Source organism: Phyllobates terribilis, unplaced genomic scaffold, assembly GCF_046119375.1.
Source record: "Phyllobates terribilis strain yellow unplaced genomic scaffold, ASM4611937v1 Scaffold_11__3_contigs__length_659146591, whole genome shotgun sequence".
NCBI classification, from domain to species: domain Eukaryota; kingdom Metazoa; phylum Chordata; class Amphibia; order Anura; family Dendrobatidae; genus Phyllobates; species Phyllobates terribilis.
The window spans coordinates 549,705,957-549,944,376 of NW_027362771.1; the positions used below are offsets into that span (position 1 = coordinate 549,705,957).

At 45.4% G+C, this 238,420-nt stretch overlaps 3 protein-coding genes across 4 annotated transcripts; 1 reads left to right on the plus strand and 2 right to left on the minus strand.

Moving 5' to 3' along the window:
• Positions 1-18,263: 18,263 nt before the first annotated feature.
• On the minus strand, positions 18,264-169,387 carry PIWIL2 (piwi like RNA-mediated gene silencing 2). The gene is made up of 24 exons (XM_073654043.1): positions 168,885-169,387; positions 162,775-162,937; positions 152,902-153,001; positions 152,587-152,653; positions 151,214-151,363; positions 147,332-147,484; positions 146,485-146,595; positions 138,801-138,918; positions 138,465-138,589; positions 137,798-137,878; positions 126,656-126,769; positions 113,510-113,698; positions 109,820-109,904; positions 109,651-109,737; positions 108,543-108,683; positions 107,806-107,919; positions 101,995-102,183; positions 50,984-51,085; positions 39,244-39,360; positions 31,256-31,344; positions 30,356-30,461; positions 29,737-29,990; positions 29,541-29,648; positions 18,264-26,688 (listed from the first exon to the last, which is right to left on the minus strand). Exons 2-24 carry the CDS (start codon positions 162,934-162,936, stop codon positions 26,532-26,534), a joined length of 2,919 nt encoding a protein of 972 aa, XP_073510144.1. The 5' UTR covers position 162,937; positions 168,885-169,387; the 3' UTR covers positions 18,264-26,531.
• Positions 169,388-172,828: 3,441 nt separating this feature from the next.
• POLR3D (RNA polymerase III subunit D) lies at positions 172,829-189,808 on the minus strand. The gene is made up of 9 exons (XM_073654044.1): positions 189,653-189,808; positions 187,938-188,094; positions 184,774-184,817; positions 177,008-177,156; positions 176,778-176,902; positions 176,517-176,685; positions 175,953-176,224; positions 174,492-174,644; positions 172,829-173,231 (listed from the first exon to the last, which is right to left on the minus strand). Exons 2-9 carry the CDS (start codon positions 188,091-188,093, stop codon positions 173,109-173,111), a joined length of 1,191 nt encoding a protein of 396 aa, XP_073510145.1. The 5' UTR covers position 188,094; positions 189,653-189,808; the 3' UTR covers positions 172,829-173,108.
• A 20,713-nt stretch (positions 189,809-210,521) lies between these two features.
• PHYHIP (phytanoyl-CoA 2-hydroxylase interacting protein) lies at positions 210,522-230,399 on the plus strand. Of its 2 annotated transcripts, none has more exons than XM_073654046.1 (5): positions 210,522-210,657; positions 219,839-220,013; positions 220,282-220,456; positions 221,675-221,792; positions 228,871-230,399. In XM_073654046.1, exons 2-5 carry the CDS (start codon positions 219,846-219,848, stop codon positions 229,394-229,396), a joined length of 987 nt encoding a protein of 328 aa, XP_073510147.1. In that variant the 5' UTR covers positions 210,522-210,657; positions 219,839-219,845; the 3' UTR covers positions 229,397-230,399. The 2 variants fall into 2 exon arrangements, with proteins under 2 accessions (XP_073510147.1, XP_073510146.1); XM_073654045.1 differs by lacking the exon at positions 210,522-210,657 and adding an exon at positions 210,768-210,920.
• Positions 230,400-238,420: the final 8,021 nt, after the last annotated feature.

Below are 238,420 nucleotides of genomic sequence, written 5' to 3' on the forward strand. Positions count from 1 at the left end.
GCATGGCACCCCTTTATCCCCCATCCTAGTATGGCACCCCTTTATCCCCCATCCTGTTATGCATGGCACCCCTTGAGCCCCCATCCTTGTATGCATGGCACCCCTTGAGCCCCCATCCTGGTATGCATGGCACCCCTTGAGCCCCCATCCTGGTATGCATGGCACCCCTTGAGCCCCCATCCTGGTATGCATGGCACCCCTTGAGCCCCCATCCTGGTATGTATTTCACCCCTTGAGCCCCCATCCTGGTATGCATGGCACCCCTTGAGCCCCCATCCTGGTATGCATGGCACCCCTTGAGCCCCCATCCTGGTATGCATAGTACCCTCCTCTGAGCCCCCATCACGCTGCCTACAAAAAAAATTAAACAATCATACTCACCTCCTCTCTCCTCCTGCACTGTCCCGCTCTGCTGCCGACACTCACTGTGTGAGCCGTGCATGGCAGGGCACGCATGGCGTCCCTGCCATGCGTCCTAACAAAGTGTGAGACGCTGAGCTGGAATAGTCACTGCTCCCCATGCCGGGACTCTGTGCGTGGGGAGCAGTGACCATTCAGTCTGTTCAATAGCCGGCACACTGTACCACAGCATGGCTCCTGCTGCCGCTCTGCGGTCTGTGTGCCCGCTATTAAAGACCATGGATATTCTCTACAACCCACAGCTATTAAGAGAAATGAATATTCATTGCTCTCCACGCCCATGGGCATGGGGAGCAGGGAATATTCATTTTCTTTAGTAGCAGGCACAACGTAGCCTGCAGCAGGCGGCTGCTGCCTCCTGTGCCACGCTGATCCCCTGTTGCCACTCCCCCACACCCACCACCACGCAGAGCCATGTATATAGTATTCGGACTATAAGACGCACCCCCCACTTTCCTCCAAAATTTTGGAGGAAAAAAGTGCGTCTTATAGTCCGAAAAATACGGTAACTCACATAGGATATACTGATCCTGATGTATATACATCACTTAGGAGAGGCTGGGGCTCCTGGCTTCATCAGCGGGACAGGAGACAGCATGTTGACTCCGCCTACAAAGTATGTCCTAATGCTGGCACTGTCAGGACATAATCCTTCATTGCATGTGTCACAGCGTTTAATAATGAGCACTGCGTACACATGCTCAGTGTAAAGAGCAATTAAAGGACCAGAGACCAGCAAAATACATCCGCCAACCTGAGCACTACAGTCCCCGGGAATCTGCCTGGGGGCCAGAAAAGACAGCGTGGGCCATAAACGGCTGGCAGGCTGGAGGTTTCTCACCCCTGATCTAGATAGTATCCACATGTAGATGTTTGACACAGAAAGGGGGGCTCCCTTTTTACCTCCATCCTCACCCCCACAATGGTAAGGAGTCATTAATTACTATGGCAACCTGTTGGCGGCTTTGCAGAGGGACCCAGCAAGACTGGCACCAAACCAGCAAAGGCGCAGCCACAGACGCACTTGGCACAAGCTTCCCAGCTAGGCGAGTCCATGAGGGCCGGGAATACTCTTCACCCAGCTCCCAATAAATGGAAGGGGGACTTTGGCAGAGCCCTTCCCAGGCCCACTGTCGCCAGATAGCTGGCGTCTCGTGACTGGGTCGGTGCCCAGTCATGAATCAGGTGAGTACCTCCGCAAGCAAGTGAGGCCAGAACAGAAAATTAGAAAACTCCTGAAAAGATAGCAACACTAATGCTAGGACTACTCACTACCACAGCACATAGGAACTGTAATAAACAGCAAAGGACTGAGCAGGGAGCAGGATTAAATAGCCCGCCTAATGATCAGGTGTTGAATACCTCCCAGTCATCCCCGGACAGCCACTCCCTGCTACTTTGAACAGCAGAATAGACAACATCCCACCACTGCATAGTGCCAAACACCGCAGCGTTTTGCATTGCCTGGCAACAGGAGAAATCAGTGAGAGACACCAGAACGCGATGCTTCATAAAATTGAGAAAGTCTCCGTGTACACATAGTAGCTCCGCCAACAGGGTCAGGACAGTGGCGGTGCCTGCGACCGGAGTAGTGTAGCACCGGACCTGCTCCATTCCTAGGTGGGAGCACAGAACCACGATTCCTAACATAACCTGAGACCTGACATCGGCCCCTGGGTCTGCCAGTTATGGAGGCCTATCAGGCCCAGGTTGCAGGTCAATGCAAGTGAAAAAAAAATGCTTTTCAAATCATTAAAAAAAAAAAAAAAAAAAATCGCCCTTTTGCTCTTTATATCCTTTATTACCTGAAAAATAATAAAAACATAAAACCTATACGTAGTTGGAATTACTGTGTCCTTAGAGAACTGAACTATAAAACTAGAATGTCAATTAATCTGCCCGGTGAGCGCTATTAAAAAAAATAAAAAAAAGTCAGAATTGCTGTTTTTTTGTCACCCTGATTTAAAAAATTGACCATAAATCGATTAAAGAGGTCACTTGAACACAAGAATTATGCAAACAAAAGCTACAATTTATCATGCAAAAAAACAAGCTCCGTAGATGAAAAATAGCGTTATGGCTCCTACAATATGGTGATATTGTCTACCAAAAAAATGAAATAAAAATGAAATGAAATAAAAAGCGATAAAAAAGTCAAATGCTCCCCAAAATGGCACCAATAAAAAACACAAGTCAACACAAACCCTCATACAGCACCATCCGTAGAAAAAGCAAATCAATAAATATAAAAAAAAATTCTTAAAAAAAGAGATTTTTTTATGCAATAGTAATAAAACAAAAATATGCATAATTTATATTACCACGTCCATCATAACCCAAACTTTAACATTATTATATGATTTATTCCACCTACTGAATGCTGGAAAAAAAAAATGACAGAATAACTCTTTTTTGTTCTTCTAGCCTCAAAACAATTGTAATTAAAAGTTATCAAAACAGCACAATTAACGCCAAAATGATACCAATGAAATCTACAACTTGTCCAGCAAAATAAAGCTCTACCTAAAAAAAAGGTTACAGGTCTTACAATATGGCAATGCATGAAAATCTAAAACTTTTTTTTTTATAAAATAGGATTTTATTGTAAAAAATAAAAAAAAGTAAAATATAAATATATGATACTTATCAACATGTTTGTGACAACCCAAGCTAGAAAACAATGAACACTATTTTTCCTGCCTAGAGAACACCATAAAAAAAAAATAAGTCAGAATTTCTAATTTTAGTCATATCTCACAAAATTGTAGTAAAATGTGATGAAAAGATTGTAAAGTACATACTACTTAATTTTTATTACCCCATTAAAATCATTGGCTATAAGATGCAATGAACAATACAATATATAAGCAAAGAAAAAAAAAAAAGGTAAAAGCTTACAAGGTATAGTTTATGCCAGCTGAGGGCAAGAAGCCATGAATATTGGCCACAGTATTAGGACGCTAATGTTAACAGAGGAAGAGAGGACACTAAATTATTACATCCCCATTATCCTGAGACCAAATAAAAAAGGACAAATGGTACCAATGTCCCGATTTAGATATTAAGGCGTAATATGTTTCGGAACATGTCTTAAGGACTGGTGAGTAAGGCACCCTTGCGGAGGACATTTGGCCACCATGTCCTATAGGGTTATCATCAACTTTTTGTCCCGATAAGGACCATTTAGGATTTGAACCACATCAATCAATATAACACATGGAACATGGACAGTGGTTAATTTCCTATAAGGGGCAGTTGAGGTCAGCACCCTGTGTCCCAAAAATGACCTTAGAGTTATCCAATTCCCCCCCGATTGGTGGGATATATGGATGCTGATTATGGCCCAGAGGAGGATGGTTTAGATTAGTATCCTCAAAATGACGTTTGATAGCCTTGCCCTATTCGAGTATATTAACCTATGGCCATATTAGAACCACAGATCAATTGAATTCCACATCAATTTATAGAATTTAGGAGTAGCGTCCTAAAGAGTACTTTCAGTCATTGTCGAACACACTAAACAGGACAATTAGGAAAATATTTGTAACGCTTTTTATAACCCAACAACTCAAACAAAACTTTCCGAAATCAATACTCAGCCACTTCGGAATAGGTGGGCTGCTGGGCACCTATCATAGAATTCCAGCTGATGGGAGGATTCAATGAAGGGTCCGGTGGATTAGCTCCATCAGGAGTAGAATCTTTACGTCACAAACAACGGAGCAGCTTGTACAGACTACCCCACTGAGGTAGCGCCTGACTTCACAAGTCTAGTTCACCACCCACCTTTGTTAGAATGGACAACCTGAGTAATAGTCTCTGAAAGGAGAGAGAAACTGGTGTACAAAGGATCATCCCAGCTAGCTTTTGCAAGCCAAACCCAAACAAAAAGGGAATTGATGAGAAGAATCGGGGATCATGTTAATGATATCCTAAATCAGAAAGATCCACTAGTGGCTAAACATATGCGGCTTTTCCATAACAAATCTGCTACATTTCGTAGGAAGTGAAAAGGTGGATCCACCACACACAGGTGTGGGCCGGGATAATCTGATTTTGCAGAGGAAGCTATGTAGATGTATATGACCAACACCGAAAACCATGTGGCATCAATGAGCACAAATCTTGTATGTGTTTTCCCTGTCATGGGTGTGTCAGATCTGACAGACAGTCACTGCAGTTGGTTGCAGAAGGTCTCTTCGTTTGGTATTACAGACACCTTCTTAGATCTGTATTACTCTAGGACCCAGCGGCTACCTCCCTCCTGCTAATTGACACCCAGGCCTGGGTGTTTAAATATTTTGTTTTCTACAGGGAGGCGCCGGTGACATTCACATGTTCCCTTGTGAAGGCTTGGAGCTACTGCAGTCTGTTTACTTCCTCTCTGGTGCTAGGAGGATGTGTGGTGTAATCTCCCTGAAGTCAGCTCAAGCTAAGTTACTTTCCCCTGTGTTTGTCTCCCTAGTTGTCTTTAGTTGTTAGTGGGGACTGACTAGTGCTCATCCTCCCCTTCCCTATACAGGACCAAGCTCTAGGGAAATACAGGGTTTAGGTTCCTGTGCGGCGATTGGTGAGGAACCAATATAGGGACATTTGGGGAGACCAGGTGATATCAGATCGACCTAGGAGGTCTCCACTCCCCCTTTCCCTACTGTCTGGGCTCCCTTCCCCTCTTCCCTTCGTGTTGCACTTAGTCTTTCCCACATCTTGTGTGACACTAACACAGCATTGTTTATATTGGTTATGGCCCTTCTGTGTTGACCTCACTTTCAACCCCGTACTCCATCCCAACAAGTATATAAATTCTTTCTATGGTACCTAGGTATGTATCGGTAGCAGCTCTGTGCTCCCGATAGATTACATCTGCAATAATAGTGATTATAACTGTACTGTTTATTCCAGGTTTAGGTGATAACATATTATAGCTGATATCCCTCCATAACAGAATTATCTGTTGTTCTATTCTATGTAGTTCTCCTGGGTTCTGCTTTACCTAACTGAACTATTAATGTAGTTCTCTCGTGGGGTGCGAATTATAATGGAGCATCTTCAAGTCGGCATGGCTTGCACCAGAAGCATTGTGCCGACCCCTATATTGAATGGTTAACACAACGCTTCTTCGGGGATCCTGCTCATCTTTTACCTCTTTTGGGCGAGGCGACTAAATGTCCTTTAGAGGGTGCCATCTACAATCGTCCTTTATAGGACGCTACTCCTGTATCCCACCGACTTGGGTGGAATTCAAACGGAACATAAGGTTAATATACCCAAATGGGACACGGCTTTCGAATATCCTTTTGAGAACACGTATTCCAACCATCCTTAATAGGACACTAACCACTGTCTACGCTCCATGTAGTTCACCAATTCGGATGTTTCCAAATAGATCCATAGTCCTAATTGGGACATAGAGTGGACGGTATCATAGGGCGAGGTTATCAGATCTCTTTTGAGGGGGCTAACCTAAACAATCCTTAGGACAATAACCAGCATTCAAGGTTCCATATATGCCATCAATTGTGGTGGAATTTGATAAGTCTATGGTCTTTATTGGGACATAAAGTGGAGACCCCAACAGTCCCCTATGGGACATTAACCACTGTCCATGTATAATGTGTTTTAACAAGGTTGATGGTACCTCAATAGGATGAGGAGACCAAATGGGCGTCTAACTCAACTGTCCTTGTCAGGACGTGCAATAGTAAAAACTATCCTTATGTTCTATGTTTATCACTAATAGCGCTGGAATTATCAATGGTCTATAATGGTACATGGGATTGTCAGTACTCGCATAATAAGTAGTAACCAAACGTCTTCTTGAGGGCGTTACGATATTCTTTTTACGGATGATAACAATTGTCAATTCTCTATGTAGTCCACCGATTGGGGTGGAATTGAATATATCTATTCATACCAATTGGAGTAGAATTTTACGAGTGCTCTCGTACACTCTATTACTCCTTAATCTCAATCAGAACACTGATACCAATCATCCCTTTTTTATTTGGTTTTAGGATTGGGGGAACATAATAATATAATCTCATTATCTATAATATTTTCGCCAATAGCAATGGCTTCTTGTCCTAAACTGGCATAAATTATACCTCGTAAGGTTTTACCATATTTTTTTTCTTTTGCTTATATATTGTATTGTTCGGTGCACCTTATTACTAGTGACTTTAATGGTTTAATAAAATTTAAGTACTGTAGTATGAACTCTACAATCTGTGAACCTTAGCCTAAAAGATAGAGTGTGGGCTGTCCGGAGCACCGCACTATCTAGCGCACACGGTGCGTCCTCTGTGATTATTTTGGTAAATTGTTAGGTACAAGGAACCAGTCCTCTGTGATTATTTTGGTAAATTGTTAGGTACAAGGAACCAATCTAGATGACAGGATTTATCTCAGGCAGCTGTGACAGTCATGCCATCAGGAGGTTTCAGAGGTATTTTCTGAAGAAACCATTAATAATCATAAAATAATTCCCTCAGTAGAAAACAGTTTCAAACAACTAAGAGCTATAAAGGGCTTTTGGATGCCCTCATCCCAACAAGTAGGGTCTAAGATTACATGACGGTTGGGAAAAAGAAAGTGCAATAAAAAACATATAACAAGAGCTCTTTAACCCCTTCCCGACAATGGATGTACTGGAACGTCAAATGTCCGCTCCTTTGTATTGAGTGTATTGATCGAGGCTGTGCCCACTAGACGGGCTCTGCACAGGAGTATGCATATTGCATACTTGACCGCCATTCCCGGGGAAGCAGTGGTGTACCGCCAATGGCGGCAGGCCACTCCACTGCTATGGGGTCCGTGAGCCGGGGGGCGCCCGCACCGAATGATGGGAGTGGAAGTGTCTGCTCACGCTCCCTCCTCCATCATCATTGCTCACGCTGATGGCCAGTGGGGAGGCCAGTGCGAGTAATTATGATGGAGCCTCAGCAGACACTTCCACTCTCGTCATTCTTCCTCGGCGTCTGACGTCTCAGAGCAGCGGGTGCGATGACATCATTACAGGGCGCCTGCTTCTCTGAGATTTCCGGTGCTTCATACTGCACGGAGACCAGAGCATCATCAGGTGGAACCAGGAGAGGTGAGTACTGTGTCTATTTTTTTTTAAATCACTGACCGGTGGTCATAATGCACTATGGGGGGTTCATTATATTGTATGGAGGACCATGGGGGTGCATTATATTGTATGGAGGACCATGGGGATGCATTATATTTTATGGGGGTTCCATGGGGGTGCATTATATTGTATGGAGGACCATGGGAGGTGCATTATATTGTATGGAGGACCATGGGAGGTGCATTATATTGTGTGGAGGACCATGAGGGGGTGGATTATACTATATGGAGAGCTATGGGGTGCGCATTATATTGTATGAAGGATATAGGGGTGCATTATATTGTGTGGAGACCATGGGGAGAGCATTATATTCTATGGAGGACCATGGGGAGTGGCATTATACTATATGGAGGATTATGGGGGTGCATTATACTATATGGAAGGCTATGTGGGGCCATTATAATATGTGGGGGTCCATTATACTGTATGCAAGCAATTATACAGTGTGAAGGTTTGTGTGGGTCCATCATACTGTGTGCGGGCCATTATACTGTATATAGGCCCATTATAGTGCATGCAGAGCTGTGTGCGGGTCATACTGTGTCGGGGGCACAATACTTTGCCTTGGGAGTTGAGGTGGGGTACAGTAGGGTCATTATACTGCGCATGTGGAGGAATTCACCATGGAGGTATCATACTGTGTTTGGGGGGCACTTTTGTTTGCATAATACTTGAAGGGGGAAATGAAAGAGGAATCTAGGACTTCAGTAGGAGGAAAATTACTATGTAAATGCTGCAAAGTTGTGAGATCTGCTCTTCTGTGACACCGACAATTCTTAAAATTTTTTTTTTTTTTTTTTTTGGGGGGGGGGGGGCACCCAATTAGAACTTCTGCTGTGGGGCCCCATGATTCCTATGTATGCCCCTGCGAGGCAGCCAAAGGTGAATCCTCGCAGCGCACAGTGCGTTCGTTGGGAGCATTCACAACACTGCAGTCACACGGAGTGACTACAGACTTTTCATTTTAGAAGTATTCCTGAGCCCGGGCAGTGATTTGCATGACTGACTCATGCCTGTTTTTATTGCACTGCTGCCTGAGGGACCAGAGATTACAAGCATCCAATATTGACTGTCAATATTGTTCCTTATGCACATGGATTTCTCCAGAATCATCAGAATCGTCTTAGTTTGAATATTTTTCCAAAATTGTTTCACATTTTTAGATGCAGTTGTTCACAGATTGTTGACCTCTGACCATCTTTGCTTCTGGGAGACTCTGCCTCTCTACCATGCTCTTTTTATACACAGTCATATAACTTTTTTCATTAGTACCACTAACTTTTCCTGCCTTCTCTCCCAACTTTTTTGAAATGTGTTGCTGTCAAACAATTTCGAAATGAGTTAATTTTTTCAAATGAAATGGAAAAATGTCCATCTTCTGATCTGTTCTATGTTTTGCTGTGAATAAAATGTGGCTATAAGAGATTTCCAAATCTACAGGGTTTTTTTTTTTCACCTCAAAGGTTTTGAAAGTATGACATGGCAGTGGCAACCTAATCCAATAAAATCTGCCCACCAAAAGTCAAATTGCACTCCATGTAGTGACGAGAGCAAGTGCTCTTTATTCGAGTTTGCCTAGGGTGCTCATGTATGCACCGAGTACACGGGTGCTCAAGTGACATGTTCGAGTCCCCGCGGCCGCATGTTAGACATCCACAAAACATGCGGGGATTGTCTGAGAAACACAAGCAATCCTCGCATGTTTTGTGGCTGTCTAACAGCTGCGAAACATGCGGCTGCGGAGACTCGAACACCCGTGATACTCAATGCATACCCGAGCACCGTAGGCAAACTCTTGTGAAGAGCCTGCGCACATAATTGGAAGTATAAAAAAAAATGAGGCCAACATAAAATACACATGGAAAATGAAAATTATGCCTATCTGTTTAAACGTCAAACACACTAAAAGTTTTACATTTTTCCAATTATTTTTTTAAATGTTATTTTTTTTAGAATTTCAAAACATCAATCTAAATTTACTTTTAACATAAAGTACAACATGTGATAAAAAAAAACAATTTCAGGATCACCTGGAAACGTAAAAGCATTTAGAAGTTGTTGTTACGTAAAGTGACAAATGCCAAAATCGAAAAATGGAGCCGTGCCCTAATGTCTGAAGTAGGCTGCGTCTTCAAGGAGTTAAAAATAAGAAAAAAAGTAACTTATGGAAATCTATGAGCTCCTGTTCCTCAGAGCAGTTTTTTTCAATGCAGTGAAAATGGTGATTGTAAAGGTTTATATAGCTGTCAGCCTATATGAAGCTTGTACATATATTTTCAATGGAGAAAAGGGAGTAAGGTGCAGCCGGACATCTATGGTGGTAGCTTTTCTTTCATCATGTGGTAAGGGGTAAGTTTTCTCCATGTGGAGACTGACATGCCAGGTCTGGCACGCCAGTATGAGGAGACTTAAACGTCTTGCATGCTACTCTGGGAAATTAAATATGCAAATTGTCTCTTCAGAGAGGAAGAGGACTTGAACTTGGGTGCCTCCTATTGGAAGTAGCAATCCTACAAATCAATATTGACCCTTTAACGAGCCTTGCAATATGACTTAGGATAAAAGCCCAACCAGAATCTCAGTTTGCCAACCCTAAGTTTCGGTGCACTGCTCCTCGTCAGTGCAAAGTGTGAGATCTGATTTGGCTGGGTGAGATGCTAAGACTGGGATCTAATTTTGGTTCTGGTTTGGCTTTTATCCTAAGTCATATCGGAAGGGTTGTGATTTACCTTCCTGCTTTTGGGAATAGATCTACAGGGAGTTTCTGAGGCACATGCCTATAAAATAGCATCGGCTGTGTAATGGTAACACTCCTCCTAAGATTGTTCTTCAGAGTAATGGCCTCTCCTATTCATGATAAGCTGTTTGCACACTTTGGTGCTGCAGATTACCCTGCCCTGTGCAATTACAGATTTGACATTTGCCTTTTGCAAAGAGAAGTCTTACTATATAAAAGTCTGATTTCTCCTGCTCTGTGGCCCAAGGCACAGTCCTCACCGATGCGGTCATGATACTAAACTATTCACTTTTCTCACTAATACAGTTCTGCCTGAATTTGCAGGTTTTCCCCCACCTTAGCTTGGACTTAGTTTGTGCGCACTCCATGACCTTGATTTTGCTGCCAATATCCTCAGACCTTAGCTTCATGGCTGATCTGTGGTTAGCAGGCCCAAGGTCAGATAAGGCTCCATTCACAAGGCTCAATAAGCCTTGTGGACACATAATAAATTATTCATTAGGTTACAAAAGTATAGTGTAATTTAGGCTAATGTTACGCTGCGGCTAAAGATCGCTATGTCACTGCTACATCGCAGCGCAATACAAGTGAATGGGGTAGCATTGTGACCCCCATAGGATGCCGAAAACTAGTCTGATTTTTTGCGACTTATTTTTCTCGGTACTCTAGAGCTCGCAATGCAACACCTTTAGTACACTACCCCTTTGATTCATTTAATGCTGTTTTGTCTAATGTCAAACTTTTTGTCCTGTGTAGGATGTTTTTGTATTCACAAGTATAAGGCTATGTGCCCACGTAGCAGATATGATGCAGAGCGTTTTTGCCTCTCTGTGGCAGAAAAAAAACGCATGCAGATTTACAAGCGTTTTTTCAGCATTTTCGCATGCGTTTTTTCAAGCACTTTTCCAAGCGATTTTGAGCATCACTTGGAAAGTGCTTGACAAGTTGGTCACACTATATAAATCCATGCAACCGGCATGGATTTATATAGTGTGACCAACTTAGATGCTTTAAATGCTGCATCTATAGTAAAAAAAAAAAAAAAAAAAGAATTAAAAAGTTAAAAATAAAAAAAACCTATATACTCACCTCTCCGGTCTGCTCCCGGCGGTGTCCTCTCTCTTCGGCGTCCCGCGGTGTACTGGCAGGACCTACGGTGACGTCATTTAGTCAGCTGATGGTCACGCGACCATCACCTGACCGCTGACGTCAGCGATCGCGTGACCATCAGCTGACTAAATGACGTCACCGCAGGTCCTGCAAGTACACCGCAGGGCGCGGGTTTGCTGCGTTTCAGTGTTCCTCAATGGCCGCAAATTTGCAGCTTAATCGCGGTAGAAATGGTCATGCTTCGTTTTGCAACGCAATGCGAAATTGGCGTGCTAATTAGCGCATCATGTGCACAGCACATCCGAATTCACATTGCTTTGCATGGCAGACAGTTTTACAAGCATTTTCACGGCCGCAAAAACGCTACAAAAACGCTACGTGGGCACATGGCCTAAGTCTTTTTCGCGTAGGCTAGTGACCCATCAATGAAGATCCACATCAGCTGTGGTATCCACTTTTGTGTCTTTCACATTAAGGTCAATTACTTATTAAGATATTTCTTCGGCCAGTTTCACACGTCCTGATTTTTACAGTACGGGAAAAATACGTACCGGAGATATCCGTGTCCGTGTGTGGCAATCGTGTGCCGCATCAGAAGCACACGTACCGGCGCCTAGGAATCAGTGTATAGTTTGCGCTGTTCCAAAGCACCGGGTGCTGGAACGCTGCCCTCATCATTGTCCCTTGCTCGCGCTGTGATCAGCACGAGCAAGGGACAATGTTGGGAATAGTATTCTGCTCCTGCAGTGCCCATGTGTAAAAATAAGAATAAAATAATAAAATCCTTATACCCACGTGTCTGGAGATGTCACCCGCTGTTATCCTCTGACCGCTGACACTGGGGAGATTTCAATGGGTCTGCGTGTGTGTCTCCAGTACGTGTGGAAACGTACGGGACACATTGACGTGTGAAACAGGCCTTATGGAAATAAGCATTAATCTCTGTCCCCTTATCAGGACTAAGAGAACAAAAAGCAGACAGCTCACAATTTAAAAGCACCAGTACATCAGGTGAACATTGTGCTATGTACTAAAGCCAGTATAAAAATAAATTAATAAGACAATGGTGCCATGCCTAACTCCGGGTTACCATTTACCAGCTTCTTCCGAGTGAGATTTTTTTGACGGACCCATAAACTTTCCTTGTCAAGTTTGATCTGACACTCAGGTCAATAACGGACATGTATAAGTGATTTTGCATGGATCACTTGTTCCTCAAAAAATCACGGACATGTGAACAGCCCCATAGACTATTATAGGTACAAGTGCTATCGGTGAAAAACACGAATAGCACTAGTACGCAAGAAACTGAAGTGTGAATGAGTTCTTAGAAGTTCCTCAACAAGTAGCTGACCTTAATGGGAAAGACACAAAATTGGATATTGCATCGAATGTGGATCTTCGTTGATGTGTCACGAGCTTGAGCAAAACCTGTTCTTGCAAATACGGTCTAATGGACATAGTGAGACCTGTCCTGATGGCAGTGCTGCAGCACGGACCACCAGAGTGATTGCGTGGGGAACTTGTGTGGGGTGTTGTTTTCTGAATTCCATTGTATTAGGATGTAGGAGGCAGAGAGGAACAGATATCAATTCATAGATAACAATGATTGTACAAATGACACGCCCTGATCATGCAACCAGTGTATTTGAGACCAAGTATACCAATACAGGTGACATAAGTCTTTGATGTGAACAGAAGTACCTGGAATAAGCTGTGTAAATATAATTTTAGAGGTCTAATGAAGAACTTTTATATACTTACTAATATATTAATTAAGTCTCAAGAGCCTGAGCACTTACCAGGCTTGTAACTGCCCATTGGCACTTGCAACCTCATATTGTATAAAGTCTGATTTCTCACTTCTGTTTAAAATGGATCTGTACTCTCAACAAACTTTGCACAAATCAATGGTACAGGCAAATCTAAGAGACTTTGTAATATATTTTTATGTGAGAAATCAGCTTCCTTCCCCATTTGTCAGACACTTTATCCTCTCCCTCGTGAACTTGTCATCAACTCTGGAAAAAAAAGCCCCAGCTCATATCTGTCGTGATCAGGCAAGACAGTCTGCCAGCACAGTGAGCTGTCACGTTACACCTCCTATTATACCTTATGGAGTGAGGAGCAGTGAGAGGAATCAGGCAGAGGAAGAAATACAAAGATAGAGGTGAACTTTCTAACAACTCGTTCACCTCACCCCAGAGCTGACTCGCATCCGACAGTTCAGCCCTGCTGTATAATTTCCTCCATGCTGCTGCAGCTTATCTCTGTATGCTAAAAATATGAATGAATAGCAGGAATCCCTCACTGAGTGCTGACTATGGGAGAAGTCATAGCAGCTTGTCTCCTCCCACCAGCTCAGCGTCAACTGCAAATTAGATATAGAGCCTGCAGAGGATGAAACTGCGTGAAATGCAGAAGACAGATCATATAATAGCCAGATATAGTGTTATTCCTTGTGTACACGGTCATAAATTTAATGGTTAAAAGGACCAATCTCTTAAACCATCTCCTGAGAGGGGACGTGTCATCCTCATAGCATAGAAGCATGGCTTCATGATAAATTGTAAGTGAAAAAAGAGCTAACACTTTATTCCAACCCTTTGTGCTAAGACCTCACTGTGAGGAAGCCACCTCCTGTGGAGTGGTCAATGGGGAGAGTAAACAAGAGTCTTGTATAGTGAGATTTGCTGAAAATGTGTAAATATAGATTTCCTGCCATCAAAAAACTACAAGATGGAATGTAGCTGGATACTAGATGTGAAGATTTTTTTTTTTTGTGAAAGGTGTAGGTTCTATAGTTATGGGAGACATATTATCGACATTGTGGCACAGTGGCAAACACAATGCATTTACTTGTTATCGATGTGCAGTCTGCGCATCAGCCCAGAATTAATATCAGGCTGATGGATAACGTTGTATATGCCATGTCTCATATCTGTAGAAAGCTAAAATTACAATCAGAAATATGGCATTAATATCTTCTGCCTGGGACCTCCAGGGGGGCAGAAAACTTTAAGATCGGGAATTTCATAATTTTTGGTACCTGAGCCGAATCTCATTTTACCGGCCCTCATCTGAGGTCACAAGGGGAGTGACTCGTTACCTGACCTGGTAAAAGCAGTTTCTGACTTAAGAGCCATTGTTCAGTACTGGGAGATGCAGCTAGCTGTAATACTGCACTATTTCCTAATCTGAGTGCTCCCCTTTGCAAGATCTGAGCCATTCATATGACAACAGGACTAATAATTTTTTGTTCATCCCTCTTATTTTTATGTTACTGTATTGTCTTGTCCCCTTTGTAATATGTTTTGTTTTTGTCATGCAGGGTGTGGGAAAGACTTAGTGCAACACAGAGGGAAGAGGGAAAGGGAGCACAGACACTAGGGAAAGGGGAAAGTGGAGACCTCCTAGTCTGGTCTAGTGTCACCTTGTCTCAACTACCGTCCCTATATTGGCTCTTCACCATTTGCAGCACGCGTGCCTCGTCCTGACTTTCCCTGGCGTATGGCTAAGGCTAGGGAAGGAAGGAGATGAGCACTAGTCGATCTGCACCAAACTCTATAGACAACAAGGGTAGACAAACGGGGGATTGCTTAGCTTTAAATGACTCCAGCCAAATGCGCACACGGCCTTAAGCTCCAGGACGAACTACTGCTCTTGCTAAAGCCTCACAAGTAGTAATGAATATCGCCGGCACTTCCCTCTCAGACACACCAGGTATTTATACACTCAGGCCAGGGAGCTAATTAGCCATAAGGAGGTAGCCGCTGGGTCCTAGAGACAGCCAGCCTCTCTAACATGTCTGTAATGCCAAACGTAGAGATCTCCTGCAACCAACTGCAGGGCGACTGTCACCTCTGACACACCCGGGACAATTTTTATAAGCACTGCCTAATCGTTAGATTAAATATATAAAATTTAATAGCTTTATTCTTCCTCTATAAAGCACACCCCTGAAGCCTCATGATGTCCCATGTTACCAGTAACGAATGTCCAATCGACTCGTATAAAAGATTGGTGGCGGTAGCTGTTTTTTTTTTTACTTTGGTCATGTGACTGTACAGAAGTATATATACATACAGCCATACTGAAATTTTCAACAATTTTGGTTCTCAAGTCCTCAGACAGTTCTCTTCTTCTTTCTGTTCTCTATGCTTAGTGTGGCGCACACAGACACACAATGCAAAGATTGAGTCAACTTCTCCCCTTTTTATCTGGTTTCAGGTGTGATTTTCATTTTGCCCACACCTGTTAATTGCCACAGGTGAGTTTAAACGCACATCACATTATTGAAAAAAAGTTTTTTGATCAGCAATTTTGGAAAGATGCAAACAATTTTGTCAGACACATTTTTTGTGTTTTGTGTAAATTTTGTCCAAATTGCTTTTTTTTTCTCAGTTTTTTTGTGTTCCAATACACACAGGAAATAAACAAAACATGGGTAATTGCAATAATTTTCTTGGAGAAACAATTTTCTGGAACAGTTTCAAGGGTGCCAACACTTTCGGCCATGACTGTATCCATGTTTTGTAATCGGATGTATATATACTATATGTTCACTGTGCAGTGCACGATAATCGGCCTAGTAGCGAAAGCAGCTGTGGCCTCGTCCATCAATTGTGTGATTGTCCGGGCAATTGGAGGCAGTAGAGTGCTGTTCGTGCCAAATTGTTGGCAGCGGTGAGATATCTTTGTGACCTCCCTGACAGCCTGTTCTGAAAAGTTCCTCGAAAGTACAGTTACCCTTTAAGTACTCGGTCTGGAACTAGTAATGGTTTAATGAGCAAGGAGAAGCCGACGGACTAAATTAAAGCTATGTTGTTTGGGTATGGATTATATGTGTGATATGTCTACAGTACAAGTTTAATAAAGTTTTATTCACCAGAAACGCTACAAAAATGCAGCAAAACCTTATTCAAATAAATAAGGAAAAAATGCATGTGAAAACGGATCAAAATACATGCAAAAACAAGCGTATTTTCTGGAGCCTTTTTCCTGCTAGCACTCTGGTTTTGCATCAGATAAATTTGCTGCAAATACTCAAATTGTGAACATATCCTTGAAGATGTATTCTGGTATTAACAAATAAAGCTTATGTATCCATTACTCGTGGTTTTTGTGATTTGTGAGTAGCTTTTGTATGGTTATATGACGATCAAACAGGTAGTATACCTGTAAGATACCGGGACCAAAGCAGGTTTTTATCCCCTGAAAGTTAACATAAAAAGTTGCAAGTAAATGACAAAAGCAAACGTTTCAAAAACAGCGAGGAATTGAAAATATATAAGAAAATTATATCTTTTAATAATGGAAAAATTTTTTTTTTGTTTTTGCTGAAACTGCAATATTTATTGAAATAAAGTAATAAATTGAGGAGATTGTAATCACATAAATTAAACATTAAAAAATAGAAAAAAAAATGTGTTTCATGCACACAATTTATTTAGAAAACAAAGCGTACAATTACCATTAATTGCCTGTTAGTCATATCTAACAAGCAAGAAACATGCAGAACATAAAACACCTATGAGAATACATCACTCTAAATAAAACATGTAATAAGGAATCATAGTAAGCCAAAACATAGTACATTAGTCAGCAAGAAAAGACAGATATATAGTAAAAAAACAACTGCTTGCTGCACTCAGTTTTTCTGTATTCTATGTGAGATCCATCCTGAAAATGGGCTGCTATGGACGGCAGGAGACCACAATGGCCTCTGCAGTCAGGAGACCACAATGGCCTCTGCAGTCAGGAGACCACTATGGCCTCTGCAGTCAGGAGACCACTATGGCCTCTGCAGTCAGGAGACCACTATGGCCTCTGCAGTCAGGAGACCACTATGGCCTCTGCAGTCAGGAGACCACGATGGCCTCTGCAGTCAGGAGACCACTATGGCCTCTGCAGTCAGGAGACCACTATGGCCTCTGCAGTCAGGAGACCACTATGGCCTCTGCAGTCAGGAGACCACTATGGCCTCTGCAGTCAGGAGACCACTATGGCCTCTGCAGTCAGGAGACCACTATGGCCTCTGCAGTCAGGAGACCACTATGGCCTCTGCAGTCAGGAGACCACTATGGCCTCTGCAGTCAGGAGACCACTATGGCCTCTGCAGTCAGGAGACCACTATGGCCTCTGCAGTCAGGAGACCACTATGGCCTCTGCAGTCAGGAGACCACTATGGCCTCTGCAGTCAGGAGACCACTATGGCCTCTGCAGTCAGGAGACCACTATGGCCTCTGCAGTCAGGAGACCACTATGGCCTCTGCAGTCAGGAGACCACTATGGCCTCTGCAGTCAGGAGACCACTATGGCCTCTGCAGTCAGGCGACCACTATGGCCTCTGCAGTCAGGCGACCACTATGGCCTCTGCAGTCAGGCGACCACTATGGCCTCTGCAGTCAGGCGACCACTATGGCCTCTGCAGTCAGGCGACCACTATGGCCTCTGCAGTCAGGCGACCACTATGGCCTCTGCAGTCAGGCGACCACTATGGCCTCTGCAGTCAGGCGACCACTATGGCCTCTGCAGTCAGGCGACCACTATGGCCTCTGCAGTCAGGCGACCACTATGGCCTCTGCAGTCAGGCGACCACGATGGCCTCTGCAGTCAGGAGACCACGATGGCCTCTGCAGTCAGGAGACCACGATGGCCTCTGCAGTCAGGAGACCACGATGGCCTCTGCAGTCAGGAGACCACGATGGCCTCTGCAGTCAGGCGACCACGATGGCCTCTGCAGTCAGGCGACCACGATGGCCTCTGCAGTCAGGAGACTTGTAGCTAGTATGGATGACACATCACTATGTACAGTCAGTGCTGAAACAGTGGAGAATTGCTAAGATGAGCCTATTATGTCTACGGGTGCTATCAGACAATCCAAGGAAAATAACTGGAGTGGGTATGTTGTTGGATTTTTATTGACCGTCTTGGTCATGAGGGAGAATTTTTCTTAGAAATGTCATTCTGTAAAGATCCTTTCGATGGATGATAAGCTACTTTGTGATGTTCCGTCAATGTTCGAAACAATCCCTCATATCTCAGATTCCTCAATCTAGGTATATGTGGCGTTGGGAGATATATTATAGTCACATCTGAACTTTCGCAACTTAGCTTTCTTTTTTAAGCTTCTATTATTAAAAAAATCTTTGCCCCTAAAGTTAAGTTGAGATGAACATTGCCATGCTCGGACCACTCAGGTTTGCACCATGAACAGGTGAAGAATCTGCTTTCCATTTAAATACGCATTGTCTCATCTGTATAATGGACTAGTACATACTTTCCGATTTTTGTGTGAAAAATCGCTGATGGGCAATAGCCTATTGGCTTACACTGATCAATGTGCTGTCTGTTGCGCACATGGATTGCACACTGACCGAAAATCTGCTCATCTGAAAAGAGCCTTAGGTTGACATCAGTGGGTTTGGCTGTCAGAACAAAACTCTACATTCAGGTTTATGTTGTATATTCTCAGCACTTTATAGTAAAAATGATTAAGGTTTTCAAAACCCCATTCACACCTTTCGGTAGAATTCCCAACAAAAATGGGAACATGCTGCGGATTTCAAAATCCATAGAAGGCCGATTCTTTGGTAGATTTTCACTCAATTCAAAGCTTTGTAGGGTAAAATCCCAAGACAATTTGCAGACTTGTGTCCACATCCACAGCAATTTTTTTTTCACATTGTGTGAACACAGCCTGAGGGTCATACTAAAGAAAATATATGAAGTGCCCCGGTCAGCTGCAAGTGCTACTATTATGAAGTGACAATGTAGTTATCCTCATAAACTTATCAGGATTTGGGATCTTCATCAAATGGGTTCCTGTTTAAGTAGCTGCACACATATCTAAGATCAACATGTATGATACCAAGCGTCATCGGGGGCGACTGACAGTGCGTCTGACCTCTAAGGCCAATGGAGACGTGCTCTGCAGTGATCAATCACGTTTCACTATGTGGCAGTCTGATGGATGAGTCTGGTTTTCTAGGCTGAAGCATTAAGATTACCCTTCACTGGAAATAAGTGCAAAGCCTAAAAAAATAGCCCCATCCCACATGAAATTGTACATAGGTACTATGCATTTCAGTAGGTAGTGATATTCCCTTGAACAGCTGTTCTGCAGTTCTCTGCAGCTGCAACTACACATTGAATAAGGATGTGCTGTTCAGCTCCGTACAATGTATACATCCAGCTGATCGTGTGGGTGCTGGGTGTCAGACCTAGGGTTCCTCACCACCTGAGGAAAACCTCCGGTGGCGATACACGTGGGGTCCCTCTTTCCCATATGATGCTTTATCTATAAGCCAGTTTACCTGGTGACTATACACATGGCACATTATTGCACTTATTTTCTTTTATATATTCTTCTACATTATTTATTGTCTGTGCATCTTTCTTCTTCATGGAATACTACTTGACGTCACTTTAGGGTATGGTCCATTCATACCCACCACATTTACATGGCTCTATTGGTTACCATGCCTGTTATATGGGTTGTATTCCAGTACCAATTTTTGGCCTAGGAAACCAGCACTGCCGCAATTTTAAATGTTTTTATTTGTCTTTTCTAGGCTTTAGTGTTTGTCATTAAATAAATATTAATATTGTTCAAATTTAGGAAGTGCAACCTGATCTTTTGTACATGTCTCTTCTCTTTTTTAGGTCATCAATATTAGATGCCCGAACAAATCCTTAAAGTAAACCAGGCAGTAAGAATTTGATTAGAAAACAAGAGTTGTCGTAGGATAGGGTAAGGTGAAACATCTACCAACCATATCTTTTTCCTCGCCTTCTGGTGCTTTGTTGCACCAAAGATCGTGTTTTATTCATATGAAAATTAGGCTTCCAAGTACAACAGTGGAGAATTAAAGTGGGGTCCTCAGCTCCTCTTCCTGCTGGTGCGGCCCTCCACTTTTTGACAGTGAAGACTGAAACTCTACTGCACGACATCACCTCTGTGCTATCCTGGTTTACTAGGGAAATTCTTACTGGCAGTTTCCCTTCAAGCTGAAACCATACTACATCTGTTCAAACTATCAAAACAATAGAGAAATGTGGACTTTCCTCTTAATCTGGGTTAGAAGTGGTCAAGAAGCTGTAAAACTTGAACACTCAGCAAAGTTTACAGACTTTACTTTTTGTACTTAAGGGGGTTGTTCAGTGTAGAAAACCCATTTAAATCCACTCCTTTAGGATAATCTGAATTAATCGAAGGGGGGCGTCTTCGGTTCAGGGTCATCATCCGTTGACCAGAGTGCAAGGCATCTCTTGGCTCTGGAGGACCTGACTGGTGGATGCAAGGTATCTCGTACACGGTAAAGAAAAATTCAACACTTACTGCCATGTTTTCTCGTAAATTATAGCTGATCAAAAGGGGATCTCAATAGGAGGACACATTACGATCAACACTGAGGTCACTGGATGTGCCGAGGCAGACGCCACGAGCCGAAATGGTGATGCACGCTGACAACGTGATGTCACCACTGCTGCCAAAACACTGAGACCAGAGCAGCCCGGGGAGGGCAAGTACCTTCTGTTTGTTATTTTACATCATTTAAGGACTAGGTTTTTTTTTACTAAAAATGGACAAATCCTTTAATATTATCTGGTCACAACTTTTAGACATTTTTCAGTAATAAGATAAATTATGTCTTCTAATGCTGGGTTTACACACGTTGACCGCGGCTGTTTGACGACCACATGCGAGCTAATCGGCCATCACCAGAATGAGATGTGCACAGAACAATCACTAAGACGATCGTTCTGTGCACATAGAATATCATTGTTCTTGGTAGCATATCTCCTATTTACACGATTTTTAAGCCGGCTTAAAAAAAATAAATCGTACCCAATCAATGAGCGCCCATTCCCTAATTATCGGCCTGTCTAAAACCAGCATCAATATACTGACCTTATCTTACTGTAGCACCATTTAGAATTGAAATACTTCTTGGTCATTACAGTTTAACAAAGCGCACAATATTATGTAGTATTAAAAACACAAGTGAATATGTTGCTGCATCAATCAAGAAAAGTCCCAAATGCAGCTGCTGCGGTTATAGGGGGGAGTCTTCCAATCCTATATGCTTCACATGAGGAAAAGGAAAACAGCTGCGCTACAAATTCCCATGTGGCACTCACCACCCATTGGTAATTAAAGAGAAGGAACTAGATGTTTACAAGTTCTCTCCGTCAGACTGATATGATGTCTGTGGCTGAATATTTGGGTGTTCATACACATAAAAACAGTGACATCTCCACACCAAATCAATAATGAACGTCTGACCGATAGAAAAGTGGAGATCCACAAGACCCAGTATTAAAGTAACAAACGATTGATTAGTAAAACCTCACACAATGTGATTAAAAAAGCAATTATTCATAAAATTCCTACTATTCTTCCAGGTAAAGCCATTTCTGTTGAAGCGAAACCCCGGGTCAGGCCCTAGATCAGCGCTCGGCAGGAGGTGGCTGAACTTTGACAATTTATGAATATGCTCTTTTTTTTTAAATCACGTTTTGTTGCTTTAATACCAAATCTGTAGGATCTACACTGTTCCTTTACTATCGGTCAGATCACGGGTGGACACAGACAGAAGAGGACTCCTGTGCAAGAACAGTATATGGGCCCTATTTAGTCTAATAGCTCATCGTAATGCATAATTGCACCTGCTTTGGAGGCAGCAGTGACCCCATATCGCTTGGGCCCTTGTGTGGCTGCACAGGTTGCACCAATGGTATGTCTGTCCCCAGGTTGGATGTTCGCTATTGATTTGGTGTGGAGATGTGACCGTATGAACACCAGCGTATTCAACTGCGGACATCACATTGGTCTGATAGAGAAGTTTTTTACATCTGGTTCCTTCCCTTACCGATCGGTGGAGTGGTGAAAACACTGCTTCGAAATTTGACCCACGTTGTACCGCAGCAGTTTTCTTTTTTTGTGCTCAATATTACGTGCAAGCATAATTTAGTAGCATGGCTTTCCTCTGGAAGGCACAGTATCAGTGATAAAGGTGATCAGTCCTATCCAGGTCATCAGGAAATGTAACAGTGATTTCCTCCAAATTCAGATCAATTGTCCCGTTTCCGAGACCCCAAAAGAAACAACAGAGAGCAGCAGATACAGGGGAAATGTGGAATTACATGGGAACCATTCAGATGTCTCTGGCTCATAGAGGGGTCTGAAGGCTCCCATGAATTATTTCATCCAAAACGATTGTTTGTCACCTTTTCAAATGAAGTCAGCCACGTTCGACGTCGTTGGCCTTAAGTCGGACAAAATATCTCATGTTCAAAGACTGTTCGTCCGTGAACGATCGTTCATTGAAAGAATATTGCCAGTAAAATTGTTCGGTATCATTGAGCAAATATGTCCAGGGTCAACAACGGTAACAGGCAACATTATCTAAACTGTATATGGGCGCATTAGTGTTACTATCGTTGGCTAAACCATCGTTCATTACTTTGAATCATTTATTTCCCTCGACTTTCTCTACACTCACTCAAGACATACAGATGGGTTGTCCTGCAGGGACGACGTCCACTATGACAGAAAGAAAACAATCATTGTAGAATATAAAGTTCCCGGTGTCATTAGTGAAAGGAAACACTTATTCAATGTGCATTATCAGCATTGAATGACGGCAAGCACGTAGGGAGCAAAGAAAAATATATTAAAGGGATTCTGTCACCAGTTTTTTTTTTAATGTAATCTGAGAGCAGAATGACGCTGATTCCAGAAATGTGTCACTTGCTATTATTTTGATACAATCACAGTTTTCTCTGCTGCAGATCTAGCAGGGCTCGCAATGCTGAGCTCTGTATAACTCCGCCCACACCCCTGATTGGCTTTCTGTGTAAACTGCCTATTAGCAGCCAATCAGTGGAGGGGGCGTGGTATGACTAAGAGTTACGAAGCAACTAGTCCTGTAGTGATAATCTCCTGCTGATAAAACACTTATTTTATTGAAAATAGAAAACACAGCCCAGACACATCACTGAAATTGGGGTCTCAGCCCCTACATTATGGTGCTCTCAGATTACATAGCAAAAACCTCCTGACAGATTATCTTTAAGAGGTCATATATCACATCATTATATGGTGACTAGGACAGGACTAACCCTTTACATTTTTAAAATCTAAATTGTAAGGGTCAGGATAGTTGTTATGTTTGGGGCAGTGTTCTCCACCCTGTACCTCTCCAGTTGCTTGAAAGGAACAGAACACACCTTTATGATTTTGGATCAGGCCTGGTCTAAATTTCCAATCACAATATTTTCCCCCAAAACATTTTGCAAGTTCAGTGCAGATAATAGAATACAGAAAAACTGTGAGTACCAGGGTAAGGTGCCCCATACATTTTACATCTCGTAGCTGTAAGAAAGGTTTAGACCTACTTTTAATGCCATCGGCCATCTGGAAATTTCCATCTATCCATCAGCAATAGAGAGGATTTCCACCAAAAACATATTCCACATTATTAAAGGGTTTGTACCAAGTTATTTATTTTGGCTTGCTTACATAGCGTCATCATATTCCACAGCACTTTACAGATATCATCATCGCTGTCCCCATTGGGGCTCACAATCTGCATCATGTCTGTATGTACCAGTATGTGTGGGAGGAAACTGGAGTACCCAAAAGGAAACCTGTGTGGAGAACATAAAAACTCATTGCAGATATTGTCCTTGGTGGGATTTGAGCCCAGGACGCCAGTGCAGCAAGGTTACAGCGCTAACCACTGAGCCACCGTGCTGCCCAGTAATCCCATTGGTCGCTGAGCCCTATAATATGGCAATTTTTGAATATTGGGTAGAAGTCCCCTTTGATGTCATCTTCGGATCAGCCTATCTATGTCATCTTCAGGTCAGCCTGACATACCCAAGGATCTTTTCATATGAAATATATAACTAAGGTCTCCTTCAGACGTCTGTTTTTCGAGCGTGTGTTCTTTCCATGTTTTTCAAGGATAATTTTTTTTATAATAATGGAACAGCTACCAATTATAATCTGTGAAGCTGTTCATATGTCAGTGTTTTTTTTACTGTGTATCTGCAAAAAAAAAAAAATCATGGAGACATGTTCAAAGCTTAATGATTTTTTTTTTTTTTTTAAATATTCATGAGAAAATCACTGATGGTAAAAACCTACACATTAACCAAATACTAATGAAAATCGTGCCGTTTTCAATTTTGCATTGGCGGAAAAAATCACTGATGTCTGAATGAGGCCTAAATTATAGTCTGTTTTCTTGCTGCCTATTTTGCGATGGTCACAGGTGGGTGGTCTTTGTGAATCTGCCCCTCTTGTTATTGTGACTAGTCAAACAAGTAGCCTGAGTGATCAAAGGGCACAGCTTTACTTTAGTGAACGAATGAAACCTCATCTGTTTGGGTGGAAATAACTTTAAAAGTAAAATACCAAAAATAGAGAAGAAGAATTGCAAAATGGAATCAGTGAAATCCACCAACTCAGACATGTACGATATAATAATGACCTCGGGCTCCGGATACACGTGAAGTGCTCTCACCGCAGATGTGGCTGTGACATGTCAGAAGTTGGCCCCTTATAGGACTGCTCCTTAGACCTGATCTACTTCCTCATAGACCGTAAGCTCTTAGGAGCAGGGCCCTCGCTCCTCTAGGTGTTGAACTATGTGTGATGTAGTGTGAACATGCCCCCTCTGTATTGTAAAGTGCTGCGGAACATGTTGGCGCTAAAGAAATAATATTATTATTATTTATCAGGTGTCTCCTGAGTAAAAGAAGCAAAGAACGCAAAGCTGAAAGAGGCTTAACACAGAGGGTTCAACGACTGATCACATGATGAAAAACTTTTCTGAAAGGCAACTCTATCCAAGGCATTACCCTGCACCCAAATTATGATTTGCACGGGCACCCTGCCGCAGACTTATGTGGGTTTCACTTCCAAAAATGAAATAAAAGCTAGTATGGTTTTGTCGGGACGCAGGACACTCCTGGACTCCTTTGCATAGGTCGATAGCTATTATTATCAGATAGTGAAAGCTGGGACTAAAGAGGTTATCCTTTCCGTTTTTACAGTTCCCCTATAAAGCCATACTTCGCACCGGACTCCACCCCGTGCTCCAACGCTGCTGCTTCGAAGGTCCCTGGTCCTGCGGAGACCCCTGGGAATAATCGCGATAAAGAGTGTTTACTTTTTTTTGTTTAGGAAGACTTCCCACTGATAACTTTAATAGCTCAGCGGAAACCCCCTTTAAAATAAGAGATCCAGATAGCTCGGAGGCAGAGTCCATGGGAAGAAAAATGAAAGCAGATTTTTCTACTTGTAGATATTAGATCCGTTTTTCCCACGAGGTGGCTAATACAGAGCTGTAGGGGGTAGTAAGTGATGGCAGGGCTCTCTCCTCGATGGTGGGCGTCACACACACGACCCCCTCAGGTCTGGCACTAGACATACACAGGGCAATCTTTGGCTGTAAAGTGGTGACATGTCCTAGTAATGCGCCATCACTTCATAAGATAAATTGAAGTTTTTACAATTTGACAGAAGTGGCTTTTCGTGGCTCATGATTACAATCTGTGTACAGAGCTACAGAATAGGTGGCTGCCGCATGAGCAAATGGGAAAAAATCAGAAGTAAGTTGCTGACCTGCCCTCTGCACACTTTATTTCAACTAAAGGATATATTTTCTCAGTGGAGGTAACACATTGGTGACTTGGAGATGCATGTGACGGGTTCAGGCTTTATCTACCTTGTTGGTCTCCATCCTGTGGAAAACCACCCCTCTGCATCACAGCGTTGTAGTCTCACAACCCCGGTCATAGGCCACAGTCCTACCTAATGCCACAGTTATTTAGCCCCCAATAAATGGATGACAATATGAACCCAGGATGGGGTGAAGGTAAAACAGCATCACAGGGGTTAATCTGTATGCGACTGTAGGTATAATATGTCCAGGGTGAACGTCACACACATCTCTTCTTCTCTAACAGCAAAGAACAAGAAAACAAACGAACCATAGTAAAATAGAAGGGGGTGAATGCTAAATCTTCAGACTCAGCATATTCTTATGGGCGGGGAAATAAAAACCTAAAGGGGGTCATAAAGCAATGAACATGGTGTGGGATCAATCATGTCCTTATTTACAGAAAAAACAGTTTGTCGCACAACTGAATGGATGGCTCATGATGGAGAAACTGGCCGGACAGGAAGGCCAGCTTGTGGGCGTATTTGCAGGGCGCTGGCACTCGGATTGTACCAGGCCAATTCCAGTACATGTGGCACAGCTTGAAAGTCAACCTAAATAGGGAACAGACATAGCAGACATTAAATGGCAGAACAGTCATAAAATACAACGACATCACAAAGTCAGGACTGAAGCTACTCGTAAAAGTCAGGACTGAAGCTACTCGTAAAAGTCAGGACTGAAGCTACTCGTAAAAGTCAGGACTGAAGCTACTCGTAAAAGCCAGGACTGAAGCTACTCGTAAAAGCCAGGACTGAAGCTACTCGTAAAAGCCAGGACTGAAGCTACTCGTAAAAGCCAGGACTGAAGCTACTCGTAAAAGCCAGGACTGAAGCTACTCGTAAAAGCCAGGACTGAAGCTACTCGTAAAAGCCAGGACTGAAGCTGCTCGTAAAAGCCAGGACTGAAGCTGCTCGTAAAAGCCAGGACTGAAGCTGCTCGTAAAAGCCAGGACTGAAGCTGCTCGTAAAAGTCAGGACTGAAGCTGCTCGTAAAAGTCAGGACTGAAGCTGCTCGTAAAAGTCAGGACTGAAGCTGCTCGTAAATGTCAGGACTGAAGCTGCTCGTAAAAGCCAGGACTGAAGCTGCTCGTAAAAGCCAGGACTGAAGCTGCTCGTAAAAGCCAGGACTGAAGCTGCTCGTAAAAGCCAGGACTGAAGCTGCTCGTAAAAGCCAGGACTGAAGCTGCTCGTAAAAGCCAGGACTGAAGCTGCTCGTAAAAGCCAGGACTGAAGCTGCTCGTAAAAGCCAGGACTGAAGCTGCTCGTAAAAGCCAGGACTGAAGCTGCTCGTAAAAGCCAGGACTGAAGCTGCTCGTAAAAGCCAGGACTGAAGCTGCTCGTAAAAGCCAGGACTGAAGCTGCTCGTAAAAGCCAGGACTGAAGCTGCTCGTAAAAGCCAGGACTGAAGCTACTCGTAAAAGTCAGGACTGAAGCTACTCGTAAAAGTCAGGACTGAAGCTACTCGTAAAAGTCAGGACTGAAGCTACTCGTAAATGTCAGGACTGAAGCTACTCGTAAATGTCAGGACTGAAGCTACTCGTAAAAGTCAGGACTGAAGCTACTCGTAAAAGTCAGGACTGAAGCTACTCGTAAAAGTCAGGACTGAAGCTACTCGTAAAAGTCAGGACTGAAGCTACTCGTAAAAGTCAGGACTGAAGCTACTCGTAAAAGTCAGGACTGAAGCTACTCGTAAATGTCAGGACTGAAGCTACTCGTAAAAGTCAGGACTGAAGCTACTCGTAAAAGTCAGGACTGAAGCTACTCGTAAATGTCAGGACTGAAGCTACTCGTAAATGTCAGGACTGAAGCTACTCGTAAAAGTCAGGACTGAAGCTACTCGTAAAAGTCAGGACTGAAGCTACTCGTAAAAGTCAGGACTGAAGCTACTCGTAAAAGTCAGGACTGAAGCTACTCGTAAAAGTCAGGACTGAAGCTACTCGTAAAAGTCAGGACTGAAGCTACTCGTAAATGTCAGGACTGAAGCTACTCGTAAAAGTCAGGACTGAAGCTACTCGTAAAAGTCAGGACTGAAGCTACTCGTAAAAGTCAGGACTGAAGCTACTCGTAAAAGTCAGGACTGAAGCTACTCGTAAAAGTCAGGACTGAAGCTACTCGTAAATGTCAGGACTGAAGCTACTCGTAAAAGTCAGGACTGAAGCTAGTCGTAAAAGTCAGGACTGAAGCTAGTCGTAAAAGTCAGGACTGAAGCTAGTCGTAAAAGTCAGGACTGAAGCTACTCGTAAAAGTCAGGACTGAAGCTACTCGTAAAAGTCAGAAAAGTCATAAGTCAAGCTGCTCGAAGTTACAAAGACCATTGACTGCCATAAGAATGACCTCCAGAAAAAGCTATCGTACAGGTGATGTGCAGCGTTTGATTATGTCTGGTGCGAGAAGGTGGCGAGACTGCAGGGCACTTCTGTCGTCTCATCGAAGTGGTTAATACAGGAGAATATGCCAGAAGATGACTTATCGATCCCGAGTGTGTCATTAGTGGACAATAAGAAGACATAAGTCAAGTTTCCCTCACAGGTTAGTACTGGGCCACTCCATGTCACCATAGCGGACTGACTGACGGACAGTCAATCTCTGCACGAGTCACAGCTGTCTAACAGCCGTGACACGTTGCAGCTGCGGCAACAATAAAAAAAATGCCGAGCACGCTGAAATACTGGGCGAGCACCCATTAATGAAACATACTCGATCATCACTAGTTATCACCTATCCTAAGGTTAGGATATAACATGTCTTCAATGGACAACCCCTTTAAAGGGAATCTATCACCTCAAAAAGTGCTACTTACCTGCAGATATGGATCAATCTGCAAATAAATAGCGTTACAATGCTGACCGGGCACATTACCAAAAGAGCGGCTACTGGGAAAAAACAAACTTAGTTCCTCCTGGAAGCCACCGGCTTTCATTCATAGGAGCGGTGCTAAGTCCTGGAACTCTGACTGACAGCTTACTGTGCACAAATGCCCTGCAGAGCCGGCTTTTCAATAAAAGAACCGGGACGTGAATACGACCTCGCAGTATAGTGAGTAGAGACTGTAGCCGTGCCGCGCACGCCTCCATGACATAAAACTGGCGGCTCCCAGTAGGAAGTAAGCTCATTCTCTCCCGGTAGCCGAACTTTCAGTAAGGTAGCCAAGCAACATTGGAACTGTATTTACCTGCAGATACAGGGATATTCCAAGGTGACAGGTTCCCTTTAAGGAGAAACAGGATTGGCAAGTTCCCTTTAAGGAGGAACAGGGTTGACAGGTTCCCTTTAAAGTAGGATTATGCAATCCTGTACTCCCCTTTAAGCACATCTTGATGTTTTCTAGCTAGATTAGGCTGCAGATGGATACATATAACATTGTCAGATGTTTACAGAGCATCTCTGTGTATGGTGTGCGTTACCTCTGTAAATGATCAGGGCTGAGGTTGGGGGTGTTCATTACACATACATAGTGCGTAGGAATGCCGCAGCCCTGTCTCACATGGTGAGAGAGCAAGAAGAAATCCACCCTACAGAACGAGAAACAACAGAATAAGTAAACCTATTAGTGCACGCTACCCCGCAGTGTGCAGCAATGTGTATGGAGGAGGGGCTCACCATTCCCGGGAGGTGACGGTGTGGTCCAGCACTGTCCCCGGTGCCGGAGTGACAAATTCCCCGGCATTAGAACAGTACATGTTGGTGCTAATTCTCTTCTGCACCACGATCACCACCATGCGGGGTGAATAATTCTCAAATGCGCTGAAGCAGGTCTGGAGCTGCGGGATCTCATAATTCTGCACGACGCTCAGCTGACCGTCCGAGACGCCGTCACGGTACACCACGATCTTCTCCGGCAGAATGTGATTCACCTGCATGGAGAACACGGTTTTAAATTGTTTTCTTCATGCAGTGGTTATATCGAGACACACACAACAAAATGTCCTACATATCTATGACCATCACACCATAGCACACCTTGGCCCGGATTTATAAAGCAGTGGTTTTTGTGCTAAAACGCAACATGCGATGAAATCTGTAGCTTTGTAAGTGACCTTAGCCTTAGGTGTAGCAACCGCTGCTGCTAAAAATGGGAGTCACTAGACTGTACTGATCCAGAAGACACTGGCATAGATAGTGTTCACCTATGCAAGTGATTGGGGATCATACAGAGGGGAACCCACCAGACCTGCCACAGAAAACCAGATTATTGGGGCATAAAACATCAACTACTAACCTCATGAAACTTCTGCAAGGCTCCACCGAGACACAGCTTCAAGCCGTCCATGATTTCCTGATGAGGAAGCTGGAAGACCACACGTGAGTACCATTGGGTCAAGCAACTGCAAGAAAATCACATTTACTAGTGTTATTCCTTTACTTCACATTATTAAAATCTCCTAGAAAAACAAACAAAAAAAAAAGCCCCCATACACCACATGTCAGACCCGTATCCCCCACTGGTCTCCTTGCTTCCTTTCCCAATATGGATGTTAATGGCCGCTGATCGGCAGTCACATGCCGTCTGAGCCGGAAGAGAGAGCTAGGGGATAGCTTCTTTCACTTCAAAACCGCTGCAGTCAACCAGTGGCTGTTGACTGGCCGCAGCCTTCATGCCAATAGAGGAAGTGAGGAGCCTGGCGGAGGACATGGGCAGAAGACTGAGGAAAAATGGGGGTCTGGCGAGCCCCTTCAGTGTAATTTCTGCACAGAGCTGCTCCTGACCCCACTGTACAGGGAACTGTAGCAGCACTCATCAAAAGTTTTGCAGGACTATGGTCCAAACGCCTTGTCGGTAATCCATGGCCGCCAGACCAGAGCTCTGCGAACCTTCTCCTACCTCCCAACAGCCCTTTTCTGAATAGTATGGCTGTTGCATCGTCGTTGTTGCGGCCCGACCATGATGCCATGATGTGGCACTGGGCCTACTAATTGGACAAGACACCAGGAAAGCGGGCAAGTAGGAAGAAAGTTCATGGGGCTCTGGTCGGGCAGTCAATCTTTGTAATCAACTCTGTCAGCCTGCAAATCCTCTTCACAACTGTTGATTGGGGGGCGGCACTGAGCAGAGAAGACTAAACTGAACATTACAAGACAATTTGAAGCCACAGTAGACATCGGATGTGTAGATACTCACCTGTTCATGCTGGCCACAAATCCAGTAACCGATCGTAAACCTCGACTGGGGTCATGGTAAACATCAATCCCGATGACCATCAGGTATTTCTAGGCAAAGAAGAATTTATACAAAAGTTAAAAAAAAAAGAAGCAAACAATGTATAGAAGGAGGCCACGGATTGGCTGCAGTGGATTACCGCTGCGGCCAGTTATGGATGATCAGCAGGGGACTGAGCAGCAAGCGATTGGTGAAGTTAGTATCACTATTGGTTATATTTTTCCTACCCTATTCTGAGCATTCTGCAAAAATGAAAAAAAATATTCCTCCTCAGACAGCCCCTGATGCATTCTGAAATATGGCCATACCAAATAAAGGATTATTTATGTGTCGCTTTATTTCAAGCGCCATAACATTTTTTTTTTTTTTTATACAATAGTGAGGAATGAGGGCTTATAGGGGTTTCTCAGACACTTCATTGGGGGACACAGGAAATGTGCGTTATATGCTGCCACCAGGAGGCTGACACAAAGAATGCATCTTAGAAAAAATGCCAAATCCTCCCCAACAGCCTACACCCGGCCAGCCGACACTCAGATATTCAGATTAGCTTCGTGTCACATTGGAATCAGACACGGGTTGAGTTTCAGATCTGTCTTTGCCTTGGATTTCTTAGGTTAGCGACTAACCTCCATCTCTTCTTCCCCTTTAGGATGGGTGACAGAGTAACAGAGCTGCTCTGTTTCATCCCACGGAGTGATGGAGAGTACAGCCGGTAAGTGGTCGGCTTGTGTCCTCTCTAGTCAGGAAGGCAGGACCTTGTACCTCGACGCAGCCGGCAATCAGGTACCTTGGGCGGTTGGTCCTTTTACCTTCTGCTGACCTGCCCTCCATAGTGTGGCACGTTGCATGGAGCCGTAGATGGAGCCCAGACTTCCAGACGCTTAATCACAGGATCAAGCCTCTTCAGGACAGTTTAGTATATTCCTTGCTGCGGTCCTGGGTTGTGCTGGCTCCCCTTCGGCATTCTGGTGATGGGGTCCTGGCCGGGCAATCATGTGGGTGCCCTCTCCTGGGTTCGCACAACTCCTTTGCCCTAATGCGCCCCCTCTTCTCCCCCCCGGGTCTTCAATGGGTCTGTTGGATCTTTATGATTTGGGGGTCGCTCCTTTCTCCTCAAGGGTGCGGTGAAATATTCGGGGCTTGCGGCGGGGCTGAGATACTAATTGGCCCCCTCCATTCGTGAGTTAATTATTGCACCCGTCGAGCCCCCAACTGGCGACCATTCAGAGCGACCGTCCGTCCATCTCCCACCCAATGGGTAATCAGCATGGCTGACGGGCTCTCGCTGGCCAATTAGCTTGGCCGTCGAGCTTAAGCCCACTGGAGGCTCAACCCCTTCTGCTTATTATGGACCAGGCGGCACCATTTTCCCAGAGTCTTTTCCTGGCGCTGTTTTCTCTGGACGATGCCAACGTCTCCTGACCCCTGAACTCCGTCGGCGATGGCAGCACACAGCTATTGTGTCGCACTTACACTGAGGCCTGCCATAGGGGGCACCTTGCCGTTGACATCTTCAGTCACCATCAAGCCTATCCACAGGTATTATATGGCAGCCTTCCCGCCGCAGACACTATCGTGGCCTATCCACATGTACCGTCCAGCCTCACCAGGCAGGAAGACGTCCAGCTTCACTAAGCAGGTAGAGAATATTGGTTGGAGGTGCTGGTTGAATGGGATTCTACAACCTTTTGTCCTGATGCTCCATTTCACGTCACACTCCATTTGTGTTCTTGCACAACAATAATAAAATTATTGCAACATTAACCATTGACAGTGTGCCTTTTCTTAGCCTCACTAAGCAGGCAGCCGTCTGGCCTATCTACGCCACAGCCGCCCAACCTCGCCATGGCCTGTCCTTAGCTCTCAGCTTCACCTCACTCTGCTGCCCCACCACCGGCTGCCCGCAGCTATGTGAAGTCCCTCTCCAGGACCAGGTTGGTTGTTCAGGCAAACGACACTACAGGTGCCCCGAGAGCTGTAGCCCTCCTATTAGGTCCGAATCTAATAAAGGTTGTGTTTGCCAGCCTGCCCCGGTTATCCTCATATAAAAGCAGATTTCCATTACTTTAAGGCCACGTGCACACGTTCAGTATTTGGTCAGTATTTTACATAAGTATTTGTAAGCCAAAACCAGGAGTGGAGCAGTCAGAGGAAAAGAATAATAGAAACACGTCTCCACTTCTGCATTTATCACCCACTCCTGGTTTTGGCTTACAAATACTGATGTAAAATACTGACCAAATACTGAACGTGTGCACCTGTGAGCGTGGCCTAAAGCATGGAGATTTAAACTTCTAGCACCAAACCCCAAATCGATGCCCACTCACGAGCCACCCACGCCGAGCGAGCACCCTCCTAAATGTGTCGTATCTCTGTCTCGGGGACTGAGTTTTACCAAGGTGTCATTGTCCTTGGTTACGTTTGTGAAGCATCTAATAGTTTCCTTTCTGGCCCCGATACTCTGACCACCTCCCAGACTGATTCAGATCCAACAATTGAGGTCGTACAGCCGGACAAGGCTTACGGAGGACCCTGCAACCCAGATAATACTACGACCACCTCCCAGACTGAGACCTCGCAACCAGGTGAATCCTGCAGGTGACTCTGCAACAAGATGCTGGTCTGACCACCTCCTAGAGTGAGTCAAAACCACGAGCTGAGACCTCAAAGCCACCGTTATCTCTTCCCTGCATGAGTCAGACCCGCTAAGCGTTCTCTCTATAGAGAGCACCGTACAGAAAGAGATGTTACGGTGAGTACCAAAAATCCTCATTTTCAAAGCTTGGAACAAGTCTGCAGTGCACACATTGCCACGATTCGGTCCGGTGCAAGCAGGTTGTCACAGGTCATATTGTGCTTGGGGAACAGAGCGAGTGTTTTTACGAAGCCCCTTAATCTGAGAAGTATCATTGTCAATAGCTCTCTGTACTCTCCAACCACAACAGGAACTTTTCCCTGCAACCAGAAAAAAATGTAAAACCTGTCGTACATAATGACAGTGGACAAGATAAAGATCCCCAACCTCATCAGGACTACAAGATTCCAGGGACCTTCAGCTGCACCTCACCTAATGTGGTCTACTTAATTGTGGGTACCAAATGTCCAACTGGGGGTCCATATGTTGGGAAGACAACACAAAAGCTAAGAATAAGGATGAATTCTCATCGCCACACAATAAAGGAAAAAGGCAGACATATCTGTGGCCAAACATTTTTGTAGCCCTGATCACAGCATCATGGACATGAAAATCTACATCAATTAAGGAACGTGCTCCTCAGGCTTTGTATGGGTATTACAACCCTGGACCAGACCTCAATCAGTGGTCAATAACATGTTCACGTTCATAGGAGACCGTGATATTTACTAAATCTTCTCGCTCCAAATTACTTTGTTCCAGAAGTTTTGAGGCTTGTCTCTGTGCTGTTTGGCGTATTGTAGGCGAGATACTTTGCGGCATTTGCGCAGTAATAGCTTTCTTCTGACGACTCGACCATGCAGCCCATTTTTCTTCAAGTGCCTCCTTATTGTGCATCTTGAAACAGTCACACCGCTAGTTTTCAGAGAGTCCTAAATTTCAGCGGATGTTATTTGTGGGTTTTTCTTAGCATCCCGAACAATTTTCCTGGCAGTTGTGGCCGAAATTCTTGTTGGTCTACCTGACCGTGGTTTGGTTTTTACAGAGCCCCTGATTTTCCATTTGTTAATCACAGTTTAAAACACTGCTGACTAGCATTACCAATTCCTTGGATATTTTTTTGTATCCCTTTCCTGTGTTATACAGTTCAACTAACTTTTCCCGTAGATCCGTTGACAATTCTTTTGCTTTCCCCATGACTCACAATCCAGAAACGTCTGTGGCTGGATGAAAGATGCAAAAGTCTGTATGGATGCCAGAAACTCAATCAGCTTTTATGCACACACACTGATTACAAGCAAACAGGTCACAGGTGAGGATGTTACCTTCAGGCTACAGTGCCTACAAGTAGTATTCAACCCCCTGCAGATTTAGCTGGTTTGATAAGATGCAAATAAGTTAGAGCTTTCAAACTGCAAACGAGAGTAGGTTTTATGAAGAGAAGCATAAATCTTACAAACCAAAAAGTTATGTTGCTCAGTTGAATTTTATTAAATTTTAAACATAAAAGTGTGGGTCAATTATTATACAACCCCTATGTTTAATATTTTGTGGAATAACCCTTGTTTGCAATTACAGCTAATAATCGTCTTTTATAAGACCTGATCAGGCCGGCACAGGTCTGTGGAGTTATCTTGGCCCACTCCTCCATGCAGATCTTCTCCAAGTTATCTAGGTTCTTTGGGTGTCTCATGTGGACTTTATTCTTGAGCTCCTTCCACAAGTTTTCAATTGGGTTAAGGTCAGGAGACTGACTAGGCCACTCCAACACCTTGACTTTTTCCCTATTGAACCAGGCCATGGTTTTCTTGGCTGTGTACTTTGGGTTGTTGTCTTGTTGGAAGATGAAATTACGACCCATCTTAAGATCCTTGATGGAGGAGCGGAGGTTCTTGGCCAAAATCTCCAGGTAGGCCGTGCTATCCATCTTCCCATGGATGCGGACCAGATGGCCCGGCCCCTTGGCAGAGAAACAGCCCCACAGCATGATGCTGCCACCACCATGCTTGACTGTAGGGATGGTATTCTTGGGGTCGTTTGCAGTGCCATCCAGTCTCCAAACGTCACGTGTGTGGTTGGCACCAAAGATCTCGATCTTGGTCTCATCAGACCATAGAACCTTGAACCAGTCTGTCTCAGAGTCCTCCAAGTGATCATGAGCAAACTGTAGACGAGCCTTGACATGACGTTTTGAAAGTAAAGGTACCTTACGGGCTCGTCTGGAACGGAGACCATTGCGGTGGAGTACGTTACTTATGGTATTGACTGAAACCAATGTCCCCACTGCCATGAGATCTTCCCGGAGCTCCTTCCTTGTTGTCCTTGGGTTAGCCTTGACTCTTCGGACAAGCCTGGCCTCGGCACGGGAGGACACTTTCAAAGGCTGTCCTGGCCGTGGAAGGCTAACAGTAGTTCCATAAGCCTTCCACTTACGGATGATGCTCCCAACAGTGGAGACAGGTAGGCCCAACTCCTTGGAAAGGGTTTTGTACCCCTTGCCAGCCTTGTGACCCTCCATGATCTTGTCTCTGATGGCCTTGGAATGCTCCTTTGTCTTTCCCATGTTGACCATGTCTGAGTGCTGTTCACAAGTTTGGGGAGGGTCTTAAATAGTCAGAAAAGGCTGGCAAAAGAGATCTTTAATCCACACATGTGAAGCTCATTATTCTTGGTGCCTGAACTACTTCTTAATACTTTAGGGGGACCAAACAGAATTCTTGTGGTTTGAGGGGTTGAATAATAAATGACACTCTGAATTAACTTTTTACGTTTTTTTTTAAAAAAAAAAAAAAAAAAAATTGCTGCAGTGCATTTCCCACTTCCAGGCTGATCTACAGTACAAATGTCACAATGCCAAGTTAATTCCGCATGTGTCAACCAGCTAAATCTGCAGGGGGTTGAATACTACTTGTAGGCACTGTATGTGCCCACGATGCAGAAATGAAGCAGAAAATTTCTGCAGCATTTCTGCATCTCCCTGGCAGAAAAAAACGCATGCAGATTGTGCATGCGTTTTTCATGCAGAATACATGCGTTTCCGCATGCAGATTGACAAGCGCTTTCCAGGCGATTAGCATCACTTGGAAAGTGCTTGTCAACTAGGTCACACTATATAAATCCATGCAAACAGCATGGATTTATATAGTGTGACCGTAAAACAATGCTTAAAATAAAGCTATACTCACCCCCGATGCCCCGGCGTGTGCTGCAGCGCTCCTTCCTGTCTGGTTCCTGGCTGCCGGCATATCGCGAGACACAGCGGTGAAGGGCCTGCGGTCACATGACTGTGACGTCACCGAAGGTCCTTCAGCGCTGCCGGCATGCAGAGAGAGCCGTCGGAAAGGTGAAAGGTGAATATAAACTTTATTTGTTATTTTATTCTTTTTTTCACAGGTAGAATGGTACCCAGGTCTGGATGAGAGTCTTCTCTCCTCCAGAACTGCGTACCATACGCACATTGAAAAGCATATTATCCGCGTGTACAAATGTACAGACACAGATTCTATGCGTCTCAATGCAAGTCAATGGCGGCGCTTCCGCAAAATTAATGAACATGCTGCGGATTTATGAGCGCTGCAGAAACGCTGCGGAAAAATCCGCAGCATGTGCATTGACATTGCAGAATGCCATTGGGGACCATGTGGTGCGGATTACCATGCGTTTCCACTGCGGAAATTCCGCAGCGGAAAAGCATGAAAAACGCATCATGGGCATGCAGCCTGAGTAGTCATTCAAACCCATTTGTGTCAAATTCTGTGCATGTTATTAGGCCAAAATCACCAGGGTATGTGAAATTTTGATCAGGGTCATTTGGATGTTTTTGGTTGTCATTAAGATTTAAAAAGAGAAAACATTTTGCCGGGGTTTGTAAACTTTTGAGCACAACTGTAAATAAAAAAAATATTGGTTTTAAATAACATATACAGTATATACAATACAGACCAAAAGTTTGGACACACCTTCTCATTTAAAGATTTTTCTGTATTTTTATGACTATGAAGATTGTACATTCACACTGAAGGCATCAAAACTATGAATTAACACATGTGGAATTATATACTTAACAAAAAAGTGTGAAACAACTGAAAATATGTCTTATATTCTAGGTTCTTCAAAGTAGCCACCTTTTGGTTTGATGACTGCTTTGCACACTCTTGGCATTCTCTTGATGAGCTTCAAGAGGTAGTCACCGGAAATGGTCTTCCAACAATCTTGAAGGAGTTCCCAGAGATGCTTAGCACTTGTTGGCGCTTTTGCCTTCACTCTGCGGTCCAGCCCACGTGTGTTAATTCATAGTTTTGATGCCTTCAGTGTGAATGTACAATTTTCATAGTCATGGAAATACAGAAAAATCTTTAAATGAGAAGGTGTGTCCAAACTTGGTCTGTACTGTATATAAATTTGAATCACATCTCTTTTTCCCCTAGAAAAATAATAATAAAGTTGAACATTTTGGTATCTGTGTCCGTAAACGTCAAATCTATCAAAATATAAAATGAGTTAGCCTAATCTGCAACCTGCGTAACAAGTGAAAAAATGGACCCACCAAAATTGCATTTTTCCAGACACCACAAAAAAAAAATGTAATAAAAAGTGATCAAAACGTTGGATCTTCCCCAAAATGGTATCAATATAAATGCCTAGCTAGGGCAAAAAAAAAAAAAAAAATAGCTCCATTGACAGATATAATGAAATGTTACTGGTCTTGGAACATGGAGACACAAGCAATTTTTTTTTATTTATTTTTTTACCACTCAAAAAATTATAAATAAAAAAATACAGGTTTTGTATCGCTGTACTTGTACTGACCTAGCGAATCATATTGCCAAGTCATATTACAGCACAATGAATGCTATAAAAACAAAACTCAAAAAACAATTGTGGAATTACTTAGTTTTCACCGTACTTGGAACTTCTTTTCCAGTACATTGAATGAAAAAATAAATGGTGGAATTCAAAACTACAACTCGTCCAGCAAAAAACAAGCCCTCATACGCTTATGGATGCAAAAATAATGTTAATTGAAGAAGGGAAGGGAAAATGAAAATGTAAAAAAGTAAAATTGCAAATTGCCCTGGTCAGAACTTATAATAAACCTAGAAATTATTTCTTTTTTTTCCTCTTCTCCTAAAGAGGATTGTAAAAAATATTTGTTTATTAAAGAAAAATAAAATCAGAAATACGTGATTATGTAACATTTATGAAAACTTTCTACAATAATGAGCCATAAAGTATTGCACCTAGATTCATCTATAATGTAACAATGCCAATAAAGCAAGATGGCAGAACAGCCTCAATGTGAAATACCCACCAGTGGGATGTCCACGCCCCACAGCTCGCCCCCCAGCTTGCAATTGATTTGTAATAGGATTTTTTGTGCAATGCTTCTCAGTTTCTGAGGATTAGAGATGGTTCTAGAGTTCACCACCTGTCAAATAAAAACACAACAAAACATGTATACAGTGGCAAGTAAAGGTTTGGGGCCTCTGGTCAAAATTACTGTTATTGTGAACAGTTAAGCAATGTTGAAGATGAAATGATCTCTAAAAGGTCTAAAGTTAAAGACGAAACATTTCCTTTGTATTTGAGGCAAAAATAATGTGGGCACTCTTGGAGATTTGTGTGCTCAGATAACTTTGACTTAGGTTTCAGACCGTAATTAGCCTGTTAGGGTTATGGTTTGTTCACTATCATCGTTAGGAAAGGCCAGGAGATGCAAGTTTCTCGGCTTTATAAAAACCCAGCCTCCTCTAACTTTGTGCCAAATAAACAGCAGCCATGAGTTCTTCTAAGCAGCTGCCTAGTACTCGGAAAATGAACATGGTGGAGGCCCACAAAACAGGAGAAGGCTATAAGAAGATAGCAAAGAATTTTCAAGTTGTCCTTTCCTTAGTTCGAAATGGCAGCTACCAGGAACAGTGGAGGTCAAGATAAGGTCTGGAAGACCAAGCACAATTTCAGTGAGAGCTGCTCGTAGGATTGCTGGAGAGGCAAATCAGAACCCCCGCTTGACTGCAAAAGATCTTCAGAAAGATTTAGCAAATTCTGGAGTTGTGGTACATTGTTCTACTGTTCAGAGACACCTGCACAAATATGGCCTTCATGGAACAGTCAACAGAAAAAAACCTCTACTGCACCCTCACCATAAAATTCAGCGTCAGAAGTAGCAAAACAATATCTAAACAAGCCTGATGCATTTTATCAAAGGTATGTGTGGAGAAGAAAGGGCAGAATTTCAGGAAAAGAACATCTCGCCAACCATTATGCATGTTGGTGGATCACTCATGCTTTGGGATTGTATTGCAGCCAATGGTACGGAAAACAATTCATGGGTAGAAGGAAGAATGGACTCAATGAAATTTCAACAAATTCTTGATGCAAACATAACACCATGTGTTAGAAAGCTGAAGTTGAAGAGAGGATGGCTTCTACAAAAGGATAATGATCCTAAACACGTGTCAAAATCCACAATAGACAACCTCAAAAGGAGCAAGCTGAAGGTTTTACAATGACCCTGATCTGATCATTGATAATCTGTGGCTAGACCTCAAAATAGCAGTGCATGCAATAGGACCCAGGAATCTCACAGAACTGGAAGAATTTTCCAAGGAAGAACGGATGAAAATCCCTGAAACAAGAATTGAGATATTCTTGTCTGGCTACAAAAACTGTTTACAAGCTGTGATGATTTCAAAAGGAGGTGCTACTAGGTAATAACAATGCAGCGTGCCCAAACTTTTGCATCGGTCCATTTTCCTTTTTGTAATTTTTAAAATGTAAACTCTGAAAATATATAGATTTTCCCTAAGATACAAAGGAAATGTGTCATCTTTAACTTTAGGCCTTTTAGAGATCATTTCATCTTCAACTTTCTTAACTGTTCACAATAACAGTAATTTTGACCAGGGGTGCCCAAACTTTTACATGTCACTGTACATACATTTATATAAATATGTAGGTTGTATGCATCTATCTCCATATAAGATATATAAACACAATATAGATAACAAACAGCATAGACTACACTGGAAGAGAAGAGGTTATATCTTGCAAGACTGCTCGCACCTTACACTCTTGTGTGGAAGGAACAAAGAAGCATATGGAAAACCTTTGCAGCTCTGCTCAGAGCGTTTCCATCCGGCGGAGTAAGTAACAGCTGATCAGAAAGAGAAGAGTTAGGCTGTGTGCCCACTATGCGTTTTTTAAGCGTTTCTGCAGTGGCAATTCCGCTGCAGAAAAGCTTAAAAAACGCTTGGTAGAAGGTCTGCCATGTTCCCCAATGATAATCCGCATGTGCTGTGCACATGCTGCGGAAATTTCCCCTAATGATTATCATTGCGGAAAAATCAGCAGCACTGCCAATTATTTTGCAGAAGCGCAGCGTTTTCACCGCCATTGACTTGCATTGGAACGCATGGAATCCGCATCACTGCATCTGCACATGTGGATATCATGCGGTTCAATGTGCGGATGGTACCCGGGTTTGGAGAAGAGGAGACTCTCCTCCAGACCCGGGTACCATAGTACCTGTAAAAAAAAAAGAATAAAATAAATATACATTATACTTACCTTCTGATGGCCCCCGGTGTCCTTATCCGATCCATCCTGGCTTGCCGGCAGCTCGCGATGGTCTAAAAGGACCTGCCATGACGTAATTTAGTCATGTGACGGGTCACACGACCGCTGATGTCATGGCAGGTCCTTTTAGACCATCGCGAGCTACCGGCAAGCCAGGATGGATCAGATAAGGACACCGGGGGCCATCAGAAGGTAAGTACCGTATTTTTCAGACTATAAGACGCACTTTTTTCTGTGGGGTGCCTCCTATGGTCCGAATGTTGCTGGGTGGGGGGGGGGTGTATATATGTATGTATATATATATATATATATATATGTATATATATATATATATATATATATATATATATATATATATATATATATATATATACATACACACACACTGTGCTGGGGGGAGCGGTTGCAGCAGAGGAGCGGGGCACAGAAGGCAGCAGCCACACGCTGCAGTCTACACTGTCCCCGCTGCTAAAGAAAATAAATATTCACTGCTCCCCACGCCCATAGGCGTGGGGAGCACTGAATATTCATGTTCCTTAATAGCGGCACACAGTGTATCAGCAGCGCGGCTCCAGCTGCTGCCGGGCGATCGCATGTGCCCGCTATTAAAGGGCATGAATATTCACCATGGGCGTGGGGAGGGGGTGAATATTCATGCCCTTTAACAGAGGGCACATGCGATCGCCCGGCAGCAGCAGGAGCCGCAGCACAGCTACGCTGTGTGCCGGCTATTAAGGAGCATGAAGTCACTGCTCCCCGCGCACATAGTTCCAGCGTGGGGAGCAGTGACTTCCGGCAGCTGATCTCACCTTGTGAGGGCGCATGGCAGTGACGTCATGCACGGCTCACATGTAGAGATCAGTGTGGGCAGACAGGATGCAGCGCTGGAGGAGAGAGAAGAAAAGCGAGTAGTAGTGTTTATTTTTTATGTGCAGCCTGATGGGGATTAGGGGGACCATGCATACTAGAATAAGGATGAGGGGGCCATACATACCAGGGTAAGGATGAGGGGGCCATACATACCATGGTAAGGATGAGGGGTGCCATGCATACCAGGATAGGGATGAGGGGTGCCATGCATACCAGGATAGGGATGAGGGGTGCCATGCATACCAGGATAGGGATGAGGGGTGCCATGCATACCAGGATAAGTATGAGGGGTGCCATGCATACCAGGATAGGGATGAAGGTGGCCATGCATACCAGGATAGGGACTAAGGTTGACATGCATACCAGGATAAGGATGAGGGATGCCATGCATACTAGGGATGAGGGGTGCCATGCATACCAGGATAGGGATGGGAGCCACATATAATAGGAAGGTGGGGCATATCTACCAGGATGGTGGATATTATCAGAATTTGGGGACATTACCCCTATTCCAGTGTCAGCAGCAGACCCGCTCCCCCTTAACAGTGCATCGTGACCACATTTTTTGCTTACATTTTTTTTCTATTTTCCTCCTCTAAAACCTAGGTGCGTCTTATGGTCCGGTGCGTCTTATAGTCCGAAAAATACGGTATAATATTTATTTTTTACCATTCTTTCGGTCACACTATATAAATCCATGCTGGTTGCATGGATTTATATAGTGTGACCAAGTTGTCAAGCACTTTCCAAGTGATGCTAAAATCACTTGGAAAGCGCTTGTCAACCCGCATGTGGAAATGCATGTGAAGAACGCTTCACATCCGCAAGTCCCTGGCAGGAAAACTGCATGTAAAATCCGCATGTACAATCCGCATGCGTTTTTTCTGCCAGGGAGATGCAGAAATGCTCAGGAAAAAATCCGGAGCATTTCTGCATTGTGGGCACATAGCCTTAAGGTCAGCCATACATATACCTAGCAGAGGCATCTAAGGGAAATGTAGTATTTGTAGTATAATTAATGACCGTTCATATCCTGCACAGATGGACTGCATCCGCCAGAGCATAAAACACTATTTGTAATGTCAATAATGGGCCCTTATATCAATTTCCATCTTAGATAACATAAATGTTTCAAAATTACTCCACCAATACAAAAAAAATAAAAACCCTTCTGGGACTCTTTACTTCATCAGACACGCAGGGGTCACCTATCATCGTCTTCTCTCCAATAATTGTCAGGGCAGAGCCCTCTATTGCCCGATAATGAACATATCACAAACAAGTTGTGAGGTGCAGCCTCTATGGATGGGACTTGTTTTCCAGCACACGCCCTGCACTGCTCCTCCTGTCTATGATAGATGGTGTCAGTACCTACCTATACATTGGGGAAAATAAGTATTTGATACGCTGGCAATTTTGCAAGTTTTCCCACCTACAAAGAATGAAGAGGTCTGTAATTTTTATTGTAGGTATACTTCACCTGTGAGAGACAGAAACGTAAAAAAAAAATAATCCAGAACATCGCACTGTATGATTTTTACATAATTAATTAGCATTTTATTGCATGAAATAAGTATTTAACACAATAGAAAAACAGAACTTAATATTTGGTACAAAATCCTTTGTTTGCAATTACAGAGGTCAGACGTTTCCTGTAGTTCTTGACCAAGTTTGCACACACACTGCCGCAGGGATTTTGGCCCCCTCCTCCATACAGATCTTCTCCAGATCTTTCAGGTTTCAGGGCTGTCGTTGAGCAACATTGAGTTTCAGCTCCCTCCAAAGATTATCTATTGGGTTCAGGTCTGGAGACTGGCTAGGCCACTCCAGGATCTTGAAATGCTTCTTACAGAGCCACTCATTTGTTGCCCTGGCTGTGTGTTTCGGGTTATTGTCCTGCTGGACGACCCATCTTCAATGCTTTTACTGAGGGAAGGAGGTTGTTCACCAAAATCTAGCGATACATGACCCCATCCATCCTCCCTCCAATATGGTGCAGTCGTCCTGTCCCCTTTGCAGAAAAGCACCTCCAAAGTATGATGTTTCCCCCACCATGTTTCACAGCTGGGACGGTGCTCTTGGGGTTGAACTCATCCTTCTTCCTCCAAACACGGCGAGTGGAGTTGATACCAAAAAGTTCTATTTTGGTCTCATGTAACTACATGACCTTCTCCCAAACCTCCTCTGGAGCATGCAGAAGGTCATTGGCGAACTTCAAAAGGGCCTGGACTCATGCTGACGTGAGCAGGGGGACTTTGCGTGCCCTGCAGGATTTTAATCCATGACGGCGCAGTGTGTTACTAACGGTAATGTTTCAGACTGTGCTCCCAGCTCTTTTCAGGTCATTGACCAGGCCCTCCTGTGTAGTTCTGGCTCATTACAACCTTTCTCAGAATCATCCTTACCCCATGAGGCGAGATCTTGCATGGAGCCCCAGACTGTAGAAGACTGACAGTCATCTTGTGTTTCTTCCATTTTCTAATCATTGTGCCAACAGTTGTTGCCTTCTCACCAAGCTGCTTGCCTATTGTCCTGTAGCCCATCCCAGTCTTGTGCAGGTCTACAATTCTGTCCCTGGTGTCCTTAGACAGCACTTTGGTCTTGGCTATCGTGGAGAGGTTGGAGTGTGATTGGTTGCGTGTGGACAGGTGTCTTTTATACAGGTAAAGAGTTCAAAAATGTGCAATTAATACAGGTAATGAGTGCAGAGTGGGAGGGCTTCTTAAAGAAAAACTAACAGGCCTGTGAAAGCCAGAATTCTTGCTAGGTGACCGAATACTTACAGTGGGGAAAAAAGTATTTAGTCAGCCACCAATTGTGCAAGTTCTCCCACTTAAAAAGACGAGAGAGGCCTGTAATTGACATCATAGGTCGACCTCAACTATGAGAGACAAAATGAGAAAACAAATCCTGAAAATCACATTGTCTGATTTGGAAAGAATTTTTTTTTTTAAATTTTGGTGGAAAATAAGTATTTGGTCAATTACAAAAGTTCATCTCAATACTTTGTTATATATCCTTTGTTGGCCATGACAGAGGTCAAACGTGTTCTGTAAGTCTTCACAAGGTTGGCACACACTGTGGCTGGTATGTTGGCCCATTCCTCCATGCAGATCTCCTCTAGAGCAGTGATGTTTCGCGGTTGTCGCTGGGCAACACGGACTTTCAACTCCCTCCAAAGGTTTTCTATAGGGTTTAGATCTGGAGACTGGCTAGGCCACTCCAGGACCTTGAAATGCTTCTTATGAAGCCACTCCTTCGTTGCCCTGGCGGTGTGCTAGGGATCATTTTCATACTGAAAGACCCAGCCATGTTTCATCTTTAATGCCCTTACTGATGGAAGGAGGTTTGCACTCAAAATCTCACGATAAATGGCCCCATTCATTCTTTCATGTACATGGATCAGTCGTCCTGGTCCCTTGGCAGAGAAACAGCCCAATGCATGATGTTGCCACCCCCATGTTTCACAGTAGGAGTGGTGTTCTTTGGATGAAACTCAGCATTCTTTCTCCTCCAAACACGACGAGTTGTGTTTCTACCAAACAGTTCTATTTTGGTTTCATCTGACCATATGACATTCTCCCAATATTCTTCTGGATCATCCAAATGCTCTCTAGCAAACTTCAGACAGGTCGGACATGTAATGGCTTAAGCAGAGGGACACGTCTGGCATTGCAGGATCTGAGTCCATGGCGGCGTAGTGTGTTACTGATGGTAGCCTGTGTAACGCTGGTCCCAGCTCTCTGCAGGTCATTCACTAGGTCCCCCCTTGTGGTTTTTGCTCACAGTTCTTGAGATCATTTTGACCCCACGGGGTGAGATCTTGTGTGGAGCCACAGATCGAGGGAGATTCTCAGTGGTCTTGTAGGTCTTCCATTTTCTAATTATTGCTCCCACAGTTGATTTCTTTACACCAAGCTGCTTGCCTATTGCAGATTCAGTCTTCCCAGCCTGGTGCAAGGCTACAATTTTGTTTCTGGTGTCATTCGACAGCTCTTTGGTCTTTATCATAGTGGAATTTGGAGTATGACTGTTTGAGGTTGCAGACAGGTGTCTTTTATACTGATAAAAAGTTCAAACAGGTGCCAGTACTACAGGTAATGAGTGGAGGACAGAGGAGCCTCTTAAAGAAGAAGTTACAGGTCTGTGAGAGCCAGAAATCTTGCTTGTTTGTAGGTGACCAAAGGTGGCCCATGCTGACCCCGTCTGAAAATTCAACATGCATATCATAAATGGGCCATGGAGTAAGGGAAGAAGGTGGCCTAATCTGATGAATCACATTTTCCATCATGTGGACGGCTGGGTGCATGTGCATCAATTTTCTGGAGACGAGAGAGCACCAGTATCCACTATGGAAGAAGACAGGCCGCGGAGGCAGAGTGATGATCTGAGTAATGTTCTGCTAGAAAACCTTAGATCCTGGCATCATGTGGATGTGACACATATCACCTACCTAATCATTGTACAGACTAGTACCCTCCTTCCTGCAGCTTCGGTATTCTCTAATGGCAGTGTCCTCTTTCAGGAGATTAATGTAAAAAATTCCCTACATAATAATCTTAATAAGGCTGTGTGCCCACTATGCGTTTTTAAGCGTTTCTGCAGCGGCAATTCCGCTGCAGAAAACCTTAAAAAACGCTTGGTAGAAGGCCTGCCATGTTCCCCAATGATAATCCGCATGTGCTGTGCACATGCTGCGGAAATTTCTGCTGCGGATTATCATTGCGGAAAAATCTGCAGCACTACCAATTATTTTGCGGAAGCGCTATGTTTTCGCCGCCATTGACTTGCATTGGAACGCATGTCATCTGCATCACTGAATCTGTACATGATGAATCCATGAGTTTCAATGTGCGGATGGTACCCGGGTTTGGAGAAGAGGAGACTCTTCTCTGGACCCGGGTACCATAGTACCTGTAAAAAAAAGAATAAAATAAAAAATAAATATTATACTTACCTTCTGATGGCCCCCGGTGTCCTTGTCTCGGCTTGCCGGCAGCTCGCAATAGACTAAAGGGCCTGTGGTGACGTCATTTAGTCATGTGACGGGTCACACGACCGCTGACGTCGGCAGATCCTTTAGTCTACCGCGAGCTGCCGGCAAGCCGAGACAAGGACACCGGGGGCCATCAGAAGGTAAGTATAATATTTATTTTTTTTACCATTCTTTCGGTAACACTATATAAATCCAAGCCGTTTGCATGGATTTATATAGTGTGACCAAGTTGTCAAGCACTTTCCAAGTGATGCTAAAATCGCTTGGAAAGCGCTTGACAACCCGCATGCGGAAATGCAAGTGAAGAACGCTTCACATCCGCTTGTCCCTGGCAGGGAGATGCAGAAATGCTCAGGAAAAATCCGGAGCATTTCTGCATTGTGGGCACATAGTCTTTTTATTTATATAGCGTCAACATATTCCGCAGCGCTTTACAACTCAGACAATTTATAGACATTATCGGCACTGCCCCCATTGGGGCTTACAATCTAAATTCCCTATCAGTATGTCATTGGAGTTGGGCGGAAACCGGAGAATCCGGAGGAAACCCACGCAAACACGGGGAGAACATACAAACTCCTTGCAGATGTTGTCCTTTGTGGGATTTGAACCCAGGACCCCAGTGCTGCAAGGCTGCCGTGCTAACCACTGAGCCACCGTGCAGCCTACATCAATATGATCCGCGGCTTGTCTTCTTCCCATAGCGCATCCTGGTGGCGTTTCTTCCCCAGGTAAGTGATGCTCACGCACTCAGCCGTCCACCGGATATAAGAGGTGATTCCTCAGACCCCGCCGCCTTCTTTCATTGCTCCAGGGTCCTGTTCTGATGCTCAGATTCAGTTTTCGGTGGTGGACACTGGACAGGGATCAGCATGGGCTCCCTAACCGGACTGCCAATGCTCTGTGTGTACGGACATCTTTCTATCACAGACAAGAGGAACGTTTTCTGCAGTTTGTGCTATAGAAGCTCTTGTGCCTTCACTCCCCATGTGCATCAATGAGTTTTAGGTAAATTTCTGTGATATAGATGACATTCAAGTCCACACATATCTTGACTTGGGGCACCATTTGATGTGTAGCCGCTTATATTCTCACTTCTTTAGCAGGAAAAAAAAAATGACCTCATCTGCGACCCTAAAAATGTGACCAAGAGAACATATCCTCAATGTGTAATGGTGATAACATGCATTAAAGTTCCTAGATCCTTTCTATGGGAACAGATGACAGTAAAGGATAGTTTACCTTGGCAGATGGTGGTATACAGGCCAACCGCGACATGAGATGTCCACAGAATTATCACTAATAGATTGCTCGTGCACACGTCGTCGTTGCTCTCGCCAGCACACACTGATTACACAGGATGCTGTGCTGCCAAGAACGACTATTCTGGAATCAAGCTTAAAACGAATTCCACCCATTAAATGAGTGCTTTGCTTAGGTGACTGGCAGATTACAGGGAGGTGAGTGTTCCTCATGATACCTGGGTGAGATAATTGGCTAGTGTAAATGCAGCCGTGATAGATAAATGGGGTGATACCAAGAAGAAAAGTTCTGTTCTTGTATTAAGCCACCACTGTGTTAATGTAGCATGTGCAGAAGAACAGATGACCATAGTAGACGATGATCTTTTTTTCCTGATGTCACTTGTAGCCCCCCAACCTCAAGCGAAGGCTGTACCCTGCCTATTACCCCAGGAATACGCTTTAGTATAACCACCAGTTCTAAGCCTTAGCCCTAATATTCTACCGGTGCCACATGTTTTGACATATTATAAATTGCATTTTCTCTCTCTTGCAACTGAGGTCCTCATTAAAAGGATGTTAGGGGTCTTCACTGTAGAGACCTGTAAGTTACATACGCCCTAATGGGCTTTTAATAACCAGCTCTAGGGACACTTGTGCCATCACGGTTGTGCCATTATGAAAAATTATAAACCGCTGCCTGACTCACTACACCTCAGCAGAAGAGGCAGCCATGAGCCGGAAAGAGTTAAACAATTGACATTCCTATTTCTGGTTGTGCAAATGTCACCTCAGTGAGGTGTGCAGCTATTTCTGGATATACATCCTCCCCTTTCCTTAGGGCCGATCTGTACCATGAGTGTACAAATCATATTGTGTATAAACAGGATCAAGCATCACTAAAACACTGAAGGTATGTCAGCCAGACTCGGGGGGCCACCAGGGAGGGGGCAGGGCAGGCTGCATGTGTTATATAGTAAAGCAGCAGTGCAGATAGGGAATCTGTAACCAAATTTCTGCGACCCCACCTGAGAGCAGCATGATGTAGGGACAGAGATCCTGATTCCAGCCATGTATCACTCACTGCGCTGCTTGCTGCAGTTTTGATAAAATCCCAGTCTTCTCTGATGCATATCTTTGAATGCTGAGCTCTGTACAGCCCCACCCACACCACTGATTGTCAGCTTTCTGTATACCCTGTGCATAGGCAGAAAGCTGCCAGTGTGTGTGTGTGTGTGTGTGTGTGTGTGTGTGTGTATGTATGTGTGTGTGTATGTATGTGTGTATGTATGTGTGTATATGTGTGTTTGGGGGATGGTTAGGGGGCGGAGTTACACAGAGCTCATGAACATGGAGGACTACATGGCAGCAGGCTTACTAATCACCTAGTGATAATCTCCTGCTGATAAAACAGTGATTTTTTTTCTAAAAACTACAGCAAGCAATGCAGTAAGTGACGCTGGAATCAGGGTCTCTGCCCCTGCTCTCAGATTAGGTGACAGATTCACTTTAAGTACAAATATTCTACCATTTTGTATATACAGCTCCTATGTAGATCCAGGTCTCCTATGCTGGAAAAAGACTTTGTGTGGCCGAATCGTTGTATTTCTAGATTAAATAAAGCACTTATGGGTGCACCTAATATGCGAGTGCTGTAATCCACGTTCTGATACTGGGGGAATTGGTCATGTGCTCTTTGTGGCCACGCTAAAGATATCCCTAGGGTTTTTTTTAATGGGCCCTGTCTCTGTTTATAGCAGGCCTGGGCAGAGATCTCAGCCACACTCTCGCTCCTGTGCGCACTAACTCTGACCTCGCTCCTGTCAGTGCAGCACGATAACGGAGCCGTGTGCTCATGGGCTAAACATCCACTCTGGCCAACCTGCTGGAAATGTGCACAATTATGTGTTTGTTACATCATGACCATGCAACAATGAATATAAATACAACATTTATCTATTTTATGTCGAAAATGAGTCCTTCAGCCAAACCAGAGTGGATGAGCTGTTCGTCGAAGCCTTTTCGGGTGTGGAGGTGCCGGCTGCATGCGGGACATCAGCAGATCTTTCATAGCCAACGTTGGTTAGTAAATAGCGCTAAATTCGTTTTTTACCACATCAAGGGCAATTTTTATTCAGATGGACAACCCCTCTAACGTATATGCTCACAAATAAGAAAACCTTATTGTACTATTGTACAGACAGACATAATAGTTTCCAATTGTAAACTATCTCCCACCTCTACAGAGTTGGGAAAATATTTTTATACAATTATTCTGCAAAGGTATACAACACTTGTTTTATAAGACAAACACATTAGCGAAGTTCTATGTGTTGCACGTGTGACATTAAAAGGCGGACCCTTACCTGAGACGGGACTGGGGTCTGGACACAGCACAACTTCTTTATGGCACCATAGAGGTCATCTCTGGTCCCAGATATTATGCAGACTATGAGCTGCACTTTTGCCTGTTGACCAATAGACAAAGACATGTTAAAGGGGGATTCCAGGACCAAACACCAAATCCTTCATCATTCTGAATGAGTAAAAAGGATGTCACGTGGTGCTTTATGGTTTTCCTTTCCTCCACTTCTTGTTCTCCCTTCTGGCCCATTCAATGTACGGAGCATCACATCTGAGTGTCACAAAGCTGCCTCAAAATGTAAAAAGTTCTCTCTTAGGCTTCACACCATAAGACGCCCTAGGGTCAGTGTTATCTGAAAGGCTATCAAATTTTGGAAAGCCTGTCACACCCTAACATAGGGTGTGACGATACAGCCTAAAATCTCAATGAGCCAAACGTTTAGATTTGTTAATCCAAGAGAAATACCTTATTGTATTTTATTAATGTTCTGCTTGCTCGTCAGTTTATGTACACTAATTTAACTTGTAAAGTGTCCAGCATTCCACTAATCTCATTAGTATCTCAGGAGCATCTAATCATTGTTCAAAAATCGTCTAGGCTCATTGTGTAAGTGTTGAAAGAAGATCCAGCAGAGCCTTCACCACAGGGAGTCTCACATGTAGACCCAGGTGATGAGGTCGACCTGAGAAAGATACCTGCACTAATACACACTTAGCTTTGGGAGGGGAGTGGGGAGGGTGAGAGCAGTTCTGCCATTCAGGGGGCTGAGCCCAGAGAAGTAGAAGGGACATGTGTTTTTGTAGCAGTCAGACTTGAAACAGAGAGTGGAGAAAGACTTTACAAGGAGAATGAGAGACATCCTTCAGGACAGTAGATGGATTGCATGGCATTACCCAAAGAGACTCAGATTTGAATTCTATTTGATTCAAGCCTAAGGGTACCGGCTCTGACTGGAAAGATTCAGATCTGCTCCATTAACCATCAGAGAGGCCATGGATATGTTGTTTGGGGTTGCCAGGAGGGACCCAACTGTATCTGATGGCTTGGCTGTAGACAATAGAGTTTTTTTTATGTGTTTTGGATGACAAAATGTCCCATTTAAGGTGTGTTGGACGGTCAATCGGTTTCTGGTAGAGGGACGTCTCTATTTCATTGTTTTGTAGCTTGATGATGGTGTCCAAAAAGTTAATTTCAGTACAAGAGTAGTTGAGTGTTAGGTTGATGGTGGGATGAAATTGATTAAAGTGTTCATGGAACGTCTTCGGCAGTTGCTCAGACTCCGTCCAGATGATTAGAATATTGTCAATGTAATGATAGTATGCCAGAGGCCTGATGGGACATGAGGACAAAAAGTCACTTTCAAGCTTGGTCATGAAAAGATTTGCGTATTGTGAGGCCATTTTACTTACCATTGCTGTACCAGTCTCCTGTAGATATATGTTATCAAATTCAAAGTAATTGTGGGTGAGGATGAATTCTGTAAGTTTGACCACAGAATCAGCAACAATTCCTGTATTTTCCATGAAGACTTTGCAGGCATCTAACCCATCCTGATGTGGGATATTACAGTACAAAGATTCCACATCCATGTTGGTCAGGATGGTTCCTTCTGGTAGAGGACCTATTGCTGCTAGTTTATTCAATATGTCCGTTGTGTCCTGAATGTAGCTGGGTGTATTCTTTACCAGGGGTTTAAGAACACCCTCTACCCATCCTGAAACATGCTCAGTAAGGGTGCCCACTCATGAAATAATTGGTTTTCCTGGAATCCCAGATTTGTGTTCTGCAGACACTATACTTAAATTGTTAAAACGTCTCACAAGACGTCTCGTGAATTCACACCCAGGTTAAAATTCTGGAATCTGTACACCGTATATCTGCATTTCTCAGTCATATTGAAAATTGTCTCTTCAGAGAGGAAGAGGACTAGAACTCTAGCGCCACCTATAGGAAGTAGCAATCCTAAAAGTCAATATCAACCCTTTAACGAGCCTTGTCATATGACTTATGATAAAAGCCAGAAACAGAATCTCAATTTGCAGACACTGTGTTTTGGGGTACTGCCCCTCGTCAGTGCAAAGTGTGAGATACAGTTATCTGGGTGAGAGGCATCAGACCGTTATCCAAGGGGTAACGTTTCTCCTTGCGGAGAGTGACATGTTAAGCATATCAAAGTGAGGAGACTTTTAAGCCGCAATGCTCCTCTGGGAAATATGCAAATTGTCTCTTTAGAGAGGAAGAGGACTAGAACTCTAGTGCCATTTATAGGAAGTATCAATCCTAAAAGTCAATATCGACCCTTTAACGAGTAACACCTCAGCTTCAGACACATAGGACAAAAACACAGCTTAACCTAATCTAAAAGTGTATAAAGGAAAATATATCAAAAATGATGTTCATCATCATTCATAACCTTTCTTTCCACGGAAGATAAACAGCTGCAGAGCTTGAGTCTTCATACAGGAGTCAGAATTAATAATTGTCAACCAAATCAGTGATCATGTGAACAGCCCCACAGAACACGTACCCATTATAGTCTATGAAAAACATGGCTAGAACACGTACGTCTAAACGAGGCCTAAGAACTCTCATCATTGTTCCCTGTTTGCGCTGCGATCAGCGCCACAGGGGACAATGCTGACAGTTGTATTCAAGCCCCGCTGTGTCCCGCAAGGGTAAAATTAAGAATAAAATAAAAAAACACTTATACTCACCTATCCGATATACTGTCCCACGCTGCAATCCATCTGACTGACAATTCTGTATCAGCGTCTGTGGTGGCTTGAGGCGACCACACATGCTGAGGAGCAGAGGAGAATGACTCGGTCCAGTGAGCGGTCCACTGACCTGCGCTGAGCTCACTGAGTGACAGGACATCACTCACTGAGTTCAGGGGCAAACTCGTTGCAGCGAGTTATTCTCCTCTGCTCCTTAGCGTGTGCGGTCGCCTCAAGCCAGGTGAGTATAATGATTTTTTTATTCTTATTTTTACAGGTTTTGGAGACATCGGGAGCAGAATACTATTCTCAACATTGTCCCCTGCTGGCGCTGATCGCAGAGCAAGCAGGGGACTATGATGAGAGATTCCTTCAGCGGCACTTGGGAACAAAGCTAACTGTACCGCTGATTCCCAGGCGCCGGTAAATGTCATCCTGATGCGGCACACAGGCGGCGCACGGTTGCCACACGTATGACACACAGGTAGCCACGGACACAAATATCTCCGGTACCGGATATATCAGGAAGTGTGAAAGAGCCCTTAGATTCAGCAGTGCAATCAGCTACAGACTCTACACCAACAAAAAAATGGAAGGAAATCTTCATTAAATACTATTTAGAAACTTGCTTGTTGTTGGATTTAGAAAGCAAAGGAATATAAAAAAACAACTCAAAAGGTGTGAATAGCCTTTAAAAATATATAGCCAACTTTAATATGTAACTGTGCCTGAGTGCGCACATTGCATGGCTCTGTGCAAGGAAGAATCCATCATAATTTAGCTTTCTTTCTGAATAGAGTATAAACTATAAAGAATGTTTTATAAACAGATATACCACATCCTAATGCAGTATGTCGCTGATGCGAATTAGCACCACTGCTGGTGCCGATATAAACATTTTTATGATCTCCTCTATATTACTAAATAAAGAAAACCGTGCAGAACTAACATGAGGTGCAGAGGTCAGACATGCGCCTATCGAAATATGCAACATAAAATCTGTGAAATTATTTTGGTGAGTGAAATATCAGTCTATTTTATTACCCTTTTTTATTCTAAAGTGGTCAATGTCATGTTCTCAAAGGCTTTTTTTTTTTTTTTTTTAATTTCAATATGTTTTATAAACTTGGTAACTTGTAAAAATGTTATAAATTCAAGTATACAGATTATATGACTGAGGAGATTCTTGATATACGATATCACAATATAGTTTCTAGAAGTTTTATTAAGATGATTTATCTGCTTTCCGCCACCATACAGGTATATCTCTTCTCATGTCAGGAGAATGAGGTTACTGGGTTATTTCTATATTTTACACCATGTCATGTGCAAAAAGTATTGAAAAAAGTTTCCATCAACCTACAGACTTCATAAAGCCACAATTCCACTTTTATTGGATTTTACAGGTCAGTGACCGGCTTAGACACATGTCCTCTGGTATATCTTTAAGCAATCCCCTTTACTGTACTATTATGATAAGTGCATCTGGACACGTCTTTTCAGGCAGATTCTGCCTAAAATAAGTAAACTTATGCACTGCAATGTCAAAACAACTTGCTGTGCATATGTTCTGGCTTTTGTCACTTATTTTACCCGTTCCAGGCTAAAAGAAATGACCGATCAATTCTTCTGTTTGGCAGCTGCCATAATATTTTATATGTAATTAAATAAAAAAATGCCACAAAACACTTCTGTGAAGACATCAGAGAAGATGCTTTAGGGGAAAACACTGCTGGCCTTTTCTTGAGAGGTCACATGACCACCCGCTCTTGCCGCCACCGGAGAATCCTGACAGCTTGTGGTATGTAAGTTGTGAAGATTCAGGAGTCGGCAGTCACATAAAGTCCCAAACCTGGACAACCCTATTTTTCAAATGTGACATGTGTCACTTTATGTGGAATGCTTCCACATAGTTCAGTTATTCTCCGAGTGTTTTTTCATAACACATTGTACTTTATGTTCATTCTAAATGTAAGTTTATATGTTTTGAATTGTTTTCCTTCCAGGAATTTGACGAAATTAAAAAAAAAAAATTAGCAATATTCAAAACGTTGAATGCGATACCCTCAAACCAGACAGTCATACCACACAAAGAAGTTAATAAGCAACATTTCATATACTTCTACTTTGTCAGAATTATTTTTCAAACTACCTTTTATTTTGTTATCATGTAGAAAGGTTACAATTTTGCAGCAATTTAACATTTTTTTCAAATTCTATATTTTTTAAGAACCTATGCAGTTTTCAAATGACTTTTAGGGGCCTATATATACCATTTAAAAAACGGCACCCCTCAAATTATTAAAAACTGCTGATTGGAAATTTGTTAACCCTTCAGATGAAGGAATTAATGCAACGAGGCATGAAAAAGACGGATTTTGGTAAGACCTTACCTGTAAAATCCTTTTCAGCGAAGGAAGGAAGGGAGACACAGATCCATTACTAGTGGGGGTAGGCGGAGCCCCACAGGATAGTTCACCTCAGATTTATAAAAAGTGACGACCGGCCCCTCCAGCTTAGGCTCCTCCTACTCCCATGTCCTTCAGTCCGTACACAAGCTAAGGAAGAGCAGATAACACCAGCGGAACAACACAACCTCTTCCGAAAATTCAGAAATGCGAGAGAACAGGTTATGCATATAACAGAAAAAACACACAGTCCCAGGCACTACTCACTGGACCTGACAACTGCGATGAGCTGGCAATGCTGGAACAGAGCCCTAGCGCGCCGACCCCAGCCCAGATGACCGCCATCAGAGAGGAGTCGCACAGCATCAGGAAAGGCAATAATACACTTCTGCCATGGGAGGGTGCTGTGTCTCCCTTCCTTCCTTCGCTGAAAAGGATTTTACAGGTCTTACCAAAATCCGTCTTTCAGCAGCAGAAGGGAAGGAAGGGAGACACAGATCCATTACTAGTGGGACGTCCCAAAGCAGTCCAGAACTCAAGGGTGGGAAACAGTGGCAGAATCGCCAACACCCCAACAACTTAGGCAAGCGTGCAACAAGCGCCAAAACTAGATAAAGAGATAACCTAAACCACCGCCGCCTGCAGGACCCTGCGTCCCAAGGCCGCATCGGCGGAAGCACTCACGTCCACTTTATAAAATTTAGTAAAAGTGTGAACGGAGCGCCAGGTAGCCGCCCGGCAGAGCTGCGCTGCCGAGGCCCCCTGGCGAAAAGCCCACGACGAACCAACAGCTCTCGTGGAATGAGCTCGAACCTTAACCGGACAAGACTCGCCCTTGAGCCGGTACGCCTCTAGGATAGCCGAACGTATCCACCAAGCTATAGTGTCCTTGGAAGCCCGCTGACCACGCCGACGACCAGCAGGAATCACAAAAAGAGAGTAAGACTTCCGAAACCCTTGCGTGATTGTAAGATAGAACTTCAATGCCCGCACCAAATCCAACGAGTGCAAGGCCCGCTCCTTTGGACTCTTCGGTTTCGGACAGAGGGAGGGCAACACGATGTCCTGATTGACGTGGAAACGAGACACCACTTTAGGCAGAAAATCGCAACGGGTACGAAGCACCACGCGATCCGAGTGGAACTCCAGAAAAGGGGGCGAGCGAGACAGTGCCGCCAACTCAGAAAGCCTTCTCAAGGAGGTGACCGCCACCAGGAAGGCCACCTTCCAAGAAAGCAAGTAAAGCGTAGCTGAATCCATAGGTTCAAACGGCCCATGCTGAAGAGCCTCCAAGACTAGACTGAGAAGCCAAGGAGCCACAAACGCCCTCCAAGGCGGAAACTGACATGCAACCCCGCGAAAAAACGAACGCACATCCCTGCGCGAGGCAATAGCCTTCCGAAAAAGCACGGATAGTGCAGATACTTGACCCCGCAAGGTACCAACCGCCAGACCCTTAGGCCAAACCACATTGCAGAAAAGCCAAGAAGTTGGGAATGAAAAAAACCCTCGGGTTTCTTGACTATCCAGAACACCATGAATAGAAGGCCTCCCAAGTTCTGTGATAAATCCTAGTCGTAGCTGGACCTCTGGCCGCCCGCAAGGTGGCAATGACCTCGGCCGAAAACCCACGACGGGTAAAGATCTCGGTCTCAAGTGCCACGCCGTCAAACTAAGCGACTTCAGGTCCGGATGGTGAATGGGCCCTTGGGTTAACAGGTCCGTGCGAAGAGGCAGTGGAAACGGAGGTGCCGCCAGAAGAGATACCAGCGTTGAATACCACGCCCTCCGCGGCCAATCCGGCGCCACCAAAATCGCCGGAATTCGTTCGAGTTTGATCCGCCGGATCACCAGAGGAAGTAAGGATACCGGCGGAAAAACGTAGATCAGCTCGAACTGGTCCCACGGGGCCACTAGAGCATCTATCGCCACAGCCTCCGGGTCCCTGTACCTGGACATGAACGTCGGAATCCTGGCGTTCAGTCTGGATGCCATCAAGTCCACCTGGGGAGTCCCCCAACGGGAGCACAGCAGTGTAAAAACTTCCGGATGAAGACTCCATTCTCCGGGATCCACCGGCTCGCGACTGAGGAAGTCCGCCGTGATATTCAGCACTCCTGGGATGTGAATCGCGGAGATGGCTGGAACCCTGGACTCGGCCCATACCAGGATCCGAGAGACCTCCATCATGAGTCTGGAACTCCTCGTCCCGCCCTGATGGTTGATATACGCGACCGCTGTCGCATTGTCCGTCTGAATCTGGACCGGCAGACCGCTCAAGGGGACCGTCCAATGTCGGAGGCAGAGAAATATCGCTCTCAACTCCAGGATGTTGATCGGCAGAGAAAACTCCTCTGACGACCAGACCCCCTGAACCCAGAGATCGTTCCAAACCCCCCCCCAGCCAGTCAGGCTGGCATCGGTGGTAATGACCGACCACCGTGGGAGGAGGAAGGATTTCCCCAGGGATAAAGCCTCCGGACGTAACCACCATCCAAGAGACTCTCGCACCCTGCGGGAGATACCGACACAGCAATCTAGCGAAGCCGGCGATCGGTCCCAACGGGTCAGAATACGATTTTGGAGACCCCGGGAATGAAATTGTGCAAACGGTACCGCCTCCATTGCTGCCACCATCAGACCCAGAAGGCACATACACTTCCGAAGGGACATCGCCATCGCCGACCTCATATCCTGGACATGCTGACAAAGGTTCGCTTGTTTGTCCGGAGGCAGGGACACCACTGCTCGCACCGTGTCGAAATGCATCCCCAAGAACAGGATTGACTGCGACGGCTCCAATGACGACTTCTTCCAATTGACCAGCCACCCGAAGTCCTCCAGGTGCTGAAGGGAGAGATCGCGAGCGGTCACCGCCTCCTCCGCTGTGGGCGACACAATTAACAGGTCGTCCAGGTAGGGGAGAATCGTAACTCCTTGCCTTCGAAGGAGCGCCATGAGTGGCGCCAGAATTTTTGTAAAAACCCTGGGCACCGAGGCCAACCCGAATGGTAGGGCCACAAACGGGTAATGGGCCTGACCTATGGCGAAACGCAGGAAGCGCTGGTGAGCCCTGCCGATAGGGACATGCAAATAGGCGTCGCGGATGTCGATCGACACCAAGAAATCGTACTGCGACAGGGTCGCCACGACAGAGTGAAGAGACTCCATACGGAATTTCCGGGTCCGGACATGAACATTCAAATCTTTGAGGTCCAGAATGGGGCGAAACTTGTCCTCCTTTTTGGGGACCACAAAAAGGTTGGAGTAAAACCCCCTTCCCCGGTCCTCCGGCGGAACCGGAACCACCACAACCTGCTGCAGAAGAGAGTCGACCTCCCGCAGCAGTGCGGCAGCCAGCTTGGGCTCGGACGGGATGCGTGACTGACGAAATCTGTCCGGGGGTCGAGAATGAAACTCTATGAAATAGCCTGCCGACATAACCCACGTCACCCAGGCGTCCGATACGTTGGACGCCCAAATCGACCCGAATTGAAGCAGACGACCTCCCACCCGAGAGCCCTCGAGAGGGTTCCTGCTGTCAGTCCGCCTTAGCGGGCTTCTTGTCAACCTCCCGTTTGTCCTGACGGAAATGTTGTTTCCAGGGTGTACGGGATTTCTGGGTGGTCTTCTTTCCGGAAGGCGAGGGACGACCCGATCTCTAAGAGGGCTGACCGAACCGTCCCCTGGGCCGAAAGGACCGACGACCACTACCGGCACTTGACTTGCCAGACGTAGAAGCCGCTGCGGCAAAGCCGAATCCTTGGCCTTGGCCTTAGCAATCAGCTCCGTGAGGTCCGAACCAAAAAGCTGACCGCCCTTGTACGCCAGACTCAGCAAACCTTGTTTGGATACCGCGTCTCCAGTCCACTGTTTAAGCCACAGTGCTCTCCTGACTGTGACGGCCGAGGATTGAGCCCTGGACAGAACCGAAGTAGTATCCAGCACTGCGTCCCTGCCATATCGGGCCACCTCTTCCAACAGCTGGAAAAGCCTTTCCACCTGAGACAGCGGAGTCCCATCTTGCCACGCCGTCCGCAGCTGATCCAACCACCGCAGAGAAGCCTCACCAGCCCACATGGCCCCGAAGGCCGCTCGGAATCCATGACCCGCGGCCTCGTAGATGGACTTCGCCGCTAACTCCGTCCTTCTGTCCAGCGGGTCCTGTAGACTCGCCTTCCCTTTAACAGGAAGCAAAGAGGATTTGCTCAGCTGAGACAATGGCACGTCCACTTCAGGCGAGGGGACCCAATTAGCGATCGTCTCCGTGGAGCAGGGATACAGGGCATCAAAAAACCGCATCCCCTGGAAGCGTTTATCCGGACACAGGCGTTCTTTCTCCACCGCCTCGTTAAGTTCATCGTGCACCGGGAGCGTCGAACGAGCCCGACACGACTCCTGATACAGCCGGGCCGACTTGCCAGGGCGCCACGTCACCTCTTCAGAGAGCTGTAACGCTTCCCGCATAGCCCCAATAAAAGCGTCCACGCGGCCCGAAAGCGAAGCAGAGCAACCCTGTCGATCCTCTTCATCAGAATCGGAAATCTCACCAGCAGAGTCTGTCGGTGATTCCGAAGCCTCCAACGCACTGCGCGGAGGAGACGGCGCCACCACAGGCCTGTGGCGCTTCTTGCCTCGTGACGTCGGTTGGGACTTAGCTGATACCCAATGACCTAGGAGGTCAGACAGACTGTCAATGGAGCGTGTGAGCGCTTCCACTTTAACATCACTGAGGCCCCCGACCAGTGTCGAACCTGACGCCGTCGAAGACCCCGGCGTATCAGATACGCGTGACCGATCCTGAAGCAGACCGAGAGAGAGGTCCGCGCCCCCTGATCCGACATGCCCCCACACAGTTGCGAGCGTCGCGGATAAGGCGGTAATAACCCTCTACAATGGGTACAGTAACCGAGGATGTGTGATTCCGCTACCACAGCCTGTTCCTTCACAAAAAAATCACCAAGCACTGAAGGGTTAAAGCTCCTCCTTAGAGGGAGAGAGCTACCCCAGCTGCCTGCAGAGCAAAAGTTAACCTAACAGACTAGGGAGATGCACCCTCTGATCCCAGAAGCATGCACTCCAGTACAGGTTAACTGCCTCGATGAGGCCAGACCCCTCAGAAGGGGTTAATGCTGCTGACCACGCAATACACCTTTGCCTTAAAAGGACAGACTAGGTGTGCGAGTCCCAGAGCCTCCTCAGCAGGGAGATAGCAGCGCCGGATATAGCACACCCTGTCTGCCTTAACAGGTCAGCAGTAAGGTGCTCTGCGCTGCAATAGTGAGCAAACGGAACCTTCTGCCCTAACAGGCAGAAGTGACTCACCAGCTGGCCGCAATGACTGCTCTTCTCTGGGGAGGTGTAGAGAGCGGGGAGCAGGAGGCGCTGCACGTGGTAATGGACGCAGGCCGAAGGAACCGGAAGAAGAAGAAGGGGCCGGACAGCTCCAGCGCGCGCTTTCCGGGCGCTTCCTGCCTGAGGATAAGATGCCAGGCAGCAGAGAAGCGCGAAGCCACGCCCCCCCGCCGCTGCACACCAACGGAGCCCGCGCTCCCCCGTCCCTGCTCCCCTGCTAGCAGAGAGATCTCCAAACGCCGAATGCAGCGGTGATATCCCCTGTAACAGACAAAACAGCAGTCACCACTTGTACAGTAACAGCGGCTGCCGCAGCAGCCGCTGAAGCACTCAGAACTTGCTGAGCACTTACCCAGCTGAGCGCCACAGGGACCCCCAGGGATGTGTGGCGCCGTGGCCCTTTGCTCCCCCCCACGGCGGAGCGCGCAGGGACCCCACAGAAGTGGTGTGCGTCTCCGTCAGGGAGCGCCCTGTATCCCCTGGGGCCGGCAGGCTTCTGCGGGGACCTCCTTAGGGGTACGCAGATCCGCCAGGGGAGGGTCAGGGGTCCCAGCAGCGCCGAAACCCCCTGAGACCTCTAGACCACGGGGGGTCCAGGTCTCCGGAAATGTAAAATAAAAAATTCTTCTGAGGAGCTGCAAAGGCAGCGACTATCCTCTGCGACCTCAAATTTTAAACTGAAGGACATGGGAGTAGGAGGAGCCTAAGCTGGAGGGGCCGGTCGTCACTTTTTCTAATCTGAGGTGAACTATCCTGTGGGGCTCCACCTACCCATTAGTAATGGATCTGTGTCTCCCTTCCTTCCCTTCTGCTGCTGAAAAAGTAAAAACTAAGGCTATGTGCCCACGTTGCGGAAACGAAGCAGAAAATTTCTGCTTCATTTCCGCATGTCCTCTCCCGGAAAAACGCATGCGGAATTCCGCAAGCGTTTATCGCGCGTTTTTCACGCGTTTTCGACATGCGGAATTGCCTTGCGTTTTTTATTGCATTGTATAAGGCAATTCCGCTTGCGGAAACGCAAAATTAATGAACATGCTGCGGATTTTTGAACGCAGCATAAACGCTGCGTAAAAATCCGCAGCATGGGCATAGAACTTGCGGATTCTCATTGGGGACCATGGGATGCGGATTACCAAGCGTTTTACAAGCGTTTCCGCTGCGGAAAATCCGCAGCAAATACGCTTGTAATCCGCAACGTGGGCACGCAGCCTAAATTTTTTCCACTAAAATATAGATTTAGCCCCAAATTTGTAATACTCACAAGAAACAATGGGAGAAATGGACCCATAATTTGTTTTGCAATTTTTCCCCAAACGCAGCAATATCCTTTATTTGTCTAAAATCTGCTGTTTGGGCGCATTGCAGAGCTTGAAAGGGAAGGAGCTCTATTTGATTTTTGGAGTGGTACCAAAACAGCAGAAACCTCCACAGTGACCCCATTTTGGAGACCAGACCCCTGATGGAAATCATTTAGGGGTATGGTGAACATTTTGAATCCAAAAATGCTTCAAAATAACTTGATAACACTGGGAAGTGAAAATGAAAGATTACATTTTTTGTAGTAAAATGTTGTTTTAGCCCTAAATGTGTCATTTTCACAGGAGAAAATTGACCTGGCAATTATGCACTGTTACGAAAGGTCTCCTGAACACGTTGATATCTCACATGTGGTCGAAAACCAATGTTTGGGTGCACGGCAGGGCTCGGAAAGAAAAGGGCAAATTTGACTGGAATATATTGCAGACGCCATGTCGCACTTGCAGAGCCCATGAGGTGCCAAAACAGCAGAAACCCTCTCCAAATTACCCATTTTCGCAAAATAGACACCTCAAGGAATTAGTAGTTAGCATTTTGAACCCACAGGTGCTTCATACCATTGGGTCGTGAAAGTAAAAAATGACTCACTGCTAAAATGTTACTTTAGCCTCAATTTTTCATTCTCATGTGGGGTTCTAGTAGAAAATGGACCCCACGATTTGTTATGCAATTTCTACCAAATGTGGCAATACCCCATAGGTGGCAGATTTTGTTTGAATAGTTTTTGGGTGCCAGAGCCCCTGAGGTGCCAGATTAGCAGAAACCCCCCATAAGTCACCCCATTTTGGAAACTACTCGAGGAATTCATCTAGGGGTGTACTGAGTATTTTGAACACAAAGGTGCCCCATAGAATTTTATAACATTGGGACATGAAAATATAAAGTACATTTTTACACCTAAAATGTTATATTACCTGCAAATTTTTCATTTTCACAACGGGAAGAAGGAGAAAGTGGAGCTTACAATTTGTTATACAATTTCTCCCGAGCGTAAAGATAACCTGTAAGTCATCGTAAACTACGGATTGGGCACACGGCGTGGCTCAGAAGGTACTAGCACCATTTGACTTTTTGAACGCAGATCTAGTTGCCCTGAGGTGCCAAAACAGCAGAAAAAAACAAACAAAGTGACCACATTTTGGAAACCAGACCCTCTCGTTTAATTCATCTATGGGTGCAGTGACTATTTGGTCGCACAGGGGTTTTCCAGTGTGTAGTCCATATTGTAGAGTGAAAATTGCTAATATGCCAGCTTACTGCCCAATACAATGTGCCCAGCTTGTTCTTCTGGAGACACGCACCCCATAAATTGGTAAATGGGTCCTTCCCGCTACTGTAATGCCAAACATGTGGATGACAACTGCGGTGAACCCGAGTGGGAACTTGTTTCTTGCGGGATGAGTTTAAGTTTTTATCCATACGATTACAGTCTAGCCATTGTTCAAGAAGTGATAGGACGGCTTTTTTCTTCGCTTCAGTACAATTACAGTGATATCAGGTTTGTTTTTGTTTTTTTATGTTTTGCAAATTTTTTACCCGAAAAGCTAATTTCTATCACAACTATTTCTACGTCACTATATTTTGAGGGCATTAACTTTGATTTTTATTTTATTAACAATAGAGCCATATGAGGACTTGTTTTTTGTGGAATGAATTAAAGTTTTTATCGGTACCATACTACATAATATTTTAAGACAGATTTATGCTTTACGTCGGTACGATTACAGAGATACCAGATTTTTTTTTTTTATGCTTTGCACTTTTTTACACTAAAAACTATACTTTACAAAACATACGGTAATTAGTTTTTGCATTGCCATATACTGAGAGTTGTAACTTTTTTTGCTGACAAGAGTCATATGAGGGATATTTTTTTTATTTTTGTGAGACTAGTTGACTTTTTCAGTAAAATGTAAAATAAAAAAAAATTGTAGAACTTTTTCATACTTTATTGAACTTTGTTTTTTTTTCTTTACATTGTAACGTTGGTCCCCACTATGGTATGTGAATATCTTTCACTGTGTTGCAACCTGTCAGTTTCACACAGCCACAGCCTGTTTATGGCAGGGAATAACAAGCCATGCCATGAAAACTAATGGGATGGTCCAGAAAGGGTTAAAGTGGGAGCCCTCTCTGCAGGCTTGTAACTGTAGACCAGACATACCCCTTTAACTATAATCCTAGGACTCCCCAGGTGTTCCAATCGCACCTGACAACAACTAGAAGTGACACATTCATTATTTTTTAGAAAACAATTTTTATTAAATATTCGCATTAAAACCAGTTTTAAATTAAACAGGAACAGGCGCAAGATTTGGATGTGCAAGAGCTTTGTGGTTGTTTTTACCTTTAATATGAAATGCTGGGGCAGAAGGCAGGAGCTCCCCAGTCACACAGCGTTTCATATTAAAGGTAAAAACAACCATTAGGTTCAAGTTATTTCATTATAACCAGGGCTGTGGAGTCAGAGTCGAAGTAGTAGCCCATTTTGGTGGAGTCAGTAAAAAAAGGTCCGACTCATAAAATATATAATAAATTGGGTCCAGTAGTTCAATGAAGTTTGTGGAGAATATTTTTTCATAAGGATTTGGGAAAGTTATGGACTGTCCTATAAGGCTATGTGCCCCCGATGCAGAAATGCTCCAGATTTTTCCTGAGTGTTTCTGCATCTCCCTGGGAGAAAAAAACGCATGCGGATTGTACATGCGGATCGTACATGTGTTTTTCCTGCCAGGTAGAAGCGTTTGTGAAGCGTTCTTCACATGCATTTCCGCATTTTAGCATCACTTGGAAAGTGCTTGACAACTTGGTCACACTATATAAATCCATGCAAACGGTATGGATTTATGTTGTATGACCAAGTTACGATGCTGCAAGCATCAATAGTAAAAAAAAAAAGAATAAAAATGTTGAAAAATAAAAAAAAAAACATTATACTCACCTCCTGATGGCCCCCGGTCTCTTGTACGGCGCGTCCAGTGTCTTCGACGGCCTGCGGTGGTGTAAAAGGACCTTCCATGACGTCATTTAGTCATGGTACAGGTCACGCGACCGCCGACGTCAGCGGTCGCGTGACCTGTCACATGACTAAATGATGTCATGGAAGGTCCTTTTACCATCGCAAGCAGCCGAAGACATCGGAGAAGGAGACCGGGGGCCATCAGAAGGTGAGTATATGTTTATTTTAATTCTTTTTTAACTACAGGTACTACGGTACCCGGGTCTGGAGGAGAGTCTCCTCTTCTATGCATAATATCCGCATGTGCACGTGTGGTCATGCGGATATTATGCAGTCCAATCCAAGTCAATGGCGGCTCAAATGCCGCGATTCCGCAAAATTTATGGTAGTGCTGCGGATTTTTCCGCAATGATAATTTGCAGCGGAAATTTCCGCAGCATGAGCACAGCACATGCGGATTATCATTGGGGAACATGGCAGACCTTCTACCAAGCGTTTTTTTAAGCGTTTCCGCGGTGGAATTGCCGCTGCGGAAGCGCTTAAAAAACGCATCGTGGGCACACAGCCTAAATGTCTGTCCTATTCCTGATCTAAGGGTCTAGACTTTTGGCTGAGATTATTCTGTGGTACAGTAAATTTATCACTTAAACATGAGCCATGTATGAGGGAGTCGGAGTTGGTGTCATGGAAATTGAGCAGTTGGAGGTTTGGCTTACTGACTCCACAGCCCTGATTATAACTAATCCAAATGGATCAATTACAATCTTGGTAGCAGCAGGGGTGTTATTTGAACATTGGCAGCATTTGTCTATTAGTTAAGTGCAATACTAAGTCCAGATTCTAAGAGCATTTTTTAAGTAGCTCATTCATTGCCATTATCTCAGCAAAGGCTTGTGCTAAAGCACAATTAATATGGAATGTAGGCACTTGCCTTTGTGGTGAAAGAATAATGAATTAGATCTGGCAGTCCTTTTAGACTTGTGAATCAATAGTCAAGCACATAAACACTTTTCCTCCATAGACCCTTGTGCTCACATTTTTTCATGTCACTATACTAATGCATTATTGAAATATACACTTGAGTGGTGTTAGCGTAATATTGCCAGTAAAGAGAAAGGGTCATTAAGGCTGTGTTCACACGATGCGTATTTCATGCGTTTCCGCTGCGTTTTTGCAGTTGCGTAAACGCCGCGGAAACGCATGAAAAACGCATGGTAGAAGGGAAGCAATGTTCCCCAATGGAAATCCGCATGTGCTGTGCCCATGATGCGGATTTTTCCGCAGCGTTAACACTGCGGTCAAAAATCCGCAGCATGTCAATTAATTTTGCGGAAACGCGGCGATTTCGCCGCCATTGACTTGCATTAGAACGCGCCAATTCCGCAAGACAGCATTTGTACTTGCGTAATTGGTGCGTTCTAATGTGCGGATGGTACCCGGGTGTGGAGGAGAGGAGAGTCTCATCCACACCCAGGTACCATTAAAAAAGCTGTAAAAGAAGAATAAAATAAAAAATAAATGTATTCTTACCATCTGTCGGCCCGCGCAGCGCTCCCGCTTGGTTCCCGGCACTTACAGTGAGTTGTAGGACCTGCGGTGACGTCAGAGTCATGTGACGGGTCACGTGACGCTGACGTCGGCAGGTCTTTCAATTCAAAGTTGCCGGCAGCCGGGAGAACAGATTGAGCAGGACAGCGCGGGCCATCGGAGGTAAGTATATACACTCTCTCGGGTCACACTATATAAATCCATGCTGTTTGCATGGATTTATACAGTGTGACCTAGTTGTCAAGCACTTTCCAAGTGATGCTAAAATCGCCTGGAAAGCGCTTGTCAATCTGCATGCGGAAACGCATGTGAATCTGCATGTGGATCCGCATGTATTCTGCAGGAAAAACGCATGCACAATCTGCATGCGTTTTTTCTGCCAGGGAGATGCAGAAATGATGCAGAAATTTTCTGCTTCATTTCTGCATCGTGTGCACATACCCTTAAAATATAAGAGCTCAGAGTTGGCACTATGAATGGTACACTTGATCTCTCTTTAATTGTTTATAACAGCTACTGTGTTGGATAATTTAATTGGTTTTAATGCAAATATAAAATAAAAATAGTTTTTTAAAAAATAATGAATGTGTCACTTCTAGTTGTTGCCAGGGGCGATTGGAACACCAGGGGAGTCATAGGATTATATCTAATTTGCAAGAAGTGCAACCTATACATACTGGTATTTGGCAAGATATAAGGACAATTTTGTTTTGAATGAACCCTCTTAAACCCTTTCTGATGCCAGGCATAATACATATCTGCGCCCTGGGCCTATTGGACCAGGTACGTATTATTACGTCTTGGCTGAAGCTGTGCAGGTGCGATCGCTGCCGGGTGTCAACTGATTCTCACAGCTGACACCCGGTACTATGTGTCAGAAGCGGTGCTGCATCGCTCCTGGCACATTAACCCTCAAAATGCTGTGATCAAAGCCGATCACAGCATTCCGGGAGCAAGGGGAGGTAAGCAAGACCCTCTTAACTTGAATCGGGTCCCCACGCTGTGAGCACAGGGTCCCGATCGTTGCCATGATGACCCGATGTCGTCACCAGGCTTCAGGAAGTTACTTTGATCATGCGCAGTGCACGATCAAAGTAACTTGTGCCTGTGCAGGGCTGACAGGCTGTATAGCATAGAGATGCTGGTGCTGCATCTCTATGCTATACAAGCGATCAGCCTGCAAAAAAATTAAAGTACCACAGTGGGACAAAGTGTACAAGTAAAAAAAAGTGTCAGAAAGTGAAAAAAAAAAAAAAAATTGTAAAAATATGTAAAGAAAAAAAAAATGAAAAAGAATCCCAAAAAATAAAAATATACTGTACTCATAAATAAACATTATGAAAAAAAAAACAAACAAATCAATAAAAGCACACATATTTGGTATCGCCGCATCCAGAACTTATAAATGTGCCCCTGCTGTGTACTGTGTAATGGCTGTGTCTGACCGTACAGGAACATGGTCTGATCATACCACATCTCCTGGGCAGGGGAGGAAGCAAAAGAGTATACAGACATTACAGGAGGGGATCACAGATGATTCTTTCTGAGAGGTAAAACATTGTTTAAAAACAGTGAAATGTTTTACCTCACAAAAATAATAATTTGCAATCCCTTACTGTAATGTCTGTAAGGGCTCCCTGCACATTAACCCCCGCAATGCTGCGATCGACTTCAAGTTAAGGGGGGAGGTGATCGCTATACTCACCTCTCCTGCCGGCGTCCCACGGTGTCTGCGGCTGCTTCCGGATGTTGTCATGACGACCCGACGTCGTCATTACAACATCCGGGTCACCAGGAGACAGGACATTGCTTTGGTCATGCGCAGTGCATGAACAAAGTAATGTCTACTGTGTGTAGCGCTGACAGGCTGCATGGCATAGGGAGATGCTGCTCTCTATGCTATACAGCCGATCAGGTTGCAAAAAGTGAAAGTCCCATAGTGGGACAATGTGTAAAAGTTAAAAAAAAAAAATAAAAAATTGTATAAATGTTAAAAAAAAATGAAAAAAATAATTCCCAAAAAATAAAAATATATTGAACCTATAATATTTATTTATTATGAATAAAAAAAAACAATAAAAGTACACATATTTGGTATCGCCGCGTTCTGAAACACCTGACCTATAAAACTGTCCCACTAGTTAACCCCTTTAGTGAACACGGTAAAAAATGAAGCAAAAAACGATTAATCATCATCATACCGCCAAACAAAAAATGGAATAAAACGCGATCAAAAGGATGAACGTAAATAAAAATGGTACCGCTGAAAATGTCATCTTGTCCCGCAAAAATCCTGAATTGTTGATTTTTGTTTATTCTGCCTCCCAAAAATCTGAATAGAAAGCGATCAAAAAATGTCACGCGCCCGAAAATGGTACCAATAACAACGTCAACTCGTCCCGCAAAAGACAAGCCATCACATGACTCTGTCGGCCGAAATATGGAAAAATGGTTGCGAAAGCTAGTCTTTGCAAAAAAAAAAAGCGTCTTTTAGTGTGTGACAGCTGCCAAACATAAAAACCCGACATGAATCTGGTATTACTGTAATCGCACCAACCCGAAGAATAAAGTCGTCTAATCACTTATACCATACGAGGAACGGCGTCAAAAATAAACTCTAGAGTTAGGGTTGTGCTAGGGTTATGGTTGGGCTAGTGTTAGGGTTAGGATTGGGATTTTTTCAAAAGTAAAGAAAAAAAAATGATGACGGCATGGCGACTAGTGTTGAGCGCAAGTGCTCGCTACTTGAGTTTGCATCGGGTGCTCGTGTATGCACTGAGTATCGCGGGTGCTCGAGTCTCTGCCCCATATGCTTCACGGCTGTTACACAGCCAAAAAACCTTGTGGGGATTGCCTGCCATGCACAAGCGATCCCCACATGTTTTTTTGGGTGTCTAACAACCGTGAAACATGCAGGCGGGGACTCGAGCATGTCACTTGAGCACCCGTGATACATCTTGCATACTCGACTACCCAATGCAAACTCAAGTAGCGAGCACTTGCGCTCAAGACTAATGACAACTTATTCAATATGATGACCCAATGTTATAAAATGCTGTGTCGTACCTCTGGGTTCAAAATGTTCACTACATCCCTTGATAAATTCCTTGAGGGGTCTAGTTTCCAAAATGGGGTCACTTGTGGCAGGTTTCCACTGTTCTAACCGCTCTCGATTCCAGACAATTTTGTGCTCAAAAAGTCACACAGCGCTCCTTCCCTTCTGAACACTGCCGTGAGCCCAAACAGTGTATTTTCCCCACATATGGGGTATCAGCGTACTCGGGAGAAATTGCACAAACGTTTTTGGAGTCTATTTTCTCCTCCTTCCATTGTGAAAATAAAAAATTTGGGGCTAGAAGATCATTTTTGTGGAAAAAGTTAGATTTTTTTATTTTCACGGCTCTAGGTTATAAACTTCTGTGAAGCACCTGGGGGTTCAGGGTGCTCACCACACATCTTCCTTGAGGGGTCTAGTCTCCAAAATGGGGTCAGTTGTGGGCGGTTTCCACTGTTTAGGCACATCAGGGGCTCTCCAAATGCAACATGGCGTCCGCTAATTATTCAAGCAAATTTCACATTCAAAAAGTCAAATGGCGCTCCTTCCCTTCTGAACCCTGCCGTGCGCCCAAACAGTGGTTTTCCTCCACATATGGGGTATCTGTTTACTCAGGAGAAATTTCGCAAGAAACTGCATGGTGCAATTTCTCCTGTTACCCTTATGAAAATGCAAAATTGAGGGCTGAAAAACATTTTTGTGGGAAGAATATAAAAATTTTATTTTTATGGCTCAATATTATAAACTTCTGTGAAGCACCTGGGGGTTCAGGGTGCTCACCACACATCTAGATAAGTTCCCTGAGGGGTCTAGTTTCCAAAATGGTGTCACTTGTGGGGGCTTTCCACTGTTTAGGAACATCAGGGGCTCTCCAAACGCGACATGACGTCTGCTAATTATTCAAGCAAATTTTACATTCAAAAAGTCAAATGGCGCTCCTTCCCTTCCGAAACCTGCCGTGCACCCAGACAGTTGTTTTCCCCCACAGGGGTATCAGCGACTCAGGAGAAATTGCACAACAAATTTTGGGGTCCATTTTTTCCTGTTAACGTTGCGAAAATAAAAAAATTTGGTTCTAAACTAACATTTTTGTGAAAAAAGTTAAAATGTCCATTTTTTTCTTCCATATTCCAAAAATTCCTGTGAAGAACCTGAAGGGTTAATAAACTTCCTGAATGTTGTTTTAAGCACCTTGAGGGGTGCAGTTTTTAGAATGGTGTCACTTTATGGGCATTTTCTGTCATAAAGGCCCCTCAAAGTCACTTCAAATGTGATGTGGTCCCTAAAAAATGGTTTTGTAAATTTCGCTGGAAAAATTAGAAATCGCTGATCAACTTTTAACCCTTATAGCTTCCTAACAAAAAAAAAAAATTGGTTCCAAAATTGTGCTGATGTAAAGTAGACATGTGGGAAATGTTATTTATTAACTATTTTGTGTGGACATGACTCTCTGACTTAAAGGGGTTTTCCCTTGAAAGACAGTTGATTTTAAACAATAGATCTTGGAATAATAATTTCCACAATTGGATGTGGTTAAATAAAATGTTCCTGTGCTGAGATAATCTTATAAATGTGTCCCTGCTGTGTGCTGTGTAATGGCTGTGTCTGACCATACAGGGACATGGTCTGATCATACCACAGCTCCTGGGCAGGGGAGGAAGCAAAAGACTATACAGACATTACAGCCGGGGAGCACAGCTGATTCTTTCTTTGAAGTAAAACATTGTTTAAAAACAAGCAGTGAAAAGTTTTACCTCAGAGAAAGAATCAGCTGTGATCCCCGGCTGTAATGTCTGTATACTTCCTCCCCTCCCTGCCCAGGAGATGTGGTATGATCAGACCATGTCCCTGTATGGTCAGACACAGCCATTACACAGTACACAGCAGGGGCACATTTATAAGATTATCTCAGCACAGGAACATTTTATTTAAACACATCCAATTGTGAAAGTTATTATTAATCAAAGATCTATTGATTAAAATTAACTTGTCTTCGTGGGAAAACCAATTTAAGAGCATAAAAATGAAAATTTTGAAAATTGCTACATTTTTCCCAAATTTCCATTTTTTTTTCACAAATAAACGCAAGTCAAATTGAAGAAATTTTACCACTATCATGAAGTACAATATGTGACGAAAACACATTCTCAGAATCAGGGGGATCCGTTGAAGCGTTCCAGAGTAATTACCTCATAAAGTGACAGTGGTCAGAATTGTAAAAATTGGCCTGGTCATTAACATGCAAACCACCCTCGGGGGTAAAGGGGTTAAGGGTATGTGCACAAAACATTTTTTTTTGTTTTTTTCCTCCCAAAGTCTCATTTTAAGTGTTTTTTTTTTTTTTTTTAAAGTGTCTTAAGCATTTTTTTTAATTTTCTTGACATTCGACTTTTTTTTTGCATTCACGTTTTGCCAGCATTTTTTTTTTTTTTTTAGACATGAATAAGTTCATTCCTTTGAGCGTTTTGTTAGCATTTTCTCAGGTGAGGTTTGGAGCAGACCTGATCCAAACACTGAAAAAAACCCACAGTGTAAACATACCCCAATGGCTTCCAGCCGAGGGAGTCACCGCACAGGTAACCTGCAAGCTTTTTGTGTATTGCTGGGGGGGGTAAGATGGGGTCAAGGAGTGAACCCGTTACCTCTGGCCACTGTATTCCTTTATATATATCTACACTTGCAAGGAGTCATCTGTTTTCTTCTTCTCATATTAATATAAACATTTTGCTACAATAAACCCTTTAGAAAGAAAACTGTACATTTTGGGTGATCTTTAATGGGATGAAATATTAATCCAGACGGCATATTAAACACAGGACCTGTCTCTTGTCACATCATATAGTTACATACAGTACAGACCAAAAGTTTGGACACACCTTCTCATTTAAAGATTTTTCCGTATTTTCATGACTATGAAAATTGTACATTCACACTGAAGGCATCAAAACTATGAATTACCACATGTGGAATTATATACTTAACAAAAAAGTGTGAAACAACTGAAAATATGTCTTATATTCTAGGTTCTTCAAAGTAGCCACCTTTTGCTTTGATGACTGCTTTGCACACTCTTGGCATTCTCTTGATGAGCTTCAAGAGGTAGTCACCGGAAATGGTTTTCACTTCACAGGTGTGCCCTCTCAGGTTTAATAAGTGGGATTTCTTGCCTTATAAATGGGGTTGGGACCATCAGTTGTGTTGTGCAAAAGTCTGGTGGATACACAGCTGATAGTCCTACTGAATAGACTGTTAGAATTTGTATTATGGCAAGAAAAAAGCAGCTAAGTAAAGAAAAACGAGTGGCCATCATTACTTTAAGAAATGAAGGTCAGTCAGTGCGAAAAATTGGGAAAACTTTGAAAGTGTCCCCAAGTGCAGTTGCAAAAACCATCAAGCGCTACAAAGAAACTGGCTCACATGAGGACCGCCCCAGGAAAGGAAGACCAAGAGTCACCTCTGCTTCTGAGGATAAGTTCATCCGAGTCACCAGCCTCAGAAATCGCAGGTTAACAGCAGCTCAGATTAGAGACCAGGTCAATGCCACACAGAGTTCTAGCAGCAGACACATCTCTTCAACAACTGTTAAGAGGAGACTTTGTGCAGCAGGCCTTCATGGTAAAATAGCTGCTAGGAAACCACTGCTAAGGACAGGCAACAAGCAGAAGAGACTTGTTTGGGCTAAAGAACACAAGGAATGGACATTAGACCAGTGGAAATCTGTGCTTTGGTCTGATGAGTCCAAATTTGAGATCTTTGGTTCCAACCACCGTGTCTTTGTACGACGCAGAAAAGGTGAACGGATGGAGTCTACATGCCTGGTTCCCACCGTGAAGCATGGAGGAGGAGGTGTGATGGTGTGGGGGTGCTTTGCTGGTGACACTGTTGGGGATTTATTCAAAATTGAAGGCATACTGAACCAGCATGGCTACCACAGCATCTTGCAGCAGCATGCTATTACATCCGGTTTGCGTTTAGTTGGACCATCATTTATTTTTCAACAGGACAATGACCCCAAACACACCTCCAGGCTGTGTAAGGGCTATTTGACCAAGGAGAGTGATGGGGTGCTACGCCAGATGACCTGGCCTCCACAGTCACCAGACCTGAACCCAATCGAGATGGTTTGGGGTGAGCTGGACCACAGAGTGAAGGCAAAAGGGCCAACAAGTGCTAAGCATCTCTGGGAACTCCTTCAAGATTGTTGGAAGGCCATTTCCAGTGACTACTTCTAGAAGCTCATCAAGAGAGTGCAAAGCAGTCATCAAAGCAAAAGGTGGCTACTTTGAAGAACCTAGAATATAAGACATATTTTCAGTTGTTTCACACTTTTTTGTTAAGTATATAATTCCACATGTGTTAATTCATAGTTTTGATGCCTTCAGTGTGAATGTACAATTTTCATAGTCATGAAAATACAGAAAAATCTTTAAAATGAGAAGGTGTGTCCAAACTTTTGGTCTGTACTGTAAATCAGTGAAACTCCTGATTCAGAAGTCTGTATACATAATCCTAATTATTCAGGTCAAGTAACACATTCCTATGGACAGAAGGATTATCAGAGATTAGAGAATCTATTGTATGCTTACTGCAACCATAAGGTCCAATGTTATTCAATCTATGTGACCTAGAACACAGCAATTTTACTCAAAAGTAAAAGGAAACAAACTTAGGCTATGTGCGCACGATCAGGATTTGAAGCAGAAGTTTCCTGTGCGTTTCCGCATCTCCTTGGCAGGAAAAACACATGCAGAAATTCTGCGCGGTTTTGACGCGTTTAATTAAGCGTTTTTGTACATTAATGAATGCTTTTTGGAGCTAAATAAAGTCATTTGGTGGGACATTGCTTAAACCCTTGGATTACCTTCAGAACTGCGGTGAGTAAATTTGTACATTTAAATGATTAAAGAATGTGTCTGTTGTATTTCAAATAAAGCATTTACTCTGTCTTTATTTAACTCTTTACTTTACTTTAATTAGGTTTGGTCATGAAAAGGTCTGATTGACATCACCAAACAAAAGAGCTAGGTATCAGCTAGTCCCATTCACCCAACCTTCATTGGCATTTCTATTCACGTAATTCATGCAGCTGCTGTGAGCTGCTATTTTTAGCTTGGGAAGGTGCCATTTGCAAACATGGTCCCTGGCTATAATTAACAGCTCACAGATGGTTTGTTAGCAGCTACGTCCCCCGATCAGCATTCAGCAGCGCTTTGGACACAGCATTATTTTGTTGGGTCCAAAACGCGGTGTTCTAATGCCGCACTGTTGATCTCGGTACATGTGAATCCACCGCATATAATGAAACTTCAATCGGTCAAAATTTGCAGTGGAGACTGGCGTGTCCGCTACAGAAATTTACATGCTGCAGGTGAGTTTGGGTACGTGGCCACGATCAGGAGCCACTGCAGGTTTGAAGCTGCGCGTTTATACAGCATCAAATCAGCAGCGTCCAGATGTTAAAGCATAGTGGATGGGATCTCTAGAAATCCCATGTCCGCTATGTGTGCATCAGAAGCTGTGGATCACACATGGACACTGACAAGCTGTGCGTCTTTCAGCACCGCAGCATGTCAAATTCTCTTGCAGAGTCGCTAGTCTCCGCAACAGAAATTTGACCACTAGAATGTAAATCCGCATGGTTCAGTAAACACATGCGGATTTACCTGCATTCAATAGAATGCAGCAAAAATATGCGTCCAAAGCGCTGCTATGTCCGGATCGTGGGTCCAGAGCCTAAAATAAAAAAAAAAAATGGCGTGGGCTCCCGCGTCATTTTTATAACCAGCAGAGGGAAAGCCAACCGCTGGGGGATGGTATTAGTAGCCAGGGAAGGGGCCATTAGCCAACAATGTTCCCTGGCTATTAACATCGTCCCACAGCGGTTTGTTTAGCCTTTACTGGCTAGAATACAGGGGGACCCCAGAAAAAAATTGATGTGGGGTCCCCCTTTAAAATCGAACCAGCAAAGGCTAAACAGACAGCTGCGGGCTGATATTAATAGCCAGGGAAGGGGGTATGAATACTAGCCCTCTCCGCGGCTATTAATATCACCCCTCAGCAGTCCCAGAAATGGCACATGCATAAGATGCGCCAAATCTGGCGCTTAGCCTCCGCTCTTCCCACTGCCCTGTAGCGGTGGCGAGTGGGGTAATGGGGTTGGAGTTCACGTCAGCCTTCTATTGGCGGCTGACATGAAGCCCAGGTTAGTAGTGGAGGGCGTCTATAAGACGCCCCCATTGCTAACTGCGTAGTAAAATGGTCGCCGCTTTTTCAATAAAAGACACGGCCAGAATAAAGTATTTTAATGAAATAAAAAACACACGGTTCTACAATTTTTTTTATTACCATCTGTCCGCGAAGCCATCGATCTTCTGGAGAAAACGTAAAAAAACAAACAACCATATCCCTCACCTGTCCACTGTCAACGACGCAGTCCAATTACTGCCAACGATTGTCCCACGGCGATCAGCGTCACTTCTACAGCAGGGACAACAGCAATCATTGATGTCACTGCTGTAGAAGCCAGCAATGTACACTGACAGGGGTGTAAAATCACTCCTGTCAGTGTACATGCTGCTGGAGGGAGGTCACGTGACCGATCAGCTGATTGCTGACATCACCGCAGGTCCTGTCAGCTCAGTACACTGCTGGGAGCGAGCGCGCTCCCGCAGTGTACCGTTGGCCGCCAGGAGCATAGGATCACCACCGGGTACCAGGAGGACCCCGGGGGCTGCAGGAAAGGTGAGTATAAGGTGTTTTTTTAAAATTTTTACCGCGGGCACGGAGACTACTGCTCCTCCCAGCCACGCCGCTCTCACCGTTATCAGCGGTCGGATGAGAGGAGTTGTAGTCCTCGTCTCCCGGCCCGAGTACCACCCGCACCGTGTTTCCGGCGTGAGTTTGCGCCCATTGGCTTTAATTGAAAAGCAGCAAATTCGCAAGTATAGATACACCTGTTGGCTTGCTGTGGTTCAATGCAAGTCAATGGGCGCGAATTTGCGGCGGAAACGCCCGAACAATGGTCATACTGCGGTGTTTACCGCAATGGTAATCCGGAACGGAAATTTCCGCATCATGTGCACAGCACATCTGGATTACCGTTGCTATGCCTGGCAGACCTATTAACAAGCGTTTTCGCAGCGTTTCCGCGGCGGGAAAACTGCCGCAAAAATGCATCAAGAAAGCTTTGTGTGCACTTACCCTTATATAATTTTTAAAGTTAGAAATGTAATTTGGATGCTTTTTATAATAGGGCTAATTACCCTATTTTGCAGCAGTCATGGAAAAAATAGGTGCTAACGTGTGCTTTACCAAGTGAATAGATCTGAACTATGAGTGCGGGGGGGAGCAAAGTCTTCATAGTGTGCACACAGTCTATATGTAATGTAGTGGTCTCAGTAACAGTAGCGCAGCAGAGGGCTCTGCACAGCGCTATCATTGCAACTGGAGCCTGTTTTTATCTTTACACTCTTGTACGGGAGAAAACACACAATACAGTAGCGTTTGTCACCGGTGCCACAGACTGCCGGTCTGCTTTCCCTATGAGCGCTCCAGACCCGGCTCCTGAGCTCCTCTAACTGTGACTGTATAGAGAACAGGCTGCAGTCACAGTGAGAGCGCTGTGCAGACCCGGCTCCTGTGCTCCTCTCACTGTGACTGTATAGAGAACAGGCTGCAGTCACAGTGAGAGCGCTGTGCAGACCCGGCTCCTGCGCTCCTCTCACTGTGACTGTATAGAGAACAGGCTGCAGTCACAGTGAGAGCGCTGTGCAGACCCGGCTCCTGCGCTCCTCTCACTGTGACTGTATAGAGAACAGGCTGCAGTCACAGTGAGAGCGCTGTGCAGACCCGGCTCCTGCCCTCCTCTCACTGTGACGGTATAGAGAACAGGCTGCAGTCACAGTGAGAGCGCTGTGCAGACCCGGCTCCTGCGCTCCTCTCACTGTGACTGTATAGAGAACAGGCTGCAGTCACAGTGAGAGCGCTGTGCAGACCCGGCTCCTGCGCTCCTCTCACTGTGACTGTATAGAGAACAGGCTGCAGTCACAGTGAGAGCGCTGTGCAGACCCGGCTCCTGCGCTCCTCTCACTGTGACTGTATAGAGAACAGGCTGCAGTCACAGTGAGAGCGCTGTGCAGACCCGGCTCCTGCGCTCCTCTCACTGTGACTGTATAGAGAACAGGCTGCTGTCACAGTGAGAGCGCTGTGTAGACCCGTCTCCTGCGCTCCTCTCACTGTGACTGTATAGAGAACAGGCTGCAGTCACAGTGAGAGCGCTGTGCAGACCCGGCTCCTGCGCTCCTCTCACGGTGACTGTATAGAGAACAGGCTGCAGTCACAGTGAGAGCGCTGTGCAGACCCGGCTCCTGCGCTCCTCTCACTGTGACTGTATAGAGAACAGGCTGCAGTCACAGTGAGAGCGCTGTGCAGACCCGGCTACTGCGCTCCTCTCACTGTGACTGTATAGAGAACACGCTGCAGTCACAGAGAGAGCGCTGTGCAGACCCGGCTCCTGCGCTCCTCTCACTGTGACTGTATAGAGAACAGGCTGCAGTCACAGTGAGAGCGCTGTGCAGACCCGGCTCCTGCGCTCCTCTCACTGTGACTGTATAGAGAACAGGCTGCAGTCACAGTGAGAGCGCTGTGCAGACCCGGCTCCTGCGCTCCTCTCACTGTGACTGTATAGAGAACAGGCTGCAGTCACAGTGACAGCGCTGTGCAGACCCGGCTCCTGCGCTCCTCTCACTGTGACTGTATAGAGAACAGGCTGCAGTCACAGTGAGAGCGCTGTGCAGACCCGGCTCCTGCGCTCCTCTCACTGTGACTGTATAGAGAACAGGCTGCAGTCACAGTGAGAGCGCTGTGCAGACCCGGCTCCTGCGCTCCTCTCACTGTGACTGTATAGAGAACAGGCTGCAGTCACAGTGAGAGCGCTGTGCAGACCCGGCTCCTGCGCTCCTCTCACTGTGACTGTATAGAGAACAGGCTGCAGTCACAGTGAGAGCGCTGTGCAGACCCGGCTACTGCGCTCCTCTCACTGTGACTGTATAGAGAACACGCTGCAGTCACAGAGAGAGCGCTGTGCAGACCCGGCTCCTGCGCTCCTCTCACTGTGACTGTATAGAGAACAGGCTGCAGTCACAGTGAGAGCGCTGTGCAGACCCGGCTCCTGCGCTCCTCTCACTGTGACTGTATGGAGAACAGGCTGCAGTCACAGTGAGAGCGCTGTGCAGACCCGGCTCCTGCGCTCCTCTCACTGTGACTGTATAGAGAACAGGCTGCAGTCACAGTGAGAGCGCTGTGCAGACCCGGCTCCTGCGCTCCTCTCACTGTGACTGTAAAGAGAACAGGCTGCAGTCACAGTGAGAGCGCTGTGCAGACCCGGCTCCTGCGCTCCTCTCACTGTGACTGTATAGAGAACAGGCTGCAGTCACAGTGAGAGCGCTGTGCAGACCCGGCTCCTGCGCTCCTCTCACTGTGACTGTATAGAGAACAGGCTGCAGTCACAGTGAGAGCTCTGTGCAGACCCGGCTCCTGCGCTCCTCTCACTGTGACTGTATAGAGAACAGGCTGCAGTCACAGTGAGAGCGCTGTGCAGACCCGGCTCCTGCGCTCCTCTCACTGTGACTGTATAGAGAACAGGCTGCAGTCACAGTGAGAGCGCTGTGCAGACCCGGCTCCTGCGCTCCTCTCACTGTGACTGTATAGAGAACAGGCTGCAGTCACAGTGAGAGCGCTGTGCAGACCCGGCTCCTGCACTCCTCTCACTGTGACTGTATAGAGAACAGGCTGCAGTCACAGTGAGAGCGCTGTGCAGACCCGGCTACTGCGCTCCTCTCACTGTGACTGTATAGAGAACAGGCTGCAGTCACAGTGAGAGCGCTGTGCAGACCCGGCTCCTGCGCTCCTCTCACTGTGACTGTATAGAGAACAGGCTGCAGTCACAGTGAGAGCGCTGTGCAGACCCGGCTCCTGCGCTCCTCTCACTGTGACTGTATAGAGAACAGGCTGCAGTCACAGTGAGAGCGCTGTGCAGACCCGGCTCCTGCGCTCCTCTCACTGTGACTGTATAGAGAACAGGCTGCAGTCACAGTGAGAGCGCTGTGCAGACCCGGCTCCTGCACTCCTCTCACTGTGACTGTATAGAGAACAGGCTGCAGTCACAGTGAGAGTGCTGTGCAGACCCGGCTCCTGCGCTCCTCTCACTGTGACTGTATAGAGAACAGACTGCAGTCACAGTGAGAGCGCTGTGCAGACCCGGCTACTGCGCTCCTCTCACTGTGACTGTATAGAGAACAGGCTGCAGTCACAGTGAGAGCGCTGTGCAGACCCGGCTACTGCGCTCCTCTCAATGTGACTGTATAGAGAACAGGCTGCAGTCACAGTGAGAGCGCTGTGCAGACTCGGCTCCTGCGCTCCTCTCACTGTGACGGTATAGAGAACAGGCTGCAGTCACAGTGAGAGCGCTGTGCAGACTCGGATCCTGCGCTCCTCTCACTGTGACTGTATAGAGAACAGGCTGCAGTCACAGTGAGAGCGCTGTGCAGACCCGGCTCCTGCGCTTCTCTCACTGTGACTGTATAGAGAACAGGCTGCAGTCACAGTGAGAGCGCTGCGCAGACCCGGCTCCTGCGCTCCTCTCACTGTGACAGTATGTAGAACAGGCTGCAGTCACAGTGAGAGCGCTGTGCAGACCCGGCTCCTGCGCTCCTCTCACTGTGACAGTATGGAGAACAGACTGCAGTCACAGTGAGAGCGCTGTGCAGACCCGGCTCCTGGGCTCCTCTCACTGTGACTGTATAGAGAACAGGCTGCAGTCACAGTGAGAGCGCTGTGCAGACCCGGCTCCTGCGCTCCTCTCACTGTGACAGTATAGTTACAGAACAGGCTGCAGTCACAGTGAGAGTGCTGTGCAGACCCGGCTCCTGCGCTCCTTTCACTGTGACTGTATAGAGATCAGGCTGCAGTCACAGTGAGAGCGCTGTGCAGACCCGGCTCCTGCGCTCCTCTCACTGTGACAGTATAGTTACAGAACAGGCTGCAGTCACAGTGAGAGTGCTGTGCAGACCCGGCTCCTGCGCTCCTCTCACTGTGACTGTATAGAGAACAGGCTGCAGTTACAGAGAGAGCGGTGTGCAGACCCGGCTCCTGTGCTCCTCTCACTGTGACTGTATAGAGAACAGGCAGCAGTCACAGTGAGAGCGCTGTGCAGACCCGGCTCCTGCGCTCCTCTCACTGTGACTGTATAGAGAACAGGCTGCAGTCACAGTGAGAGCTGTGCAGACCTGGATCCTGAGCTCCTCTCACTGTGACTGTATAGAGAACAGGCTGCAGTCACAGTGAGAGCGCTGTGCAGACCTGGATCCTGAGCTCCTCTCACTGTGACTGTATAGAGAACAGGCTGCAGTCACAGTGAGAGCGCTGTGCAGACCCGGCTCCTGCGCTCCTCTCACTGTGACTGTATAGAGAACAGGCTGCAGTCACAGTGAGAGCGCTGTGTAGACCCGGCTCCTGCGCTCCTCTCACTGTGACTGTATAGAGAACAGGCTGCAGTCACAGTGAGAGCGCTGTGCAGACCCGGCTCCTGCGCTCCCCTCACTGTGACTGTATAGAGAACAGGCTGCAGTCACAGTGAGAGCGCTGTGTAGACCCGGCTCCTGCTCTCCTCTCACTGTGACGGTATAGAGAACAGGCTGCAGTCACAGTGAGAGCGCTGTGCAGACCTGGCTCCTGAGCTCCTCTCACTGTGACTGTATAGAGAACAGGCTGCAGTCACAGTGAGAGCGCTGTGCAGACCCGGCTCCTGCGCTCCTCTCACTGTGACTGTATAGAGAACAGGCTGCAGTCACAGTGAGAGAACTGTGTAGACCCGGCTCCTGCGCTCCTCTCACTGTGACTGTATAGAGAACAGGCTGCAGTCACAGTGAGAGCGCTGTGCAGACCAGGCTCCTGCACTCCTCTCACTGTGACTGTATAGAGAACAGGCTTCAGTCACAGTGAGAGCGCTGTGCAGACCCGGCTCCTGAGCTCCTCTCACTGTGACTGTATAGAGAACAGGCAGCAGTCACAGTGAGAGAACTGTGCAGACCCGGCTCCTGCGCTCCTCTCACTGTGACTGTATAGAGAACAGGCTGCAGTCACAGTGAGAGCGCTGTGCAGACCCGGCTCCTGAGCTCCTCTCACTGTGACTGCATAGAAAACAGGCTGCAGTCACAGTGAGAGCGCTGTGCAGACCCGGCTCCTGCGCTCCTCTCACTGTGACTGTATAGAGAACAGGCTGCAGGCACAGAGAGAGCGCTGTGCAGACCCGGCTCCTGCTCTCCTCTCACTGTGACGGTATAGAGAACAGGCTGCAGTCACAGTGAGAGCGCTGTGCAGACCCGGCTCCTGCACTCCTCTCACTGTGACTGTATAGAGAACAGGCTGCAGTCACAGTGAGAGAACTGTGTAGACCCGGCTCCTGCGCTCCTCTCACTGTGACTGTATAGAGAACACGCTGCAGTCACAGAGAGAGCGCTGTGCAGACCCGGCTCCTGCGCTCCTCTCACTGTGACTGTATAGAGAACAGGCTGCAGTCACAGTGAGAGCGCTGTGCAGACCTGGCTCCTGGGCTCCTCTCACTGTGACTGTATAGAGAACAGGCTGCAGTCACAGTGAGAGCGCTGTGCAGACCTGGCTCCTGGGCTCCTTTCACTGTGACTGTATAGAGAACAGGTTGCAGTCACAGTGAGAGCGCTGTACAGACCCGGCTCCTGCGCTCCTCTCACTGTGACTGTAGAGAGAACAGGCTGCAGTCACAGTGACAGCGCTGTGCAGACCCGGCTCCTGCGCTCCTCTCACTGTGACTGTATAGAGAACAGGCTGCAGTCACAGTGAGAGCGCTGTACAGACCCGGCTCCTGCGCTCCTCTCACTGTGACTGTATAGAGAACAGGCTGCAGTCACAGTGACAGCGCTGTGCAGACCCGGCTCCTGCGCTCCTCTCACTATGACTGTATAGAGAACAGGCTGCAGTCACAGTGAGAGCGCTGTGTAGACCCGGCTCCTGCGCTCCTCTCACTGTGACTGTATAGAGAACAGGCTGCAGTCACAGTGAGAGCGCTGTGCAGACTCGGCTCCTGCGCTCCTCTCACTGTGACTGTATAGAGAACAGGCAGCAGTCACAGTGAGAGCGCTGTGCAGACCCGGCTCCTGCGCTCCTCTCACTGTGACTGTATAGAGAACAGGCAGCAGTCACAGTGAGAGCGCTGTGCAGACCCAGCTCCTGCGCTCCTCTCACTGTGACTGTATGGAGAACAGGCTGCAGTCACAGTGAGAGCGCTGTGCAGACCCAGCTCCTGCGCTCCTCTCACTGTGACTGTATAGAGAACAGGCTGCAGTCACAGTGAGAGCGCTGTGCAGACCCGGCTCCGGCGCTCCTCTCACTGTGACTGTATAGAGAACAGGCTGCAGTCACAGTGAGAGCGCTGTGCAGACCCGGCTCCTGCGCTCCTCTCACTGTGACTGTATAGAGAATAGGCAGCAGTCACAGTGAGAGCGCTGTGCAGACCCGGCTCCTGCGCTCCTCTCACTGTGACTGTATAGAGAACAGGCTGCAGTCACAGTGAGAGCGCTGTGCAGACCCGGCTCCTGCGCTCCTCTCACTGTGACTGTATGGAGAACAGGCTGCAGTCACAGTGAGAGCGCTGTGCAGACCCGGCTCCTGCGCTCCTCTCACTGTGACTGTATAGAGAACAGGCTGCAGTCACAGTGAGAGCGCTGTGCAGACCCGGCTCCTGCGCTCCTCTCACTGTGACTGTATAGAGAACAGGCTGCAGTCACAGTGAGAGCGCTGTGCAGACCAGGCTCCTGCACTCCTCTCACTGTGACTGTATAGAGAACAGGCTTCAGTCACAGTGAGAGCGCTGTGCAGACCCGGCTCCTGAGCTCCTCTCACTGTGACTGTATAGAGAACAGGCAGCAGTCACAGTGAGAGAACTGTGCAGACCCGGCTCCTGCGCTCCTCTCACTGTGACTGTATAGAGAACAGGCTGCAGTCACAGTGAGAGCGCTATGCAGACCCGGCTCCTGAGCTCCTCTCAGTGTGACTGCATAGAAAACAGGCTGCAGTCACAGTGAGAGCGCTGTGCAGACCCGGCTCCTGCGCTCCTCTCACTGTGACTGTATAGAGAACAGGCTGCAGTCACAGTGAGAGCGCTGTGCAGACTCGGCTCCTGCGCTCCTCTCACTGTGACTGTATAGAGAACAGGCAGCAGTCACAGTGAGAGCGCTGTGCAGACCCGGCTCCTGCGCTCCTCTCACTGTGACTGTATAGAGAACAGGCAGCAGTCACAGTGAGAGCGCTGTGCAGACCCAGCTCCTGCGCTCCTCTCACTGTGACTGTATGGAGAACAGGCTGCAGTCACAGTGAGAGCGCTGTGCAGACCCAGCTCCTGCGCTCCTCTCACTGTGACTGTATAGAGAACAGGCTGCAGTCACAGTGAGAGCGCTGTGCAGACCCGGCTCCGGCGCTCCTCTCACTGTGACTGTATAGAGAACAGGCTGCAGTCACAGTGAGAGCGCTGTGCAGACCCGGCTCCTGCGCTCCTCTCACTGTGACTGTATAGAGAATAGGCAGCAGTCACAGTGAGAGCGCTGTGCAGACCCGGCTCCTGCGCTCCTCTCACTGTGACTGTATAGAGAACAGGCTGCAGTCACAGTGAGAGCGCTGTGCAGACCCGGCTCCTGCGCTCCTCTCACTGTGACTGTATGGAGAACAGGCTGCAGTCACAGTGAGAGCGCTGTGCAGACCCGGCTCCTGCGCTCCTCTCACTGTGACTGTATAGAGAACAGGCTGCAGTCACAGTGAGAGCGCTGTGCAGACCCGGCTCCTGCGCTCCTCTCACTGTGACTGTATAGAGAACAGGCTGCAGTCACAGTGAGAGCGCTGTGCAGACCAGGCTCCTGCACTCCTCTCACTGTGACTGTATAGAGAACAGGCTTCAGTCACAGTGAGAGCGCTGTGCAGACCCGGCTCCTGAGCTCCTCTCACTGTGACTGTATAGAGAACAGGCAGCAGTCACAGTGAGAGAACTGTGCAGACCCGGCTCCTGCGCTCCTCTCACTGTGACTGTATAGAGAACAGGCTGCAGTCACAGTGAGAGCGCTATGCAGACCCGGCTCCTGAGCTCCTCTCAGTGTGACTGCATAGAAAACAGGCTGCAGTCACAGTGAGAGCGCTGTGCAGACCCGGCTCCTGCGCTCCTCTCACTGTGACTGTATAGAGAACAGGCTGCAGGCACAGAGAGAGCGCTGTGCAGACCCGGCTCCTGCTCTCCTCTCACTGTGACGGTATAGAGAACAGGCTGCAGTCACAGTGAGAGCGCTGTGCAGACCTGGCTCCTGAGCTCCTCTCACTGTGACTGTATAGAGAACAGGCTGCAGTCACAGTGAGAGCGCTGTGCAGACCCGGCTCCTGCACTCCTCTCACTGTGACTGTATAGAGAACAGGCTGCAGTCACAGTGAGAGAACTGTGTAGACCCGGCTCCTGCGCTCCTCTCACTGTGACTGTATAGAGAACAGGCTGCAGTCACAGTGAGAGCGCTGTGCAGACCAGGCTCCTGCACTCCTCTCACTGTGACTGTATAGAGAACAGGCTTCAGTCACAGTGAGAGCGCTGTGCAGACCCGGCTCCTGAGCTCCTCTCACTGTGACTGTATAGAGAACAGGCAGCAGTCACAGTGAGAGCGCTGTACAGACCCGGCTCCTGCGCTCCTCTCACTGTGACTGTATAGAGAACAGGCTGCAGTCACAGTGAGAGCGCTGTGCAGACCCGGCTCCTGAGCTCCTCTCACTGTGACTGTATAGAGAACAGGCTGCAGTCACAGAGAGAGCGCTGTGCAGACCCGGCTCCTGCTCTCCTCTCACTGTGACGGTATAGAGAACAGGCTGCAGTCACAGTGAGAGCGCTGTGCAGACCTGGCTCCTGAGCTCCTCTCACTGTGACTGTATAGAGAACAGGCTGCAGTCACAGTGAGAGCGCTGTGCAGACCCGGCTCCTGCACTCCTCTCACTGTGACTGTATAGAGAACAGGCTGCAGTCACAGTGAGAGAACTGTGTAGACCCGGCTCCTGCGCTCCTCTCACTGTGACTGTATAGAGAACAGGCTGCAGTCACAGTGAGAGCGCTGTGTAGACCCGGCTCCTGAGCTCCTCTCACTGTGACTGTATAAAGAACAGGCTGCAGTCACAGTGAGAGAGCTGTGCACACCCGGCTCCTGCGCTCCTCTCACTGTGACTGTATAGAGAACAGGCTGCAGTCACAGTGAGAGCGCTGTGCAGACCCAGCTCCTGCGCTCCTCTCACTGTGACTGTATAGAGAACAGGCTGCAGTCACAGTGAGAGCGCTGTGCAGACCCGGCTCCTGCGCTCCTCTCACTGTGACTGTATAGAGAACAGGCTGCAGTCACAGTGAGAGCGCTATGCAGACCCGGCTCCTGCGCTCCTCTCACTGTGACTGTATAGAGAACAGGCTGCAGTCACAGTGAGAGCGCTGTGCAGACCCGGCTCCTGCGCTCCTCTCACTGTGACTGTATAGAGAACAGGCTGCAGTCACAGTGAGAGCGCTGTGCAGACCTGGCTCCTGGGCTCCTTTCACTGTGACTGTATAGAGAACAGGCTGCAGTCACAGTGAGAGCGCTGTGCAGACCTGGCTCCTGGGCTCCTTTCACTGTGACTGTATAGAGAACAGGTTGCAGTCACAGTGAGAGCGCTGTACAGACCCGGCTCCTGCGCTCCTCTCACTGTGACTGTATAGAGAACAGGCTGCAGTCACAGTGACAGCGCTGTGCAGACCCGGCTCCTGCGCTCCTCTCACTGTGACTGTATAGAGAACAGGCTGCAGTCACAGTGAGAGCGCTGTACAGACCCGGCTCCTGCGCTCCTCTCACTGTGACTGTATAGAGAACAGGCTGCAGTCACAGTGACAGCGCTGTGCAGACCCGGCTCCTGCGCTCCTCTCACTATGACTGTATAGAGAACAGGCTGCAGTCACAGTGAGAGCGCTGTGCAGACCCGGCTCCTGCGCTCCTCTCACTGTGACTGTATAGAGAACAGGCTGCAGTCACAGTGAGAGCGCTGTGCAGACCCGGCTCCTGCGCTCCTCTCACTGTGACTGTATGGAGAACAGGCTGCAGTCACAGTGAGAGCGCTGTGCAGACCCAGCTCCTGCGCTCCTCTCACTGTGACTGTATAGAGAACAGGCTGCAGTCACAGTGAGAGCGCTGTGCAGACCCGGCTCCTGCGCTCCTCTCACTGTGACTGTATAGAGAACAGGCAGCAGTCACAGTGAGAGCGCTGTGCAGACCCGGCTCCTGCGCTCCTCTCACTGTGACTGTATAGAGAACAGGCTGCAGTCACAGTGAGAGCGCTGTGCAGACCCGGCTCCTGCGCTCCTCTCACTGTGACTGTATAGAGAACAGGCTGCAGTCACAGTGAGAGCGCTGTGCAGACCCGGCTCCTGCGCTCCTCTCACTGTGACTGTATAGAGAACAGGCTGCAGTCACAGTGAGAGCTCTGTGCAGACACGGCTCCTGCGCTCCTCTCACTGTGACTGTATAGAGAACAGGCTGCAGTCACAGTGAGAGCGCTGTACAGACCCGGCTCCTGTGCTCCTCTCACTGTGACTGTATAGAGAACAGGCTGCAGTCACAGTGAGAGCGCTGTACAGACCCGGCTCCTGCGCTCCTCTCACTGTGACTGTATAGAGGACAGGCTGCAGTCACAGTGAGAGCGCTGCGCAGACCCGGCTCCTGCGCTCCTCTCACTGTGACTGTATAGAGAACAGGCTGCAGTCACAGTGAGAGCGCTGTGCAGACCCGGCTCCTGCGCTCCTCTCACTGTGACTGTATAGAGAACAGGCTGCAGTCACAGTGACAGCGCTGTGCAGACCCGGCTCCTGCGCTCCTCTCACTGTGACTGTATGGAGAACAGGCTGCAGTCACAGTGAGAGCGCTGTGCAGACCCGGCTCCTGCGCTCCTCTCACTGTGACTGTATAGAGAACAGGCTGCAGTCACAGTGAGAGCGCTGTGCAGACCCGGCTCCTGTGCTCCTCTCACTGTGACTGTATAGAGAACAGGCTGCAGTCACAGAGAGAGCGCTGTGCAGACCCGGCTCCTGCGCTCCTCTCACCGTGACTGTATAGAGAACAGGCTGCAGTCACAATGAGAGCGCTGTGCAGACCCGGCTCCTGCGCTCCTCTCACCGTGACTGTATAGAGAACAGGCTGCAGTCACAGTGAGAGCGCTGTGCAGACCCGGCTCCTGCGCTCCTCTCACTGTGACTGTATGGAGAACAGGCTGCAGTCACAGTGAGAGCGCTGTGTAGACCCGGCTCCTGCGCTCCTCTCACTGTGACTGTATAGAGAACAGGCTGCAGTCACAGTGAGAGAGCTGTGCAGACCTGGCTCCTGCGCTCCTCTCACTGTGACTGTATGGAGAACAGGCTGCAGTCACAGTGAGAGCGCTGTGCAGACCCGGCTCCTGCGCTCCTCTCACTGTGACTGTATAGAGAACAGGCTGCAGTCACAGTGAGAGCGCTGTGTAGACCCGGCTCCTGCGCTCCTCTCACTGTGACTGTATAGAGAACAGGCTGCAGTCACAGTGAGAGCGCTGTGCAGACCCGGCTCCTGCGCTCCTCTCACTGTGACTGTATGGAGAACAGGCTGCAGTCACAGTGAGAGCGCTGTGCAGACCCGGCTCCTGCGCTCCTCTCACTGTGACTGTATAGAGAACAGGCTGCAGTCACAGTGAGAGCGCTGTGTAGACCCAGCTCCTGCGCTCCTCTCACTGTGACTGTATAGAGAACAGGCTGCAGTCACAGTGAGAGCGCTGTGCAGACCCGGCTCCTGCGCTCCTCTCACTGTGACTGTATGGAGAACAGGCTGCAGTCACAGTGAGAGCGCTGTGCAGACCCGGCTCCTGCGCTCCTCTCACTGTGACTGTATAGAGAACAGGCTGCAGTCACAGTGAGAGCGCTGTGTAGACCCGGCTCCTGCGCTCCTCTCACTGTGACTGTATAGAGAACAGGCTGCAGTCACAGTGAGAGCGCTGTGCAGACCCGGCTCCTGCGCTCCTCTCACTGTGACTGTATGGAGAACAGGCTGCAGTCACAGTGAGAGCGCTGTGCAGACCCGGCTCCTGCGCTCCTCTCACTGTGACTGTATAGAGAACAGGCTGCAGTCACAGTGAGAGCGCTGTGTAGACCCAGCTCCTGCGCTCCTCTCACTGTGACTGTATAGAGAACAGGCTGCAGTCACAGTGAGAGCGCTGTGCAGACCCGGCTCCTGCGCTCCTCTCACTGTGACTGTATGGAGAACAGGCTGCAGTCACAGTGAGAGCGCTGTGCAGACCCGGCTCCTGCGCTCCTCTCACTGTGACTGTATAGAGAACAGGCTGCAGTCACAGTGAGAGCGCTGTGCAGACCCATGACTATAGATGATAACTTGTGACCACTAATAATATAATGTATATGGTGGCAGTCAGACTATTCCCAGCATCAGGTGTAAGGAAAGATAAAGCTCAGATGTTAGATTTCAGTCTGACTTTGATCCTTTGTTCCCTGGCACACATTGATACCAGTGGAGCCTGGCAGCAGCTTATCCTGCCTCTGTCTATAGAGCCAACCCAAACTTGTGTGTTTATAGTGTAGTCAGGTGTATTGTTTAGGCTAAGTGCCCACGATGCAGAAATGCTCTGGATTTTTCCTGAGCGTTTCTGCATCTCCCTGGCAGAAAAAAACGCATGCGGATTGTACATGCGGATTGTACATGCGGATTGTACATGCGTTTTTCCTGCCAGGGACAAGCGGATGTGAAGCGTTCTTCACTTGCATTTCCGCATGCGGGTTATCAAGCGCTTTCCAAACGATTTTAGCATCACTTGGAAAGTGCTTGACAACTTGGTCACACTATATAAATCCATGCAACCGGCATGGATTTATATAGTGTGACCGTAAAAGAATGGTAAAAAATAAATATTATACTTACCTTCTGATGGCCCCCGGTGTCCTTATCCGATCCGTCCGGTGTCCCCGGTGTCTCGCGGTGGTCTAAAAGGACCTTTCATGACGTCATTTAGTCATGTGATGGGTCACGCGACCGCCAACGTCAGCGGTCGCGTGACCCGTCACATGACTAAATGACGTCATGGCAGGTCCTTTTAGACCATCGCGAGCTGCCGGCAAGCCAGGATGGATCGCTATGGAGACCGGGGGCCATGAGAAGGTAAGTATAATGTATATTTTTTATTTTATTCTTTTTTTTACAGGTACTATGGTATCCGGGTCTGGAGGAGAGGCTCCTCTTCTCCAAACCTGGGTACCATCCACATGTGCCCATGCGGATATTATGCGATTCAATGCAAGTCAATGGCGGCAGGATTTAGGTCTGGACTGTGACTGGGCCATTCACACACATGAATATGCTGTGTTCTAAACCCTCCCTTGTAGCTCTGGCAATATATTTAGAGTTGTTGTCCGGCTGGAAGGTGAACCTACGCCCGAGTCTCAAGTCTTGCAGCCTCTAACAGGTTTTACTCCATGATTGCCCTCTATTTAGCGCCATCAATCTTCCCTTCAAATCTGACCAGCTTCCCTGTTCCTGCTGAAGAAAAGCATCTCCACAGCATGATGTAGCTACCAACATGTGTGACGGCGGGGATGGTGTTTTCAGGGTGATGCACAATATTAGTTTTCCAACAAACATAGCATTTTGCATTTAGCCCAAAAAGTTCTACTTTCGCCCCATCTGACCAGACCACCCTTTTCCACATGCTAGCTGTGACCCCTACATGGCTTTTTGCAAAACTGCAAACGGGACATCTTATGGCTTTCAAAAATGACTTTCTTCTTGAAACTCTTCCATAAGGAAGTATACAAGTATACGACTAATCGTTCTCCTGTGGACATATTCTCCCACCTAAGCTGTGAATCTCTGCAGCTCATACGGAGTGACCATGGGCCTTGTGACTGCTTCTCTAATTAGTGCTCTCCTAAGGATGTCAGTTTAGGTGGACTGTCTTGGTAGTTTGCAGTATAAATGGTGAGCTGAATTTATTTTATTTTTTATCTTGGTAGGTTTGCAGTTGTCACAAACTCCTTCCATTAATTGATGATGCATTTAACAGTGCTCCGTGAGATGTTCAGAGCTTCGGCTATTGTTTATAACCTAACCCTGCTTTACTATTCGCACAACTTTATCCCTGACCTGTCTGGTGTGCTCCTTGGTTTTCATAATGCTGTTTAATCCCTAATGTTCTCAAACAAACCTGAGGTCTTCACAGGACAGCTGTAGTTATACTGAAAATAAATTACACATAGGTGGACTTAATTTACTAATTATGTGACTTCAGGCAATTGGTCCTACAGGGGGCTGAATACAAATACATGTCACAATTTTCAGATTTATATTTTTAATGTAATTAGAAAACCAAACATCATTTCCTTTACACTTCACAAATACTTGCTACTTTGTGTTGGTATATCACATAAAATCCTAATAAAAAACATTTAAGTTTGTGGGTGTACCGTGAAAAAATGTGGAGAAGTTCAAGGGGTATGAATACTTTTTCAAGGCACTATTTGTGTGTTTGCTGTCATTTGGAGGCAAAAATCCTGTACATGGCGAGTCCAGCACTCAGCTGAGAAATAGATACAACTGGATCAGTACAGTTTTATTTTTACTATATATTTTATGGCGTTTGAGTGCCGCATTACACCTATCAGCTAAATTAGGTTACTTGTGTTTTTTACACTTATTTTCTTTCATTAAATTTTTGATGCTGTGCTTTTTGTCACTTTTATGTTTGTCATGTTTTAAAAAAAGCCACTTTGTTTTTGATACTTCCCTGTAGCGCTTGTTTTTTAGTGTATAATTACTAAATGGTTAATGTAATTTGTAAAACCCCTTGAATTGACGCTGAAAGCCGAAACTTCAATCACATCTTAATGGCGTCTTTGGTGTAACATTCATTATATATTTATTTGATTTAAATACTTGTATGCCCAAAAATGACAAAAGTATTCTCGGAGTGATACTTTTTGTCATTTTTTGGCATAAAAAGACGGATTTTGGTAAGACCTTACCTGTAAAATCCTTTTCAGCGAAGGAAGGAAGGGAGACACAGTCATTACTAGTGGGTAGGCGGAGCCCACATAGGATAGAACACCTCAGATTAAAAAAGAGAGTTGTCCGGCCCCTCCAGCTTGGGCTCCTCCTACTCCAGCTCTCCAGTCCGTACACAAGCTAAGGAAGAGCAAATATCACCAGCGGAGCAACATAACCCCTTCTGAAGAACTTCAGAGAAAAAAACAAGAGACAGGTTATGCATATAACAGAAAAACCACACAGTCCCAGGTACTACTCACTGGACCTGACCACTGCGATGAGCTGGCAATGCTGGAACAGAGCCTTAGCGCGCCGACCTCAGCCCAGATAATCGCTATCAGAGAAGGGTCACGCCGCATCTGAAAACACAACAACACACTTCTGCCATGGGAGGGAGCTGTGTCTCCCTTCCTTCCTTCGCTGAAAAGGATTTTACAGGTAAGGTCTTACCAAAATCCGTCTTTCAGCAGCAGATGGAAGGAAGGGAGACACAGTCATTACTAGTGGGACGTCCCAAAGCAGTCCAAAAATTAAGGGTGGAAAAAAACCAACAGAGGCAGAATCCCAACAACCTAGAAAAATGCGCAACTAGCGCTAAATACAAGTTAACGATAACTTAAACTACAGCCGCCTGCAGGACCCTACGTCCTAAGGCTGCATCAGCGGAAGCACTGACGTCCACCTTATAAAACTTTGTAAAAGTGTGGACGGAGCGCCAGGTAGCCGCCCGGCAGAGTTGAGCTGCCGAGGCCCCTTGATGAAAAGCCCACGATGAACCCACAGCTCTCGTGGAGTGAGCTCGAATCTTAATTGGACAAGATTCGCCCTCGAGTCGATAAGCCTCTAAAATGGCCGACCGAATCCATCGAGCTATAGTGTCCTTGGAAGCTCGTTGACCACGCCGACGACCTGCTGGAATCACAAACAGAGAGTCCGATTTCCGAAAACCTTGAGTAATAGACAAATAGAACTTCAAAGCCCGCACTAAATCCAATGAGTGCAAGGCCCGTTCCTTCGCATTCCTCGGTTCCGGACAGAGCGAGGGCAACACAATATCCTGGTTAACATGAAATTGTGACACCACCTTAGGTAGAAAGTCACCCCGTGTGCGAAGCACCACGCGATCCAGGAGAAACTCCAGAAAAGGAGGCGAGCAAGAAAGAGCCGCCAGTTCAGAAACCCTTCTCAAAGAGGTGACTGCCACTAAAAAGGCAACCTTCCAAGAAAGCAAAGAAAGGCTAACGGAGTCCATAGGCTCAAAAGGCCCATGTTGAAGAGCCTCCAAGACCAGATTGAGCCGCCAAGGGGACACAAGCGCCTTCCGCGGCGGAAACTGACGGGTTACCCCGCGAAAAAAGGAACGAACGTCCCTACGCGAGGCGATAGCCTTCCGAAACAGCAAGGACAAAGCAGAAACCTGACCCCTCAGAGTGCTAACTGCCAAACCCTTGTCCAGGCCATACTGCAAAAAGGCCAACAAATTGGGAATGGAAAAAATCCTCGGGTTCCTTGAAGAACCCGAACACCATGAAAAGAAGGCCTCCCAAGTCTTGTGATAGATCCTAGTAGTGGCAGGACCCCTGGCAGCTCGCAGAGTGGCAATGACTTCGGCTGAAAAACCTTGACGAGTCAAGATTTCGGTCTCAAGAGCCACGCCGTCAAACGCAGAGACTTCAGGTCCGGATGACGAACGGGCCCTTGGGTTAACAGGTCCGGGCGAAGAGGGAGAGGAAGTGGAGGCGCAGCCAGAAGCGACACCAGCGTCGAGAACCACGTCCTCCTTGGCCAGTCTGGGGCTACTAACATAGCCGGGACTCTTTCCAGTCTGATCCGACGCAACACCAGAGGAAGTAAGGATATCGGCGGGAACACATAGATTAGCTCGAATTGGTCCCACGGAGCCACCAGAGCATCCACCGCCACAGCCTTCGGGTCCTTGTACCTGGACATGAACGTCGGTAACTTGGTGTTGAACCTTGATGCCATCAAATCCACTTGAGGAGTTCCCCAACGGGAGCACAGCTGTGCAAAAATTTCTGGGTGAAGACTCCATTCTCCGGGATCCACCTTCTCGCGACTGAGGAAGTCCGCCGTGATATTCTGAACTCCCGGAATGTGAATCGCAGAGATGGCTGGCACCTTGGCCTCGGCCCATACCAGGATCCGAGACACTTCCATCATGAGCCTGGAGCTCCTCGTTCCACCTTGATGGTTGATATTCGCGACCGCCGTCGCGTTGTCTGTCTGCACTCGGACTGGCAGACCGTTTAAAGGGACCGTCCAGTGTTGGAGGCAAAGGAAAATCGCCCTCAATTCCAGGATGTTGATCGGCAGGACAGACTCTTCCGACGACCATACTCCCTGAATCCAGAGATCGTTCCAGACACCCCCCCAGCCTGACAGGCTGGCATCGGTGGTTATGACCGACCACCTCGGAAGGAGGAAGGACTTCCCCAGGGATAACGGTTCCGGACGTAACCACCATTCTAGAGACTCTCGCACCCTGTGGGAGATGATGACACTGCGATCCAGCGAAGCCTGTGATCGATCCCAACGGTTCAGAATGAGCATTTGGAGAGTCCTGGAATGAAATTGGGCAAACGGAAGTGCCTCCATTGACGCCACCATCAAACCCAAAAGGCGCATACACCTTCGAAGGGACATTGCTGTCGAAGACTTCATAACCTGTACATGTCGAAGAAGACTTGCTTGCTTGTCTGGAGGCAGGGACACCACTGCTCGTACCGTGTCGAAATGCATCCCCAAAAACAGGATTGACTGCGACGGTTCCAGAGACGACTTCTTCCAATTGACCAGCCACCCGAAGTCCTCCAGGAGCTGAAGGGATAGATTGCGAGCCGTCACCGCCTCCTCCTTTGAGGACGCCACAATCAAAAGGTCGTCCAGGTAGGGAAGAACCGTAACCCCCTGTCTTCGAAGGATCGCCATGAGAGGTGCCAGAATTTTTGTAAAAACTCTGGGCGCCGAGGCCAACCCGAATGGTAGGGCCACAAACTGGAAATGGTCCTGACCTATGGCAAAACGAAGGAAGCGTTGGTGGGCCCTTCCGACGGGAACATGCAAATAAGCGTCGCGAATGTCGATTGACACCAAAAAGTCGTTCTGCGACAGGGCCGCCACAACCGAGCGAAGCGACTCCATGCGGAATTTCCGGGTGCGGACATGCCGATTCAATCTTTTGAGATCCAGAATGGGGCGAAATTTGTCCTCCTTTTTGGGGACCACAAAGAGGTTTGAATAAAACCCTCTTCCCCGGTCCTCCGGCGGAACCGGTACCACCACACCCTTCTGCAGAAGGGAATCGACCTCCTGCCGTAGAGCGGCAACTAGCTCGGGCTCTGACGGAATGCGAGATCGCCAAAACCTGTCCGGGGGTCGAGAAAGAAACTCTATGAAGTAGCCTGCTGACACAACCCGCGTCCGAAACGCGGGACGCCCAAGTCGATTCGAATTGGAGCAGGCGACCCCCCACTCGAGAGCCCTCGAGTGAAAACCTGGCGTCAGTCCGCCTTAGCGGGCTTTTTGTCAGCTTCCCGCTTGTCTTGACGGAAGCTCTGTTTCCAGGGAGTGCGGGATTTCTGAGAAGCCTTTTTTCCTGAAAAAGAGGGACGACCCGATCCCCAAGAGGGCTGACCGGACCGTCCCCTGGACCGAAAGGGCCGCCGACTACTACCGGCACTAGGCCTGCCCGACGCAGAAGCCACAGTTCTTCGCTGTGGTAAGGCCGCTTCTTTTGCCTTTGCCTTGACAATCAGCTCCGTGAGGTCAAATCCAAATAACTGACCACCCTTGTAAGCTAAAGATAGCAAACCTTGCTTGGAAACCGCGTCCCCGGTCCACTGTCTGAGCCACAGTGCTCTTCTGACTGTGACCGCCGAGGATTGCGCCCTGGACAGCAGTGACGCGGTATCCAAACCTGCATCACTGCCATATCGGGCCGCATCCTCCAACAACTTGAAAAGCCCATCTACCTCGGATAGCGGGGATCCATCCTGCCACGCCGTCCGTAGACGGTCCAACCAGCTTAGGGAAGCTTTACAAGCACACATGGATCCTAGCACCGCTCTGAATCCATGACCCGCGGCCTCGTAGATGGATTTCGCCGCCATCTCCGTTTTTCTGTCCAGCGGATCCTGCAGACTCGCCTTCCCTTTAACAGGCAGTAATGAGGATTTGCTAAGCTGGGATAAAGGGACATCCACTTCAAGAGAAGGAATCCAATTATCAATCAACTCCGTGGAACACGGATACAGTGCCTCAAAAAACCGTGTCCCCTGAAAACGTTTATCTGGACACAGGCGTTCCTTCTCCACTGCCCCATTAAGCTCATCCAGAGATGGTAATGCCAAGCGCGACCTATGCGACTCCTGAAATATCCGGGCCGACTTACCAGGACGTCTAGTTACCTCCTCCGGAAACTGTAACGCCTCCCTCATGGCTCCAATAAAAGCCTCTGCACGGCCCAAAAAAGAGGCAGAGTGACCCCTGCCGATCCTCCTTATCCGAATCGGACATCTCCCCATCTGAGCTTGAAGGGGAACCCTCCATAACAGAGATCTCCGAGTCGCTGCGCGGGGAGGGCAGTACCGGCCTGTGGCGCTTCCTGCCATGAGAGGATCTAGCTGACACCCAATAACCTAGAAGGTCAGACAGGCCATCAATAGAACGAGTGAGGGCCTCCATTTTGACCACTGCCCCATCACCGAAACCCCCGACCGCTGCGCTTGACGCCGTCGAGGACTCCTGTGTGTCAGACACGCGAGACTGATCCTGTAGCGGACCTGGGAGACGGTCCGCACCTCCTGGACCCTGATCTGACATGCCCTCACACAGTATATGGCAGGTTAAACCTGTCAGTAAGTAGGACAGTGTGGTTTCTTAAAAGAAAGCTGAAGGGTTAAAGCTCTTAAAGAGAGAGCTACCCCAGCTGACCTCCAATTAAGGGATAACCGCCTAATAAGGGGTTAATGTCGCAGACTCCCCACAACCTCTGTGAAATGAAAAGGATGTGCGAGCCCCAGACAAAAAAAAGGAACCTCTATATGAGGTAATAGCTGCAGGACAGCACAGTCTGCCACCTTATTGTGCCTCAGAAAGGTGCCCTGCGCTGAGGGGGTGAGGGGTTAAGCTTCTGCCCTGACAGGCAGAAGCGACTCACCCAGCTGGCCGCGGTGCAGTGTTCCTTCGGTCTGTCGGGAGGAGAGGAGAGTGAGGAGCCCGATGGAAGCCGTTCAGTAATGGCCGCCGCGCTGTGAGGAGAGAGAAGCCGGAAGAGGAGGGGCAGGAGAAAGCGCGCGCTCAGAGCGCTTCCTGCCCGCGAAAGACCGGGAAGGCGCGAAGTCACGCCCCCCGCCGGCTTCAAAAAAAGCGCGCGCGACTCCTCCGCTCTCCGCTCCTGCCCCGCTTCCATGTCCTGCAGGCATCCACCTGCGGACAAAAAAACACAAGTCACCACATGAATACATGTAGCAGCGGCTGCCGCAGCAGCCGCTGAAGCACTCAAAACACATTAACATGCTGAGTACTCACCTAGCTGAGCGCCACAGGGACCCCCAGGGATTTGTGGCGCTGTGCCCAAGCTTCCCCCCAGGGCGGAGAACGCAGTGACCCCAGATGCGCGGTTTGCGTCCCCGCCAGGGAAGCATCCCTCATCCCCCGGGGCCGGCAGGGTTCTGCAGGGACCTCTCTCAAAGGGTAATGCAGATCCGCCAAGGGAGGGGTGGGGGTCCAGCAGCGCTGAGACCCCTGAGACCTCAAGACCACGGGGGTCCAAGTCTCTGTCCAATAAAAATAAAAAAATTTTCTGAGGAGCTGCTTCCAGCAGCGACCATCCTCTGTGACCTCAAATTTTAGACTGGAGAGCTGGAGTAGGAGGAGCCCAAGCTGGAGGGGCCGGACAACACTCTTTTTTAATCTGAGGTGTTCTATCCTATGTGGGCTCCGCCTACCCACTAGTAATGACTGTGTCTCCCTTCCTTCCATCTGCTGCTGAAAGTATTTCCATCGATTTTTCTGGCTAACACGGTACCGCAATATAATTTTTTATTGCTCATATTTATAACGGAAACTTATGCCTCGTTATCAGGCAGGCCACCAGATTGTAAAACTAAATTGGCGCCATAAAAAGTTAACTTTGTGACCCAAAGAAGAATCTGAAAGAAGGTGATAACTCTGTACAGTCATTTTGCGGTCTGTCACCTCTCCCCCTGCAGTGTGTGACCGGCCACCGTCTAATAGCATTATTATGGATCAATCGCATGTACAAGCTTCTAATCATTCTCTAAAAAGAGTAGTAATGAACTTTGTACCAAATAGAGAGATTATTCCTGCTATAATCACACTGACCCAGTGGGTGACGGGTTAGTAAAGCACACTGTGTTCTCGTCGCTATTGTCACAAATGCAATCAGTCAATGCTGGGAAACAATGACGTGCCATCCAGACATTGTGGTGGAAAATGTTCTCCATAACTGTGAAGCAACATCAGATGGATAAATAAGATTAATATATATTCTTTTGGCATAAGATTTAGCATAAAAGGTACAGTAGTGATTCCACGGGGATTTTTACATAGAATAGACATGTGAAACACAGCGCAAGTGTGCAGCGTGATCCAACACTTCTGCCTCGTCAGTCCATGACACAGAGTCACAGCGCTCCCTGAAGGCTGGAATCACACACGTGGTTTTATAAGAGGGAGCCAAGGGTGGATGCAAAGGAAAGAAAGAACGAGGTTTGGCCTCTTTCCTTGCATCTACTTTCGTCTGGACTACTGCAACTCTCTTCTGATCGGTCTCCCTCTTACCAAACTTTCTCCTCCCCAATCCGTCCTGAATGCGGCAGCCAGGGTCGTATATCTGTCCAGCCGCTTCACCGATGCCTCCATCTTGTGCCAGTCATTACACTGGTTGCCCATTCGCTACAGGGTCCAATATAAACTCATCGCTCTCACCCACAAAGCTCTCCACAGTTCTGCACTGCCTTATATCTCCTCTATCATCTCTGTCTATCGCCCTACATGTGCCCTCCGTTCTACAAATGGCCTAAGACTAACATCCCCCATAATCCGAACCTTGCACCTCTGTCTTCAAGACTTCTCTCGTGCTGCGCCAGTTCTCTGGAATGCTCTACCCCAGACTATCCGACTGATGCCTAGCCACCACGTCTTCAAGCGCGCTTTAAAAACCCATCTCTTTAAACAAGCCTATCACCTCAACTCCGTAAACTAACTTTCCCCTGTTCCCTCCTTCTAAATATTATTCAGAATCTGCTCCCTACTTTTAATCGGTCTCCACACCCTCTACGCACACGATAACTGCACTCGATACTTGATTATTGCACTTAAACATACAGACTGATGACCGGATCATGAAGCTTTATATGAGAATCCCTATTTATTATAATTGCTGGACCTGAAATAACAAGCGCTTTTCACCTATTGTGTCCCCTATTTCCTTGTAGATTGTAAGCTTGCGAGCAGGGACCTCACTCCTGATGTAACTGTTTAAACTGTCTTACCTTGTATTGAATTTATAGTCTGTACATGTCCCCACTTAATTGTAGAGCGCTGTGGAATATCTTTGCACTATATAAATAAAAATTATTATTACCCTATGGATACGTCCTAAATATCCGAGATGACACAACGCCTTGGAAAAGTCACGTGTTATGAAGAGAATGCTGTGGTCGGCTTAATGTTGATGATGTCTTACTCCTAAAACCGCAGTGATCATCCACGGTGGAAATGTAGGATTAAAGGATAATGTACAAAAAATAGATTTCAGCTCACCTGGGTCAGCCTGCTCGGTCCACTTTCTCATGAGGCACGGTGCTCGGATTGTAAAGATCCCCGTCTGGGAGACATTAGGCAGTGATGAAAGGGTAATTATTCAGCAACTCGTGAAATTGACTTAAAAAAATAGCCTTTATTCTGAAAAAATTAAAAACATGAGACCATAGTGCAAATAAAAGCGCACAGAGGCTTACACGTTTCGGATACTTAGATCCTGCTATACTGCTTACTCATGCTATGAGTAAGGATCTACGTATCTGAAACGTGTAAGCCTCTGTACGCTTTTATTTGCACTATGGTCTCATGTTTTTAATTTTTTCAGAATAAAGGCTATTTTTTTAAGTCAATTTCACGAGTTGCTGGATAACGACCTTTTCATCAGGATTAAAGGATAACTCTTCAGCCATGTAACACGTAGATGAGCCAGTAGCGCCACCGTGAGGCCACTGTTTGGTAGTCTCTCTGATAAAACTAAGGCTATGTTCACACATGTTGGGTTTTTCAGCGTTTTATGCTGCAGATTTTTCTGCAAATTTTCAGCTGCGTTTTGCAGTACCAGCAAAGTCTATGAGAAACCAGCATCCTCTGTTCACACATCTTGGTTTTTTTGTTGCTTATTTTGTGCCTTGGTTGGGTATTTGGAAAATAGAGCATGTCACTTTTTTCAGCGTTTTTTCACCCATAGGAAAAAAGAAAAATAGGTGAAAAAAAAACGCATTAAAAACGCATCAAAGTTTGCATCAGCGTTTTTGATGGCATAATAGAATGGGGTTCTTTTTTTTCACAGAACTTTATGTACATGTATAAATAGAGACAGAAGGACAGTGAAAAAAAACGCTGAAAAAATGCAGCAAAACCTGCATTTTTGACGCAGCTGATTTCCGGCCAGAGATCAGTTTTGCTGCAGATTTGTGACGTAAAAAAACCAACATGTGTGAACATAGCCTAATAGGGAATATGGGAAGGGAGAAATTTTGAGAATTTGTCAGATCTAATCTAAAAAGACAGCTGAATAAGGTGACAAATAAAATCTACTATGACCGGTACAAGTCTATTCCTCTTAAAGGGAATCTGTCAGCAGGGTTTTGTTATATAATTTGAGAGCAGCATGATGTACGGGGAGAGAGCCTGATTCCAGCGATGTGTCATGTACTGCAGTTTTGATGAAATTGCTGTTTTTTCTGCTGCAGCTCTAAGAATGCTGAGCTGTGAATAACCCCGCCCACACCCCTGATTGGCAGCGTCCTGTGCACACTGTTAGCAAGCTGCCAATCAGTGGAAGAGGCGGGGTTACACAGATTAGCTGGACTATCTTGCACACAACACCTAGTCCTGTAGTGATAATCTCCTGCTGATAAAACACTGATTGCACTGTAGCTACAACAAGCAACTGAGAAAACAACACATGCCTGTAATTAGGGTCTCTGCCCCTACATTATGCTGTTCTCACACTACAAAGCAAAAACTTGGTGATACATTCCCTTTAACTTTGTCAAAAAATGAAAAACAACATAGCTGCTGCAATGACAGCAGTCAACAGGAAAAGCCAGAAGACAGGACACACACGGGATATGAAGGTCACCGGTCCCAGTGTATTATTTCCAGTAAACCCTTATTTGTACCAGGGAAGTTTGGAAATCCTGCATTGTCATTTCCATATGCCCAGTTGGGTTCTTTCTCTGGACACCGGCTTCCTTACCTCTCCCTCCAGCAGGGACCTGATGCATCGTGCGTACGTCTCTACACGGTCGTCTCGAAGCTCAATGGCATTAGGCTGATTCACGCGCATGCCGATGGGACCCGCAATCTTTTCGATAGTGCTAGTAAGATCTTTGACTTGGGTGAAGGCGCGTTTAGGATATATTACAACCCAATACTGCAGGGGAACCTAGGGGAGAAACAGAAAACCAATCTTATATTAAAGGGAAGGTGTCATCAGAAAGGGACTCGCCATTTAAAATTGTTTTATATGTTAAGTGCAATTTATTTTATACAGATTTTGTTTTTTGAATTTTTTAAACATTTTATCTCTAATAAGAAAAACAGAAATCCTGCAATTTTTATACTGAATACCAAGCCTAATACCAGGCTCACACTTCCTTGTTGGTGCTTTTTTTTAACATAAGACTTTTTAGCATTCACGTTATCATCACAAACAGGATTAAGACTGATAACACCTCTAGATATCACAGAATTCAACATTCACAATAGCTGATATCACCGCCTCCCCCTCCTGTACAATGACTGATAACATCTCTATATACCGTAGATAACCTATTGTGAATGGTGGATTCTAGGTTATCTACTGTATATAGAGGTGTTATCAGTCATTGTACAGGAGGAGGAGAGGAGCTGTGACATCACCTATTGTGAATGGTGGATCCTGTGTTATCTACTGTATATAGAGGTGTTATCAGTCATTGTACAGGAGGAGGAGAGGAGCTGTGACATCACCTATTGTGAATGGTGGATCCTGTGTCATCTACTGTATATAGAGGTGTTATCAGTCATTGTACAGGAGGAGGAGAGGAGCTGTGACATCACCTATTGTGAATGGTGGATCCTGTGTTATCTACTGTATATAGAGGTGTTATCAGTCATTGTACAGGAGGAGGAGAGGAGCTGTGACATCACCTATTGTGAATGGTGGATCCTGTGTTATCTACTGTATATAGAGGTGTTATCAGTCATTGTACAGGAGGAGGAGGTGAGCTGTGACATCACCTATTGTGAATGGTGGATCCTGGGTTATCTACTGTATATAGAGGTGTTATCAGTCATTGTACAGGAGGAGGAGGAGGTGAGCTGTGACATCACCTATTGTAAATAGTGGATCCAGGGTTATGTCACAGCTCACCTCCTCCTCCTGTACAATGACTGATCACACCTCTATATACAGTAGATAACACAGGATCCACCATTCACAATAGGTGATGTCACAGCTCACCTCCTCCGCCTTCCTTCACAATGACCATAACACAAATCAGTCGTGCCTAAAAAATACTTCAATAAAATTAAAAAGGATCTAGGTCAGTCTATTGCTGCTGAAGAAAAATAAATAGGAGTCTAGTATTAGGACATGTGGACAAGTGTGAAGACTTTTTTTCTATATTTTAAAGTCCTTCCCACTATGGCCAATTGTTGCTTTTGACTTTTTGTTTTTTCTTTCCCTTCTTCCAAAAGTCATAACTTTTTTTCATTTTTCAACACAGCCGAATGTTTTTTTTTTTTAATATGGGATGAGATTTAACTTGTTAGGACACCACATATTTTACCATATAATGTACTGAAAAACGGAAAATTATCCAAACTGGGGCAAAATGCTGAAAACAAATGCAATTCCACCATTATTTTTTGCTTTTATGACATTTATTGGGCAGAACTGTGCATTTAATGAGCAGTAAAAATAACCTGCCAACGTGATTTTCCAGCTCAGAAATATTACAGTGATGACAAACTTGGAAAGTTATTTTTTATTTTAGCATTGAAAAAAAAAAATTGGTTTCTTGCCGTTTTCTGAAACCCGTAACTTTTTATTTTTCGGTTGATGGAGTTGTGCGAGGACTTAATTTTGTGCACGGCGAGCTCATTTTTAGACGCAGGTGTGGCCACCAAAAACCGCAATTCTGGTGGTTTTTGTACCTTTACGGCAGCGTTTATTGTACCGGTGAAAATTCTATATATAGATCGGACTTATACGGATTTGATGATACTTACCATAATATATATTTTTTTTTTAGTGTTTTTATTTTTAATAGGGGAAATGAAGGGAAATTTTCCTTCTTTTACTCATATGGGATTTATAAAGAGTACAAAGATGGCGGCCATGGGGTCCCTCAGCTGCCATGACAGCCCATTTACACCCCTCATTGCTTCATGGAAGGGGGAAGATGGGGGAGAATGGGTCTCCGTAATGGCCCATCCCTGGGAACCTGTGGCATTTAAAGGGTTAACAGCAGCAGCTAAAGAGGCAGTTAAGGAGTTAACAGAGAGAGAGTTCGGTTGTAGGACCCAGCGGCATCAGTTCCTGAGCCTGCTTCATGCACCTGCACATGTATGTCACACGTTGGGAAGTGTCTAATATAAATACTAATGAGACAGGGGCGTGCGTCTTTCCGTGCTTATATTGTCGACCCAGTCACGTGATTGCGGTGCGCCAATGGGCTGTTATGACAGTTGAGGGTCTGCTGAAGACCCCTGTGCCTGTCATTACAATCCTCCTGTGAACGCCGGCCCGTTTAAGAAGAAAATTTCTAAAATTAAGTAAATAAATAACGGATTCATAAACAAGTGTATTACATACAATATACATACGTGTATATATATATTGATTTACAGACAAGCAAATTCACAACTGCATAACAGGATACAATATTTTCACAGTCAGCCATAAACTTATGTTTTTGCCATGTGCAATGGATCAAAGGTAAGACATAAGACAGGAGGAGAGGACGGGTGAGGCCGAAGCACAGACCTCACATATATCCTCATGATCACATTACACGTCTAGTCTCCCTAGGACCAATCTTTGGTCACAGTAAGGGTGAACCTTTCACAAGGTAAAATGTGCTACATTTGGGACAATCAAAGTCTCAGTATGTGTCTTGTAAATCATAACAACACAAAGAAGTTACAAGGTGAATAATACTAAACACCTGTTAAATCTAATTGCAGTTTGTTTTTAGCACTTATGTCCTTATACTCAGTGGCAGTGCTTGAGGAAGAAGGGGATTTAGGAACAGGAAAACAAAACTTTCATAAAAAGCCAAATTAAATGCTAAAGATCCTTCTGCACACCACTAGGGGGAGTTTAAAGAGAACATATTTATTCTGGAATTCAATAAATGCTGTACAATTTTCCATGCAGTGAGCTCCCCCTAGTGGTGAATGTAGGCAGACTACATTTTATCATGTAGTCTTGGGAGCCGAGATCTCAATCTGCGCATGCGCCGCCTCCAACGGCCATTTTCCCGGAGACCGCCACATTGAAACCATTTAAGTGCGGGGGCTCCGGGCTTTCACGAAATGTCGGCGGAGCCCCCGCACTGCCGAACACCCCCTTCTACCAACCTGGGATGGTACTCGCAGCATCACCCTGCAGTGTCGAGCACCAGCCTGGGCTCGAAGCATAGACCTGCAATGTCCCACCTCCACAAGCCCTCCTTCCAGCCCAGGACCCGCAGTATCGCCCGACTCCTGCCGCGGCTGCCCCCCAGTAAGCTACATTCTGTCTCTAAGACACAACCCCATTTTCTCCCCAAATTTGCATCTTACAGTCTGAAAAACACAGTAATTACATTTTTACAACTAAAATGCTATTTTAACCTCAAATGAATTTTTATAAAGGCTAATAGAACAAAATAGACCTCCCAGTTGTGCAATTTCAGCTGAGTGCGCCAGTACCTGACATGTAATCGGGAAATACTCTTCAGGCACAGAGCAAAGCTCAGAAGGGAAGAAGCGCCATATTATAGTACAGATTTTACTGTTATGTCTGCGGGTGTCATGTCACATTGGCAGAGCCCCTGAGGTGTCAGAACAGCAGAACCCCCCATAAGAAACCCCATTTTACAAATACATCTCTCAATGAACTCATCTAAAGATGCAGTGATCGTATCGACACCACAGGTGTGTTAGAATTTTATACCATTGGTCAGTGAAGAAAAAAATAATTACATTTTACCACAAAAACTTTGTTTTAGCCTCAAATTTTACATTTTCACACAGGAAAAATGGGTAAAAACGGCACCAAAATTTGTCCCACAATTTCTGATGAACGTGACAATGCCCCATATGTGGCTGTACAATACTGCTTAGTCACACGGCGAGACTCCGGAGGGACAAAGCGCTATTTGCCTCCTGGAGCACAGATTTTCCTAGAATAGTTAGCGGACTCCATATACAGAGCCCCCAAGTGCTAGAAGAGCAGAATCCCCCCTCAAGTGACCCCAATTTGGAAATTACACCCCTCTGGAAATTTATCTACAAGTGTAGTGATGATTTTGACTCCATGGGTATTTTCCAGAAACAAACAGCAGTGGGAATGTTGCCGAGTGAAAATGCAGACCTAACATTGTAGTGCCCAGTACATTGTAGTGCCCAGTACGTTGTAGTGCCCAGTACGTTGTAGTGCCCAGTACCTTATGCCCAGCTTTTTCCAAAGTTTTTACATCACCATATTTTGAGAGCTCTATAATTCTGCCGACAGTCATGTGAGGACTTGTTTTTGCGGGATGAGTTGGTACCATTTTCGGACACGTAACAATTTTTGATCGCTTTCTATTCAGCAATTGTTTTTTTTTATGCCGTTCACCGTGTGGTAAAAGAGAGAAGACATCTTTATTCTTCGGGTCAGTACGATTACAGCGATACCACATTTATATCATTTTTTTTCTTTCTTATGTTTTGCTGTTTTTACACAACTATTTTATGGAAAACAAAATAGTTTGGCATCTCTTTATTCTGAGAGCTATAGCTTTTTCATTTCTCCGCTGATGGAGCTGTATGGCAGCTTGTTTTTGCGGGACAAGACATTTTCAGAGATACCATTTTTATTTACATTTGACTTTTTGATTGCGTTTTATTCCATATATTTTTTTTTTGTACGGGTTTTGAAGGGTTTAACTAGTCTGACAGTTTTATAGGTTGCAGAGATATCGAATATATGTACTTTTTTTGTTTATATATTTTTTTGTTTTACATAAATGCATGTATTTATTGGTATTTTTTTTTTTTCATTTTGCTTTTTTAATTTGTGACTTTTTAAAAAAATATTTTATTACTTTCTTACTTAGTCCCTCTATGGGACTTTCATTACTCTGATCCCTGGTATAAAGCATTGCAATGCACCAGTACTGCAATGAATTTTAGCTGTCAGTGCTGCACTAACAGAAGCCTCTTAGACCTTGCTCCTGGCATAATTTAAGCAGGCCACGGTCGTTGGCAGACCTGGAGGTCTCTACATCGGGCCCTCGCAATGTAAATGTTTTCATAAAAATTTCAAGTCCCTAAGGAAGTTGCACCGGAAGCGATACACATGGGGACGCTTGTTTTGCTATTCCCACCCTCGCCCCACTTACCTGAGGATAAGTAGACGTATGAGCATGCATGTCTGATATGTTTATCTTTATGGCTCCGTCTACATGACTGGAGGATTGCTGTGTCTTTGTGAATATATGGTGAGCAGCCTTATTGGGGTACCGGTTGGACACAAGCTTATGGCTTGGAGTACTTTGGTTCCAATGTTTTGTCATTTCTGGATGTTTTGCACGTTCTGGATATTTCATCTGTATATTGTATCAGTACACAATGTGACTTACATTTGGACATGCATTCGTTTATGATGTTTTGATTCTCAGTGGTGAAATGCAAAAAAAAAATAAATAAATGTTCTGAGTCAATCTATATATATTTGAGTATAATTCAGTAAAGTCGGGGTAACACAGAATTACATCACAAATGCAATGCTTTATAACGCCCCAAGTCATCATCAAAAAACAGGCAAACTCACAGCTGAAATAGACGGCTCTCGGGTCACTTCTCTGGTCCAATTCAGGTCTTCTCCTGGTGAGAACGAGTTATTCCTTAGGTTAATCTTCTCCATTGGTAGGATCCGTCCAGACGTCTACACAAAGAAGTAAAAAGGGGGATTTAGTTAACATTGAAAATCTTCACTGAGAGTATCCTCTATACCAAGACTAATAATTCCTTAATCCCCCTATTTTAACTTGAATATACGTGTAATTCAGGCGAAAAATAATTTTTGCACTTGAGTTTCAATAAAAAAAAAAATTGCACCATTTGCACTGTGTTGCATCTATTGCTGGCTGCATAATGAGTTAACTGAGAATCCATCAGTGAGCTCGCTATGATGGTCTGAAGGGGGGCAATTTGTAAATCTTATCTGTCCTTTTCTAAGCTCCTCTCAAATGATTTACTACCACAGACCAAATCAAAGTTGAATGTGCAGCAAAACTAAAGAGCCTGTAAGAGCCAAAATGGTCCTATGTTTTTAATCAAACCCGATTGCAAAAAATGTATTTTTTAACCCAAAATACATGCATTAAAGTTAAAAATGTCCCCAAAAGTGGATGACCCCTTTAAATGGAATTTTAAAAATGAATGTGAAAACATTACAAAAAAATCCTGCTATTTGTCAGCCTGCGATACTTCTGTACATATCTTGCCTTTCCTATACAAACATTAGTACATGCAGCAGATGGTAAAATGCAATAGTCAAATACCTACCAAATGTATATCGGAGTCGATTTGGAGGCCCCATCTTTGCAGCTCAACTTGTGATTCCTCGTTGTTCCGAATCCTTTTTATCAACTTTCCCAAGGAAAGGTAGTGCTGCTTGGGACTCAGATGGATCTGCTGGGTCAAGTCCTGAAAACAAAGAAGAAAATAATGGCGGAAACAGGGAGGGGGAATGTCATGTGGGAAGAATCTTGCACCCCACATCTACAATCATTCTTATTCCCCAAGCCAAAAGCATGTTTGGGGGGCAACCCTGACCCCTTTGGAAGATGTTTTCTCTAAATCATGTTCAAGAGTTAATATTGGCTGCCTTTTTCCTTTTCCAGGGGTCGGGATGTGAGCAGTGTTGGAACTTAAAGGGGTTTTTCCCACGAACAAAAGTTTATTTTAATCAACAGATCTTGGAATAATAATAATTTCCACAATTGAATGTGTTTAAATAAAATGTTCCTGTGCTGAGATAATCTTATAAATGTGTCCCTGCTGTGTGCTGTGTAATGGCTGTGTCTGACCGTACAGGGACATGGTCTGATCATACCACATCTCCTGGGCAAAGCAAAAGAGTATACAGACATTACAGCCGGGGATCACAGCTGATTCTTTCTCTGAGGTAAAACATTTCACTGCCTGTTTTTAAGTAATGTTTGACCTCAAAGAAAGAATCAGCTGTGATCCCCTGCTGTAATGTCTGTATACTCTTTTGCTTCCTCCCCTGCCCAGGAGATGTGGTATGATCAGACCATGTTCCTGTACGGTCAGACACAGCCATTACACAGTACACAGCAGGGGCACATTTATAAGATTATCTCAGCACAGGAACATTTTATTTAAACACATCCAATTGTGGACGTTATCATTATTCCAAGATCTATTGATTAAAATGTTGATTGAAATGAACTTTGTTCATGGGCAGACCCCTTTAAGGCAGTGAGCCGCTGTAGCACAATATTTGGCCGCCTGTTGATTTCCCCCCCATGAGAACACCTCATCATAAAGGTTTCAGTAGTCGGCTCCAGGCTAAAGTTGTCAGAGAAGAGACCCCCGCTGAACGTCTATGGGTAAGTACTGCACTCTTCATCAGCCGCTGTACCGTTACCTTCATGGCTCTAAAGTCTTTTTTCATTTTTTCAGGAATGCCAGTCATGTAGGAGAGCTCTGGAAGGAGGAGGACCATACCCGACATCTGAAATGAAACCAGCAATGCGAACATAGTCAGAAAGAAAGGTCCGCCATGACATCAGCACGCAGCGCAACACGGACGTCACCTTGGTACGAGCATCTTTCCTCTCTCTGGGCCTGTGCACTAGGAGCGGCTGGTCCACTTCCTTCACTGTAATGCCGTAATTCTTACTGAAGGGAATAGACACATGATGAGCGCAACGAGACCTCGCAACAGACAATGCAGCCGCAGAAACGCGCCACACACATGAGCGTCACGCACTTCAAGCCTCTTATGACCGAGGGACTTGGGGCCAAAAACCTCACCTTTTCAAATGCAGCATTGTTTAGAGGATATTTTTTATTCATAGTCTACTCCAAGACATTTTTTTTGTTTTACACATGAGCCTTTTTTTATTATGGAATATTGGAAAGGATTTTTTTATGCTGTATTTTAATATTTACCTGAAAGTGATTGTTCTTGTGAAATATGGTAAAGGGATTACTCAGCGCTGGACCGTGGGAGAGTGTGTAAAACATTAAAACAAAATGCAGCGCGAGGGACAGGGCTTTCTGACAACGGAAAACCCCTTTAATATCCTCCTATAATGTAGTATATACGTTACCCCCCCACACACGCACACACAATAATTGTAGCCTTTTTCTACTCTGGTCCTGTCTGATTTAGGCAACGTTAATATTTCTTTCAGTTTTTTTAATCTTTTTTCTCATTTTATTTATACTTTTTTCTTTTTTTTTTTTAGATTTTACTCAGCTATTAATTTTCATTTGGAAATCAAGGTCCCAGAGTCTGGAGGGGCCACAATCCAAGCTGCTTGAGGTCTAGTGTGAAGACTCCACAATCAGTGATGGTTTGGGGAGCCATGTCATCTGCTGGTGTAGCTCCAAGGTGTTTTATCAAGACTAAAGTCAGCGCAGCCGTCTACCAGGAGATTTTAGAGCACTTCATGCTTCCCTCTGCCGACAAGCTTTTTGGAGATGGAAATGTCATTCTCCAGCAGGACTTGGCCCCTGTCCACACTGCCAAAAGTACCAATGCCTGGTGTAAAAACAACAGTATCACTGTGCTTGATTGGCAGCAAACTCGCCTGACATTAACCCCATAGAGAATCTATTATAGAGAATCTATGGGGTATTGTCAAGAGGAAGATGAGAGACCCCAGACCCAACAATGCAGACGAGCTGAAGGCTGCTATCAAAGCCACCTGGGCTTCCATAACACCTCAGCAGGGCCACAGGCTGATCCCTCCATGCCATGAAGCATTGATGCAGTAATTGATGTAAAAGGAGCCCCGACCAAGTATTGAGGGCATTTACTGAACATACATTTCAGTAGTAGTAACATTTCGGATTTTAAAAACATTTTTCAAGCTGTTATAAAGTATTCTAATTTATTGAGATAATGACTTTTGTGTTTTCATTGGCTGTAAGCCATAATCATCAACATTAACAGAAATAACACTTGAAATAGATCACTCTGTAATGACTCTAGATAATATGAGTTTCACTTTTTGTATTGAAGAACTGAAATAAATTAACTTTTTGATGATATTCTAATTTTGTGAGAAGCACGTGTGTGTGTGTGTGTATATATAGTTTGATGTATGCAATAACTGTTGGACACAGTAATGTTTCTGCCTTGAAATGAGGTTTATTGTACTAACAGAAAATGTGCAATCTGCATTCAAACAAAATTTGACAGGTGCATAAGTATGGGCACCTCACCAGAAAAGTGACATTAATAGTTAGTAGATCCTCCTTTTGCAAAAATAACAGCCTCTATTCACTTCCTGTAGCTTTTAATGAGTTCCTGGATCCTGGATGAAGGTATTTTTGACCATTCCTCTTTACAAAACAATTCCAGTTCAGTTAAGTTTAATGGTCGCCGAACATGGACAGCCCTCTTCAAATGATCCCACAGATGATCAATGATATTCAGGGCTTGGGACTGGGATGGCCATTCCAGAACATTGTAATTGTTCCTCTGCATGAATGCCTGAGTAGATTTGGAGCGGTGTTTTGGATCATTGTCTTGCTGAAAGATCCATCCCCTGCGTAACTTCAACTTTGTCACTGATTCTTGAACATTATTGTCAAGAATCTGCTGATACTGAGTGGAATCCATACGTCCCTCAACTTTAAACAAGATTCCCGATGCCGGCATTGGCCACACAGCCCCAAAGCATGATGGAACCTCCACCAAATTTTACTGTGGGTAGCAAGTGTTTTTCTGGGAATGCTGTGTTTTCTTGCCGCCATGCATAATGCCTTTTTGTATGACCAAACAACTCAATCTTGGTTTCATCAGTCCACAGGACCTTCTTCCAAAAAGAAATTGGCTTCTCCAAATGTGCTTTTGCATACCTCAGCCGACTCTGTTTGTGGCGTGCTTGCAGAAACGGCTTCTTTCGCATCACTCTCCCATACAGCTTCTCCTTGTGCAAAGTGAGTTGTATAATTGACCGATGCACAGTGACACCATCTGCAGCAAGTTGATGCTGCAGCTCTCTGGAGGTGGTCTGAGGATTGTCCTTGACTGATCTCACCATTCTTCTTCTCTGCCTTTCTGATGTTTTTCTTGGCCTGCCACTTCTGGCCTTAACAAGAACTGTCCCTGTGTTCTTCCATTTCCTTACTATGTTCCTCACAGTGGAAACTGACAGGTTAAATCTCTGAGACAGCTTTTTGTATCCTTCCCCTGAACAACTATGTTGAATAATCTTTGTTTTCAGATCATTTGACAGTGAGGAGCCCATGATGCCACTCTTCAGAGGAGATTCAAACAGGAGAACAACTTGCAAGTGGCCACTTTAAGTAGCTTTTCTCATGATTGCATACACCTGGCTATGGAGTTCAAAGCTCAATGAGGTTACAAAACCAAAAAAAGTGCTTTAGTAAGTCAGTAAAAAGTAGGTAGGAGTATTTAAAACAAGAAAATGATAAGGGTGCCCATACTTATGCACCTGTCAAATTTTGTTTGAATGCAGATTGTACATTCTCTGTTAGTACAATAAACCTCATTTCAAGGCAGAAACATTACTGTGTCCAACAGTTATTACATATATCAAACTGAAAGAGCTGTTGCAAAAACACCAATTTTTATAAAACATTAAGCTTAAGATTAATAGGGGTGCCCAAACTTTTTCATATAACTGTGTATATATATATATATATATATATATATATATATATATATATATATATTATATATATATATATATATACACACACACAAACATATATATATATATATATATATATATATATATATACACACATACACAGTACAGACCAAAAGTTTGGACACACATTCTCATTTAAAGATTTTTCTTTATTTTCATGACTTTGAAAATTGTACATTCACACTGAAGGCATCAAAACTATGAATTAACACATGTGGAATTATATACTTAACAAAAAAGTGTGAAGCAACTGAAAATATGTCTTATATTCTAGGTTTTTCAAAGTAGCCACCTTTTGCTTTGATGACTGCTTTGCACACTCTTTGCATTCTCTTGATGAGCTTCAACAGGTAGTTTGATGCCTTCAGTGTGAATGTACAATTTTCAAAGTCATGAAAATACAGAAAAATCTTTAAATGAGAAGGTGTGTCCAAACTTTTGGTCTGTACTGTATATATATATATTTTTTATTTTTTTTCAAAAGGCAGAAAACACGATAAATTAATAAAATAAGCAGCGTTCACCCCATCAGGCCCGGCCTCTGGCCAGTGTCATGTGCCCGGCGTGTGTGGTCACGGACATAGGAACCCTCACCTGTAGTAATCCACAAAACTGATGTTTGTGCCATCTGACATGGTGAAGACATCGTTAGGGCTCTTGCTCCACTCGATGTCATCGATGCGGTACGTCCGGTTGTTGTACCTGGTGATCACGACGCTTCCCACCAGCTGCTTTGTGACTTCATCTTGAAAGCTCTCGCGGTTTTGCTGGTACAAAACGTGCCTGTAATGTGACCAGACGCACACTATGGAGACTGTGGAGAAACACCGTTCATATTTCCTCCCCTCATTTAGCAGTACTCATGTGTAGCACTTTTGCACACAGCTTCTGTGCGGACCAATGTGAATCCATGGTTACACTGCTGTTATGCTTTATGCCTCTGGCCCCTTTTCTTACCGAAAATAGATGGAAGACACTAACACATGACCGCAGGGTAAACTACACAGGGTTTATTTGTAGTAACCATGGAGACACATAAGTTTGCACAGGAGCTGTATCCTGAAAAGTTTCTTACCCGAGACATTTAGTTAAGCTTCAACGGGTTGTCCAAGATCCTGGATAGGTCATCAATATCAAAACGGTGGAGGGTCCGAAACCCAGCCCCCTCACTAATCAGCTGCAGCCGGATGTACACAGTAGAAATAGCACGGCTCCATGTAGTGGCTATTCTCGGTACTGCAGCTCAGCCCCTGTTGAAGTGAATGTGAACAGAGCTGCAGCACCTGAGAACGGCCACTAGATATGACACAAAGTTGTGCAATTCTGTCTCTGAACACTGTTGATATTCAATCTCAGTTGGAACAAGCTGATTGGTGCTAGGTGTTGTCAACCCCAATATTATATTAAAGTGGTTCTCCAGGAATGTAATAGAATGGCCGCCATTACCTAATTTAAACAGCAGGTCATCCTATTTACATGTCAGAATGGGCAGCAGTGTGAAGAAACACAACTCCAAACATCTGTGTCTCAACTGACAGAGGAGATGTATCATAAGCAGACGTACCTCCAAGAGCGGAGGAGGAGGACTGTGACATCAAAAGAAATAAATCTTCTCCACGGCAGACTGACTGTGCACAAAGGATTTTTCTCTAGCCTCAGTCCTTCGTGCTCATTCAGCCGAGATTTATTTCTTCTCCTGTCACACACTTAACTCGGCTCTCGGAGGATTACGATACAGCTTCAGTCAGTTGAGACACAGGTTTTGGGAGCTGTATTTATAACAACTACAGCCAGTCCTGACACATGACTAAGACAGGCTGCCGTTTGATTTATGTGATGGGGTCATTTTATTACATTCTTGGAGAAACCCTTTAATGACCCATCCTAAGTAAGGGCCATCAATATAGAAGTCCTTGGCAACCCCTCTAATATTCCTCCTAAGGGTAAGTTTACACAGGCATCACAACTTTATGCTGTGTTCATTCAAATGGGTGTCTGATAGATCCCCATCGATGGCCTATTGGTCTGTCAGGGATAGTGTCATTTTCTGTGAAAGGTGACAAAACTCCCAATGGAGGTGCACAACTGCAGTGTGAACAAAGATTAAAACTATTCTGAGGCATGTCTATCATTATGAGTGCGGCAGGGGTGTGAAAGACTTCTTTATGACCAGTAATTTATGGGCACTGCTATGACACGGTGCTGCAGAGCAACAAGACCAACCATGTGCTGTATAATCATTAATATCCACTAAGCAAAACAGAACGTCTAGTACATTAGTGATCAGTCCTGCCATTTATGAGGGTTGGGCGTCATTTATAGCATTGGTATGGAATAATTGCATGAAAAGAAATGCTCTGTCATACGCTGTACAATAGTACTGACGTGTGCTCCAACACCCAAACCAGTTCTGTCACAGTTACATCCCAGTAAGAAAGTCTAACCAGAAACAATGCAATAACAAGCCCCATTCACATGAAACTTAGTATTGGTCACTGTCGTTTAAAAAACTTTGTATAAATCAATAGTACAGCAATTGTTAAATATAGGCAAGTATCAGAAAAACAGGCTTCTTTCTCCACTTATAAGCCACCACTTCTCCTTCACCGGCTGCTGAAGACATCAGATGTTATGGAGACAGAGACATAGAGACAGGAATCATTCATGTATGTGTGTACAGTGTATAGAAGTCATCATAATAGTAAGTTTTCTCTATACTACTCTAAAGCTGTCACATCACAAGGTACAATACAGCCAATCAGGAGAGACTATCATAGCCTGTATAAAAGCCGAGGCAGGGAATGGAGCAGCTAATTTAGGGTCATTCAGGATAGTGAGAAGATGTCAGAGCTCACAGTTCAGCAATAGAGGTATGGAGAGAACACTCTAAAACAATAGACAAATACTCCAGACAGTAATGTGTTGTACAACTGCACCAATGAAGAGGATGAGAATAGTAGTTTGGGAATAATATAGAGATTCAATTCATAGGGTAGAGAGAGATAGGGGATGTGCAGGCAGCAGTGCCAGACTCAGTGTGATTGATTACACGGTGGGATAATGTAGCTGGCAGCTGTCCTGCAGCATTTGAATTACACATTTTTTCATTCTTCATGCTGAAGAAAGCAACAAGCCAACACATTATTTCATAAAGAACTAATAAAAAAAACAACCTAAAAATAGTGTCAGTCAGAAAATGTTATCTTGTCAGAAGTGACCCATGCTGAGTTTTTGCTTTTCTTGTTCGATCCATTTTGTGAAAAGGGGAATAATTATTTTAAAAATACAAAAGAAAATTAACTAAAATCCAGACATTTTACTCGTTCACTACAGGTCATTTTTCCATTTTTTGTTCCTTCATTTTTTTCCTCTCATCTCCCAACAGCAATAACATTTATATCTTCAACATAGGCGTATGAGGGCTTGTTCTTTGTTGGACGAGTTGAACTTTTGAATGATACTATCTATTTCACCCTGTCATGAATGTGATGTATGAGAAGCAATATTTTTTAAAACTTTTTTACTGAATTTTCTAGAATTTTTAGGGAACTTGAAACTGCTTGTGCTTATACAGTAATACAACAGTACTGCTATCTACAGGGGAAAAATCACTGCCTGCTAGACAAAAACAGCCCATGGCTGGCATTCATAAGAGTATCATCATGACACGCACAGGGGACTTCAGCAGACCCTTGCTATAGCCATCCCACTGGCACCATGTGATGACATTGCGGGGGAGCCGATGGTTAGAGAATCATGCCCCCCCACCCGGTCGTGCGCTGTAAATGCTGCAGTATGACACTGACATTGGAAATTTACAGGTTAACAACAGAATAATACAGCTATAATCTGCCGGGAAAGAGGGGAGTCAGCTCCTGAGCCTGAATCAAGGACAGGGGGCCAACATGACGTACCAGTATTATGTGTCTTAAGGGGTTGACTATGGCTGTCTATTTAACATCCGTACACATCACACAAATACTGTAGCCACATTCTGTATTTCAGATGTCTACCTAGCATTCCTTGTTCAGTCCTTTTTGGAAGGGGAGAGAGTGGGGGAATAATTATGCATAAAAAATCCAGACATTTGACTTTTTTTTGCACACCTGTTTTGGTAGTCAAATTTGACACCCGAATGCGCTATACCAATACTATCACTATTGCCGCTACTGCATTTTTGGACATGTTCCTACCTAACATTTCTTGCTCAGTCCTTCTTGGGAAAGGATGAATGAGTGGGGTTGAAAACAGTGACAAAAAGGTAATTATAGTGTAGTAAAAAATGCAAAGTTAAAAAAAAAAAATGCACATTATGCCGTCCATTGCCAAAGGAAAAAAAACTAACTGTAGCTAAGAATGTGGGAGAAGCAAGTAGCGGCAGCACCACTAGCACAGATGTCCGGGGAAAGCATGCTAGTGGGGAGGAAGTGAGGGGCGTTATGGAGTACATGGTACATCACTAGTCTCAGTCCCAAAAGGATAATGTTACCTCTGACAGTGAAACCATCAGTTTGAGTCACTGTTCAAAAAGCAATCTTCCTCAGCTGCAAAAGTTAATCTTTTACATCGTGGACTTTCAATTGTGTCAATGACACCTCCATTTGTTTGCCCCTTAGTCCCCCATGTCACAGACCTCTGATGGCTTTTTAAAACAAAACACACAACTTCTTCCAGTTGATTTATTAGATGAGATGAACAGTCAGCATTTGGTCGAATGAGATGGTCCCAGAGGAGATGGAGGACATGTTTAAAACATCTAGCTGTGTCGCTGGCTATGTCAGCCTGTTGTGCACCTGCCCCGGCTAGACCAGGCTCTGCTCCCTTCCCTTATGGCCACCTTTGCTGTGCTCCATGTCAGATTTTACAGGTTGCCTGGCGTGTCTCTGTGACATCATCTTCCTAGGCCTTTTAAGGCCCAGATAGAGAAACACCCGAGTCTTAGTATTGATACTCCAGACTTTAGTTGCTGTTTGGAGTGCACCACCATCCATTTACATTATGCAATTCTTCCAAGATTACCGCAAATCCTCAGTCCTGCAGGTTAACCTTCTGCTAGTCACTGTCTGGATATACCCATTGGTTGCAGTAAATGTAATGAACTTATTGAACTCAGTTCATATTGCGCACTTATCATTGCAAAATGCCTGTGGTTCCTTTGCTTTGTTCTGTGTGCTGTTTCAGATTTGCAATTTCTAACTAGTCTTTCCCCTTGGCCCTGTGGTTTCCAGTCTCCCCAAGTCCTTGATTTTCCATGTGTCCTTCAGCAAACTAAACAGACACCCTGGGTCAGTATGTCCACCTCTGACCTAAAGTTATCTGAATCCACGGCAACAGGTAAGCCTAACAGAATGCTAAGATCATGGATTCCAAAGGTGCAACAACTGCAACACCACTGCCAGGAAATACAGGATGAAATATCTCAACTGGTTTTGCAACTTGCTTTTAGCCAACGTGAGCTTATCCAGGCTGTGCAATCTCTCTCAGCCCATATGGACAGACTGCATTAGACTCCTGCTATTTCACCACTAGTTCCTCAACACCTGCCACAGCCTAATATTTCTCTGGGACATTTTTCTTGGGAAACATCCCACATTTGCCTACTCTTGCTCCTTTTTATGGTAATCCTAAGGACTACTGGGGCTTTGTGAAACAATGCACTATACACATTGCGTCCCCAGCAATATTTTTGTGACCAGTCCAAAAATATTGTCCTAAGAAACTATGGAGTTGGCAGCCTCACTCAGAGAGGGACGATCATATAATGCATTCTCTACCGACTTTCCTGTCTGTCTTCCGTAGAGCATTTAATGAAGTTGTGTCCTTTCAGCCGCTAATTTCATACTGTGGTTCAGACAAGGAACTAACGCTGTATGACATTATGTCATCCAATTCCGTACCCGGTCTGCTGATTTGGCCTAGAACAATGACGTTCTCCTGGTCAACTTATAAGCCTATACAACCGGTTCAAAGACTAACTGATTGGTAGACATTTGCCTTTCTCCCTTAATTTCCCTTGCCATCCGAGTGGACTTGCATTTTAAAGAACAGTCTAATTAAAAATAAACTCTATTGTTATGGCTCGGTTTGGGGATTCGATGCGATGACCTGTTTCTTCGTGGTCGGTTATTCTGTCTGTGTAGCCATTACTCTTTTCCTTCCCTGTCCAAATGCTGACTGTTCTTATAGTCTTTATTCTCCCTTGTTCGTTTGCTCCTCTCCAGATGTTTTCCATTTTCACACTTTGGTTTGCTCTATTATGTTCTGGATGGGGTTTTATATATTATTCATTCACTGCACTTCCTTGCTGGCTATACTTCAAGGTGGAGTTGTGCTAAGGAGTTCCAGTCCTTTAGAGAAACGATTTACCCTGCTAGACTTACTCTGCTTATATTCTTGCTGTGTGTCTGTTTGTCTAGCTACCCAGTACCTTCTCCTTTTACCACTGTTAGGTTTCTGGGACGGTATTCTAGTTTCACTTATTTGTTATCTTTACTATTCCCTCTCTCCCCCTTATGAACGTGCTTTAAGTTTCTCACCCTGGGTCTTCGTGTCCACCTGCATAAAAAAGAAACACAGGTCTCTGAGATCGTACATAGGCTATCGGGGTCTCAATAAAATCATGCTAAATGAAAGTTATCCATTGCCACTCATCTGCGTGATATTTCACAGGATTAAAGGTGGCACTGTCTTCACCAAATTAAACTTGTGCAGATCTTAAAATCAAATCTGCATTAAAGAGGGCAATGAATGGAAGACAGCATTCAATATCTGTGATGGTCATTATGAATATTTAGTTATGCTTTTTGGTATATTCAATGCACTGGCAGTGTTCCAGGACTTTGTGAGATCTTTTGTGAAGTTCCGTACCAGTACGTCCTAGTCTGTCGGGACGAGAACCTAATCTTCTCCAAAGACTTAGACTCTCATCGGCGTCAGGTCCACATTTTTCTAAAGAGACTGAAAGAAAACCACCTTCATGTTGGAGAAATGTCTGAGGGTCATGAATTGCCTTTTTTCGTATACATCATGTCATCTGAAGGTCTACAATGGATCCAGAAACACTTTCTGCTATTTTGCATAAACCACAACCCGTTGGTCTCAACGCCCTACAAAGATTCCTTTGCTTCGCAATTACCGCCAGTTCATTAAAAACTACTCTTACATGGTTGCTCCTCTTATAGCCCTAACTCCCTCAGAAATGTGCTAATTCCCAAAACTGGGTAAATTCTGCTCTTTAAGACTTTCAAGAACTTTAATCTTGTTTTTCTACTGTTCCTGTCCAATACCATCATGATGTTGACAGACCGTTTTTCTTTGAAATGGATGCCTCTGCTATAGGCATAGGAGCAGTTTTCTCAAAAAATTCCTCTGGAGCCACAAATGATTCCTTTGGATTCTTCTCCAACAACTTTTCTCCAGAAGAACAGAATTATTCCATAGGTGACAGTGAGCGCTTAGCCAAAAAATAAGTCTTTGTGAAATGGCGACTTCTACTTGAACGAGCTAAGTTCCCAGTCACCCAGGAGTTAAAACTTAATTCCTTTCTCGTTTTTACTGGTGGCCTAAATGGAGACAAAACTTTAAAAAATTTGCAGCATCTTGCCCCCATTGTGCACAGTTCAAACCCTCCAGTCAAACACCTCTCGGTCTTTTACAACATCTTCCTATACCACTAGAACCCTGGGCCAAGATTTCCATGGACTTTCCTTCTGATCTTCATGAGGCCCAGGGGTTTACTACTTTCTGGGTCATAGCTTACGATTTTTCCAAGATGACTTGTATTATTTTATTTTCAGGACTTCTGTCTGCAATGCCGTTAGCCTAACTGTTTTCTGAAGTTTGTAAGTTCACATCGTCTTTGACGATGGTGTGTAATTTATTTCCAGGTTCTGGAAGGCGTTCTAAAAGAAATTAAAGATCTCCTTGAACTCCTCCTCAGCTTATCACCCCCAAAGTAATGGGAAGATTGATTCTACCAGTCCATGGAGAATATTTAAAAATTTCTCCAACTCCAATCAAGATAAGTGGCCAGATTTGCTTCCTTGAGCAGAGTTCGCCCACTATTCAGTTTCAGAGTCTTCTGGAAAATATCCATTTGTTACAGTGTACAGCCGAGAACCTGGTCCACCCCTGCCAATTGCACCTAAAAGTCTACTTCCTGTTGTGAACAGCAATTCTCGGGAATTCATAACATCAGCACCAAGGTACAATCCGAATTGGCTGTTGCTGCAGCAAAAACAAAGAAGAGAAGCGATACCCCGTCGACTTATTCCCAACATCGTTCTTGGAGATCAACGATGGCTTTGCACCAAAAATATCCATTCATAGACTAGCTGCAAAATGTTGCTTCTTAGATTCATTGCTCCATTCCACATAATTACGCAAATTCATCCGGTTACTTTCCATCAAAACCTAACCCCTGCATCAAAAATCCCTAACGCTCTTCATGTCTCTCTACTATGACCTCTGGTCCTTAAATTTTCTCCTACTGTCAAGACAGTTCCTTCTTCTGCCTCTGATCCACACACAAGAGTACGAGATCAACAAAATTCTGGACTACAAAAGGGTTTGTGGGAATGCCTTCTACTTGATTGACTGGAAGGGATATGATCCTAAGGAGGTTAATGCTACAATCTTACTCAAGAGATTTCATGCTAAGCATCCTTATTTTTCTATTACTGACTCTTTTAGTCAGAGCCCTAAAAGTGGGAGTAGTGGTTGTGCACCTGTCCCAGCTAGGTCAGGCTCCCTCTCATATGGCCACTATTCTTTGAGGTTCAGTTAGATACACACCAGTATCTTAGTATTGAGACTCCAGAGTTCAGTTGCTGTTTGGAGCACTCCACCACTCGTTCACATTGTGCAATCATCTTGCAAATCTCCTGTGATTTCTGCGAACTGTCAGTCTTGCCAGTTAACTTTCTGCTGGTCACTTTCTGGATTAACCCATCAGCTGCAGTAAGCATAACGAACAGTTATAGGATTCTGTTCATATTATTATTATATTTTGCATTCATCCCTGCAAAACACCTGTGGTTCCTCTGTGTATTGCTTTGGACTTGTCATTTCCCTTTGGTCTGTCCCCCCATGAAGCAGCATCACCTGCTCACGTGGTAAAGCCAAACTAAATGAACAACGCCCAAGCTATCATCTTACTCGAACTTGTGATCATCTTTCTGGTAGCCAGATTGCATCCTCAATTAGCGGCTGGCTGTTGTCATCATCACCATCCTGAACTCCTGCTTTCCGTAATCTTCCTCTGTTGCGTCCTAAGTTAGCCTTTTGCAAAATGATGGCATGCGCTCTGCCTCGATGAAAAATACCCAACTGTCATTACATCTTGAAGAAAGCATGCTTCTGCTCTGTACTCTCACGTGGCAGAGACTAAGGGCCACTCCTTGGAATTGACATTGTGCTGCAAGTCACCATCGACAGCAGAAATTACAACCCGGGACTTTATTATTTGTCTTTCATGGTTTATTGAGTCAATGTTTTGAATAGTGGCGATGCAGTACTGCAAACGGGCCAGGTGTTTACTGGTGACATCTCCACACCAGGCAACGCTTTTGCAGTTCCTCCACCTCCTCCTTAATGGACATCTCCACATCCCCAACGGCAATAGGACAGAATGCTGTAACAAATGTCACACCGGATGGCTCCTCGTCAACTACAACTGGTTAACTCAGCACCAATGCCAGAAACCATCATGCCATGGGTTTAGGCAATGTAACACATGCTAGCAGAATCGCGTACGGTCTCAATTTCCTTGTGCACAAAAGGTGAAACATTTTCCAAACAAAAATTCCTGGGTTTCCATGACTACAATTTTCTTTATTATCATTTTTTAAAAGGGTTCTCCGAGACTGAGATAAAATGAATCCCTGATCTAATTCATACTGCAGCCCGGTCCTAGTCACGTCAGTTCCGGACTGTAGACATACAGCTCCCGAGACCTGTGTCTCAACTGACAAGAGCTGTATCACACAAAACTCAGTCGGTGGCCAGGAACATTGCTGTAATGTGTGAAAAAATACATTTTAATTCATGTTGTGCTCGGAAAAGAGATCTCCAGCTTCATCATCCTCCTCCCTCAATCTGACAGCTTTATAGCAGTGCATGAAGACCGACTGCGCCCAACTGGAAAACAAACTTTGGGGAGGATGAACCTGGAGATAAACCCACTGGTACTGAGCGAGGATGAGATGTGTTTCTGCAGATATGACAGCCGCGTGCCCAGCGGCTGACTGAGGTATGTGTCATACAGCTCTGGTCAGATGAGCTTCATATCTTCAGTCTACAGCCAATCCTGACACCTGACTAAGATGGGCTTCAATTATGAATTATATCAGGAGCGCCATTTTATTTCATTCTCGGAGAACCACTTTAATGTATATAATGAATTTTTGGGCATCAACGGTTGTGAATTCGCCCTGTAAGTCCCCGCACAGGGCTAGGCATAAATGGCATGACTGCAATATTCTTTACCATTATCCCAAATTTTGGTAGAGTTTGACACAAGGACTAAGCTGACAGTTATGGGGACCTTTAGCAGCTCCTGTGGTACCCTGCAGCGGCCATCAGCCTGTAATTGCGACGGCTGCTAGCTCCAATCTTGGCAGGTTAACAATTGAAATAGTGCACACAATGGTAATGGTGTTGTTTAAATGCTGAGGTCAGAGATTGACAGCGGCATTTAATAGTTAAACTGCAGCGATTAGAGCAAGCCGTGGCCGCTACAGTTACAGACAGAAGCTGGCATCTAGCTGGCATGGAGCAGGCTCAACTCCTCAGCCGGCTTCATAGTCTCCTTAACAACCTATGACTAAAATGTACAATAAGGAGTTAAAACTGCTCTGAGAAAAAGAACATCAAACATAAGTTTCGTAATATAAGGAGAACGCAGGTAATGGCACAGTTGGGTTGGAAAGGACAGAAAGATTTGGCCTTGGTATCAGGGCTGTGGAGTCGGTAAACCAAACCTCCGACTCCGAAATTTCCATGACACCAACTCCACGACTCCCTCATACATGGCTCATGTTTAAGTGATAAATTTACTGTAGCACAGAATAATCTCAGCTAAAAGTCCAGACCCTGAGATCAGGAATAGGACAGATATTTATAGGACATTTCATAACTTTCCCAAATTCTTATGAAAAAATATTCCCCACAAACTGCATTGAACTACTGGGCCCAATTTATTATATATTTTAGGAGTCGAAGTTGGTCCATTTTATACCGACTCCATCAAAATGGGCTCTGACTCCACAGCCCTGCTTGGTATCTCTGGATGCTGCTAAGGCATTTGATTTGGTGGAGTGGCCCTGCTTTGAGAAGGATTTGGCATTGAACCAGGCTTCAGAAGATGGATCCCCGAAAGCCAAGGTCCTGATTAATGTTTTTTTGTTTTTATCAATTCCCTTGGGGACAGGTACCAGACAAGGGTGCCCTCTCTTCCCCTTTTGTTTTCAATTGCCATGGAACCACTAGCTGTCAGGACCCGTCAAGACTGTAGGGTATCAACAGATTAAAGTGGGTTCCCATGAGGACCACTTGGGGTTATATGCGGATGATTTAATCTTGTGCTCATGGCTAGTCCAAGAGTTACACTGCCTTTGGTATTGGATCTAATTGATGAATTTGGCCGAATAAACTGGCAGAAATCCATGCTATTACCTCTAAGCACTATGGGATGGAAAGCAGGGGATGAATCCTGCAAGGTATCCCACTCTAAATATCTAGGTACACACATAGCAAGAAATCACACGCAACGCCGTGATTTAAATATATCCCCTCTATTGTCATAGCTGTCATTAGAATATGGGGAGCTCTACCTCTGTTAGTAGCTGGGAGAATCAATAATGGTCCTCCTTAAATTCTTATATGTTCTGGAACATTCAGCCTCCATAGTCTCACAAAATGTGTTTGCCAAGATCAACTCCCATTTAGCATCCTTCATATGGGGCCCAAACTGAAGCTGACCACTCTTCAGAGGTCCAGGGATGAGGGGCGGCAATCCTGGACTTCTTCTTATACTACCTAGCTGGCCAACTTCGTTTTCTACAACACTGGATAGCAGATAATCATTTGCCCAATTCTCAACACCACCTTGCGCACTGTTTGAGCCTTCAGGATCTGTGTGGGGTTGTGGAGGGTCTTGGAGGCACCAGAGAAATACTCACGCTCCTTCTTGCCAATTCACAGACTTGCGCTTCAAGTGTGGGGAGCCATCAAAAAGATTTTTCAATTCAAGGACACAGTATCCGAGTCCCCCTTATGGCAGAACAGTGCTTTTTCTGAATTGCTACATTCCCAACATGCTCAGTTTTGGTCGAACTCAGGGGTTAAGATATTGGCGCAAATATTTATCCAGATGTTCTTGTTTCCTTTGATCAATGTCAACAGCTCTATCAAGTCCCCAGATATTCTTTGTTTTGGTATCTGCAACCAAGGCATGCCCTAAATACCCAGTTTCCAGACATTGGAAATACTCTCTTATCCCCTGATTTAGATTCTAAGGAGTCAGGGAGAGATTTATCTCCTTTTCCTACATCCAGTTACTAAGCAGGAGATGCTCCTCATCACCATTGTTGGTTGAGGCCAAATGGAGAACAGTAATACCCTTCCTATCAGAGGAGGATTGGAACAAGGCCTTGACCGCGCCACAATATGTTCACGGTCAAGCAATAACAAGTTAATTCAAGTGTATATAGTCCATCAATGCTACCTGACACCTAGCAGGTTATATAAAATGGGTAGATCCACCACTGGAGATTGCCATATGTGTGGGGAAGAGGGTGCAGATTTTATACACCTGATGTGGTACCACCCTACTATTGCACACTTTTGGAAAAAAGTCCTAATTATCCTCATCGAGATCATACAACCCCCTGTACCACTCGGCCCTAAGGTGTGCTTATTAGGAATCCTTGATGAGGAGACCTGGTCTCACCACCCTCACACTCTTGATCAGGGAAATGGCCATGAGATAGATGGATAGAAGGTCCCTGCGAAATTCATACTGGGTCAATATGGTAAACACTCCAGCTTCCCATGAGAGGGTGGAATGTAAAATAGACATTGCCCTCAAAAATGTGATAAAGTATGGAAGCCATGGTTTGATTCCCCTTTGACTCACATTAGTCCCCAGGCGATGTGGACTATTCTCCAGTATAAAATGTGATATTTGGTGCCTGACATGGGTGTCTTATGCTTTTGGTATATATTAGACCCATGGTATGTTAAGGGCAAGGTTACATTTGCCAAACAGTATTAATGAGCAATGAGAAATTTGTTTGTTCTATGATGTAACCTTATTTTTTATATAATCTTCAATAAAACGAGTTTTAAAAAAAAAAAAAGAAGATGTATGTTCTTTGGTTTTCCTTTATGATATTTCCATGCTATAATATTTTCCATAGCAGATATCATAGAAGAGTGTTATGATTGGAGGTCCGGCTGCTGAGACTCCCTATAAATCAAAATTTATTACACACCACTGTGTTATGTCAAAAGTTTTCTAAAAGTGCAGATAACAGTTTTCTTCCAGATTCTGAAAACATACTAAAATGTTAGTAATCTTCCAATGAAAATTGCACAAGGGTGAGATCGATTTTTGCCCAACTGGGACTGGGGTGGTTAGTGACAATCTCTCAAGGACAAAGTTGGTAAGAATTTACATTACATATCAGGAATTAAAAAAAAGTATATATAACAATGAATACATTAAAAGACGGAACTTACATGATGTCCAGCACAGAATCATTACGGATAACCTTATGGGTGACGTCAGCTAGAAGGAATAGGCCTCCGTCAGTTCTGCGTATACTAGCTGCATATCCAGGCCACACCTGCAACCTAAACACCCAGCACATTACAGAGAATCAATGGCAATGTATTCCCATGTTCAGACAACATAAATTATTCCAATTATACAGGACGTAACTGTGATATGCTTTATCAGCCTTTCACTATAATCCAGGGATGTCTAACTCAAATACACACAGGGCCAAAATTAAAAGCTTGGACAAAGTCACTGGCAAACCTGGATATTTATAAAAAAAAAAAAAAAAAAAAAGTCTACAATTAGGCTGAGTTCACACGATGCGTTTTTCATGCGTTTCCGCGTCGTTTTTGCAGTTGCGTAAACGCCGCGGAAACGCATGAAAAACGCATGGTAGAAGGGCAGCAATGTTCCCCAATGGAAATCCGCATGTGCTGTGCCCGTGATGCGGATTTTTCCGCAGCGTAAACGCTGCGGTAAAAAATCCGCAGCATGTCAATTAATTTTGTGGAAACGCTGCTCTTTTGCCGCCATTGACTTGCATTAGACCGCATGGAATCCGCATCACTGTATATGTTGATGCGCTTTTCATGCGGTCTAATGTGCGGATGGTACCCGGGTGTGGAGGAGAGGACTCTCATCCAGACCCAGGTACCATTAAAAAAAAAAGAATAAAATAAAAAATATATATATTCCCACCTTCTGACGGCCCGCGCTGCGTCCTGCCGGCTTCCCGCGCACTTCGGGGTTGAATGAAGGACCTTCGCTGACGTCAGAGTCATGTGACGGGTCACGTGACGCTGACGTCGGAAGGTCCTACAGTCTTCACTGCCGGCAGCCAGGACCGATGAAGCAGGACACCGGGGGCCATCAGAGGGTAAAGTATAGATTTATTTTTTATTTTTTGACATCACACACTATATAAATCCATGCCGGTTGCATGGATTTATATAGTGTGAAGTTGACAAGCACTTTCCAAGTGATGCTAAAATCGCTTGGGAAGCGCTTGTCAACCCGCATGCGGAAATGAAAGTGAAGACCGCTTCATTTCCGCATGTCCCTGGCAGGAAACCGCATGTACAATCCGCATGTACAATCCACATGTACAATCCGCATGCGTTTTTTCCTGCCAGAGAGATGCAGAAACGCTCAGGAAAAAATCCTGAGCATTTCTGCATCGTGTGCACATACCCTTAAGGAAGTTTTTCCTTCTCATGAAATATAATGGTGAACCTCTAATTTAAATAAGTAATAACAATGTTTCCTTGGTGGGATTGGAACCCAGGACCCCAGTGCTGCAAAGCAACAGTGCTAACCACTGAGCCACCGTGCTGCTGTTATTGCTTTTTGGGTAAAATGAGTTTTTCATGTCATGCCTTTGTTGAAGTATATGTAGTAGCTCTTCTCAGGGAACACAAATATAACTGAAAACCTATATATGGCCGATATGTAAAGGGACACTTCCAAATGAGCATAAATACCCAAAGAAGAGAAGCGATGGAAACCCAAAATAGTAAAATATAACAATCTTTATTTGAAATGTAGTAAAAACAGTAAAAAGCTAATAAGGGAGAAAAGAGGCAAAAACAATCCCCAGCATACAAGACCAAGGAATAAATATATATCGTCATTTACAGTATATTATCTACAACCTTAACATAAATAGCACAAATACTGGATGAGAATAAATAAAGTCTAATAAAATGCACAGTTGCAATTCATACACGTGGTGTGGAAAAGAAAGCGGATCTTCAGCCTCAAAATGCATGAAAATGTAACGTGGAACAATATTGACCACTGGTGGTCAAAGTGTGAAATAACACTTTGTACTGTGAAATCAAAATTCTGTACAGTAACACAAATTGTATATGTATTGTGAGGGGAATCATATACAAAGGTTGTTACGTGTCCCCCAGGATGTGTATGGAAACATACGAAATCCGCTGGAGAGCATTATAATTACAGCTACAGGTGGTTACAATGCAAAATAAAAAAGTCAAGCTATCTCAACAAGCCAAATTAAGGAAATACCTGACATGGCCTTTTATTTTTGGAGAGATCTGTAGGATGGTAGTGGGACGGATCTCTCCCTCCACTCCGGGTCTTGGGAGTGACCCATGTACACGATTCCTATTTAAACTTTCAGTTAAGGTTTGGGTGTGTCAGTATTGGGTTTTTGCAAGCAACAGAGCAGGAGCTCTGTGTATGTCAGGTCTGTGTGAGACTGAACACAGACCAGAGACTTGAGCAAAGCCATTACCGCACCCACAGATTATATGGTGGTGCAGTCGTCCTTGGAAACGGACTGATACGGACGTTCTGGCTGCGAACCGGAGGATAAAGTTTTGGAATTGTATGTAAATTGGAAAATAAAGACGTTTAAGTTGAACTTTCTTGGGTCACTGCCTCATGAACACGAAAACCGCTTCCTTACAGTATGTATATTGCATACGTAAGATGACATGACCGCCTGCTCCTGGTACCTCATTAATTTTTTTAAAAATTCTGTGGAAGCAGGGTTGAAAAGCAATGTCTGACTTTCATTTGTTCATTTTCAAAGATTATTAATTTATTATTACTTTTATCAGATTCAAGTTAATTCTGTGACCATTGTGGGTTTTTCTTTCATTAAACGAGGGGTACCAACAATTTTGACTACGTGTGTATGGGGTCAATTCTTGCCTGGTTTTGATTACTCCTTTCTGAGAGCCCTGAGTGGGGCTTTCTGCTATGCAAACCACCGTACTGCTGATTTACACTGCCAGTCAGTAAGTTCTGCTTCCCTGGTCTACAGCCCTAGTCCTTGCTACTGTTGTTTCTCCTTACTTCTCCTGTTTTCTGACCCCAGCTGGTATTTCGACCACGCGCTAGCTTTCTGATTTTATCCCTGATGTGACCTCTTGGTATCAACCCTTTGTGATGACTCTTTTCACTCATATTTTCACTTTCCTGTACACTCTTCTTAAAAAAGCCAAAGTCAAAGTGTAGATCACGGGCGTGCCAATCTCTGGACCACAGGATAACAATTACTTTAACCGGTTCCCGACCGCCCACTGTACATAAACGTCGGCGCTTGCTGGGCTCTGTGTAGCGCCGACGTTTAAAAACGGTGGGTGGTCCCGCAGCGCTCAGGACCCCCAGGGTCCTGCTAGCGCTGCGGTACCGGTTCAGAGCGATAGCTCTGACATGTGGCATCATGGGGACCTGATTGGATCAGGTCCCCATGATGTTAACCTGTTCCTATCTTCTAGATGCCGCGATCCATAGCGATCGCGGCATTTAAAAGATAGTGACAGCCGGTGGTCGGCGATCGGGACCCCCCACATACCTCAGGAGCGGCGGGGATCCCGGTGCTGTGACCTCTGACATCATCGAGACCTGATTGGCTCAGGTCTCGATGATGTCAGTGTCACACCAGCCAATCAGAGAGATCACCAGGGAAGTTTGTTTTAGCAACAAACTTTCCCGGGCGATCTGGCTGATAGAACACTGTTTCTCCTCCGATCTCAGTGAGAGAGCAGAGGAGAAACAGTGTGACAAGAGCTGTCAGCCTTGCCACTGTAAAATTGAAAAAAATAAAATAAAAAAGAAAGTAAGAGTTAGGGTTAGTCAGTCAGTCCTGTCAGATCAGTCAGTCCTGTCAGATCAGTCAGTCAGTCAGTCCTGTCAGATCAGTCAGTCAGTCAGTCCTGTCAGATCAGTCAGATCAGTCAGTCCTGTCAGATCAGTCAGTCCTGTCAGATCAGTCAGTCCTGTCAGATCAGTCAGTCCTGTCAGATCAGTCAGTCCGTCAGTCCTGTCAGATCAGTCAGTCCTGTCAGATCAGTCAGTCCTGTCAGATCAGTCAGTCCTGTCAGATCAGTCAGTCCTGTCAGATCAGTCAGTCCTGTCAGATCAGTCAGTCCGTCAGTCCTGTCAGATCAGTCAGTCCTGTCAGGTCAGTCCTGTAAGATCAGTCAGTCCTGTCAGGTCAGTCTGTCCAGTCAGTCAGTCCTGTCAGTCAGTCAGTCAGTCAGTCCTGTCAGTCAGTCAGTCAGTCAGTCCTGTCAGTCAGTCAGTCCAGTCCGGTCCCGTCCGTTCAGTCCGGTCCGTTCAGTCCAGTCAAAAAATATAAAAATAAAATGGCCCGTCAGACTTATACCGCAGAGGAGGTGTATGCCCTGCTATGTTCTGACAGTAATGACAGTGCAATCTCAGATGGAGATATGGATTTTGAGGGCTTTAGCAGCGGTGACACTGAGAGCTCAGAAATGAGCAGTGATTCTGTTCCATCCTCAAGCCCAAGGACCAGTACAGCAATAGGGGCAAATAGCGCTACTGGAGAAACGTTTCCAAATCAGGGAACACTGCCCAGTACAAGCGCTGTCCCTGCTACTAGTGAATTGGCGCACCCCAGTGTACAAGGGGCTTTGCCACATGATCTAGCATTTCCCAGATGGGAGGCTTCGGATTCGGCTGCTCCATTCAGCCCTGATTTCAACGACATTCCTGGTATAAATGTGGAGGTGGAAGATTTTGGACCAATTCATTTTTTTAATTTGTTTTTTGCAGACAGCTTGCTAGAGCATATTGTCGTGCAAACAAATTTATATGCATCCCAATTCATAAGCCAGAATCCCCGATCTACTATGCTAGGGCAAATTTATGGACACCAACTAATGTCCCGGAAATAAAAAAAATTTTAGGACTTACATTTGCCATGGGGCTTGTTAAAAAACCGAGCATTCGATCCTACTGGTCCAACCACCCTGTTCAAGCCACCCCTATGTTTTCAGTCGTTCTGCCTAGGACCCGTTATGAAATGCTCATGCGGTTTTGGCATTTTAACGACAATAGTCAATGCCTGCCCAGAAATGCCCCAGAACATGACAGGTTATATAAAATTAGACCCATCATTGAAAATTTGGCAGAAAAATTCTTAAGGCTTTACACCCCAACACAAAATATTTCTATAGATGAGTCCCTTGTAAAATTCAAAGGAAGACTGCACCTCAAGCAATTTATCCCATCTAAAAGGGCAAGGTTTGGAATAAAGCTCTATAAAATGTGCGAAAGTTCAACCGGATACACATCCGCTTTTCGCATATACGAGGGGAAAGATAGCCAACTAAACCCACCAGGATGCCCTACTTATCTGGGGACATCTGGAAAAATTGTTTGGGAGCTGATAAGTCCATTTTTTCAAAAAGGCTACAATCTATATGTGGACAATTATTACACCAGCATACCCCTATTTAAAAGTCTGGTTGAACACAACATCGGAGCTTGTGGGACCATTCGTAAAAACCGTCAGGGGTTTCCACAGCCATTGGTCAACCAAAAGTTCCAAAAGGGGCAGTCAGGGGCTGTACGCAACGGAGAGCTGCTTGCCCTGAAATATAGGGATAAGAGGGATATTTTTGTCCTCAGCTCGATCCACACAGATGCCACAAGGGCCATTGTAGAACTAGGATCCACCGCTCCGAAGCAAAAACCTGTGTCAGTCATTGACTACAACAAACACATGGGGGGTGTGGACCTTGCAGACCAGGTTCTACAGCCATACCAGGTATCAAGAAAGTCCTATACCTGGTATAAAAAGTTGGTTATTTATTTGTTTCAGGTGGCCACATACAATTCTTTTGTGTTGTACAAAAAAGCAGGAAATTCAGATCCTTTTCTTGATTATCAAGAAAAGGTAATTGAAAATCTTGTCTTTCAAAGTGTTAGCCCCGCTCATCCATTAGAATCTGAGGATGTGAAAAGACTCACTGAGCGACATTTTATTGCACTTATTCCAGCAACGGAAACAAGAAGGAACCCCCAGAAAAGATGTCGTGTATGTACTAAGAGAGGAATGAGGTGTGATACCCGCTACTATTGCCCACAATGCCCATCATTGCCAGCCTTATGCGTCACTGACTGCTTTAAAATCTTCCACACAGAACCACGTTTTTAAACTGTAAAAATGTATCCCAATTTGTCATTCAAACATTTGGTTCATTTAGTGAATGACACATTCGAGTAGAGCTCACTTAATTTCCAGGGGGGGTTCTCCAGAATCTAAACCTTTCATTGCGTGCTTGTTTCTGGAAATCATCCATCGAGTTAAAATGGTCACTAAACCCATAGATGAATTCCCAGAGGGGTGTCATTTCCAAAATGGGGTCACTTGTTGGGGGTTTCCTCTGTTTAGGCACCTCAGGGGCTCTCCAAATGCAACATGGCGTCCGCTATCGATTCCAGCCAAATTTCCATTCCAAAAGTCAAATGGCGCTCCTTCCCTTCCGAGCCATGCCGTGCGCCCAAACAGTGATTTTGCACCACATATGGGGTATCAGCGTGCTCAGGAGAAATTGCACAACACATTTTGGGGTCCATTTTTTTCTGGCTGCCCTTGTGAAAATTAAAAATTTGAGGCTAAAGTAGCAGTTTTGTGTTAAAAATGTGTTTTTTTTATTTTCACACTTCAACATTATAAAATTCTGTGAAGCCCCTGGGGGTTCAAGGTGCTCACCACACATCTAGATAAGTTCCTTGAGGGGTCTAGTTTCCAAAATGGGGTCACTTGTTGGCGGTTTCCACTGTTTAGGCACCTCAGGGGCTCTCCAAATGCAACATGGCGTCCGCTATCGATTCCAGTCAAATTTCCATTCCAAAAGTCAAATGGCGCTCCTTACCTTCCAAGCCATGCCGTGCGCCCAAACAGTGGTTTTGCACCACATATGGGGTATCAGCGTGCTCAGGAGAAATTGCACAACACATTTTGGGGTCCATTTTTTCTGGCTGCCCTTGTGAAAATTAAAAATTTGAGGTTAAAGTAGCAGTTTTGTGAAAAAAAGTTAAATGTTCATTGTTTTCTTTCACATTCCAAAAATTCCTGTGAAGCACCTGAAGGGTTAATAAAGTTCTTGAATGTGGTTTTGAGCACCTTGAGGGGTGAAGTTTTTAGAATGGTGTCACTTTTGGGTATTTTCTGTCATAAAGGCCCCTCAAAGTCACTTCAAATAAGATGTGGTCCCTAAAAAAAAGTTTTTGTAAATTTTGTTGTAAAAATGAGAAATTGCTGGTCAACTTTTAACCCTTATAGCTCCCTAACAAAAAAAAATTTTGGTTCCAAAATTGTGCTGATGTGAAGTAGACATGTGAGAAATGTTATTTATTAACTCTTTTGTGTGACATATCTCTCTGATTTAAGGGCATGAAAATTCAAAGTTTGAAAATTGCAAAATTTTCGCCAAATTTCCGATTTTTTCACAAATAAACGCAAGTGATATCGAAGAAATTTTACCACTATCATGAAGTACAATATGTCACAAAAAACATTCTCAGAATCAGGGGGATCCATTGAAGCGTTGCAGCGTAATTACTTCATAAAGTGACAGTGGTCAGAATTGTAAAAACAGGCTCTGGCGCGAAGTGGTTAAGATGATGATTACATTTTTTGCAACACTCTGTTATTTAACACAATATTTTGTTGGCATTAACCCCCCCACCCCTGGGATATTATGCTTGTCATTCTTATGTATTCATGCAGGTATTTTTTGCAATAAAATACTTAAATATAATTTTCATAAGTCAATAGTACAAGCGAATATAAGAAACCTTTTAATATATCTTATTGTTTCCACAGTGCCTCCTAAATACCATATTTTTCGGATTATAAGACGCACTATTTTCCCTCCAAATTTGGGAGGAAAAAGAGGGTGCGTCTTATAATGCAAACTTACAGTATTTTACCAAGGGGGGCGACGTCAGATCGGGGTCCCAGATACAGGAGGCTGGTGGCGGCTGCGGCGGTAGCGTGGCGATGCTGTGAGCCAAGTCCTCAGAAGAAGTGTAGCTGATTCAAGGCGGTGGTGGTGGCTGCTGCGGCCCCTTCCTCAGAAGTCAGTGGTGAGCGAAGGTGAGGTTCCCTATCCCGTACAGTGGGTACGGAAAGTATTCAGACCCCTTTAAATTTTTCACTCTTTGTTTCATTGCAGCCATTTGGTAAATTCTAAAAAGTTCATTTTTTCCTCATTAAAGTACACTCTGCACCCCATCTTGACTGAAAAAAACAGAAATACAGACATTTTTTGCAAATTTATTAAAAAAGAAAAACAAATATCACATGGTCATAAGTATTCAGTCACATGTTGTCCATTTCCTTCTGATCCTCCTTGAGATAGTTCTACTCCTTCATTGGAGTCCAGCTGTGTTTAATTAAACTGATAGGACTTGATTTGGAAAGGCACACACCTGTCTATATAAGACCTCACAGCTCACAGTGCATGTCAGACCAAATGAGAATCATGAGCTCAAAGGAACAGCCCAAGGAGCTCAGACAGAATTGTAGCAAGGCACAAATCTGGTCAAGGTTACAAAAGAATTTCTGCATTACTCAAGATTCCTAAGAGCACAGTGGCCTCCATAATCCTTAAATGAAAGAAGTTTGGGACCACCAGAAGTCTTCCTAGACCTGCCGTCCAGCCAAACTGAGCAATCGTGGGAGAAGAGCCTTGGTGAGAGAGGTAAAGAAGAACCCCAAGATCACTGTGGCTGAGCTCTCGAGATGCAGTAGGGAGATGGGAGAAAGGTCCACAAAGTCAACTATCACTGCAGCCCTCCACCAGTCGGGCCTTTATGGCAGAGTGGCCCGATGGAAGCCTCTTTCTTCTCAGTGCAAGACATATGAAAGCCCGAATAGAGTTTGCTCAAAAACACATGAAGGCCTCCCAGACTATGAGAAATACGATTCTCTGGTATGATGAGACGAAGACAGAACTTTTTGGTGATAATTCTAAGCAGTATGTGTGGAGAAAACCAGGCACTGCTCATCACATGCCCAATACAATCCCAACAGTGAAACATGGTGGTGGCAGCATCATGCTATGGGGGTGTTTTTCAGCTGCAGGGACAGGACGACTGGTTGCAATTGAAGGAAACATGAATGCAGCCAAGTACAGAGATATCCTGGATGAAAACCTCTTCCAGAGTGCTCTGGACCTCAGACTTGGCCGAAGGTTCACCTTCCAACAAGACAATGACCCTAAGCACACAGCTAAAATAACAAAGGAGTGGCTTCAGAACAACTCTGTGACCATTCTTGACTGGCCCAGCGACAGCACTGACCTTTGCAAAAATTTCTACATTTCTGTTTTTTTCAGTCAAGATGGGGTGCAGAGTGTACATTAATGAGGAAAAAAAAGTCAACTTTTTAGAATTTACCAAATGGCTGCAATGAAACAAAGAGTGAAAAATTTAAAGGGGTCTGAATACTTTCCGTACCTGCGCTGTGCTTCGGCCTTGAATCAGCGACACTTCTTCTGAGGACGGGGCCCGCAGCATCGCCCGACTCCTTCCGCAGCCAATCTCCGGTATCTGTGACCCCCGCTCCACCCCAGTTAAAAAAGATTATAAGGTGCACCATTTTAATTAGAAAAAAAACAACAACATTTTTTCCTATGTTGCAGCCCAAAATTTGGGGTGCCCTTATAATACGGTGCGTTTTATAATCCGCAAAATAAGGTACATCTATAATTAATCTTGGTTAAAATAAGGCTATGTTCACAAGCAGTGTTTTTGCACTACTTTCTTTTTCTGCAGCTAAAACTGCTCCCTTGGCAGTAAAAAAAGGCTGTGTTCAAAATGCAGGTTTTACTGCGCTTTCCAGATGCGGAATAAATGTGTGATTTGTCTGTATTATATGTTTACTAAAGTTAATTGTATTCACGAAAAAACATAGCTTTTGCTGCTACTTCTGACCGTGTACTACATAAAGACAGGAGAGCAGAAATCCCTACGTCTGTGTGTTCTAGGGTATTTTGATGCAAGTACAATTAACCTGTAGTAATTTCATTGATCTATATGATTGAGGGGACTTGGTAAAAAATTTCTTTGGCTTCAAACTATTTGGTTTAAAAATGCCGAGAAACAATTGTCTTGGAGACAGTGAATTGGGGTTGGGGGGGGGATTTGCTGCCCGCACGAAATGTCCAAAATGAACATGGAACTTAGAACTAACGGGCCGAGGCCGATCACTTAATAACCCCATAGAATTATCCCTTCTCCACCAAACTGTACAATGGGCACCATGCAGTCAGGGGGTAACGTTCTCCTGGCATTCACCAAACCCAGACTCCTCCATCAGACGCCAGATAGAGAAGTGTGATCCGTCATTGCACAGAACATGTTTCCTCCAGAGTCCAGTGGTGGCGGCTCTACACCACTCCATCCGATGCTCAGCATTGTGCTTGGTGATGTAAGGCTGCATGCAGCTGCTCGGCCATGAAGCTCTTGGCGGGGGTGCAGTGTTTATGCTGATGTTAATATCAGAGGAGGTCTGGACTTATGCAGCCAGCAAAGACTTGATGACATTTCTGCCCTCTGCTCCTCAGCACTCGGCCCCCCGCTCTGTAACTTTACAGGGTCTCCACTTCGTGGCTGAGTTTCTGTGGTTCCTTCCACTTCTCAGTAATATCACTCACAGGTGATGGGGGAAGATTTAGGAGGGAAAAAATGTCATGAACAGACTTATTACCCGGTGGCTCCTATTACAGGACCGCGCTGGTATCAGTGAGCTCTTTACCATCTGAAATTCTGTCACATGTTAGTAAAGGCAGATGGCATGGCGGGGGGCTGGATGTTAAACAATTGGGGACGATGGGAATGAAATGTATATAAATAAATTCTACATATTTCTATCTATATATATGCATACACACACATAACAGTGTATACACACATTTTATATTTGTACATAAACTTCATGATCATATTAGGCATGTAGATAAATGGGGAAAAAATAAAAACCTATAAGGACAGTATCAGAGCATATAATATTCAGAACATTAAATGATTGGAGATATACAGAAGGTTCAGTGGATACGACACTAAACCATCAGTCATATAAGGTTTTAGAAAGAATTAATTTAAGGCTAAGATGACAAATCAATACAAAGATTTCCTAGCAATCTCACAACTATAGGGTGAAACAAAGTCATCATGTGCTTCCTCAAGTTTTAAGTCAGAACAAACTCAGATTTTGGCTCAATTTGAGTGTCATTAAGTACATGCCAAAGAGAGGACGTGTATCAGCGAGGAGCTAGTGCGGCGAGGCTTTACACACAGCTGTGGCTTACCTGTACTGCTGCAGGACGGTAGCACTTGTGGGGTCATAGAAATTTCTACCAACCAACTTCATGTCCAGAATCTTCATTACTCTTAAACAGAATGCACATATATTATCCAAGTGCAAAAAGTGTCATTAAGAGGACAGTGCAATGCGCCTCTAAGACCACCATCCCCCTAAACTTAATATCCATATGCTGTATTATGCACAAAACTTCACATGAAACCAAACATCTCCTAATGACCACATTAGTAGCATCAGAGAGACAGACCCACATTTATGGCATATCATGTGGATGAGATGACAATACCCCTTCTTTACCTTTTCCCGCTCTAGCGCTGACTGTCCGCTGCTGCCTCGGTCTTTACGGACATGGCTGCAGCGGTGACCTCATGGCAACAATACATGACCGCTATAGTCAACACTTGGCACACAGTTGATGCGTAGAAAGATGGCATGAGACGAGTCCAGTGTTTAGATGTGGTGGTGAAGTGTTGTAGTCGTAAAGTCACCAGAGTATCTATGACAATGACAACAGAGACTGGGGCAGCAGCCGAGAGGCAGCACTGGAGTACTCTCCAGAAATACTGGCTACAAAGATGTGTCGCATAAAGACTAGACTGAAAACTTGACGCAACTAATAAAACACAATAACAGTAGTGCAGGGCGTTTCTCACCTCCTGATCACCACGTTATAGAATGGGATACAAAGGTCAGAACTGGGCTCCAGGATCTTGGTCATTTGTATGGTGAGTTTTATCTTCTGTCCATCTGTCCGGCGCTCACTCTCCAGCTCCACTGTCTGCAAAGTACAGAGAACATAAACATCTATGATGAATTGATATTTCATAGGCATTCGGGCTCAAAACCTTCCTCTAGATCAACAATGTTAGGTGATAGGTTGAACTTGGTGGACTTATTCCCACCTATCCATGAGACAATTCTAGATTATGTTCTGTACATGGTATCTCAGACAGGCAGAGAATGAATAAAGCTATATAGGCTCCCGGTACCTGAGCAAGCTTAACAGGAAGGTAGAGGATGGAGCCATCAAACGCTGTCACTTGCCCGGTCACAGAGCGATGGTCTCGTAACATGCCAAAGCGCATACTCCGACACTCCACATTGGGTCTAAGCAAAAGGGGAGAAAAAGGCCTACATATAACTCCAATGCATTAATCAGACAGTTCACCAATTTTAAATGCTTTTTACCCCAGCCCGCACATTGTAAGGGCATTCATTCATTCCAGTACTACCCCGTCTGTAACAGTCAGGGGGGTAAACAGGGAACGTTCATGAAGATTGCAAGCAGAAAACATATGAGTGGATCGGGTGTTTGCTCATTCGCATACAGCTCCTTAGGGGAGATGCTGTAAACCCGGATGACAGAACAGTGGGCACCATTACTGTCGTGAAGGAATAATCATCCACGGATGGGATCATCACCTCATTATAGTCTATGGAAGCTTGGCTCTTTTGCTGAAACTAATGCAATGTAATCTCACCTGACCCGTGCTCTCCGTTCTGCATCTGATCTAATACTAACATCTTCCATAATCCGAACACCACACCTCTGTCTTTAAGAATTCTCTCATGCTGCGCTAGTTTTCTGGAATGCACTACCCCAGACAATCCAATTAATGCCTAGCCCCCTTTAAGCATGGTCTAAAAACACATCTCTTTAGACAGACCTATCACCTCAGTTCACTAATCTAACTCTTTCCTTTTCCCTCTTTCTAAATTTTCCTAAGAACCTGTCCTTCGTACTCACCTGTCTCCACATGCTCCATGCACTCAGTATCACTTGGTAACTGTACTTAGACGGACTCTGGCTAATGACCGGATCATGCAGCTTATATAAAATCCTCTATTTATTATAATGATGGATGGACCATACATGACAAGCATGTTCACATATTTCCTTATAGATTGTGAGCAGGGCCCTCACTCCTCCTGTAACTGTTCAACTATGTGTTACTTTCTATTGCCTTTATTGTCTGCACATGTTCCCATTTAATTGTAAAGTGCTGCAGAATATGTTGGTGCTATATAAATAAAACACTGTGGGTATATGTCCTGCCTCTACTAGGGTGATGCTAGGTGAAAAAAGTCCTGGCGCTGCATGGTGGGAGGTATACCTTCTTCCCAGACGCTCAATTTTTTCCTGAAAGCAGTAAGAGAGGATGAAAAAGAAATGTAACAATCAGGAACCAACGTGACCTGAACCCATATTAACGCAGCCAAGAGATTAAGTGTCCCCGGAAAAAAAGGTGAAAGATAGAAAAAAAGGCTGTATATGAGCCCCTCAATGACCAACAAAAAAGGGATTTTACAAGTACAAAAATCCAATTTTCTCTTTATTGTCACTGGGGGATACAGCATTATGGGACAACTAGAGCTGTCCCAGGAGTGAGAATAAAAGAGTTCACCATGCAGATCGCCCAATGCATGGCGGTGTTTAGTACCCTACACCCCACGATGTTGCTGGCAGAGGCCTGGTTTTGGATCTTCTAAAGCTGGGCTAAGATGTGCAAGGAGGTCCAGGCTGCATCGTAACAACCAAAGAGGCTCCAACCGCTTTCATGGAGTGAGCAGAAACCTAAACAGGACAGTCATACCCGAGACCTGTGGACTTCTGTGATTGGAGACTGAATCGATTATGAGATGGTAGATATGGGGTCTGTCAGATCCTAGAATGGCTCGTGGGGAATCACAAAGAAGGAATCCAAATACTCTCCCAAATGCAGACAGCGTGAGTAGCACTCTCAAGGATGAAAGTGTATGACAAGCAAGGGAGAACAATGTGGTCATCCATAAGAAATCCAAGGTGATCTTTGGTAGGAAGACTGCGACCAACAGTTCCGTAAAAAACAGCAGCTAGCGCAAAGCTGTGTGAATGGGCAGGAACTTTCACTGAGCAAAGCAATGGAAGAGTCCTACAAGGTGTTCAAGATGATGTTAAGATCGAAGGGTTCAACGGGACGTCTCTAGACTGATGGGGTGGTCCACAATGGACCAGGCTAGAGTGAGCAAGAAGAAAAACAGAAACTTGCTCGAATAATGCCAAACGGAGACTCCAATCCAAACCCAACTGGAGAAAGAAATGGAGCAGAAGATACTAGAGTATGTGTGACGGGTAGAAACTTTATGGATGTCTTTAAAAACATCCAGCATCTAAAGGGGTTAGCAAGCTGCAGTTACGGGGAGTGGTCAGACATGCCCCAAAAAGATTGGTAAAAGTTGCTGAGTGAGCTGGAAGGACGCAAACCTGCACTCTGGGCAAATGAAGGTGCTGAGCCTCTCTGGCTGCGACTACCAGTTAGTTGCTAACAGTGCCTACCCAGGAAGGAGAGTAGAAGTGGGAGCTAACTGTTATACAGCAGAAAAAGGAGTGAATCCCATGGCCAAGGGCTGGATCCATCCTTCTGTCCCCCCCCACCTCGCTGCAAAGAAGGTAAAGTGTGGCTCTGTGTACAGTCACTGTGTGTGGGTGAAGAGAACTGATTGTTGAAGAGATTATCACTGTTGTGCTGGAAGCATTGTATTGAAAGGAATTATTCAATTTAATGGGCTGGAACTCGAATAAAACCCCTGTGACTAACAAGAGCCCTGGAACTCTCTCATCGTTGTGTGTGCCTGGAGGCTGAGACATCTCATGATTATGGAAGCTCTGATTAATGGTTGTCCTGAGTAACATTTCCCCAGGATTTCAAATAATTAATGTTAATTTGTATATCCTCTATATACCTAGTGGCGTGCATGCAACATTGGTGGCCCATACGGGGAATCCTGTGAGGGAATCAGAATGTAGAGAGAAGAGGCACAGACATTGCAAGAAACAGCAGCACAGCACCCCAACTCAACTCTGCTACACCAGTGAAAGGGGACAAGGATTTAAAAGAATGCAGTAGTTAAGATTGCGACTGCACTCCCCAAGATGGTGTCCTGTGGTGCAGTTGTGGAAAAGAAGGACATCCCATCTTGTGGGTGTGTGCTAAAAGCGCACGAAGCAGAGCCAAACCCCTTGTAGAGGAGCAGTCTGGAAGAGGCTGTCCTCTAGAAAGTCAAATACCGCCCACCCAGATGAAGAGCCAATGGAAATTGAAGAACCGTCCCAGAAGGGGAGGAGTAAAGAAAAACACTCAGTTTCCATGTGGAAAGAACACAATTCCTGTCACGAGAAGAGGAAGAGGAGGCTGCACTTCTTGCTGTCATCTTATCATGGCAGAATATGCGGTTCTCACCACCCAGCCAGAAACCCCCGCTGCCACAATCACACTGGAGGATGCAGGATTGCGGTTCCCCGGCGGGGTAGAAGTACCGTACCCACCACCAGTTCCCCTGATTGCCAGCCTGTACCGCCACGCTGCCAAGGCAACCGCATCACCTGAAGCCATGCCCAAGGACACAGTGCCCAAAGCAGTAAAGCGACCTTCTGAAGGACTCCCGGAGGAGTCGCCAGACACCCACACCAAACAGACGCATGCTAAGGCAAATACTGTACACCACAGCGTCTTCCGGCCGGCAGCAAGAGTCACTCCCCGGAGCTGAGGCCTGTCCCGGCCCGAGACAGGACGTCATCGATCCCGGCACCCGCCCAGCACCAAGGTCTGTGGACCAGAGGGCCTGGCCCTCCTAGCATCGCACCCACCAAATCACTGCCTGACGGCAAGCTGTCCGTGTTGCTGTCAGCGCCAAGTCCAGCTGTGGGTGCGCTGGTCATTGCCGCAGTATTACCAGCTCAGGCAGCCTTATTGCCAGCATCAGAGGACTCTAAGGTTAGTCTACCCATGCCAACCTCAGAATCACTATAGTACCACCTACAGGAGAGCCTTACCCACCAACGAGCACCTATTTGACGAGCTCTAAAGATGGAGGGGATAGAGGCTGGATCAAGGAAATCCATGATATCGACTGGATCATCCAAGCGAGTGAGCGAATGGGGTTGTGGAGAGGAGGAGCCCTACGGGTTCCCCCTAATGTAGAGGTTCCTGGAAACATCCAAAGACCAAGTACGGGGTCCTATGACACTGCCACTTGACTTACCCAATCTCGTACCCACTACTACGGCGCTCTCTGCTGCTGCTCTGCCTGGCCAGGCTGATGCCTCTTCCCATCCTTCTGAGGAGTCCCAGGAGAAGGAGGCAACAGAGTCTCATCCAAAAGTAACATCAAAGGATGACTATGAGTTGTGGAGCGCATGCGCTCTGGAGGCAGAGTTATCTTTTAGGCAGCGTGCTCCCCAAGCCTGGAAGAGGTCATTTATATAAAGTGATAAAATATCCGGCTGAAGTGAAGGCGAACCCTCTCCTAGTATCTACATGGAAAGCATGGCACAAAGTACGCCGACAATTTCAGCTCTCTCCTCAGACGTCTCTCCTTCTCCCACTCATTGATAACCCCCATTTCCAGCATGGACATGCCCATCCTGTCTTTTACCAGTGGCACTCTCAGGGTATAACATCCATTAAACATCTGATCCACTTAGGGGAGTGCTGTATGTATTTACTAGAGGAAATGCAATCTAAATATCCTACCATCACATTCACCCCGTTCCAATACCTACAGGCTAAGAGTTATGTGACTAAGATAATAACTAATTTTCCTGAGCGAGAGTGGGATCCATGCCTGCTTAGATGGTTCACTAAACCTAACACCTAATCTGGGCAAAAAGCCTCCAATTATAAATTCATCTATGTCGCCCTAGACTATGAGAAATCTCAACTCTAACTAACAAAATGGCAGATCGATGATCCCACCTTATCATACAGCACAATTTTGAAAGCCCTGGACCAAGCCCACAAATTCCTCCCTTAAGCTCGCTTTCTTGAAATGAGATTGAAAATATGTCATAGATCTTATTTAACCCCTCAGAAGGGTCATAGAATGGGGCTGTACACAACCGCGGAGTGCTTTAAGTGCCGCTCCCGAGGCCAATCTATTCCATGGCCTGTGGACATGCCCGATCATTCAGCCCTTCTGGACCAGAGTACAACAACCTACCACCACACACCTGACAAACTTTGCTCCTGATGAGCCTCTATGGGCCATCTTTGGATACTTAGAGCCAGATAAATACACATGCTCTACAGGGGCTTGTAAACTGCTACACATGGTGGCGGCAGCCGGTGTCAAGGCCATCCTACAGGTGTGGATCCATGACCAAGCTCCTCCTTTTAAGATCTTTTTAGACAAACTATCGTTCCTGCTTCAGGCCTCCTTACACAAGGAGGAAAAGGTACAGTCCTTCTTTGAAACTTGGGAAAGTTTCATCTCTTTGCTTCCACAACGCATACGAGATGATATTAAAATTTGTTTCCAACCTACAGTGTGGTATCAAGAGCAGCTACTATTGGGGGCAACGCCTGTGTAGAAATGTGTTAGAGGGAGCAGCAGTGTGGAGATACATCTAGGTGTCAGGGGTCTATCTTGGTGTCGGTGGGTCCGGCACAACTTTCAAGGAGAGTCTAAGGTTATACACCCCTGTTGGGTGACCTATATATAAGGAAAGTACCAGTTTTGGGCATTCTCTTTCTCCCCTCCTAGTTTTTGGGTTGTCTTTTGACTTGATGTAACCATGCTTGGAATGTACATTCTGCCATTTACCATCTTATAACAGCCCTGTCATGTATATTTCAAGCCATATTCGCATTAATGTAAGAAAACTTTATTTTCAATAAAAACAAGGTTTAAAAAAAAAGTGATGAAAGATGATCTCTCTACAAGACATCTGATGTGAGGCGTACAGGTAGGACTTTGTTTAGCAGTCTATAACTTGTATGCTCATATTAAGAGGTTTGATCACTCAAATGTGGTGACAGATTCCCTTTAAATAAAGAAGAAAAAAAGACACCCAAAGTGGAGGGGATGGAACAAAGCTGAAGACCCTACCCACAATCCCACCCTGAGATATGAATACAAGGAAGCATCAAAGAGATTAAAGAAAATCTACAAACTAATTTCTTCACCTGAGGTATCATTTTAATCAGTATGACAGCGCCAAAATAGTCCTGTCTGTACTTAGTAAAATGCTGCTCTCTTTAATCCCATCTACAACAGCATTACTGAGAACTGCGAGGACACCTACTGCTCGAATAGTGAACTGCGCCTAATTTATGTTTTATAAAAAAAAAAACAATACTAATATTACAAATGGGCATTTTTATGATTTGTACAATTTTTTTAACATTTAAAAACTTTAACTATAATTTGTAATAATATCCATTTTTGTAATTTTTTTAATATTTGTTATTTATTTTTTCCACTTTTCTTTTTCATTTTGAACATACATAGGTTTTGTAATTTTTTATTAAGGACTTCATCATGCTATACATGTCACTTTTATTTAAATATTAGATACTTTTATATGTTCAAAAAATTTCAAACTGTCATGTCCGCCTATATGTGTATTTATACACCGCTCTGCACGCCCACCACGTCACGCCTGATGAAGGCTCCGGTCCAGAGCCGAAAACCAGTTTGTGAATTTAATTTTAATTACCACATCCTCACCAACGTCACCGGAAGCGCACCAACATAACCCTTTTATGTCTTTCTCTCTCCTGGTTCCATTGTTGATACTGTTTGGTGCTGCGCATCACCGCATTTACTCCAAATGCTACATCCAGCGCTGTTGTATTTAATAGCCATTTCAGAGCCAACATTCCTACCAATTTTTCGTTATCCAAAAAGACCAGGTATTGTCCTGCAGCAGGAGAACCACAGGCTGGCCCACTAATCCAGCGTAAGATATGACAATGGCTGAGGATTTCATCCCAGTGCCTAAAGCAGACAGGGCACAACTGGCCATCATGTCAAGGTTTGAGGTTATGCCTCTCCTAACCCACAGTCAAAGCGAATATGCTGGTTGATGTTACAGGCGGCACAAGGTTCACGACGGCGTCTTCAGACACTTTCCGGTTTGTTATAGGAATCATATGCTTTGTGTGTGAACTAGCTCTCATCTATGAACAGGGTGCCATTGGAGGACCTGCCACTGCTGGTGGTCTTTGCTGAATGCCAGTGGAGCTGCACAGTATTGGGTCATGAGTACAGGATGATGGGAGCATACAGGATGATGGGCCCTCATGGGGTCTGGTTCTGAAAGTTTGGTCAGAAACATGCACAACAGGAACCCTTTGGAAGTCCTATAATAGCGCTGAAGCAAATACCGGTCCTGTTGCTAGGTGGATGCCGTTTTACGGCCTTACCCGTTTCTCCTTGTGTAATGATCCCTGTCCTGGTATCTGTCAAATGCTCTTGAAACTGTGCAGAGAGTCACCGCAAACCTTCCTGTGACAGCACGTATGGAGGTGCCATCCTGGAGAAGTGGCCTGGAAGTACTACCTGATGCTACCAGTAGTGACAAGGGCACAAACAAAACTAGAAAAGAATCATTCAGGGAGGATAAGAAGAGAGTGACTGTCTGCGGCCACCACCTGTCTGTGGCCACCAGCTGTAAACCCCTTCCCTTTCTGGGGGTCGTCTTGCTGTTACTCTCCGGTTCACCTGCTGTCAATTTCATTTTCAGCCATCCAGGTGAAACAGATTCTTAATCATTTATGCTTTGTAAGGCTGCGGGCACATGTTTGGGCTCACTGCGTGGATTCATTTTTTTGAGCAGTGAACAGATAATGCATTTTGAAAAAATACCATAAATGATGTGGATTATTAATGCTAAAAAACGTATATACTTACGTAAATGAGACATGGTACTGATATACGGCTTCATTCTTACAAAGGATCTTAATTAGGTTAAGGCCAAGTGGGCTGGAGGTTCCCTTAGAGCCCTGTTTTATCAGAGGTTCTCTGTGGAAAAAGAAAACTTAGTAGTCGGAGGGGAGTTATTGGGAAGGGCGCCTCCAAGTGGAAGCCAGGAGTACAACGCAAGAGCTGGCAGGAAACACTTGGCTGCAGAGAAGAGAACAATAACATGTAACAGAAACTATAAATGGGGAGAAGGAAGAGGCTGATAAAGTAGTGGGATCAGACACCGCAAACGTTTTCTAAAAGCTAAAGAACTATGCTAAGAACGTTCTAGTTAACAATTATCCCCTAATTTTCAGTATTAGAGCATTTAGACAAAGGGGTCCTCAGCTCAGGACCCCCAAGGGTACAAGCCCTTTAACCCTTTTGCTGCCAGGGGCATTTAGACATTTTCGCCTCTGTAGCCAGGACAGTTTTCCTACTTTTGACGTGTACAAATAAAATCTAGATTACAAGATAAAAATGTAGCCTGGTTCCCAATTAATAGCTGCGGGGGATCGAAGAAGGTACGTGATTCGCAAAGTTCCCATCATGGCCAATGGACTGGCAGCCCGCAAACCCATCTGCCTATCTCTATTCTGCACTTTATACAAACACCTTCAAAAAATTTTGTAGCAAATTGAATTTTTTTTTTTTTTGTAAAAACAAAATCCACACAAATGTACATCATGTTACTAACATCTCTGCTGTAAGACCAAGCAACAGTTACAGCCATCTGCTAATCCAGCACTATCTGCTACCTGTTACTTACACGCCTCATCCCAATTTTAGTTTTTACCTTTTTTCCTCTCTCTTGACAGCAATCTCGGTGGGGGGGCTCCCTCTGCCGGGAGGTGCAGCGCTGGTACCTAAAGCCATTTCCTGCCTTCCTACACCCCTACCAAGAAAGCCTGGCAGTGACTGTCCTGCGGCAAGAGAGCCCACTGGAGACCTGTGAAAGGAGACACAATTATATAATTATTCACATTTACCTGTATTATCAGACAATTTCTCATAGGTTATAGTCTCAGATCTCACGGACGTAGGGTGCCACGGCTTCAGACAATGAAAATAAGCTTCAGAGAGTGGCAGGACTCTTTGTGTTTGCCAATCAAGGATTCTGCCCCACAAGGACATTCTGAAAACCTATGATACTTAGAAGGGTTTTTCCAGATTACAATAATGATGACCTTTCCTAAGCCACTAAAGAACCACTTCAGTAATTTTTTTTATTTGCCTGTTTGTTAGGCATTTGGCAGGTCACAATTGCAGTCACGTGGTGCTGCAACGCACCGGAGCCCTGCTGAAACCGGGAGGTGACAGCAACCGGTGAGAATGTCACCACCTTCATGACTCTTACACACATGATCCCAAACAAAGGGAAAATAAGAAATCCCTGGACTGGTCCTTTAATACCACTGAGACTATGACTTTCGGCCCTCATCCGGCCTATCAGCTGTTAGGAGCTGCGGCAGTGGAGTGACCAATGTGGCCCCATAATATGCTTCCATTGGTCCATAACCCTGCAGATTTGGAGACAAAGCTGCGATATCATGCGCTACCACTAGTAAATCACCCGCGTGCTGAGTAAGGATCAATGTAACCAATGAAGGAGAAGCAGAGTTGGAACTTCCCCCAATCCGATATTAATGGTCTATACCAGGGATGTCAAACTCAAACTCACAGAGGGAAAAAATTAAAAACTTGCACAAAGTCGTGTGCTAACCAGCATACAGAATAATGGGCCCCACATGGTCCTCCATACAGAGTAATGGGTCCCACATGGTCCTCCATACAGAATAATGGGCCCCACATGGTCCTCCATACAGAATAATGGGCCCCACATGGTCCTCCATACAGTATAATGGCCTCATAAAGTCCTCCATACAGTATAATGGCCTCACATAGTCCTCCATACAGTATAATAGGTCCCACATAGTACTTCATACAGTATAATGGGCCTCATATAGTCCTCCATACAGTATAATGGGCCCCACATAGTCCTCCATACAGTATAATGGGCCCCACATAGTGCTCCATACAGTATAATGGGCCCCACATAGTGCTCCATACAGTATAATGGCCCCACGTAGTGCTCCATACAGAATAATGGCCCCACATAGTCCTCCATACAGTATAATGGGCCCCACATAGTCCTCCATACAGTATAATGGGCCCCACATGGTCCTCCATACAGAATAATGGGCCCCACATGGTCCTCCATACAGAATAATGGGCCCCACATGGTCCTCCATACAGTATAATGGCCTCATAAAGTCCTCCATACAGTATAATGGCCTCACATAGTCCTCCATACAGTATAATAGGTCCCACATAGTACTTCATACAGTATAATGGGCCTCATATAGTCCTCCATACAGTATAATGGGCCCCACATAGTCCTCCATACAGTATAATGGGCCCCACATAGTGCTCCATACAGTATAATGGGCCCCACATAGTCCTCCATACAGTATAATGGGCCCCACATAGTCCTCCATACAGTATAATGGCCCCACGTAGTGCTCCATACAGAATAATGGCCCCACATAGTCCTCCATACAGTATAATGGGCCCCACATAGTCCTCCATACAGTATAATGGGCCCCACATGGTCCTCCATACAGAATAATGGGCCCCACATGGTCCTCCATACAGAATAATGGGCCCCACATAGTCCTCCATACAGAATAATGGGCCCCACATGGTCCTCCATACAGAATAATGGGCCCCACATGGTCCTCCATACAGAATAATGGGCCCCACATGGTCCTCCATACAGAATAATGGGCCCCACATGGTCCTCCATACAGTATAATGGCCTCATAAAGTCCTCCATACAGTATAATGGCCTCACATAGTCCTCCATACAGTATAATAGGTCCCACATAGTACTTCATACAGTATAATGGGCCTCATATAGTCCTCCATACAGTATAATGGGCCCCACATAGTCCTCCATACAGAATAATGGGCCCCACATAGTGCTCCATACAGTATAATGGCCCCACATAGTGCTCCATACAGAATAATGGGCCCCACATAGTCCTCCATACAGTATAATGGCCTCATAAAGTCCTCCACACAGTATAATGGCCTCACATAGTCCTCCATACAGTATAATAGGTCCCACATAGTACTTCATACAGTATAATGGGCCTCATATAGTCCTCCATACAGTATAATGGGCCCCACATAGTCCTCCATACAGAATAATGGGCCCCACATAGTGCTCCATACAGTATAATGGCCCCACATAGTGCTCCATACAGAATAATGGCCCCACATAGTCCTCCATACAGTATAATGGGCCCCACATAGTCCTCCATACAGTATAATGGGCCCCACATAGTCCTCCATACAGTATAATGGGCCCCACATAGTCCTCCATACAGTATAATGGGCCCCACATAGTCCTCCATACAGTATAATGGGCCCCACATAGTCCTCCATACAGTATAATGGGCCCCACATAGTCCTCCATACAGTATAATGGGCCCCACATGGTCCTCCATACAGAATAATGGACCACACATGGTCCTCCATACAGAATAATGGACCCCACATGGTCCTTCATACAGAATAATGGGCCCCACATGGTCCTCCATACAGAATAATGGGCCCCACATGGTCCTCCATACAGAATAATGGACCCCACGTGGTCCTCCATACAGAATAATGGGCCCCACATGGTCCTCCATACAGTATAATGGCCCCACATAGTCCTCCATACAGAATAATGGACCCCACATGGTCCTCCATACAGAATAATGGTCCTCCATACAGTATAATGGCCTCATAAAGTCCTCCATACAGTATAATGGCCTCACATAGTCCTCCATACAGTATAATAGGTCCCACATAGTACTTCATACAGTATAATGGGCCTCATATAGTCCTCCATACAGTATAATAGGCCCACCATAGTCATCCATATAGTATAATGGGCCCCACATAGAGGACGTGGTTCTGGTGTTGCGGGTTAAATATAATGTCCCTGCGGGCCAGATTTGGCCCACGAGCCAGAGTTTGGCATGTATGGGCTATACTAAAGACCCGACATACACATTAGACTAACATCGGTTGAACCCACCACTATTGACAGGTTTGGCCAACAGTGTAATTGTGTACGAGGAGATAAAGATCCGGAATGTCTGATTTCGATGTCTAACAGCGGCTCTTTCGCAAAGAACATCGGAGCGCCTGGCAAAACAACTGCTGGCCAAAAGACGTGCCTAACCATTATTTGGCCAACAGTTATCTAAAGTGTATTAAGGACAGGCCAGGACAAGCCATAAATCACGTGTTTCCGGAAAACAACTTTATTATGACATATAATATTGAATGAAAATCACATTTAAAAGGGTTTTCCACTAGCATTGGTATTGATGACTTATCTACTGTATATAAAGGTCATCAATAACAGTTCTGTGGGACGCTGGTATCACCTCTGACAGCATCTGGATGTAAACAATTTAAGGAGCATAACACCACCGCTCCGTCATGCTGTCTAGTGGCTGCTGCAGGGTACTGCACATCAGCTACTATTCAAATTATCAGCTGATCGGTGGGGGTGCTGGATGTCGGACCCCCACTAATCTGATATTGATGACCTATTATAGGGTATAGATGACATCCTGAAAACCCTTCTACAATATCATTTTTCCTCTTGATTTCTCACCTCCTTTCCTCAGGCCTTACTGACGTCTCAGTAGATGTGCCTCCTAATTTAGGAGCTGTGCTGCTTGGGATGGTGGACACTTGTCTTCCTAGACCCCTCCCAGGTGAGCTTGGCAGGGACTGTTCCCCAGCCGCGGGGATCATTGGAAATCTGGGAGAGGACAGATGTAATACAGCAATAATACTGGTGTAATTCTGCTGAGAGGACAATAGTAATGATCGAGTATTACACATAGAGGGGGGTTGGCTGAGCAACCACTAATAATTATCCTCCAATGCAGACATGCTAAATAGAGAATTACTGTACATACAGCGGCTACAAAAAGGAGAGACCCTCCTGTTATATATCATTAGGACCCCCTGAGACTTAGCATTCAGATAGGGTATGTGTTACTAAACATGTCTGCCAGTCGCTACACTTAGGCTAAGTGCCCACGATGCAGAAATGCTGCGGCTTTTTCCTGAGCATTTCTGCATCTCCCTGGCAGAAAAAACACATGCGGATTGTACATGCGGATTGTACATGCGTTTTTCCTGCCAGGGACAAGCGGATGTGAAGCGTTCTTCACTTGCATTTTTGCATGCGGGTTGACAAGCGCTTTCCAAGCGATTTTAGCGCTTGTCAACTTGACACTATATAAATCCATGCAGCCAGCATGGATTTATATAGTGCGACCGAAAGAATGGTAAAAAATAAAAAATAAATATATACTTACCTTCTGACGTCCCCCGGTGTCTTTATCCGATGCGTCCTGGCTTGCCGGAAGCTCGCGGTACACTAAAGGACCTGCCGACGACAGTGGTCGTGTGACCCGTCACATGACTAAATGACGTCACGGCAGGTCCTTTTCAGACCATCGCGAGTTGCCGGCAAGCCGAGATGCATCGCTAAGGACACCGGGGGCCATCAGAAGGTAAGTATAATGTATATTTTTTATTTTATTCTTTTTTTTACAGGTACTATGGTACCCGGGTCTGGAGGAGAGTCTCCTCTTCTCCAAACCCAGGTACCATCCGCACACTGAACCGCATGATATCCGCATGTACAGATGCAGTGATGCGGATTCCATGTGTTCCAATGCAAGTCAAAGGCGGCGAAAACGCCGCGCTTCCGCAAAATAATTGGTAATGCTGCAGATTTTTCCGCAATGATAATCCGCAGCGGAAATTTCCGCAGCATGTGCACAGCACATGCGGATTATCATTGGGGAACATGGCAGGCCTTCTACCAAGCGTTTTTTAAGCGTTTCTGCAGCGGAATTGACGCTGTGGAAACGCTTAAAAAACGCATCGTGGGCACACAGCCTTACCCTGATACTAAGTGTGTCTCTTACAGAAATATTGAAGCTTCATGAAGTATTTGTCCGCACTCACCTAGATCTTCCCAAGGGCACAGCTGAATCACCACTGCCTAAATGCATCGGCCCGAGCATCCCCCTGCCTACAAAAAAGGCAACATCTTATGGAGGAGAAAACATTCACCGATATTGCTAACAGTGCACGATCCAATGTAACAACTCTATGCTAACACTTTGTGTAAAATCATTCCCTTCTAGTAATAATAGTGGCCACAACATCACAAACAGTAGTACAGACTACGACTTCAGGAAACAGAGGAAGGGCTCCGCTGTCGACAGGTGCTGTTCCACTTTACACACAGATGTATCCCTCACATCACACAGGACTTACCCAAAAAGGGTCTCGCTGGACCCAGAGACTTAGAGGACTGTGGTTCGAAGCCCAAACCCCGGAACATGGATGGCAGCACATTTCTGGGATCTTGTGTGTCCTACACAGAGAATTATATCGTATATAACATATTGGGGAGGATTCAACATTTCCTAAAATGGCCCCAGCTTAGAGCCATACACGTATCATAGTAAGGTGAGATGTTAACCCCTTTACCCCCGAGGGTGGTTTGCACGTTAATGACCAGGCCAATTTTTACAATTCTGACCACTGTCACTTTATGAGGTAATTACTCTGGAACGAATCAGCGGATCCCCCTGATTCTGAGATTGTGTTTTCGTCACATATTGTACTTCATTATAGTGACAAAATTTCTTCGATATCACTTGTGTTTATTTGTGAAAAAAAATCGGAAATTTGACGAAAATGTTGAAAAGTTAGCAATTTTTGAAATCTGAATTTTTACGCCCTTAAATCAGAGAGATATGTCACACAAAATAGTTAATAAATAACATTTCCCACATGTCTACTTTACATCAGCACAATTTTGGAACCAAATTTTTTTTTTGTTAGGAAGATCTAGGGGTTAAAAGTTGATCAGCGATTTCTCATTTTTATAATAAAATTAGCAAAACCATATTTTTAGGGACCACATCACATTTGAAGTGACTTTGAGGGGCCTTTATGACAGAAAATACCCAAAGGTGACACCATTCTAAAAACTGCACCCCTCAAGGTGCTCAAAACCACATTCAAGAACTTTAACCCTTCACAGGAATTTTTGGAAAGGGGAAGAAAAAAATAAACATTTAACTTTTTTCACAAAAATGTTACTTTAGACCCCAATTTTTTTAATTTTTGCAGGGGTAACAGGAAAAAATGGACCCCAAAATGTGTTGTGCTAATTCTCCTGAGCACGCAGATACCCCATATGTGGGGAAAAAACACTGTTTGGGCGCACGGCAGGGCTCGGAAGGGAAGGAGCGCCATTTTACTTTTTGAATGTAAAATTTGCTTGAATAATTAGCGGATGTCATGTTGCGTTTGGAGAGCCCCTGATGTGCCTAAACATTGGAAACCCCCCACAAGTGACACCATTTTGGAAACTAGACCCCTCAGGGAACTTATCTAGATGTGTGGTGAGCATCTTGAACCCCCAGGTGCTTCACAGAAGTTTATAAAATTTATATAAAATTTTCACAAAAAATGGATTTCAGCCCCCAGTTTTGCATTTTCATAAGGGTAACAGGAGAAATTGAACCATGCAACTTGTTGTGCAACCTCTCTTGTTGTGCCAATACCCCATATGTGGGGGAAAACCACTGTTTGGGCGTATGGCAGGGTTCGGAAGGGAAGGAGCGCTATTTGAATGTAAAATTTGCTTGAATAATTAGCAGATGTGCTTTTGATGTACCTAAACAGTAGAAACCCCCCACAAGTGACAACATTTTGCAAACTAGACCCCTCAGGGAACTTACCTAGATGTGTGGTGAGCACCCGTAACTAGCAGATGCTTCACAGAAGTTTATAACATCAAGCCATGAAAATAAAAAAATCTAACTTTTTCCACAAAAATAATCTTTTAGCCCCAAATTTTTTAGTTTCACAAGGGTAAAAGGAGAAAATGAAACCTAAAAACTGCTGTGCAATTCCTCCTGAGTACGCCATTACACAATATGTGGGGAAAATATACTGTTTGGGCGCCCGTCAGGGTTCAGAAAGGAAGGAGCACTGTGTGACTTTTTGAAAGCAAAATTGGCTGGAATCAAGAGCGGACGCCATGTCGCATTTCAGGAGAACCTGATGTGCCGAAATAGTGAAAAAAAACCACAACTGACTCCATTTTGGAAACTAGACCCCTCAAGGATTTTATCAAGGGGTATAGTGTACATTTTGAACCCAGAGGTATGACAGAATTTGGTAACATTAGGTCATCATATTGAATAAGTTGTCATTAGTCTTGAGTGCAAGTGCTCTCTACTTGTGTTTGCATCGGGTACTCAGGTATGCACCATGTATCGCGGGTGCTCGAATGACATGCTCGGGTCCCCGCCCCGCATGTTTCACGGTTATTAGACACCAAAAAAAAAACATGCAGGGATCGCTCGTGCATGGCAGGCCATCCCAGCAAAGTTTTTTTTGGCCGCGAAGCATATGGGGCAGAGACTCAAGCATGTCACTCGAGCACCCGCGATACTCCATGCATACCCGAGTACCAGATGCAAACTCAAGTAGCGAGTAGTGATGAGCGAGTATGTTCTGTTAACCCTTTCGCCGAGTACGCTCGGGCCGAGCTCCGAGTATTTACAGCTGCTCGGTGATATGGTTGAATAGCTCCCGTGTGCATGATTTGCGACTGACAGCTTTATTACATGTGAGGAATGTCTATTTCTTACACATTCCTCACATGTAATAAAGCTGTCAAACAGTTGCAAATCATGCACACGGGAGCTATTCAACCATATCACCGAGCAGCTGTAAATACTCGGAGCTCGGCCCGAGCATACTCGGAACAGAACATACTCGCTCAACCCTAGTAGCGAGCACTTGCACTCAACACTGGTCGTCATATCGTCATCATTTTTTTTTCTTTACTTTTGAAAAAATCCCAACCCTAATACAACCCTAACCCCAACCATAACCCTAGCCCAACTCCAACCCTAACCATAGCCCAACCCTAACCCTACCCCAACCCTACCCTACCCCAACCCTACCCTACCCCAACAATAACCCTAGCCCAACAATAACCCTAGCCCAACAATAACCCTAGCCCAACAATAACCCTAGCCCAACAATAACCCTAGCCCAACTCCAACCCTAACCATAGCCCAACCCTAACCATAGCCCAACCCTAACCCTAACCCTACCCTACCCCAACCCTACCCTATCCCAACAATAACCCTAGCCCAACCCTAACCCTATCACAACCCTAGCCCAACCCTATCCCAACAATAACCCTAGCCCAACCCTAACCCTATCACAACCCTAGCCCAACCCTAACACAATCCTAACCTCAACCCTAATACAACCCTAACTCTAAAGTTTATTCTTTTACACCGTTCCTCGTGTGGTATAAGTGATTAGACAACTTTATTCTTCGGTTCGGTGCGATTACAGCGATGCCAGATTCATATCGGGTTTTTATGATTGACAGCTGTCACACACTAAAAGACGCTCTTTTTGCAAAGACTAGCTTTTGCATCGCCATATTTTGAGAGCTATCATTTTTCCATATTTTGGCCGACAGTCATGTGACGGCTTGTTTTTTGCGGGACAAGTTGACATTTTTATTGGTACCATTTTCGGGCGCGTGACATTTTTTGATCTCTTTCTATTCCAATTTTTGACAGGCAGAATAAACAAAAAACAGCAATTCAGGAATTGTTTTTATGGGGTTTTTTTAATGCCGCTTCGCGTGTGGTAAAATTGATAAGGCAGCTTTATTCTTCGGGTCTGTACGTTCACAGCGGTACCGCATTTATATATTTTTTTATGTTTTGGCGCTTTTACACAATAAAAACTATATTCTAGAAAAAAAAATTTTTTTGTATCGCTTTATTCTGAGAGCTATAACTTTTATTTTTCAGATGATGGAGCTGTATGGCAGCCTGTTTTTGCGGGGCAAGATGACGTTTTAAGCGCTACCATTTTTATTTATATTCGTCTTTTTGATCGCGTGTTATTCCATTTTTTGCTTGGCGGTATGATGATAAAGCATGGTTTTTTGCTTCGTTTTTTTTTTTTTTTTTTACCGTGTTCACTAAAGGGGTTAACTAGTGGGACAGTTTTATAGGTCAGGTCGTTCTGGAAGCGGCGATACCAAATATGTGTACTTTTATTGTTTTTTTTTCATAATAAATAAATATTATAGGTTCAATATATTTTTATTTTTTGGGAATTATTTTTTTCATTTTTTTTTAAATATTTATACAATTTTTTATTTTTTTTTTACTCTTACACATTGGCCCACTATGGGACTTTCACTTTTTGCAGCCTGATCAGCTGTATAGCATAAAGAGTGGCAGCTTCCTATGTCATGCAGCCTGTCAGCTCTGCACACAGGGGAGACATTACTTTGTTCATGCACTGCGCATGACCAAAGTAACGTCTTGCCTCCTCGTGACCCGGATGTTGTAATGAAGACATCGGGTCGTCATGACAACATCCGGAAGCAGCCGCAGACACCGCGGGACGCCGGCAGGAGAGGTGAGTGTAGTGATCACCTCCCCCCTTACCTTGAAGTCGATCGCAGCATTGCGGGGGTTAATGTGCAGGGAACGGTGCGGGACTACTCCCTGCACATACACCGGGTGTCAGCGGTGACAATCACGCGTAATAGTACGCAGCTGGTCCATAAGTCCCAGGGCGCAGCTACGTACTATTAATGACGTCGTCGGAAAGGAGTTAAAGGGATTTTCCCATGAACAAATGTTCATTTTAATCAATAGATTTTGGAATAATAATACTGTGTAATGGCTGTGTCTGACCGTACAGGAACACGGTCTGATCATACCACATCTCCTGGGCAGGGGAGGAAGCAAAAAAGTATACAGACATTACAGCAGGGGATCACAAATTATTCTTTTTGTGAGGTAAAACATTTCACTGTTTTTAAACAATGTTTTACCTCAAAAAAAGAATCAGCTATGATCCCCTGCTGTAATGTCTGTATACTCTTTTGCTTCCTCCCCTGCCCAGGAGATGTGGTATGATCAGACCATGTCCCTGTACGGTCAGTCACAGCCATTACACAGTACACAGCAGGGGCACATTTATAAGATTATCTCAGCACAGGAACATTTTATTTAAACACATCAAATTGTGGAAATTATTATTATTCCAAGATCTATTGATTAAAATAAGCTTTTGTTCTTGGGAAAACCCCTTTAAGGACGTGGTGCGTCTGTCAACTGCAAACCAAGATATGGAAAGTGGCAGGGGCTGCCAAAACCCACATCTCTGGGTCGGCCATAGGTGCAGAGCCATGAAATCTTCATTACCTCTCCTACAGTTTTATCACTTATTTTATCATGGTTGAATATCTTTTCATTGCTCATAGTGGCTTGATGTTTCTATTTTAACAATGATGTGTCACAGGGCAATATATGATATGAAATAGCACATGTCAAATGCATCCAGAGACCAACATTAAAGGGAAACTGTCACCTAATTAATGTTGTACAAACCTCGGGCAGCATGAATCAGAACCTGGCTTTTAAAAAATACTCTAACCCCTTCTCGAGATATCACGTACAGTTACGCACGCCAAGCCCACATCTTTCCCGGCAGATGATGGCAAGGGTGGAGCGGAGCTTGCGGCTGCTTACATGTTAAACGCCGCTGTCAATCTCTGACAGTAACATTCATTGCGCACCGCAAAGGTGGGCTGTTCTGTGGAAGACCACCGTGCCCGTCATGACGATTCTACTGTGAAAGCCAGTGTTTAGCTGGCGTTCATAGGAGACCATGATTTTATACATAGCAGTGCTGATTCACTTTATGTATAGCACAAGCAATCGGCTGATCAAAGGTTCAATCCCCCTAAGTGGACTAACAAAAACAGTAAAAAAAAAATTAAGAAAAAATAAAGTTTTTAAAAATATGAGAAAAAAAATTATATACCGTATTTTTCGGACTATAAGACGCACCGGACCATAAGACGCACCTAGGTTTTAGAGGAGGAAAATAAAAAAAAAAATTTAAGCAAAAAATGTGTTCATGATGGCACTTTTAAGGGGGAGAGGGGTCTTCTGCTTACACTGGTATAGGGGTAATATCCCCCAATTCTGACAATATCCCCTATCCTGGTATATATGCCCCCCCTTCCTTTTATACGTGGTCCCCATCCCCCATCCTGGTATGCATGGCACCCCCTAACCCCTGTCCTGGTATGCATGGCACAGCAATCCCCTATCCTGGTATGCATGGCACAGCAATCCCCTATCCTGGTATGCATGGCACAGCAATCCCCTATCCTGGTATGCATGGCACAGCAATCCCCTATCCTGGTATGCATGGTACAGCAATCCCCTATTCTGGTATGCATGGCACAGCAATCCCCATCCTGGTATGCATGGCAAAGCAATCCCCATCCTGGTAGGCATGGCACCCCTCATCCCTGTCCTGGTATGCATGACACCCCTCATCCCTATCCTGGTATGCATGGCACCCCTAATCCCTATCCTGGTATGCATGGCACCCCTCATCCCCATCTTGGCAAGCATGGCACCCCTCATCCCCATCCTGGCATGCATGGCACCCCTAATCCCTATCCTAGTATGCATGTCACCCCTCATCTTTATCCTGTTATGTATGCCCCCCTCAGAGTTATCCAGGTATGAATGGCCCCCCTAATCCCCATCAGGCTGCACATAAAAAAAATAAACACTCCTACTCACCTTTCTTCTCTCCTCCAGCGCTGCGTCCTGTCGGCCTGCACTGATCTTTCCATGTGAGCCGCTCATGGCGTCACTACAATGCTCGGCTCACAAGGAGAGATCAGCTGCCGGAAGTCACTGCTCCCCACGCCAGGATTGTGTGCGCAGAGAGCAGTGACTTCACTCTCCTTCATAGCCGGCACACAGCGGAGCCGCGCTGCAAGCTTATTAAAGCCAAGAATATTCGCCCCTCCCCACGCCCATGGGCGTGGAGAGAGGTTGAATATTCATGCCCTTTAACAGCGGGCACAGGCGATTCCGGCAGCAGCAGGAGCCGCAGCGCGGCTAAACTGTGTGCTGCTATCTCTGGGTGTGGTTAAGAGGTTAAAATGGAGTCCTTTGTTTGACACATGGTCTGTGTATGGAGGGAGAAGGCCTCCTGTGTGTGGTTGTCTCCAGACTGAGCCAGTGTACACTTTTTTGTTAAGTATATTATTCCACATGTGTTAATTCCACATGTTATTATTCCACATGTGTTAATTCACCCCCCATTACAAATAAGGCAACTAAAAAAGTAAAAACACATACAGTATAGACCAAAAGTTTGGATTTCTTGCCTTATAAATGGGGTTGGGACCATCAGTTGTGTTGTGCAGAAGTCAGGTGGATACACAGCTGATAGTCCTACTGAATAGACTGTTAGAATTTGTATTATGGCAAGAAAAAAGCAGCTAAGTAAAGAAAAACGAGTGGCCATCATTACTTTAAGAAATGAAGATCAGTCAGTGCGAAAAATTGGGAAAACTTTGAAAGTGTCCCCAAGTGCAGTTGCAAAAACCATCAAGCGCTACAAAGAAACTGGCTCACATGAGGACTGCCCCAGGAAAGGAAGACCAAGAGTCACCTCTGCTTCTGAGGATAAGTTTATCTGAGTCACCAGCCTAGAAATCGCAGGTTAACAGCAGCTCAGATTAGAGACTAGGTCAATGCCACACAGAGTTCTAGCAGCAGACACATCTCTTCAACAACTGTTAAGAGGAGACTTTGTGCAGCAGGCCTTCATGGTAAAATAGCTGCTAGGAAACCACTGCTAAGGACAGGCAACAAGCAGAAAAGACTTGTTTGGGCTAAAGAACACAAGGAATGGACATTAGACCAGTGGAAATCTGTACTTTGGTCTGATGAGTCCAAATTTGAGATCTTTGGTTCCAACCACCGTGAAAAGGTGAACGGATGGACTCTACATGCCTGGTTCCCACCGTGAAGCATGGAGGAGGAGGTGTGATGGTGTGGGGGTGCTCTGCTGGTGACACTGTTGGGGATTTATTCAAAATTGAAGGCATACTGAACCAGCATGGCTACCACAGCATCTTGCAGTGTCTTGCTATTCCATCCGGTTTGCGTTTAGTTGGACCATCATTTATTTTTCAACAGGACAATGACCCCAAACACATCTCCAGGCTGTGTAAGGGCTATTTGACCAAGAAGGAGAGTGATAGGGTGCTACGCCAGTTGACCTGGCCTCCACAGTCACCAGACATGAACCCAATCGAGATGGTTTGGGGTGAGCTGGACCGCAGAGTGAAGGCAAAAGGGCCAACAAGTGCTAAGCATCTCTGGGAACTCCTTCAAGATTGTTGGAAGACCATTTCCGGTGACTACCTCTTGAAGCTCATCAAGAGAATGCCAAGAGTGTGCAAAGCAGTCATCAAAGCAAAAGGTGGCTACTTTGAAGAACCTAGAATATAAGACATATTTTCAGTTGTTTCACACTTTTTTGTTAAGTATATAATTCCACATGTGTTAATTCATAGTTTTGATGCCTTTAGTGTGAATGTACAATTTTCAAAGTCATGAAAATAAAGAAAAATCTTTAAATGAGGTGTGTCCAAACTTTTGGTCTGTACTGTATTTGGTATCAATGTGCTTGTGAAAGCCTGTTTTATTAAAATAGAAAAAAAATTAATCCGACCAGTAAACGGCCTAACAGCAAAAAAATTAAGATGCCATAATTACTATTTTTTGGCCGGAACATTGCAATAAAATGTAATAAGAGGCGATCAAAACATAGTATCTAGCCCAATATGGCATAAATAAAAATGTCTGATCTGGGGGTGAAAAATAGGCCTGCACACAGCCCCAGATCCCAAAAATGTAAAAACGATACGCATCTTGGAAAATAGCGACCCGAGAAAAATTATTATTATTATTTATTTTTTTTTTACAAATTTCCAAATTTTTTTTTTTTAACGACTTAAATAACTTAAAAAAAAAACTATACATGTTTGGTAACTGCATAATCGTACTGACCTGAATAATTATATTAACAGGTCAGTTTTACCATATAGTGAATAAGGTAACTTAAAAAAAAATTGTAGAATTGCACTTCTTTTTGCAACTTTGATGCACTTGGAATTTTTTTGTCCAAGCCCTCATACGGTTATGTGGACGGAAAAATAAAAAAGTTATGGCTCTTAGAAGAAAGGGAAAAAACAAAAAAGGAATTTGACTGCAGCATAAAGACTATAGACAGACACCAGACTAGCCCAGCTCTGTTCCTGGCTGACTTCTCCCAGTGCTGCCAGGGGTGACTGACTGGTCTCTTCCATACAGAGAGACCTGTCAATCACCTAGGGCGGTGCTGGGAAAAGGATTTTTTAAGTATATTTTCTCTGAAGCTAAATTATACTTGGCTGCAATTGTGCATCCAGGCTCTGATTCATGCTGCTCACGGTTTGGGCAGAATGAATCAAGTGACAGGTTCCCTTTAATTCGAGGCATGCCTATTTGGGCTTTAGCCAGTGGTAAGCATCAGGGTATATATCTTAATCTCTGTGCAGAGTAGGTCATCGGCCTGACTACTACGCGCCCTGCTCTGGTAGACGGTTGCGGATATGGGCAGTGTAGCACAGACCTGTGTCTACTTCCTACTGACACTAAAGTTACATCAGCTCAGTGCCTCTAGATGGGTAAATCCCACATAGCAGGAGACAACTTTTCTTCTTTGTGGCAGCCCTATCAGGATGGTCTTTGGAGTGTGGGAGGAAACCGGAGAACCCGGAGGAAACCCACTCAAACACGGGGAGAACATAAACTCCTTACAGATGTTGTCCTTGGTGCGACTTAAACCCAGGACCCCAGCGCCAACATGCTGGCCAATGCCAGGCTTGGCTAATAAATATATGGGAAAGACAGTTTAACTATCGGAAGCACAATAGCTTCATTCCCATGCAGTACTGGATTGGAAACTAGATGGTCCGGTATTGTGCAGGTGTCCCTGCAGGTATGTACGGACACAATGTCATCCCCTGGGTGTGGAAGGATACCTGTAGATCATGTACATGTCCCGGCAGGTAAGCGCCTCTCATGGATTACCTCCTAGATTGCCTCGTATATTTTATCCTGTATTTGGAGACTCTATACAACTGCTTTCTGTGTATATTCAATACATTTCAACTGGATTAAAGAAAACAAAAAACATGTGGTTTCATTTTACCTTAACTGGTGGCTCTAAGCTGGCAGCTAGCTCCAATCCACGACCTCGAGAGAGAGAAGCTGCTCTGCCAATCGCCCCCTCTGAGGGCCCAGGTGATGGTAACTTCACTCCGAAGGGTGGTGGGAAGCGAGAGCCCCCAAATGGGTGTCTGCTGGGGTCCATTCTACAAATCAAATACAGAATGTCACTACAAACAATTCTTTGTGGCACCGCAACACAGATGATAATGCAGGACCCACTTATCCCCGTGCCCAGCTATTATCTACCACAATAAGATTAAATGCACATATAACATTTAATGCAGATGTTACTCAGCTTTTCTGCAGCAAAATCTGCATCTTGATGTCTGCAGTGAAAGGCGTTGTTGGGGACTTTTACATTGATGGCCTATACTTAGGATAGGTCATCAATATCTGATCAGTGGGGGCGCAACACAGCTCCCCCACCAATCAGCTGTGCCCGAAGCCGGCTGGAAGTGCTCAGTTGCGGAGCTGCACAGCGCCATCAACTGGATAGTGGCCACAGCCAGGTACTGCACATCAGCTGCCTATTCGTGTATAATTTGTGTTTTTAAGCATTACGCACTTTTTGTAAAAAAAAACAAAAAAAACAACCCAATAAGACAAAACCTTAATAATTTCTGAGAAGCATGAGCGGTAACACAGGGTCCATCTTTATTGTACTTTTATAGAATCCCAGCACCACTATCAGGATTCTCTGGTGCCGGGAGCGGGTGGTCAAGTGACCGCAAGTATGTGATTTGCATATTTCCGGACACATTCCAACTAGACGTGCTTGGCCTCGCTCAATTCACTTGTATTGAATGATGTCACACCCATCTAGTCAGCATGTGACCACATATTTGCAAATCACATACTTGCGGTCACTCGCCTGTTGCTCAGCAATCTTCAGTGTGCAGCGCGTGGTGTGAGAGGATTCACAAGTCTACAGTCACAGAGTGACCGCAGACTTGTAGACTAAGGCCGGACAACCCCTTTAACTCCCCTAAACAATTTATATGACTCTGTAGCCCTTTAAAAGATAAGCCAGTCCATCCCATTATAAATCAACAGTGCTGCTGCAGCAGCGAGAAATCGCACGCTCCGATGTGGTGTCTAGAAGTGCATCGGGCCATGACAATAAACTTACAGCTTCTCAGCCTCCCGCACCCTGCACTAGTGGCATGAGGAGTACCAGAGCAAAAGAGCTGTCAATCAGCCAGCAAGAGAAGCTGTTAGGTAGGAAATACTACATGAGGCTGAGCAACTAAGTGCATCACCATGGCACGATTATCACCACCAGATAATGACTTTCGTGTTTTCATTGTCCGTAAGCCATAATCATCAACATTAACAGAAATAAACACTTGAAATAGATCACTCTGTGTGTAATGACTCTATATATGAGATTCACTTTTTGTATTGAAGAACTGAAATAAATACATTTTTTCATGATATTCTAATTTTGTGAGATGCACCTGTACATACTCCCAGCCACATTACGACTAGACGTATCTGGCTTCACTCAATTCACTTGTATTGAGAAAGGCTGCGCTTGTCTAGTCAGCACATGACCACATGTACACAAATCACATACTTGAGGTCACGTGCCCGACGCTCCCAGCATGCACAGTGCGCGCGGTGAGGATTCAAAAGTCTGCAGTCACATAGAGTGATCCCCAAGCCTGGATGATTCCTTTAAAAATAAATATGGTATTACAAAAAAAACACCTGTCTCCTCTTTTTTACTTCCGGCTAATTACAATGGTCGTGTGACATTCCCAGGCAAAAGAATAGGAGAGGAAACAGGCAGACGGGGGCAGTAATCTAGAGTTGGAGGGGGCACATGGCGCAAAACTTCAGAGGCATGGAAGAAGAAGGGGGCCTAGAGCTGAAGACCCAGAAGAAGAAGACTGACCGGCTCTGAATGAGGGGGGCAGAAGAGGACTGACCGGCTCTGTATGCGGGGGGGAGAAGAGGACTGATCGGCTCTGTATGCGGGGTAAGAAGAGGACTGACCGGCTATGTATGCCGAGGGCAGAAGAGGACTGACCGGTTATGTATGCCGGGGGCAGAAGAGGACTGATCGACTCTGTATGCGGGGTAAGAAGAGGACTGACCGGCTCTGTATGCGGGGTAAGAAGAGGACTGAATGGCTCTGTATGCGGGGTAAGAAGAGGACTGAACAGCTATGTATGAGGGGTAAGAAGAGGACTGAACAGCTCTGTATGCGGGGTAAGAAGAGGACTGAATGGCTCTGTATGCGGGGTAAGAAGAGGACTAAATGGCTCTGTATGCGGGGTAAGAAGAGGACTGAACAGCTATGTATGAGGGGTAAGAAGAGGACTGAACGGCTCTGTATGCGGGGTAAGAAGAGGACTGAATGGCTCTGTATGCGGGGTAAGAAGAGGACTGAATGGCTCTGTATGCGGGGGGGGGGAGAAGAGGACTGAACGCCTCTGTATGCGGGGGGGGGGGGGGCAGAAGAGGACTGAATGGCTCTGTATGCGGGGGCAGGAGAGGACTGACCGGCTATGTATGCGGGGGGAAGAAGAGGACTGAACAGCTATGTATGAGGGGTAAGAAGAGGACTGAACGGCTCTGTATGCGGGGTAAGAAGAGGACTGAATGGCTCTGTATGCAGGGGGGGGCAGAAGAGGACTGAACGGCTCTGTATGCGGGGGGCAGAAGAGGACTGAACGGCTCTGTATGCGGGGGGCAGAAGAGGACTGAACGGCTCTGTATGCGGGGGGCAGAAGAGGACTGAACGGCTCTGTATGCGGGGGGCAGAAGAGGACTGAACGGCTCTGAATGCCGGGGGCAGAAGAGGACTGAACGGCTCTGAATGCCGGGGGCAGAAGAGGACTGAACGGCTCTGAATGCCGGGGGCAGAAGAGGACTGAACGGCTCTGAATGCCGGGGGCAGAAGAGGACTGACCGGCTCTGAATGCCGGGGGCAGAAGAGGACTGACCGGCTCTGAATGCCGGGGGCAGAAGAGGACTGACCGGCTCTGAATGCCGGGGGCAGAAGAGGACTGACCGGCTCTGAATGCCGGGGGCAGAAGAGGACTGACCGGCTCTGAATGCCGGGGGCAGAAGAGGACTGACCGGCTCTGAATGCCGGGGGCAGAAGAGGACTGACCGGCTATGTATGTGGGGGGCAGAAGGGGACTGACCGGGTCTGTATGCGGGGTAAGAAGAGGACTGACCGGCTATGTATGCGGGGGGGGCAGAAGAGGACTGACCGGCTCTGTATGCGGGGGGGGCAGAATAGGACTGACCGGCTATGTATGCGGGGGGGGCAGAATAGGACTGACCGGCTATGTATGCGGGGGGGGCAGAATAGGACTGACCGGCTATGTATGCGGGGGGGGCAGAGGACTGAATGGCTCTGTATGCGGAGTAAGAAGAGGACTGAACGGCTCTGTATGCGGGGTAAGAAGAGGACTGAACAGCTATGTATGCGGGGTAAGAAGAGGACTGAATGGCTCTGTATGCGGGGTAAGAAGAGGACTGAATGGCTCTGTATGCGGGGGGAAGAAGAGGACTGAATGGCTCTGTATGCGGGGGGAAGAAGAGGACTGAACGCCTCTGTATGCAGGGGGGGGGCAGAAGAGGACTGAACGGCTCTGTATGCGGGGGGGCAGAAGAGGACTGACCGGCTATGTATGCGGGGGGGCAGAAGAGGACTGAACGGCTATGTATGAGGGGTAAGAAGAGGACTGGACGGCTCTGTATGCGGGGTAAGAAGAGGACTGAACGGCTCTGTATGCGGGGGGGGAAGAAGAGGACTGAACGCCTCTGTATGCAGGGGGGGGCAGAAGAGGACTGAACGGCTCTGTATGCGGGGGGCAGAAGAGGATTGAAAGGCTCTCTGCGGGGGGCAGAAGAGGACTGAACGGCTCTCTATGCGGGGGGCAGAAGAGGACTGAACGGCTCTCTATGCGGGGGGCAGAAGAGGACTGAACGGCTCTGAATGCCGGGGGCAGAAGAGGACTGAACGGCTCTGAATGCCGGGGGCAGAAGAGGACTGAACGGCTCTGAATGCCGGGGGCAGAAGAGGACTGAACGGCTCTGAATGCCGGGGGCAGAAGAGGACTGAACGGCTCTGAATGCCGGGGGCAGAAGAGGACTGAACGGCTCTGAATGCCGGGGGCAGGAATGGACTGAACGGCTCTGAATGCCGGGGGCAGAAGAGGACTGACCGGCTATGTATGTGGGGGGGGGCAGAAGAGGACTGACCGGCTATGTATGCGGGGTAAGAAGAGGACTGAACGGCTCTGTATGCGGGGGGCAGAAGAGGATTGAAAGGCTCTGTATGCGGGGGGGCAGAAGAGGACTGAACGGCTCTGTATGCGGGGGGCAGAAGACGACTGAACGGCTCTGTATGCGGGGGGCAGAAGAGGACTGAACGGCTCTGTATGCGGGGGGCAGAAGAGGACTGACCGGCTCTGAATGCCGGGGGCAGAAGAGGACTGAACGGCTCTGAATGCCGGGGGCAGAAGAGGACTGAACGGCTCTGAATGCCGGGGGCAGAAGAGGACTGAACGGCTCTGAATGCCGGGGGCAGAAGAGGACTGAACGGCTCTGAATGCCGGGGGCAGAAGAGGACTGAACGGCTCTGAATGCCGGGGGCAGAAGAGGACTGAACGGCTCTGAATGCCGGGGGCAGAAGAGGACTGAACGGCTCTGAATGCCGGGGGCAGAAGAGGACTGAACGGCTCTGAATGCCGGGGGCAGAAGAGGACTGAACGGCTCTGAATGCCGGGGGCAGAAGAGGACTGAACGGCTCTGAATGCCGGGGGCAGAAGAGGACTGAATGGCTCTGAATGCCGGGGGCAGAAGAGGACTGACAGGCTATGTATGTGGGGGGCAGAAGAGGACTGACCGGCTATGTATGCGGGGTAAGAAGAGGACTGACCGGCTATGTATGCGGGGGGGCAGAAGAGGACTGACCGGCTATGTATGCGGGGGGGGGCAGAAGAGGACTGACCGGCTATGTATGCGGGGGGGGGGGGGGCAGAAGAGGACTGACCGGCTCTGAAGGCCGGGGGCAGAAGAGGACTGAACGGCTCTGAATGCCGGGGGCAGAAGAGGACTGAACGGCTCTGAATGCCGGGGGCAGAAGAGGACTGAACGGCTATGTATGTTGGGGGCAGAAGAGGACTGAAAGGCTCTGTATGCGGGGTAAGAAGAGGACTGACCGGCTATGTATGCGGGGGGGCAGAAGAGGACTGAACGGCTCTGAATGCCGGGGGCAGAAGAGGACTGACCGGCTATGTATGTGGGGGGCAGAAGAGGACTGAAAGGCTCTGTATGCGGGGGGCAGAAGAGGACTGAAAGGCTCTGTATGCGGGGGGCAGAAGAGGACTGACCGGGTCTGTATGCGGGGTAAGAAGAGGACTGACCGACTCTGTATGCAGGGGGGGGTTATCAGAAGAGGACTGACCGGCTCTGTATGAGGGGTAAGAAGAGGACTGAACGGCTCTGTATGCGGGGTAAGAAGAGGACTGACCGGCTATGTATGCGGGGGAGCAGAAGAGGACTGACCGGGTCTGTATGCGGGGGGAAGAAGAGGACTGAACGGCTCTGTATACGGGGAAGACGAGGACTGGGATAAACTTTATTCTTTGCTGGTAGCAGCACAAAAGCGGAGTCATTATTACTTGGGGAGGAGGCATTATTAGCTTTCAGTGGGTTTGGGGGGGGGCACAATACATGCGATGGCAACTGGGCAGAGGCAGGGAGGGGGATGGGCACTCAGAGGTGAAGATATTTTTGTGTTATTTTTATTTTTTTAAACCACCCCAGGGCTTTTTGTAATACAAAATATTGTGGACAAGCCCTTTAACAACTTTTAGGCCTGGGACAACCTGTTAATCCAGGGGCTCAGTATCAGCCCTAGGCCTCGCTATACAGTGCAGGACCCTCCCCCACCAATTCAAGTGATGCAATGACGTCACAACATCAGGTGCATACAGGCTGAGAAACCTCAGGGCGCAGAATGCGTGCCCCTGTAATAAGGTTATGTACAGTTGGGTCCACAGCAGTGCCTTATCACGCGTGGGTAGCTTCTCAGACCGCTAATGGCGGTTACAGTAATACAGTTACCTCAGAGATCCCCGCTCTAGGCCGTCAGCGTCACTTCTAACGGGCGCCCGTTGGCGTCGGTCACGTGATACGCCTAGTCTTTCCTCCTATTGGCCAGCGAAACCTTCACTCACACAGAGCACGATCCTCATTGGTCCGCGGGGGCGTTAATTTGTGTGGGCGGAGGATAGAAGCGTCCAGAGCGCTCGGAAAGGGCGTAGACAGCCACTAGGGGGCGCTCAGTGATGATGGGTGATAGGTTGGTGTTCAAATCCGGCTGAGCTCCCCCTGGTGGTGTCTGCTGGCAGCCAGGATTTTATGACACAGTGCATGCTGGGAGTTGTAGTTCTGCAAGGGCCCTGTAGGGTCAGATTGTTTTTCCTTCCCTTCTCCCCTATTTTTCCGTTTATTTCGGAGATGATTTGTAGTTTTGCTTGATGCCATCATGGTGGGCTGGAGGGGCAGGGTCGTTCCACTTAAAGGGGCTGTGTTCCTTATGAAAACATCTTCATCCTCATCTCCAGTTTGTTATAAAATATCAAACTGACGTTTATTCACCCTCCCCGGGTCCAGCGATCAGTCTCTATTGCTGTTCCCAGTGTCCGGTATTTGCTGCAGCCAATCAGTGAGCTCAGTGGCTCTGAAGGGAGAATGCCGCCTGAGCTCACTGATTGGCTGCAGCCAATACCAAACAGCGGCGGAGACTCGGCCTTGGACCCCGAAACAGTAAGTGAAGAGAGGTTAGATATTTTAAGATCAACCCCTTTAAATGACCTCAGAGATTGACAGCAGCATGTAAGACAGCAGTGATTGGAGCTAGGAGGGGCAGGTGCAGGCTGTATTACACAGCAGGGACGGCGCAGGCTCACCTCTTGAGCCTGTACCATAACAGAATAGTAAAACATGTTGTGGTTTAACCCCTTCACCACCTTGGCTTTTTGCGGTTTCGTTTTTTGCTCCCCTTCTTCCCAGGGCCATAACTTTTTTAATTTTCCATCAATATGGCCGTGTGAGGGCTTATTTTTTTTTTTTTTTGCAGGACGAGTTGTACCTTTGAACGCCATCATTGGTTTTACCATATGGTGTACTGGAAAACGGGGGAAAAATTCCAACTGCGGTGAAATTGTAAAAAAAAGTGCAATTCCACAATTGTTTTTTGTTTTTACCACGTTGACTGAATGCGAACACTGACCTTCCGCTCGCCTGTGCTACACATAGCGGGACTTCAGCCCTGCTATGTGTAACAAAAGTGAGCATCTGCTATGAACGTCGACCGTACATGTACGGAGCATGTCGTGAAGGGGTTAAAGGGATCATACCCCACATTGTTTACCAGGTACAGCGCCATATATTTTGTAGTGGCCGTCCCTGGTATTGCATCCACTTTCCTGTATGGGACTGAGCTGTAGTACCAATCACCACCACAGCAGACCATATGGCGCTATTCCTGGCGTTTGTGACTAGGGAGTAAACTCCATCACACCCTAAAAATAAGGCGTGATAAATATACAGAGATTGTAAAAATTGTTGCAGAGCGATGAGATTAACCTTATAAGCGATCCTAAAATAATGTCTGAAATGTCACGCAAGCTTTGCCAAGTTCCAGTAGGCGGTTTTTGGAACAAGAGATATAGAAAGCGCTGGAAATAATCAGCAAACCTTCCCCGCTCTTGCTCTGCAGCGGAGTTTTTCAGTAAATCATCACATATACAACAGCCGGTGGGATCATCAGGCAACCTGCGGCTCGCCAACTCTGCAACTCCACACTGAACTTTACAGATCAAGGCATGCTGGGAGTTGTAGTTTCATCACAGCTGAAGACTGCTGTATATATGTAACTACATCCGGACCACCCATAAGACTTTAAAGATCCGGGAGGTCGGCGCGTTCTGCTCTACAATGATGATCAAAACCATCACTGCATAGTAGAGCAGCTGAGGGAGCCAGGAGCAGTCTGTCAGACACAGCCAGACTCCACATAGAGAAAGCAGAGAGGGTTCATTACCGTCTCTGCGACCATTGAATATACAGCACTAGTACTGTGTATACAGAGCAGGGATCACTGTGTGCAGGGAGGGAACAGGAGCTTCGGGTCCTGGGAGACCCAGTCGGCTCTGCTGGCCTGGAGGCTGAATTTCCTCTGTAACTGGGGCTATACACCAGCCCCAGTTACAGGGAAAATCAGATAAAAATTATTTAAAAATGTTGAAATATCCTCAAAAGGTCCTTTATGATATTTAGGGGGAGGGATGGCATAATATGTGAAATAAAAAATAAATTAATAAAAAATACATAGTCTGATTTGCTGTTACTAACCTCCATTAAAAAAATAAAAATTAAACAGTGTAATATAAAAGAAAAATAATAATTGTTACAGAAAAGAGAACCCAATTTTAAATGTATTTTAATGGTCGTTTGGGGTCATAAAAAGTAAAAAAAAAAAAAATGTTTCCTTTATCGTCTGATCGATATCGTCTAAAATTGGAAAAAAAAAAAGAAACCTTAAAAATTACCCATGTGTCACTAAATAAAAATACAAAAATCACAAATATCTGAATGAGGAAAAAAAAATGTGCCTGGTCAGGAACGGAGGGAAAATGGCGCAGTCCTGAACAGACAGATTTTACCATCAGGTTTTGGCTCTGTTCACACAGCGTCTTTTATGTTACTCTTTGGGGCTCTGCACATATCTGATTTTTCTCCACATCCGAGAAAAATCGGAACAATTATATTAATCACACCCTGATAAGAGTTTGATCAGTGGGATCTGATTCTCTAGAATGTGAAGAATAATAAATAAAAAAAAAAAATGTCTCCACCTTCATCAGTCACTGATGTCATCCGAGTGATGTCCAATTTTTTTCACCCATAGACTTGGATTGGCGAGCTGAATCGAAATCGGACACGTTTTACTTATAGATCTACCTTACCATGAGACTCTACCATGGTCAGGTGTCAGAATGTCAATCTGATCGGTTAGCAGATTTCACACTACAAATTGGAAATATTGCTGAATAGATCTCCCGGACCTGATGAAGCTGGTGTACTTACTGTAAAAATCCATATCAAGAATGGTTGTGTAATGCTGATATCAAAATAAGCATTTTATTAGTCCACCTGTAGAGTGAGAGAGCTCATAAGTCCAAGAGTCTTACCTAACCAGGATGTCAACTGCAGCTTGTACGGAGTAGTGTGAGATTCAGCAGCACCTGGGATGAGGGTCACTGAGGAGCTGTCAATCAATCAGTCTAGATAGGTGGAGATTCAGCAGCAGGGAGGAGGGACACTGAGGAGCTGGGAATCAGTCTAGATAGGAAGAGATTCAGCAGCAGGTAGGAGGGACACTCCAGAGCTGTCAGTCAGGCTAGATAGGTGGAGATTCAGAAGGGAGGAGGAACACTGAGGTGTAGTCAGTTTAGAGAGGTGAAGATTCAGCAGCAGGGAGGAGGGACACTGAGGAGCTGTCAATCAGTCTAGATAGGCAGATATTCAGCAGCAGGGAGGAGGGACAGCGAGGAGCTGTCAGTCTAGATAGGCAGAGATTCAGCAGCAGGGAGGAGGGTCACTGAAGAGCTGTCAGTCAGGCTAGATAGGTGAAGGAGATTCAGCAGGTAGGAGGGACACTCGGGAGCTGTCAGTCAGGCTAGATAGGTGGAGATTCTGCAGGGAGGAAGGACAATGAGGAGCTGTCAGTCAGGCCAGGTACGTGAAGGAGGTTCAGCAGAGGAATGACACTGAGGAGCTGTAAATCAATTTAGGCAGTCAAAGACTGAGTTTAACACCAGGAACCACGTGATTTTTAAAATACTGCAATTCTTATATGGGAGAGTGACTGTAGTGCCCCCGCAGACATCAGGCTGCAAGTGCAACTGCATTCTCCTACCTCCAGCAAAGTCTGATAAAGACCAAAAAAAAATGCCGTCTGGAAAATATACAAACATGTATCCAAGAACTTACACCCGGTGTCTCACCATGTGTCCACTTTAATAAATTACACTTTACAGCCATCCAGCAGGTTCTCACACTCCATCTCAGAGGCGCTGTTGTGCGCCCTGATATTTACAGAGAAAGTCACATACACACAGGGGGTCCCAATATCACCCCCTTCACCTAACACAGTGTTCATTAAATAAGATGGCCAAAGATAACGATTGTGCCACCAGAAGCTAACGCTGCTCCATCCCAAGTGCCGGGCCCGTCATGGCGCGGTCTGTGGTGTATAATGCAGTCCTTCTCCGGGGAAGATCAGCGGTGACGTCCCTCCAGAAGAGACGCAAAGTCCGGTGAGCAGACGAGTTTATGCTGAACGTGTCCCAGCACCATCATCTCTCCTCTGCGAGCCTCCCCGACACTGACCGCCACCAGCTCCTGCAAGGGAAGCGACAGGAGACACTGAGTCCACGTCTATGAGCAGAGAACAGCCCCCCCCAGCCGAAAATGTAATCCCCCTGCAGAGGGGACTCGGGAGATCCCACGGACTTTCCATGACATGTTAATGTCACATGCGCGGCCATCTGCTAATTACATGGTAACGAGCTGAGCTTTGTTACCTGGATGTGACTCATCCTGTCCGCAGCGCTGAACAGTGGAGCACAACACGAGCCGGCGTGCTACGCTCTGTACAGAGGAAACTACAGAAGACTATAGGATCCTTTGTTTAATGGCTTTTCTTAAAGGGAACCTGTCACCTCAGAAAACCTACTTCCCTCCAGATTGCTTCTATATCTGCACCTAAGTAGCATTAAAATGTTACCCAGCTACTAGGAGAAAAGGAGGTTATTTCCTCTCAGGAGCTGCCGGCTTTCAGTCATGGGGGGGGTCCCAAGAGCTGCCGGCTTTCAGTCATGGGGGCGGGTACTGGGCGGCTATGGTCGCCACTCATTATACTGTGAGTGATGTATATAAGCATGCCCAGGCACTTTGATTGACAGCTTTGTGCAGAGCGAGCTGTCAAAGTGCCGGGACGTCCTAAGATCCGCCCCCTCACAGTATAGTGAGTGATGCCTTGAGCGATGACGGTAATTGCTCCCTGCATGCCCAATAACTGAAAGCCGGCGGAAATAAGTTCACTCTTCAGTTCTGATTTAGTCTGGCTGGCAGGACCTGTAGACTCAGGTCACGCGACCCTGATGACATCATCACAAGTCTTTCTGCACTTCTATGTTGCTACTTGCATGTGATTGGTCAGTGTCATACAGGAGGCTGAAGGACAAGCCCCCCCCAGTGAAAACTGTCTGATAACACCCCCTTGGACTTAACTCATTAGATGCCAAATATTCAATTGCTAATAACACAATGGACAGTCATAATTGAAAAAAAAAAAAAGTTTTATTCCGCTATGCAGCCACTATTACATCGTGTGCCCAGTCCAACCTGAAAAATTTGGTTTAAGGAGGCAGTCTGGGTACGATCTGATATAATGGCAAATGCTTCAGCAAGTCCCGTTAGGAACCATGTATGATACTTGCTTGCCAAGTGAAGTTACATCCCGCCATGGCCAATCTCGCGTCGGACAGGAGAGTGTGCCCGGACGACCCCCTTTTTTTTTTTTTTTATTATTTGTATATTTATATTTTGAGAAGATTTTTTTTTTAGTTAACACAATTTTGCTGGAATAATTGTTCTTACCTGAAGGAAGGAGCAGGATGTCCCCATGTTGACATCCAGAGTGACCTTGCCCAGGATGAGCTGCACCTTGCCCGACTTTCTCATCACTAGTTTCCCGATCTGACCCTCAGACAGATCATTCAGGGAGCAGCTGTCATCTGCCGCATTTGCCTCCTATTATTAGAGAACAGACGTGACGGAGGTAACAGCGAGCCAACATTTACCATGACTGATTCTAATTAGTGCACCAGAAATACAAAGACTCATTACAGTGATGCAACGGACATGGGGGGCTGTGAGTCTATGGGCCAGTGGCGTACGCTATAGGGCCGTCCTATGGGCGGCTACAGACAATGACGACCGGTAGTCACAGACAGAAGGCACAATGCTGCACGCACATATTCAGCATCCGTACACACTTGCCCCATAGAGGCCATTTGGGAAGTTAAAGGGTTTGGCCACTTTTTTTTTGCCATCACCAAAAAATTCCATATTGCTTTTCTTTTCAAGTCTCCTAAGGAGACTATTGAAGCAAGAAAAAAGTAGAAAATAAAGTTTTAAAAAATACTAAAAAAGTAAAAATCACCCCCCTTTTGCCCCAATAAAAAAAAAAAAACATTTGGTATCGCTGTGTTCAGAAACTCCCAATCTATCAGATATAAAAAGAATGAATCCGATCAGTAAGCGGCGTAACAAGAAAGCAAAATAAAAATGCCAGAATGAAGTTTTTTCTGGTTGCCGCAGAACTGCAATAAAATGCAATAGCAGGCGATCAAAACATCGTAACTACCCCAAGATGGTATCAGTAAAAACGTCAGCTCGGTGCGCAAGAAAAAATTAGCCCTCACACCACCCCAGATCCCGAAAAATAGAAATGCTATGGGTCTCGGAAAATGGCTTTTTTTTTTTTTTTTTTAAACAAAACAACAATTGTGGAATTGCACTTTTTTTGCAATTTCATCACACTTGGAATTTGTATTCCAGTTTTCCAGTACAATATATGGCAAAATGAATGGTGTTGTTCAAAAGTATAACCCGTCCCGCAAAAAAACAAGCTCTCACATGGCCATATTGATGGAAAAATTAAAAAAAAAGTTATGGCTTGGGAAGAAAGGGAGCAAAAAACGAAAACGCAAACATGGAAAATCCGAGGTGGTAAAGGCGTTAAAGGCATTGTCCAATAAAAAAAGGTTACTCCAGAGATGGTGCCATACATCCACATGATTCATGAGGTCACTGGCTGCAGTAATTACGTGGCACATCATCGCTGCAGAAAACCAAGCCCGAGGGACCACGAGAGCAGCAGCTTAACGTGTACAACTCCTTTAAGTTGGCCACATATTTCCTCCCACCCAGAGACGGGATTACTTTTCACCTCTAACCTATCCCATCCTTCTGGAATATCATGCCCATTCATCCTTTTGAACAAGCACGTATATTAGGGTGGGGGGGCATCTAATATGTGCACAGCTACCTACGTACCTGGCTTTTGTCCTTCACTAGTAGCATGTGGCCATCCTCGCCCTGCACTTCAGTCCGGACAGGTCGGGAGTCCTGGGTAGGCGGCTGTCCTGGAAGAGTGTCCGGGAGCTGCATGAAGAACAAAGCGTCTTCTCCAGAGACCTGCAGAGATTCCAGTAACTCCGGAAGAGATATGTCCTTTTTCTCCGGTGGCTTCTTCACTGCTGGAGCTTTGCTTGGTGGAACACCAGTCTTTAGCATACCCTCATCATCTTCCATAGGTTCTTCCTTCACTGTGAAGAGGAAAACGAAGGTGGTGGACAGTCAGCAACCCTTAAAATGTATCTCGTATCCAAAGGAAAGGTCAGACCATTGGGACTTTCCTAAACTGGAGAACAAGGCTCTGCCCTTCTAGATACAGTGAAGGAACTCGGCAGGGAGGTTGTTCCAAACATCTTGGATCTTCTATTTTTTTCTTTAAAGCATTCTTACTTTGCAGCATTTTTCCACACCTGACAAACTTTTACACACTGAGCATTAGACGATCTCTTACAACTGGAGTCAAAGGCCAAAATATACTCCTACCTTTGACAGTAGAAGGCTCCACTTCCATCTTTTCTTCTTTGAGTACATCCTTCATGGGTTTTGTGTCCTCTTCCTCCTCTTCATCTCGGAAAAGCCAACCTGAGTGGGCAAGTGGGAGCTGTACGGGCCGATTCTGGGCATCGTTTCTCAATCCTGGGTCATCTAAAAACTAAGGAGTGGAAGAGAGATGAGTCAGGAACCACAAGGACCAGTAACGTCCAAGTAAGCCATCCGCGCTGTACAGACGGAGCCTCCCGATACCTTGTCATTTTCCAACATTAAGAGGATCTGTTTGGTCTCCTCCTCGGTTTCCCTTTTTTCCCTTTTTATGTTGATGATGTGCGAGGGTCCGAGGTCTCCAGAATCAGAGGGTCCTTCCCATGCAGCTACAGACAAAGCAAAAGCAACATTGGAAAACTGAAAAAAAAAGAGCTCTCAATCCACACGTCTTATGGTCACAGAATTGTGTGGCTTTCTTAACAATTCTTTACTTTTCTTCTTCAGTTGCTCTGCTGGACCCTGCTCAAAGATGGAGTGACTCTGGATGACTTGTGGCCTCCCGCGTCCTCTGCCCGATCCATCGCGTCGGTCTCTGTTGCGTTCTGCCCGCTCGACTTTCACAGATACCTCCTCTTTCGGCCTTTATTGTAAAAAGGAAAAAAAAAAAAAAAAAAAAACACAATAGTCATAGTAATAATTAGCGTAGGCAAAAATATTTATTTCTAATTTCTAAGGATTTGCAGCAGAAAATAATACTGCAAATCCAGATGTGTCGACAGATAAAAAAAAAAAAAAGGGTGTTTTTTTTACATGTGTTTTTTGTTGCGTTTTTTCCCCGCTCATTAGTATGGGTGAAATCTTCTACAGGAAATGAATCGGCAAGGAAAAAAAAATAAGCTGTGTGTGCATAAGACTTCAAAAAACTAATTCACTTTGCTGGTGCTGTAAAATGCTGCATATTTTCAACATGGGGAAAAAACAAAACGCTACAAAAACACAACGTGTGCACATACAGTGAAGGAAATAATTATTTGATCCCTTGCTGTTTTTGTAAGTTTGCCCACTGACAAGGACATGAACAGTGTATAATTTTAAGGGTAGGTTAATTTTAACATTGAGAGATAGAATATCCCCAAAAAAATCCACAAAATTATATAAATTTGATAAATGTATTTCCATTTTGCAGTGAGAAATAAGTATTTGATCCCTCTGGCAAACACTTAATACTTGGTGGCAAAACCCTTGTTGGCAAGCACAGCAGTCACACGTTTTTGGTAGTTGATGATGAGGGTTGCGCACATGTCAGGAGGAGTTTTGGTCCACTCCTCTTTGCAGATCATATCTAAATCATTCAGATTTTGAGGCTGTCGCTTGGCAAAACGGAGATTCAACTCCCTCCATAAGTTTTTTATGGGATTAAGGTCTGGAGACTGGCTAGGCCACTCCATGACCTTAATGTGCTTCTTTTTGAGCCACTCCTTTGTTGCCTTGGCTGTATGTTTTGGGTAATTTGTCTTGCTGGAAGACACAGCCACGACCCATCTTCAATGCTCTTATTGAGGGAAGGAGGTTGTCACTCAGGATTTTACGGTACATGGCTCCATCCATTCTCCCATTGCTGCGGTGAAGTGGTCCTGTGCCCTTAGCAGAGAAACACCCCCAAAACATAATGTTTCCACCTCCATGCTTGACAGTGGGGATGGTGTTCATTGGGTCATAGGCAGCATTTCTCTTCCTCCAAACACGGCGCGTTGAGTTAATGCCAAAGAGCTAAATTTTTGTCTCATCTGACCACAGCACCTTCTCCCAATAACTCACAGAATCATCCAGGTGTTCACTGGCAAACGTCAGGCGGGTCTGCACATGTGCCTTCTTGAGCAGGGAGACCTTGCGGGCACTGCAGGATTTTAAGCCTTTAAGGCGTAATGTGTTACCAATGGTTTTCTTGGTGACTGTGGTTCCAGCTGGCTTGAGATCATTAACAAGTTCCCCCCGCGTAGTTTTAAGCTGATCTTTCACCTTTCTCATGATCAAGGATACCCCACAAGGTGAGATTTTGCATGGTGCCCCAGATCGATGTCGATTGACAGTCATTTTGCATTTCTTCCATTTTCTTACTATTGCACCAACAGTTGTCTCCTTCTCACTCAGCGTCTTACTTACGGTTTTGTAGCCCATTCCAGCTTTGTGCAGGTCTATGATCTTGTCCCTGACATCCTTAGAAAGCTCTTTGGTCTTGCCCATGTTGTAGAGGTTAGAGTCTGACTGATTAATTGAGTCTGTGGACAGGAGTCTTTTATACAGGTGACTATGTAAGACAGCTGTCTTTAATGCAGGTAACAAGTTGATTAGGAGCGTCTAACTGGTCTGTAGGAACCAGAACTCATAATGGTTTGTAGGGGACCAAATACTTATTTCTCACTGCAAAATGCAAATAAAATTATCTAATTTATAAAATTTGATTTTCTTGATTTTTTGGGGATATTCTATCTCTTAATGTTAAAATTAACCTACCCTTAAAATTATAGACTGTTCATGTCTTTGTCAGTGGGCAAACGTACAAAAACAGCAAGGGATCAAATAATTATTTCCTTCACTCCTCCACTGTAGCCTTAAAGAGATTTACAGTTTTAAGTATGAAAAGTTTTGCAAATTACTAATACACTTATTCCGCGTAATTTTCAAGATCTCGCGCTTAAAGGGGTTTTCCCTTTCTAGACATTTATGGCAGATCCTCGGTACATGCTTGGCTATTTTTGAAACTCCCATAGTAGTGAATGAAGAAAAATAAACATGCAGATCCCCCATTTTGTTAAGAAATCCAAAGGATATATCATCAATGTATCTAAGAACAGACAATCTCTTTAACTTTGGTTTCCCTTGCAATAGAATCACCAATACTACACATGGTATGTTAGCTGTTCCAGCAGTCAAACGGACAGGAGTACTGAAAGCAGCCTCCTACCTGACCAAACTTCCCGACTCCTCCCGCACTGTGCACTACCTGTGTGTGACCAGCGCCCTATACAAGCCTTTTTTTGTGTGCAATTTTAATACTAAGCAATCACCCCCTTCATGAAATGGCCATCTTTATTATATGGGTTTGATGCATTAGTTCTGAGACCTGGGCAGGTAAATACTGCTGCCCTCATTCTTGAATTTTGGGGGAATTTTAATTCAGGTTATTGTGGCTTTGATTTTAACCCCTTTCTAACGTGTGACCTAATAGTACGTCATGGTGACCTGGACCGATTGGACCAATGACGTACTATTAGGTCATATGGCGATCGCGCCCGCACACAAGCGGTGCGGGACAATTGCTGCCGGGTGTCAGCTGTGACTATGTGCAGGGAGCGGTCCTGCACATTAACCCCTCAATGCTGCGATCGAAGTCGATCGCAGCATTGCAGGAGCAAGGGGAGGTTATCACTGATACTCCCCTCTCCTGCTGGCGTCTAACGCTGTGTGCCGCGGCTCCCGGATGTTGCCATGATGACCCCATGTCGTCATGACAACATCCGGGTCACCAGGAGGCAGAATGTTACTTTGGTCATGAGCAGTGCATGACCAAAGTATCTTCTCCCTCTGCAGCAGTGACAGCCTGTATAGCACAGGGATGCTGCTGCTGCTCTCTATGCTATTCAGGCAATCTGAAAATAAAATGTGAAAGTCCCATAATGGGACAAGGTGTGAAAGTAAAAAAAGAATCAATGTGAAAAAAAAAATTGTATAAATATTAATGAAAAAAATAATCCAAAAAAATAAAAATATATTGTACCCATAAATAATTATTATTGTGGAAAAAAAAAAAAACAATAAAAAGTACATATATTGGTATTGCAGCGTCTGGAATGACCTGTCCTATAAAACTGTCCCACTAATCAACCCCTTTAGTGAACACTGTAAAAAAAAAAAAAAAAAAACACACAAAGCAAAAAAACCATGCTTTATCATCATACCGCCAAACAAAAAATGCAATAAAACGCGATCAAAAAGACAAATGCAAATAAAAATGGTACCGCTGAAAACTTCATCTTGTCCCACAAAAAACAAGCCGCCATACGGCTCCATCGGCCAAAAAATAAAAAAGTTCTAGCTCTCAGAATAAAGAGATACAAAAAAATATTTTTTCTACAAAAATTTTTATTGTGTAAAGGTGCCAAAACATAAAAAAACTAATATAAATGTAGTACTGCTGTAATCATACTGATCCGAAGAATAAAGCTGCCTTATCAATTTTACCACACGCAGAACAGTATAATAAAAAAAAAAAAAAACAATTCTGGAATTGTTGGTTTTTGTTTATTCTGCCTCCCAAAAATCAGAATAGAAAGCGATCAAAAAATGTCACGCGCCTGAAAATGGTACCGATAAAAATGTCAACTTGTCCCGCAAAAAAACAAGCCATCACATGACTCTGCCGGCCGAAATATGGAAAAATTATAGCTCTCAAAATATGGCGATGCAAAAACTAGTCTTTACAAAAAAAAAAAAAAAAAAGCGTCTTATAGTGTGTGACAGCTGTCAATCATAAAAACCCCATATGAATCTGGTATTGCTGTAATCACACCGACCCGAAGAATAAAGTCGTCTAATCACTTATACCACACGAGGAATGGTGTAAAAAATAAACTCTAGAGTTAGGGTTGTGCTAGGGTTAGGGTTGGGGTTGGGACTTTTTCAAAAGTAAAGAAAAAAAAATGATGACGACATGGCGACTAATGTTGAGCGCAAGTGCTCGCTACTTGAGTTTGCATCGGGTGCTCGGGTATGCACTGAGTATAGCGGGTGCTCGAGTGACATGCTCGGGTCTCCGCCCCATATGTTTTGCAGCTGTTATACAGCCAAAAAACCTTGTGGGGATTGCCTGCCATGCAAGAGTGATCCCAGCATATTGTTTTTTTTGGGTGTCTAATAACCGTGAAACATGCGGGCAGGGACTCGAGCACACGCAATACATGATGCATACCTGAGTACCCGATGCAAACTCAAGTTGCGAGCACTTCCGCTCAAGACTAATGACAACTTATTCAATATGATGACCTAATGTTATCAAATTCTGTGTCGTACCTCTGGGTTCAAAATGTTCACTATACACCTGGATAAAATCCTTGAGGAGGCTAGTTTCCAAAATGGTGTCACTGGGGGGTGGGGTGGGGTGCTGGTTTCCACTGTTTAGGCACATCAGGGGCTCTCCAAAAGCAACATGGCGTCGCTAATTTTCAAGCAAACTTTCCATTCAAAAAGTCAAATGAGGCTCCTTCCCTTCCGAACCCTGCCGTGCGCCAAAACAGTGGTTTCCCCCACATATGGGGTATCTGCGTGCTCAGGAGGAATTGCACAACAAATTTTGAGGTCCATTTTTTGCAAAAATAAAACAATTGGGGTCTAAATTAACATTTTTGTGAAAAAAGTTAAATGTTAATTTTTTTCTTCCACATTCCAAAAATTCCTGTGAAGCACCTGAAGGGTTAATAAAGTTCTTGAATGTGGTTTTGAGCACCTTGAGGGGTGCAGTTTTTAGAATGGTGTCACTTTTGGGTATTTTCTGTCATAAAGACCTCTCAAAGTGACTTCAAATGTGATGTGGTCCCTAAAAAAATGGTTTTGTAAGTTTTGTTGGAAAATTTAGAAATCGCTGGTCAACTTTTAACCCTTATAGCTCCCTAACAAAAAAAAATTTTGGTTCCAAAATTGTGCTGATGTAAAGTAGACATGTGGGAAATGTTATTTATTAACTATTTTGTGTGACATATCTCTCTGATTTAAGGGCATAAAAATTCAAATTTTGAAAATTGCTAAATTTTCAAAATTTTTGCCAAATTTCTTTTTTTTTCACGAATAAACGCAAGTGATATCGAAGAAATTTTACTACTATCATGAAGTACAATATGTCACGAAAAAACACTCTCAGAATCAGGGAGATCCGTTGACGCGTTCCCGAGTAATTACCTCATAAAGTGACAGTGGTCAGAATTGTAAAAATTGGCCTGGTCATTAACGTGCAAACCACCCTCGGGGATAAAGGGGTTAATTTAACTTTTTTTATAATATGGAAGACCCTTCTCTTTGGTCTGTAGCCAGCCGAAGCCATGTCCTCACAGTCAGGCACAAAACAATTCTTGGGCCAGCGGCCCATCGCGCATTAACTACTAAGGATACATTCACACATCTTATTTTCGGTCAGTGACAGCACACAAACCCAATGTTGGCCTACGTGCGTATTCACATGGTCTGTGAAAAAAAAATCACTGCATGCTCTAGTCTGACTAATTACGGATCACACTAATGCATGTACAGAGGCTTGCGAAAGTATTCACCCCCTTGACATTTTTCATATTTTGCTACCTCACAACCTGGAATTTCACTGTTTTTTCAGGGTTTACATAATTTCATGTAAAGAACATGCCGACAACTGTGACAATTTGGTTTTCTTTTTATTGTGAAGCAAACAAATAGGACAGAATAACTGAAAATTTCAGTGTGCATAACTATTCACCCCCCTAAAGCCAGTACTTTGTAGAGCCTCCTTTTGCGGCAATTGCAGCTGCAAGTCGCTTTGGATAAGTCTCTATGAGCTTTCCACATCTTACCACTGGGACTTCTGCCCATTCCTCAAGGCAGAACTGCTCCAGCTCCTTCAAGTTAGATGGTTTCCTCTGGTGAACAGCAATCTTCACGTCTGACCACAGATTCTCAATTGGATTAAGGTCTGAGCTTTGACTAGGCCACTCCAAAACATCTACACATTTCCCCTTAAACTACTCGAGTGCTGCTTTAGCAGTATGCTTTGGGTCATTGTCTTGCTGCAAGGTGAACCTCCGTCCCAGTCTCAAATTACTGACAGACAAACTGGTTTTGCTCATGAATATCCATGTATTTCGCACCATCCATCTTCCCTTCGACTCAGACCATTTTCCCTGTCCCTGGTGCTGAAAAACATCCCCACACCATGATGCTGCCACCACCATGTTTCACTCTGGGGATGGTGATCTTGGGGTGATGAACGGTGTTGGTTTGGCGAGATATATAGCGCTTACCTTGGTGGGCAAATAAGTTACGTTATGCTCTCATCTGACTACAGCACCTTCCTCCATACATTTAGGGAGTCTCCCACATGTCTTTTGGCAAACTCAAAACGAGCCTTACAATTTCTGTAAGTAAAGGCTTTTTTTCTGACCACTCTTCCATAAAGGCCACCTCTATGGAGTGTATGGCTTATTGTGGTTGTATGGACAGATACTCCAGTCTCTGCTTGGGAACTCTGCAGCTCCTTCAGGGTTACCTTTGGTCTCTGTGCTGCCTCTCTGATTAATGACCTCCTTGCCCGGGCTGAGAGTTTTGGTGGGCAGCCCTCTCCTGGCAGGTGGCAGGTTTGTTGTAGTACCCTTTGCATTTGATGATAATGGATTTGATGGTGCTCCGGGGGATCATCAGAGATTGGGATATTTATTTATAACCCAACCCTGACTTACACTTCTCAACAACTTTGTCCGTCCCTCACTGGTGTTGTTTGGAGATCTCCTTGGTCTTCATGGTGTTGTTTGGAGATCTCCTTGGTCTTCATGGTGTTGTTTGGAGATCTCCTTGGTCTTCATGGTGTTGTTTGGAGATCTCCTTGGTCTTCATGGTGTTGTTTGGAGCCTCTGTGGCCTTTCAGAAAAGGGAAAGTGTATATACTGACCGACATGTGACACTTAGAATGCACACATGTGGACTTCCTATCACTAAGCATGGGACTTATGAAGGGAATTCTTCGCACCAGAAATTTTTAGGGGCTTCATGGCAAAAGAGGTGAATACATATGCACATGCCAATTTTTATTTATGTGATCCCATACATTTAATTTATTCCTATATTTTTCTCACTTCACCAACTTAGACTACTTAGTGCTGATGCATCACACACAAATCGGATTACAAAAATATTTACACACAGGTTGTATTGTAACAAAATAGGGAAAAAGCCAAAGGGGGTGAGTACTTTCGCAAGCCTCAGTAAATAGCGCACAGCCCTGCACCCTTCCACTATACGGACGAGCATAAGGCGCTGCACTCGGAGTCAGCCGTGCCCGCAATTTGCGGATGTGACCGGTCCAATAAATTGAGCAGTCGTGTGATCTTAGCCTAAGGGGGAAAAATTAACATCATGTGAGAGGTTTTGCCAGAATTATTTTCAGAGAAACATAAGTGTAAATTAAAGGATTAGTAAACATAAAGGGGAGCAGGAGGACACAGGGGCACGGGCAGATCCTTACTCTTCTTTTATCTTCCTGCCAATGATATTGGGAGCAAATGTTTTCTGTAGAGAAAAAAGGAAAACATTATAATCAGTATTATATTATTGTAAATATTACTGCAGTGACCTAAAGTTATAACATACAGGAAAAATATTATTACTTAACCCCTTTATGACATCCGCCGTACAGGTGTGGCATCGCTGTATATAGCACAAGGGATCACAGTGAAAAGTAAAAAAAAAAAAAAAAATATGTAAAAAGTTTGAAGAAAAAAAAAAAAACCCTAAAAAGTTCAATTCAGCCCCCTTTTAACTACACTGAAAATAAAGATATTAAAAAAAAATTACAATGTGGTATCGCAGAATTCAGAAAAGTCCGATCTATCAAAATATAAAAACAATTAACCTGATCGGTAAACACAACAAAATTCTAGAACGGCAAAAAAATGAAGTGTTTTTTGGTTGCAGCATTTCCATGAAAAAGACTGTAATAAGCGATCAAAACGTCACATCTATCCCGAAATGGTATTAATAAAAACTGTGTCTCGCCCTGCACAAAATAAGCCGTCACACAGCTCCATCGGCCGAAAAATAAAAATGTTACGGGTCTCGAAAAATGGCGACAACCCCAAAAAAAATATTTTTTGCAAACTTCTGATTTTTCTTTTATTTACCACTAAAGTAATAATAAAAACTGGACATGTTTAGTATCGCCGTATTGATGAGGAGAATCATATTGCGAGGTCAATTTTACCAAAAAATGTACACCATAAAAACAGTTCCCAAAAATGTCAGAATTGCGGGGGGGGGGGGGGTTTCACAATTTCACGGCACTTGGATTTTTTTTTCATTTTCCAGTACACTATGTGGTAATAATGGTGTCATTCAAAAGTACAACTCGTCCTGTAAAAAACAACCCTCATATGTCTACGTGGACAGAAAAATAAAAGTTATGGCTCTGGGGAAAAGGTGATGAAAAAAAATAACGGAAAAAAGGAAATTGGCCGCGTCGTGAAGGGGTTAAAAGCGTAACCAACTTTCTTTTCCACCCATAAATCATTAATACAGGTGAAAATAAGAAACTTTGTAATATATTTTAATGGAGAAATCTGCTTCTTTCTCCTCCTAGACTGATCTTTCATTTTCGAACTTCTTAATTCATGGGGAAAATGTGTCTTCAGTGAAGAAGACTTTCCCATTGCTGAGATAGGAGAAAACAGTTGGTGCTTGTAATGTTCTATGGAGAACTGTAACTGTGGTTTCCGCTTCTAGCTCCTCCTCCAAAGAATTTTAGAAGCACCAACTGTCATCTCCTATCTCAGTAATGGGACAATCATCACTGAATACAGATCGTACACGTTACCCCTGTATCGGTCCAGGAGGAGCACAAAGATAAAATACGTACACAATACATGAAATAGGAGTCGGAATTTATTTTAGGGATCTAGAATGGAGCTCGGTTATATTTCAGGGTCGGTGTCTGATCAATTCTAGTGGTCTGGTTTTGGGTCCGATTATTTTTATGGGTCTCATCTCAAATCGAATTACTGTAGTTTTAGCGGTCTGGTATGGGATCTAATTATTTTAGGGATTGAGGGTCCGATTCACTTTAGAGGTTTATGGGGTTTAATTATTTTTTAGGGGTCTTGATTGGAGTGTGACAATTTTAGGAGTCTGATATGGGATTTAAATTAGTTTAGGGGGTCTGGATCTCTTTTAATTATGGGGTCTAGCTTTTTTTTACCCTCAAATAACAGTAGATCTTGATGTAAAAAGTCCCAGAGACCTTACTTGGGCCATGTACTGCCCTGTGATAGGGGGTAACGTGGGTAGAAGAAATGGCGCCCCTCTGATTTGTTGATACTAGTTGGATGCTATGATTAGTCGTGATCACTGAAGTCTCTAATCCCGCACCAGCCCAGTTGTCAAACACAGCCGTATAAATGCCGTACCCGCATGATCCCCTGATGGCACTGTACGCGATAAGGACTCAAGAAAAACAATTATTGATATATATTTAGGCCAGGAATTAAAGGGCTATTCCCATCTACAAGATCCTATCCCAATATGTAGCAGGTATAATAATAATAAAAGTAGAAAATACCTCCAATTAGAAATGTAGTATAGTTCTTCTGATAACCTATGTCACTTACCACATGTGCAGGGCATTGCAGTAGCTTAGGTAGTTGCTTGTGGACATGACCATGGATATTCAAGCTACTCCAATGCCCTGCACATGTGGTAAGTGACATAGAAATGTAGTATAGTTCTTCTGATAATAAAATTAGAATATACCTCCAATTAGGTTATTATCAGAAGAACTGTACTAAATTTCTATGTCACTTACCACATGTGCAGGGCATTGAAGTAGCTTGAATATCCATGGTTGTGTCCACTAGCAACTTCCTAAGCTATTGCAATGCCCTGCACATGTGGAAAGTGACATAGAAATTTAGTACAGTTCTTCTGATAAAATTAGAATATACCTCCAATTAGGTTGTTATTATTAGTAAACCTACTACTTATTGGGAGATGGGAATACCCCTTTAAAATAAGGCTCATGGGCACACAGAGGTTGTTTTTTGTTTTGTTTTTTTAGGTGGTCAAAACAAGTTTTCTAATGGAAACTGCTCCTTCCTTTGGGAATTTTTGGAGGAGTTTTCATTTCCTTACGCAATTTTGAAGTTTTGTTTTTTTTTCTGAAACCTTTTTTTGCAGCCTCCTGATTGGACACAGCCTAGTTTGGAGCGGATTCCATCTGGAGATGCTGCAAAGAAGTGACATGCATTCATTTTCTTTTTCTCCCCAATTAAGTGTTTTTTCAAAATTTGAAAAGTAAAAAAAAAAAAAAAAAAAAAAACACTCAAAAGACCGAACATATGAGCAGGAAAGCGGATCGACAATAGAAGTGATTAGGAGAATTTTTGACTTCATAGGCTTTTTCTTTCATTTTTTTTTTTTTGGAACGGACCGACTCCAAAAGAGAATTATCAAAAAAACCTCTGTGTGCACATGGCCTAACACTCTCTCCCGATGATGAGCCTCCTCTTCCTCCAAATTCTGAAACAGTTTTTCGGTAGATCCCACTCTGGAGAAGACATTTCTCATTGCAGAACTCTGACGTTCCTGAACATAAATGTAGGATTTCCTCCTCTATGAGGCAGAATCACAGACTGCACGCACCTTCCTGACACCTCCAAGGGTGAGATCCCGAGAGCGGATGGAAGGAAGCCGACCTGGCGTGAGAGGTGCTGAAGGTCTGCGCCCAACCAGACCCCTGGCTCCCCCGATTGTGGACCTGGGGACACCAGGAGTGTGATCGTTCTTCCCGTCAGACATCCTGGGAAATGCAGAAAAGGATGAAGTTGGTTGATAATAGAAAATCAATCAAAGCCTCCATGTTACCGTATCGGTGTAAGGATGTGTCTGCCCACAATGCCTATATAAATATATATCTATCTATCTATAATATAACCGTCTGAAGCCTTTATAGACTGCGCAGTCGTGACACGCCTGCGCAGTCTGGCTCCCGACAGAAGAACGCTTGGAGCTGTTACAGGTAAGAGGAGTGTATGGCGCCGGAGATCATGGTATGTGTAGGCACTGAACGTATACCGCGATCTCCGGCACTATACTTACATACTTGCCTGACCCGGAGGAGCGTTGCCGCGGCCCCTCTGTTCTGGCCGGAGACCGAGGCAGGAGTGAGGCATCGGAATCGGCGCATGCGCATAGCGCTATCCAGCGCCATTTTACTGAAGACACATTTGCAATGTGTCTTCAGCAAAATGGCGCCGGACAGCGCGGTATGGGCACGCGCGTACTCCGACGCCGCACTCCTCCGGCAGAACGGGAAGCAGTGCTGGAGCACAGGGAAGAAAGGTGAGTATAAGTGTTTATTTTTTTGTATGTGAGCAGCATGATAGGGATGAGGGGTGCGATACATACCAGGATTGGGGGGATAAGGAGGCCATATATACCAGGATTGGGGGGATGAGGGGGGTCATATATACCAGGATTGGGGGGATGAGGGGGGTCATATATACCAGGATTGGGGGGATGAGGGGGTGCCATGCATACCAGGATTGGGGGGATGAGGGGGTGCCATGCATACCAGGATTGGGGGGATGAGGGGGTGCCATGCATACCAGGATTGGGGGGATGAGGGGGTGCCATGCATACCAGGATTGGGGGGATGAGAGGGTCATATATACCAGGATTGAGGGGGATGAGGGGTGCCATGCATACCAGGATTGGGGGGATGAGGGGGTGCCATGCATACCAGGATTGGGGGGGGGTGAGGGGGTGCCATGCATACCAGGATTGAGGGGATGAGGGGGTGCCATGCATACCAGGATTGAGGGGATGAGGGGGTGCCATGCATACCAGGATAGGATGGGGGCAGCACATAACAGGATTGGGGAGAACAAATACCAGGATGGGGGGCCATATACCAATAAAAATGCTTGCCACCCGGGATTAGAACGGGTTCAATAGCTAATTATATATTTATTTATTTAAAGGGGATGTCCTGGAATACTGACCCCACCTGCTAGTCGGCAGGCCAACCAGATACAGATTGGGCATGCTGGATATCAATATGCCTCATCTTTAGCTCTCCTAAAGGATAATCCCAGAATCTGGGCATGCTGGGACCAGTAGTTTGGAGAACACTGCACTAATAAGTCTAGCACAGCACTCTGACTAGCAGGACATTACTACTCCCATCATGCCATGACAGCACTGGCCACGTTGCAGCCACAAGTCGCCCAGCACCTCCACATGCAGCATTTCCTCATATGACTGCGGATAATGCAGCGTTATACAGAGGCCTGACATCACACTGCTCTCTATACAGCGCCCCCATACACCCCCAGTACACAGGAAGCACAGCTCACCTGCTGCTGCTCACCGCATGCTCCCTGTAACCAGACAGACAGCAATGACGTCACTGCCGGACGACACTTCCGCTCCGCGCTAGGCCCGCCGGGAAATGTAGTCCTGGGACGGTGAAAACGCGTGTGAGCCCGCAGCGCCTCCCTGTGACCGGAAGCACCATGGGAATCACTGGCTTCAAGGCTTCTCCCCCGTTTCCTATGTACAAAAGAATAACAGATGGTTTCTATTTACTTGGCTCTGCTACAGATAATGTTATAGATCGCATTAGATGCCGACTGAGATCAGAGGATGGAAAATGTGTTCTGTCATTATTATAACCATTTATCAATTGGAAAGCAAAGAAAGAAAAAGAATGCCCTCATAATGGTAACCCCTTCCTCACCGGGTGGCTTTATGTTTTTTTGTGATTTTTTTTTCCCTTCGCTTTTTCCAGGAGCCATAACTTTTTTATGTTCCCGTCCACAATGGTGGGCTTCATGCAGCCCCCGACAGTAATGGCAAACTATTGGCACCCTTCGACTCCTTGAATGGACACTCCTCCATGTTAGAGCTACATAAATGCTGCCCTTAGAGAAAAGGATAAGTAAACAGCAGTGATCGGTGCTGGCTTCTCTCTGTGCTGTTAGTGGCAGGTGCTGGCTGTGTGACACAGATGGCACCTGCTGTGTGACATCGCTCCCGGTGGCCCCCCGCTAGTATAAAATCCGTCTCCTCACCCTTGCTGCATAAAATCCGGCCCCAGTGTATAACCTCCGGCCCCCCGCCATGCCATCAGTGTTTACTAACGTGACAGAACAGCCGGTGGTGCAGAGCTCACTGATACCAGCGCAGTCCTGTAATAGGAGTCGCCAGTGTAACAAGTCCGTTCATGACATTATTTTCCGCCTAAATCTTCCTCCATCACCTGTGAGATACAGAGCGGGGGGCCGAGTGCTGAGGAGCAGAGGGCAGAAAAGTCACCAACACCCTGCTGGCTCCATAAGTCCAGACTTCTGGTATAACATCAGCGCAAACACTGCGCCCCCGCCGGGAGCTTCATGGCCGAGCAGCTACATGCAGCCATACATCACCAAGCACAATGCCGAGCGTCGGATGGAGTGGTGTAAAGCCGCCACCACTGGACTCTGGAGGAGACGTGTTTCCTTGCAGTGACGGATCACACTTCTCTGTCATCTGATGGAGGAGTCCGGGTTTGGTGAATGCCAGGGGAACGTTACCCCCTGACTGCATTGTGCCAACTGTAGAGTTTGGTGGAGGAGGGATGACGCTATGGGGGTGGTTTCCAGGGGTCAACTGAGGCCACTTAATTCCAGTGAAGAAAAATCTTAATATTTCAGCATATTGTGGACAATTGTAGCTTCCAGCTTTGTGGGAACAGTTTGGGGAAGGCCATTTTCTGTTCCCCATGATTGTGCCCAGTGCACAAGATCCATACAGACCTGGTTAGGGGAATTTGGTGGAAGAACATGACCGGCCACACCGAGCCCGGACCTCAGCTCCATCCAACACCTTTGGGATGAACTAGATCGGAGATTACAAGTCCGGCCTCTCCTCCAACATCAGCGTCTGACCTCACAAATGGTTTTCTGCATCAATGGGCAAAAATTCCCACAGACGCCTTCAAAATCTTATAGAAAGTCTTCCCAGAAAAGGCAAAGCCGTTATAGCTGCAATGGGAGGACCGACTCCGCATTAATGTCTATGGATTTACATTGGGATGCCATAAAAGCTCCTTTAGTAATGTGGAGGGGGCACATACTTTTCCCCACATAGACCCCAATTCACCAAGATTGTTCATTCCAGTTTTGATAAAGGGGTGTGTTGGAGTCAGATACTCCTATTACTCCTGCACCTTACAACACATACTACTCCAGTCAAGGACTGGAGTAAGATCTTTTTCTTAAGGAATGACCCAGCTCTTCATGAATTATAGCTGTAGCATCGTGCCCCAGCTTTACCCATTTTAGTGAAACTGTTGTGGAAAGGCCAAAAGTCGCAACATTTTTTCTCAATTTCGAATTGTGAAAAACTTTGCAACTTTTCAAAGTGATTTACACCAGAATTCTGCCATAATCGCTGTGATGAATTGGGGCCAAGGTGTGTATTTTATAAGGACTGGCCTATTATATTCACACCGTGGTTCACTTCCAATTGTAGGAGCGGATCTCATAGGGAGGAGAAGGAATAATGAAAGGATACTGTACTTCCAGGCCTCCATCTGCTTCTCTTACTTCCTGCTGTCCTCCATCTGGATCACTGTTACTGTTTGGAATGTAGAACAGATTCCCCGTCCTTGTATTCTACATTCCTTGATCTCTGTAACGTCTTATGCCAGAAACATTTGTATTCAGCACAAAGGCAATGCCGGCATTTGTTACAGTAATCCGTTCTCAGTGGTTGATTATGTAAAAAAAAAAAACTGTACAACGCATACCTTTAACAATTCTGCAAGGGGTTAACCTCGCTCACCTATTTGGGTACTTAAATCACCTGTTCACTGACCTCAGTGCCCGTTATTCACACATCGGTCTTTGTCGTACATGTCCGTTTAAATATACGGACAGAATGCAGACATGTTAATTTTTGGCGAATCTATAGTCCAAAAAATAAGGGGTCTGGTCCTGTTTGGATCAAAGTCACCCATTCAAGTGAATGGGTCAGTGAAAAAAAACAAAAGGCTTGGATTCCATCCTTTGATGATCTGAGTGCTGTCCGTTTTTCACTGAGTATTTGATGGGAGAAGTTTCGGGGGAGAAAAATTACATGGGCTATAAAAACTGGGACACAGACCAAAAATGCATGCAGTCCAAATGAGAAAAAATACAAATAAACCTGACCTTAGATTGTCATATGGGATTAGGTGCCCTAACTCTGGACTGTGCTTGTACACGAAAACCTTTTGCAGATAAGGGACCCTTTGGAGTATAAGGTTAGGTGCTGTTGGGGAATAAACTTGTGACCCTCTACCTGCATCTTGATCTCTGAATCTGTTCTTGTACCCTATTATCCAGGTCTGCATCATCTACCTTTTATCCTGTGTCTCTACCTCTAGTTTATGACCCTCGTGAGACCCACAGCAAAACACTGTTTGCCTGGTTGTGTTCTTGGCAATTGTTTTTGACCCATAGACTGAGCTCCACTTCTTTGCCCAGGTCCAGTATCCTGAGCCCTAGGTTCTGTTCCTGTATCCTTATTCCTAGAACCAAAGTTTGGATCCTGTATCTTTTCCCGTTCCCTGAAACCTTTTGATATTGCTGATGAGGAATCTTGTAGACCTTGAACTGCATAAGGAAAGGTCCATAGACTGCAAAGGGGTAAAAAAAAAATAAGGGGCAGTTGAGGAAGGAAAAAAAGACCTACCCCCTATTGGATAGGAAAGGTAGCTTCTGATGAGTCTTTAAGGTGAAGGGGTGAGGTCCTGGGGTTCTCTTAATTGCAAGACAGAGAGAAGCCACAACTCCTTGTCTTTGCAGCTCAAGGGGCGACCATGGCAGATTTGGAACGGCTGGTCTTGGTGAGGGTTGGTCAGAAAGTTGCTGGCTCATTGATGAGATCCAAGAGCAGTACAAGACTCCTCTCTACCTACAAGTCTGGTGGCATGGAGATGTAGGCCTCAGAGAACAGCGCCCGTTTTTCACCCACTGCTGACTCCCCTGCCAGGTTGAGGAGAAGGAAGAGGTCATGGGACCAAGAGGATGAGTGCGAGACGAGCCTCCTCCAGATCGCTGGTTCTTCATTCCCCCTCCATACCAAGTCTCCATAGTCATAGGCTGCTAGACATCCCCCCAGGCCTGGATCCAGTGCCGCCACAAACCAGGGTGGAGCTGGACGGACCCCAGCAGTGCGCTCAGCCTTCATCATTTATCCTTTCTCTCTTTGGATGGGATACCAAAAGATGAGGTGGTTGTGTCATACACGTCATTTGATGTTGCTGTATAATGGTCAGGTCTGCCGGTCCAGGTGCCCTTATGGCTAAATCGGATATAGAATCTGCCTTTCGTCGGTCTTTTGATAGTTCATGAGAGTTGCTTTCACTTATTAGATTTCCATCTAGACGGAAAGTCTTATGGAGACGTGTGTTTACCGATGGGGCACTCAATCTCCTGTAGAATTTTTGAGTTATTCAGTTCATTCTTAGAATGGATGGCACACTTTGTAACAGGTTCTTCTGCTGTGTTACAATATTTGGTTGATTTCCTTTAAGTTGGTCTGAAAGATTCGGGTGTTTGTGCATATTTTTTGTTGGTATTTTGAAAATTGATGAAAAAAGATTGGTGTGCCGGTGTCGGAAGAAAAAACTGAAGAGCCTGTCACGTGTTTGTCATTCATTGGTATAGAGACAGATACAGAAAATATGATATTTTTGCTTTCTCAAGAAATAGTTGTTCATTTGGCATCAATGATTTCCCCTTAGATGGTCATTAGCAACTAGAGGTGTTGTGCAGCCGCACCATTTTATTCCTATGTCAAAGTGCATGAGACAGGATCTCGTTGTGTGGCAATGTTTTTCTACTGAATTTTAATAGAATTTTAATTGTCAGAGTCTTTGTCAGAAGGAAGAAGTGGTGAATAGAATTTTATGGCTGTGGCCCCGGGACCTGCGCTCTGAGGGGGCCCACCCGGAGCTACGCCAGTGTACACTCTGGGGCAGAGCAGGGAGACTCGAAGGTCCCTTGAGCCGGAGGGCCCCCCCCCCCGGTGCCAGCATCGGGCCCCCCGCCAGTCATCCTAAGACAGTTCAATGATGAGAGAGGGAGTGGGACACTCCCGCTCCCATCAGTCCCCTCTGCGCCTGACGTCACGACCGGGCACAATGACGTCATTACTTGGCACCCGCTGTTCTGAAGATGTGCGGGCGCTCGGAGCAGTGGGGGAATGAGAAGGAGAAGTGAGTATTGTATTTTTTTTTTTTTATGGGGTGCATTACTATACAGACTCTGCCTATGGAGAGTGGATTATACTATATAAAGGCCTATGGGGGTGCATCATACAGTATACACTCTGCCTATGGGGCTGTATTATATTATATAGACTGCCTGTGGGGAGTGCATTATACTATATAGAGGTCTATGAGGGTGCATTATACTATATAGACTTCCTATGGAGGCGCATTATACTATATACTCTGCCTATGAGTGTGCTTTATACTATATTCTCTGCCTATGGGGGTGCATTATACTATATACTCTGCCTATGGGGGTGCATTATACTATATACTTTGCCTATGGGGGTGCATTATACTATATACTCTGCCTATGGGGGTGCATCATACTATATAGACTGCCTATGGGCGTGCATCATACTATATAGACTGCCTATGGGGGTGCATTATACTATATAAAGGCCTATGGGGAGTGCACTATACCAGGGTTCCCCAACTCCAGTCCTCAAGGCCCACCAACAGGTCATGTTTTCAGGATTTCCTTAGTATTGCACAGGTGATGTAACTATTGCCTGTGCTGATGATGGAATTATCACCTGTGCAATACTAAGGAAATCCTGAAAACATGACCTGTTGGTGGGCCTTGAGGACTGGAGTTGGGGAACCCTGCACTATACGATATAGACTGCCTATGGGGATGCATTATACTATATAGACTGCCTATGGGGGTTCATTATACTATATACTCTGTCTATGGGGGTGCATTATACGATATGCTCTGCCTATGGGGCTGCATTATGCTATATAAAGGCCTATGGGGAGTGCATTATACTATATAGATTGCCTATGGGGCTGCATTATACTATAGACTCTGCCTATGGGGGTGCATTATACTATAGACTCTGCCTATGGGGGTGCATTATACTATATACCCTGCCTATGGGGGTGCATTATACTATATACTTTGCCTATGGGGGTGCATTATACTATATACTCTGCCTATGGGGGTGCATTATACTATATACTCTGCCTATGGGGATGCATTATACTATATACTTTGCCTATGGGGGTGCATTATACTATATACTCTGCCTATGGGGGTGCATTATACTATATACTCTGCCTATGGGGATGCATTATACTATATACTCTCCCTATGGAGAGTGCATTATACTATATAGAGGCATATGGGGGTGCATCATACTATATAGACTGTCTATGGGGGTGCATTATACTATATACTCTGCCTATGGGGGTGCATTATACTATATAGACTGCCTATGGGCGTGCATCATACTATATAGACTGCCTATGGGGGTGCATTATACTATATAAAGGCCTATGGGGAGTGCACTATACTATATAGACTGCCTATGGGGATGCATTATACTATAGACTCTGCATATGGGGGTGCATTATACTATAGACTCTGCATATGGGGGTGCATTATACTATATACTCTGCCTATGGGGAGTGCATTATACTATATAGAAGCCTATGGGGGTGCAGCATACTATATAGACTGTCTATGGGGGTGCATCATACTATATAGACTGCCTATGGGGGTGCATTATACTATGTAAAGGCCTATGGGGAGTGCACTATACTATATATACTGCCTATGGGGATGCATTATACTATAGACTCTGCATATGGGGGTGCATTATACTATAGACTCTGCATATGGGGGTGCATTATATTATATACTCTGCCTATGGGGATGCATTATACTATATACAGTGAAGAAAAAAAAACAAGCAATGTGAACTGAGGTCTAAGATGGTACACACGCAAGAAATAGGAGCATGTTCACACTAGCAAAAAGAAGCAAAACCTACAAAAGACAAAAAATATATCTCATACCCTACCATCATTATATATAAATGTAAAGCAAAGTTGCATATGACATATAGGGTACTTATGGGGAGTGCATTATACTATATAGAGGCCTATGGGGGTGCATCATACAATATAGACTGTCTATGGGGGTGCATTATACTATATACTCTGCCTATGGGGGTGCATCATACTATATACTCTCCCTATGGGGAGTGCATTATACTATATAGAAGCCTATGGGGGTGCAGCATACTATGTAGACTGCCTATGGGGGTGCATCATACTATATAGACTGCCTATGGGGGTGCATTATACTATATAAAGGCCTATGAGGAGTGCACTATACTATATATACTGACTATGGGGATGCATTATACTATAGACTCTGCATATGGGGGTGCATTATACTATAGACTCTGCATATGGGGGTGCACTATACTATATACTCTGCCTATGGGGATGCATTATACTATATACAGTGAAGAAAATAAGTATTTGATCCCTTGCTGTTTTTGTAAGTTTGCCGAATGACAAAGACATGAACAGTCTATAATTTTAAGGGTAGATTAATTTTAACATTAAGAGATAGAATATCCCCAAAAAAAATCAAGAAAATCACATTGTATAAATTAGATACATTTATTTGCATTTTGCAGTGAGAAATAAGTATTTGATCCCCTACAAACCATTATGAGTTCTGGCTCCTACAGACCAGTTAGACGCTCCTAATCAACTCGTTACCTGCATTAAAGACAGCTGTGTTACATAGTCACCTGTATAAAAGTCTCCTGTCCACAGACTCAATTAATCAGTATATATCAAAAGGTCAAAAAAATTACACCTCCCAATAGGATATTTATCACACAAAGCTCGGGCTACATAGGCCCGGCTTAAAGGAAGATTAAATGCCAGTTCATTAAAATCAATAATTTTAATTCCAAAAAGTTTTTTTAAAACAATTTTCTTAAGATAAGAAACAGGTGCCTTCAGATTCCAAAAATACAAACCTCAATACTGATTACAATTTTATGTCACAGTACATAATACAGACATGCCTACAAATCCTTGGTGCCTATATTGCACTCCCCCCTATGGCCATAAAGTGCTGTAAATCAGTGTTCCCCAACTCCAGTCCTCAAGGCCCACCAACAGGTCATGTTTTTAGGATTTCCTTAGTATTACCCAGGTGATGGAATTATTGCCTGTGCAGGTGATGTAATTAGCACCTGTGCAGTACTAAGGAAATCCTGAAAACATGACCTGTTGGTGGGCCTTGAGGACTGGAGTTGATGAACCCTGCTGTAAATAATAAGATCTACTCTACTCTAATCTAAACATAAAGTGCAAGTGCATGAGAGAAACTTTTTACTGTATTTAGCAAGGTTAACTATACTTGTAGGTATAAGTTCATTAATACAGTTACCCAATGTGTGAAGGACAAACCGCACCTGGTCAAGTTATAATACAGTAAAGAGCTATATGCATTAGATCATTAAATCATTAGCCATGGACATGAGCTGAAAATTAGTACTTACATGTGGACTATTGATAACAGGGTAAGGACTGTAGAGGTATTTGAAGGAATCTACCCCGACGACGCCGTTTCGCCATATGCTTCTTCAATGGGGGCGTAAGTTTGCCGAATGACAAAGACATGAACAGTCTATAATTTTAAGGGTAGATTAATTTTAACATTAAGAGATAGAATATCCAAAGAAAATCACATTGTATAAATTAGATAAATTTATTTGCATTTTGCAGTGAGAAATAAGTATTTGATCCCCTACAATCCATTATGAGTTCTGGTTCCTACACACCAGTTAGACGCTCCTAATCAACTCGTTACCTGCATTAAAGACAGCTGTCTTACATAGTCACCTGTATAAAAGTCTCCTGTCCACAGACTCAATTAATCAGTCAGACTCTAACCTCTACAACATGGGCAAGACCAAAGAGCTTTCTAAGAATGTTAGGGACAAGATCATAGACCTGCACAAAGCTGGAATGGGCTAAAAAAACATAAGTAAGACGCTGAGTGAGAAGGAGACAACTGTTGGTGCAATAGTAAGAAAATGGAAGAAATACAAAATGACTGTCAATCGACATCGATCTGGGGCACCATGCAAAATCTCACCTCGTGGGGTATCCTTGATCATGAGGAAGGTGAGAGTTCAGCCTAAAACTACACGGAGGATCTTGTTAATGATCTCAAGGCAGCTGGGACCACAGTCACAAAGAAAACCATTGGTAACACATTACACCTTAAAGGTTTAAAATCCTGCAGTTCCCCCAATGTCCCCCTGCTCAAGAAGGCACATGTGCAGACCTGCCTGAAGTTTTCCAATGAACACCTGGATGATTCTGTGAGTTATTGGGAGAAGGTGCTGTGGTCAGATGAGACAAAAATTGAGCTCTTTGGCATTAACTCAACTCGCCGTGTTTAGAGGAAGTGAAATGCTGCCTATGACCCAAAGAACACCATCCCCACTGTCAAGCATGGAGGTGGAAACATTATGTTTTGGGGGTGTTTCTCTGCTTAGGGCACAGGACTACTTCACCGCATCAATGGGAGAATGGATGGAGCCATGTACCGTAAAATCCTGAGTGACAACCTCCTTCCCTCCACCAGGACATTAAAAAGGGGTCGTGGCTGGGTCTTCCAGCAAGACAATTACCCAAAACATACAGCCAAGGCAACAAAGGAGTGACTTAAAATGAAGCACATTAAGGTCATGGAGTGGCCTAGCCAGTCTCCAGACCTTAATCCCATAGAAAACATGGAGGGAGTTGAATCTCCGAGTTGCCAAGCGACAGCCTCAAAATCTGAATGATTTAGAGATGATCTGCAAAATTCCTCCTGACATGTGCACAACTGTTACGGGTCCGGGTGGTGGAACCTCTGTGCTTCGGTGCAAGGAGGGACTAGAGGGGCCGGACTAAGTGCCTACTCGGCCTGACCCAGGTCACACAGCGGCTTAGTCAACTCCATGAACCAGGGAGGGACCGGGCAGGTGAACCAGGTGCCACTCTGGGACCCACCTTGTGTGAGAGCAGGTGACTCCCACGGGTCAGATGACAGGAACTGACCGGAACAGCGGATGAGCACGGCAGGAAGGCAGACGGGTGGTCCGGGTAGATCAGCAGGCAGGTGCGGCAGATAGACAAGTGCTCCGGGTAGGCAAACAGGCGGGCACGCCGGATAGCCAGACAGGTGCTCCGAGCAGGCAAGCTGGCGGGCACGACAGGTTACTTGGCAGGTGCTCCGAGTAGGCAAGCTGGCGGGCACGACAGGTAACGGGTGGTCCGGGTAGATCAGCAGGCAGGTGTGGCAGATAGACAAGTGCTCCGGATAGGCAAGCTGGCAGTTTCAACAGGTAACTGGTAGGTGCTCCAGGTAGACAGGCTGGCGGACACGGCAGGTAACTGACAGGTGATCCAGGTAGGCAGGCTGGCGGGCACGGTAGGTAACTGGCAGGTGCTCCAGGTAGGCAGGCTGGCGGCTGAACTGTAGACAGACTGGCAGGCTGGACTGACAGGCAGCGGGAGCTGAGGGCTGAAGCAAGTGTTAGCACACGGAACAACAACCTTGCACAGGCACCTCCATTTTGGAAGAGGTGCCTTATATAGGAGAAGTCCTCCGGCCATTGGCCGGGAACTCTTTAGGACGGCGCGCGCGGCCCCTTTAAGAGGGAGGGCGTGTGCGTGCACCCTAAGCATAGTGCCCGGGAAGCTGTACACGGTGCGCGCCACAACAGCGGGGGAGCAGGAAGACGCCGGACCGTGGCGGTGAGGGGAACAGCGTCTCTGCCCGGCAGGAGGCAGAGACGCCGATGCTACAGTAGCCCCCCCTTTACGCCGCCTCTTCTTTAGGCCCATGAGAAATTTTTTAAGAAGATGAGGGGCATGAATGTTCTCTCTGGGTTCCCAAGACCTCTCCTCCGGGCCAAACCCCTTTCAATCCACAAGAAAGAAGGTCTTTCCTCTTACCCTCTTGGTGGCCAGAATGTTTTCTACCTCAAAGACGTCCTCCGCGGAGACTGGAGCTGGGGTGGTACCTGGATCAGAGAAAGAATTAAGGACAACTGGTTTGAGGAGGGATACATGAAAGGAGTTGGGAATCCGTAAGGTGACCGGGAGTTTCAGCTTATAAGCCACGGGATTGATTTGGTTCAAAACCTCGAACGGACCAATGAACCGCGGACCCAACTTATAAGAAGGTATCTTGAGACGGACATATTTGGAGGAAAGCCAGACCTTGTCTCCCGGACGGAATTGAGGCGCATCCAGACGTCTCTTATCAGCATGTCTCTTCATCTGCTCTGAGGACTGAAGAAGTGCAGATCTAGTGTCCTCCCAAATAGCCGAAAACTCACTGACATGAGACTCCGCGGCAGAATTGTCCACTGAAGAGGAGACGGGAAACGGAATCCGGGGGTGTCGACCATAGACCACAAAAAACGGGGATTTAGAAGAAGACTCGCTCTCATGGTTGTTATAGGAGAACTCGGCCCAGGGCAGGAGCTCAACCCAATCATTATGGTGAGCGTTGACAAAGTGCCGAAGAAAGCTGGTAAGGATCTGGTTGATACGTTCCACTTGACCATTGGACTGAGGATGATAAGCAGAAGAGAAATCCAAAGAGACATCCAGCATCTTGCACGTGGCTCTCCAGAAGCGCGAAGTGAACTGAACCCCGCGATCAGACACAATGTGGAGGGGTAGACCATGAAGACGGAAGATGTGATGGATGAAGTCCTTAGCCAGCACCGATGCAGACGAAAGACCAGGCAGAGGGATGAAGTGGGCCATTTTAGAAAAGCGGTCAGCGACCACCCAAATGACAGTACAACCGGCTGAAACAGGGAGATCCGTGATGAAGTCCATTGCAATTTGTTGCCATGGAGCGGAAGGCACGGGAAGAGGAAAAAGACAGCTGGATGGAAGGTGCCTGGGAACCTTGTTTCGGGCACAAGAGGAACAAGCTGCAACAAAGTCCACAACATCCTTGCGCAGGGAAGGCCACCAGTAATGTCGGGCGACGAGCAGAAAGGTCTTCCTCTGGCCAGTATGACCAGCTAGTTTGGAAGAATGGCCCCAGAGTAGAACCTTCTTTCGATCCGGAACCGCTACAAAGGTCTTACCGGGTGGAAGATGAGACAGGTCAAACGGAGCAACAGTCATTACTTTGGAGGGGTCAATGATATGTAGAGGCTCCTCCTCTTGGTCGGAAGACAGGAATGAGCGGGATAGAGTGTCAGCCTTAATGTTCTTGTCCGCCGGGCAGTAATGCAGAGTGAAGCAGAATCGGGCAAAGAATAGAGACCACCTGGCCTGACGTGGATTTAGTCTTTGAGCGTTCTGCAAATAAGCGAGGTTTTTGTGGTCAGTTTAGATGACCACCGGGTGCAGAGCCCTCTCCAGCAAGTAGCACCACTCCTCCAGCGATAATTTGATGGCCAGCAGCTCACGATCTCCTATGGAGTAGTTGCGCTCGGACGAGGAGAAAAGCTTGGAGAAGAAACCACAGGTTACCATTCTCCCAGATGAGGATTTCTGGGTGAGCACCACTCCGGCTCCAGAGGAGGATGCATCAACCTCCAGGAAGAACTGCTTGTTGCAATCCGGACGGTGTAGCACAGGAGCGGAGGAGAAGGCTTGCTTTAGGGAGATGAAAGCCTTCTCCGCCTCGGAAGTCCATTCCCTGGGAAAGGCTTCTTTACGGGTGAGTGCGGAGATGGGAGCTGTCTGAGAGGAGAAATGAGGAATGAAGAGGTGCTAATAGTTTGCAAAGCCCATGAATCGCTGAATCGCCTTCAATCCCTCCGGTCAGAGCCACTTTTACATAGTTACATAGTTACATAGTTTATAAGGCCGAAAAAAGACAAGCGTCCATCCAGTTCAGCCTATTTCTTGTGCACTGCAGCTATTCCGCAGCGTTGATCCAGGGGAAGGCAACAAAAAACCATGAGGTATAGGCCAATTTACATCACTGAGGAAAAATTCACTTCCCGACACCAATCTGGCAGTAAGATTAAATCCCTGGATTAATTAACTAAGCATAAGATGTAATTTTATTGTTCTCAAGAAAGGCGTCCAGGCCTCTCTTGAACTCATTAAGTGAGTTGGACATCACCACTTCCTCTCCCAGAGAGTTCCAGAGTCTCACGGCTCTGACCGTAAAGAATCCCCTTCTATGCTGGTGCAGGAACCTCCTTTCCTCCAGACGCATAGTGTGCACCCTCGTCTTTGTCACCATCCTTGGTATAAACAGGTCATGGGAGAGATCTCTGTACTGCCCCCTGATGTATTTATACATGTTTATGAGGTCTCCCCTAAGCCTTCTCTTTTCCAATGTAAATAGGCCTAATTTTGACAACCTCTCTGGGTATTCTAGTCCCTCCATTCCCTTTATTACCTTAGTCGCCCTCCTTTGTACCCTCTCTAGCTCCAATATGTCTTTCCTGAGCACCGGAGCCCAGAACTGTGCACAATATTCTAAGTGCGGCCTTACCAGCGCTTTATACAGAGGAAGAACAATGTTCTCATCATATGCCCCTATTCCTCTTCTGATGCATGCCATGACTCTATTTGCCTTCGCAGCTGCTGCCTGACACTGGGCACTCCAATTTAATTTGCTGTTAACCAAGACGCCCAGGTCCTTCTCCATGTCAGATTTCCCCAACGGTTTCCCATTTAGTATGTATGGGTGACTGCTGTTTTTCTTTCCCATGTGCATGACCTTACATTTATCGGCATTGAACCCCATTTGCCATTTTTTGGCCCAACTCCCCAATTTATCTAAATCCTCCTGTAGCTGTGCCCTGTCCTCGTCTACTTTACAAAGTTTAGTATCATCTGCAAATATTGCTATTTTACTATGCAACCCTTCCACTAGATCATTAATAAATATATTAAATAATATAGGGCCCAAGACAGACCCTTGAGGCCCCCCGCTAGTAACCCTGACACACCCTGAGCTTACTCCATTGATAACCACCCTCTGCTTTCTATCACTCAGCCAGCTATTTACCCACTTGAACACATTATCCCCCAGACCAAGCATTCTCATTTTATATACCAACCTTTTGTGTGGCACGGTATCAAACGCTTTGGAGAAGTCAAGGTATACAACATCCACTGACTCTCCCCGGTCCAGCTGTGAGCTCACCTCCTCGTAGAAGGCAATCAGGTTTGTTTGGCAGGAGCGATCCCTCATGAATCCATGTTGATATGGAGTTAGACAGTTATTATCATTAAGATATTCTACAATACCATCTCTAAGAAATCCTTCAAACAATTTACCCACAACAGACGTTAAGCTGACTGGTCTGTAGTTCCCAGGGTCACTTTTAGACCCCTTTTTGAATATTGGTACCACATTTGCTTGGCGCCAGTCTAGTGGGACAGTCCCTGTCCATAAAGAGTGCTTGAATATAAGATACAGCGGTCTGTCTATCACATTACTTAATTCTTTTAGTACCCGGGGGTGTATGTCATCTGGGCCTGGTGACTTGTCTATTTTGATATTATTTAGGCGTTTCTGGACTTCCTCCTGGGTTAGGTGGGTGATATTTAGCGGAGGATTTACTTTATCACTCTGCATTTCCTCCGATAAATTGTTTTCTTTTGTGAAAACAGTGGAGAAGAAGCTATTGAGTAGGTTTGCTTTACCCTCATCGCCCTCTATGATTTTACCCAGGTTATTTTTCAATGGGCCAACGCCATCAGTTTTAATCCTTTTACTGTTTATATAGTTAAAGAACAGTTTGGGATTCGTTTTACTTTCCTTGGCAATTAGTCTCTCTGTCTCCTCTTTTGCTATTCTTATTTATTTCTTACAGATTTTGTTTTTTTCCCTATAAGATATTAGCGCTTCCTCGCTGCCTTCTTGTTTAAGACGGCAGACACCTTCTCGGGATCCATCCGCAGACCAGTCTCGGAGATAATATATCCCAGGAACGGTAGGAAGGTCTGCTCAAAGAGGCATTTCTCGAATTTAGCGTATAGGCGATTCTTCTGGAGCCTTAGCAGAACCTGACGAACATCCCTCCGGTGTGAGGGCAGATCCGGAGAGAAAACCAAGATATAGTCCAGGTACACCACCACTCAAGAATACAGGAGATCACGGAAGATGTCGTTAGCCAACTCCTGGAAGACGGCTGGAGCATTACAGAGACCAAAGGGCATCACGCAGTATTCGTAGTGACTGTCCCGTGTGTTGAATGCCGTCTTCCACTCGTCTCCCTGGCGGATCCGTACCAAATTGTACGCCCCACGAAGATCGAGCTTGGTGAAGATCTTCGCACCTTTAAGGCGGTCAAACAGCTCCGAGATGAGAGGCAGGAGGTACTTATTTTTGATGGTAATCTGGTTAAGACCCCTGTAATCGATACAGGGACGTAGAGAGCCATCTTTCTTCTTGACGAAGAAGAATCCTGCTCCAGCGGGAGAGGTGGATTTCTGGATAAATCCCCTTGCAAGATTCTCTTCTGTGTACTGTGACATGGCCCGGGTCTCAGCCAGCGACAGGGGGTAGATTCGCCCACGGGGAGGAGAAGCACCAGGTACCAGGTCAATGGGGCAATCATACGGCCTACGAGGTGGTAGTGTCTCTGCTTCCTTCTTTCCACATAGGACCAGTAGGGTGCCGGCAGACCAGTTAGATTAGCCGGAGTAGACGGGGTTTAAGCTGGACGAACAGGAACCAGACAGGACTCATGGCATTCCTGACCCCAATGGAGCACTTCACCAGATCTCCAATTCAGGACGGGCTCATGCCTTTTTAACCAGGGTAGACCAAGCAAGAGGGGGTGAGAGAGACCGGACAGCACATGAAAGGAGATCACCCCCTTGAACCAAAACCCTGGGTATGCCTCTGTTTAGGTTTGAAAATATGTTAAATAATGCGCCGATGCCTTGTCGCGCGTTCAGATGTCTCGGTTCTGGAGTCTTATTCCAACGGCACAGGAGGTCAAGGATCCTTGCCCAGAGAGCAGGTGGACGGTAGTGGAGGACAGCTTCTGAATTTGTTCAAGAACTCCATAGTGGAGTGTACTTGGCGTAGTCACATTCAGGCTTGGTAGGCATGGCGGGCAGATGCAGGGGATGGTTTCGGCGACCATTATAATGTACGTGGTAAAATTTTTGAGGTCTTTGCGTAGCAGGGGTATCAGCGGGGAATGTAAAAAAAAACATTTAGCTGGGGTGGCTTTTAAGTTAAAGCTTCGCGGGTGGAGATACGTTAGTAAGTAATGTATGTTTCAACGGATTCTCAAATGTGAAAGAGTGGGTCAAAAGGCAGGAACACCAGAAGGCCAGTGCTATTTACTCTGTTACGGCGTTTGTTGTGACCGGCCAAAGCTGTTTGAGGGGGACTCCGCTCATATTTGTCCTTACAATCTGCTTTCTCGTTAGCTTTTTTTGCGGCACCCAGGTCGTTGAACTGGTGGCACCTAGCGCACACAAGCCATGGTGTCTTGGTGTTTCGGATGTGGTGGTATTTGTCGGGCAGGTAAAAGTGTGCATTCGATGTTCGAAGACAGACAGATAGGGCAAGGTTGAATGGGAACGTTACAAGGGCATCATTGTCCGGTGAAGATATTGCAAGATTATTTAGCTCTTAGGGCACCTGGTTCAGCTTTTCTCCTTCATGTGTCCGGGCTACCATTGTCCCAATTTCAGTTTAACTCTGTGGTTTTTAATCTTATTTAGATTTGGTGGCATCAGACTTCAGAATACACATGTTCAGAATTGGGGGCAGCCTTCGAAACTGACGTGCTAGACTCTGCTGAAAATAGGATTCCGCGTTTTGTAAGGTGGAAGTCAGATTTTTTAAGGCATACATTCGCTGCAGTTTGGCTATTGATTGAATTTTGTTTCTCTTTAAGTGAGGGTCGATTGTCGATATGGATTATGGGTTATTCCTTCATGCGAATAGGACAATTCACCAACTCAGGATTTGGAGAGATGGAGGTGCTTGTCACGCAAGGTGAGGGAAGGAACAAGTGTACAACGACGGGAAGAGGGGGAAGGGAGCCCAACAACTAGGGAAAGGGGGAGTGGAGACCCCTAGGTTGATCCAATATCACCCTGACTACCCTATCGTCCCTATATAGGTTCCGCACCTATCGCCGAGCAGGAGACCTATTCCCTGAATGTCCCTAGAGCTAGGCCCTAGGTAGGGAGGGGACAGGGTGAACACTAGTCAGGCCCCACTGTAACTAAAGACAACAAGGTAAACGAACAAAGGGGATATACTTAGCTTGAGAAGACACCAGAGAGATAACGCCAACTGTCCACCAAGAAATGTCCAAGAAGAATCTAGCCGACAACTAGTACTCCAGGTATGGACAGAAAAACATAGAACTATCACCGGCGACTCTCTGGAGACACTGAGAGTTTTTAACTACCAAGCAAGGGTGTGTCAATTAGCAGCAGAAGGTGGAGGTCGCTGCTGGGTCCTAAAGAAAGAAGCATATCACTACACTACAGAGCTGAGAGGATCAAGAAGGCGTCTGCAATGCCAAGCGCAGTGACCTTCTACAGCCGGATCCAGAGTGACTGTCTGTCACACTTGATACAACCTGACAGTGCTCTGGAAGTGTGTCCTTCATTTGCAAGAGCTCTTACCGTAGGTAGTAGCGGTCAGTAAATTAACAACCGGCTTGTTAGTATTGGTGATTCATGCCCGGGTAATTATTTGGGACACATCAAGTTGACGAAGGTGATGGTTTTGATGAAGTCTTATATGGAGAATTTTAAAGGTTTTTTTGATACTTATTTCCGACCAGACATTAATACAATTCCATGAAGAGTATGGCATATTGCTAGGAACTTGGCCGCTATAGAGCGGGCAAGAAAGCAGTTGGAGATTAGAGTGTCCACATTTGGGGGTGGCAGTGAAGCACATAATGCTGGAAGGACATAATAAGGATATTCTACTGCAGGACAGTGTTCATTTGAATGCAATGGATCTTTTAATTTCTGGGCTGCAGGACGGGATAGAAAAGGCTCAGGTGTTGTTAGGTGGGGGTCGGCCATCTGAGCAGGAGGTCTCGGAGCCGAGACCTGTAGCTTCGGGACTGACCAACCAATACCACATAATTTTTATCTGGTCCTACAGTCCTAAATATGAAACCCAAGATCTGAACGTAAGTCCTTGTATCCTAAGGATAAGTCTAACGAGACCCGTTTTCAAAACATGGATTGCTGTCATCCTGGTGATTGTTCCTGCACTGTACTTACCTGTGTATGTAATAGACTCCGCTCTGCTATTCCTGGATAAAACCAGATTCCCGTGTTGTTGTTGTTTTAACTTAGTATCCAAGCGAATCCAGAGACTGCGCCGATCCCTCGGATTCTGTATCTAAAATTGCTTCCTGTTTTTGTATTGGAATTTATGCCTGAAGATTGTGTTAGCAAATTCATATCTGCTGTCCTTGTTTGCTCCTTCAGCTCAGCATCACCCGCACCCCCACAAGTGAAAAGACAAAATTTAAGACAACAGAGGTTCCCTTAAAGGTGTTTGCCGACCTTAGATGCCCCCTAATGTGCATTAGATGCTATAGATTGCCGGTTTGCTGACCTCGGAAACACCCAGGGCTCTGTTTTTGCGGTTTCCTCACAAACCTGCATCACGCTTTAGCATCAATCCCAAATGTTGTACCCCGTAATAGGCACATATTGCATGCATCCAGATAAAAATCATGAAAATAATATCACCATACCATGGCCTATTATTACCATCAAACACGGGAATGGTGAGACATAGTCAGAGGGAAGACAAGCAATAATTAAATCTAATGTCTTCCCTGATTGTAGTCATTCACTTTCCCTGTGTTCTTCATCCAACCCAGACCTTCACGAAGGCTTCTTCTAGCTATGATATTCCACTGCAAGGCTTGTTGACAGCCATCTCTGTCTGATCACTTATACATCAAAAAGCTGTCATGACAGCAACAGAGGGAAAACCAGCAATAATTAAATCCAACATTTTCCCCGATTGTAGTCATTCACTTTCCCCGTATTCTCCATCCAACCCAGACCTTCATGAAGACTTCTTTTAGCTATGATGTTCCACTGGAAGGCTTGTTGACAGTCATCTCTGTCTGATCACTTATACAAAAAGCTGCCATGACAGCAACAGGGGAAAATAAGCAATAATTAAATACAAAGTTTTCCCTGTTTGCAGTCATTCACTTTCCCTGTGTTCTCCATCCAGCTCAGACCTTCATGAAGACTTCTTCTAGCTATGATGTTCCACTGCAAGGCTTGCTGACCGCCATCTCTGTCTGATCACTTATACAAAAAGCTGCCATGACAGCAACAGGGGAAAATAAGCAATAATTAAATACAAAGTTTTCTCTGATTGCAGGCATTCACTTTCCCTGTGTTCTCCATCCAGCTCAGACCTTCATGAAGGCTTCTTCTAGCTATGATGTTCCACTGCAAGGCTTGCTGACCGCCATCTCTGTCTGATCACTTATACAAAAAGCTGCCATGACAGCAATAATGCTACTTATGACAGCCAGAAATCAGATAGCAGACACAACTCACCTTTGCTTATCTACAACCACGGACCAATGGCGACGGATGTTTCCCTTCCTACTTCTATGGTGATGTTGGCGGCACACAGCTACCGTAGTAGGTCATGGCACCATGCAGTACCAAGACATATTGTGTAACAGAGCACAAAATGTCCTGACATGCCAATGTTATATCACGTGGGCCTTTGATACCGGCCTTCTGAACCTCCAAGCCTCCTCTCCAATGTGGAGTCTGTGGAGACAAGCCCCTATCGTGAGGTGGCATGCAGAGCTGATGGATAAATCCTTTAAGGCCTCTTCTCTATAAAACCGTATGTAGGTATCCAGTAGAAGGTGTTTAACCGGGAATTATTGGAAACTGCATTCCAGATTATCAGAATTAATGTTACCTACTGTATACCAGATTATTTGACATTCTGGATTATCCAACAGACACTATAAGAATTTACTGGCGAGAAGAAAGACTTCTCGGTATGAGAGATAAAGAAATTGTGTTACTGGATCAATCCAAACAAGATCCCAATGGACCTAATGCGGTTTTAGGGATCAGTCCTTCAATCCCAAAGATAAAACAAGTATGCTACAACAAAACCGATAAAACAGAATATGGTGTGGATCCACTAGACTGGATAAGCAGTGAAAATGTATTTATTATTCTCACAAAAGCAATTAAAACAGATGCAGATGACGAATGTGTAGGTCTGACCATTGGTTTCGCCCTACAAATGATGGCTTCTTCTGGGGCTTCGCTCACAATATAAATTCGCTATCAGTATGTCTTTTGGAGTGTGGGAGGAAACCCACACAAACTCCTTGCACATTTTGTCCTTGGTGGGATTTGATCCCAGGACCCCAGCGCTGCAAAGTAACAGTGCTAATTGCTGACTCACTGCACTGACCCATTTTATGCTTACTGTATAGAGTTCAGGCAGGCTGAAGCCCCGGAAGAAGCCATCACTTGTAGGGCGAAACCCTGAATCGGGCTGTTTCACCACAGATTTTCTACTGGACTGATTACTTGGAAACCAAGGACTCTGTTCACAATATCCTATATCTCTATTAGGCGATGAGCTCTCTTCCGTTTCTGCCCAATGTTGTAGCGTAATGGTTTTTTTTAAAATTTTTCTCAGTATGGCAACCCCAAAGGGCCATTTAAATAGCATCTGTCACCAGGTCATAAGTGAACAGTTTTTTGCTCTTATTTTATTCCCGCTTCTCCCCTTTTTATTTGTTGTTCTTCTTAAATCCGTCTGAGATACTTGCCTTTTCATTCACTGCTAATTTTATCTCTCAATTCTGTTTCTTGGACTATCAGATGCCGGATTAAAGGAATTTTCCTGTAACATTGGGAAAAAAAAAAAAATATGGAAGTTTTGTTTAAGCAACAACATGAGCCCCGGGGGTCACCTCCTTTTTCCTTCGGGTTCTGATTTTAGGCCGTCCATCTGGTAATTCACGACGATTTTGGCTGCTGGATCTGGGTACAGATAAGAATTGGCCTCTCGTTACTGGCAGCATTGATGAGATTAATTATTCCCTTTCAGATGGGCACAGTGCCAGTGACGCTCGTCAGCATGTGATGGTGGGTCCACGCTGTCGGTTCTCTTAACCCACAACCTGCCGGATGGCTCACCCCCTCTTAATAATAGGCTTGTGCCATGTGCGACTTGCGTCACAACACGGCTGTGTAACCCCTTAGTGGCTGCGGTGCCAGGTTGGTGCTCGGTTGGCGCTCTTGGTCAGTACCTGTGGGTTCTAGAACTCTCATACTTTTATTATTATTATTCGATGCATCTCATTGATTCCGCTCTCTCTCGGTCTCGCCTCCCCTCTCTATCTCTCACCTCCCTCATTCTCCACCGCTCTCGCTCTCTCTCTCTCTGTCTTTGCTGTTACCCTCCTACTCACTATTTTCCTGCTCTCTCTCTTCCTCGCCCCTTTTTCCTTCCTCTCATTCCTTCGCACTCTCATTCTTCAGCGAGGTACCTGCACATTTACAAGGTATGTCACATCTGCACCTGCCAAATCTTTACATCTTGCGCAATGCCCATCGTTCCCTGATCGCCGCACCTTGCATCTGAACTTTTTATACTTGTGCAATGCTCTGCAGGGGGAAAGGGGAGACTTGCTCTACGAGGGGACTGCCGATTCTTTGCATGCCTTGTATTGTCCTGGTGTAGAGCTTAATTAGCTCCTTTTCTGCCATCTGCACCGTCATGACAACCTGTTTTAGGATTCTTTAACGTTGCAATGCTCTGCATCTTACCTGACAATTGTGCAATGCTCTGCGACACGGGTGCATTTAGAATTTCCCGTGACTATTCTGTATCTTTAAAATCTGACTTGGTGGGGAGAAGCTGTGCAATGCTCTGCAGGTATTACATAAGATAATGATGATCTGCAGTATGTGCGATGCTCTGCACAGCATGTGATTTTTTTTCTGCACAGCCTGTGACGCACTGCTCAATGAGCTCATTCCCAGGTTCTGAGTCGTCTCGGAGTTAAGTTGAGCAGGTCCCCAGGGATATAATCTTGTACTAGGGGATAATAGTTAGGAGAGGGAGGATTTTATCCATTCTGCCCTAAGGAAATTGCAATAATTTACTTTGGGAGCCCCTTGGATGGATGGGATACAAGAGCGGCCACAATGCATCTGTATCCCAGTTTTTTAGGGGGCACAGGCTGGAAAAATGGTGGCCCGTAAGGAAAAATCTAGGCCAGTTGTGAATATTTTTCCCGTGTGGGTGGCTTTTAAGCAGAGATAGAGCGATTAATGTATAACACCCTCCTACAGACCGTGCGGCTGTTGTAACCAGGCGTCAAATGCCAGAACAGGGGTAGTAATATCCCCAATGTCAGGTTACCTTTTATTCTGACCCAGCCTCCATTTACATAAGTGGAATAATGGACATTACGGCCCAGATTCATCATTGCCTTTGCGCCTGTTTTTTCTATAGTTTGTGTGTTTTGCGCCTTTTTTTTTTTAATTTGCACCAAATTCATTATTCGGTTTGTGCCTTTTTTTAATCTACTTTATATGTGCTCCCATTATTGGGGTTTATTGTTTTGCTTTGTGGTCAAAGTTTAAAGTTTCCTCTTGTTTTCAGCTGATTCATCAATGGCGACTTTTTAAAAGGTTGCAAAATTCAACACAACTCTACTCCAGCCGCCCCTCTCCTTGGTGTAGTTTTTTGTAGGTTTCCCAAAAAAAAGTAGCATCTTTTTCTATATTTTTGTGAAAGATGCAACTTTTGCTTGAAAAGGTGCGAAAACAGGTAATGGCAGGTAAGAAACCACCTTTTTTTAAACTTTACGCCAAATTCATGAACCGTGTGCGCCATTATGTTGAATTTGGCTTAATAAATGTCAGCCACAATCCTCAAGACAGAAAAAAGAAAAATCACTTAACCCCCCCCCTCCAAAAAAAAACCAGCAAATGATGATTCGGGGCCTATATGTATTGTACCATAGAATAGTCTACAAAGTGCACAACAGAATGTGCTCACCGCTCAGCTCCATCTTGTGGTAAGAAGTGGTATTGCGATTTATTTCTATCTTTGACATGAATTTTTAGCAGATAGACATTTTAGTCTGGAGAGAAGCTGGATGAATAAACAGGTAGATATTAGGCTGTAATGGACAAATAGATATCAAATAGATATTTAGAAGATAATTAGATGAATATTAAATCGATTTGGATAGATAGATATGAGATAGAGAGAGATAAATAGATATTAGACGTATAATTATCTATTAATCCATTATTCTCTCACCATAATAAAACACCTATATGTAAAAAAAAAATGTCTACAATTCTAAAATGTAAAGTGCTGCGGAATATGTTGGCGCTATAGAAATAAAAATTATTATTAAACTTATTATTACCCCAAATAAAACTAGAAAAAAAACACAGTTCAATTTACAACTATTCTATGGAATAATACATATCTATTGCAACCTATAGCTTTTAGATATAATTTGTCTCTGTCCAATTATATATATCACATATCTATTTATCCATCTATCATCTATCTATCCATATATTATCTATTTATTATCTATCTTACAGGGGTGGATTAAGAGTAGCAAGGGCCCCGGGCAGTTTAGAAGGCGTGGGCCCCCCCACACACACACACCCCTGATGTATCACGTGACATGTCACATGATCCCCTTTGATAGATCATGTGATAGTTCACGTGAAATTAATGTGGCACTATTAATATATTAATTATAATAATTTTTTTACATTAATTGTATGACATAATATTGAGCACAATTAAGTATGCTGACATCCCCTATATACAGTATGAGACCCTACACACAATATGAGCTGCCACAATCCTCCTATACAAAGCAGTAGGCCGCACGTAGCCATCTATACACAGCGAGAGGCCGCACGTAGCCATCTATATACAGCGGGAGGCCGCACATAGCCATCTATACACAGCAGGAGGCCACACGTAGCCATTAGTGTTGAGCGAGTATGTTCTGTCCGAGTATGCTCTGGCCGAGCTCCGAGTATTTATAGCTGCTCGGTGATATGGTTGAATCGCTCCTGTGTGCATGATTTGCAACTGTTTGACAGCTTTATTACATGTGAGGAATGTGTAAGAAATAGACATTCCTCACATGTAATAAAACTGTCAAACAGTTGCAAATCATGCACACGGGAGCGATTCAACCATATCACCGAGCAGCTATAAATACTTGGAGCTCGGCCCAAGCATACTCGGCGAAAGGGTTAATAGAACATACTCACTCAACACTAGTAGCCATCTATACACAGCAGGAGGCCGCACGGCGCCATCTATACACAGCGGGAGGCCGCACGTAGCCATCTATACACAGCGAGAGGCCACACGGTGCCATCTATACACAGCGGGAGGCCGCACGGAGCCATCTATACACAGCGGGAGGCCACACATAGCCATTCTATACACAGCGGGAGGCTGCACGTAGCCATCTATACACAGCGGGAGGCCGCACGTAGCCATCTATACACAGCGGGAGGCCGCACGTAGCCATCTATACACAGCGGGAGGCCGCACGTAGCCATCTATACACAGCGGGATGGCGCACAGTGCCATCTATACACAGCGGGAGGCCGCACAGCACCATCTATACACAGCAGGAGGCCGCACTTAGCCATCTATACACAGCGGGAGGCCGCACGTAGCCATCTATACACAGCGGGAGGCCGCATGTAGCCATCTATGCACAGCGGGAGGCCGCACGTAGCCATCTATACGCAGCCGGAGGCCACACGTACCCATCTATACACAGCAGGGAGCTGCATGCAGCCATCTATACACAGCGAGAGGCCGCACGTAGCCATCTATACACAGCAGGAGGCCGCACGTAGCCATCTATACACAGCAGGAGGCCGCACGTAGCCATCTATACACAGCAGGAGGCCGCACGTAGCCATCTATACACAGCAGGAGGCCGCACGTAGCCATCTATACACAGCAGGAGGCCGCACGTAGCCATCTATACACAGTGGGAGGCTGCACGTAGCCATTTATACACAGTGGGAGGCCGCACGTAGCCATCTGTACACAGCGGGAGGCAAAGCGGCGCCATCTATACACAGCAGGAGGCCGCACAGCGCCATCTATACACAGCAGCAGACAAAACGGCACCATCTATACACAGCAGGAGGCCGCACAGTGCCATCTATACACAGCAGGAGGCCACGCGTAGCCATCTTTACACAGCAGGAGGCCGCACGGCGCCATCTATACACAGCAGGAGGCCGCACGGCGCCATCTATACACAGCACGAGGCAACATGGCGCCATCTATACACAGCAGGAGGCAACATGGCGCCATCTATATACAGCATGAGGCAGCACGTAGCCATCTATACACAGCGTGAGGCAGCACGTAGCCATCTATACACAGCAGGGGGCCACACGGCGCCATCTACACACAGCGGGGGGCCGCACGTAGCCATCTATACACAGCGGGAGGCCGCACGGTGCCATTTATACACAGCAGGGGGCTGAACGGCGCCATCTATACACAGCAGGGGGCCGCACGTTGCCATCCATACACAGCAGGGGGCCGCGCGTAGCCATCTATACACAGCAGGAGGCCGCATGGCGCCATCTATACACAGCAGGGGGCCGCACGGCGCCATCTATACACAGCAGGAGACCGCGCGTAGCCATCTATACACAGCAGGAGCCCACACGGCACCATCTATACACAGCAGGGGGCCGCACGGTGCCATCTATACAAAGCACGAGGCAACACGGCGCCATCTTTACACAGCATGAGGCAACACGGCGCCATCTATACACAGCATGAGGTAGCACGTAGCCATCTATACACAGCATGAGGCAGCACGTAGCCATCTATACACAGCATGAGGCCGCACGTAGCCATCTATACACAGCAGGGGGCCGCACGGCGCCATCTATACACAGCAGGGGGCCGCACGGCGCCATCTATACTCAGCAGGAGGCCACACAGCGCCATCTACACACAGCAGGGGGCCGCATGTAGCTATCTATACACCGCGGGAGGCCACACGGTGCCATCTATACACAGCATGAGGTAGCACGTAGCCATCTATACACAGCATGAGGCAGCACGTAGCCATCTATACACAGCATGAGGCCGCACGTAGCCATCTATACACAGCAGGGGGCCGCACGGCGCCATCTATACACAGCAGGGGGCCGCACGGCGCCATCTATACTCAGCAGGAGGCCACACAGCGCCATCTACACACAGCAGGGGGCCGCATGTAGCTATCTATACACCGCGGGAGGCCACACGGTGCCATCTATACACAGCAGGGGGCTGAACGGCGCCCACCAGATACATCAGGGGGCCGCACGGCACCATCTATACAGAGCAGTGGGCCACACGACGCCATCTATACACAGCGGGAGGCAGCACGGCGCCCCACAGATACAGCAGGGGGCCGCACGGTGCAATTTATACACAGCAGTGATCCTCACGGCGCCATCTATACACAGCAGGGGGCCTCACGGCACCATCCATACACAGCAGGGGGGCGCACGGCGCCATCCATACACAGCAGGAGGCCGCATGTAGCCATCTATACACAGCAGGAAGCCGCACGTAGCCATCTATACACAGCAGGGAGCCGCACGTAGCCATCTATACACAGCAGGGAGCCACACGTAGCCATCTATACACAGCGGAAGGCCGCACGTAGCCATCTATACACAGCCGGAGGCCACACGTACCCATCTATTCACAGCAGGGAGCCGCACGCAGCCATCTATACACAGCGAGAGGCTGCACATAGCCATCTATACCCAGCAGGAGGCCGCACATAGCCATCTATACACAGCAGGAGGCGGCACGTAGCCATCTATACACAGCGGGAGGCCGAACGTAGCCATCTATATACAGCGGGAGGCCGAACGTAGCCATCTATACACAGTGGGAGGCCGCACGTAGCCATCTATACACAGTGGGAGGCCGCACATAGCCATCTATACACAGCGGGAGGCCCCACGTAGCCATCTATACACAGCAGGGGCCGCACGGCGCCATCTATACACAGCAGGAGGCAAAACGGCGCCATCTATACACAACAGGGGGCCGTACGGCACCATCTATACACAGCAGGGGGCCGCACGGCGCCATCTATACACAGCAGGGGGCCACACATAGCCATTTAGACAAGCAGGGGGCCAAACGGCGCCATCCATACACAGCAGGGGGCCTCACGGCGCCATCCATACACAGCAGGGGGCCGCACGGTGCCATCCATGCACAGCGGGAGGCCGCACGGCGCCCCCCAGATACAACGGGAGGCCGCACGCAGTCACGCACACACACACAAAAACATATACATACACGCATAAACACATTTGAAACACAAATATACATATAAACAGACATCACACAATGATATCTGCACACACAGACAGACACACACACTCACTCACCATCCCCTGGCTCGGCTCCAGTCGTCCAGCTCCTCTCCGGTGCAGCAGTGCAGGGCGCATACTGCGTGACATCATGCTAGCAGACACGGCCGCGAAGAGGCTGGGCCAGCACACAGGGAAGTTAACAGGTGCAGTGCTGGCCCGGCCGAAGAAGAAGCAGCGGCCCTGCGCAGTGCCTCTGCCTGCCGGTGTGTGCCACATTGGCGCCGCACGTATTATAATGATGGCAATCTGGCCATGGCCCCCCACGAGCCTCGGGCCCCGGGCGGTAGCCCAGATTGCCCTCATTATAATCTGTCTATGTCTATCTATTATCTATTTATCTATCTCATATATATCTATTATCTATCACACACAACCTGTAAACAAGAGTGGCGCTGTTTTTTTTTTATTCTTTTTTTTAAGAAGGCAGCCATATTTTTCTAATCCTGAACAACCCTCTTAAGAAAAAAAAAAAGAAACAAGGACTATCCCTCTATAAAGTAGAAGAGAATTGGTGTACACACACAGTAGTCCAGGAGAAGTGCAGGCATCTATAACTTGCACTTTATGCTTATTCCGAGCTTATTGTCTACCTGCACTTGAATTTGGAAATAAAAAGAACTTACACTCATCATTAGAGTGTGCGGTGAATTTACCTTACTTGATGTCCCTCTATAAAGACGTCCGTCAGACATGGACACAGGACCTGCTGTCACATTTATCCCCGTCTGTTATATTCCACCATCTTTTATACAACACTCAAAGAACCTGAGAAATTGTTTCATTGGGTCCTTATATCAGGGGGCTCTACCTTGGCCGCCCTGTCCCTGCTTATGACATGGAAAGATCTTTGGTTGCTGAAGATTTTATGTCTAACAAAGTCTGAGATATTGAAGGTTAAGGAGCCATAAAGGCGTCTCAGGTGTCCATATTTTTCCTTCTAGGCCATTATTACCAGTCTGGTGGAAATCAGAAGAATGAAGGATAATGGATGTTCCCGATGCTGAAGCTCAGTCCCATTCACTTGAATGGGCCTGAGCAACAATATACTGCAATACCACACCCAGCCACTACTGAAGGTGTGGCGCTGTGCCTGGTAAACATTGAAAGTCAGCAGATCATGGGGATGTCAGGCCCCTCACGATCTTACAGTTGAAACCAGAAGTTTACATACTCTATATAAAAAGACACAAATTCATGTTTTTCTCAATATCTGACATGAAATCAGAATAAACCTTTCCTGTTTTAGGTCAATTAGGATTACCATAATTTTTAATATTTGACAAATGGCAGAATAATGAGAGAGAGAGAATGTTTTAAGGAATTTTTATCACTGTAAAGTCAAAAGTTTACATACACTAAGATTACTATGCCTTTAAACAATTCTGGACTGCCCATATTATGATGTCATGTGTTTGGAACCTTCTGATTTTTTTGGCAACATCTGAGTTAATTAGAGACACACCTTTGTATGTATTTTAATGCACACCTGAAACACACTGCTTCTTTGTGTAGCATCATGGGAAAGTCTCAAGAAATCAGCCAAGATATTAGGAAGAGAATTGAGGACTTGCACAAGTCTGGCTCATCTTTGGGTACAATTTCACTGTATATTGATGGTCTACCCTAATGATTGTTAAAGTTGCACATCTCAGTAGGTATCTGTAGATGTGACGTCATCATATATAATCATATAATCATATAATAGTAGAGTTGGAGGGGACCTCCTGGGTCATCTGGTCCAACCCCCTGCTCAAAGCAGGATTTACTAGATCATCTCAGACAGATGTCTGTCCAGCCTCTGTTTGAAGACGTCCATTGAAGGGGAACTCACCACCTCTCGTGGCAGCCTGTTCCACTCATTAATCACCCTAACTGTCAAAAAGTTTTTTCTAATATCTAATCTGTGTCTCCTCCCATTTAGTTTCATCCCATTGCTTCTAGTCTTTCCTTGTGCAAATGAGAATAAAGATGATCCTTCTACAATGTGACAGCCCTTGACATATTTGTAGACAGCTATTAAGTCTCCTCTCAGTCTTCTTTTTTGCAAGCTAAACATTCACAAATCCTGCAACCGTTCCTCATAGGACATAGTTTGCAGACCAGTCACCATTCTGGTCGCTCTTCTCTGAACTTGCTCCAGTTTGTCGATGTCTTTTTTAAAATGTGGTGCCCAAAACTGTACACAGTATTCCAGATGAGGTCTGACCAAAGAGGAGTAAAGACCGATAATGACTTCACGTGATCTAGACTGTATGCTTCTGTTAATACATCCCAGAATTGTATTTGCCTTTTTTGCTGCTGCATCACACTGTTGACTCATGTTCAGTCTATGATCTATTAGTATACCTAAGTCTTTTTCACATGTACTGTTGCTTAGCTCTATTCCTCCCATTCTGTATATGCTTTTTTCATTTTTATTGCCCAGATGTAGTACTTTGCATTTTTCCCTGTTAAAAACCATTCTGTTGGTTGCTGCCCACTGCTCCAGTTTATTTAGGTCTTTTTGAATCCTCTCTCTCTCTTCTCTAGTATTAGCTATCCCTCCTAGCTTTGTGTCATCAGCAAATTTAATCAGTTTACCCTCAATTCCTTCATCTAAATCATTGATAAAGATGTTGAACAATATAGGTCCCAGGACGGAGCCCTGTGGTACCCCACTTGAGACATTCATCCAGCTGGATGTGAAGCCATTTACAACCACCCTTTGAGTCCGATCACTAAGCCAGTTATGAATCCACCTAACAGTTGCCTGGTCCATTGCAGTCCTGGTCAGCACCGTTTGCCTCCCAAATTGGAAGTGAGCTTTTAGGAACACTCCTTTAAATTATGGTTACCAGGGGCATAGCTATAGGGAGGATAGAGGTGGCAGTCACCCAGGCCTCAGTACTGGAAGGGGCCCCCCAAAAAAACACCATCATTGAGGCTCTGGAGCTTCTAGGTTAAGTCTGTGAAGGTCACACTTGTAGAAACCCCTTTCCTAAAGTTACCTCCTCCTGTACAGGTCAGTCATGGAGCCCCCTCTCACTGCACCACATGGGATTCAGATCAGCGACATAAGCTGCGACTCATTCCGTGTCTCCTGGGAGATGCCACCCTATGATGCCAGGCGGGTCACCCACTACTTCATAGACCTCAATAAGACTGGAGGGCAGAAGGAGAACAAGTTCAAGCACCGGGTAAGCCACGCCGTAGAATCATGGAATCATAGAATGTTAAGAGTTGGAAGGGACCTCCAGGGTCATCGTGTCCAACCCCCTGCTCAATGCAGGATTCACTAAACCATCTCAGACTGATGTCTGTCCAGCCTCTGTATGAAGACGTCCATTGAAGGAGAACTCGCCACCTCTCGTGGCCGCCTGTTCCAGTCATTGACCTCCCTAAGCCCATATTCCAAGTCTGTTAATGTGAATAACTAAACCTGTCCTTCTATCGCCCTTCTCAAAGGATGTGCCAACAAAACTGGTGGCAAAAGCTGTGGTGCTGCCCATGACCGTGCGAGGACACTGGTTCCTGAGCCCCCGCACGGAGTATACCCTGGCTGTACAGACAGCGATGAAGCGCAGTGACGGGGAATACACCGTGTCCGGCTGGAGCGAGACACTTCGCTTCTGTACAGGAGGTGAGGAATTAATCATCTGATGGATATATATGTGGTTAGGGGTGGCAGGTCAGTCAGAAAAATAGGAAATCAGTTATATTTGCAAGAAATTTGGGGTTAAAGGAAAAAAGCTGCTGCAGCGGTCAAGAGAACTGCAGCTTTTACTGCATGCGTGGCCTCCGCGCCATTCCTGGTCTATTGGACTGCGGAGTGCAGCACTCAGCTAGTTCCTTCGGTCACATAGACATTGTGTAAAGTGGAGGCATGCGCACTTCTGCTCCGTTCTGGACGGGATTGATAGGCCCCTTCCTCAGGGTTACAGAAACCCAATCTCGGTATTCCTGGGGGTCCCAGCGGTCAGACCACTGCAATCAGAAATTTATCCTCTATCTCTTGGATAGGGGGAAAACTTCATATTTTTGGGAACAACCCTTTAAACCTATTTTGGGCTGATTAAAGGGAATCGGTCACCGGGTTTTTGCCACCTAAGCTGAGAGCAGCATAATGTAGAGACAGAGACCCTGATTGCAGCAATGTGTCACTTACTGGGGCTGCTTGCTGTAGTTTTATCAGCAGGAGATTATGACTAGAGGACTAATAAACCTGCTGCCATGTAGTCCTCCATATTCATGAGCTCTGTATATCCCCGCCTCCACCACTGATTGGCAGCTTTCTGCCTATGCACAGTGTACACAGAGAGCTGCCACTTTTTCTTTAATATTTTAGGTTTTTTTTTAATTCAGAATTTAATAAAAAAAAAAGAAGTGTCACTATTTTCTGGGATCTGTAACTTTTTGTTTTGTTTTCCATCGATTGGAGTTGTAAAAAGTCTTAGGTTTTGCACGGCGAGTTGTTGTGTGTATTGGTACTATTTTTATATGTTTTGATCAATTGTTTCCTTTTTTTGGGGGGGGGTGTTTCTGGGGAAATCTGGCAGTAAGAGCTCATTCAGACTTCCAGTTTTTGTGTAGAGTACTATCGTGTTTTAGCACTCGTACCTATGATAGTGAATGGGACAGTTTTCCAGTCCGTGATCTTTTCCGCGCAGAATCAAGGGGTCATGCCTGATTTTGATCCAAATGTCAGATCAGAATTAATAATGAAAGTTTACGGGTCCGGGAAAAAAAAAAATCAGACAGCGAAGATTACATTTTTTTTTCTTTTAAAAAAAATAAACCGCAGAATGGGACGAAGCATTAATATGATCTGATACATGTGACCTTTATGTCTTCATTATAGATTATGCCATGGAGCAGGTGAAACAATTACAAGAGAAATCTGAAGGGATCGCGGGACGTATGTTGTCATTCCAGGTCTTCTACCGGAATCAAACGGCAGAATATTTCCAGCATGTCCGGTATGTCTGCCATTGTTGTTGTTGTAGAGCCTGTGCAGCTCCTTTACATAGCTGGCTGCCCTGCTGCTTGTGAGAGCTCTCATTCTCTCCCATGATCATCTCTCCGTGTAATAAGTGTCAGTGGTAGAGGATGGCGTAGGAGTCTGAACATTGATCAGAGTGTGGAAAGGAGGGAAAGCACCCAAGTTTCTAGAGATTGCAGATAATAAATGCTACATTGTATCAAAGTGAGGATAGACAGCAAAGCACACAAGGCAGTCAGCAGGGAGAAGACATGAATCACACAGGTTTTGCTTCAATATAAAAAAAATAAAAAATTAGACAACCTGCAGCAGACGCTGCAGGAAAAGAGGGGGATCACACTCTCCTTCCTCTACATGTGTACAAAGGAGGAAAGATCTGTCATGTCTACAAAAGGGGAATGCTGTGCAGGAATGAAGCTGTACTGACGCTTGAGATTAGGGATGAAAGGAGATAGTTATTTTTACCATAGGAAGTTCAAGTTCCCTATAGGGACTGAAATGTGGGAAAAAAAGGATTTTAAAGATATTGAATTAAGATGTAAAAACTAAAATCACCCCCTTTTTCCCAATGTGAAAAAAGACATATTTGATTTTGCTGCACTATAATTCTCAGACCTAGAAAATCTAAAATCAATAAGCCTTTACGATATAGAAGCTTTAAAAAATAAAAAAACGACTGAAACTGGGTGTTTTTTTTTTTGTAACCATCCCCCCCAAAAGAATGCAATAAAAAATTGATCAAAAATAGTAGCAATAAATACAACAATTGCCATGAAAAATGTAAGAGTTTTTACACCTTCATCAAAAAAACTAAAATTTTTGGATATCTGAAAATAGCAACACTAATTTATTTATTTTTTTTTTAAATAAATTTCAATTTTTTTTAAAGAACTAAAATATTAAAGACAAACTACACTCCTCAACAATGAAATTACACCAAGAAGGAAAAGTTGTGGAATTATGGAAAATCACAGGATGGATAGACATATTTCTGATCTGCAAATGATGAAAATATGGAAACATATTCAAAACATCTCAATTTATTGAGTATGAGAGCCAAGTGCACAAATCCAGAACACTTACATGTCTTCTCTGCTATCAATGAGGTTATTAATGATTGTCTGAGGAATGTTGTGCCGCGCTAAATGCACTTGGGCAAATCATCAAGATCCACTTCTGGCAGCTCCTTTTGCAGTTATCGACCAATGACCTCCCAGATGTGCTCGATGAGAAACCAGTCCCGAGATGCTGTAGGCCATATCTTCAAAGTGTCCCACGAGCTGTTCTAAAACACGACAACGCCAGGCCACATGTTTCTATTCCTACTGTAAGCTGCCTGCATGGCCAGAGGCACTGAGTGTTTTGAGGCTTTCAATAACTCACAGGCTTGGGGTGTTTTTGGAGTTTTTCTTTTCCTGAACGCGTTTTGAAGAGTTTTGGAAGATTTTTCTTTAAGCACTTTTTTTGCAGCCTTTTGATTGGCCAGTGCCTAGTTTGGAGAGGATTCCTTTGGGATCTTCCTAAAAAATTGACAGCAGGCCCTGAATCACCATTTGCATTTTTTTAAAGCCACTTATTGTGGTATTAGTATTCGGTGCCAAATGGCGCATGCAATTCATGAATTTGGCGCAAAGTCAAAAATGGTCTGCCTTGAACTGTGTTTTTCTTCCACATTTTGGTGCCAAAAATTGCACGTTTTGTAAAAATGTCTCAAAGATTGCACCAAAATACTCGTGTACTCAAAAATACACTGGGGGTGGGGTCGCTCCAAATTTTGTGACTTTTTAAAATGTCGCACTTGATTAAATCAGGTGAAAACATCTAGAATTGTTACACTTCGCCCACAAAGCGGAAAACAAAACAAAACAAAAAAAAACAAAATAGGCAAGCACATATAAAATAGACTCCAAAAAGGTGCAAATAGAATAATGAATTGGGATAAAATAAAAAACACAAAAAAATAGACAAAAAACAGGCACAAAGGCAGTGATGAATTTGTGATTCACTTTTTTCCCCCATCAGGCATTTTTCAAACCTTTCTTCAGAAAAAAAAAGCTGAAAAAAAAAGCTAAAAAAAAAAAGCCAAAACAACCCCTTATAGGAATAGCGAAAGTGGAATTAATTTGAAAACTCTTCGAAGAGTTCTTGAAACAGTTTTGGGGAGGGATTTTGGGAGAGATTCCACTTAAAAAAAAAACAACTAAAAAAATCTGTGTACATAGCCTTAACATGCTACCATGGCCTAGTCTCTAGACTAGCTTCCCTCTGCGCACATCCAGGATGTCATTGGTCGGCAATTACACAGGAGCAGCCAGCAGCGGATCTTGATGATTTGCCCAAGTGCATTCAGCATGGCAGAACATTCCTCAGACAATCATTAAAGATGTTGTCCACTACTTTTACAATGATGCTCTAGCCGTAGGATAGGGCATCAATGTATGATCGGCAGGGGTACTGCGTGCTGGACCCCCGCCGATCAGCTGTTATCGGTGGCGGCGGCCGCCAGCCAGAAGTCCCTATCTGCGGCGCTCGGCTGTCCATCTGTAGTGATATCTGTGTCCGTGAGCACCTGTGTGGCACACGTGTGCTTCATCAGGAGCACACGTACCGGAGCCTGGGAATCAGTGTACAGTTAGTGCTGTTTCCAAGCGCCGGGTGCTGAACGCTGTCCTCATCAAATCACACCTCACCACCTGTGAACTTGAGCCAATCCCATCCCATCTCATCCCCAACCTTACCACAGTCTTCATCCTTACCAGCAAAACAAACCTACTTCTCATCTCTCATATCCTCCCTGTCACACAACCCTAAACAGCTATTGAACACGTTCAATTCTCTCCTCCGTAACCCAGCGTCTCCTCCCTCTCCTCTCAGCTGAGGACTTTACCTCATTCTTCAAGCAGAAGATTGATACCATCAGACAAAGCTTTTGCCTAAAGACCCCACAGCCCCTTCTCATATCTACTCAATCCTCCTCCTCCAAAACCAGCTTCTCCGCCATTACGGAAGATAAGCTTTCCTCCTTACTCCCCAAGTCACACCTCACCACCTGTGAACTTGACCCTATCCCATCCTACCTCATACCTAACCGTACTATAGTCTTCATCCCAACCCTAACCCACCTTTTCAACCTGTCACTAACAACTGGTGTCTTCCCCTCATGCTTCAAACATGTCTCAATCACACCCATCCTGAAAAAGCCCTCCCTTGACCCATCCTCTCTGACAAGCTATCGCCACATATCACTTCTCCCTTACGCCTCAAAACCACTGGAACAACACGTCCATTCTGAACTGTCCTCCCACCTCTCCTCCTGCTCTCTCTTTGACCGCCTCCAATCTGGCTTCCAACCGCACCATTCTACTGAAACTGCCCTGACTAAAGTCACCAACGACCTACTAACCGCCAAATCTAAGCGACACTACTCTGTCCTCCTCCTTCTAGACCGGTCATCTGCCTTCAACACAGTGGACCATTCCCTCTTACTACAGATTCTCTCATCTCTTGGCATCAAAGACTTGACCCTATCTTGGATCTCCTCATACTTAACAGACAGGACATTCAGTGTCTACCACTCACACATCACCTTCTCATCTCGCCCCCTATCTGTTGGTGTCCCCCAAGGTTCAGTCCTAAGACCCCTGCTCTTCTCCATCTACACCTTTGGCCTGGGACAACTCATAGAGTCTCATGGCTTTCAGTACCACCTCTATGCTGACGACACACAGATCTACCTTTCTGGACCCAATATCTTCTATCTCCTCCCTACTAACCAAAATCCCACAATGGGAAAGAAAGAAGAAAAACTATGCGACATAAAGCCCCACACTATATATCACTAAAAATCAATTAGGTTACATTACGGAATTTAGAGCACAAATGATCATTTACAAAATTGGAAAAATGGACATCTCAAAACCCCCAGCATGAATGACCCAACATAACTAGTTATAGTTCCATTTAAAAGCTCAAAACATGGTCTCAGTTTGTGTATATTTCCTGATATATAATGGGCTAATTAGCCAAACAAACTGCCATGTGGGGCAGTGTATACAGGACCGGTTTAAGCAAAGTACATCAATACCTTAGTGTAGAGTATAAGCGGTGGGCCACCAGCTGGAGGGTGAGTGTCCACCCCAACGCGCGTTTCGGCGAGCCTTCTTCAGGGGGTGATATGTATTCAATAAAGATTTGTACTTTTTACACTTTGACTTATAGTGTGGGGCTTTATGTCGCATAGTTTTTCTCTATCTTTCCCATGGTCCTCCTGCGATGCCCATTTTCCGTCTATCCATAAGTCCTCCCATTGCGGCAATACACTAAAGATATGATGTGGACTCTTCTGTGGTATGTCAAAATCCCACAATGTCTGTCCGCTATCTCATCGTTCTTCTCTGACAGATTTCTAAAACTTAACATGGATAAAACAGTATTCATCATCTGTCCCCCATCTCATTTATCCCCCCCACCTGACCTATCAACGTCAATGGCTGTCCACTCTCTCCTGTCCCCCAAGCTCGCTGCCTTGGGGTAACCCTGGACTCTGATCTCTCCTTCAAACCACATTTCTACTTCCTGCCGACTCCAACTCAAAAATATCTCCTGGATCCTCACATTCCTCAACCACGAATCTGCAAAAACAATAGTGCAGGCCCTCATCTCCCGCCTCGACTATTGCAACCTCATGCTCTGTGGCCTCCCCTTCCACACTCTCGCATCTCTCCAATCTATCCTAAATTCTGCTGCCCGACTATTCCACCTGTCCTCACGCTATTCCCCAGCCTCTCCTCTCTGTCAATCCCTTCACTGGCTCCACGTTGCCCAGGGAATCCAGTTCAAAACCCTATCCCTGGCATAGAAAGCCATCCACAACCTGTGTCCTCCATATATCTGTGACCTCGTCTCCCGGTACTTACCTGCACACAACCTTCAATCCTCACAAGATCTCCTTCTCTACTCCCCTCTTATCTCCTCTTCCCACAATCGCATACAAGAGTTCCCCCTACTCTGCAACTCACTACCCCAACACATCAGATTCTCGCCTACCATGGAAACCTTCAAAAGGAACCTGAAGACTCGCCTCTTCCGACAAGCTTACAACTTGCAGTAACCATTGCTCCACCATACCGCTGCACGACCAGCTCTACCATCACCTACTCTATCCTCACCTATCCCTTGTAGATTGTGAGCCCTCACGCGCAGGGTCCTCGCTCCTCCTGTACCAGTCGTCACGTTTTGTTAAAGATCTTTGTAATAGTTCATGTATGTATACCCCTTTTCCACATGTAAAGCGCCATGGAATAAATGGTGATATAATAATAAATAATAATAGTCCTCTGCTTGCGCTGTGATCAGCACCAGCAGGGGACCATGATGAGAGTAGTAGTCTGCTCCCGCTGTCTCCAGCTGTAGAAATAAGAATAAAATAAAAAATCCATATACTCATCTGTCCTAAGTGCCCCCCGCTGTAATCCATCTGACCGCTCATGCCGAGGTGTCGGGGAGTATGACTCCTGCAGCGAGCGGGGCCCGGAGCTCCACTGAGCTCAGTGAGTGACAGGACACTGCTCGCTGAGCGCATCTCCGGGGCCTGCTCGCTGGAGCGAGTCAGACTTCCCGGCGTCAGCAGTCGCATGGATTACTGCGGGGGACATCTTTGATGAGGTGAGTATAAGAATTTTTTATTTTATTCTTATTTTTACAGTTGGAGATAGCGAGAGCAGACTACTACTCTCATCATGGTCCCTGCTGGTGCTGATTGCAGCGCCAGGAGTGGACAATGATGAAGGCAGTGTTCAGCACCCGGCGCTTAGTAACAGCTCTAACTGTTTCATTGATTCTCAAGCTCCGGTACATGTCACACGGATGAGACACGGATGTCATCCGTGTGTCATCAGTGTAGGATGTTTTATGGCCTGTGCAGCGGGTACAGAGCAGACATGTCAGCCTGTTTTGCCCACGGTCCATGGAAACACACTGACATGTGCGCAAACCTATAGATTTGAATTGGTCTGCGTGTGTCAGTGTCTCCAGTACGTGTGGAAACAGTCACCACTCGTACCGGACACACTGACGTGTGAAAGAGCCCTTAATCAAGATATTTTGAAAATGTTGTTTCCATATTTTCATAATTTGCAGATCAGTAACACGTCTGTTCATCCTGTGATTTCCATAATTTCAAGATTTTTCCTTCTTGGTGTTACATATGCAAATTGTCTCTTCAGAGCAGAGGAGGACTAGAACTCTAGCGCCACCTATTGGAAGCAGTGATCCTAAAAGTCAATATAAACTCTTTAACGAGTCGTGCAATATGACTTAGGATAAAAGTCAAATCAGAATCTCAATTTGCAGACACGGTGTTTCGGGGGGTGTTGCCCCTCATCAGTGCAAAGTATGAGATCTGATTTGACTGGGTGAGAGGCTCTCGACTGAGGACTAAGGGGTAACATCTTGTGGAGAATGCATGGCTTATAAGTCTCCTCATGCTGACTTGTCAGACTTCCCTTCTTGGTGTTGCAATTTCAGTGTTGAGCAGTGATTACAAGTCTGGTATCGCTGTAATCGTACTGACCTGCAGAATCATGTTGCCAGGTCATACCGCACACTGAAGGCTGTATAAAATGAAATTCAAAAAAGACCCCAGAAGTCCAAAAACAAAAATTGGAGTGCAGCACTAATTCTATTTGGAGCGTACGTATTTGTCAATTTTGTCACATCCTCCTCCTTATAAATTCTGTATATTTATAAATTATCTTTTTTTCTCTCATATTAGCAAAGGGTGAGGTTTGGATTATCCATTAGTTAGGAGTATATACGGTAATTATTTTTGGAAATTTACTGCAAATATAATGATGAATTGGGTGCAAAAAAAAAAAAGAAAAAAGACGCAAAACACACAAAACTAGACAAAAAACAGATGCTAAGGGGTAATGTTTCTCCTTGTGGAGAGTGCATATTTCATTTCCCAGAGGAGCATGCATGGCTTATAAGTCTCCTCACTCTGACATATATTTTAACAACCTTATCTTTTTCCCCTTTTTGTGTCATTTGGACAGGGACAAGTGGGGAGGCCTTATGCTTCCAGCTCTAAAAGACCAGAGCGGAAGTCATGGATCACCAATCAGTGGCACACTCCATGGGATCTTCTTCAGTTGCAACACAGAATTCAACACCGGTCTGCCACCGCATGACTCGCCATATGGGAGATGGAGGGCGACGATTCCAGCCGGGTATCTCTTCAATGAAAACACGCACCTATACTTTGCCGACTTCTACTGCATGTACAGTGCCTACCACTATGTCGTCCTAGTGCTGGCTCCTCGAGGGTCTCAAGGCGATGCTTTCTGCAGTGCCCGTTTGCCATTGCTAGACCCACAGAACAACCCTTTTCTGACCTGGGGAGAGCAGGGAACTTACTGGCACGCACAGGATCTCATATTGGAGATAATCTACACTGAACCAGTGCCGATGGGTATGGGGCAACTGTCCGAGATCAAAGGGCATCAGCTGATGAGTCTTTCTACGGCTAACGCCAAAAAAGACCCCAGCTGTAAGGTGTGCAATATCTTTGGTGGGCGCTAGGGAGCCAAGCGTAGTCGTTCGTCAGCAGTGTTCGTCAAGTTTAAAGGGATTTGTTTGTGCGGCTTATGGTGTTGAAAGTGTAATTAGTGCATTTCCAAAACCAGTCCCCACAGAACACCTACTCCTAAAATTGGGGCACCAAGTAGCGGAGAATCTCAAGCTACGATTTAAGATGCGCCAGAAGATGAAACAGAGAAGAAAACAATGGTTTTCGGAAGGTTATGGATAGCACAGGGGTATTAATTATTTTGGCACAATGAGATATGGCGGTAACAATCATGGGTACACATTGGGCCTCAAATTTCCAAAAAGTCTCAATGAGTAATGCTGACAAGAAGCAACTGGGGTTGGGTATTCACGTTCTGAAGGAAAGCAGAGCTCGGATTGTAGTGGGTAATGGAGCAACTTCTGGGACAATTTGATATGGGAGACCCATTGTCTCGTTCCTCAGCGAAGAAACAAGGGACTAAAGAAACATGGCTATTCTGTTCCTAAACCGACAACTCCTATTAACGGGTCGTGCAGCTCAGCCCTATTGCAGTTAATGGAGCTGGATTGCAATACCACACTCAACCTGTTAACACGCGTGGCGCCGTTTAGCAGAAATCAGATTTTTTTTTTTTTAATATTAATTCTGTACATCGCCTTGATATACAGATCACCTAAAAGACCCCTATTTAGAGCCATGTATTGATTGCTATGTGTAGACGTTCAACAGTCGTTCATGTCACCATGTTAACGCGATATTGACAATTCTCATATTTGCTGTATATACATACGATCACCTAAACATGTTATAGTGATGATACTTTTCTCGTCATGTACTTTTTCTTTTTTTTTAACAGACCATGAATGTGCATGTTACTGTGTGCGCGCAAAGTCGGCTATAATGTTGCCTATACCTTCAACTCAACTGTGTTCACGGACATAAGATTTATTGTTTGATTTAAGGACATGGACAATAATTTTCTGTATTTCTATTAAAACTTAGTGATGGAAAAAGATGGGCGTCGTTGTCTATTTTTTTTTTTTTTATCTTCAGTAGATTAATATTTTTATTATTTTTTCCTATTTTAAATTTTTATTTCCATGCAATGAGCTTATATGAAAAAATTTAGCCCATCTAACAGTTTAGAAATGGTTAGCGGGCTTTGCTACAAACCTTTTTTTTACATGGATTCTGTGCCAAATTACGCATAAATAAATAAAATGAACACGCTTCAAATCCACTGGCATAAAGGTTTCCTTTTGCTTGAGTTTAAAATCACCAACATTTTTTTTTCTTAAAACGTGGTAAAAAAAAAAAAAAAAAAAGCATCATGTCAATTCTTTGGAGAGTTTTCTGTGTAAAATGCTAATTTTTGCTGTGTGATTTTTTTTTGCCCTGGAAACTCCATTTGTTTCTTATATATAGAATATTTTGGCCCAATATAAAAGCTGTTCGTGGTGAGGTGGGCATTCAGTTTTTAAACTATCTATTTGGAGTCAAACGTGAAAATACTATTTTTATGTTCATTTAAAGCCAGGCGTCCTATCTGCATTGTGTGGAGGCCACTGTAGCATTCCAGAAGTCTGCTACCAGTGGTATAGGGGGAACTGTAAATGTAGAAGTATCACCGCAACCTCCTAATGAGGCTACGATCTCGAAGTCAATGCCACCCCACCATTGTCTATAGTAAAGTTAAAGGGGTATTCCCATCTCCAAGATCCTATCCCAATATGTGGTAGGTGCAATAATAATACCTCAAATTAGAAATGTAGTATAGTTCTTCTGATTCGCTATTTCGCTTACCCCATGTGCAGGGCCATGCAGTAGCTTAGGTATCCCAAGGTTACGACCATTAACAACTCGCTTAGGCTGTGTGCCCACTATGCATTTAAGAGTTTCCGCAGCAGCAATTCCACTGCAGAAACGCTTAAAAAACGCTTGGTAGAAGGTCTGCCATGGAAATTTCCACTGCGGATTATCATTGCGGAAAAAAACGCAGCACTACCAATTATTTTGCGGAAGAGCAGTGTATTCGCCGCCATTGACTTGCATTGGAACGCTTAATATCCGCATGACTGCATCTGTACATGCGGATAACATGCGGTTCAATGTGCGGATGGTACCCGGGTTTGGAGAAGAGGAGACTCTCCTCCAGACGCGGGTACCATAGTACCTGTAAAAAAATAAAATAAGTATAATTTATTTTTTATTTTACCTTCTGATGGCCCCCGGTGTCATTGCCTCGGCTTGCCGGCAGCTCGCGGTGGACTGAAGGACCTGCGGTGACGTTGTGGCACCCCAGGGGTCTGGTTTTCCACAGTAACAGCAATGTTATGTCTGAGAGCAGGTGGGAGGTCTCTTGGTCAGGGATCCTATGCATGCCACACCTCCTGCCCAGTCCTGGGAGGGGAAGAACTTCCCCTAGATAAACCTGGGGCTGAGGCAGGGTTAGAGAGTTCAGAGGGAGAGTGCAGCCAGGAGGGCTGACAGGGAGCTGTGGCTCCGGCTGGGCCCAGCTCCTGGGCCATGCCAGAAGTAGAGAAGAGAAGCAGCTATGGGAAGAAACAACAGGAGCTCTGTGGGAGCAGTGTTACAAGGAGTCAGGGGCTGGCAGCTGCAGAGCTCGCCCTGACTGAGAAGATTTCTTACCGGACCCGGAGTCCGAGGCTGTGGGGACTAACTCCTACCCAGCAGCAGAATCCGTCAGGCAGGGGATTTCAGGTCCTCTGGCCAAGAAACCCAAAGGCATGGTCACACGCATGGGACCGGCACCGCCGTCATGGAGCGGAAGCTACTAGAAGGCCCCGAGTCACCGGCCATACGGGTGAGCACCACACGGTACACTCAGGGACGTGGGCTACTTATACCCGCCTCTAGCAAGGTAGCCAGAAGAGTACAGTCAGTTTGGGAGGCCTACAACTCCGCCTGGCCAGGGGAGATCCCATCTGCTCAAGGACTGACCAGGCCCCGATCGCTAGCCAGTACTCCGGGAGGGTCTATCTTTGTCACCAGTAAAGACCCTGAATCACACCGCATCGTCTCTGAGTGATTCCTGCTACCCCCATCATCCACGTCGGCTGCCCTGAGGCCATACCCCTCCCGTTGGGGGTTATACCATCTACGCTGCACTATCCTACCACCGGCCTCAGCGGTCTGCCCTGCAGCGGCAGCTCCATAGCTGCATTCAACGGGTGGCGTAGTCGTCCTACATCTACCGCTGATACAGCGCCACTTAGTCTGACTCCCTGGGCACGGACCGGGTCACCGCCACGAGACTACAACCCTCAACAGATCCTGCTCCGGGTAAGCTCCCGCCTGCGCAACGCAGCGCGACACAGGCCCAGGGGCGCGTCAACTTTTGGCGTAGTCGGCAGGATTTCGTGCCCGCAACCACCGGGTACTGCGTGCCTGAAAAAGACTGTTCAAACTTACCTGTGGTGAAGATTCCCGCCATCCGGCGCCATCTTCCGCTTCCTTCCCGCCATCGGTGGAGTTTTCCCGCCATCCGGCGCCATCTTCGGCCTTCTTCCCGCCATACGTGGAGTTTTCCCGCCATTGGACGCCATCTTGAGGACGCCGCGCGGGAAGAAGAGGGGCGTGGACTCCGAAAGCGCGCGAGAACTGAAGCCCCGCCTCACGTCCGGACGTTGCGTAAGGTCCTGGAAGGAGCCCAGCAGACGCCGACGTCACAGGAGCGCGACGGAAGGTCCTCAACCCTGACGATCCACTGCGGAGCCGCGGCCTACGGAAGAGGATCATCGCAAGGTAGGCCACGGTCCACTAGGGGGGAGAAGGATGCCGGATACGGAGGAGAGCTTCACCGCTTCAACCCCCGCCAGCGCCACCGCTGTTGCGGTCATGCCTTTCACCATGCCCTATATCCCGGGGGCAGCCTGGCTACCCCAGTACTCAGGGGAGTCACATACCCTGCATGACTTTAGAGAAAAGCTGGATAGCCTCTTCCAGGTGTACCCCCTCACAGAGGAGCAAAAAGTGAGCATCCTGGTGGCCCAATTAACCGGGACAGCCCAAAGGGAGGTAAAGTCCTGGCCACCTGGGGGGAGGACTGTCGCAGAGATACTAACCCAGCTAACCAAGGAGGAGATGCAGTACTACCAATACGAGGAAAGCCAAGAGGACCCGGACGGGTCTGAGGACTACCCTCAGGAGGGAGCACAAAGAGGACATAGCTACTGAAGGGAAGTAGCGTGAATAAAGAGCTGTAAATAGTTACCCGTAAGGGTACAAGGACTGCTGCTAATTAAAATATGGTCCCCGTTGGGATTAGTGAATTGTTCCCCATGTGCCCCTATCTTAAACCAGGCTGAGGACTGTGAGCAGCCATTCCTTATCCCCACTGACCGAGGACTGAGAGCGGTCGTTCTTTCCCTCTACCTGGCCGAGGACTGAGAGCGGCCATATCCTGTAAATAATTATGTGTTTCTAGTTATTTTTAGGAGTCCTTGGTGGATTTACCGGGAATCCTTTGTATATAGTTGGAGCGTAACCCAGGACGGACTAAAGACTGTTAAGGACTCGGGGCAGGACAGACCCCTACCTGGTTACGTCTCCCTGTTTTGGTGAAATGGACACCTTGCTTTCTTCAAAGACTGCACCCGGTTACGGACATGCAGTGACCACCTTTATGTGTTTCTTTATTGTTATTGTTATATCTTGTTATGTTTTTCTAAAATATGTTTAGTCCCGGAGTACTAAATTTCACTAGGGGGGAAAGTGGCACCCCAGGGGTCTGGTTTTCCACAGTAACAGCAAAGTTATGTCTGAGAGCAGGTGGGAGGTCTCTTGGTCAGGAATCCTATGCATGCCACACCTCCTGCCCAGTCCTGGGAGGGGAAGGACTTCCCCTATATAAACCTAGGGCTGAGGCAGGGTTAGAGAGTTCAGAGGGAGAGTGCAGCCAGGAGGGCTGACAGGGAGCTGTGGCTCCGGCTGGGCCCAGCTCCTGGGCCATGCCAGAAGTAGAGAAGAGAAGCAGCTATGGGAAGAAACAACAGGAGCTCTGTGGGAGCAGTGTTACAAGGAGTCAGGGGCTGGCAGCTGCAGAGCTCGCCCTGACTGAGAAGATTTCTTACCGGACCCGGAGTCCGAGGCTGTGGGGACTAACTCCTACCCAGCAGCAGAATCCGTCAGGCAGGGGATTTCAGGTCCTCTGGCCAAGAAACCCGAAGGCACGGTCACACGCATGGGACCAGCACCGCAGTCATGGAGCGGAAGCTACTAGAAGGCCCCGAGTCACCGGCCATACGGGTGAGCACCACACGGTACACTCAGGGACGTGGGCTACTTATACCCGCCTCTAGCAAGGTAGCCAGAAGAGTACAGTCAGTTTGGGAGGCCTACAACTCCGCCTGGCCAGGGGAGATCCCATCTGCTCAAGGACTGACCAGGCCCCGATCGCTAGCCAGTACTCCGGGAGGGTCTATCTTTGTCACCAGTAAAGACCCTGAATCACACCGCATCGTCTCTGAGTGGTTCCTGCTACCCCCATCATCCACGTCGGCTGCCCTGAGGCCATACCCCTCCCGTTGGGGGTTATACCATCTACGCTGCACTATCCTACCACCGGCCTCAGCGGTCTGCCCTGCAGCGGCAGCTCCATAGCTGCATTCAACGGGTGGCGTAGTCGTCCTACATCTACTGCTGATACAGCGCCACTTAGTCTGACTCCCTGGGCACGGACCGGGTCACCGCCACGAGACTACAACCCTCAACAGATCCTGTTCCGGGTAAGCTCCCGCCTGCGCAACGCAGCGCGACACAGGCCCAGGGGCGCGTCAACGTCATTTAGTCATATGACGGGTCAAGCGACCGCTGACGTCGGCAGATCCTTTAGTCTACCGCGAGCTGCCGGCAAACCAAGACAAGGACACCGGGGGCCATCAGAAGGCAAGTATATATTTATTTTTTACCATTCTTTCGGTCACACTATATAAATCCATGTCGGTTGCATGGATTTATATAGTGTGGCCAAGTTGTCAAGCACTTTCCAAGTGATGCTAAAATCGCTTGGAAAGCGCTTGTCAACCCGCACGCGGAAATGCAAGTCAAGAACGCTTCACATCCGCAAGTCCCTGGCGGAAAAACGCATGTACAATCCGCATGTACAATCCGCATGCGTTTTTTCTGCCAGGGAGATGCAGAAACGCTCAGGAAAAAATCCAGAGCATTTCTGTATCGTGGGCACATAGCCTGTCACTATAGGAGTGGTCGTAAACATGGATACCTAAGCTACTGCAATGCCCTGCACATGGGGTGAGCGTCCTATTAAATCAGAAGAACTATACTACATTTCTAATTAGAGGTATTAGCTATTATTATTACACCTGCTGCATATTGGGCTAAGATCTTGACTTGAAGATGGGAATAACGCTTTAACTTTACTACATTGCTTTTTTTAGACCTTTAGAAGATAATTTTATCAGAAGTAACCAGTTTTTGCTCTCATTTTACTCCCGCTGCTACATCGGAACATAGAGCTGATTTGTTATTATAAAGATTAAGGTGCTGGGAATTAAAACCTGCTGTTTCGGTTCACTTATGTGTCTTGGCAACTTGCAGGTCATAACTCAACCACGTTCACCCTGTATGGCCAAAGTCGCAGTGTAGACCTACATTTACTTTATGGCCAAGGTTCGCTAGGTATTGCAGCACAATACAAGTTAGTGGAGTCACAATACAGCAACCAGAAAGTCGCAAAAACTCCAACACGGTTGTACTTTTTGTGACTTGCTTGGCTTTTTCATGATGTCTGTATGCTAATGGGGCATGAGACAACCCCTTTAAAAATATTGTCCAGCTGTAATACATCTAAACAGTCTTTACTGTAACCGTCACACATTTGGGCCTCCATTTATAAAAGCTTGTCTTTGTTGCCCATAGCAACCAATCAGAACAGAGCTTTCATCTTTTAAACTGCTGTGGTAAAATAAAAGCTGCTCTGTGATTGGTTGCTATGGACAACAGTATGTTTTCATTAACCTTCCACCTAATGTACCTCACTTACCAAAAATAAAGTGTTTTGTTCATAGCAATCAGCGTGCGCTCTCCCACAGCAGCACCGTTTACAGCGATGCCGGCGCTACCATTCCATAAAGTTCTATGGAGAAATGTAACTGTCATTTCAGGAGAACTTGCAGTAGAATGTCTGTCGGCCTATAGCTCCTCCCCCTCCATAGAATTTTAAAAGCACTAACTGACATCTCCTATCTAAGTAATGGGGAATCTGTCATCACCGCACACAGATTTTACCCAGGTATTGAGAAAAATCAACCCAGGAGGAGAAAGAAGAGAGGACGGAGGAGCACTTCAGGCTAAATCACAGGTAATAATTGGGTAAGGAGTCAATGATTTCTTAAGGTATACACAGCTGCAATCAAAATTATTCACTCCCCCAATGCAAATTAGCCTTATAAGCAACATTTACTAACTTTCTGGTGTTTGCCATAAACCAATGAAACAAGAACATTGCAAGTAATTAACAACTAACAAGTGGTTTTTCCAAACTTGTCACAAAATGCAACTTTTACAGACGACTGCCGTCACTGAATTATTTGCTCCCTCATGACAAGCGTCTTTAGTTCTTCATAAATCGCCTCTGGCTGTTATGACCTGCTGCAGACGGGATGTATAGCCAGATAGCAGCTTCTGGCAGCGTCCCCTAGGAATCCTAACCTATCCCTAATGGGAAGTGGCCTCCAGTTCACTACTACTTTTGGGTTGTCGAGAGTGGTCTAAACATTTAAGAAAAGTGATTATTGCCTTGCACAAACAAGGAAAAGGATGCAAATAGATAAAGACACAATACTTCTAGAGATACAAATAGAAGCAGAGTTAACATAACCAAAGTTATAGGAACACCGGCTACACTACCTGGACGTGGCAGAAAGAGGAATCAGCCACTGGCTGCCACCAGATTCCTGAAGAGGCAGGTGGTGAAATACCCTTGAGTGACTGCAAAAGACCTGCTGTAGGATTTGGTGGCAGCATGCACTGAGGTTTCAGTTTGTACAGTAAGGCGCACATTAAACTCTTAAGATCTCCGTGTCCGAACTCCAAAAATGACACGTCTACGGACCCAAAAGCAGAAAAAAAAAAGTTGGCTCCAATATTCTCAAAACCATATAAATAAGCCACAGATGTTTAAGAATTCTTGTCGGTGGAGCTATAAAACATAGCGGGAACTTTGACCTTTGGACCAGTGGGATGTCTAGATGAAAAAAATAAATAAATTAAGCATACGCTTAAAAGAACACCCTGCCTACAGTGAAGCATGGCGGTGGCTGCGTGATGTCTACAGTGAAGAATGGCGGTGGCTGCGTGATATCTACAACGAAGCATAGCGGTGACTCCGTGATGTCTACAACGAAGCATAGCGGTGACTCCGTGATGTCTACAACGAAGCATAGCGGTGACTCCGTGATGTCTACAACGAAGCATAGCGGTGACTCCGTGATGTCTACAACGAAGCATAGCGGTGGCTCCATGATGATCTCGGGCTGCTTTGCATTCTCTTGCACTGGAGACCTGAAGAAGTTGGATGGATTCAATCAAATCTCAGGAAATCCTAGAAGATAACACCCTCCTTCTGTGAAGATGCTAAAACTTGGGCATCATTGTACTTTTCAACATCCCTCCAAGTCCACCAGCGCTTGGTCTCAGAAGAAGTCCTTGAGGATTCTGGAGTGACCGTCAAAGTTGCCTGACTTGAACCCCATAGAAAATCTTTGGTGGGACGCGAAGAAGGCGAGTGCGGCAGGAATCCCAAGTATATTAGTGACCTGGAGACACCTGTCCATAAGAAACGGGCTAAGATAACTCAGGAACGCTGCAAGAAGCTGCTGTCTGGCTATACATCAAGTTTTCAGCAGGTCGTAACAGCCAGGGGTTCTCTACTAAATACTAAAGACTTTTTTTAGAAAAGGGGTGAATAAATCTTACTAAACGTGGCATTTCATGACATAGTTCTTGTTTGACTGGTTTATTGCAAACAGCAGAAAGTTTGTACATTTTGCTAA

Coding starts and splice junctions, on each gene's coding strand:
- PIWIL2 (XM_073654043.1), bottom strand. CDS start 162,936: ATGGACCCCAGCAGACACCCATTTGGGGGCTCTCGCTTCCCACCACCC. Junction 138,919..146,484: donor CAGTACCATGTCTCATTTAC/GTAAGTATATAC, acceptor CCTTTTGCTTAG/ACCCAATGTGGAGTGTCGGA. Junction 126,770..137,797: donor ACCGTCCTGCAGCAGTACAG/GTAAGCCACAGC, acceptor CTGGGTGTTTAG/GTTGCAGGTGTGGCCTGGAT.
- POLR3D (XM_073654044.1), bottom strand. CDS start 188,093: ATGTCTGACGGGAAGAACGATCACACTCCTGGTGTCCCCAGGTCCACA. Junction 176,225..176,516: donor GGAGCCTTCTACTGTCAAAG/GTAGGAGTATAT, acceptor TCCTCTTCACAG/TGAAGGAAGAACCTATGGAA. Junction 173,232..174,491: donor CATCCTGCTCCTTCCTTCAG/GTAAGAACAATT, acceptor CTTCCCTTGCAG/GAGCTGGTGGCGGTCAGTGT.
- PHYHIP (XM_073654046.1), top strand. CDS start 219,846: ATGGAGCCCCCTCTCACTGCACCACATGGGATTCAGATCAGCGACATA. Junction 220,014..220,281: donor AGAACAAGTTCAAGCACCGG/GTAAGCCACGCC, acceptor CCCTTCTCAAAG/GATGTGCCAACAAAACTGGT. Junction 221,793..228,870: donor GAATATTTCCAGCATGTCCG/GTATGTCTGCCA, acceptor TCATTTGGACAG/GGACAAGTGGGGAGGCCTTA.